General features: G+C 37.7%; 5 protein-coding genes across 12 annotated transcripts; 3 read left to right on the plus strand and 2 right to left on the minus strand.

Moving 5' to 3' along the window:
- The first annotated feature begins 11,775 nt into the window (after positions 1-11,775).
- Positions 11,776-38,772, plus strand: LOC121324366 (kunitz-type protease inhibitor 1-like). Its single transcript, XM_041266108.1, has 11 exons — positions 11,776-12,047; positions 12,387-12,848; positions 24,086-24,240; positions 25,276-25,417; positions 28,834-29,004; positions 29,769-29,810; positions 30,468-30,593; positions 32,423-32,473; positions 34,946-35,116; positions 35,838-35,897; positions 36,191-38,772. Exons 2-11 carry the CDS (start codon positions 12,449-12,451, stop codon positions 36,385-36,387), a joined length of 1,515 nt encoding a protein of 504 aa, XP_041122042.1. The 5' UTR covers positions 11,776-12,047; positions 12,387-12,448; the 3' UTR covers positions 36,388-38,772.
- Positions 38,773-43,182: 4,410 nt separating this feature from the next.
- On the plus strand, positions 43,183-141,003 carry LOC121323854 (pleckstrin homology domain-containing family G member 3-like). 7 transcript variants are annotated; one of them, XM_041265137.1, is made up of 21 exons: positions 43,183-43,333; positions 55,339-55,420; positions 55,946-56,118; positions 61,368-61,420; positions 101,661-102,181; positions 114,491-114,591; positions 119,012-119,081; positions 119,574-119,620; positions 121,251-121,401; positions 121,718-121,849; positions 123,374-123,556; positions 123,865-123,957; positions 125,003-125,089; positions 125,290-125,323; positions 125,740-125,844; positions 129,124-129,156; positions 130,201-130,211; positions 130,865-131,149; positions 134,394-134,507; positions 134,945-136,541; positions 138,474-141,003. In XM_041265137.1, exons 4-21 carry the CDS (start codon positions 61,372-61,374, stop codon positions 139,454-139,456), a joined length of 4,596 nt encoding a protein of 1,531 aa, XP_041121071.1. In that variant the 5' UTR covers positions 43,183-43,333; positions 55,339-55,420; positions 55,946-56,118; positions 61,368-61,371; the 3' UTR covers positions 139,457-141,003. The 7 variants fall into 7 exon arrangements, with proteins under 7 accessions (XP_041121071.1, XP_041121070.1, XP_041121073.1 ...); XM_041265136.1 differs by lacking the exons at positions 55,339-55,420; positions 55,946-56,118; XM_041265139.1 differs by lacking the exons at positions 55,339-55,420; positions 55,946-56,118; positions 61,368-61,420 and having other exon boundaries at positions 43,184-43,333.
- Positions 141,004-145,719: 4,716 nt separating this feature from the next.
- Positions 145,720-164,782, plus strand: LOC121325005 (neuroglobin-1-like). Its single transcript, XM_041267289.1, has 5 exons — positions 145,720-146,955; positions 160,102-160,209; positions 161,251-161,371; positions 161,849-161,929; positions 162,761-164,782. Exons 1-5 carry the CDS (start codon positions 146,786-146,788, stop codon positions 162,881-162,883), a joined length of 603 nt encoding a protein of 200 aa, XP_041123223.1. The 5' UTR covers positions 145,720-146,785; the 3' UTR covers positions 162,884-164,782.
- Positions 164,783-164,872: 90 nt separating this feature from the next.
- On the minus strand, positions 164,873-168,298 carry srp14 (signal recognition particle 14). Its single transcript, XM_041267290.1, has 5 exons — positions 168,186-168,298; positions 167,240-167,312; positions 166,877-166,989; positions 166,702-166,734; positions 164,873-166,066 (listed from the first exon to the last, which is right to left on the minus strand). Exons 1-5 carry the CDS (start codon positions 168,207-168,209, stop codon positions 165,977-165,979), a joined length of 333 nt encoding a protein of 110 aa, XP_041123224.1. The 5' UTR covers positions 168,210-168,298; the 3' UTR covers positions 164,873-165,976.
- Positions 168,299-178,738: 10,440 nt separating this feature from the next.
- Positions 178,739-229,892, minus strand: LOC121324398 (centrosomal protein of 170 kDa protein B-like). Of its 2 annotated transcripts, XM_041266226.1 has the most exons (21): positions 229,719-229,892; positions 223,133-223,271; positions 214,432-214,521; positions 213,052-213,130; positions 209,129-209,187; positions 207,588-207,726; positions 201,981-202,097; positions 197,880-198,383; positions 196,039-196,865; positions 193,506-193,688; positions 192,622-192,760; positions 190,210-191,964; positions 188,679-188,913; positions 187,891-188,050; positions 187,318-187,356; positions 186,437-186,568; positions 185,962-186,050; positions 185,063-185,156; positions 183,791-183,842; positions 182,809-182,996; positions 178,739-182,584 (listed from the first exon to the last, which is right to left on the minus strand). In XM_041266226.1, exons 2-21 carry the CDS (start codon positions 223,235-223,237, stop codon positions 182,414-182,416), a joined length of 5,157 nt encoding a protein of 1,718 aa, XP_041122160.1. In that variant the 5' UTR covers positions 223,238-223,271; positions 229,719-229,892; the 3' UTR covers positions 178,739-182,413. The 2 variants fall into 2 exon arrangements, with proteins under 2 accessions (XP_041122160.1, XP_041122161.1); XM_041266227.1 differs by lacking the exon at positions 187,318-187,356.
- Positions 229,893-239,800: the final 9,908 nt, after the last annotated feature.

Raw genomic sequence — 239,800 nt, forward strand, 5'->3', positions numbered from 1 at the left:
ATAACTTTCAATATTATTCAAAATAGCATTACAAAAGTTGGTTTTGAGGTCAATGAACAAATAACAAATACATTAAAAAAACAGGCTTACCCATTAACCAATAGCATTGGTTGGATAAAGACCACAGTGGTCACATAAGGGTTAAAGGGTTATTTGGACAATACAATTTGAATTCAGCTGACAACAATGGGACTTTTTTTTCTGTTACTTAATACAGATCTATGGTAGCTATCATGTGATGAGTGAAGCGAAGGCAGGAGTGATTGTGTCTTTTAGATGGGCCTTATTTAAAGGGCCAGTGGCTGTGAGGTTTAAAATAGGCCTCTAATCCCTGTTGGAAACTGCTTGCTCCAACAAATAATTAAACTGGCCCTGTCTATACTAAATCCTTCTGACTGCTTTGAAATTGGTTCGATCCTGGTTTAAGCTTACTGCTCAACTTCTTGTGTCGGTTAGTTTATTCAAATCAAAACAATTACACTTTTTAAACACTGGAATGTAGCCAACCTTGTGACCATTATATCTGTATTTATTTTAAAGGTTTTTTTTGGCAAATGAGATGGAACCATTTCCACGCTTAAAACAAAACTACATTTGTGCCAAAACAAAATGAGAGAAATGCATGATAAAGGTAAAAGAGGTGAATATGATTTTATTATTATTATTATTATTATTATTATTATTAGACAATAGTATAATCATAAGAGAATCATCCCAGTTTAAATATAGTATGCACACCACTTTTAGAACTGGCAGCCTGTTTGGTAGTCTCAGCTCTGAGGACCCAGGATGACAAAGAATGTTGAAGACTTGAATCCAATAGTAGTGCACAAGGTTATACAAAGCTGCTATTAAAGTAAACAGACAGGACAACAAGGAGGGAGTCCCCTCTGCACTTGCACAACTCAACTGCAGTACTACCATTCCCTCCCTGTGTTAATGAGCTTGATCCATCTATCTAAACTGAAGGTTTTATTGATGAATTTTAAAGATACATTTCACTTTGTAGTTTAAAATTACACATATTTTGTTGTTGTCGTGTAATATTACCTGATACTTGATTATTTCTGTGCATATTGATGATATTTCTGGATTAATTGCACTTTGAATTGTGCTGCAACCTTTTGTATGAATATGCTGTGTGCGAAACTGTCCTACACCATGTCACTCAATTACACATTTGTTTGTTTAGCAGCTAAGCTAGAAAGTTGAAAGCAAATTGCAGCAAGAATATTAATAATAACTGGCTTTCCTCGCTGTCATATATCTTTTGTATTTGGTCTTTGTCAGTTTGGTGCTTCAAAGGGTCACACCACTTTTTATACTTTTAGGCAGCCACAGTTCTGATAGACAGCATGAAAGATTCACCTAATCTCCTAACAGAGCCCCTCATCCAGACCTGGTGTTCCGTCCTCCTCGTCCTCTCTAGTGAGACTGGCAACTGTGCCAAATTGGTGATTTTGTGATGTGGACAACTAGGGCCTGGGAGCTGAGACCACCAAACTCCTACCACACCTGAGCCAGAAACGTACTCAGCTGAAAGGCATGGAAGGCTGAAGGATTAGCCCCCTCAAATATTATTTTGAGGAAGATTAAATATTACAGGCATGGGCTTCCAGGGATCCCATTACACAAAACCTATTTTTCCTTTTACAGCGCACATTAATCATCTGTAACCCTGCATTCGCCACGCCACACGCACAGGACCGTCTGTTACAAACACTGAATTATTGATCACCGTATCAGCTCGGCTTTCTGAATGAACAAGCTCATTCAGCCCTGTTTCTGCAGCCTGTGTTCCACACCACCAGCCAGCCTGAAAAGAGGAGAAATTAAATTTAGAAACAGCGTAGAGTACTCAGGCTGGGTCAGCTTTCTAACGCTATCCGAGGAGTACGAGCGTGTTGGATCTACTGGCATCTATTCCTGGCATTCACAGGTTTCATTCACCTGCCAGCTGTGTTTGAGCTGAACAATGAGACAATCTGTTCCGCCAATACCAAAACTTTGAATACTCATGTTAGCAATTCTCCTTTTACATTTATAAATTCTTCTAAGGATTGCTGTCTTTAGGAGCAACAATTGGTTGTTTTTTAATAATATTGTTACTATTGCAATTACAGTGTTTTTACTTTTTTCCCCCCCACCAGGTGTTTATTATTGCCTAAAAATTATATATATATATATATATATATATATATATATATATATATATATATATATATATAACGTTTAATGTTACAAGATAAAATCAAATGACTTCTCCTAGACTATAACGGTAAACGACACAGATATTACACTTGCTCTATACTACGTGTGATTTAGAAAACAATTAAAGTGTTTGTTAATTTCACCTTACAGAAAATTATATAGTTAATATATCACATTATAATATATATATATATATATATAATATATATATATATATATATATAATATGTAGAGAGAGAGAGATTGCAATATATTTACAGTATATTTAACTCAAACTTGAATATAGTGAATATATTATTCAGAAGGATTTTACTGTATATTTAATCTGTGAGTAAATATACTGCAATCAATATAGCTACAATAATACATGCGATTATTTTTCCACTATATTTATCAAGGTTACAGACTGAGATTGACACATTAGTGGCCAAAACAGTCAAACATTAAACCCAGCCAGTAATCAACTCCCCATTTTAATACTGTGCACTAACCAGTGAAATAACTTATTTTAGTTTCCTTAAAACTACCTTAAAACCCGTACAATCAGTTACCTGCAATAATGCTTGAGATAAGTACAAGCTAGGGCTAGTACATCCACACCAAGTATAAAAAATGATCCCCTGTTAAAAAGCTCACTGCACTTTTAGAAAGATTAACTCCCTCGGGTTCCCCTTTGTATTGATGCTTATGACTCTGCAAAAGTAGCAATGATACAGTTCATGGGAAAAGTGATAAATTATTCAGCGCTAATTTGAATTGTTTTGTTGCAGGGTTGTTCAAGATGCCGTTAAAGTATATATGAGCACATCTAAATAAACGAGGCACGGTTATTTATTAAGGTGAAAAACTTGCTAAGTGTAAATGTCAAAAAAAGCGATTATAAAGTTCTGCTCGCTTGTCACATAAAATGGACAAAATCTTTTATAAGATTTGAAATTGTAAAATGTTATATGATGAAAGGCATTTCATGAACAAAGAAGAAAAAGCATATCTACAGTAGGTATCTTAGCATCACTATACATACAAAAATGATGTACAACAGTGTGGCTAGCCGTGTACAGGTGCAGGTGATCAATGAGACAGACAACGACAATCCAGGAGCAGTGGTGGTTTATTGTTTTTATGTCCAATTGCCCAAACAACAAAACAGCAGCAAACAATAAACAATGATGATGAAAAAGCAATACAGCAGCGTGTATTGCTTTTTTGTAATCTCTGGGTTTGTCCCACAATAATACAAAGTCCTGTTTCCCTATACACCCACACGAAACACAAACACAGACACCAGTCCAGTGTGTGCTTTTAGTTCTCATAGTGAAAATACAGATCAGTTGATACAAAGTGAAGTGATGTTGTCCGCGTTTAATGCTGTCCTTTCGCGACAGCTCCGGATCGTGTTAGCCATCCAAACAATAACAAACAGTAGATGCTTAAACGACAAAACAACAAACACTCACAATATCCCAGCACAGTTCACCTTTCAGTTATATCCAGTTTTAACCATTCATAAAGGAACAGATCACCTCACTACGTCCCCTTTATATACTGTCAACCATGACCCCTTGGTTAACGAGTGAACCTGCTCCTCCAATCAGCAGATGCCACACCGTTAACCTTCTGGGTCAATGATTTAGTGTACCGTAGCTCCATCCCCTTTCTAGACAGCCGACTTCCACCTAACCCTGGGAATGAACTGTCGGGCCATCCTCTCCAGGGCCATCCTGTTCCCTTTACACAGTGCCCTCACAGGTCGGGAAGGAGATCTAACACCAAGAATCATTCAAACAGACACTAAAGAGTTAAGGACCATATTTTTGAAGTAGAAAGATAACATTTTAGGAAAGGAATAAACCAATAGTAACTGCATAAAACATGCAAAACAATAGCTGCACGCAGGAACCGCTAATGTAATGTTTGTGTTCCTCTGTGAAAATGTGCCTTAAAAATACCCAAAGAGCAAGCCATTGTCTGCTCCCTGGTTTTAAATGAAGGGGCTTGACATTGGCTAATTTGTAGAGAAATAAGCTCTTAGATATAATGAGTTGGTTTGGTTATAGATCAAGCAGTTCACACAGGTTACTGGAAAAAGAAAAATCTATCCACTGGTTTTTCTATAGAGCCTTCTGTTTCTAATGTTCTGTACTACTGTATTATACTACACTATATTATTATATATGCAGTAGTGCAATGCAGTATGTGCTTCTATGCCTGGGTTGGTTGGTTCTACGAACTGTTCATTCGAATAAGATGGCTGCATCAATGGTGTTAGGCAAAGCCACCCTACTGTCTCCATTTTGTTCTGAACAGTCCTGGCTCCGGATGTTCTTTAATGATATCCCTGCTTTAGCTATTCTGATATATCTCATACCAAGTCCCAATGCCACCAACAAGCAAACAAATAAAAGTCAATGCAACATTCCATGTAGAATCCCCAACAAAGACAGGCAGCTTTGCACAAGCAGGAACCAGTGCTCTTGACTGTATGACTCACCCTGCACACCATGTAGTCACGCCTTTATCAGCTGAATCACTCAGGGAACCAGATAAGACTTGTTTTTATGTTATGGGGGAATGATTCAGTTTAGTTATCCAGGTCCTTCATGGGACATTATATGTCGCTGAAAGGCAGCACCCCCTAATGTAATTTTGAGGACAACTTCTAGAGGGAATTCTCCCTACTCCTTACCACCAACATTACTTCACAGACTGACTACAACACCAGAGTTGTCTTCGAGGAGGTCACCCACCCAAGTGCCAACCAGGCCCAACCTGACTTAGCTTCTTATTTGTCAAGATCTAGCTTCAGGGTATCAGATCTACATATTGAAAAATGAATAACAGTAATATTGGAGAAAATTACATTCTTTACTGTTTGTTTACAAAACCTGTTTTGCATAATCGTGCTACATAAATGCGTCACAAATATGCCAGTCCAATTTGAACAAGTCCAGTCCAGCTGGGAGGCACTGCTTGGTATTTACCAGTACTTTATAATTCTGTCCCTGCCCTGCCCTGCCTTGCCTTATATTCCTATTATTGCTGTTTGATCGCCCTCTTGTGGCTATTATCTACTAAAACTTTTCATCAAGATTTTGTAGAAGCCAAATATTTACACTTTGAATTCTCACAGTAGTGGAAGTTTGATAATGTCACCTATAAACTGTTTTATCTCAGGAAACAAAATCCCATTTTATAGGAAACCGCTACAAAGATGATATAGCCACATGGCCCTTATAAGGTAGGAATCTGTTGAAACACCTCACCTTTATATGAGAAACTTCTAATGAATGTATACATTTGAAACATCCTGATGTGTTTTTAATGCAAATGGTAAAATAAGTCCAAAGGCTAACAAAACAATCCCCTGCCCATATACTGCACAGTAAACGTGTTAACTACTTATGCTATGTAAGTAATGTCCTTAATATTGCTTTTCAAACCGTCTTTGTGATGTATCCCTTTTCTACCTTTTACACACTCCACCTAGAATATTAAAAGAAATGTTTTAAGTTTGCTTTCCATGTGTCTCAATTCAGTGGTTATGAATGGTGTGGGACAATGGCACTGTGAGATTTCCCAAAATTGAGTATGACACAACCTGCCAATCAGAGACGTCCTCTTGAAGAATTGTGCTATAGTTCTGCAGATTACTGTCTTAAAAAAAATAATGAACTACTGTAGTGCTTTATTTCCCAGCCCTCAACATCTTGTCTAGCCGACAGGATACAGGTTCACAATGCAACCGCTCATGTGCTAACTAAAACCACAGCTTACAATATTACACCTGTCCTTATAGCACTCCATTCACTGGCAGTGCTCCATAGAATTGCCTTGAAAGTTCCCCTTTTGGTATTTGAGGTGTTAAAAGGTCTGAATCATCCATATTAATCAGATTTCATTGTTCCCCACTTCCCTAGGTTGTTCTCTTTGCTCTGTATAGTCTGGCTTGTTTCAGTCAAAGCGTACTCTTCAGGAGAGCAAGCTTTCTTCCGTTATGTAACCTCTATTTGGAAAGTTTGAGAGAATCAGTTTCAGTTTTTAAATGTACAAAATGTACCACGTGTTGCAGGGTGTGAATTGATGGTGATGCCTTGCGAATTGGATTTTTCTTCTCTATGGATGGAAAAGGTCTATTGTGAATGCTTATAACATTTTGTTAATTTATTCAATAAATATTCACCTAATAAACCAATGAATGTATTGGTTGATTATTCATAGAATTTTTTTTTTCTTGATTGTCGGGTGGTTTAATTTTATTAATTGGCTAATTGTTAAATTGGCCGGGTCAATGTATACTTAGTCATGTGATAGTCAGACAATTAACATGTTGAAATCAGACAGCAGGGTTTACATGCTGAGGTTTGTAATATAAACATTTGAGGCCTTGTTCACATCAGGTTAATTTGGGGGGCGTTTTTTCTAAATTCAGTACTGTTCGGTTCATTAGAAGAGGAACAACAATTGCTTGATATTGGCATTGTGAACACAAGGTAACCTTTAAAAAAAGCCTTGATTCACTCCCAGATAAACCTGGTACAATTGTTTCCAAAAAACAAGCATCCACCTTAACCAAATGAGCTAAACTGACTGTTCATACCCAACATGAATAACTCAACACCTATGTAATAAACACTTTGAAAATGTAATGTATATGTTTTATGTAACAGTATATCCTTTAAGAAACATTTAAAGTTTTTTTTTTTTTTTTTATGTATTATGCTAGACTACAGTCTTATTATTGCATACATTTACAAGCTTACAAGCTTGCAATAATACATTCATATATGAAGATTGTTTTCACAGTACAGGGAATCTTTGTGAAAAACAGTTTCATTGAATTACGCTTTGTATAAATCAAGACTAATATAATAAGCCTCAATGCAGGGAAACAAAGGGGCTATTTTCTTGATAACTGCGTCACAAAGCCTTTGAACAGGACAGTGATTTTGTTGTTTTACTCTATATAGTCACTTCTGGCTTAATGTCATAAAAAAAAAAAGTTATAGAAACATCTCCATTCAGAATGTTTAAATTTCATCATATAAAGGAATACTGGTACATATTCAAATATAAAAAATGTTTAGCCCCTGCTGGGTACCCATATTTATGGTGATAGAGGTAGAGTGGATATTGCAAGCCACACTTTTGAACTGTGTATACAATTGTGATGAAATGAACCATCTGTTTGTATACATGGCACATATATATATAGATGGGAAAACGGGCAAATGTGTGTCTTTTCGTTCACATAAAGTCAGAAAAAAACAACATATGAATCCAAATTAACATGTATTTCTACTAAAGTAATACAAAAATGACTACCAAAGATTTAGAAGTGAGTAGTTTTTCGAGATTTACGATTATACTGTATTTATAGTATAATCGTAAATCTCGAAAAACTACTCACTTCTAAAGTACTACTCACTTCTAAATCTTTTGTAGTCATTTTTGTATTACTTTAGTATAAATACATGTTAATTTGGATTCATATTCATAACAGCTGCATGTAAATGGTTTACTGAACTTCACAGATAGCTTTAGTAAACTAATCTTACTCACCAATATTGACAAGTCTCTGCACAGCCCTCAAGGTTTCCTTCCGCATTTTTAAAGTATACCGTCAGCAAACATGTCACGTGAGTCATTTAGTGTCTGTCTTTTTCACCAACCCTTTGTAATTACATACATTTTAAGGGTGGTGGCTTTGCCAAGCTGGAACTCTTTGTGTAGTTGTTTAGTGGGCTAAAGTAAGACAATAAAGTGTATGCATCTTCTTTTCAAACAGATGTGACTTTGCAGATATTGTTCTCTATTGGCTAGCCATTAATGTATTAATTCATATAATCTACATTATTATTTATTATTTACCTCTTAGCAGATGCCCTTACTCAGGGCATTTTCTGGATATACTTCAAAAACTATACTATACTTACTTAAATGATCAGGAAAATAACTTTGTTAAAAACATATATGGAGTTCCAGCCTCACACAATTGTGTGCTATTAGTGGATGTAGTAAATATTAGTAAATGATAACATTAGGTTACTTACCGTAACCCTGGTTCCCTGAAAGAGAAGACGACCACCAAAACTAAAAATTACGTATGGGATATGCCTGCCTATTGGTAGATATTCACTGAGCTCTCTATACCAGAGCTGCCGATAGGCCCCTTCCTGGATGACATCCTCAGTCCCCCCTACCGAGGGGTTAAAACCGTCATTCCACGGAAGCCATTTCTCTTTTTGCATCGAACCCGTGAGGGTGACTGATGCGACCTTGCAGTTGGTGGTTGCCTTCTCTTTCAGGGAACCAGGGTTACGACCATCAAAACAGTACATATGGGAAATGTGTACCAGAGCCGTCACGAGGGAGAAGGAATGGCAGCACAGAGGGACGCGTCAGAACCACCCAACCCAAGGTTAGCAGTGCAAGTGTGCAACCTCAAGGACCCTCGTGCCTGTTGAAGGCAAGGAAGGATCTATCACGTTAATGCGATAGAACCTAGCAAAGGTAGCCCAGCTAGATGCATTACTGATATCAGATAACAAGATGTAGCCAACCCTCTAGTAGAATGTGCAGCTACCTTCACAGGTGGGGGTAGGCCAGCACCATCATACGCAGTCGAGACTGTTTTCGCAATCCAACGCTGCTTCGAGTGGGGCTGTCCTAGGGTCCGTATCTTGTGACAGACAAAGAGCTGGTCAAAATGACACAAAGCTCTTGTCCTATCCTTGTAGAATCTCAATGCCAGCACTGAGAAGGTGTGGATGGAACGACTACAGTTTCGCAGACTGATTCATGTGGAAGGCCATGTAATGACCTTGGGGAGGAAAGCAGGGTTTGTACGCAGTGACACCCTGCTGCCATCGTCCCAAATACGCATACAGGAGCTGTGCACAGACAGCTCCTGCAGCTCACTGACCCACTTAGCGGAGGTGATAGCCAAGAGGAAGGCTGTCTTCATAGACAGATACTTCAACTCTATGGAGTATATGGGTTCAAACGGGGCCTTCGTGAGAGCAACAAGGCTCCATTCGGGGACAACGGCCCTCCTGGCAGGGCGCCTTTAAGAATACGAGATACACTTTCAATTGCAGAGAGTCCCATCAGTGCTGACGTCGAGCTTGATAGCGGTGACCCACTAGCTTCCGAGGCCACCTCGGAGCTAGGTTCCGCCTCAGCAGAGAGCTTGGGCTCCCCTCCTACCACTCAGTGGGGAAGGAGGTCTCACCTCAGGAGGCTGCTATAGAAAGCACATCCTCTTCTGTCGGCTGGGATGACTCTTCCCGTTCACCCTGATCTCCCCTGGAGGAGGTAAGGTACAATTTTGTGCGACGGTGGAGCAGGGGCTGCGGCCGGAGCCGCAGGTGCCTGCTGTCTCGACAGGAGCTCCAGGACCTGGGCCATCTGAGCCTTGAAGTCCATTATGTCCCTGGCTTGTCTAGCACGCTTAACCCATCTCACTTGCGGAGATGGATAACGGCTACGAGGGGTCGCCAGTGGATGTGCGCAGTGGATGCCCTGCAAGGTGCTCTGGGACAGCTTGAGGAGGAGGGGCTCTGTGCACCGAGTGCTGCGTTACTAAGCACTAAGGATGAATCAAGAGCCTCCACCGCGAAGCAAGTTGAGGTGGTGGACACATTGTGCATGCTTAGTTAAGTAAGCACCACATGCATCAAGTGTGTGTGTACCACAGATTCTACACAATTACAATTACAGTATTACAGCACTAGGTGTGCAAACATAAATATAAAAAATTTAACAAAAACTGACCATGGGGTAGACTAAATATAGATATATTATTTCCTCATGTCCCCTATTAAACTACATTCCTAACTTTGAATGTTAGGGGTACAATGGGCTGACACCTTGTCAAATGATAATAAGCAGGGGCCTTGTGTATTATCTGGCATATTTCATCCTCCCCACATTTTCATTTTGGCAACATTAGTCTTATTTTTTTTTTTTTTCCATTGCTGGATGCCAGGTTCCTGGTTAATTTGTATTATTACCTACTAAATTATTAAATTCATTATTGTATTCGAGTGAACTAAACATTTGTTATACAGTTTATATTATCCATCATGTGCCCATTATGAATACACATATCAAGGTTTATACCAGTTTAGACAAACTGACATATTTAAATGTATTTAAAACAACTTTACACTAACTTGGTTGTCCCCTCTTTTAATCAATGTTTTGTTGCAATTGTAATTGTGTGCCCTATATGCAAAGCTGCAGCTCATGAGTTAGGAGCCCTTTTATGCATGAAGACCTTATATGGGGAAGATAAAAAAAACAAAAACTCTCTTCTAGTCTTCGTACAGGGACGCAAATGTATGATGCCATTTTTTCCCCTCATAAAGAAATGGGAACAAATTTAAATATTGTCAATGAAAAATATATTTTGTGTCCAAAACTACTTTGTATCAGCTATTTTCAATCTGTTATGCATGGAAGTGTTAAAGAATGTTTTTGGTTTTTTTTTTTGGTTTTTTGGGGGTTTTTTTAGGAATTAATTTGTTTTTTATTTTAAGTTTTGTATGGTTGACATTTTCCAGACTGCGGCTATTGAAACCTGAAACAGTTTAGTTAATATCAAACTTAAACTTAAATCAAAACAGACTATTTAAATATAAGACTCCATAATAAATACATTTTGCAGTAAATGCCACTGTGTATATATGTGTTTTTCAGATAGGTTTTGTATGGGTGAATTCAAATTGGTGTTTTATATAGACAAGTGTTAAATTAACAAAAATAATCAAATTATAAGTACCGCATTTTGACAGTAATCACATTGATTAAAATGTTACCAAATTAAGTTAAATAAATAATGTATATAGCAAATTATTCTCTCATGTTTACAGTGTCATAGCAGGGACACATGCACGCCATCAGCCTGGCAGTCAACAGGTTAAAACGTAACAAGAATCATCATGTGGGAAAATAGGCTAAAATCCCCTTTTTAATTTCTGTTTCCTCAGGTCCTGCATCCGCAAGTAGCAGCATGAAAAATTGGCCAAGAACTAAAACAGAAAAGCATTCCCCGTGTCGCAAATTACTCACTGAGCGATCTTTTACGATTTTCATTTCGGTTGTGGCGCTAATGCTGATGAGTTAGGAGCTAGAGGCAAACTAATGGTTGTTTAGCAGCAAGTCTGTGGCCAAGTAGCAATATAACCTTACTATACATTACGTGCTTGTGGGTGAAATAAACCAGTGTACGCACAGAGGGACCTCTAAATAGCCCTCTCTCTCTCTCTCTCTCTCTCTCTCTCTCTCTCTCTCTCTCTCTCTCTCTCTCTCTCTCTCTCTCTCTCTCTCATGTATACATAACATGTTTTATAAGTATTATTCGAATGTAAATAAGACGCGGAAGCGCAGACTGGTGCAGTCAACTAGGCATGTAAGATGAAAGACAGTGCGTTTATTGCATTTTCTGTGCTACAGTTTGGATAATAAAGTCCTTCCCTCTTTCTCACACTTTTCATACTGGCACACCCTGCCCCCCTGACCTGCGTCAAGTGTGTTTGTGTGGTGTAGAGTTTCACTTCCTGTGTTTCACAGGTAGAGACACCTGAGGAACAGAAAGGGGTTAAATTGTTCGTGTCGTGATCTCACTACGTGAAAACACCCCAAAAAGCATAACTCTTCGTCAGTTTCGACTGAAATTCAGTTCTCCAAAAAGATAAGTAAATAAATAACGAAGAATTAAGAAAGAGCAACGCGAAATCGAGAATCTCCACTTGATCCACATACGGGATTTTAGATCTGATGTATTGTGTGAAAACTCTTCAGTAATCAACAGAACGAGTTGGAGAGAAAAGGAGGTGAGTTGATCTTCGTCTTTTTTTAGTTGACTAGAATCTTTAAAACTAGAAATCATAATATACCCATCGTTTTATTAATATAAATAATTAAATATGATCAACACAGATGTGTGTTAACATTTGATTGAATATTTCGGGCAGTATTGTTTTGTATAAAAATATTTATATTTTTATATATATATATATATATATATATATATATATATATATATATATATATATATATATATAATATATATGATACTATTCCACAAGTTTATGTAGGTTTTAATTTAGATACAAGTTTTATGAAGGAAAGTATTTTTTCATGGCTGTTAATCGCTCTTTTCTGTTTTACAGGTTTTTTCTTGTTTGTTGTTGTTATAGGAAACTGTATTATTGGTTGGGAATTGGTTTTCTTCATGATGTTTGCTAATTGGGTAGGGGTATTCCTGCCTTTGTTGGTTGCCTCTTTACTGCCCCTAACGAGGGCACAGGCTCAGAGTTTTGGGGAGGAGTGCTTGTCTAAGTTTACCCCTGGTAAACACGACTTTATTCTGGATACGGACGATTCTGTGAAGGATGGAGCCACATTCCTCGCGTCCCCGAATGTATCTCACTGGAGGGAGTGCGTGCGGGCCTGTTGCATGCAACCCAGGTGCAACCTGGCTTTTATGGAGGAAGCTGACCTTCACTGCTTTCTATTCGATTGTCTCCACAAGCAGTCCTATGTGTGCCGATTTATTAAGAAGACGGGATATGTTAATTACATCTTGAGTTCTGTCTCAAAAGAATATCTGGAGGGACACAACTTCAAACCTGGTAAGATATATAATTGTATACACTTTTTTTTTAAACAGGCATAATTTTTTTTTATACAGGCTAATATTATATATTATAATATATATATATATATATATATATATATATATATATATATATATATATATATATATACATACATACCCTTAGTGCTTTGATAACACCCCAGCATTACCACGTTAAGCACTTCTGAAACCCCGTCAAATTAAAAAAAACCGACGATGTTACAATTTAATGTATAGTGTTTTTTTTTTTTTTGGACCTCTTGGGTATATATATATATATATTATTATATTTGATATGATTGAACTCTGAGACATATATAAACAGTTTAAATTGTATCGTTTGTTTAAGGTAATAAATTATTTATAGATTCTACCGGGGTTATGTATACATTCTGTTTATAAGTGCTTATGTTTACAAACAAGTCAATGCCGAGTTAAATGCTCATTATGATCTAAATACTAGACCGTTATGATCTGGCAATAACCTCCCCTCCCCCTTCATCCCCCTCCCCTCCCTTGCCCCTGCCCCCCCCGTCACAGTGTGTGTTGAACTGTTGACTGGTGTTTCTAGTGTTGTTGAGTGAGTTTTTATCGTCAGGCAAAGTATAATTAAGAAACCGAAAGCATGTGAAATTGTCCATAGTTCAAGAGGCAGATACCTACCTAAAGTACATAATTACCGGATAAAGGCTGCGGATAAACATGAGCGCTTTTTTTCTGGCGTTACGAGGCGGAAGTTTGGTCTTTATTGAACGGTATGGCGAACGTTTTAAAAAACGGCACAGTTGCAATCGGGTTAGTTTTGCAGGAGTTTCTGGAAGAAATAGACAGCATCACGCCTACATGACTGTATACTCAGGAACGAATATTGCAGCGTTAGCGGCTGTGACAGTAGTAAGCTCATAGTCCAGTTGGGGTAGAACATAATAATGTGATATAGCCTACTACACCGATACTGCATTTAAAGCTCATTTTCGAATGGAGCGAGCAACATTCGAGGTAGCCTGTGTCATCTTTTAATAATAGTAATAGTAGTCAATAATAATAATAATAATTAATAACGTTAACTGTGCAGGGGTAGCATAACTGAGAATAGCGTTTAACATTCCTATCTAGTAACGTAATAAGAATAATACAGTATGTTGGCATAAGTTTATTTATTTACAATAACATTTTTAAATGTGTGTAGCCATTACAAAACACAAAACTGTTTACTTCTTGTACGTGTGGAAACGTACGAAAAAAAGTAATTTTTATTATTTTTTTATTTTTTAAAGCAAACCAGATTTACATTAACAATGACTACAAGAATAGACAATAATGTAGTTAACGTAGATATTTTGCTCAAATGTGACCGCACTTTGCACACTGGTAGTTCACCTCCGCCATTTTGACAAGCCCACAGAGTCAACGACTAAGCTAACGTACACAGCGCGCTTTTTTGTAACAAGGCGTTCAATGGGAAACGTTACGGAACGTTCAGTAGCGCTGTGGCTATTGAACGCATCTCGGGTGTTGCCATTATTCATGGGAAACAACTCGCACGCATCAGCACTGACGAATAACCCATTCGCACGCACCAGTACGTACGTAGGTATGTGTGTGAATATATATATATATATATATATATATATATATATATATATATATATATATATATATATATATCATGCATATATATATCATGCATATTTAATTAAGGTGGTGATGTTTTTATAGTTTAGGAAGGAACAATTAACATTAAAACTCCCAAATGTTTTTCAGTGTTCATTGCGGAAGTACTCCTCTGGTTGGCTACGTACTTCCGGATTTGGTTTTTAAACACAACTTTGCAAATGCTGCACTTAAATGGGATTTCTGCTCAAAATAACAAGGCTCTTGAAATGCACTGTATATATAGCAAGCGCGTCTCGCTGCGCCAGTTCTGTTAATTCAAGCGTTTGGCCAGTATTTCGATTTGCTGGCTTTCTGGGACAGCTGGCAATACAGGGCGCAGCGCTGTTAAGTCATATTTTTGACACCCACCCACATCAATGAACGCCGGCAGGGCGAATTGTCGGAAAGCAAATCGTTCAGGTGCAAACGTAGCAAAAGGAAAAACAACAACAAAGTATTTTTGTGTGCCTAAGCCTTTAAAACAACAAAGATCGGCTATAACAAAACAATGGCTACATAATATGGGAAAGGGACATATGATCAGTAGAATACTGGGTGCGTTCACGGAGATCATTCTGTGCAGAATCTGACCAATGTAGCCAATGGTCTTAAAATAATTGGTCAGATTCTGCACAGAATCTGCGCAGAATGATCGTGAACGCACCCACTGTGTGACTGAGCGAGTGAACGACAGAACGTCACACAAGGCAATGGAAGAGAGCTTCAATACATTTAATGTTCATTTGTTTTAATGGTTTTTAAACTATATACCACTCAGAGAGAGGCTGGAAATGCGTCAAAAGCTTTAGTTAACATGTTGTCTATTGAAATGGTTATATAGCAATTTGCATTGCAGATCCCCTTTAATGGTTAACCACTGTATCTAATGGTAGTCTTAATAAATAACACAAGTAAAAAGAGTAATTGCAGTTTAGGGGATAGCCGTACTATGGGCAATTATGTGTGTCTTTTCGTTCACATAGTCAGAAAAAAACAACATATGAATCCAAATTAGCATGTATTTATACTAAAGTAATACAAAAATGACTACAAAAGATTTAGAAGTGAGTAGTTTTTCGAGATTTACGATTATACTGTAAATTTACTGTTAATTTGGATTCATATGTTGTTTTTTTTCTGACTTTATGTGAACGAAAAGACACACATTTTCCCATTTTCCCATTGGAAATAGTGATATTTTGAAATATCACTGTCCTGGTCACAAAAGCAAAGTTTGTGGGGAATGATAGCCATTTTTTATACTTTTGAGGCATAAGCAATTAGGAAATAACACTTACTACCCAGGAACAAAAATTTTGTTACATAGTGTAATGCACCACCGTACAAGAAAAAAGGTGGATGTTCCTGTAGATTTCAACATTCTTGCAAACAATTTGTTAATTCTGAAGAACTAGGATACAATAATACAGGCCTGTGAAGAACAAACTGTGGATGCAAGTTGTCAGCATTTCAGATTTGTTCATTACCCTGATAAGGACACCTTGCGTTTTGTGGTTTAAAAATGCCCATGATCAGTGTGTGCCTGTATCTAGGATCACCGTAAGACACCAAAGCTGATAAATTAGCACAGCAGCTGAGACATGCCAATTTCAGGTGCAGTTCATTTGCAATGCATACTTTTTAAAAGTTCATTTACAACCTTATTTTCATTAAAATAAAGTACTTTTAAATGTGTAATACTTTGCATTGTGCTGTACTTGGTTTGAATTGAGTGCTGCTGTAACGTCAGTAAAAACTCAGCGTGCATTTGGCTTAGACTTCTGATAAGAATTGCTGATCAGACATATTTTTTTTTATTCTGGTCCCCTGAAATTCGTACTAATGAGAGTTGACTGAGGTGACAGTCTGTGCAGGCATATCAAGATAGGGTTACAATTTGGTCAAGCCTCAAGATTGGATATACTATTTTGTTTAGTCTTGCCTTGGTATTAGGAATCAAGTGCAGTGTTTTGACTCCTTATATCTCCAAAACCAGAGGGGGTGGTGAATCCTTATGTAAGTCTGGACATGTGTAATTTGACTTTAGTCCAGTGAAATTTCTTCACTATAATTATACTAAATGACATGTGTTTTGACTATGAAGACATTGAGAGAGAAACGTTAGTCATTGAATTAAGTTTCTTTTACTAGTTCAAAATTTAGTACTGTTGTGTTTTATAGTTATGGATGTTCCCTGTGGTTTGTATGTCTGAAATAAATATCACAGCTATCTGCTACACACTCCTTTCTTCCCAGATGTCCTCTGTCCTCCTATTGCACTACAGTATAAATGTTTACCCATGCAATATTTGCTAACAGAGTGTCAAGCTGTTTTGCTCAAGGTAATGATTACCAACAAAGCTATACAGGAAGACACATTTGCCCTGCTTAATACCTGACTTGAATTAAAAAATGTACTGACCTTGGCTGCTGCCTACTGTTTCCATGTAGTAAATCTATATAAAATGCTGGAATTTTTCTCTCTGCCTCCATGGACATTTCAAATCATATTCGACTTTGGCATCTGATAAACTTTTTTTTTTTGTGTAATATATGTATATGTGTGTATGTGTGCGTGTGTGTGTATGTGTATATATATATATATAATAATATATTATATATATAATTATATGATATATCATATGTTATGTATATATATATCTATGTGTATATATATATATATATATATATATATATATATATATATATATATATATATATATATAATATATATATATAATAATATATATATATATTGTGTGTACACACCACATAATATATATATATATATAATATATAGTGTATATATATATATATATATATATATATATATATATATATGTATATATATATATATATATATATATATATATATATATATATATATATATATATTATATATATATATATATATATATATATATATATATATATATATACCAATTTAATATACAGTACTGTGCAGAAGTTTTAGGCAGGTGTGAAAAAATGCTGTAAAGTAAGAATGCTTTCAAAAATAGACATGTTAATAGATCATATTTATCAATTAACTAAATGCAAAGTGAGTGAACAGAAGAAAAATCTAAATCAAAATCCATATTTGGTGTGACCACCCTTTGCCTTCAAAACAGCATCAATTCTTCTAGGTACACTTGCACAAAGTCAGGGATTTTGTAGGCATATAGTCAGGTGTATGATTAAACAATTATACCAAACAGGTGCTAATGATCATCAATTCAATATGTAGGTTGAAACACAATCATTAACTGAAACAGAAACAGCTGTGTAGGAGGAATAAAACTGGGTGAGGAACAGCCAAACTCATCTAACAAGGTGAGGTTGCTGAAGACAGTTTACTGTCAAAGGTCATACACCATGGCAAGTCTGAGCACAGCAACAAGACACAAGGTAGTTATACTGCATAAGCAAGGTCTCTCCCAGGCCGAAATTTCAAAACGGACAGGGGTTTCCAGATGTGCTGTCCAAGCTCTTGAAGAAGCGCAAAGAAACGGACAACGTTGAGGACCGTAGACAAGGAAACTTACTGCAGCAGGTGAAAGACGCATCATGCTTACTACCCTTCGCAATCGGAAGATGTCCAGCAATACCATCAGCTCAGAATTGGTAGAAAACAGTGGGACCCTGGTACACCCATCTACTGTCCGGAGAACTCTGGTCAGAAGTGGCCTTCGTGGAAGACTTGTGGCCAAAAAGCCATACCTCCAACGTGGAAACAAGGCCAAGCGACTCAATATTGAGAAACACAGCAAGTTCAATTCGCAGTTTGGACCCCCTTACTACAACAGTGTGCTGCCTTCCGGAAGCCTCGGTCAAGCACATCACTGAGAACGTGGACAGGCTCCTAGAACGAACAGGAGAGGACCCGGTAGTAGTCGTCCACATCGGAACAAACAACATTGGAAGAGACAGACCAAAATCCCTGCAAACCAAATTCAGAGAGCTAGGAAGGAAATTAAAAGAGAAAAACAAAACTGTGGTATTTTCTGGTATACTACTGGCACCTTGCAAAGGACCATATGGACAGCTGGAAATAATTAATCAAAACGCATGGCTGAAGACGTGGTGCACATAGGAAGGCTTCACCTATCTTGATCATTGGACCACATTCTACAATGAGGACTATCTATATAGACGGGATGGACTGCACTTAAATAACAAGGGAACCAGTCTACTTGGAGAAAAAATCCTCGAGCAGGTTCAGAAGCATTTAAACTAGAAAGGAAGGGGGGAGAAATCAACAAAAAAACAGAAGGGAGACCGCATCAAAACAAGAACAACAACTCAGGTAAAAACCATTAAATGTGTTTATCTAAATACTAGAAGTATCAGAAACAAAATTCTAGAACTTGAAGCTACTGCACTAACAAGTAACTATGATGTGATAGGTGTTACTGAAACTTGGTTGTCTGAGAGTGATGGGGACGAATATAGTATTTGTGGGTATACACTGTATAGGAAAGACAGGCAGGACAGAAGAGGAGGAGGGGTAGCGCTATACATAAGTCTTGAAGCCCAGGTGTTAAACCTGGACAAAGAAAATAAAACCGAATCAATATGGGTCAGAATAACGGACAAAAATTCAAAGGGCATAATAATAGGAGCATGCTATAGACTGCCAGATTCAGACGGTGAGCAAAATAATCTGTTATACAATGACATTAGAAATGCGTGTAGCAAAGGAGAAGCCATACTAATGGGGGATTTCAACTTCCCCCATATAAAATGGGAAAACCCGGTGGGTAGCACGAAGGATGAAATTGAAATGGTGGAAATGACAAATGACTGCTTCTTAACACAGTTTGTCAAGGCACCGACTAGAGGGGAGGCATGCCTTGATTTAGTCTTTTCAAATAACGAAGACAGAATAACTAAAACAGAGGTCAGAGAACCACTGGCAAACTCAGACCACAACATGGTCTCATTTGAAGTGTTTTTTAAAACCCCAAAAGTAATGACTAAAGCTAAGGTTTACAATTTTAGAAAAGCAAACTATGAAGGTATGAAACAAACAGAAGTAGATTGGAGTAAAATAGAGAAAACACCCACAGAAGAAGGATGGTTGTTCTTCAAAAATGTAGTACTAGAGGCGCAAAACAATTACATCCCTAAAGTAGACAAATCTAAATGTAAAACTAAATTGCCAAAATGGTTTAATAGATCAATTAAAAAAAATATTCAGCGAAAAAAGGCACTTTATAGAGCATTAAAAAAGGACCAAAAAGAAAGTACGCAGAAAGAGTACACGGAACTGCAAACGCAAGTCAAAAAGGAAGTTAGAAAGGCCAAGAGAGAAATAGAAATGAACATTGCTAAGGGGGCTAAAACCAATTCCAAAATGTTTTTCCAATATTACAACAGCAAGAGAACATTCAAAGAGGAGATTAAATGTTTAAGAGATACAAATGGCAAAATCGTAGATGAAGAAAAAAAAATAGCAAATATATTAAATGATTACTTTTCACAAGTTTTTACAAAGGAAGATACTGACAACATGCCCCACATGTCATCCAGTTTTAAATAACTTTAGCATAACTGAGGCAGAAGTGTTAAAGGGACTAGGAGCTCTTAAAATAAACAAATCCCCTGGGCCGGATGAGATCCTCCCAGTAGTACTCAAAGAAATGAAAGAAGTTATTTACAAACCGCTAACCAAGATCATGCAGCAGTCTCTTGACACAGGGGTGGTACCGACAGACTGGAAAATTGCAAACGTAATACCGATCCACAAAAAGGGAAACAAAACTGAACCAGGTAACTACAGACCAGTAAGCCTGACTTCTATTATATGCAAACTTATGGAAACTATAATAAGATCCAAAATGGAAAATTACCTATATGGTAACAGGGTCCTGGGAGACAGTCAACATGGTTTTAGGAAAGGGAGATCGTGTCTAACTAACTTGCTTGATTTTTTTGAGGATGCAACATCGATAATGGATAATTGCAAAGCATATGACATGGTTTATTTGGATTTCCAGAAAGCTTTTGACAAAGTCCCGCACAAAAGATTAATTCACAAACTGAACGCAGTTGGAATTCAAGGAAACACATGTACATGGATTAGGGAGTGGTTAACATGTAGAAAACAAAAAGTACTGATTAGAGGAAAAACCTCAGAATGGAGTGTGGTAACCAGCGGTGTACCACAGGGATCAGTATTAGGTCCTCTGCTATTCCTAATCTACATTAATGATTTAGATTCTGGTATAGTAAGCAAACTTGTTAAATTTGCAGACGACACAAAAGTAGGAGGAGTGGCAAACACTGTTTTAGCAGCAAAGGTCATTCAAAATGATCTAGACAAGATTCAGAACTGGGCAGACACATGGCAAATGACATTTAATAGAGAAAAGTGTAAGGTACTGCACGCAGGAAATAAAAATGTACATTATAAATATCATATGGGAGATATTGAAATTGGAGAAGGAATCTATGAAAAAGACCTAGGAGTTTTTATTGACTCAGAAATGTCTTCATCTAGACAATGTGGGGAAGCTATAAAAAAGGCTAACAAGATGCTCGGATACATTGTGAAAAGTGTTGAATTTAAATCAAGGGAAGTAATGTTAAAACTGTACAATGCACTAGTAAGACCTCATCTTGAATATTGTGTGCAGTTCTGGTCACCTCGCTATAAAAAATGATATTGCTGCTCTAGAAAGAATGCAAAGAAGAGCGACCAGTATTATTCCGGGCTTAAAAGGCATGTCATATGCAGACAGGCTAAAAGATTTGAATCTGTTTAGTCTTGAACAAAGAAGACTACGTGGCGACCTAATTCAAGCATTCAGAATTCTAAAAGGTATTGACAGTGTCGACCCAAGGGACTTTTTCAGCCTGAAAAAAGAAACAAGGACCAGGGGTCACAAATGGAGTTTAGACAAAGGGGCATTCAGAAAAGAAAATAGGAAGCACTTTTTTACACAGAGAATTGTGAGGGTCTGGAATCAATTCCCCAGTAATGTGGTTGAAGCTGACACCCTGGGATCCTTCAAGAAGTTGCTTGACGAGATTCTGGGATCAATAAACTACTAACAACCAAACAAGCAAGATGGGCTGAATGGCCTCCTCTCGTTTGTTAACTTTCTTATGTTCTTAACTATGCACGAAAACACAGGAACTGGGGTGCAGAAAAATGGCAGCAGGTGCTCTGGACTGATGAGTCAAAATATGAAATATTTGGCTGTAGCAGAAGGCGGTTTGTTCGCCGAAGGGCTGGAGATCGGTACACGAAGGAGTGTCTGCAGGCAACAGTGAAGCATGGTGGAGGTTCCTTGCAAGTTTGTGGTTGCATTTCTGCAAATGGGGTTGGGGATTTGGTCAGAATTAATGGTCTCCTCAATGCTGAGAAGTACAGGCAGATATTTATCCATCATGCAATACCATCAGGGAGGCATCTGATTGGCCCCAAATTTATTCTGCAGCATGACAACGGCCCCAAACATACAGCGTAAGTCATTAAGAACTATCTTCAGCGTAAAGAAGAACAAGGAGTCCTGGAAGTGATGGTATGGCCCCCACAGAGCCCTGATCTCAACATCATCAAGTCTGTCTGGGATTACATGGAGAGAGAGAAGCAACTGAGGCTGCCTAAATCCACAGAACAACTATAGTTAGTTCTCCAAGATGTTTGGGCCAACCTACATGCCGAGTTCCTTCAAAAACTGTGTGCAAGTGTACCTAAAAGAATTGATGCTGTTTTGAAGGCAAAGGGTGGTCACACCAAATATTGATTTGATGTAGATTTTTCTTCTGTTCACTCACTTTGCATTTTTTTAATTGATAAATATAAACTATTAACATGTCTATTTTTGAAAGCATTCTTTATAGCATTTTTTCACAGTACTTTTCAGTAATATATTTCTATATATATATATATATATATATATATATATATATATATATATATATATATATATATATATATATTATTGTGTGTGTGTATGTATATAGAGAGAGAGAGAGAACTATTTTGAGGTCCCTCTGTTCATACACTGGCTATTTCACTCACAATCATGTACTGTACAGTAAGGTTATATTGCTACGTGACCACAGACTTGCTGCTAAACAACCATTAGTTTGCCTTAAATACCTATGTATTTCCTAACTCGTCAGAATTAGCGTCACAAGCTGATATGACAATCGTACGAGATCGCACCATGAGTAATTTGAGACACGGGGAATGCATTTCAGTTTTAGTTCTTGGCCAGTTTGTCATGCTGCTACTTGCAGATGCAGGACCTAAAAAGGGGATTTTAGCCAATTTTCCCACATGGTGATTCTTGTTACGTTTTAACCCTTTGACTGCCAGGCTGATGGAGTGCATGTGTCCCTGCTATGACATGGTAAAAATGTCAGTATTTAACAATGTATTTGACAGAACCTCTTGCCACGTTGGGTGATAGATAGAAATTATGAGACTTTTTGTCATGGGTACTGAAAAGATTACAAAGTTAATTCCAGGGCATTAATGCTTCACCCTGCTTATGAGACTGCACAACTTCCTTACCTGAGCTACCTGTTCAAACTTGTACCTTTCTAAGGCAGACCTGTGATTCCATGGCTGTTTTCTAAGCAGATGCCTTTATTAGTTTTGCAGTTGCAAAATAACCCCAGGGTTGGCAATGAAAACATGAAGTAAAAGGTTGAGAATCGTAGAAAACAGCTATGTACTAACTGTAAAGTGCATTGACTGTGTGGATATTGCCAGAGATTAATACAAAGTAGCAGTGAAACCACAGCAAGTTTGGTGCAAATGAGCCCAAGCTCGTGGGAAGTGAGAGCTACTCCTAATTGGTGTAATCTTTCTGAAGATGTGTTTCAGTGATATGGGCCTGTTGAAGTGGCAGAAAAAAAGCAGTGTAAAAGTGGTTAATTTTTACAATGTATATCTGCATAGCCATAAAACAATTATTATTAAAAAAAGGTGACTTAACTCTCAATCGTGGTATATGTACTGTAGTGAACTACAATTAACAAACCAAGACAAATGTTTCAACAAGAAGTCTTTATCATTGAAGACAATGAGAAATAATTTGTTGAGACGTTTCATAGAATTTTATATGTTTAGAATTTGCTTGAAGAAAAGCAATTTTTTTTTTTTTTTTTTTTTGGTAAAATGCTGTACCTGCACTGTTATGAAAGCTTCAGTCTATTCAGGAGGTTCTTAATTGTGGTTTAATTTCCTCTGCTGCTGCTGAAAAGTTAAAGAATAGATTCTCAGCCAGACTGCTACAAATGCAACTGGATTGCTTTCTTTAACGAATAGTTGTTTAGTGACTTTGAAAAGTACTGTCAGTGTGTTGGAGGCCTTTACATTAATACAATGGTGACTTTGCACAATTTTATGAAAATCTTGGCTACTTTAAAGAATCTGGGCTGGTTTTCTTTTTCAGAAAAACTACAACTCCTCTTATTTCTATCAGCTGATAATCTGTGTTTTGCAATTTGTGTAAAAAAAAAAAAAAAAAAAAAAAAAAACAACCTTGTAAACATAGCTTAACTCTGATAAATGTGTACTTTTTTATATGTCTCTGTGTGTTTAAATCTTTACAGATTCAGATAAACCTCCAAGTGCATTGGCTAGTTTGGACCGAGTAGTCCAGCCCCTGGAGACTGTAATCCTGGCAGGTATTGAGAGTAAAGATGATCACGGCATCATCAGCTACAAGTGGGACCTGCTGCAAGGGAACCCCACAGTCCAGTGGCAGGTGAGAACAATGAAGGCTAAGTGCTGGTACTACACCGGCACTGCCAGCATGCCTGTTACTATACCATCGAAGCCACACACTCATCTAGGCTAGAGAAACCACATGCATGACTGGTACATTTTAAGAAGAAAATTCTCAATTCAGTGTACAATACCAATTTCAGAAAGTTCAACCTTCAAAGTACCTGTATGTTGTGTGTGTGTTTTTTTTTACTATTGTATTTCATCTTGCACAATGTAACTTCACCAAGCAAAACCAAGCACCAAGTTTTGCAAGCATGTTATAACTGGCTTCAGTTATGGAGATCTATTCAACATCAGTAACCAAGCTTTGAAAATAAAGCCCAAATCTTCTTAAAAATCAGTTACTCTACTTGTCTTCCAATCTGTATTTTTTAACCATCATGTGGGATAGTACTGCTCATTGAGCATGGTCATTGACATATCATATATCTGACAAATTGTAAAATAAATAAGGCAATAGGAATTGAGGTCACACATGATCAATCGGGCGGGGGCAGGGGGTGGGTCGACACTATACTACAGAATATATTATAGTATATTGTGGGATAACTATGTTTGGACCACAGTACTGCAGTAGTATTTTTAATGGTTAAGAAATAGCTTGGTGAGCTAGTAAAGCAATCCCATAAAATAGCAGTGAATGATGTCTATACTGTAGGTCATTACAGCTCATTTGGTATTTACTTCTATCCACACCTGCACCACAAATGGAGGAAACCTCCCCAAAATTGAGTTCTCCTTTTTGATAGTGCACTCATAGGGATGGAAATAATTCCTCTTGCGTAGGACTTTTGCCGATTCCAGGTTTTAATACAACCTTGATTATATTATTATAGAACAAACTCGGGTGTGTCCTCTTAAACTCCTAGTGAAACCAGGAGTGGCTCAAACTGCTATGCATTGTGTCTTATTTCCATCCCTGTCTTAATAAATATTAAAATCCACTTTACCCTCACTTCAGGGTGGTTTTGGTTTTGTGGTAAGATAATAAAATCCATGTTGTTTCTTCTAGAAAACTGATCTAGATGACCAGGTGGTTGTGTCCAATCTGAACGAAGGCACATACGTTTTCCAGCTGACGGTGACGGACACTGTGGGACAGACGGATTCTGCGAATGTCACTATCCTAGTTCTCACAAAGGAGCAGTCAGCGGGTATGCTACCGACATACTTTCTTTACTGGTAGAGGACAAGGCAGGAGACTCATTCAGGGTGTAGTGTACCAAAGTTGTATTAAATTGTGTATTCAGTCACAATGGAGAAAAAAAAAGTCTCCTAATTTAAAATTTCCCTTCATTAGATACCTAGACTATCAGTAAAAGCAATCAGGCGAACACACCCTTGTAAGTTTTATTTTTAAATCTTGCATGGGTCAGTACACCTTTTAATCAAAATTCTTGAAATAGCAGTTATGCTGGAACAATTCACCAGCATTTATGTATGTTCTTGTTATAACAAGTGATTGCAAAGGAAATATCTTCGTAACATGTTAACTGATTCCAGTGTACTCGCCACACCTGTATCCCATTCATGTTGGAAAGTAAATGACGTCTTGACTTTGTCTTTGTATCAACATTTGTTTTGCAGTTTATTTATTTTTTTATCTTCTGGAAGTTGATCAGTAACATTTGCATACATTCTTCATAGACTCAACCTAGTATTCTGTCTATTTAGATTTATAGCGAGCCATTGTAATTTCAGTACATTTGTTAAAATTAATATTAACAAGCAGTCAAAAACACATCTCAGATTTCTTGAATCTTGGAGGGTTACAGTATCCCTGTACATTGATTGGCTGAAAAGTTGGAGAATATCATTAAAATTAGAAAAAAATGCTCTGCTGTGTGTGTGTGTGTGTGTGTGTGTGTGTGTGTGTGTGTGTATATATATATATATATATATATATATATATATATATATATATATATATATATATATATATATATAAAAAATAAGTGATTTAGTTTGGTATGCAATAGTTATTGTAAGTTCAAGGCTCGCAAAATTTTGGTAATGGTACTTGCCCTTCGGGCAGACCATTGTAGACGTTTGGTTGTCCAAAAAAAATGTCAAGTTGCTAGTAATTGACCTATGGACTGTGATTTGTACAAAGTACACTGCATTCAATATAGGTACAGTATCTCAGGGTTCATACACTTTTCAACATCAAAATTCCATAGTTTTTTCCAGAGTTCCATTTGTTTTTCCCAGACTTCTTTAGTTAGTTTCTACTAGTTTTTCGATCGTTATCCACAATGGCGGGCAGCCGCAGAAAGTTAGAACTTTTTGATCCAGAGCAGTAGTTGCTCCTGGTTTTCTAAAAGTATTTTTCAGAATCTGGAGGTGCATATCTAGCAAGAGACAATGCACTACGTTGCAATTTTTAGAAAAAGAATGTACAAAGTTGTATACTGCAAGTAGATTATATAGAATTAATATAGTAGTACCAACAGTATACTAAAACCAGACAATTCTGGCACAAGTATACTTGTAGTATATTACTTTTTTTTGTAAGGGATGATATTGGATTCTGATCCAAACTTTATACCCTCTGTTAAATGTTGAACACTATGGGAGGTGAAAAATAACAAAAATAAAACAAAGTGCTCACATTATATATTAAAATGTGCAAGTGTTGTATATTAAACATACAAGTCAAATACTAAATACAGTACACCCTCGCTATAACAACCCTGTTTGGGTCCCAAGCCTTTTGTTCGCTATAGTAAAAGGACAATCCAAAAACGAACAAAGCCGCTGGAGTAAGTTAACGAAGTCACCTTGGATAAAGGCATTGGCTAAATTATTAATATCTCTGCACCACGCGTTTCAGAACAGCCTTTGATTTAAGTAAATTATTTAAAGTATCAATAAATTATTCCTCCCTTTTATAGCTGCATGGATAACTATTAGTTAAAACCTGCAGTGAGGTATTAATGCTGTAGGAAGACTTCAGAGCAGACTGTTCAAACTTCTGTTATCCAGTCTTTTCAATAATATGACTAAACAAGAGGAGTTCACTAGCCCTGGGTACAGGCTAGTGTGTGTTTCGAGCCCTGCCAAGTGTAAGAAATTGACATGAAAGCTCTTGTGGAGTGGCTGTATGACTAAGGGACCAGACGGCAATCCTGTTACAATGCGTGGTTTCCTTCTGTTGGAGTTTGTTCCTGACCACACACAAGCAGTAAAAAGTGTTTCCACATTGCTTGCTGTACTTTCACAGGATTAAAAGAATCCTTCCTTATTGGTGTCATTCCAACACTAAGGCTTTGGGGCATGTGTTGAAAGCTTAGTGGGTGGAGAGGAGGGAGGAGGGGTAAAGTTAAAACCCAACCGACCAAAACATGCCTTGAAACCATTTTGAAAATGTTGTGAATTGGGCTAATTGTCACATTATTACTAATCAAGCCTCGTTATTGCTTGAATTGAGAAGGAAGATACACGATTGCTATTTGGATACTCTGGAGAGCTGAATAGATTCATTTTACTAAAACAAAGTGTGAAATGGCATGTTCACATTGTTTTCCAGTAGCCAAAATAAGTGTGACATTTCTCACCTTTTTTTGTTTTATTACAAATGTCATTTAGAAGGGCACATATCTTCTGATGCAGAGTTTGATTTAACCTAAAACAATTAAAATCATAAATCCATCGGAGGTATTGATTAGCATTCACACCCATGGTACTAAAAAGTGTCACCCTCTCTAAAGCTAACATGTTAACCATTTTGTTAGTGTGTTTAATATTGCATACTGTAGGAAATGCATCCTACTTTGACCAAAAGTTTCCTTAGAATTTCCATAGAGATTATAATAAGCTTTATTGCAACTGGAGCTGTCTTACTTTCCTTTTACATGTTTGTCTTTTCTTGTATGTTGATCTTTTTTCTAAAGCACCCCATTATATCCAAATGATCCTGGATAAGTAGATTTTTTTTTAGATAATTACGATTTCTAATTGGAAAAGGATCTGCCTGCTATTGAAGTAACCTCCACCCACTCTGCCTCTGAGAACCTGTTCCTCTGGTCTGTAGGCTGACTCGCCCTGATTCATTACCTTGTTTCCCATCTTGACTTACAGAATTGGGTAACCTGCTGTTTTTCACAGTTAAATAGAAACCGTGGTTCTCGGTTTGTGCGCCTGTTGATCCATTTTCTAGATTGTGATGATTTAGAGCTGAGCCCAGTTTCCCTTCAGAAACAGGTCCTGATGGAGTCAGACACATCTTGTCTTGCAGCTGTGGCAGGGCTGAGGTATACTTTTTTGTTAGGGGTAAGAGCAAAAAGATTTAAAGTTACTGTTCTTCTTAGGTGCCGTGTCATTCAACAATGTCAAAAATAGTACAGTAGGTGTAAAAGTGTCCCAAAGAAACTGCTTTTTAAATGTAGTTTATTTACTGAGCTGTCTATTTGAATTATTTACTGAGTTATCTATTTGTACTATTTGCTTAGTACTACTTGGTCTTGCCTCATAGTTGGCAATACCCCAGATCAGTTCCATACTGTTGGGTGATGAACCAGTTGATGAGATGCTGATTATTTTCATTAATTTTCTTTCTGTCTCTCCCAAGATTACTGCTTGGTTCCTCATAAGATTGGCCCATGTCGAGGTTCATTCCCTCGGTGGTACTACAATTCGGAGCTCGGGAAGTGTGAGAAGTTCCTGTTTGGGGGCTGCAAACCAAACCAGAACAATTATTTGACAGAGGAAGATTGTACTGGGGCCTGCCTGGGGCTGAATGGTAAGATTCCTTATTTAAATGTAAGTAAATGTGTTTGACTTATTTACCAAGCTCTAAAATCAATGACCATAATACTTATATATCTTAATCAAGTTTTATGGCATTTCATTGTGGTCAAAAACTGGTAAGTAAGATCAAAACCTTGAATGTCGCTCTCTTAAACTACACTAGCACACACTTTATGTAAAAAGGTTGTCCCCTCTTTGACTGAATAATTACTAATTTTATGTATGGTGTGTTCTATAAAAGCTGCATTTCCCCACTTACGATGGGCAAGAAGGCAGATCTGAAATACTTTAAGGGCTGATGGCTGGTGTTCAGCTGCCTTTTGATTCTGTATCCAAGACTGCACACGTCCTAAAGTGATGTACTGTATACATGGCCATTCTAGAAAACGGAGACTTCACTGCTGATGTACACCCCCGATTTTATCCCTCATTGTGGAATGAAAATTTCGACCAGTTTTAAACACCTTTTTAATACACATCACTGTGTTATGCTGTAACATTTAAGTATGCCTACTCTAAGTAAGTAACTTTTACAAAAAAAATGTGTTTCCAATAAAACACTCTGACTAATCTCTTGGTCTGTGCTAACACAGGTTATGGTTTTATGGATGTTAGGCATTTTTCCTTTGCTCCTTCACTTTTAGAAACTTTTCATTTGCTTACACATAATCTGTGCCAATAATTTGTCTCCCAATATTAAGAAATATTGAGAAAACATCAAATATTGCTAAAGCTTTTGTTTTTATATCCCAACAGCTGCATCTAAACATTCAAGTCGCGGTGTTTTTCCACCAAACAGTAAGTAAAAACTCTTTGATATTAGGAAGTTAGATTTAGTCAGTAATCCTGTTACAGGGGTACTGACTTTAATTGCTGCTTTGTTAGAACGTTGGTCTCTTGGACAGCATAATTGGCTTTTGACAAGTCCACTAGGTGTTGGAGTGTTATAGGATTTTTATTGAGAGAGATTGCAGAACACTATCTTATGTTGGATCCCCGTAAAGAATTATGGTTCAAAAGTCACTTGATTATCGCAAAGTGGGATAAGTGTGCACTATAGAGCAGTGCAACTTGGCAATTTAAAGGATGCGATGTGTCATTGTCAGTTTCTGAAGATTTGCTACACTCCACTGCGACTGCTATATTACAAGATGCCAGTCACTAGTATTTTCTCTTTGTCATCTACTGTTGGCAAATAGATGACTCCTGTTTAGGAATGCTAGAAACTCTCAGATTTTGTATTGTTACAAATGTCATCATGTCCTTCACTCCTTATCCCTTTTACAAGGGTGACTAATCTCCTAACTGAATTTTTGAAGTCGGTTCCTGAACAAGGACATGAAAGCTGCACTGACAAGTTTATCCACATTGGGTCATCAGTTCTACTTTTATCTTGAGAAATACTGTTGAAATGAGTTATTTCCCATTGAAGAAAGCGTTTCATTGTCATTGCAGAGTGCAACACCGAGTGCTCCTCCAGCGAATTCAAGTGTGGGGATGGCTGCTGTTTGGACAGTGGTCTGGAATGTGATGGACAGACTCAGTGCTCTGATGGGTCTGATGAGGCTTCTTGCACTAATAGTAAGGACTATTCTGTTTCCTTTACAGTTGTATAGTCCTGCTAGAATCTCTCTATCAACTCACTTGATTTATACCTCACATGGCTGCTTTCATTTGTTTCTGCAAACCAAATGCATGCCTATGATTAGTCATTTTCAGTTTCTAAATGGGCAAGAAGGCACAATACTTTCCCCATGTTGCATAAAATATAATCCTAAATAAATCAGAATTGGGAGAAACCCAGCAAACTTTTTTTTTTTTAAGGGTAATTTCCAGTTGCAAACCACTTTACCAATATAGCATGATACCACATGATTAAAATGTACTTGATGCTATTTGTAATACAGCATGTTACTATTAAATCTGATATTAAAATAATGAAGTCACTGAAATAGTGCAATATATAAACTCAAAGAATACTACTTTACAAAAGGGAGCATACCTGCTAAATATACAGAAATACATATTGTGTCCCTTTTAGATAAAAAATACATACAATAAAAAACATCTCTACAGGTGGAAGCTCACTATTTCGCTACCACACAACACAATCACTTGCATCGTTTCCATGCATTCCTAAAATATTACTTAATTTTTATCATATTTTAGCAATGTTTTATGCATTTTGAAACAGTCTGCAAAGAGTAGACTCAAAAATGTGCTTCTCTGTTTCCCATCTGACTGGAAACCAAACAGTCATCATCTGACCAAGAGCTGAGAATAAAACAGGGTAAAAGCATACCACAGGATGGTGTTTCTCCCAAGTGATGTAGCAGGATACCAGTGGCACACGTACACACATTACTGCCTGGGACTAAAGATTTGAGAGTTAATATTTTAAGAGTCTTCGTAAAACACTTCCAGGCAGTTGATGTGATTATAAAAAGAATTGGAGACAGGGAGGTGGGGAAGATCCAGAAATGTCACCCATTTGGCGTGGCTTTTGATTTTCAGTTTTTACTGATTAAAACACCCCCGATTCAAAAAAAAAAAAAAAAAAAAAAAAAAAAATTCGGTGGATAGCTAATAAACACCCTGGAAAAATACTGACCCTTTTTCCATTAAAAAATAAAACCTACTACAAAAGTCAATGAATACATTTCCCAATGGTGCTGGGCAATGTCCCGCCTTCCTGACTTGCATCTATCGTTGATTCGTTCTGAATACTTTAAACCTGCCCCAACTACTGAGTGACAGCACATTTCTAAATTTCTATTGGAGACTGTGATTGCAAGATTTAAAACAAGATTACAATCAGAAATGGAGGCTTTTTAGCCGGATTTAAAGCTATATTACAGGTAAGATACAGAGGATTTAAAACAGAATTGTGGCAAAATGTACAAAAATGCCTACACACAAAAACCAAGAAGAATGTGCCCGTGACCATAGGGATTTCGTTGTGGAAGACAACAAAGGAAAGAAGGTACAACTTAAGTGTGCAAGTACTGTTGAGTTACTACTATACCTATTTTGACAGAAAAAAAAACGCTCAAGCATTTTGAAGAGTAACCAAAAACACTCTTTCATACAGTATATCAAAAACAAAAGCCCTGAAAAAAACTATTTACATAAAACTCAAATAGCTAAAAAATAAGCACAGAAATACAAATAATAAAAGCTGAAAAACAGAAGCCCTAGTTATAATGTTGATTGATCGTTACTATTCGATATCCTGGTGTAGCTTGACTTCCGCATAGGAATTTATTGAATTGCACGTTTTGGGGGGTGGAGGTCTCAGATTTGTTGTGCTCTCATAAGGAAAGCATTTTTATTTGGGAATTCCCCCCCCCCCCCCCCCCCCCCCCCCCCCCCCCCCCCCCCCCAATATTAAGCATTCTCTTTTCTTACAGTAAAAAACAAATTTGGCCGTTTGCTGGATATTGACATTCCAAAGGAGAAAGGTAAGAAAGAAAGCTTTGCTTGCATTACCCTTATTAAGTCACAGTTCATCATCTGGTTTTGTTTTGTTTCCATATAATCCAGATAAAGCTATATTATCAGCCTAGCAGTGGCTCGTGGTACCTTTTTTAAAAAAAAAAATAAAAATACAAAAAATTAAAAATTCTTTAAATAAACAAGAGGGCAAAAGAATAGGGATATTTTATCATCTAACACTCTCCTGCTGTCCCTTGAGACACTAAAGGGTGTGGTGTCTGAGGCAATAACATGACCCACAAGGTGAAATCAACCTCATTCACGTTATTGTTGACTTCACCTGTCTCAGTCTATGATTATCCTTTTTCATTTATTTGTCATTTAGACATACAGAAACTAGGGAATGAACTATGCATCAGCAACTGCTGCAGAGTCACTTACAATAGAACCTCAGTTTTACGTCTCATCCAAAGGATCCAGTGCCTTCAAACACTGGATTATGCCAGAGAATTTGGCATTGAAGTTAAGTAGAATAGTAACTACTGTTTTCCTTTCTGTATTGACTGTGATTTTAAAAAGAACAGAAATACTCAAACTTTATTTTTTTTAGCAAGTGCTAAAGTTTTTTTTCAATGTCGAGACCTTGAAAAAGACTATGTGGCTGTAGTTGTGGATGCTCATTAGAGTAGACGTGTGTGATGAGAAATCAAACATTCCAGCGTTCTGCCAGCTTCTGCATGTCTCTTCAATAGTCTGTTTACAGACGTATTTCCTGCAGAATTGTGCAGTCCAAGTCACAGTAAAGAATGACTCATCCTTACCACAGCTTTCAGTCACGCAGCAGGCTCTCTATTAAGTTACTTTCCACCTGTAGCACCAGAGCTGTGTCTGCTTTTAATTCCACTCTGTTTGTTCATGACACAAGCACGTGCATGTTCCTTGTGGTGTTCCTGGATAGTAATTTTCCATGCATCTCATTAAGCCATTCAGCCTTTTTGCATCACACCTTGGTGATTCTTTGTGTACTATGCTGGTAGGCAGCCAATGTATTACCATTTTAACTGATTTTTTTTACTTGTTTTAAAGAACACATTTGATTAAATGATGTCTTGCAAAGCTGTCTGACTGTGGATGATGAGATGTGTGTACACACACACGCACACACACGCACGCACTTACAGTGCAGGGTGTTCAACGTACCTTGCACTTGATTGTGCAGTGTGTCTATTTCAAAGCAGAATAAAGCTTCTGAGAGGTTTTGTGCTTTGGATTGATCAGTTATGCAAAATGACTTCTGAGAACATCATTTGAATGGACAATGAACATCTATTTTGTCATTGTTATGCGTGGTTTAGGCATTTTATAAACAAATGGCTCTTCTCTTCCATCATAATTAATTCCCAAACAACCCCAAATTATACATCTGCACAAGTGCTAGTCAGAGCTTCCGTTTCTCTTCAGACAGTATTTATGGTAACTGGTGATCCTTGACAACTACGATTGCAAGTATTTATTTAAAGTATTTTTTGTATAATCTTCGCAATTTTAAAAATGTAATTTTATTGTAGTGATCCTTGCAATTGTGTTCCCCTATGCTGTGTATTTTCCGCTGCTGTTTTGTTTACCTCTGTCTGTGTCTATGTTCCTAGCATGTTCTGTGTCTCCCTTGTGAGTGTCTCTCTGCCCTCCTTGGCTGTTGTTTGTCTGTGCCCATTGGTCATAGTGTGAGGCTGAGGGCCAATAGCATGTGTGGCCAATAAGAGGCTGGGGCTTTGTGTTGTTGTTGGTCTTGTAACCCGAATAGCTGACAGAGCCAAGTTCTGTGTGTGGGAGAACAGCGTGCTGAATAAAAACCCTTTGGAAAGAAACAAGCATCCCTCTCTCTTGTTTTTCTGCCTCCTGCTGAAACGCTACACTGTTTGCTTTAACAGTTGCTTTTGCAACTGTTTTTCATTTTATTTTTGCATGTCGTTTTTCAGGTTGCATTTTGTTTTATTTTGTATGTGTGAAAAACACGGGGCTGTGCCAATAGACAATGGGGATCTCTTGAATTGATCTTAACAATGGAGGATCTAAGCACCTCCCATACATTTTTTTTTACAAAAATAAACTGGAGTTGTGCTATTATTATTATTATTATCACTGTAATGTAGGGTGACTTGCAATTGTTACGTAAAATGTGTAACATTAGGCCGTTTTTATTATATAAATCTGTCACCTTGAGCTCTATTCAGTATCCCTCAATGTGTGTCATGATGTATAAAAGAGAGAATTCCTATTGTAAATTGCTGTAGGTTCAATAATTGAATGACTGAATAGAGTAGCTAGCAGACATGTGCAATAGTAAGCCCTTGCCGGGTAGGAAAAGGCCAGAGGCAATGGAGAAATCAAATACCACAGTGAGACCCAGTTTTTAAATAGGAAACCCTTTTTGAATCTCTTATATTCAGGTTTATTTGCTTGTTTAGCTTTCTGAGATGGTTCTCTTTTTTGCCCAGTTCGTTGCACAGAACCCCCTCTGACTGGTCCATGTCGTGCCAGCCACCTGCGGTGGTACTATGACCCGTACAGCACACAGTGTCACCGGTTTACCTTCGGAGGCTGCACTGGGAATAACAACAACTTCAAGAATTATGAGGAGTGCAGTGCTGCCTGTGCAGGAGTGACACGTACGTATTCCTCTGTAGCCATTCCTTTGCTTAAGACTGATTTATTTACTCCCGGGGTGTAAATTGGGTTTTTATAGAAAAGAGAAAAAAGTGTGATGCAACTTACAAAAGTAGCAACAACCACATTTTTAAGCCAAAGTTGTTTGTTTTATTGAGGCAAATTAAATGTTGATATTGTTGAACAACCCTCTGGTGGACAAAATGGTGCATCACACAATGTCTCTCATTAGACAGTTTTCCTTTTACATAACATGATACTTTGACAGTCTTGTGCGAATTATTAATCTGTTGAAATCTATTCTTAGTGTAGGGCAGCAGTTGGAAGTTTGGCAATTAATGTATAGTTTATTTAAATAAAAAAAGGATAAAAAATGTGCCTTGAGCAAACTAATAGTATTTAGGTTAGTGATTTCATGATTTTTTGCTTGTTAGATATGTACACTTAATGGATGTCTTTTGGTTTATCCTCAAACACTAAGCTAATGTGTGTGTGTGTGTGTGTGTGTGTGCACATGCATATGTTTATGATTGAGTGGTGCCTTTGAAGTAACATGGCACTCTGCCCTTGTATGGAGTAATAGTGTAGTTCTTTATAAATTCAACACTTAGTCATTTGCCTTTTTTTGTAAACATGAAAGCATTTAGTGCCATTTTGTGATGACCTCCACCCAGCATGTATAAGCAGATATTAACTCAAAATGAAATGCTGTTGTTCTTGTAGAAACAGATGTGTTTGCCAGGGGACAGTTTGAACGTCAGGACTCTGGTGGCTCCAACTCTGGTAGGCACAAGCCTTGTTTTTAAAAGTCAAACAAACAAGCAACCGTCACATGGTATCTCCCCAATGGCCTGCACAAAAAATAAAATCACCTGACCCAGCACATAAGCCACAGCCTATGTGGATGTACCCCAACTTTATGCCAGACCTGCATAATACTAACCTTGGTGTCAAGTACATTTGACTTGAATATGTTTTGTAATTATGACATGGAATTATATGAAATTTTGGAACTATCATTATTGGAAAAATACCTACATTTGTACTACCAATAGTAATCCAACTTTCTTTTTCAGGAGCCATTGCCGTGGCTGTGCTCCTTGGTGTTTCCATAGTGATTGTCCTTGCTGTTCTGGGTTACTGCTGCCTAAAGAATAGGAAGGCCCATCTGCGACGTCAGCCCGTGGCTGTCCATGATGGCTCCTCCACCCTCTCAACCGCTGAGGACACCCATAGACTCGTCTACAACTCCACCACCAAGCCCTTGCACTGAGAAGGAATCTCGCAAACCCAGCAGTCTTTTTGAGAAACATTTTGGAAAATAAACATAGACCATGATATTGTGGCATTCTTACCACTCACTTCTGGGGGGTGGGGGGGGGTACTTTGTTTTGCTGTATGTATTATACAAGTCCATAGAAGGCAGATGAAATGACAGTAGCATTTTAAACATATCCTAGATTAAGTTAACGGTACTAATTTGTTTAATGTATCTCCCCTCCACCAGAAACACACAGCATTAGGGCAGAGATTGTGAGCCCTTCAGTACATGCCAGAATGTTCTGGTCAGTGTTTTAAAATTTGAAATATATACCTTCTCCACCTCCCCACAGTGACGTCCAGCAACAAGGAGTCTCACGACTTTCAATCGACTTCTGAATCCCCTTTGTGACCTTGAGCGAGCCAGATTATCTTTTTGAGCTTCAGTTTCACCATAGCCATGTTGCCTAGTAGAAACAGGACTCTTCCACTGGAATTCAATTGTCTTCCTCTTCTTTGAGCTATATTGGCCTTGGACTCCATCAATGAGTTGTAATGTGTATTACCCTACCCTTCAGACCATTTTTTAGAGGTGGTGCCTCTCTCATTACCCAGGGAGCACACTGCATTTGCTTTTTTTTTTTTTTTTTTTTTTTTTTTTAATAATTACACTATTACATATTATGCATATAAATCAATAACGAAGGTTTAGATCCATTTTATTTTTTTCTGCTTGAGCAGGAAGGGGAAAATATTTTAGCATAGAGGGTGTTGTCCAACCTCACTGGTGAATTTTCTTCAATCGGTGTATGGACTGTTTGAATGTGAAGCACTCTTCTTCATTGATAGTCTAGACAGACCTTGCACTCTTCCAGTGTACAGTGATTTCTAAATAGTATGAGGCTGTAAAAGGCTTCTAGCAGGTATCAGTAGAGGAGTGATGGTCTGTGAATTGGTTGCTTTAGAAACTTTGTATTGGCTGTGATGATGCAAGATATAAAGAGCATTTCACCTTTACTAGTTTATAATACAAGATTTGTTTTTAAATTGGCTTTTCCTAAGTAAATTTCTTAAACATGAGATGATAACTTAGACTGTGTCATATTTTAAGGCTTTTTGTGTTTTTTGCATGTTGCTCATAAACTTACATCCTTGGATGTGGGGTGTACTGCATACGGCTCTGGGTTCAATCCACTTCTTACCAAAACGGTGGTACTTGTACAGAGCTCTGAGAAGAATGCCAAGGAGATGTTCCTCTGAAAAGGGGGTGGGGGTTACTGTGACCTGGTTTGTAATGGTTATGTCCTGTTGCTTTTAAATTGCTTTCAGTTGAAAATATTTTGGAAATGATGGCTGCTTCCAGACGAAAAATGATAAACCCACAATCTTGAACTGATTTCTAAAGGACACATGATTTTTTTACTGCCAATTTATTATATATATATATATTATTTTTTTTTGTTCGTTTTTTTTTTTTTTTTAAAACCCTGAAAGGTAATGGGTTATGTTTCTTTTTATTGATAAATATTGTCATGGATGTATTGTCCTCTACTGTGCCATGACAAGAATGCATTTTTTTGCAACCAAGTTGGATCAGGCAATGAACATATAAATGTATTTTCAAGAAATCTTTCAGCTGGTGTGAGAGCAGGAATTTTGGTCTATATTATGTCTCTGTCGTTCATGTTTAAATTAATATTAAGGAATTATTTAAAAAGCAAAAAAAAAAAAAAAACCTTTACAGTATACCAAGTTATAAAATCACTAAGTGACAGATGGCTTCCTTCAAATCAGTTAGCAAATGATATTCTAATGAAAGAATCACAGTGAATTCACACTTTTTCACCCCTCCTCTGTCACTCCTGGATTTCAGCTGATGGCATAGCCTTTCGGTGCTTTAAAAACATTCGAGTTTACCATTTGGCCATTTCACGGATGAATCTGTAAACTAATAATTAGTTTGTATTTTATTTTCTATCATGTCATATAAAGGAGTTTTGTTTTTTTATTTCCTTATTTTTTGTCTTCAAATAGTTTGTTTTTAAGTATGTACTATACATGCATACCGTTTTACTATTTAATTCAAGTTGTGTGTCTTTTAAAATGTGTGTAAATGCTGTGTGACAAAACCACTGCAGTGAAGTTGACGTTTAATAAATTGGTTTGCAGATATTAAAACATCACTAGACACACACCTTGATTTACTGTGTGTGTGTGGTGGTGGGGGGTGGGGGGTAATGTTAAGTGTACATGGTTCTGTGTCCAGTACAAATGCTCTTGCATTGCTGTAAAATCAAAAAGGATTACAGAAAAAAACAATGCTTTTGGAAATCAGATTAAATTGCTCTTTCATGTACTCTGTAAAATCGAATAAACCAAAGTTGATGTATGTTTAAAATATGCTGTAGTATTCTCCTTTTTAATTTTCGATGTGTCAAGGCAGTTGTGGAGTTTTGAGTTTAAATAGAGGGGGTGTGTGGTTTTATGGCACTGCCTGCACAAACAGCTGTGAGTGAATGAAATGCTATGCTGACTACTAATGACAGCAGGAGATGCAATATAATAACTCTGGAATGAAACATCATGTTGTGCTTGTAGAAACTACTCAGACTGGAGACCTCTTTCTGTCTCTGTCCTGTATTTGAATGCCAGATCCCACTTCCAGCCATGCTGCTACTGGTACTGCTCTATCATCTCCATATACTCAGCATGTTTGACCTACAACCTTCTACAGGAGTATCTTCAGTTTTATTACGCAGTAGATCGATTGACCCAAGGTATGTGATTCATATATATCAAAGGATTACTTTACCGAGTATCGGTAACAGCACAGCTTCCGATATGTAATGAATTAATCAGGTTTATTTTAATAATCTAAACTGGCAGATCTAAACGTCACCACTCTTCACATTCCACTACAGAGGCTCTTAATTACGGTTTGCTTTTTTTAAATGAATAAATCAACTGCTTTATGTTTATCAGCATGACAAGCAAGTTGCTAAAATAAAGATCTGGTGTGCAGCGTTCAGCTTGCAATATTCCAAAGGCAGATCTTTTTGTCCAGTCCCCGAGTTTATAGCAAATTATTTATTATGCAGGAATCAGTTGTGAGTTCTGCATCATGTACTGTAGACCAACAGATGATCTGTGGACTAGGTCAAGGTTTATACAAAAGGGAGGTACGGCAAAGATTTTATGGTCTTCATTTGGTAATTTCTAACGTAAGGACCACTTCCTAAAAGTTTAAAAAATAAATGAAAAAAATTTGTGCAGAGTACAATATATCCAAAACGGCACTTCACAGGGTGGAATTTCCTAACCTCTTTCTATAAACCTTGATATGGATAATCCCTGAGGGACATGTCTGGAATGTACACTGTAAAAAAAAAAAAACTGACAGCTGGTTTGCCATTAATATACTGTATAAAAATTATATTCATGTTTTTACATACATCAAGGCAATCTTTTTTGTTTATTTGTTTTGTAGAATTTAAAAACCATACATTTATAGCTAAATACCATAAAAACAAACCTTTAGTAGTTTCGCAAATTACCTTTTACCGAAAAGATATCAAGCCTTTTGGAGCTGCTACAACCAGCAATAACAGCGCCTCTGCTCTACCTCATAAGCTACAACACCTACCTCAGCAAAGAACTGAGATACAAACCAACCCCATAGAGGGTTAGCCCACTCCAAGAGCTGACCAACCGCAAGATGGTGACCTCACAACATATGAACAAACACATAAAATGGCGAGGGAACACAAAGGGAATGTAAATGTACGTATAATTGTGCAACTGCACAGCACATTTCACACACAATAACACAAATTACTGTTAAAATACTACAATTTGCAATCAGCCCTGCAATGGATTCTGGGATTCCGGTTTTAACGTAATTAGATTTAATATATACGGTATTTAACCGTCAACGCTACCAGTGTTTTTTTTTTTTTTTTTTTTCAAAGAAATGTGGTCTGTTAAAACAACGGAAAATATCTGTTTTTATTTTTTTAATGTAAAAAACTGTTTTGTTTTTTTTTTAAGGAAATGTTCTGTTAAATTTAAGATAAATTGTTATTTTAAAAAATAAGGCAATTTACCTTCACTGTTTACCATCATTTTACCGTTGAATTTACGGACATTTTTTACAGTATACCAGGTACTAGCACACGTAACAGCCAGCAACTACTACTCCTGCAACTGCTCATTTGCAAAACTATTATGTGTTATATAATTATTTGATGTCAAATGCTTTACCTGGAGTATTTATTACAAATTAACACCCGTGTCATCATGATTAGCTACAAGCCTTCAATGGGTGTAGGTGATTTAAATATATAGCTACATTAGCATATAACCTAATATATTGATATACTGCACACATTTTTTGCATTAAGGAATAAGTACAGGGATAGGGCTAGATGCAGAATGCACAATTACTAGCTATGTCAGTCTTAGGTTTTATCACACAATTCATAGACCTGTAAGAATCAAGCATAAACCAACTTCAATCGTGGCATTTCTGAGATCTGAGAAGTTGGATTAAAAACAAACGAGTGTGAAAATCCAGATGAGAAAAATATACATTTGATTAAGCGGGTGAGCAGAACATTTTAGTATTTTCTGATAATACAGTAAATAGGCTTAATTTTAGGTCTGCAGCAAGGTATGTACACAGTATAGTTTACATAACGTGTAATTTACAGTTTTGCTCAACAGGTGGCATTATTGCCTACACCAGCAGACAGACTTCCTTTATGACACTTTAGAGTTGCAATTTGCAAATAATTCATAATGTCCACAAAATAATGCGGCAGGAATACTTTAATCCTGTATGCTCTGCATTAATTTACATATTTAAATTTTTCTACAGTCCTGTTATTTTTATGTTTATATGTATTAAAAAGTGTTGATTATTTCAGTGATGAATAATCAGTCAAACCCTGAATAAAGTCAAGGTTCTTATTGAGGTACCGGGTTTGAAACACCTTGGGAGCATTCATTTAGCAAAAAAGGCCATACTGGACTAAGGTGAATTATATGCTTGGATGTTGTAACCAAACAATTATCCTATTGTTGGCTGTCTTGTATGGGATTTGCATTACAGTGAGTTCATCCCACAGGGCTGCGTAGCTAAGAACCAGGAACCTCATTCTCAGATAACCCCATAACACCTGGAATTCTGTCTGGAACTCCAAGGATTTGACAGGAAAACAGAGTGTGAAGAGACGCGTGTACAACATGTCTGAGGGGGGCATTTAAATATATCAAAAGATATTATTAACTCAAGTTACTTTACAGAAGTACTACCTTAGGATAACCTAAAATAGTTTCAGCATCTTCTACTGCACAGTTAATCAGTTATCTTGCCTGGTAGCTGTGTTTATGTCATCAAACAGCCCCTTCAAGTACCTCTTCCTGGAAGCATCAGCTGTCGAGGGAAGCAGGGCTGGTGAAGCTCGGGGTTACCCAGCATCTGTTTTCTGTCAATGTCTGTCAAATAAAGCATTGTATTGTCATGTTCGAGTCACGCATAACCTCATTGAGAGTTATGTAAAATTCACGCTTAGTAGTCGGAACCAGCGGGGTTCTAGATGTTATTAAAGCATAGGGATGGGGAGTCGACTCCCGATTCTGTTTCTTTCAAGTATGGAATTCAATTCTAATTTTGGCATCATAGAGAGTCGGATATTGCAATTCACTGAAATTTAATATAGTTTTTATTTTATTATTGTCTGTGTTTTTATTATTTTTCATATTTTATTTCATCCTGTGTTCTTTTTGTTAGTAAGTACTCTGTTTTATCTGGGGTATTAGGGCGTATTAAATACTTTGTGATTTTGTGATATAGGGTCAATACTGGCTGGCACTGATTAAACACTATTGGTACTGCACACAGCTCAGTGAGTATACCATGACTGGACAATTAGGGGACTCGAGTAGCCGACCCAGCCAGCAAGAGCTGTATTCTAGTGTTGGCATACCTGCATTTTTGTATGCCTTTCTCCCAACAAAATTGCATTGTATCTGAAGAACTTGCCTATTTCTTCAACCATTCTAGCAAAATCAGTTTCATGACCATGCAACAGACTTTGTTGCATTACTGTACTGTATCTTGGATAATAACATAATAATGACATTGTAAATATAGTTATATATATTCTGTTGCTTCTAAAGTTTCACTTTTTTTGAAGAAGAAGTAGAATCGAAATGATATTATTCAAAATCGTTTCTCAAACTCGATTCCATCAATTCCCAGATCAGGAATCGACTGACTACTCTTTTGGAACTAAAGTATTAAAGGACAGTGCGCACACTCCTTTTGTTTCGAACATATGCACACGCCCATTTTAGCTAACTGTTACATTGTATTTTCTGACCAAAACTGGGTGCACCTACATTAAGTAGTGGTATCTATACGCGCAATTTCTGCTTTAGCTGAAATCTAAACTCTCTACAACTCTGCTAAAATGGGAGACAGTGTGTTAAGAGAAAAACGTACCTGCCCCAGTTTAAAAAATGCGCTGAAACAGTTTCGTAAGCATTACCAATCACCAGACTTCCTAACCGACTGACGTAATCTATCTGAGATGTAAAACTTCAAGGCAAATTTTAAGATGCCGAAAAACAAGAAATAAGCTAGCTGAATCATAGAGGTCATAGAGATAACATCTGTTTTATTTGACTGGTGCAAACAACCCTAACTTCAAATCAGCCAAACGGTTTGCATGGATAAGAAAAAAAAAAAAACTTCAAATATATGGCGCAGGCTCAGTAAGGGTGGTGTCTGCCTGTCTTGCTGAGCTAAGTGGAGCATTTTGGTTTGCTAGTGTTTGAGAGAGAGACGCGGTTTTAATGTCTGCCGGATTTAATAGTAATTTTGGAAGTCTTGCTCTGGAATTTAAAACTGTGTCCTGCCGTTCTTGCAACAAGAATAACAAAGCTACATAAACGCGGTAAGTAAAGAAAAAACTTGCTATCTGTTATACATTCCCCTGGAGAAGCGAGAACTAACTTATAAAATAAACTACATGAAAGTTTGCGTGAAGTTGCAATTTATATCGTAGCAGATTCATAATATTGACAAACTTGCAAGGGAAACAAATGACGTTTTTTAGCTTAGGGAAACGTGATGTGTCGTGTCTAAATAGAAAAGGGGGAAAAGTGGAATGTGATCTGAATAAGGGAGTTTGAGTGTGATCATGTGGGATGCAGAGTGCAGCTGTCTAAATGCATGGTCCATTAAGAGTAAATGGACTTAAATCTAGCTTTTTCTTGTTTTGCATTTAAAAACATTGAGAAGAGTAAGTTGTTTATTGATATCCATTCTGAGTTAAAATATATGTTCAACATTATTATTATTATTATTATTATTATTATTATTATTATTATTATTTGTAGTAGTGATATTGTAGCTTTAAGGCGCGCCTGCTTCTGTTTGGTTATTGAAAGCCCTCAAAGATAAAATAAGGTGGGACATGCATAGAGTCCATAAATATTGTGTGTTAAAACTTCTGCTATTAGTCTGTTTAAACTAGTTCTTTACTCCGCGGATAACACTTCCTGCACATGAGACCCCCGTTATTATTTGAACAGGTTCAGCACAGGTCCATGGTGATTTAATCATTAACTCGCGTACAACACTACTCTGGACTCGTTATCTGCTTAGCTTTCAGCACCAGTGTAAAACAATACAGGTCTACAAATTAGAGTACATTGTTGGACATTTATTGTTTTCCGATACGTTTCCATAGAAACTTAGTGAGTAACACTTTTTTTTTTTTTTTAAAGAATTACATGCACACAAAATTTGTAAATACATATAGTAAGTTAATGCTTCAATAGACAAAGTAATTGTCTGTGTGTGAAATGTTGCTCCCTGAGTTGTAATTGTTAAAATATGACCAACGCTTTAAAATGTTGCCATGGTGTTGGTAGAACCATATTGTTTTCTAGACCCATGTTTACAACGTCTCAGCATGTAATTGCTACTACCTGTACCCTCTGGAAAGTTCCCACTGCTGAAACAGAACTTGGATATGTGCTAATACATTATGTGATGCCTTCATTTTACCAGTTCTGCAAGTTTTTTTTATTGTTTTGTTTTTTTTATAACAGCAACAGCTAACAAAACTTTGTTCCCCAACCTAATCCAGCCGTCACATGTATAGACTTGTGCTGTGAGGCACACCTTGACTTTGTTATTGTGCAGATAATACTACTGTCCTGCCCTTCAGTTTGATGTGCAAGTCTACTGCAGTTTTGAAAGAAGCACAGCAAACAGATATCCAGGCCAGTTTTGCTGAGCGACCAACCAACAATAATTGCACAGTAGTGCTACATTATTATTGCAAATGAATATCTAGTTTCTGTAAGGCGTGGGTCTCCTCACTTTACACATGCTGCATTCCCACACACTTAAGGAAGTAGCCTTGTCCATTATGTTGTTTTTGGAGGAGATCTTTTTCCTGTTCTGAACTTTGGCATAGGCTATAGCTCTGTTTGCTTAAACTGTATAATGGAGCTACCACTCCTCATACATTAGATGTGCTCACCTGATATAAACCATTGCCTTGCCTATAGATGTCTGTGGTTATGTTACACACACAATACTGCTCTGTTTAACAATCTTTAAACTATTGCTCAAGCATAAGAGAACCAGTTTAATTGGTTAGTGCATTCCGACTAGAATAGAGTTCCTATGTGTTTTGATAAGAATTCCTTTGGATAAGAAATCCGTACAAGTTGCAGTGACAGACATTGACTACTGTTTAAATAAGACCTGTTCTGTGTTATTTGGCCCATCTCTCCTAGACTGTTCATATAGTCAATAGTACTGTGTAGATAGGCAGAGTTTTAGGTTATCCAACCTTACCTTCTTAAACCCTGTAGCTAATGTTTATGACCAGACTACACCAAGGTTTTTGGTAAGCTGTATACCACAGCAGTTTTGGCAGCCTGTTTACCAGAACTGTACGCTGCGTGATGCACTGAAGATATGTGCTGACCCCTGTTGGTGGGACAATAATGCTCTAAGAAAACACTGGTCCTAAGGGTGGGGTGGGGTGGGGTGGGGTGGGGTGGGGGGGGGGGTCTTTGTTCCAGCCATGTTATGAATTGTTTAATTTAAACACTTAAACCTCCATCCAGTCCCTGAAGTAGTTCATGATCTCATTTTACCTGTTAAACCTGGCTGGTATAACATCTGCACGGTACGATAACTGTCAAATGAAAGTACCATGGTAATGTCACGGTATACAGTACACCATGAAGTTACAAAATGAAGGCTTACAAAAAAGTGAAATAATACTGTAAATTATTCCAATTACTGTTCAGGAAAAGAAAAAAAAAATCACACTTTTCATGGACAACCAGAATTTAACAACTTTAAAAAAAATACCCTAACAACCTTGTACAATATATGTTCTACTACCATAGTATGTATTATTAAGATCTATCATTTGCTCAAACAATGTGGAGCTGCAGTTTGTTTGTTAGAAAAATTGTAACATATAAAGTATACATTAGTAAAATACTTACTTTCTGTACAAATAATGATAAATGGGGTGATAGCCAAGGTTTTCAAATTAAATGACCAGTCATATTGCTTCAAACAAACATCTAATACAGGTAGTTATTTAAGAGTAGAGATGAGTTATTTATTTTTTCCATGGGGTAAATAAAATGTGAATAGCAACACCGTTCACATTTATTTTAATATTATGACGTATGTTACCGGGTTTATATCTGCAGTTCATGTGACATTGCACAAGTCAGCTTCCAATGTTGTTACTAATGATTATTAAACGTGTGACGTTTGTACAAAAAAAATGTCTTCACTTTCCTGAAAGTTGGAGTTCTGTAAATAACAAGAATAAGTAGGCTGTCCCACTGCAGTCGCTTGTCTCTGCTGTTGAAGCACTGAAACTTGCATTGTGTCTTTGACAGTTTCCTTCAAAACCATTCTCAAAATACAGTATAATCAGTTCACAAAAAGATCTTCCTCAGACACTTTGCTAGGGCTGCCAGTGTCCTCGCTTGGTTTAGAAGCACACTTGCAGTAGAAAAATGCAAAACGATGGTGACTGCCGGCAAGGTAGAAGTGGATGGAATGTTCCAGTGCAAATCTGGGTGAGAGAGCCGAGTAGTACTGAGACTTCTGTTGTACAGGATGTTGAATAAAAAGGCACTCCTATGAAAATGACCTTTTCCTTCACTTTGTTCATAGGAACACTAGCATCTCATTAACCAGTGTATACCATAGTCTCGGTGCAGCATAACAGGAATGGTGTCAGTAATGTAATGTATCTAAACTGCGCTAAACCACAAAATTGGTATACCGGCTCACTCCTACCTTCAGGACTGTGATTGAATAGCTCTGGCCAAAGGAATTGATCATTTGTACAGTGGTTAAACTACTCGCTTGGGAACCTTAAGGTTAAAGATTCGTGCCCAGACCATGCCTGATACACTGGCCCTAATATTGCCCAGTTTACCTAACACACTAATCACGTGAAAGTTATCGCACAATTTGGTGCATTGGTATTAATCTTCCATTTTGCAGTCATAACATTTTTTCTGTTGACGCATAAGGACATTTGGCACGGACCTGCAAGTGCCATTTGTGTTCATAGCAGGGAAGCTTTTTTTCCATCTTGATGCTGTTTGTCATTTAAATGGCTGGAAACAGAGGCTATATCACAAGTGCCAAAGACCACAAGAAAACGGGCTGCTTTGAAAAATAAAAAAAATTACATGTTTTTCCTACAAACCGTGTGAGCCAACTAAAATATCAAAGAGATTAAATATTGGCAAAGGCTTGGCAAAAGATTACAGAATTACTGAAGTACATATAGGCACAATTGTAATAGTTTAACTGGTTGCCATATTGCATACAGGCCTGTGTTTTGCCATGTGTTTGCTGCTTCCTGGTCTTGAGATCCTGTGTTATTGTGACATTTAACCCATCTTGGTAAAGTATTAAACTGGAGTTGAAAGGTCATATTGTCACATGTTTGCTCAAGACGAAAAATAAAGAAAAGCCCCAGAGGGATTGATCCCCCCAAGGGCTGACATAGGACTACAAGAAGTGCATGATAGTAACAATGTGATTTCCTGAAATACCCAGCCCTGCCATCTTTAATAGTAAAAAAGATTTACGATTTCAACTCTAAATCAATGAAATATCAATCTTAATTAAAAAAAAAAGTATAAAAAAATCGTATTATAAAATTAATAAAAATAAATAAACATATATAAATAAACCTGCAACCTTCATGGCTACAGGACTGCTAACATCATGAAAAGATACCTGTAAAGTTAGCAAAGCAAGAAATATTTTAGAGCATTTGTGTGTCAGAAGTTGACATTCCATTTCCATATCTGAATGTTCCATTTAAATCTTGAAAACTTGTAGGTTTTGCATTGTTTCCATTCACAGTTCATGAGAACCAAGCTGTTTGAGTAGCATTCGTTTAAAGGGAATCTGAACGAGGAAGGTCACTTTCTTCCAGATGGAGGAATGTTCCCACAAACAATAACACTGTCATTCACCGAATAGAGGTCATAACTTGGCACTGAAGTATTACAAACCCATAGTTCAGCCATTCCCAAGCTGCAGTCCTTGAGAGACTATAGAAGGCTTTGAACAGATCCAGATGTGGTAAAGGTTCTCTGAGGCAAATTGTCACCTGTCCCGCTAGTTCAAATACCAGTCACACAGACAAGAATGGTGTCTTTCTGAAATGGAGGGTTTTTTTCAAAGGAAAGCCTGGTCTAATTATCTATTAATGTACAGTGGAAACGACTGTATATCCATGTGTCATGCTTTTTTAGATAAAAATGTAGAAACACTTGTTCAGATGTGGAGATACCTGCAAAGGACATTCTTTAGCTCAAGTTATTGGTGATGACAATCTGAGGGGATATGTAGGGACTTTGTGTGTGTCCATTCATCCATATGTCACATTTGCCACAGTGAATCTCAGTGACATGCTTGCTATTTTATGTGTCGGTTTCCATATCTCTTAAAGTTAACAGCAATACCTAATAGAGTAATACATAAGGCAATGATAAACAAGTTTAAAATCTGTTTGTGTTGGAGCTGTTGACACTAGCAGTTGCTCTCCTTGTGTTTGAGGTGTTTTTATATTTGAATTCAGGATATGTATATTTATTAAAACAAAACAACACGGAATAAACATGCAGGTGCTTACTGGTGCCTAGTCACGTCCTGTGTTGTAGGTCAATTTCACTCCAGTATTCTGATCATGTCACATACCACATATGCAAATATATATTCAGTTAAGGTAAAACAAAGAGTATTGGAACAGATTTTCATCAGTAATGAGGTTGCTTGACTGTTAAGATGTAAGCTGAAAATATCATGTGGTCTATTGAACCGATTTTAACAGCACAATATCTAAGTTCTTTCACTGCTGAGGTCCAATAAAATATCATTGTTGTACTAAGGTTGTGAAAAATAAATATCTACCTGTTCATGTCTCATTATTTTATTTCTGCTATTAATGTATAACAAACCAGGAAGGGTATTTACAACCCTTTGATTTACGGGTAAATGTAAAATGTGACTGGATAAAACTTGTTCAACACATCGTTTATTTCTTATTTCAGTGCTGGTTATCGACATTAAAACGCACTGGGGTTGATAGTTTCAATACTGCATGTTTTCATTCTAATGATATGCAGCAAACCAGGCAATGGAGTTTACATTAAACAGTGGACCTCCCCTGTCACCTGTTCCTGCCTCTGCAGTCTCCCTTCTTTATTGATAACCACAAAGCTGTTTTTGAAAAGTCATGGTTTTAATTAAGTCTTCTACTTGTCAGCGGAATATCTTTTAAAAGATACTTCAGTTCTTATCTCCTAATTTGAACTGTCTTTGAAATGTAATATTGTAGCTCAGACTCTATGTCTCTATAATAAGTCTGTTTCTCACAGCTGGAGGAGTTACTCCCTTGTGTGTGTGTGTGTGTGTGTTTTTTTTTTTTTTTTTTTTTTTTTTTTTTTTTTTTGTAATCATCCATCGTCATCATCATCATTAACCCAGCAGTCACAAGCAAATCTCCATCTTTGGCCTCTGACTCCATGCCTGCTTGACAAATTCTGTGTAGTGGACAATGTCCTTATTGCATGAGGAGGTTGTGTTTACATAAGACATTGCCATGGTTACATGTCCATTGGCTCCACTTGCTTTTTCAATACCTTTAAAATCACATATACAATAGGCATTGGTTTTTCAATACTGTTCTATATTACAGACCCATCCCAGATTGAACTGTACACTGATAGTCATCAATAGTATTATGTTGAATTTTGATTCCTTTCAAATTCAAGCAGTTCATATAATTGGGGGAGGGGGTGGGGGACTATTTATATCACATCGAGTCATATCTGGAGTGTTGAGGTTTGCCTGGGGGTAATTTTAGGTTGTGTTTCCGATATAAAAAAATAAACTTAATTTTGAAGCTAAAAATAAAACAATATCATTTTTTAAAATGTGTACTACTCCTGTAATGGCACTGTCCAGGGATGATTTGTTACATGATCTTTATCACACGCAGGCTGTCATGTTCTGGGCTAAATACACAGAAACCATATCCTACCTTTGCTATTGGCTGAAATGTTTTGGGTGACTGAAAAAAGCCAGAAAATACAGGGGTTGGATGCCATTTTGTTTATTCAATATGTTGCACACATGTATCTGTAAATGGGCTTTCTCTTATGTGATGTAAAGAGAAGGCTAATGGTAGGTATCAATCGGCGGATACCACTATATGCAAGATTGTACAAGTTATTGTTCCACAGGAGAACGTACTCCCAAGCAAATTTCCAAACCCCAGAACAACAACCTGGTCCACACTACTAACAATGATATGGCCAACCCATGTGTCTGTCAGTGATGCAACTAGGTCCAAGTCGTCTTTCTCTTTTTTTTTTTTTTTTTTTTTTTTTTAACCTCAAAGCCGCTCATCACCTAGTTAATTCATATCTTTGAGTATTTTATCATAAGTCTCTGACCCACATATTCCTTTCTTGCTATTAGTGAATTAATAAACATGTGCTTTAAGCCAGTGTGGCAGAACAAGGGTCAGTCTGAATCAGGGTTTTGAATTACAGCTTAAACATTGGTTTAATGTGTGAAATAGCATTGTAAGTTTAACTGTCACGCATGGCGTGTTATTGCACTGTGGGGCACCTTCTAATTGTTCAGGAATGCATGAAGAATTGTGGTACTAGGTTGCAAGTAAAGTTAATTGAGGATTCTGGTTTCTCACAAAGTGTTTTTATCAAGCCACAACAAGGCCACTGGGAAGCTTTTCTGATGTTTATTAGACGTGCAGGAAATGTGTCTAAAACCCTTCCCTTGGTAAAGTGTTTCGTGAGACAAGCTATTCAGATTTGTATATGCCTATGTTATTTTTATACACATTTCTTCAGTTCTGTTCATTTTTTGAGTGATATTTCTATTTTCAGAAGGACTCTTGTTATTATTATTTATATAAATGTGGAAGTTGACAGTTGATTTTTACGCTGTTTTTCTCTCAGTTTGTAATAGACGGTTATTTTAGGCTCGGCTCAACGCTACCACCCCTGCACGTACTCGGGAGCGGCGGAGATGAACACACGCTGTCCTCCAAAGCGTGTACCGTCAACCGACCGCTTCTTTTCACTCTACAGGCCCACTATGCAGCTCTGGGCAGCTTGCGCCGCCCCTTGGGAGCTCTCGCCCACGGTCGGCAGTGGAATAGCCTGGACTCGAACTGGCGACCTCCATACTATAGAGCGCATCCTGTGCTCTGCGTGGAGAGCCTTTGCCGGATGCACCACTTGGGAACCCAGAAAGACTGTATTTTAGTCAGCTGTAGGGATCATATACATTTGAATCCTTTTGAATTGGATTGACCTCCTAACTTTAATCCTTGTTGAGGTTGACCATTTGGTTTTATGGTCACTGCAAACCTCCATGTACTTATCAGACAGATCTATTTGCTTCATGGTAAAGCGACTAGATGGCTGACTGACTGCTCACTGCAGTGCCACATGGAGTATGAGGCAGGATCTGTGATACTGATGATGAATCAGTTTCCCTGATGATACTGCTCCCATTATCAATAGGTGTCTGAGAGCACCCTCATGAAGGACTCCTAGCCATGGCTGATATGATGAGCATGCGTAATGCTTTCTTCTAGGAACCTTAGACTGGCTGAATGACTTGATACAGTCTAGCAGCAGAACATTCCTGACTGAAACTTGAACTTAATGATGCAGTTGTGGTGTAGACTGTTGTATCTTGGGTCACGTAACTCTTTTTTTTTACAGTAACAGTGAGCCTAGGCCTCTAAGAAACTGGATTAAGGTCACCTTTTTGAAAAGCTTAAACATTGACTGCGTAACATTTATTGATTAGTGACCTGTGTTGTGTTTCCTTCCAATATCTGGTGACCTCACACTCTCACTCTCTTACTTGTAATGGTAACAATTTAATGTGTGACACCTTTTGTCTTTTAGTTGTAATGATTTTATGCAAATTGGACATATTTTTGAAGTTTTGATAATGCCCCCTGTATGCAAAGGTCTACATTTTTCTGTAGCGTGTGCTTAAAAATTGCATAGAATTAAGTTTCTTTGGGAGGGGGAGGGGTGTTGTGTGGATTTTAAACGTGTTTATGCAGGAAGAAACTCTATCATAAATCTGCAACTTTAAACTCTCTGGGCATTGCCAGAGAGCCCAGCAAATAGCTAGTGTACTCTGTGCGTGTTTGTGTTTGAAGCCAGCTGTTTGTAATCCAAACAAGATGTCACATCTCACTACGGCTACTGTGGTCAAAGTCATTTAAATTGAAAGAAGAGTGATTCTGGGTCAGCTTGCTTTTAACCGCTTCACTGCTGGGGCTTCACCCAGGGTTCATTTCATGTGGCCACAGGAAACCAATGTGGGTTTGCAGTGCTTATGTAAGAGTCATAGTTCTAATGAATCTAATGTCTGCAGAAAAATGACTAATCAGTCTCCCACACACACAAACACTAGTAATAACTTGTGAAGGACACATTGGATATCCCTACTATGCTTGCATGACCCCAGCTGTACATACACCCCCTTTCTTTATCTGACTTTATTTGCTGTCCAAGTTTTATGTTTTGGAGACCTAGTTTGAAAGGCTTATTTTCTGTGAGGAGCACAATTGTAACATCATAAAACTATCAACTTTGTTAAAGGAAGGAACAGTTAAAGTAATGTTCAGAGTTGTTTATATTTATATTATTAAAATAATTAGATTTCTCTCTATAATTTTGCCCTGGCCTTTGAGCTTGCTGTTTCTGCATGCCATCTTTATGCATGCTTGTCTTGGTTAACCATTAGTACATTTCTTATGTTGTCGCCACATTTCTGATTTGAATGCTGTATCTGACCCCCTCCTCAATCTGTTTCTGTACAATAATGAGGTAATACAATCTACCATATTGTACATTTTTTTTTGTATGAGTTTTAACAAATGACTAACAAATGTCATGACTAACGGCTCCTCGTGTAACTTGTGTTTAGTTGGGCGCAGTAATATATAATATGGGTCTTGTGTTAATAAATAAATGACAGGGCTATGCACATTATGTGATTGTGAAAAAGGGAATGTTGATGTGGGTGGATGGCAGCTGTAATAACAATGACACAATTGTGTCCAACAGGTGCTAACAGAGTAGCAGAAATGTTTGCGTAAAAGCAGTTATCTCCCTTGAGTAATTTGCTTCTTACTCTAGAGGTTAAGGTGTCCCGCCAGGACAGGGACTGTCTGAAATTCCTGGTGCCACTCATGGATGCCTGAGTAAAAGTTTAGTACTAAATAAGGTTGCAAGAAAGTGTTTGTCTACAAGGAAGGATTCAAGATTGCAATCATAATTGTGAACACTTACTGCACACTGATAATAGGCATGACAAAGATCCCATTTAAAGGAAAGCAATTTCAGAGTAACATTGCAAATGATGATTTAACTGCTACGAACTTTGATGTTTCTCACAAAGGAGGGATAGCTCCTACCACACACACACACACACACACACACACACACACAAGTTGTCTGTGTCATCTAGTGCCAACATTTTAAATGCTTTCCTGTTCATTTGTAGTCCACTGTTTCTCCCATTCCCACCTAAACCATGGTAATAGGATATTCGCTTATTAAATGTACTTTAAATTGAAAACACACTTTAAATTGAAAACACATCAAATTGACTTAATAAACTGCATATGAAACGTTTCCATCTCTAGTGCACTGTATACATATTAATAAGGCAGTGAGCCAAAATGTCAAACACTGGAAAAAACGTTTCAGACTCGCCACAAGTCAGTGTTTACTTGCCTCTAGTAATATTCATGTCCTGACAATGAGAAGAAAAATACAGAGCTGTAAGTTTTTGTAATTTAACAGTTCAGAGTCTGTTTTTTCATTTTGCAGTTATTGTTTCCTGTGTAATGTTATCAATGTGCACCATGTCACGGTCATGTGTTGCAGGGACGAGACTTTACAGAAATATTAGTTTCTGAAAACCAAATCCTCATGTTTGTAAAACTCCTGAGAATTAAAAAAACAACACACATGTCCCAGGTTAAGATCGTGGAGGCAGCTCTCCAGCAATAACATAATAAAATTACTTCCTGTTCTCTTAATTCCACTTGCCCTGTCCTTTGGGAGTCTTTACAGCATTGTCATATACAGGGCCTTCATGCCATCACCCTGCCTGGGAGTTTTTGTTATTTCTTCCTCTGGCTCCCACACAATTGCTGTACGTTCTCTCTGGCGTTTCCCACACCTTCCAGGCTCACAGTGGGAAAAACTCAAAACCTACAACCTCTGTGCTCTCATTCGGGAAGTGGAGCCAGGGATAACCACAAGCCAAGAAAATGAACTGCTACAGCTTTGTTTTTCCAATTTTTATATATATAAATTTATTTTCCGAAAAAGCATTCTCCTGTGAATTCTGTCACAGCGTAAACCACAGGAAGAGTGTCATGGGAAAATGAAGAAAAGGGATGGAAATCAAACAAATTGTCTATTGCTGCTTTCTTTCATTGATTGGTTTGCAGTGTTTGAAATACAGGATGTAATTTTCAAAGCGTACCAGTTAGCTTTCACTAGGGGTTCCTTTCAGAACAGTATCAGAATGTAATCTCTGTTTACTTATTAGATTTCCTGTACACTGCTGGGAGGGTGTTGGAGGTAAGCAATGTTCACGTGATGAATCTCTGTGGGTTTCGTTTCCTATCCAATAGGATAACTGGGGGGGCTGATCAGCTAACCACCATGGTAATCTACATGGCTATCTTCAATCATTTCTTAACCTTTTAAGGAGTTACCCCTATCCAGACTGACAGCCAGAATCTCTGTACCTACAGTACTGTCAGTTTTGGTTGAATTAATTAAACGTTTTGTACTGTGCTTCAAGACCAGAACATTTACCTGGTGCATCCAGCTAATTCGCTGGAGACCTGGGTTTAAACTCTCTGTCTTTATTAATACAGTACATTTATTTTGGTTTTGAAACATTTGAAGTTGTTTTTGTTCAGAAAAGGGAGCACAATTTTCATCTGCCACAAAAGATTATGGCAAAAACAGATGTGTCCAGTGATGTTACTGTTGGTGGTGGACTGTTTTTAGTGTAATGTTTAAACTTCAAGAATTGATATTTTTAAACTTTAAAACCAGTTTGAATTAATGCAACCAATATTTTTTTATTTTATTAAATGCAATATGTATATGTAAAATAATACATGTGTATATTATAGAAAATGAATTACTGTTGTATTTTGAACTAAATAAATCCTGTATTTTTTTAAAATTTCGACACAATGAATACTTCTAAATGCATGTGTAAATGCTTGACTGCACTTCCTGCTAAAACCTGACTTGACACACCTGCATATTCTCTGGTCTGTTTTTCAAGTGCTCTCTAGATAAGCTGTTGCCTATGCTGGTGAATTTCTGGAGGTTTAGATTTCAACTCCCAATACATTTATTTATTTAAGGTAAGAGTTGTCTTATAGTATTTTGTACAAATTAATTTGTTTGTGGGTGTGTATACTGTATAGCTGGTGTACTTGTTAATCTCCACGGTGGTGAAATTATTTGGTTGCTGAATTGTAATGGTTACTACAGCGAGTGCATGCAGCTTTACTCCTATCACGTAGCACTGTTCATGAGGGAGACTGCAGCTATTTCTGTTTTGGCTTCTTATCAGTGAGCATAATGACAGATGGAGCTATTCAGCAAATAAATGCAGAGGGGGATTAAAGAAAGATTTATCGACATGAAAAAAAGCAGAAAAGATGAAAGCCTAATTGCCTCTCTGAGGTCATTCTCTTAATCTGTCTCGTTTCTGAAACTCTTTCTCAAGCATCTGCCTCCAATTAGACAACATGCTCTACTTGAGCTCCAAAGCAAGTTCAAATTCAGGAACAGGAGATATGCTGAATAATTGCCTTGTCTTTGCAGGTACTTTTTTGGTGGGGAAATTGTAGCAGTAAGAAGTAATTTGTACTTGTTTCTTGCAGGAGATCTGGTCTGGGTCCAACTGTATGGGCTGGGTAATTCACTTTCCCTGGATCATCTGTTTCTGGGTTAATTTTACAGTAGGAACTCAAGTGAAGTCAGCCCTTTTATAGTAAACCATATCAGCTGTACTCTGATTGGAACCAGAGGAACCAGATGCTGAAAAAACAATTGGGTGAAGTATTTTTTTATTCTGTGTCCAACTGGTAATGTACTGGTTTTGGAAAATATGCAAAAAACAATCAAACGATATCCACACTTTTGGACTTGTATCACGTGAAAGAAGTATCACATTTAGGTATATTTCAATGAAACGTTTGCAATGTTGGTTTGTTTAGGAAGTCAAGGCAGTCACTTCTAAGGGGTCCCCAGCCTGAAATGTTTTAAGAATGTCTTTTCTAACCATTGGACCATTATTGATTCAACTACAATGCCACTGTGCAACACTCATTGATGTACTACAACAACCAAGGGAACTGCAGGCACGGGGTGAAACTTTGAAGTCGCTTTGGTTGAGTAAACTTTGGATAAGTCCCTTTTCACTTCGTTGAGGAGCATGATCAGATGGGTCATCTGAACGCTGTGCATTGTTTATTGTGAGCGTGTGTGTTTTGCATTGTGCTTGTGGAGTATTACTAAATGCTGAATTGCGGGTTTGTAGAATACGGGCTTTGTCTACTTGCTGTGTGCCAGTCATGTGATTGGTGGAAAGGCAGTGTTTTCTTGTTTGTTTATTGTGGCCATCCAGTCACTTGTTAACCCTATCCACTTGACTGGGATAGAGAGCAGTGGCCACTACAGCCTTGCCTCACTGGGCTACAACACTATTAAACAACCCCCTCTAAAGTCCAGTGCTAGCTTGACCTAAACTGCGGAGAAAATGTGGCTTGTCTTGCTTGTTTATATGTAATGGTTTAGTTCCACTTGGCACCCTTTCCCAGAGCCATCTTATGTCCTTTTTATAGGATAATTTTCAACTGTATAGGGCAGAAACCACAGTTATGTGCAGTAGTAGTGCTTCATTGTTGGGTACAAGTTTAGTTAGTAGTTGCCGCACCCCAGAAAATAGTTTAGTCACTGGGACTGAGTAGTCCTGTAAAAAAGCACCCTACCTTGTAGAGTGTTCTGCAAGCTATTGAGCATATGGACATTTTGTTATTCTACATACCGTGAGTATTAGTCATGGTGATCTACTGTTTTGTGGTATTGACGCCTCATTGGATGTAAATATTGCAAACTGCTTCCCAGAATGTAATGACTTCAGGTTGTGTAGCCATTTGTAATGACACTTTGTTCTATCAGTGGTGGCTCATCATGAGGCTACGGAGGCTAAGCCTGCATGTCATTTTGTAAAAGTTAAAAAAAGCTTACTTTACATCATGCTTTGCAAGGTGTACTGTATTGCTATTGGCTAACATGTAGCCTCAAATGGGTGGGATTCTGTGTGTCTTCCACCTGCAATCACCCTCTGCCTGTCAAGTTGTACTTTATTATTAGCATTGCTTACACGATGCAAGCTTGCGGCTAGCCTCTACCACTCATAATTAGACTTAATCTTGACGTGTCTGTTTGCCAGGCAGGTTATGGGTCAGATTTCCGTATAAAGTACGTAGTATATTTTTTAGTTGTGTGTGTGTCTAATATATGCATATTTTATATATAATATATATATATATATATATATATATATATTATATATATATATATATATATATTATATATATATATATAATTTTATATATAATTCTATGAGGAAATTAAAATATGCGGTAAATTGAGGAAAAAGTAAGAATAAAAAATAATAAAGGTTGGCCAAAGCCTAAATTGGACCTTCTTCAACAGGGTGAAAACAAAAACAAACAAAACAAAACAAAATTGACTTTTTAATTGCTCATGGTACAATAAAAGGAAAAGGTTGATTCTGATTATTCGCAAGTTAGATTTTTCATACCGGCTCTTCGTCTTTCCCATGGATTTCTGTGGGCTACAGTAAAAAAAAAAAAACATTCTGTTCTGAAGTCAACATGTCATCATGCCCCAGAACTTCTTTTGAAAGACAACTTGTTTATAATAACAGCTTGTTTACTGCTTTTTCCATCCAGCTGAAGAAGAACTTCTAGTTTGAAATGTCCTGATATAATAGGTTTTCTATCAATTATTCTCTTTCGTGTACCTACATGACCTTTTTCTTTTTGATTTTCCACCTTATGGTACACAGGGGTTTTCCTTTTTGAAAATTATATCTAATATACAAAAAGCAGGTTTTGTCGTTAGTCAGGAGCCGCTACTGTATTCTACATGCTATAAATATAGGTGGCCTTTTTCCTAAAATTCAAACTTAAGAGAAATGTATAGGCTGAAATATGTAGCATTGCAGTATTAAATTTGCAGCCATAGATGTGTGATAGGATTAGGATTATATAAATCCATAGGATTATATAAGGTCACTTTTTGAATGATGCACAGCCCCTACCGTTTCAAATTAATAGGAGAAGGACTTGCATAAACATTTGACACTGAGAGTGCCCAGGTCTCTTCAGTACCCAGCTAAACGTTCATTGTGCTTTGGGGCCATAGCTGTGAGTTACTGGGCCTCTCTCAGACCTGCCTGCTGCTGGTGCTGCTGCTTTCTCTGCCTGTATAATCGCAGCTGGCAGGTTGTCTCAGGAATTCAGGGAATGGCCTCACAGACCACCACAGTTTCAGTCCAGCTGGAAGCACGCATGTTCGCAGGAGACTGGCACAAGCTGGCACAGAATACTTAACTGCGCTGTTCCTAGGAATGGAGGGAATGTATCCTTTACTGATGACTAGTTTCCAGGCGAACCGAGGATGCCCCATTTATTCCAGTCCGATTACAGAAAATAGGTCCTTTCTACTCCTACTGCCTATGTTAAGGAAAAATAAAGAACATATAGAATGATTTAAGGTTCTGCTTCTCATCATGTAGGAGCATGAAGTTGTACAGTGTAAAACACCCAACCTAATGTTGCATTGTGGCTGCTTCTTTAAAACCTATAAACCATATGATGTAGTAAGACCTATGTGCTTCTGCGAGCAAGCCCCTGCAAGAACAATCTGTTTAGGTAGAATGTTCTGCTAAGTAAAAAGAAACGTGAGTCCTTATAAAAGTTTACCATGGTAATTTTGCAATGTCCCCCATGCTATTTCTTTAGTTATACTGCACATTTGCCATTTTTTTTTTCCTGTGGTTTGCCATGTGTTTTTTTAATATGCTTTAACATCTTGGCTTTACAATGCTTGCCTATGGTTTACCGAGGCTTTCACAAGGCTCTATTATGTCTAGCTATGCTTTTACCATAAGATAGGTAGATAGATAGATAGAGAGATTTTTTGTGTTGAGAGTGTTTGCTTTTTTCTTGGGGAAATGAAAGATTTAAAGCTCCCAAATAGTTTCACACATTGTATTCCACTTGAATCTGCCTGCTACTAAATAAGTGAACACAGTGGTTAGTACTGCAGTGTCACACAGTCCTGCTCAGTTTGGGCTGAGGTGTGATGTCGGTTACTGTTTGCAACATTCTTCCAGTTTATCCTTCTGTGAATTTTGCTTTCCCGTTTTGTTAATTTCCTTTTTAAAGCTGTATTGTCAGTGAGTTGTGAATGTTATTAAATGCAGCCTATGCGTTTCACTGTAACTCTGAAGTAAATTTTGTTAACACTATATGCAGGCAATATTTTCAGGGATTTTTGGATAACAACTGTAACTAGTGTGTGTTTTAATTTCTGTTGAAGTGTGACACACTATCTTTTATTCCACATCACAAAAAACACACGTCCTAATGAGCAGTCTCTGCTTGGGAGGAGTAGCGAGTTTCAGAATTGAGGCTCTCATGGTGTGTAGCCACATGTCAGTCACCTTTTAATGAGCACTAAAATCCTGAATAATAATAAGAAACCAATGAAGGGACAGCAATACAATGAGAGAGAGAGTCTCAGGATACAGCTGGATAGAGGGCAGGCGCCACCAGCAATGTATTAGCCCATTAACACTGGAAAAGCTGCCAAGCCTGTTCTTCACAACAGAACAGTGAGAATCAAATGAATAAAAAATGATGTCGGTGCTCAGAGCGAGGCATAACATCAGACAGGAGATAGTGAGCTTTACTAGCCAGCACCTCATCGGAAAAGTCTTTCAGTCAAAGGGCGTGGGGAGAGGTACGAGTCTTACGTTCTTGTTTTTGTTGACTTGGAATATAAGAAGTTTGAGAATGAGAAAAGGCCATTCGGCCCATCCCCATCAAGGCTCATCACCTGTTGTCGCACTACTTTCCTCTGGGTGGGGGGCTAAAGCACAGACTCTAGTCCTTTTATTTAATTCATTTTTTTTCTTCCCAGTGTTTTATATCCTACTACTTCACCTGGTAGGCTATTCCATGCATTCATAACTCTCGAATGTATGGATTTTATTATTCTATAATATTTGTGTAATGTTGTGTAATATTTACAATAAACTCACTATTTCTAATTGTCTTCCAGTTGTCTTCACACTAGTCAAAATGAATTGTATTATTTATTTGATATTGTTAAGTCATTAATAACTCTTGGCAGTAATTCCAACTCCTGGAGATTTATTTTTTCTATACAAATACAAGCACCTCTTACAGTTTTTTTTACAGTCCAGTTTTTTTTTGTGTGTTTTTTTCATAATAGCAGTGATTGTAGCTTATATTATGTGAGAAAGAAAACATAACACTTAAAACAATATCAGTCTCCCCCTCCCCCACATTTTGAAATGAGCAATCCTGTTTATAACCTCCTACTGCTGCAAGTTTCAAGTAGATTGTGCCCCTACAGCAATAAAAAGTAAAAATAAAAAATTAGGAACGTTAAAAACTAGACAAGATTGAGGAATGAGTTAACGGGCAGCTATTTTTTCCATTCCATCATTTGTTTCTTTGTGTACAGAGCCAGTTTTAATGTACGTTTGTGATTGATTGTGTGTTGGGATATTTTGGGGGGGGGGGGGGGGGGGCGGATTGTGCAGACCTGCGTAATCCTGCCTGTGTTTGTGTGCGTGCCGAGGCAAATACAGAATTCTCCCACAGACCCAAGGTTTTCACAGTGTGTTTGTGTGTTTCCCCAGCTGTGTTAGCGATCACTTTCATTAACGCCCCTCCTGCAGATGTCGCACAGGACTGGTTCACAAACACTCCGCTGCTTTCATTAGAGAGTTAGGACTGCAGCCAAGAGTTTCTTTCACCAAACCCTTCCCAATGAGATCATCGAATGTTGGCAGTATGGAGGACTGTCCATTTGTTTTAATATTGGGGACCTCTTTTAGGGAGGATATTTCTGTGGCAGTGGAAATAAAAGAAATGTTGCATAATTAACACTGTTTTAACACTTCTAATAATAGAGAAAGCCCTACTTAACAATAACGTCCCCTTCTTATCTTTCCAGTGTCATGCCAGAAGGATCACTCAGTGCTCTGTATGAGGTGCCAATGGGCGAAGGTAAGTGAGCACATTCCTGTGTACAGTGTACTACCACCTTATGGTTGCAGCTTTTATAAAAACCTGGCAGCACTAAATTGGTGCAGTTGCTTTTATTTTAGATCAGTGCCAAAAAGGCACGGTGAAGAAGTCCTTGTTGCATAATGATCACAACGTGTGCTTATTTAGCCCTTGTACCTGTCATTGTACATGCAGATGTATTTGCAGTTATGCAGCTCCTTTACAAACGCTATTATACATGTACACTGGCAAACATTTGAATATTCAAACAAACACTCGTTTGTAATGTATCCATTTCTATAACTGTATCAGTGTTTTATTAAAAACAGCATGTTTGCCCTAGCGCAAAAATATACTATAATACAGCGCACATTCTGTAAACGGCAGCTATTTTAGAGCAGTGGCGCAGCAAGGACAACTGTTTAATGCTGCAGTGGCTAAGAGGCAAATCCCAAACCTGCTAGCTAAAGAGACAAGCCTGAACAGTGCTGCCCTCTAGTGCTTTAAAGATGCAGAGGAAACAAATCAAAGCCCTGCTAAACTTTGTAATGTTGTTAATGACTGTCTAGCTACCTAGATACCTGTTTTCTGCAAACATAAGGTTGTAGGTATAGTAATGAGATGAACTAAAGGAAGCAAAGGTAGCATTGATATCACTTGGTAATTTTGCTTTGGTACCACCTTATTTCATTTTAATGCATACGTTTGCTTTAAAGATACATGACCCCAAACTAAGTTAAACTGCTAAATTGTCAAAGGATGCAGTGTTGACTTGCAGTGTTAAACATGAATTAGATGTATTAGATTCAGAAATAATCTAGCAGACTCACTCAATGCCTTCCATTCGAGTGATTTGAGTAGAGTACCTACCAGTTGGCAGCCAGATTGACATCTTCCCAATCATCTCTCAATTAAAACTGGGAATAAAAACTCCCACTAGTGTGGTTTTTGACAGGGCTCTGTTGATATGCATCAGTTTTTGTTTTCAATTCTTTTCTAGTTTTCAAAAAATATTCAGATTATTATTATTATTATTATTATATTATTATTATTATTATTATTACAGGTGGTTCCTTAACCCCGAAGCTAGGGGTTATTTGTCTAAGAAGGTTATTTGTCTTTTTTGCCTTACCTGTCAGTCCTTACACATTTATTTTCTGTCTCTGGCTCAGGTAGCAGAACTCTGCTGAGCAGCTTATAACATTTACCTAATGTTCTGTGTTAGTGTTTTTCATGTCTAAATTTTTCTTTTGTAGGAAAAAAAAACATCCTTTTTCCAAATAAAATAATAATTTAATAAATAATAATAATAATAGATACCCCCCCCCCCCCCCCCCCCCCCCCCCCCCCACCCCACACACACACACACACACACACACACACCCACACACACACACCTGAATTGGATTATCTGCCATTGAAAAAAACGCTTAGTCCACATTTTGAGATGCACTCAAAAAAAGCTCTGTGTTGGAAACGACCCATAAGCTTTGGGTTTGTACACCTGAAATGCTGTTAATGCAGGACCTTAAGCAAGGATTGGAATGTGTGGTTTAAGGGAATCAGGTGCATATTAAACTTTATTATTAACCAGCGCAGCAGCTCTTAAAAGAAAAAATGATGACCTACGTTTTATTTTTCCATTTCTGGGAGTATTAAATGCAGTGCTAGAATGTCTAATTTCTTTTGCATTAAATGGATGAAAATATGAAAAAGGGTGGTGTTAATGTGCAAAGAATCGGTGGCATTCCCTCATTTTAACACCCTATGAAGTGATTTTTAAGAATCTTGTCAGAATCCCCTGTCTTAATATGCTCTGGACTAGTTTGTTACAACAAGAATGCTCAGAATGTTTTGTGCTGCCCCTCACTGGTAATGGATGTGGTGGAATTTTACCACCCCAGGATTTAGGAATTCCTCTGTCAATAGCTTTCTTTTTGTTTTTATATGCCTGTTTTTTGTCACTGTCACTGCGAAAGGCGGCTGGCTTGCATTCTAGGGGCTTGCACTGGCAGACAACATGTTAACAGCTGGTTGGTTAATGGCAGTGTTGAATGGATAGGGAGAATTAAATTGTCCAAATGAAATGACTAAGGAAGTGGCAAGCTTGTTTACAGAGCTTTCTTTAAAGAGTGAGTAGTGGAGTTGTGAAAAATGTAGCATTAATTACAAGTGGGCATTTTGAAAAACAGCTTTGAAACCGACTGTGTAAAAACCTGTCAGGATGTTAGCAATGAAAAGAAAAATGACAGGTCCGTTATTTAAACAGCTGTAGCAACACGTGGGGACGTGTTGGGCAAAATTTTTTTGAAACCCCTCTGCTTTCTCTTTTAACCTTATGTAGTTCCAGATACCATGTTATAAAATCAAAAATCTTTTCTCTAACATGTTCATGAGAAAACTGCACTTTTGAAACCTATCAAACTGATTGAAGTGCACTTCAGATCAGAATTATTTTGTTAGATAAAATCACTTTATATTTCTATCTGATTTTGGCAAACAAGCATTTGTCCTGGCCAGTATTGAAGGCTCACTCAAAATAACTGTGAAATCTCGTTCTGCATTGGCTTCAGTCCCACCTCCAACACTTTCATCCTGTATTGAACTTGTTATGTCAAGTTTAGCAGAAATACTTGATATAGTTTTTAGCCTGCCTAAATCTGTATACTGGGCACTGCCTTTTAAAACAATAATATAATGTTGCTTTTTCACTGTAGGTTTAGAAATTCTACGATTTGCATTGAAAGCATTTGTGTTACTGGGGGACTCGTTTGCAGGTCTGGGTTTTTTTGGGTCACTGCACATATAGTGTGTGCAAGTACCCTAGTCTTGCTGTGACACAAACAGCCTTGTCCAAACTCTTAATTCAATATTTGGTATACATGGTTTTAGGGGAAAAACCCGAAAAATTATGTGAACTTAAATGCTTAAAATGCTTTTTAAATATTCATATCTTGGGGAGGTGCTGGTGGTGCAGTCAGTTTTCTGTTCTGGAGGCATGGGGGCCTGGTTTTCTACAATAGGCAAATCTATTAAATGCTGTTTGCCCACTTTGGAAAATCAGACTCCAGGCCAATACATGAATTGTAGGCCTTGGTCTCAATTTAGCATACAGTAGTTAACATCACAAAGTGTTTTATTTTTATATTTGTGTATAGTTCTGTTTTTCTCAGATAACTTGTGTTATTTAAGTAAAGAAACTACCCACAAGTTATCATACTGTTGGATTTCCCTTGGAGATGCTGGTGCGTGTTACCAGCTGGAGAAGGGTCGTACTGAATACGTAATGTTATTTTGTTTAGTAGGTAATATCTCTTTTTTTATTTTCACTGTGAGTATACATTGTTACAGCTGTAACATTTAAGTAAATGCAAACCTTGCAAGTACAGTTGACAAAGTGCCCCCTCACTCTTGCAAAAGACTAGTCCTCTGACCTAAAACAACACTTAAGTGATGCGTAAATGGGGTGAATAGCTGACGTGCAGTGTTTTATTACCACCAATTAACCTAACATTGAGCAGACCAAAAATCGCTTCTTTAAAAGTACATTTATAAAGCTGAATGTTGACATTTGTCAATTTAATGTTCTACACAGCTGCATCCTGAAATGCTGAAAACATAGGAAATTGTTTTTAAAACCAGACAGGAATTCAACAAGTACAAATCACGACCTTCTCTTAGTGTAGTATCTTATCGGAAAACCTAATCCCGGTTTTTTATATGAGGATTTACTTGGGTCAAGGAATAATACTTGAGAAACCTTCAAGATGATCAAATTTATCTTTTTGATAATAGCTATCAAATAAACACAGATTGTTTCTTTGAAATCTTGATTTAAAACACAGAAACCACGGAGGTTGAGGTATTTTTTAGCGGCCCCCCAAATCTCGGTCACAGTATGACCAAATTCATCCATTCCCCGCTTTTCAGTTTTGTTTTTGGAAGTTTGTACCTATACCAGTTTACAAGTTCATAAACAAGTTTTAAGAGGAAATCGTTGCCAGTAATCTGCAGTTAGACAGCAAAGTGTTATGAAACCCTACTGTTTTATAGTGACCAGAACACTCCCTCCACCCCAACAGTAATTTAAGAAGTTCACTATGCTTTTCCATGGGACAAAATATAGCTAGTTGCATTCAATTGTAAACCTATGTAGTAGTCAAGCAGCATAGTGAGTGACCCCATGTAAACTTATGGGGTGGTGGTGGTGGTTTGTGTACACCACCTGTATACGCTTTGCAAATACACTTGATAAATTGCTTGTTCAAATATATACTGCCCAGCAGAAATGTGAGTAACAACTTGAAAACACCCCACTGGTTTACTATGCATAGACAGTTTTGTGTTAGTCCTGTTTCTCACCATTGTGCATAATTACAACTCCCACTGAGAGAGGTGGGCTGGGATGAGATGTAGACTTCCCTGTAGTTCCAGTCTGTGGCGGGGTTATTTCTAAAATGTGTTGACGTTTACTCTGGAAATGGTTGCGTAGAAGACCCCTTGATTGATTTTAAGGAAATCGGCAGCAGTAGTCCTCGTGGTTTTTCCTGTCTCCATGTGTAGTTGATGGAAGTATTTGTGCCCATTCTTATTGTAAAGAGAACTGACGGCATGTATACATCTTCTAGGCACTTAATGAAACAAGTACACTGATAGAAGTTGAGCTGTTAATTTGCTTCCTTTTAAAATTTTCAAAACACAAGAAGCTCTGTGATGTATATTTGTTTTGAAAGGGAATCTTTTCTTATTACATAAGAACATAAGAAAGTTTACAAACGAGAGAAGACCATTCGGCCCATTTTGCTCGTTTGGTTGTTAGTCGCTTATTGATCCCAGAATCTCATCAAGCAGCTTCTGGAAGGATCCCACAGTGTCAGCTTCAACAACATTACTGGGGAGTTGATTCCAGACCCTCACGATTCTCTGTGTAAAAAAGTGTCTCCTATTTTCTGTTCTGAATGTCCCTTTTGTCCAATCTCCATTTGTGACCCCTGGTCCTTGTTTCTTTTTTCAGGCTGAAAAAGTCCCTTGGGTCGACACTGTCAATACCTTTTTAGAATTTTGAATGTCTGACTTAGGTCGCCGCATAGTCTTCTTTGTTCAAGACTAAATAGATTCAATTCTTTTAGCCTGTCTGCATATGACATGCCTTTTAAACCCGGAATAATTCTGGTCGCTCTTCTTCGCACTCTTTCTAGAGCAGCAATATCCTTTTTGTAGCGAGGTGACCAGGTCTGAACACAGTATTCAAGATGAGGTCTTACAAGTGCATTGTACAGTGTTAACATTACTTCCCTTTATTTAAATTCAACACTTTTCACAATGTATCTGAGCATCTTGTTGGCCTTTTTTTTTTTTTTTTTTTTTGTAGCCTCCCCATATTGTCTAGATAGACATTTCTGAGTCAAGAAAAACTCCTAGGTCTTTTTCATAGATTCCTTCTCCAATTTCAGTATCTCCCATATGATATTTATAACGCACATTACCTTACGCTTTTCTCTATTAAATGTCATTTGCCATGTCTCTGCCCAGTTCTGAATCTTGGCTAGATCATTTTGAATGACCTTTGCTGCTGCAACAGTGTTTGCCACTCCTATTTTTGTGTTGTCTGCGAATTTAACAAGTTTGCTTACTATACCAGAATCTAAATCATTAGTGTAGATTAGGAATAGCAGAGGACCTAATACTGATCCCTGTGGTACTCCACTGGTTACCACACTCCATTCTGAGGTTTCTCCTCTAATCAGTACTTTCTGTTTTCTACATGTTAACCACTTCCTAATCCATGTACATCTGTTTCCTTGAATCCCAACTGTGTTCAGTTTGAGAATTAATCTTTTGTGCGGGACTTTGTCAAAAGCTTTCTGGAAATCTAAATAAACCATGTCATATGCTTTGCAATTATCCATTATTGATGTTGCATCCTCAAAAAAATCAAGCAGGTTAGTTAGACACGATCTCCCTTCCCTAAAACCATGTTGACTGTCTCCCAGGATACTGTTTATATATAGGTAATTTTCCATTTTGGATCTTATTATAGTTTCCATAAGTTTGCATATAATAGAAGTCAGGTTTATTGGTCTGTAGTTACCTGGTTCAGTTTTTTTTTCCCTTTTTGTGGATCGGTATTACGTTTGCAATTTTCCAGTCTGTCGGTACAACCCCTGTGTCAAGTGACTGTAGCATGCTCTTGGTTAGCGGTTTGTAAATAACTTCTTTCAATTCTTTGAGTACTATTGGAAGGATCTCACCTGGCCCAGGGGATTTGTTTATTTTAAGAGCTCCTAGTCCCTTAACACTTCTGCCTCGGTTATGCTAAAGTTATTTAAAACAGGATAGGAACTGGATGACATGTGGGGCATGTTGTCCATATCCTCCTGTGTAAAAACTTGTGAAAAGTAATCATTTTAATATATTTGCTATTTTTCTTCGTTTATGATTTTGTCATTTGTATCTCTTAAACATTTAACCTCCTCTTTGAATGTTCTCTTGCTGTTTTAATATTGGAAAAACATTTTGGAATTGGTTTTATCCCCCTTAGAAATGTTCATTTCTGTTTCTCTCTTGGCCTTTCTAACTTCCTTTTTGACTTGCGTTTGCAGTTCCGTGTACTTTGTTTTTGGTCCTTTTTTAACATTCTGTAAAGTGCTTTTTTTTTTTTGCTGCATATTTTTTTTAATTGATCTATTAAACCATTTTGGCCCAACCCTGTTTAATCCACAGCAGGACTGGCAGTCGAGTATTAAGCAACCACACTGCAGTTCACTTGGGTGAACATTTAAACAAATAAAAACTCATTCAAAGTGACTTTGCCTCGAGCCCCAGGGTGCCACCATGTAGATAGGTGGGCTGAGGGGGAGAAGGCAAGAAAGTGTTGTATTGGTAAAATATTCAGTGGAAACCAGGCTAAATTCTGTCCCTGAACTCCTGAATCTTCTTGGGTACTGTACATGCATATGTCACATACTTTAGCGTTACAGATCTCAAGAAGCTTCATTAATAAAAAAGAAAGGTAACTTTTATATAAATAAGGATTTTTTTGTAGCTTTCCATTTTGATCTGGTGATGTTTATGATGACTACAGTACTCTGTTGGTAGGTGGGGATTTCCAGAATGAGATTTGCTGAAAACAGTTTTTATTTCTTAAAGAATACAAGCCAAGGAAACTGAAGTTTTATTTAAAACATCAACCCATTTACCCCTGCTTCCTTAAAAGAAAACTTGTTAATGGTTACTGGCTGAGATTTTAAAACATTTTTCTATGTGGTTGACAAAGGCATTTTTCACTTTCTTTTAAATGAAAGGCTTTAGAATACCAACTTCACCACAATGCAAAGTGGCCACCAATCTAACACACTGCTTGTTATGTTACACAAATTCAGCATTGTGGCTCTATAAATAATTCTCAGTAAGGAAGGAAGCACAACATCTACAATAACACAACCCTATTGCAATTAAAGTGGATGCAATTTAAATAGGGCTAATTTATTAATTCTCTTGACCACGATTAACTGTTATAACCTTTCCACCACTGCACCCCCTTCTACAGGAATGGCTTGTTCCATTCCATAGGCTCTGTGGCAAAAAAAAACCATTCAACATGACTTTGTGGTTTCCAATACTGCATATAGGCCCTTGTAAAACCACTTTATATTGTATCCTTGTGATGTTAATCTGTAAACTTGATGCAGATTAATGACAACTGTATTATACTGTACTATTTTTAGGTAAAGGGGATTAAAGTACAGTTAACCAAGGTTAAGATCCATGTCTCGGCAGCATTAGCAGCATGCCCCCCCCCCCCCCCCCCCCCCCCCTTCTGTTAAAGATCTTTTGGCTCTTAACTGGTATTTTATACATCCGTATGGAACATGCAGCTGTTTCAAAGACAACACTACAGTAGGTGAAGTTGCTGTTTCCTGGTACAAAATCATCTGTCTTGTAATGGGCTAGCTGCAATGTGCTATGGTTACAGCAAGAGTTTAAACTTTCAGACACTGAAGTGGGAGTCACATTCTGTCATTAAATGAAACAGAGATCACCTTTTTAAAGATCAATGCCGAGCCCCATATGTGTTTTACATATTTCAATTTTCTGAAACGCAGCCTTATCAACCAATAGTGGAAATGTCAATGTGTTGGAAGTCACAAACGCCACAAAATAAGTTAAAGCTTTTACACTGAAATTCATAAAATTGGGTATATGTGTTTTAAAATCCATTCAACAAGTTTTGAATATTACACCCTTTATGTCACAATTGTATATCTCCTTCAGTCACTGTGTGCACAATTGTACCATGTTTTATAATGCCATGCTGACGTATTTGTTAATATTATGGCCTCCTTAGGCCTAACGTTTATTTCAGGAGAATATCTTTTTTAGTACTTTTTTCTTGACAGATGTTTTTCATCTGGTCGATCCTTAGTCGTCTTTTCTCTGAACTCTTCAACTCAACATACAGAACCTACGATGATTAAATGGGCCATTGACCAATAATTTCAAAATCCTTGATTGGAATGACTTTATTTTGAATGGATGCTGTCTGTACTTCTGAGGCTCTGCTGATGGGAAGCATGCAGTTCAGTTATGGCATGCAAATGGATGTGGTGTGGTAGCTACAGAAACAAACCAACAAAGCCTTAAAAGGGAGTGGTGGTTTGTGTAGAGCACAGAAGCCATCATTTCCACTTGTGACGCAGTTTATTGAAGGCGTGTTTTTTCAGTGAATTCCAGAGATATTAGAGTCATGAAGGCTGCTTCGTCAAGGTTGCAGGATTGTTGTTTAATGGATAGATTGCTTATTTTTATTAAACAAGTCGGTATGTTGTTGTTATATAAATGTCAGGTTATATGTTGGCGCGATGTAGTTGGTCTATTTTTCTGCATTCAAATTATGATACTGGCTTTCATTGATTGTTGTGACAATATGTAATGCATACCACAAGTGCTGTAAAAGAAAGTAACTTATCATAACTGCCACCATGTGAATTTTTATATTAACTGAAATGCATTGGAAACAGGAGGCTAGACTGGCAGGTTATTTAAATCTTTTAAAAAATAGGACTGAGATGCAGTCTAGGCCAGTGGACGCCACTTGTGACTCCTACTAGTCCAGTACATCCCAGTTTCTTGTTCCTCCATTTCCTCGGTGCTTGGAATAACACGCAGGAATGGACTGGATATTATAGTCCATATCAGTTGACCCAGCAAGTGCAACGCGAGCTGAAAACAGAGATGTGTTTAACCTAGTGTAGTACCATATATCCTGTTTTTAAAATGCAAATCCATGTTTACCATATCATGTGTTTCTTCTTCTTCAAGAGAGAGAGAGAATTGCTTCTCCAGTTGTGTTAAAACTTGTCAAGTACTTTATCCCAAATTATTGAGAGCAACGAACTCTGGGGTTGTATGAAAGCTTAATGTCTGTTTGTCAGTATGTCTGTGTTACATTTTTCATGTATCTAGAGGCCTGCTTATCCAATTGTGATGAAACTTGCTAAGAAAGTTCTTTAGCACAAGTGAGTGTTGCAAATTAGGGGAAAATGGAGACTGTCATGGCTTGTTTTTAACTAAGTAGTCCCAGCATAAAGCAGCTGTTACTGTACATAAACTTCCACATGAAACAAAATGGTTGAAAATTAATTTTGCAGAGAATTTTAAGGTATGTAATGAGTGGGTCCCGTTTCAAACAGAATAATTAACATTACAGGAAGTGTGGTGGTATTCAAATTTCTCTCTTCAACCACCAGGGAAGTGCGCTACATAATCGATGTTTAGACAAGAACAATTGTTGTATATATATATATATATCTATATATATCTATATATTTAAATAATGATATATCTAATATATTATATATATATATATATATAAATTTTATTATTTTTATCTGTTAAATAAAATAAAAAAAATTAATTCATATTTGGGTTCAAACCTAAAGGATTTGGTACCCAAAAGTTAAAATATAAAATATATCCTTTACCTCATAAAAATGCATACATTTCAGTTTTTTTACATAAATTGTTGGGTTTTTAGGGAAAAAGTTTAGTATTACCACAAACTGTATAGCTTTTAAAATGCTGTTTAAAGAAGATTTTTGTTGTTTATTTTCAAGGTAAGTTTGACAATATAAGAAACCAAGTGAAATCTCCAGCTGTTTTGGCTTGTGCCTTCAGCAGTACACCGACAGACATTTCCACTCTATCTTGGCTATATATTCAGTAGTCAAAACAGTTGTCTACTTAACTTAGTTACTTTTAAGTTATAACATTTATTTTTGATTGAGAGTTTAAGTTATGGATGAAAAAATGACCTTTACGCAATGCACAGTTTGTTACTGTGCACTTTCTTTCCTTTCACTTTGCAGTGCTTGCCTGGTATTTGTACAGTATCCATGATAACAGCACCGTGTGGATGTCCACATGCTGAGGGAGGAGTTGACAGGCTGAGGATTTAAAATTCCTGTTTAAATAGATTGTCAGTTTACCCTGGGGGAGGGAGGGAGGGATGGGTTTAGTCTACTGAGACACTCCTGTATGTGTAGTTTAAGTACACTGCTTTTGTTAATTAAGTGTGAGGTAGAGCCTCCGTCCAGTTGTATCCCTCTACTCTTTGCTTGCCTTTATGATCCTACCCTAACAAAATTGGGGTAGAAACACGACTCCCATTACTTAAGTTTGAGCTATACAAGGTTTAACTGTGCTCTTCAACACACCTGAACTTGTTAAACCGTGACTAAATAAGCTCACAGTAAAACATGGATGAGATTAAACTGCTGTGCATTAGGAGTTGTACTTGTATCCTAGTGCTAAAAAATACCTTGTTTGTATTCAATAGTCATATACTTGCCAAAGGCCTAAAAGAACAAGGAAAGTTTTTTCCTCATCTTTAATGTGTATGGGATGCTTCCTTGTGAATGTGACAACTCATTTTATCCAAATATCTAGAACATAGCTTTAAAATACATTAATTACCATTTAAAGATAACACTATGTTAATATGGCAAGCTGTTTTAACATTTAATCCTCAATTACTGATATCAGCAGTTTTAATACTGATATCAGTAATGTATTGCTGATATCAGCAATTCTCAATGTTATTTTTTGATATCAGAAATAGAATTGTTGATATCAAAGTGGTACCTTTTTATTTTGATATCAACAATTCTGTTTTTGATATGAAGAATGGCTTTTCAGATATGAAGAATGGCATTTTGTGATATCAACAATTCTATTTCCGATATCAAAAATGCAAGCTAATGAACATCCAGTCAGAATTTTTTATGTTTTTTTTACAGATTCAGTTTTGGACTTCAAAAACCCATACTAATAAGACTGAGACTTCCGGTCGACACATTTGTAAGCACATTATCATGGATATGCCAAGAATGCTGTAACCGATAGTATTAATAATGTTTCTGCTGTATTGAGGCGCGTTTTTTCATCTATAGAATGGCCCAAAACAGACCTGTCTAACGATAACGAAGCATCAGAGTTAGTGACTTTAACACGCTGGTCTTTTCAAAGACTAAGAAAAAGAGATTTAACAGTTTATTGTATGGTCATAACGCATTGTATAACCTATATATTTAAAATTCAGAATGCTTTACCTGAACATTACTACTTCTGTCTTAATTATTTTGAAACTTGTAAGCCTTGTGAGTTCCAGTCCTACCTGGAAGTGCATTTTCTGTGAATTGCTCATATTGCTCATTGTCCATGTCACAAGAATTCTCAGACATTTTTCCAAACACAAAACGGACATGCAGACCGGCTGTAATTCATCACCTAATTAGTATGCATTTCTGATATCAAGAATTCAAACTGGATGCTCATTACTATGCATTTCTGATATCAAGAATTCAAACTGGATGCTCATTAGTATACATTTCTGATAACAAGAATGGCATTTCTGATAGCAAGAATAGTGTTTTTGATATCAAGAATGGCATTTCTGATGGCAAGAATGGCGTTTTTGATATCAACAATGTGATTACAATACTGATATCAAAAAGCCATTTGTGATATCAGTAATGCCATTCTTGATATCTGCAATTGAGGATTAAATGTTAAAATGGCTCGAGACGTTGAGTTACATTTACCTACTTGTATCATTATGTAAAATTGAAAAAATAAATTAACTTTCGGTTGAAATACTGGGGTTAACACTTTTTTAAAAAATGTGACCGATCATCCAAAAATAGCCCCTATCCCTTTTAAAGGTGTGCAGACTTTGAGCACCTTTCTCTTTGATCATTAATCAGCTGTAATTGTACAGTAAACACAGCAGGGAAAGGGAGCCCTGGCTCATGCTCAGGGAGCTGGGACTGTTTGCAAAGCTGGATGGAGTATGCAGCAGCAGCAGCAGGTTAGGGGCTGTGCTGGAAGTGAGAGAGGTGGAGTCTGCTGCAGAGCCATGCCAGTCGCTAACTAGATAGAAGTTTCAAATCACTCGTGTAGAGCAGTGTGGAAGGTCAGTGAGCAAGGGTGGCAGGTGTATAGCAGGGAAGGAGGAAAAGGCAGCCTCTGTGAGTTAGAGGAAGGAAGGGTTTAACAGCAGGGCTGGGATTTGCTATGAGTGGAAGTATTTTTTTTTGCTGGGATTTCATACCTGCACAGGAGGAAACTTTGCTTGAATTCTGCTTTGAAAAACTAAATCCATAGGTGATTTTTCATTAAGGTATGTTTATTATAATTTATGTTTTTTATTATCATTGTTATTTTTGTGTGCAGAGGATTTCTGAATGTTACATTTGAACTTCTTGGTAAAAACATATTTTCTGTTTGTGAGCAGCATGAGAAATAGGGGGGTTTAGTGGAAGATTCAATGATAATATGTCTTGTATATATAAAAAGTAATTGAAGCATGACCATTCTAAATATTTAAACATTCTGTGTTTTTACATAAATACAGAAGTAATGAAATGGTGTGCTGGAGAAAAAAAAAAACAACAACTTGTACCACAGGGATATGAATCGGCCACAAACAAGTAAACACATGATCCAAACTGACAAACAGAAAAAATCCACAAACTGTTTTGGCTTCCTTATGTCCCTACATTTTGGTGTATAAACTGGTGACTGTCATTTCATTTAATATGAAATATATGCATTGATAAAGGATTTTTAATGGTGTATTGCATGGGAAGTCCAAAAGTGTAATATAACAGAACACAAGAAGGAAAATAAACATGAGCAGTTGTTTTTGGATGTGAATTTACACTCCAGCATTAGTCCTTTTGTAATCCAGATATTTTACAAGTTAAATGACAGAGGGGGACCTGGCCAATACTGCTTTCCCAGGAGATTACTTTGTTTGTTATGTGTAAAGCTCTTCAGCTTTGAAAAATGGAGAGCCATTACAGTTAAATGTTTCTTTGTCAAATTGTCAGTGAATTAGCAAGGTGATTCAGCTCTAGTTAGTACTCTGTGTGCCAGTTTCACAAAGCCCCAGTGAAGAGAATTGGAATAAAAGCCACATTATCTCTTTCGCTGGTGGGTACTTGCATTGTGCAATATCTACAGTAGTAGTTTTGTGTCCTAAATACTACTGAAGTGGACGATGGACCCTGTTTTAATTATCTGAATGGATGTTGATACAGTACGTACAGTCACTGTTTTAATGTTAAAACCTGGCCCTTCCTGAGCCAGACTATAAGACGAAAACACTGAAGGGGATTACATGCACTGTAAGAGTTGTAGGCTGATTTAAAACAGTCCAATTATAGTGTGTATTAAGTTCTGATCTGAGTGATTACAGGTCAATTAAGAGTTATGTTGCTTTGTTCTAATACAAACAAGGTCACAAGGGAGGTTTATTTGAATGCATCTGCCAGACAGGTTATTGTATTTAAATAAGCTGATGTATGGAGAAGCTTTGAGGCTATGAAAACAATGTTCAGTTGCAAATCTATGCTTGATATCTGTTGATATTACAGCAAGCTATAGTTCTGAATAAATGTTATGATCTTTGGTTACTTCTGTCTGAGGAACCACATGAGGTTCAAATCCATTTACATTCAATTGTTGCTTTTTGGTTGTTAACTTGACACTTTTTCCCCCTCACCTTCCTCCCCGGGTGTATTTATAGCTCTCCAGGATTTTACTTGCAAATGTAACTGGCCAGGTCTAGCAGAGTTACATAACATTTCCATCTCCGACCACCATCCGACACCATGCTCCCCACGCTTGGCTCTGTTTATAGTGGTGCTTCCATTGTAATGTTAATGTTATGTAGGGAGTTTTACAGATTCTCCTTATACTGAAATTTAATGCATGTGTAGGACCTTTGTTAAAAGTCCAACACCTCTTGATACTGTCAAAGACTTACAAATAAGCCTTGATATATTAATAAGGAACCTTATTAACAGGGGCTACAAGGCATTTATGAAGTACATGGTGCATCAGATATAGTTTTATTGCATATCAGTCACTTTAACAACTGTTATATAACCAGTATGCAGAAGAAAAAAAAAAATACTGTGTTCCACGATGATCTAAATCCATTATTGAAAGTAGCATTCTACAGAATTTTGGAGACCGTTGCAGTTATACATAAATCAGCACTATCATGTTTTTTATGATTTGTACTTTTTGGCTTTAAAGGATTTGTAAGAACCTATTAAGTAGGCAGTATACACAAGACAGCAAGTTTTCAAGAAAGAATGTACCTGGTTGCTAAAGGCCTTGTAATTATAACACAGCATGGGCTACCCTGTGAAGACACAGCATGAGCTAACCCAACCATGAGGAACCTCCCAGGGTGTGTCTTCCTAGCCACAGGATAAAGCCACAAAAGAAACTGATTTAGGGCATCACTTTTAATAAGAGTCTGTAGGACTAAATTTTCCACTTCTAATCTGGAACATACACCTGTTGCTATGTTAGAGTCCAGGTTGTATTTTATTTAATTGTTTAGTTTTTTGTTCACCAGTAGTGTTCAGTAAGTTTAGATTTTATTCCCACGTTTTCTTATAACCTAATATGTTTTTTTTTCAGCTCTAGGAAAGCTTACAGATGACATTTATAACCCTGTGTTACTGCAAGTAGTAGCAGGGGCCCGCTTAGTGCATAGTGGCAAGAAGGCTTCGAGCTTGTGTGTCTCCAATAAAATACAAAGGCAAAAAAGTCAGGTCCATGACTAGCTTTAAGTACCATAACATATTTAGGCCAGGCTGCTATCGCTGTTTCGCATCGATTTTGTGGTCTCAAAATGGAATGCTTTATGAGTCTTTTGATTCTAAACTTCAGGCAGTTGCCATAGGAGTATCCATTGACAAAGAGTGCTGTGTTTCATAACAGTTAGAGAGGCACAGAGCCAGACGGGCTGGTTTCAGTCTGTCCAGGCACTGAGCCTCAGTGTGTCCTGGGGAGTTGCTTCCATCAGTCCTGAAAGGCATTGATGGGACTGTGAGTCTGGGTGGAACAGACTGCTTTATCCACATCCCATACGAGACTTATTGACCACATTCACGGGATACATTGTACTATTAATTCAAATGCCTTTTCACCTCCCGAGGCCTGGGTTCAAATCCAACAGTATGTGACAATATGGGTCATTCCAGCTCTATCAATGTCAGTGACTTGCATACATTCATTATTTTGTTTTGTGGGAATAAATGTGGTCAAAGGTCATTAAATATGCACTTTTTGGACACGTGATCACCATAGTTACAAAATTTAACCCAGAACCCACAAATGAAGAAAACACTTCCTCTGAATTTGGTGCACTGGAGCTGGAACAATTAGCAGTGTGCTTGACAGAGCCCCAGGACTGAATGGCAGGGGTCGTCATTGTTACAGGACTAGCAAGGTTCACGTACAGTAGTAGCGCTTAAGTTAACCTTGAAGCTTTTCAACAAAAACATTTTTCTTTTTTAGAAAAAACAAGGTGTTAACGTTACGGGCAGTGTTGCGGAATCTGACCCCTGTGAGATGGGTTGAGGTTGGAAGCTCTATAAACACAGACCTGGCTCTCTCTCTCTCATGGTGGTTAAGATGGTTGCTTGTGGTGTGCATGGTCGCCGGTTCTCTCCCAGTCTCCGCCCTGCTACATTAACTTGTGGTAAATATTGCCTCCATTGGCATCCTGTTATGGCGTTCAACTATAGAATATGGAAGCATTTCAGTTCATGTGATTGCTCAAAACCAATGGGTTAAACTGTCCCCTGATTAGTTATTTAATTGCTTACAGTATGTTTGTGTGCTCTCATTGGCTACCCCACAGGCTGTGGTTGTCTGACTGGTCCATTCAGCAGTGTATTGATTCTGGAGGCCTGTCTGCTGACCTAACTTGGCAGGATTTTTTGGATTCCAGTAGTCTGTCTCTTGGAATTGCCATGAGCACAGTGTCAGGCTGACAGCAGTTTTAATGACAAAACATTCCACCTAAAAAGACCTGTATTCTTCTGGCTTTATTCTGTAGAAGTTTTACTGCGCTGTCCTAATGTAACAGATCCCATTATACCCTGATTAGTCTAACTTGATGCTGCCCTGCAGTTATTGTGATGCAGTTAGTAGTGAGGCAAGCTTAGACAGATACTCACAGTACTTTAGATAACCCAGCATTTACCAGGAATGTAGCATAATGTACACACACTGCTAGAATGTAGATAGGCGCCAGAGCCCATGAATTAAAATCTGACTAAAAAAGAAAAATAATTTAACTAGCGTACACTATTACACAAGGGTCTTAAATTCTTGATTTTATGAAAGTGCCCTACTTCAGCAAAATAACAGAAACATAAACTACTTAATATGAGGAACCGTTACTGGATTGTATGCTGCGTGCATGGTTGCTGGAATCATGGGAGAATCGCATACTCCTGTGTGTGTGTGTATAGATGGATGGATAGATAGATAGATAGATAATTACACATACACAGTGCCTTGCAAAAGTATTCAGATCCCTGACCAATTCTCTCATATTACCGAATTACAAATGGTACATTAAAATTTCGTTCTGTTCGATATTTTTTTTTAAAACACTTAAACTCAAAATCAATTATTGTAAGGTGACACTGGTTTTATGTTGAAATATTTCTAAGAAAAATTAAAAACTGAAATGTCTTGCTTGCATAAGTATTCAACCCCCACACATTAATATTTGGTAGAGCCACCTTTCGCTGCAATAACAGCTTTAAGTCTTTTGGGGTAAGTATGTACCTGGTTTGCACAGAGTGTCAGAGTGATTGTGGCCCATTCTTCTTGGCAGATTTGCTCCAGGTTGTTCAAGTTGGTTGGACGACGCTTGTGGACCTCAATTTTCAAATAGTGCCACAGATTCTCAGTGGGATTGAGATCAGGACTTTGACTGGGCCACTGAGGGACATTCACCTTTTTGTTCTTGAGCCACTCCAATGTTGCTTTGGCCTTGTGCTTGGGATCCTTGTCATTTGCTGAAAGGTGAATTTCCTCCCAAGCTTCAGTTTTTTAGCGGACTGAAGCAGATTCTCTTGCAGTATTTTCTTGTATTTTGCTCCAACCATTCTTCCTTCAATTGTAACAAGATGCCCAGTCCCTGTTGATGAGAAGCATCCCCACAGCATGATGCTGCCACCACCATACTTCACTGTAGGGATGGTGTGTCTTGAGGCATGGGCAGTGTTAGGTTTGCGCCACACATAGCGCTTTGAGTTTTGGCCAAAAAGCTCTATCTTGGTCTCCTCTGACCACAAAATCTTTTCCCACATCGCAGCTGGGCACTCTCATGCTTTCTGGCAAACTCCAGACGTGCTTTTAGATGGTACTTTTTGAGTAACGGCTTCTTTCTTGCCACCCTCCCATACAGGCCAGTGTTATGCAGAGCTCTTGATATGGTTGACTGGTGCACCATTACTCCACTCCCAGCCACTGAACTCTGTAGCTCCTTCAAAGTGATTGTTGACCTCTCTGTGGCTTCTCTCACAAGTCTCCTTCTTGTTTGAGCACTGAGTTTTGAGGGACGGCCTTTTCTTGGCAGTGCCTGGGTGGTGTGATGCAGCTTCCACTTCCTGATTATTGATCCAACTGTGCTCACTGGGATATCCAGACACTTGGATATTATTTTGTACCCTTTCCCTAATCTATGCATTTGTATTACTTTATCTCTAACTTCTGTAGAATGCTCTTTGGTCTTCATTTTCCTTCAGATTCACAGCCTTACCAATGATCCTTCAACAGTGGGGTTTTTATCCAGAAAATGTGACAGCAACTTTAATGGTTCACAGGTGGAGGCCAATGGTAAGGTAATTGTGTCCTCGTTAGGGCAATTTCTTTCATTGGTGCAAACTGGGAGCTTCCACAGCACAGGGGTTGAATACTTATGCAAGCAAGATATTTCAGTTTTTTTATTTTTCTTAAAAATATTTCCCAACATAAAACCAATGTCACCTTACAATAATTGATTCTGAGTTTCAGTGTTTTAAAATAAAATATCAAACAGAACGAAATTTCAATGTACCATTTGTAATTCAGTAATATGAGAGAATTGGTCAGGGGTCTGAATACTTTTGCAAGGCACTGTGTGTGTGTGTGTGTGTGTGTGTATGTGTGTATATATATATATATATATATATATATATATATATATATATATATATATATATATATGTATATATATATATATATATATATATATATATATATATATATATATATATATACACATAATATGTGTGTGTGTGTATATATATATATATATATATATATATAATATATACATATATATATATATATATATATATATATATATATATATATGTATATATATATATATATATATATATGTGTATATATATAAATATATATATATATAATATATATATATATATATATATATATATATATATATATATATATATATATATGTATATATATATATATATATATATGTAAATATAATTATATATATATGTATATATATATATGTGTGTGTATATGTGTCTGTGTCTGTGTCTGTGTTTGGGTTTGGTAAGTAGGGAAGGCTATTTAAATATTTCACCTTTTTTATATTTTAACATCTTTTATGTGGTGGCTGCATTATTTTCAGTGTGTTTCATTAAATGGTTGAAATTTCCATAGACTAGCCGAGACAGTGTCTCTGTGAAAACAGGTTTCATCTTGGCGGTGAGGAGGTTGCTGTTTATCTTTACAGTCCCTGCCCTGATGCAATTTGAGACTTGCAGATATAGAACAGTTTGTCCCAGTTTTGATGAATGTACAGCTATGGCCAAAAGGTTTGCATCACCAAGAATTTTAGGATTGAGACATTTAAAAAAAAAAAAAAAAAAAAGAACATTTTTACATTTCTTTTATTTAACATCATCTAATCAAATAAACTACAAAATTATATTGCAAAAGCCTACCAGAAGTCATAATAGTAGTACAGTATTTCATGTTAGATTTCAAAGTGTCATATTTTTCAATTTGTCAATTTTGGAATATGTTAACATAACATTTAAGCAGGTTTCATTTGACTTGAATTTAATTCTTTAGGTTGAAGCAAAGCTTTTGGCCATAGCTGTATACTGTGTTGAGTGAGTGAGTGTGTGTGTGTGTGCATCCAACATTAGTATTGCAATTCATTGTGATTCATAGACTTAGGATGACAACAGCCTACATGTGTGTGTTGTTAATAATGACACTCCTTCATTTAAATTATTGACTCGAGTTGCATTATTAACTTGTAAACACAACAGCAATGCCATTATCACTGCTTTATAGTAGCATTGCTTTAAAGTTAGTTATTTACCTTTGTTTGTCTAAACTCCACTAATAGTTTTTTTGAGCAGAGCCCTAGTGTCCATATGACGTGTTTCATCGGTTAAAAAGTGTTTTGAAAACCAATGTCAGCTGTCGTCTTATTAGCCATGCTTTTATTTGCAGTTCAGTTATTTAGTGATAACCAAAAGAGCTGTTTTTCATAGAAAAGAATGAGAGCGGAGTCCGATTTTGTTGTAGAATCAATTATAATATACAGAACTTCATGATCCAGTTTTATTTCTGTTTCTATTGCACTATTCAATCAAACTTTCAGACAGGAAGTGGAATACACCCCTTGATCGCTACACTGCATTATCAAAGCCCTTAATTACATCACCTAGTACAAAGTTTGAGTGAATGTCGCCATTAAAATAGGGAAATAACATGGTTGTTGTATTTTTTTGATTGAATCCTTTGTTTTATAATGGGGTGTTTATGTTTTTGTGAGGGTCCTTTTCATAATCTAATCAAATTGTAGAGAAAAAATTTAGTAGTTTGAAATCAAAGAGCTCATTCTAAGTGTGCTTTGTTTTTAAATAAGCGATTTATAATTATGTGCAGGTCTAGTTATAGAGTTTCAAAGAGTTTGACATGATTTCTTTTTTCATCTCTAATACTGTCTGTACCAGTCTTCATTCAGCTTCCCTTTTCTGTGTCTGAACAAAGCAACACTTATTGTGGTATTTTCCACAGCAGAACCAAAGTTCAGCAATAGAGTATGCTGGCTGTGGCGTCATGACTTTCAGGCTGGGTACGTCTCTTCTGTGTGCTCAGATCTGCCCACCACTGAGGCCCACTATGTTGTTTTCATCCTTTTGGATGTTTGTTTTTTTTTGTCCATTGTTTTCCTAAATTTGTTTTTAAGTGAAAACAATTCTCTGTGGGACTATTAAGAGTAATGATGTTGTGCTATTTTAAAACAATAATTTTGTTGCTTTAATTTTGGCAGGGACTGTTTTTATAAAATACAAAATGCAAATCCAATATAGGTTTTAAATATTATTCAAATACAGTATTTGGCTTCCCTGCCTTTTACTTCTATCTGTTTTGTTTTTTTTGTGTGTGTTTGCTTGTTTAGCTTTTTTTTTTTTTTTTTTTTTTTTTTTTTTTTACAAATGTTCTGTGTAGTCTGGCAAAAGTATAAAAATGAAAGAGGAAAATTGAACAATAGACCATTTTCAATAATACAGACTGAAGGCTCGATTTTTAGTAAATGCAGAAAAGGTCTTTCTTAATTCCTGCACGGGATGAAATCCCTGGTGGTTTATTTATGTGTGCCACACTTTACATTTGTCCATATTGTTAAATTGTGATTAAACTTTGTATTAACAGTATTATGCTTGTGTTATTGGAAGTGTCAGATTGTGGGGATGAATGGAGGTGTCTTTCTGCCTGAAGACCAGAAGCTGTTCTGCATACTGTAAATCACTCATTTTAATATAATTTACTGTGACATTAACACCTTATTTACCTTAATGGCATCTAGGTCTTCAGTACAACTTATCAAGTTTTCATTGCTGTTTATTATTCTGTGTTATTCTTTACATAATATTGACATTCAATACCTTCGTCACACTGCTAGTTCTGATTTTAGATGATCTGGCTTTGGCCATGCATGTCACCAATTATTTAATTGTGGCATTTATGTTTAACATTGCTTTAAAATGACACCTGCATACTAGTTGCTTTAAATTTTCCAAAGCTGATTACTTTTTAACAGCTTAAACATTGTATGTATGTGTTTTGTTTGTTTGTTTATGGGTGGGGGGTGATGCTGGTGATGTGAAACTGATGATGTATCAGCTTTGTAGATGAAAAGGTCAGTTGTCACTTGAAACACTGGCTTTGTTGTCTGGGTCCGAATTCCTCAAAGAACTGTCACTTCCAAACCTGATTATTCCCTGCTGTGTAAATCGTCTAGAGTATAATATTTGTGGAGTAGCAGGTCAGTTGAGTTTAGGGTAAGAGGAGGGCACTAAAATCCATTGCAAACAAATTGTACATTGTGACAGAGAATCTGAATACATTTAACACGGAAAAATATGGTTTTCCTGTAATCGTACTTGAATTACAAGAAGAGAAAAAAAAAAAAGCTGTCTACTGAAACCAAAATGTTTGTGAAGCGAAGTAATTTTCTGTGTGGGACTTGCGTAATGGAAAATCAATTGCAAACATCAATATTGTGCTAATCATTAGCCAGTTGGTGCTTCAGTAGCAGTTCAGTCACCTTGAAGTGCTATGATGCACATTTAACCACTATTCTACTTCATTTGTACAGTACCGTAAGTGCCCCAGGTCTAAAATGAATTGGTAAGAACCCCAGTTTTCTAGTGGGAACTACTACACCTGTTAAACACCTTATTGGTAGTTCTCCTCAAACTCAAACCTCAGAGTGGAGCAAGGTAACCAGTGGACTACCACAGGGATCCTTATTAGGTCCTCTGCTATTCCTAATCTACATTAATGATTTAGATTCTGATATAGTAAGCGAACTTGTTAAATTTACAGATGACACAAAAATAGGATGAGTGGCAAACATTGTTGCAGCAGCAAAGGTCATTCAAAATGATCTAGACAAGATTCAGAATTGGGCAGACGCATAGCAAATTACATTTAATAGAGAAAAGTGTAAGGTACTGCACACAGGAAATAGAAATGTGCATTATAAATATCATATTGGAGGTACTGAAATTGAAGGAGGAATCTGTGAAAAAGACCTAGGAGTTTGTTGACTCAAATATTTTCATCTAGACAATGTGGGGAAACGATAAAAAAGGCCAACAAGATGCTGATATATTGTAAAGTATTGAATTTAAATCAAGGGAAGTAATTTTAAAACTGTACAATGCATTAGTAAGACCTCATCTAGAGTGTTATATTCAGTTTTGGTCACCTCGCTACAAAAAGGATATTGCTGCTCTAGAAAGAGTGCAAAGAAGAGCGACTAGAATTATTCCGGGCTTAAAAGGCATGTCATATGCAGACAGGCTAAAAGAATTGAATCTAATCAGTCTTTAACAAAGAAGACTATGCAGCGACCTGATTCAAGCATTCAGAATTCTAAAAGGTATTGACAATGTTGACCCAAGGGACTTTTTCGACCTGAAAAAAGAAACAAGGACCAGGGTCACAAATGGAGATTAGACAAAGGGGCATTCAGAACAGAACATAGGAGGCACTTTTTTACACAGAGAATTGTGAGGGTCTGGAATCAACTCCCCAGTAATGTTGTTGAAGCTGACACTGTGGGATCCTTCAAGAATCTGTTTGAGATTGTGGGATCAATAAGCTACTAACAGCCAAACGAGCAAGATGGGCCGAATGGCCTCCTCTCGTTTTGTAAACTTTCTTATGTCCTTTTCATGTTGTAAAAAACCTTAGAGCTTTGGTCTACCAGCTTTTCACTGAAGGTTGTGCCCTTGTGACCAGGAAAGCATTCAGGCGTGGGTTGTGTTGGTGGTGACTTTGTTTTCATAAGAATCAGGAGTCAGTTTAGTGCAGGCAATGTGCTGGAATTCCAAGAATTGGTGGGACATTGGAATCCGCATTATTTCACCGTCTGCTTCCCTGAGGCCAAAAGACTGGATCGGCCTGGCAGCTTGATTAACTTGTCAAGCCTGGCAGGGGAGCTGCACTTGCAGGAAGTTGTGGCTGTCGGGGGAGCTGTCAGGCACACAATTATGACATTTTCATTTCTATCATAAGAACAATTAATCCAATTAAGATCATACTTGGTACGATTTGTTCCTTAAGTCCTTGAGGGTATGCACTGTTCCAGAATGAACAAAGGCTGCTGTGTATCTTCAGGAACGGGATTAAAAAACTACATGCTGCATATCAATTAGATGATATTTGTGTGTTTTTCATAAAAACAGATCATGACATCAGAGAGCTGCATTAGTTAAAGACCAAGTCGTCTTAAATGACACTTTCAGTTTTATTCCCCTTATTTTTTTTATTTATAATTGAGTGGTACCGTGTGTGTTTTTTTTTTTTTTTTTTTTTTTTTTTTTTTAATATTTAGTATTAATAGTATGTGTTGAGGTTGTTTGACTAGGAGTTTAGGAGATGCTCTTTTAGTTATAGATGCACCCTTCCTCTCCACCACCAACCCTACACAATTAAATTTTTTACTTGCAACGTTGCAGACAGACGTAAAGCAAATCTTGCCGTGCATGAGGAATTCTCAGTGGACCAAGACAATAAGTAACTACCTTGAAAAACATAACATCCACAACCTTCCTGTCAAGGCAAGGTTATGTGGTTTAATAAGGGTGTACCACAGAACATTCCTGTAACTGACATGCATCCAATTATTTTGGAAAATTTAAATCCTTTCTGAACGGATACTGTAAACAATAGCTACTGCACATAACCATGCAAAGTATATTACAATATGTCTTCTAAAATTTAAAGGATCCAGAAAAACTAAGTGTTGTTTCATGTATTTAATTTTTACTGGTTTCATTTTCTATTATATGAGGTTTATATGATTCTCTGTTATTTGTGCTATTTGTTTTTGCTATACTGAGGGTGCAATATTAGGGTTTAAATTGCTTAATCACAGTATTAATGCTCTGTACTGGCCAGCAGTAAAAAAGCAGCAATAACTCCACCTCTGCACATATGAGTATTGATATTTTCTGGTATGAGGAAATTGGTTCAGTAAAAGGAGTCCTCCAGGTAGATTTTTCTGGTGAGTAAGCAGATTTCCATTGCTCAGTGCAACACTGATATACTTCCTCCTCCTCGCAGCCTTGGATTCAGTTCCGAAGCATTTGTGGCTGTTTCGAAGTTGTTAAGCATGGGTAATAATGATATAAGCAGATAATTATGCATAATAGGATATTTAAACTCTTTAAACAGACTATTGGGAGAATGTAGGTGTATCCATTTAAGCTCTCGCTGCCTCCCATTCACAGTCCTCTTATTTTAATGAAGCCACTTGATGCTTCGTGCTGATGTGGAGTTACCATGGGGCTATGATACCTGACAGCAGGTGGCACTAGCTGGAGGGCAACACTTTTCTAGGAGTACTACTGGGGGTCTCTGGGGATGCTTCCATATACTGGAAACCATTACAAACTGCAGCATTTCCACTGGAACACTCAAGTTGCAGCACCCCATAAAAAAATAAACCTTTGTCGTCAGTTTACTACCAGTTTGTTGCATCTGGCAAAGATTTGTTTTAGTTAAAGGGTTAACAGAGAATGAGCCGGAAGGTGACTTTGTTGAGTAAACATGAGGGAAGATTATCAGCTTAGTGAAGAAACTGATTGTGTTACAAGCTATACAAGTTGACGAACAAGCATTGCAGTCCTCTTGCTCACTAAAAGCATGAGAAGACATTTTTACAATAAGAGACGAGGTATGCTAAAATCAAATGTAAAACCTGAAGTGAAAAATCCGGGGTTATTTTTGATTCTGCACTTTCCTTTGAACCATATATAAAATACATACATAATACACACTAGAGTGTCCTTTTAGCATTTAAGAAACATTGCAAAAGTTAGGTAATTCTTGTCCTTGGATGATGCAAAGAAATTAGTACATGCTTTTCATTTTTCTAGGTTAGATTACTGTAACGCTTTATTTTCTGGACTTACAGGTCATACTATATCACGGCTACAGCTTTTGCAAAATGCTGCTGCTAGAATACTAATTAGAACAAAAAAAAAGGGCTCACATTACACCTGTGTTGGCATCATTGCACTGGCTTCCTGTGCATTACAGAATTGATTTTAAAATTATATTACTAGTTTTTAAGCACTGAATGAACTACCTCCACAATATCTAAATGACATGCTAATTCTTTATTAGCCTGAACACACTCAGATCTGCAAATGCAGGCCTTTTATGTAATCCAAGGGTGAATGGTAAAAGGATGGGAGAGGCTGCTTTCTGTTTTAATGCCCCCACACTCCCCACAGTCCTTACCCCCTTTTATCAGAGATTCGTCTTCAATTGCAATCTTCAAGTCTCGATTAAAAACGTACCTTTTTAATGTAGCTTTTCCATAACATTTTTGTTTTATTCTGAATTTTATTGTTACTTCTGTTTTTAATAACTGTACTCTTTACTTACTGTTCATTGAATTTTTTGTATTTTTTTCTGTATGTAAAGTGCTTTGAATTATATTGTACATGAATTGCGCTATATAAATAAAGGATTTATTATTATTATTTTAATGCTGTGCTTCCCTTTAGTGGTTCCACCAGGGGTAAAGACTGTTACAGTGGTTGTAGCAAACACAATAATTCCATTTACCTGTCTTGCACTTCCATTTACCATCCAGGTCTCAAATTTCCAGTTTTGAAAAAAAAAAAATGTATTTTAATTTGAAAATTTGATATCTGGCACTACACCGGGTTACAGAAATGTTGTCTCCATGCTTTCCTGTAGTGTTGCACTTCCTTGGTCATTTTAACTGGACACAGAAATTGTCCCCACCTCCAATACCTTCTTTCCTGTTAACTGAACAGCAGCTTCTCCTGTTAACCGCAGTGTTTTGCACCCAGTAGCCTGCTTTGACTTGTGGAATGAGGTCAGTGAAAGACCTGTTATATAAATATTAAGGCAGCAGTATTAAAATCAACGATCTGTGTTAAAATAAGTTATTGTAGCATTATATAACATTGTGTAACAAAAAAATAATAATAATTTTGTTCCTCGGTAGTAAGTGTTATTTCCTAAATGCTTATGCCTCAAAAGTATAGAAAATGGCTATTATTCCCCACAAACTTTGCTTTTGTGACCAGGACAGTGATATTTCAAAATATCACTATTTCCAATGGTAAAAAGGGCAAATGTGTGTCTTTTCGTTCACATAAAGTCAGAAAAAAACAACATATGAATCCAAATTAACATGTATTTATACTAAAGTAATACAAAGATGACTACAAAAGATTTAGAAGTGAGTAGTTTTTCGAGATTTACAATTATACTGTAAATCTTGAAAAACTACTCACTTCTAAATCTTATCACTGTCCTGGTCACAAAAGCAAAGTTTGTGGGGAATAATAGCCATTTTCTATACTTTTGAGGCATAAGCAATTAGGAAATAACACTTACTTCCCAGGAACAAAAATTGTGTTGCATAGTATAATCATTATACATTTCTCTTGCGCACAATAACCATGTCTCCTTGCGTTATCTCAAACCAGTGCAAACTGGGATCATGGAAGATTTGTATCCAACTTTTTTGCAAACACTGACAAAGCAAATGTTGCACTGGGTCATTTGCCTTGATTTGCAAAGCTGGGAAAACACAGCAATTAAAGTGTTTGAGCAAGCTGTTTTAAAGTGATTGCACATGTGCAACGAAGTGGGATTGCAAGTGGTGTGTGTGCATATTGAGAACGCCAGGGGGAAGTTCAAAATTATAAAAGCACTTTTGTCTAATGGTAGAACTTTTTTTTTTTTTTTTTTTTTTTTTTTTTTTTTTTTATCCTGTTTTTATTTATTTTAAAGATTTAATTAAGTCCAAACTTGGTCGCAACTATGGGATGTAGCACAAAATCAAGGTCTGGAAGCCAAACTGTTTATATATAAAAAAAAAAAAAAAAAAAAAAAAAGGTTATTTACTGACTGCAGAGACAACATGATTACAAGAGGAAGCTAAACCACAGCTTCCTGTTTTAATAATAGCCCCCTGTCTCCTTTTCTTTCTAATCTGCTTTATAAACAAACAGGCTTTGGTTGTTACTTTTTGGTATTGTTTAAAAACAGGGATGTAAACAAAGATCACCATTGCAGAGCAGTTTGATCCCTTCCTGGTTATGAGTTTAATAAGACGCACCTGAGAGTGTTCTCTGTACACTGGCTGATCTCAAATGAAACCCTGGAATGGGTGTAACTTCTATGCAATAGGGTTATTTCCCTCCCTGAAAAATAACAATAATTGACCATTTGATGTTTTGTAACTACTGAAAGTCAATATGAGATTGACATTTTTTTCTTGCGCCCTTTTTGCAACACGCTATCTTTTATTTTTGCATTGATCTCTTTTATGCCGACTGGGATGTGTGAAAGTAACGAGGTCTGTTCATTTTGCAGTTTAAAACAGGATATCTGGTACTGCACTAAACCAGTCTTTGTTTGCAGGCTTGCAGATACTGCTGAACCTCCTTGGCCATTTCACCTTCAGTTGCTTTTTTCATGATATTAACCAAATAGCAGAGAAGTTTCTTAACCCTAATGTAGTACCAGATATTCTGTTTTCAAATGAAAATGCATGTTTGTTATAAGATCAGAACTGCACATTTAAGACCTGTGTAGCTAATGGAAGTTCAAAACAGGAAAGACTCATAGAATCATTTTATAGCTGCATTCACTTTAAGGGGGACGAACTATGTCCATTTAGCAGCAGCAAAGCAAACTTCATTATGCCAGTATGGCATATTCCCTCGGTTTGAGGGGAGGTTATGATAGCTCCAGGGGATGAAATATGACTCATAGCAGTCTCACCCATTCCAGGTTTTAATACAAGCTTGATTAGGCACAGTGTTTATGAAACAAACTCCACATGTACCTTATTAAACTCAGAGTAAAACCAGGACTGGATCACACTGCTATACAATGGGATGTATTTCCAATCTTGAGCTTAGCATGTTAGTGACAGTGTAGTGTTTGCTAACAGGTGCAGTGTACCTCCAATTGCTTCAGACGAGGGTGTGGGATCCACTGCTTAATTTTATTTAGGCGTGGGGTTGTTGAAGCTGTCCTGATTTTTGTCCGGTCAAGATTTCTCTGCAGTTGCTGAGAAGTATGGAAGCAGAGTGATGGTTTTTCAAATGTATATCTATAGATCACCACCTCCCGATCAGTCAGTCTGGCAAGGACCCCGTTTTCCACACAAATGTGGAGTGTGCAATACCTTTGAAGAGAATCAGTTTGAAAGGTGGTCAAAGCACCCCAGTGCTGAGATGCAGGGCTTCCAGGCTTTTCTTCCATTCTTTAAATAAGTTAGACAAAACATAGCAGGTTTTGGTCAATTTATCCTCATTTTGAGATTATGGTAGCTGCTGTAGCAGAAAAACAATCTGTCTACCTTATGTCTAATAGTGCATTAATAACCTATATAGTAAATGGCAGTTCTTCTGATGGGGCTTGCCAAGTCTGTTCAGAGTCAGTATGGAATTCATAAAAAATGGGTTAAGAAAATGAACTCTGAAACCTGTGGGCTTTATGGAACAGTGACATTTTTTTGGCACACTTGCCCCCACTTCCCAAGCCATAAGTATATTTGCATGCAGACAATTCTCAATGTGAAACTTTTGTGTAGAAGAACAAGTGTGACTTGAGCGACTGCAAAACTACCACTCCTACCGTGCATTTTAACAACGGCTTTGCTCAGGTTAACTCCTGTATCCTCCCTTGCTTTTAAAACTGTTCTCGTGTGTATTGAGCAGATTCCAGATACAGCATGGTAGCCTAGGTATGATGCTGTTCATCTGCTACTGCAATTTTAACTGCTGACCCAAGAATCCATTTCTACTTCAAAGCAGCTGTGTTTTATAGCAACTTCAAATTCAAAGTATTACACAGTGCTTCTGAAGAACACATGTGTGCACTGCAACACTGAAAAGTGACCCTGGATTATAACAGATTAATTCCTGTCAATCTTGCAGGCATGTTGCCCAATTTAGAGAGGGCCTCTGTTAGTTCAGATACCTCTGGAATTGTATTCATGGAAAAGAGGAAATGTGTTTTTTGGTGTTATGTGGCTTGTGTGTTTAAGACTGTGCCCACTTGGCCTCTCATAAGACGATATGAAACTGGAAAACTAACATTTGATGCCAAATGTCATTTGAAGTAAAACAGTACAACTTCATCAATGTTCTGCAACTGCTGTATGAGACCACACAATGCAAACTACAGTGCAAGTAACAAGAATAACAGACCTTTCCTTGTAGTGAAATATATCTTGCAGCAGCTGTTACCTGTAAGGGGAGGGGTTATTGAAGTATTTTAGTTGAGGTTTAGGGAATGGGGTTACCCTACGAGGATAATGCTTCCTATCACATTGAAACACAGAATCTAGTCATTGCTCATTACAATACTGCAAAATGTGTACATTTGTGTATACAGTGACTCGTGTGTGGGTCACTGGGATGAATGATGTATATACCTGCCACCTGTGACTCTGCTGTCTAGTGGTATAAAACACACTGAACTGCTTGCATTACAAATTTTTGATAATGCCTACTTGACTGTTCTTTTCTTAATCGGCTGCTCCATTTATAATACATACAACCACCGACTTGGCAGATAGCAGTGTTCTGACTTTTAGTTTGAAAATAAATCATTTATAATGTATTCTATCTTCGAACAAAGGGTGTGTCAGACTGTTTGTTTTAAACTTTTCCAAGTTGATGACATACAAGTTAAGTCAGCTTTGGGATAGCATTTCACACAATGCATTCCTGGGCAGTATCTGGCCTCTGTCAGAATGTCTGGCTTTTTTTTTTTCCCCTTCTGATCTCAGTGTGACGTTTTCATTAGCTTCCTTTTCAAGCACACGGGGCGTGTTTTATATATGATTGTAAAATGAGCCCAGGTGATTTTTTTTTTTTTTTTTTTTTTTTTTTTTACCTGTGACTTCAGCTGTTAGACTCCACACCTCAGTTCTGCAGTAAAAGTGAACACAGAGAGTCTGCCTAAGAGAAGGTGGACTCATGTGGAAACTGGGCTTATTCGTCATTTCTTTCTCGCCCCTTATCCTGAGTTAAAGCTATGAGCCTTTGGAACAAAAATGAGGATAAGTGTGTGGGTTTAATTCTCAAGCCTGGGATGGTACATTTTTCTGTTTTGAAGAATCTTTGGGAGGATCGGAACCTCATGAACGGGTTTAATAAAAGGATTTCCAGGTGGTTTGGTAAGTAGGGAATGTTTTTGTGGAGGGTAACAACTTGTCATAGTAGCTGGAAAGGAAAACGAAACGGAAAATACTTCAACCCAAGGGGTGTAATCATGCCTAAAAAAAATGAACCGTTTACTTTGTATACACAACAATAGATTGAAAAAAGCAACTTTTAACACAGTATGTATTGGGGTGTATATGTTTTTAATACTGATGTTTAGAATCTGTAATCTCTGTATTGAAATAGCTATGTGAAATCTGTGAAAATTGGACTGAAAATAATATTTGCATAAAGTAATTAAGAAATCCTATACTTGTAGACCAATTGCTCTTCATGGGGTAGAAAGAGGACGTACTGCAGTGACAAACCATGTATCCATTCCAAGGGTGTTTTCTTACTATCCTCTGAACGATGCTGTGCAAACGTGTAGATTTCTAATACAAGACACGGTGTTGAAACATAGTGACTCATGATGCTTTCAGAGATTCGACATCATCAATCTGAAAGTGGTCTGTTTGCTTTGAGAGATAACGTACAGGGTTGTTTCTTACTGTAAAAAGGGAGCGTAATATTGTAGTAAAATCACACTTTATTCACTCCTGCATAGTTTAATACTCGTGCATTCTTCTTTTATGAGAAAACATTATCGCTTTCCAGTTTATTTCCATTCCCTGAAGGTAACTGCAGACACAAATATATAGATGTGGTTTTGTGTGTGGCGTTTTGGTATGAGAACTACAGGGTGTGTGCTTTGATTTATCCTTCAGAACAGAAATATTTAAGTGGGCCATTATGAGAGAGAGAGATTTCCAAACACCTACAGCACAGTTAACCCTATTGCAATTCACGCACACAACAGAACAGTATCTTCCAACCTTTAAGGCAGTTCTACACAGCAGCCTTTTATTGGGGGGTGGTGGTGGTGGTGGCGGCATGTGTGTGTTAATCTCAATTAAGTCATCTTTAAACGGGGGTTCCTACCACAAAGTCTTTCACTTTCCCTAATGAAAATCATAATGTTCATTAACGGAAGTCATCTTGTAGTGGTATAACTTTTTTCTGTCACAACCATAAGTCTTGTTGGTGCTTATTTAACACTGACATTGTACCACTTCCCCTTTCAGGAATAGTAAAAACAGTGAATTGCTGTCAGTTTGAAATGGACCTGTCTGGGCTTTTCATAGGAGTTCATGGTTTGGCTTTCAAATTGAAAGTCCAGCAAAGCAGAGTCAGGACAGGCTGGTTTTGAGTTGCTGCTCCTGTTTGAAAATATTTACTTTTAAAGGCAAGCATCCAAACTCTGTTTGGCAACTCTTTTCCCCTACCAGTTCATAATCGCACAGCCATTCTGCAGACTGTAACCATTTTCCTCCTATTAGAAGCACGGTCAAGTAATGACAGTCACTTCAGATCATGTGTGAACCCTCATGGTACATTCTAGCGAATACAAAACTGTCCCGTACAACACAGTTTAAATACAGGCTATTCGTCGCTGTCACGGAATGAACATTCAGAGATTCTTTCTTAGTTCTAATTCTTTAGTTGACATAGTTTACCTTCAGAATATAGAACACCAATAAATCTAAATAACTTCTATATTGTTTTTTAAATAAATACTACTTCATTAGAAACAGTAATCTGAATAGTTGAATTATCTTGTCATGCTGGGTCTGATGTCATCTGTGGATGTACTTTACCTCTCTGTTCAGTGATGTGGTTTTTGCAGGTAGAGGCCTGCAGAAAAGCACTGCAGGCTGTATTGTATAGGTCATGCTGTTCATTATTGCCTGGCCAGCATCTCATTCTTGGTATGTTTGTATTATTTAAGACACTGGGAGATTCTCAACCTTTTTCGGTTGTTTTGTTTTTACAGAAAATAAATTTACAATACTGAAACTAAATACCTGACTGAATAGTAGCACAGACATTAAAAAATAAAAAGAAGAGATAGAGGTTTAACCTGAGTGCTCTAAGACGCAGCTTCAGTATGTTTCTGCTCAATGAATGTGTCATGTTTAAACATGTGAATTTTGCTACATTTTGACTGCACTACTACATTTCCCAGACTAGTGATTTCCTGTGTAGTTTTTTCAAACCCATTAAGAGACTTGCATGGGGATACTTCTCTAAATCAAAATAACCATATTGTGGAGCTCAGTGAGTCTCCTATAGCTCTAGAGCTATCCGTTGGATAGTAGAGGCTTAAGGCATTTCTGAATAATCCCTACCCGTATAGGCCAACTAAGAAGGGAAAATAATGTTTTCACTAATACCATTGATGTCGATAGTTTTCTCTTTTTGCGCATTAGCTCCAGTTTAATCTGTCAAGGTAATGATTAAGTCTTCTTTAGGCTGTTAAAACAAAACAAACTAAAAAGACCTCGGGCCCCTTTACAACAGCCATGCAATTTTATACCCTACACGTGTAATCCCCAACCGTTCTGATATTGGCTGGTATGAAACATGTATGTTCAGGTTTATTTTGCACAGCATCACTTCAACTTAACACAGCTGACAGTCAGACAACACTTCTCTATTTCCCAAATAAATATCAGAGTAATTGTGATTGTGTTGAAAAACCAAACATGAGACAGTAACAGTAAAGGTACAAAGAATTCAGTACTGCTGATCTCAACGATATGTATTTATGGTTCCCTGTAATCCCCTACTAATAAATCACTGGTCTACTGTAAAGTTAAGCAGAATCTACTAAATCACTAACTGTAATAAATTGCTTAATGCACTCCAAGTTTCCAGATATAAATGTCTACCCCAGCTGAACACAAGAAGATTCAGGGGTAGGTGTTGAACGAAAAGCTGTCACCGTCTGAAGTATTATTTTTTTTTACAGGCAGAGAAACATTTTAGGAACCATTTAACAGGAGAAGAAGTTGACTCTCAAAATCTTTATCGTCTATGTTTACGAAAAGCTGCAAATTGCCTTCTGCTCTTTTTTTGCAAAGCTGCAGCTGTGTGTTTTGGCTTTTCATTTTAAATCCTGGAATCCTTTTTGTAAGCTAAAATGGCTTTAAAAGAAGAGGTCTCGCTATAAATAACTGGGAAATTCCAATCGGTTGTTAAGCACATTGATCTCTGGCCCTGGAGAAGCAGCAGTGGAAAGCAGAGTGGTGGTGGCATCTGTTTTCTGCAGTCTCTGAAACCAGTTTTTGATAAAGTCTTCTTTAATGGAAGCAGTGAAACCTGACCTGTGATCTAGTATCATAGCTTCATTGTGGTTATGTGATTTTGTTACCTGTTTTATGAATATTGGTTGCTGTTACTTTTAAATTTAGAAATTTAGGTTCATTTGATACATTGTATGTATCTCCTTTTAATTATGAACTTGCCCTGTATACCTTGACAGTATTCCTGCTCACGTCTGCATGATACTACGCTAATGATCTAGGTTTTATTTGCATACTTTCCATTCTTTTTCTGGCAAGTTCTTTGTTTGGTTGTGGTTGCACATTTTATATATGGGTACTCGATAGTGCTGATCTAAAAGGCTGTAAACCTCATTCAGAAGGGTGCTATAGCAACAGCTGCAGAGGCTACAATAACATGCACACACACACCATGTGCATTTGGGTTTTAGGCATTTGTTGGTTTGTGAGGTGTTTTTTTTTTTTTTTTTTAACCATTATCAATATTTATTGTGTTTCGGTACAATGCAAGTCCTGGTCTGCCATAAAAAAGCTCATTTATATTGCAGTGGGGCCCTTAACCTATATATTTGGCTTCCTCTTAAATTAGCTTGATACGGTGGTATCTGTTAACATAATGAAATAGAACACCTGCACAGTATTCCGTATTTCCATATTCTATTGTGAAATAAAGATTTTCTGCAGGTATAGCAAACAAGAGTCTTCAGTTATTATTGCTTTCTAAAATGGTATTATTGCCAGTGCAGTTGCATCTCCGGGACCCTGGTGTCAATAATAAAATTTAAAAAATAGTGTTACTGAAACTAATGAGGTAGCATGATTATTTTTAAAACCATCCCTAAGAAAACATATTAACAACGTTCAACAGCAGATGATCAGGATAGTAGTGAAAACCAGATTGAAAATGCATTTTCACTGCTCCTCTTATCATTGAATGCTGCCCTGTCCATCGCATCTCCGTATCTATGTTAAAAGCCTAACCTGGATGCAGCTGAGTTATGGGTTGTATGGCGTTCACTGACTTTTAGGTGCACCATTGAAGTTTATTGAAATGTCTTTTTTTTTTTTTAATAAGGAATTTCCTGACACTTTTTGTGGCATCAAAGCTTAACCCTTTGTGGTCCATTTATTCAGCGCTTGTCAGGTGTGTAGTTTCTAGTTTATTTTCACACACACGGTTTATTTTACAAGCACTGTTTTATTTTTATTTTTTCAGAGTAAAACAGGTTTAAAAAGCCCTGCATAGCAAAAGGACATCGGTACTGCATCTCCAGCCAAGCCCCACCCCTTGTTCACTGTATTTTTCACATACCTCTTTTTTTTAATCTTGCATACTGATAAATCCTGTCCTGGTCACTCGTTTTATCACCAAACTTCCAGAGAAAAAAATGACGAGACCTGTGCTTGATGACGTCGGACAGGGTCCGACATAGGATCGCAAAGGGTTAAATAAGCGTGACTATCTTTTAATTACTTTTTTGTAATGAATTTGAATATCTACAGCAGAGAAGAGCAGTTAGCATTCCACCGTGTTTGGAAGCTGTGACTGTGAATATAAAATAGCTGTCCTGTTGGTACTCAAACTACATTAGTTATACATTGTGTGTGCAGAGTCGGAGGTCCTAGAATTCGAGAATCAAAAGTCTTAAGTGGTAGAAGTAGTTGTTTAACTAGTGAAGTTTAAGCAAAGCAGGACAGGCAGAGCCACAGCAAAGCTGAGTACAGAAAATACCCATGTAAATGTGCTTAAAGCGGCACAAAATCAACCAGTACAGTGGAATCACCATAAAAAGATGTACAAACAATATGCAAATGTAGTATGCTACTTGCTACCTAATAACATGCATTTACAAGCTCAGATATGCAGAGTTCCTGGAAGGATTTCGTTTTGACTTTTAGTTGCTGGCATGTTACAGTATACCCAAGTCTTATTTTTATACAATTGGGAGAAAAAGCTTTGTAGCTTTCTAAAAAAAGATAAATTAGTGCCAGTTGTTCACATTCCTGCTCTGCTTGTTTAAAACTGGAGGTGAAAAGAAGCATTTAGTGTCAGTCAACAAGTCCTGCATGTGAAATACGCCACGCTCTCCTCCTGCATTGTTACTAGGTGAATGGTTACTCAAATAACGTTTAATGGCACTTCTTGGGAGTGGCTGAACTGGTGCTCCTCAAACATGTCACCTTTTTTGTACAGCTGGTATGCCAGAGTGTAACTGTTAACCTGTACCCCTGCAACACTGGTGTCCCCAATAAGTTTCCCCATGGTAAAAGCATAGCCAAGTGTAATAAAGCATAATGAAAGCATAGATAAGCCCAGAGGCAGATCTTGGTAAATACTTTTATAAGGGGTGCTATGGAGAGATGGCCAAAAAAGTTTGTATTTTGGAAGTTTCATAAATATGATGATGTTGTTCAAGAAATCCACCCTCTTAGTATGTGGATGTAATGGGCTGTGGAAGCCAAAGTCACATAACGAAGCATTTGAAACTACACCTGCCCTTAAATGAAATGGCTTTTATTTACACTGATATATGTAATCTGTTGTTTTAACTTCCAAGGGTGATGGTGACTTTTTGTGTTGCTTGGTAACCAGTGCTGCCAAATTAAAAAAAAAAAAAAAAAAAATGTGTCTATGCGCTTGTTAAGATTAGTAAATGGAGAAAGAAGATGGCTTGTGTTTTTTTTTTTTTAGATATTTGTATCCATGAGGGTGAACAGCTCTTTACTGGACACATTTCCTTTCAATACGCTAAAGGTTGCAAACATGCAACAGCTGTATGTATTAGTTATTTCAAGTTGAGCTCCCAAATCCTTATAAAGTGACAGAACAGTACAGAATTAATACTCCCACAGCCTCTTAACTATGGCTAACAATGCTATCAAATTATGTTGCAATAAAATTGTGTGTTTAAAATAATAATAATAATAATAATGTGGTCAAAATCCATCCCTCTGTACTGCTTCGTTTCCATTTCTCACACCTTACTGACTCATTAAGTTTCCTGCTGTGTTTTTGTTGCATTATGTAAAGTTTAAACCTGCCGGAGCTTGTATTTTTTTTAGTCATGAGTCAAATAATGAAAGAATGACATCATTGAGCGATTAAAACTCCTCGCACCTTTTTCTGTTGTTGTTTTAAATATGATACTGTCACTGATTCCTGCCAACAGTATATTTACTAAACATAAGCACAGCTCTAAAGGTGTCCCTTTTCACAAGCCCCTGCTGAAGTTTGCTCTGCTGCTTCCCAGAGATGTCTGGTCCGGCTTCAGATTACTGCTCCACAATTTCACAGGAGCGATGTCTGTTTAGTAAAGGAGACCACACAAGGGAGACAGCAACAGGGATTTGCCAAGGTGAGGTATTACGCTGTGAAAGCCTTCAAAAGAAAGAATGGGAATGAAGTTTCTAGTTTACTGTATTTTTCCTCGATCTTCTTTTTTTTGTTTACTTTCCACAACAGTATTAGGTTAGGTATAAGTCTCTCCTGTTTGCCTTATAAGCCAGTGTTAAAATTGGCCACTGTACACAGTATGTGTTTTCCAGTACTTTTATCAGCATAACTAAAGTAAAATGAGGGAAAAAAGGTTATCCAGTAATTTCTGTTTTGCTTCCTGCAGTATTTCAGATCTTGGGTATGGCCTATGATAAATGCAGAAAGTAGTTGCAGCTGCAAGCATGTTTGCCTCACAGTCTGAAATAGGGACAAAGCAGCATGGTTCAACAGTAAGCAATGTGCTCTGCAGCTGACACTTAGGAAAAATATAAACAAACTGTCTGCTTTCTCACAATTTAAATGCACTGAAAGCAAAGTTGTGAATGACAATAGTAAATGGAAATTAAATAATTGCACAACATCTGAGCATTATCGTGGGACCCTCACCAGATTAAAAAGAAAAAAGAAAAGAAAAAGGTTTCTTTGTAACTGATGCTCAATGCTTTATAGGCAGTGTCGTCTCTCTGGGTATTTTTGTAAACCACAAGAGGTCCAAGTTTGTAAGATTAGTCAAAATAATATAAAACAAACACACAAAAAAGGCTATCCGATTCCCAAGTGAATTAACCAGAGCGAGTCAGTGTTTTGAAAAAGCATGCCGTGTTTGGGTAATGAAAGAGACAGGAATGTAGAGTGGAGAGGAAGTTTACAGTGGCTTTGAGGTTGATAATGGTTAAACAAGAGCTTGAGGATAGTCTAACAAGAGCTCCGAGTATACTGTTTGGATCTGACAAGCGCACAAACACACTGAAGCATTGGGCAGATGAAAATACCCCATTTCCTTTCAATTATCTGAATCGCTGAAGCTTTTCTATATGTAAGAAACCATGACTGTAATGTAGGTATGTGAGTGAGAAATCACAGCCACCATACAATAGGGCAGGGACTCTTCTTGACTTCTTAGCCATAAATATTAAATTAATACTTCTGAAGCAAACTAAATGTGCTAGCCGCAGTATACTTTCCTCTAATCATGCACACACATGCAGAGGGCCCTCATAATCATGTAATGCACATTACCTAAAATATTACAAATCTTTGTATAAAACTGATAGTTTATCAGGTTGTAGCCAGATATAATCCTACATGTTTATAGGAGGCAAGGAGTGTATGATAATAGTTTGGTGACTATAGGTGCAAAATCAAGGCAGTTAGCATGTTCACCGTGTAGTGTGTGCAGACAAATGCACGGACATGATCAGCGCATAAGGGTTCCCAGGCATTGAAGAGGACCCTAAAAACGTGTTAAAATCAATGACGATGCAAACAATTTAAACAAACAGCCAATGCTGTTCTTTGCTGCAGTACCACCTCAGCCTTTAGTGTTCACTAAGACAGCTTCCAGGGACCCTGGCTGTTAACGTGTCTTTAACACATGGCTGCTTATAGTAGCTGCGAATTAGTGGTCAAAAGGCAAGCTGCACAAAATATATTCTCCATTGCAAAGTTTTTCATCGTTGTGTCTTTTTGTACAAGACATTGTGTGCTGTATTATAGTTAGTGTGTGCTGGGTGTAGCTACCCAAACTTTTTTTTCAGTTATAAGGAAAAGCAGTAAAAACGCTCCCAAGCCTTACCCTAAGAAGCATAACTGAACAGTGTGTTAACATTAATGGTGAGCCAATCTTTTTGTTTGTGGCTAGTATCAGAAGTAGCCGTGCCTATTGAATATTTAGAAAGCTGCCATCTGTCATGTGGAAAATGCAAATTGATTCTGGACAACAAGGAACAACCCCTGTGGTTTTGTTTTTGTTTTTTCATGTTCATTTGCATAGAACAATTGGTGTGTTCTTTATTTAAAGTTGTAAAGCTCCAAGATGAAATGTCAAAGGGGCAATAAGGTTTAAAAACATATGCATATGTTCTTAGCGATCATTAGAAAAACATTTGCACAGGTCCCTTTGTTGTTGGAGGTGGATTTGTTTTATGTCCTTTATTTTAACTAACTGTTTCTTACCTGGGTTACTAGGTCATACTACATGTAGGTAAGCCCTGTTTTACATTCCTATTTTATGATGTGTGAAGTTTATGAAATACCACCAGTGCTATAGCTTTTAAAGAAAACCAATCCAATTCACTATTTTACAGCTTCAGTATTGGGGGTTCACTTCATTTTGCTAAAAGTTGTATCTTCTTTACCAAATAATCTGTGCTTAATTTATTAACAATTAAAGCAACAGGCACCTGGTCAGGTGTAATATGGCTTTTGATGTTCAGTAATACTCATGTTTCCATTAGTCAGACCTGAACCAAAGCAGCGTTCACTTCTGCTAATGTGTTTATGGGAGTGGTTTGTTGATTTACCAACTGAAAACCATGTACATCTATTCAAAAGAACAGCTGCAAAGAACAGGCACCCACAATGTGGAAATCAGAAGAAAACATTGGAACAGTAGGTAAAAGTGGTGAGCATTCATCGATCCATATTAATTCATATTTTGCAAATTTGTTGTTTAACTTCCTGTTTCCGATTCTTGCTGCTAAAATAATTACAATTTGAAATACCGGGTCACTTCTTTTTAAAGTGACTTGCACTGCATTCACACACAGATGCAAGCAAGAGTACAGCAGCTTACGCAGTGTGTTATTGCAGGTGGTCCCTTAGTGGCTCGTCTTGTGAAGGCACGACCGTGTGGTGTGCAGTGTGTACAGTCTGGAGTGCTGGCTTCTGTCCTTTTGATGTCTGAAGTTCCTGTTCTTTGCTGGGGATTCCAGATGGAGCGTTGCATTAAATCTGGTGCTCCTTGAGGAACTGAGTCCCCTCACTGCGCTGTAGCGCCTTCCTACTGGTCAGGCACCTGTTCATTTCCTTAGGCCTTTGTCCTCCAGGGACCAGTAGCTGACGAGCTCCGGATTTAAATCGATTACACCGGTAGTGCCGGGTGGATTTGAGGCCTTTTATGAAAATCTGTACGTTATAAGCTGCCGCTACTTCGATATTCATTAACATTTTCCTTTTATTATTTTTTTCTCTCTCAGAATCCCCTCGGTTGTCCACCGCCTCATCAGTGAGCAGCAATGAGAGAATGTCCACAGTCACAGTCTCGGAATGCTCAGCCTCGGTCAGCGCAGACTTCTCGGAGACTGACCGGCCAGTGAGCGTGGTGTCCACTATCTCCTCAGGGTCCTCTCGGGACGGGCAGAGCCTGTACGGCAGCATGGCCGCCTTGACCGCTACCACCTCGACTACCTGCCAGTCAGAACCCCAGCACCAAGACGAGACAGACATTGACTTGGAACTGAGCCCCTCGGAAGCAGACATGGGCACTGAGGTGTCAGACAAGGTGGAGGTCAGCCTTCGAGCGAGCCGCTCGCGCAACAACAACAACAACAACACAGCGAACAGGGCCAGCATGGATGGCTCGCGACAGCCCCCGCTCTCGCCCTTCGCCGCCAAAGCCATGGCTCCCAATCCCAAACTCAGCTACGTGGACCGTGTCGTCATGGAGATCATTGAGACGGAGCGCATGTATGTGCGAGACCTGCGCAGCATTGTGGAGGTGAGGGCTTTATCATGCATTTTTTTTCTGTTTGTGGTAGTGTGTTGAGGCCTTTGTAGTTCATTTTAAACAGACATAAACAACAAAATGCCAAATTCAGTTGTGGATATACATTCTTGGCATTCTTGGTTAGCTTTTAATTTCGTCCACAAACTCCATGATGTTTGAAACCTTCCTACATGAAAATGTGAAATGAAAGGGCTGGTGTGTGTTTTGAATTAGTAAAGAACCGCTAATCATTTTAAAATCCATTTTCTTCACACTTATTGCCAGTAGCAATATTATCACTGCCCATCTTCTCTCGGTTCTTTTCTTGTATTTTGTACTTTTTTAAATATCTGCATGCTCTGAATTGAAGTAAAAGTTGCTAATTTTTGGTACAAAACGAGTCCTGGAACTAGCTGCAGTTCAGTCATGTGACCTTCAGGTAAGGTACCGGGTTGCAGAAGAGAATCTAGTGTTGTATTCAAAATATTTTCATATCCTAGATAGTGTGTTATATATATAATGGTGTGGTGTGTGATGGTGTGGACCATTCTTGATCTTTACATTTTCACAGCATGTCATGGAAATGTGGCTTGCAAATGATCATGCAATGGATTTCTTAGTTGCTGATTAGGCAAATGTTCGCAGTTTTGTGGGAATAATTTTATAAAATAATTTTCAGATCAAGATCCAGACATGTTCCATACATTTGACTCTTAATCTTCTACATTCATAAATGAGTTCAGATAAAGATGGGTGACTGAACACTAACTCTGTTGACTTCAGCAGCTCTTCCTTGCAAATCTCCCACAATGTGCTATATTTTTTTAGACAACAACAAACCTATTGTGTTTATATATATATATATATATATATATATATATATATATATATATATATATATATATATAGAGAGAGAGAGAGAGAGAGAGAGAGAGAGAGAGAGAGAGAGAGAATGAGAATTCATGGGCTAGTATATAATCCATTTAGCAGAGAGATGAAATCTGTTTGTTTAAGGAAGATTAGAACATGTATTCTGTGTCTGTTTGCGGAACACATAGACACAGATCAAACTGAGGAGGGGCCTGTGCTCACACTGTACACATGGAAATGGTACACTTCTGTCATTGGAGAGAAGCTTCAACGCTGAATTAAATGGGCCTCTTTATCTGGAACAGAGGGCAATTTATACTGAACCAGTTAAACAAAGGATATACTGTCTGTTTTTTTGAGGTTTTTTTTTTTTTTAAGTATTGTATTTAAAAAATAGTATCATTCCAATAAGGCTTACTGTCCATTGTGTTGTATAATCAAACCCCACACAGTATGGGCTTGTGTGACTGTCCATTGAAAAGGAGAGGGAGTTTTAACTGGTTAAAAGCTTACATATTTAAAGGTTTTGTGGTGGTGCCAAGTAATTCACTATCCTTTCATGTCTTGCACTTCCGGAGACCTGGGTTCAAATCTGCCACCAGCAAGGAGTTTGGCGATATCAGCTCAGCCTGCAGTCAAAATTAGCCAATTTCTCAAGACTGTTATTCATGCATAGTTTGGTGCAGTTGTCAGGGTCCAAGGCTGCATGGTAGTTTGTGTTTTGGTCAGTACTGAGATTCTATCAGCTTTCATAGTGCTTGCCTGTCCTTAGCATGGTCCACAAAAGTAATAAATATATTCGAAAATCCAACACAAAGCCTGGCATCATTGGTTCTATTGTCTTTCAAAAAAAGTGTTCCATGTAGTTGGATCATCTGATTGTACTGACTGTCTGCTTGAAAACTGACTTGGTCAGTTGGTAACTACAACTCCTTCAGTAGACATTAGCATCAAGCCTTCATTGGTATTTAGTGGATTAGATAGGTGTGGCAATTTACAGCAGACAAAAATGAATTTAGCTTCCATTGCCGTGGGTGGATGGCGTTGTTGAAAAGAATTTCCTCTGAGCGAAGAACTTGGATGAATGATGATACAGCATCTTCGTTTTCGTTGGTCTTTACTAAAGCCATACTGTGTGGCTAAGTTGCATTATACTGTACATCATCCTGCCAAGATTCTCCAAGCTTGCACAACACTCCTTGATTTAATTATTGCATTTGCCAAGTATGACGAGGGGCTGACTAATTCAAAATGTGATTGGCTGATTGAGTTTCAGAAACCCACCAGGTGTGACTTTCCTAGCGCTGCCAGTTTGTGTTTGTTAAAACCCTCTGGTTTACTGTGCTATTACTTAATAAATTGGTGACCACATACCCTGGTCTACTTGTTTTCAACTTTAACCCACTCAGATCACTTGCTTACTAATGTAAATATCTTTTATATGCCTATAATATAGCTGCATGAACAACCCCAAACAATAGGCTTACACACACATTAATGATGTTTTTAGAGCAGATTTAGCAGGGGCCTGCTCACAACATGGGGAGTTTGGGGTCAACTCTGGTTTTTAAATTCCATTTCCAATTCTTTAAGATCAATTTCCAGTTCACTTTATAATCAGTTCCAACACACCATTGATCAAAATTGCAATTAGCAGTATTCTTGTTAAAACGAGCTTCTCACAGTGGCAGCAAATTTACTTAAATTGAAGTCACTGTTAAGTCAATTAAAATCGGCTTCAAATGGAAGCTGTTAAACAATCGCAACTATTACGTGTCTACAAATGTAAATTCTAATTCCTTTCGAGTTTTATAAGGAATTGGAATTGAAGAACAGGAATTGAGTGCAGGAGGATTTTGAGTTTCTAACCCTGTGTGATGTGTAATTTTGGGATTACAATTTTTAAGATTTATTCTGAAACGGACTGTGTTTCTCCACACAACAGCGTGATATTTATAACAAACTAAATATTTAGGCATCTGTTGTATTTTTAGCAGTGTTTTATCTTAAGCGCAAACTAGGATAACTGCAGGATTTAATTATCAGTAGTGAATTTAATCAAATTGGTTATCCCTGGTAGACACAATGCCGAATGTGTACTCAGAACCTAAAGTCAATTTCCGAATCAGTCAGCTGAACATTAGGTGCTTTTATATATGTTACAATATAAAAAGGAAGATTAGGTTTCTGAAGTTTCATTCCTGTGTAATTTTCTCGATGTGGAAGCAAACAGTGTGGCACTGTCATGTAATGACCAAACCGCAGCATTAAAACATTTCCTTTTTTTAAATCTATAAAGAAGCCCTGCGTTAAGGAAGTGTTATTGTTCCAGTATGGTTTGCAGCTTTTCACTGTTCACGTGAAGTAGCGTTTGCCCAAAACCCTTTATCCCTCTCTCCCCTGAGGCTACTGTCTACAACAAAACACACAACATGCACTCATGTTTTAATAAGTATGTTTTACTTTAATAAGCTTACATTAAATGCTTGATCATAATTATAAGACTCATTTTGAAGTAAAGATTTCTGTGTGAACCATATACATGTCCAGTATCTCAGCTTTGCACTTCACATAATGCACCAATCAATCAATCAATCATTCAATCGATCATCAGGAAAATAGTTTGGTATGTTGCCCCCCTATCTACGACTGCCCGCTCAGTTTGATTTTGGCTGTATTGAAGTCTCAGTCCTAACTCCTCCCAGTGGGGTTTAAATCTGGGAAAAATGCAAGCATGGTGTACTGTAGAAAACAAGCTGTGTGTGGCTATAGGCAGAGCTGCCAGACAAATGGCACCGGAGCCTTTCTAAAAAAAAAAAGGGGTGGGTGCGGCCAAGGTTAGGGTGTAGCCCTTTATTTCAAACAAACCTCCCACGAAGTAAAAGTATATGCAGAGTAACTGCAACTAAACTTACAAGTGCCTTTTCTTCCTCTGTGTCAGACACACTTATCATAGGTGTTGCTGTGGACAGTGAGGTGTGGCCAAGGGTTAGCAAATCAGAGCCGAATTTTATTTATTCAGTTTTAGCTGCCAACCTAGTTCTAAATTGGTTGAGGATACCGGGATGTCTCAAAGCACAGCCCTTGATGTGTATGAGGCCATAAAAAATAAAAAAAACTCTCTTTGGCTGTAGCTGGTATGTTTACTTACTACACACCCAAATAGTCCAGCTAAAGAAGTCCTTAGCAAATGTTTTTTTTTTTTTTTTTTTTTTTCCGTTAAACACATCCTACACATGCTGTACCTGTAAATTGACTATTGTATTGTGGGTATGCAACCCCATTTTTCACAGTAAACTCTATAAACCAGCTCCAAAGTACAAATCCAGTACCCAAGATACAACCTTTTCTAAAAGAGCCATATAACCTCCATCTACCCTGAGTATTTATTTACCTATAGCATTTCTGGAATATTTTAAGAAAGCGTTCCTCCAGTATTAGTATCATTAACCCTCTTTAGTTCAGATGTCTGCTAAGTTCCCAAAAGCTTTTTTTTTTTTTTTTCTATTGCAATCAGACTCTTGTTCTGGTTGTGTTCTGTTGTAACCAATTGCTTACTCTTTTTTTTTTTTTTTTAACTATACGCAAACATGATTTTCTGTAAAATGATTTATTAAAAAGATAAAGTTAAATGTAAGTTCACTGTGGAAACTAAAAGCATTCTATTTTATCAATATATTTCTAGTCAAGTTTACAGGGAAGTTAATGTTTTGGTTTCCGGCATGACTGCAGTGCAAGCTATTAGTATGTTTAAAATAACCTACACTACTGTAGTTGCAAGGACAATGCAGAGACATACACCTGCAGCTGCTTTAGGACCCCGTGCCCCATTGGGCACAACTGTATAATAGTGGTGATGGGTCAGGGGTTAGAACAAGAAAAGTTAACCATAAGTGTGTTTCTACCTTTGTGGCTTTTGTTGACGTATGGTATACAAGCGGCCCATTCAACAGAACTAAAATATTACTCTGCAAGTGCATCCGTACATAAGACAAAAAGAGCTTTGATGAGAAGACAGCCATCAATCAGCACTGGGATGAAAGTGGGTCTTCAAAGCCTCTTTTAAGTCTTTATCTGTGATTTACTGCACAGGAAAAAACAGCCTCATGGAACAAAGCTTCAATGGCAACACACAGAGCCTTTCTGAACTGTAAATAAGCACCTTCAAAGGCTTCAAGAGGCATCTCTGCCTCGGTGGCTTATGCTAACTTAATATATACCTTGCTTGTAATCAATGTCATTTTCCTTCACTGTTTACATATATGTATATATGTGTGTGTGTGTGTGTGTGTATACACGAACAAACCAATACAACAATCATCCTTCCACCCATACTACATACAGTACTGTACAAACAAACAACGATACCAACTGCACATCCGTACCAATGACAACTAATAGAGGATCTTAAAAAAACAAGAAGCCTTGTCTTAAATGTTAGTACTGTAGATACCTTGCAGATATCATCAGGTAGAGCATTACAGAAAGTGGTGGCAAGATATGCTAAAGAATGAGAATCAAAATTTGTTTTTTTAATATCGAGGGACAGCAAATAGAGAGAAGTCCTGTGATCTTAAGGAATGCTCTGCAGTCATAACTTGCTGAAAAGTGTTTCACCAGTCTAGAATTCCGTGCAGTAGTCAATTTATGGACTGTATTTTACTTCTTAAACTGTTGTCTAGAAAACCTAACTTTGTGCATCTTCCTGGTGATGAGTATAAGGCAGAGGTGTCTGTTTGTACATATGTCTGTTTGTCCTACTTTTAATATATCTCTTCTCTAGTTGTTATGAAACTAAGCACAAGAATATCAGAATCTGGGAATATATGGATACCAGTATGTACATCACACCTTCACTTACAATTTACTATTAGTTGTATATTTTCTTTAAAACTGCTTTAATATTTGACCTTTTGTACCATTGGGTACATGGCGCTAACAAAATTATTTGAGTTAATCTTACCTGAAGTGTATTGCCATCATTTTGTAGGCCTCGCATCTTCCTGTATGAAACACATCGTGTAACATAAAGGTTTTTTTTTTTTTAATGGTTATTTTGAGCTTTTAGCAGTGGTCACTCCTTGCAGAAACTTTAATGTTACTCTTCCATTCAACTTTGAGAGGTTGCTTGAAAGGATGCAAACGGCAGTGACTGGAACTCAGAAGTCATCAATGCAGGAAGCTTCTACAGTAGTGTGTGTGTGTGTGTGTGTGTGTGTGTGTATATATATATATATATAATATATATATATATATATATATATATATATATATATAATATTATAAATATACTCAGACTTGTTTATCAACTTGTACTCCTAGAAGCCACTTGCGTGTGTTGACTGCCTTCCTTCAACAGGAAGTGTAGTATGGAAAATACATTCAAGTTGTTTTGTTCACAAACGCTATGAAAATGTGAGATCTACGATGGGATGGTAATACACAGAGTATCAGGTAACATTTACTGGAATTATTTTTGTTAGCTCTGTGTACTTCAAGAAATGAGAATTCAAGGGAAGCATTTTGCCTTTAGCTTAACAGATACAAGTTTTTTTATTAATATTATTATTCTTTCATACAGTCAGCCTTCAATACAAGATATTACTCGTCTTCAGCAGAGTGCTGCCATATCTTGGTCTGATTTTTGCTGGAACAGAACGACAACGTATGCATATGCAAACTGAAATCACCGCGCTTGTCTGTGCGATTGCTCGTTCTTTCGATGTCATGATTTTACATTACTGGAGAACAATTGCTGTGCATTGTACGCAGTTGTACAATATGTTAACAATCTTATTTGTCTTCTCAATCAGGAATTGTTTTGCAAGGTAAATTACACATGCTTATCTAGCTTATACCCAATGTTTGATATACAGGATAGCCTTTTTTAGAAGGGATGCTGTCATATGCAGTAATATGCTGTAATATTGGTTTATTTGTTTCCATACAAGTAGGACTATTGTTGGATTTTGGCCCTGCAACAAGTATTTTTTCCACTGGTCATCTCACATTTGTTTACTCTTCTTTTAGCGAGATTCCCATCACTCTTCTCAACTGCAGCATCACTCACATAAATGTGGCTCAAGATATAGTTGTTTATACCAGCTCACAATGAAACGGATTGTCTGACTTATTGTTTAGTCTTGCTTGTTCAGTATCTTTTAATCTGATATTTTGCCTGTGGCAAGGAAAAGTTCCTGAAAATAGACCAGGAACTCTGTATAACACTGCAGGCAGGGTGTCAATTCATATTCCCAGTGGTAATTACCATGAGATAATATTTAGTGCACAGATAGATAGATACACACACACACACACATGCACGGCATTGCATAGTCTTTTTGTCAGCTGTCACACTATGAAAATAATTGTACACCTCTGTGAAAAGTTTCTTAAACATATTTGCATGTTCCGAGTGAGACCTGTTCATCAAAAATTGAATGTCCTGTAGGATTGACCTCGAATTCTCCTGATGTACCCCCAAAGTTCCAAGTTTTTGTTTCAACCACTTTTTTTTTTTTTGTATTGCATTTTGATGAAGACTAGCTGTTTTAATGTAGCGACTATGTGACTGTAGTTACTATGTTATGTTCAATTCATGTTTAAAACAATTATTTACCACCTGGTTTAAAAATAAATAACTGTAACCATGAAATAAAAACCTTAACCATTAGGGTATTTGAGAAACAGACTGGAAACCCTCTTCCTTTGGAGGGTTGGGAGAAATGGTATATCTTGAATTTATAAAATGGTAAAGATTGTCATTCTATTACTTTCATCCTATTCATTTCAATGGATTATGTGACCCCATAACAGCGGCGATATCTCAAGAAATTGCCACTGTTCTCTTTAAACCTATTAGCCATTGTAAACTCGCAATATGGCACTCCAGGATGTGTGCCATTTTGGGATATTGCCAGTTGAAAGCACAACCATCTCGCAATGCACCAAGACAATTTGCTATAATGCTTAATTATACAGCAGTAGAATTGAGGTCTACATCATCCTCAGTCCTTGTATTTATAGAAACTCCAGAGTGTAATACACTGTCTCATTGAGTAATATTTAAAATGTGTAAAAGTTTGTAACTTCAAACACTTAGTCATACATTTTAAGGTGAAACATATAAGAAACCAAAGGCATAAACTGAAACATGTCTGTAATTTATGAGTTGTACGTTTACACAAGGTAATTACAGATCTCAAGGTCAGACAAGTGGTCTTTTTTTACTGTCTACATACAGTATAATCTTTTAAACATCTGTCTCGGAATCTTGTTTGCTCCAGTGAGAATCACTAGTGTTTTACAGTCTACAAACCAAAACTAACAAAACCTGTTATTTTGGGGATAACTTTTCATTCCTAGTAAATGGGGGGGATAGGTGTGGTTTTCCCACTTGTCGAGAAAGCCTGAGTAAAAAACAAGCTGTTCATACAGGGGGGAAGTAATCGGAAATCATTTTTTCTTTCTCTATTCTGCACTCGAGGGCCTGTAACTGTGCCCAAGGGGCTGCACTTCTGAAGAGGGTAATGGTATTGTGGTTAGCTGGAGTCCCAGGCCCTGAGCTTCCTGTAATACTGATGTTACAAATTGATTTGAAGGACAGGACAGGGCCTAGTGTGCAGGGGAAGGCAACCTGAGCCTAGTACCGTACCTGCGTCTAAAAAGTGTTGATTTTCTAGTGGTCAAAATGAAAAAAAAAAAATAGCTGTGTACTGTATTGTCAGATTAACACAGATATGATATGCAACATTTTTGTCATGCATAAAACAAGTTGCACGAATCCCACGTTTTGTGCACGCTAGCTCCAGGTATGTGATGGGATAAGGCTATGCTGTAACAGCATGGATATTTGTAATCCCAGGACGATCTCAGTTGTGCTAGTGCTGGAACGTATCAATTACATTGCATGCATTATAATAGAGGGTGTGGGTGCTTCATCCCAGCGAAGTTTAAAATAAATATATATATAATGTGTGCTCACAGTAGTTGAACTGTTTTGGTTTAGGATTTTTGTGTCATATTTTAAGGGCTTACTAATGAATTGGCTTCAGAGGTGTGAAAACTGGTGGTCGTCTGAGACCCCTTTTGGTTATTTTAAATTGACAGACTATTGATGGCCATTGGCAGCTATTCATACCAGTCTTTTTACTACTGGGACTGAAGCTTAAAGCCAAGGACAGACTTTTTTGCTTTCATTGTGGATTCAAAGAATTTAGAAGTGTGTTTTTTACTAAGATGTTGTGTTTTGTGCTGGGATAACTAGAAAGGACAAATTTTAGGAAAAATTTGAAAAGATCCAGTTAGAAGTTCAAATATTTTAAATGTATTGTTTTTACAAACCTTTGCACAGCAAATTTGTTCAGAAGAGTGAGCTCGGATTCGCACCAAATTTCCACCAGAAGCTTAAATGTTTTTGGTCACTCCTCACACTTGTGAGGATAATTGTGTTCTGTTTTATAACTTGATAATTGTCTCGTTAAATGGTTGTTGTTCTGTTAGTTGATAAAACATAGTTCATGTCTCCAAATTACTGTAGTTCAGATACACAATGTTTGAAAAGCAGTATTTGTGTTGCCCTTCAGTATATTGGAACACGTTGGCTTATCTTGAGCCTCTCACCCAGTTGTGTTTTAAACTTGTAATCTTAAATTTTGCACAGTGAGTTATTCCACATACTGTAGTTTAAGTCAAGTACAATACATAGACCTGCTAAGCCCAAGTTAAGTGTCTGAATTTCTGTTAAAAACTTGCATTAATAACCTATAGCATTACCTTAGTTCTTTTTCAGCTGTAAGACAGCTGTGTGGCCCTAACAATCAATTTTACATTTCAGAGTTTAAACAGCTGTCTTAAACCAGTAAATTAGTGTTTTTTCTGTATTAGAAAAAAGGTAATTTTTCTAGTTCCTTTCCTGCTTGATTTAAGTTTCTTCTTTCCTCTTTAGAAGGCTATTCAATTACAAGGATCAAATTTCTCAAGTGCTACGTACTCTTGACTGCAAGCGCAAGACAGATGTTTCAAGAAAGGTCAACAGGTTAGGCACCAATTGGTTTCTCAGACTACATAAAACAAATGCCTTGACCAAGTTTGGAAGCTGTTCTAGTTTCTGTACATGAGCATAATACCCAGTTCATCCTGGTGGTTTGCGCTTAATGAACTACAGAAACATGTGGACTAGTTCCACTTCATTTTTCATAGGACACAGGTTTAATTGATGGGTTTTCATGCCCTATGTGAATGAAACTGACTGATGCAGAGTTTATGTATCACAGAATACACGGCAGAGAAGCTAGTTGCATAACATTCCTGAACTTTTTGCTAGCTCATGTATACAGGTAAACATGGGTGGGGATGGGGGGGCAGGGCGGGGGCATTGGATTGAACGTAGGAAAATCAACAGACTAGGGGAGGCTATTCAGCCCATCTGTGCTCATCCGATTTCTAGTAACAGATTGATCTCAAAACTTTGAGTTGGGCCTTCAAGGATCCCAGTAATGCGGCATCATCAACATGGCTAGGTAACCCATTCCTTTCACTATATAAGGTTCTTCTATACAGAAGGTCTTGACTGTACGCTGTATTCATAGACCGCTAATCCAATCTGCTGCTGACCAGTGCTTCAAATGGTCTATTTTTATTGGAACGTGTCCCAAGAAGAAAATCCAGAGACCCGTGTGGAAATGAAGCTTGTTGAAGGATCCGGCTAGCCTTCCTTCTCAACCGTCCTCCTTCATCGAATGACAGCCCCACAGGGACACCTTGATGTGGGCTATGAAGCCCCTTCGAGTGCACTGCTAGCTTGTTTCTACAGCTGATTGCTATAACAGAAGGCTGCATCGGTCATCGGTGCTAAAGCTACATAACAAATTAATACCTTGGAAGGTAACTTATTACCAGTAGTGTGGGGAAGTATTTTAACCAAAAGAAAGCCCCACATTAATGTAGAGAGTGGGGGGTGGGGCGAGGAGGAAGACACCAGCAGCCTGCCCAGAAGGATTTATTATACAGTAGTGGGTTAACATACCGGCTAGGAGCATTACAAGCCACAATTGTCCTGAAATTTGAGGATTTATTGATTTAAACAGGCAAGCCACTGTACTATTACACATGTAATCGATAGAGCAGTTTTTTCACAAGTAAGGGATTATGATCCACTCATTCTTAATAATTCCCCAAACCTGAAATGTATGTATAGAATAATAAGGAAAAAATCTCCAAGTATTATAAGAACAATCATAGCCTGTAATGTTTTGACTGGGGGGGGGGGGATCAGCTTCTCCCTTCTCCTACATGCCAAAGAACAAACTGAGCTATGTTTAATAATATCACCCATAACTGGTGCTAAATTTTAGAAATACCAATAGAAAATCGAATGACAAACATTCCGTCAAAGTCTTTTTCAATGTCTTAATTTAAAAAAAGACATTGAAGACATTGACTTCTATGTGAAACATTTGTCATTTTGAATTTAGTTTTTTAGTACCTCTGTGTTTTAATAGTGTAAAATAGTGTTTTTTTTAACCCTATACACAACATATTAACCCATAGTAAGGGGGGCTGCATCAAATTATATTTTATTTACTAAATAGTCACACTGTTGAAGAAACCATTCAGTTTAAGGATCCGGTTCCACTAGCATGTGGATGAAGCAAATAAAACTAGTAAATCTGTAAGGAGCAAAGCAAGCAGTGTTTTATGATTTGGTCCAGATTGTGAATAGATCCATGGTCCGCGCCGTTCCCAGTGAGGAAGCAAATTGTGCACGTATTTTAGTGTCTAGTTACAGGCACGTTCCCTGTGCTCTTGAGAAACAATATTAATTTTGGCACAAGCAGGTGCAGTTTGAACGTCCTGATGGAAATCTCACCTGACCGCTCTGCCGGACGCAGTTTTGCACCATTTGTTCAGATTAAATAACTGCTGCGTTCTTATTCCTTTTTTGAAACAAAAGTTGAGGAACCCATTCAAAACATTTCAGTCCAGAAAGTTAGTGCAAGAGAAAACTCGCTCCCAGGTTTCTGAGTCATGAGCTGAAGATTGTGTTACACCAACCCATTGTTAGTGTGTGTGTGTGGTATTTTTTTCCATACTGGGCTGTATTATTAGCCTTCCTATAACTTCAGCTTTCAGAAAGAAAAATGTGTATTTGTGTGCACAATGTTACAGTGGCTGCCTCCCTCCTGAACCAGCCACCACTAGCTCAGTTGCCTGATACCTTGATGGTCACAATCATAAGGTCAGTGTAGTTCAGCTCACTGTGCCTGTAGCTTGATTGTGAGCATTAATAAGGCAGAATTTGTATGCAGTATATCATCCAGATGAATCTGAATTCCTGCCTTTTGAAGTCAAAATCTGTTTACAGAAATAATAGTTCCAGCCGTATTGGATAAAGGCATCAGCCAGCTAAATAAAAATAATAATAATAATATTTGTATTATTTATTCATAGGATTACCTGGCCCATATCATTGACACTCCAGAGCTGTCTATCCGACCTGAACAAGTCTGTGCTCTCTTTGGAAACATTGAGGATATCTACGGCTTTAACAGGTAAGCAGACACCAGGTTTACTGTGTGGCAGGAAAAGGTCCTGCACAAGGACAACAAAACAAAAATGGTGTGTGGGATTCAGAATCTGTAGCCAGGTGTTGGTGGTGGTGGTGGTGTTGTTTTTTTCTTCTTTTAAACAAGCACACACAAGGGTTTTTACAATAATTAAACATCTACCATTACTGGTGTTGTCCAGGACTATGTATCCTCTGACCTTTTCTTTAGTATGTAATACATTTTAATACACAGTACAGACTATGCTTGGACGTAGTATCTTTCATATCTGGTACGCAGCTGTATTCTGTGATTCTGTAGTACAGATCCATTGCAGGTGGTGTCTGGTTGAAATGAACCGTCGTTTCAGTCATGTCATTCATACTGATCTTTTGCACATACTCATTTTACTTCCTGTAGTGTGGTGGTTGTTATTATTATTATTATTATTATTATTATTATTATTATGATGATGATGATGATGATGATGATGATGATGATGATGATGATGATGATGATGATGATGATGAATTAGTCATTTAGCAGATTCTTTTACCTAAAGTTACTTAGACTAGGGGGTGAACTATGCATCACAACTCCTGCTGCAGTCACTTGCAACAGGACCTCAGTTTTACATCTCATTATTTGTTTATTTAGCAGATGCATTTATCCAAGGAGACTTACAGAGACTAGGGTGTATGAACTGTGCATCAGCTGCAGAGTCACTTACAACAATGTCTCACCCAAAAGACGAAGCGTGGCTTAGCCGTGATTTGAACCAGGGACATCCTGATTACAAGCCCTTTTCTTTTCAAATTGAAATGCTGTGTGGTCCAGTGGTTAAAGAAAAGGGATTGTAACCAGGAGGTCCCTGGTTCAAATCCCGGCTCGCACTCACTGACTCGCTGCGTGACCCTGAGCAATTCACTTAACCTCCTTGTGCTGTCTTTCGGGTGAGACGTTGTTGTAAGTGACTCTGATGCATAGCTCACACACCCTAGTCTCTGTAAGTCACCTTGGATCTCCTTGTTACAAGTCCTTTTCTTTAACCATCAGACCTCTCATCCTTTCGATCTGATATTCACCAAAAAATCTTATAGACACATAGCCTTAGTTTAGTCCCTGCTTACAAACTCCTATCCTGTGCCAAGACTGATAAGAAACATAACACACCTCTTTATGAATAGCATGCAAATGCTTTCTCTGCAGATGTAGCTAGAAGATTTGGCTGCAGATTTTTTGGCACATTTTCTTTGTATATTCTCAAGGCTGGATGAAAGTTAAACCCAGTGACCTCGGGTACGGATTAGGCACTCGTTTATCTAACTTGAGCAGTGCGCTGGCAAAGCAGTGTCAAGCAGGGCTGGGTAAGCCATTCAGCAGTCAATCTCTGGATGTTGTTTTTTCAACTGCAGCCTGGCGGCTGTGTCAATCCAGTGATGTTCAGTTAGATGTCTTTAGGAATTGCATACTAAGATGCAGATGGGACATGTGTACTGCAACTGTGCACCCAAGAGCATATTGTTCTGTAAGTATTTAGAAAGGCAACATTCCTGTGTTATCAGGGTAGGCAGGGGTTGCTTGCAAGGAATTAGAAAAAAACATTTTTTTTTTTTTTTTATTTTATTGGTTTATTGCATTAGTGGTAGTACTTTTTATAATAACCTATTTTTCAAACTGAGAAAACTAGCTTTGTGTGTCCTCACTCACATGTCCTGTAGTTAGTGCTTAGGATTCCCAGCATTGGTTAGCGGTCTCCCTGATTTGGGATATTTAAAATTATTAGCCTTTCAATAACCTTGTGGCTCCTTTGTCTGCCTGAATTAAAACATGTTATATTAAATGATCTGGACTCTTCATTAGGTTGGGTTCTTGGCTCAGACACAGTTTGTGTCCTTGTCTGGTTTCATTAGGGTTTTTTTTTTAAATGGCTGTAATGAAAGAAAAGTAAAAGTTGCCCTGGGGATTGATCAATAGTAATACTGAGATGTGGGTCTATTGACAGTGGTCATTTAAGTGAAGAAGGCCAAGCACACATTTTTTTCACTTATTTATAATTTGTATCCAGCAGTGGAATCCCATTAAAATGCTACCTTTGCAGCAGTAACCTGTTTCCAACACATACTGTCGACTTTATCCATTATCCATAGGGCTTCTGTTTTTTGGGTTTTATTATTAGTATTTTTGGTGCTTATTTTTTAGCTATTTTCGAGTTTTATGTAAATCATTTTTTTCTGGGGCTTTTTGACATACTGTATGAAATTTGGTGTTTTTGGTTACTTTCCAAAATGCTTGAGCGTTGTTTTTGTTTTTTGTTTTCTGTCAAAATATGTACAGTAGTAACTCGACAGTACTTGCACAGTTGTCCCTTCTTTCCTTTGCTGTCTTCCACAACGAAATCCCTATGGTGTCGAGCACATTCTTCTGGGGTTTTTGTATGTAGGTATTTTTGTGTATTTCACCACAATTCTATTTTAAATCCTGCATATCTTAACTGTAATACAGTTTTAAATCCCGCTAACAAGCCTTCATCCTGATTGGAATCTCGTTTTAAATCTTGCAAAGTCTCCAATAGAAATTTAGGAATGTACTGTCACTCAGTAGATGGGGCAGGTTTAAAGTACTCAGAACGAATCAATGATAGTTGCAAGTTAGTAAGGCGGGACAATGCCCAGCAGCACTGGTAAATGTGTTTATTATTATTTTTGTAGTAGGTTTTATTTTTTAATGGGAAAAGGGTAAAGTCAACGTGAATTGATTAACCATTTCCACAGTTTTTCCAGGGTGTTTATTGGCTATCCACCGATTTTTTTCTTTTTTTTTTTTTTTTTTTTTGTATCGGTGGTGTTTTATCGGTTAAAACCAAAAATCAGTAACCCTAACTGTACAGTAAAACCTTGGAGTTCCGAACACTTTGGGAATGGAGGTTGTTTAAGTCTGAAATGTCTGTAACTGAGTATTCAGTGGTTTTAATAAATGTTTACACCTGCTGTCTACAGCCTTAATCTGGCAAATAAAACAAGGAATACAGCACAGTAATGCAATACTCCTATTGTTACGGTTCTAAAGTTTGTAAAACGGTACTATAAATGGAAAAAGACTAAATTTTAACTTATCATTGAAATCAGAACTGTAGCAAAAACACAGATTTAAACGTCCAGGACAACCAGGGTTAACGTAGTGTGTGTTTTCAAACAAAATGCATTCACACAACTTGCTCAGTCATTCAGGCTCTTTTGGCTTGGAAAAAAAAAACTGTGCTTTGTTTCAAACTAAAACGTTCCTAGTAAAAAAAAAAAAAAAAAAAAAAAAAAAAAAGCCTGTACTTGCTCTCAAATGCGTCTCACCTTTGTCTGGATATGTTTGTTGGTACAGCAATGTTGCCGCCTTCCTGAACAGCACGCCACTTATAGGAGTGCCTATCTGGTTGCATTGCATACATGGTTGAGTGGTGATTTTTTTTTTTTTTTTTGGTTCAACACGGTAAGCAAACGAGTGCAAGAGTGTTCTTGTTTCAGCCCTCTAGTGCATGTTCATACTCTCCAGTGACATGGTTTTTATGTTGCTGTGGTTTGTTTTCTAAACTCATTCTGTGACTTTCTTCTCTGCATACGCATGTCATTTGACGTTTCCCATTTCATGGACATTTATGTTCAGTTGGTCAGCCTGGAACAAACAAAGCAGTGTGTTTTGAAAAGCCAAATACAGTGACTTCAAAAGCCAGCTTTAAAAATAGCTGCTGCCTTGACTTATTAAAACTTGTAAAGGGGCGGGGTCTGTGTAGGGGACAGCTGCTTGTAAAACCATCTTTGTTGTAAGTAATTTACAGGCCATTTTGAGTGATTTTCTTACTGTATTCACTTGAGCCTTTCATATAAAAATTTAAATAGTGGCTGGATAGCAGCTCTTCATCAAACTCCACTGCTTTTGTTGGCTTATTTCCCATTTGAGCACTTATAATGACTTTGTTAGCGATAAAAATGAATTCCAGTTAATTTAAATTTGGCAACCAGCTGTCAGACCTGGAAATAATTATGTGTTTTAATAAGGGAAGAAAAGAGCACTTAACATTTGATGGTGAAGTTCACTGTATTTTGTTGCAAGAGAAGGACAGCTTGCACTGTGATTCCTTTCTGTGCTGTTACTGGATCTGAGAACGTCTCCAGATCTTTCAATACATCAAAACTCCAGAAGAGTTACTTTTGGGCAATACCATGAACCGGTCACGTCACTATTTGGACAGCATACAATTTTTTTTTAAAAGCCCTGATTTTAAAAGCTGATTTGTTCATCAACACATTTTCAAAAAATGCAGTAAACTCTGAAAAAAAGGAATAAACACTGAAAAACAGAAGCCCTAAATATACTTTATGCAGCATTCCATAGTAATTAAGTGTGTGTTAAAGTTTTTTTTTTTTTTTTTAAGTGAACTTTTGCAAGCTCTGGACATGTGTGAAAACGACCCTGTGGCTATTGCCCAATGCTTTGTAGAGAAGGTGAGTTTTACTAGGCTTTCTATAAAAATATAAATTGTACATAGTGACAAATGGGCAACTTGGTTTGATAATAGTTCTACCAAATAAGAGTTAGAGGTGGGGCTAAACAGTGTCATACAAGCTCAAGCTCATGAGGTAGCACAGGGATGAGTGAAAGATGGGAAAGTTGCAACTAATATCATCTCATGAAAATCCTGTATATCTTAGCTGATTCAATGCGTATCTGTGTCTGTATGTCCTTAATGTACTGTATCCTTTCCACTTCACAGCTACAGTAGTTTGAAAGCTTAGTCAACACTGCATTCATCCCAACCCATAAGCAAAAAGGCATCATTTAAAACAGCTATTCTGTAAACTGTATACCACCTGTACTGTATGCTATCATTGATATGGACTGTTATACTGAAACTGTAAGTCTATGTTATAGTTTTAGTTTTTTAAAAGTTCTTACACATACTGGAAAATGTTAATGTTTTGTTTGTTTGTTTTTAGAGTGATTATTTTGATATCTACACTCAGTACTGTACCAACTACCCCAAGTAAGTCTACATAGTATGTTTACTGTTTTCATGTAAAGATTTTCCATTTCCAGTTGTGCATGCATAACATAGAATCCCATTTCCTGTATATTAAAGTGCACCTAGTTACAGTCAAGCGTATTCAACATTTCATACTGAATTCAATTACAGGTTGCTAACCTTAAACACTGTGGAATTCTTTCAGGGTCTGGTTGTGTATTATGTTTGCAGGGATGTTTTGTGACCTGACTTTAAAATTGCCAGGTGCATATAACCATTTGCAAATAACAAATCCAGAACTCATCTCATTGTTGTATACAGTTATTTTTTTTTAAAATGTATTTATTTATTTATTTTTGTTTCTTTTATTAGCCTTTCATTTGGTCCTGTTCTTATGTATAAGAATTGAGATTTGGCTAGTCTCAAGAACTGTCTCTTGTTGCCACCTACTGGTGAATATATATATATATATATATATATATATATATATATATATATAATATATATATATATATGTGTGTGTGTGTGTGTGTGTGTGTGTGTGTGTGTGTGTATATATAAATAAAAATATATTTTATTTATTTTAAACTTAAGCTATAGAATTACTATTTCATGTTGTTAACAAAAGCAAAGACCCTTTTTACTTAAGGTTTGATTTTAATCAAGAGCCATTGACAGTTGCTTTTGTTCTAATAATAAGTGCACAGTACTTAATGATGAATCATAGCCTCAAGTGGTTAGAGAAATATGGCTTTGTAATTACCTGGTACCAACCATCGCAGAGTCAACACTAGGACAAGTACGATTTTAGCCAAAATCTACCCTTTTAATGGCTTTACAAATATAATATTCTTGCTGCTCTGTCCTTGAGCTGGGTGAAAACTAGCTTGGGCCTTACAGTATGCTGTGTCTTGTGTTATAAATAGTCAAATAAGGATCATTAAACAGTGGGGCTAATCCTTAATTTAATGTAATATAGTATACCTGCTATCGTATTTAATCTCTGGTGGATCCAAATATTAAATTATGAACCAACCTATCATTTGATTTACTTTTTAAATACAGTAAATACACTGTCACACACACTGTTAGAAATGTTGCTATTGTTAATGGCCTCCCCTATTATTGATTTAAAAGATGGTGATATTTAGATCCACTGTCTTTGAGTTTAATAGACCCCTAAGAGACACTAAAAGTCTGTCTGAATCTGATATTCAAGGCATTGGGTCAAACATGCTCTTGAGACAAAAGCTCTTTTACTGTGAGGTCTGAATCAATATACTTTTGAATTGCCATTTTTAATTGCATAGGACAGTAGGTGATTATTTATTGAATTTTCAGTGTATAAGCAAAAGTGAACAATCGGGGATGGGGTCAAAATCCGTAGCATCTAGTTTACAGGATGGCTGTAGTCAATGCAGGGTCACGGCTTTTTAATTATATAATTAACATACCGGTATATCATTTTTTTAAAGGGCAATTTTAGTAGTGCGAAACTGCTCTGTGTTTGGTGCCAGCAAATAGATTCTATCCATGGTGTTGTTAGACCTGTATGTTGTTTTGAAAATGTAACTTAAGGGTCATGTAATGTGAAAATGAATGTATTTTTAAGTGAAAGAAATGTTATTTAAATTCCTTTATTTTCCTGCAGCTCTGTTGCTGCCTTGACAGACTGCATGAGGGACAAGTTTCTTGCCAAGTTTTTTCGAGAGAGACAGGCATCACTGAAGCGCTCCCTCCCACTGGGGTCCTATCTGCTCAAACCCGTCCAGAGGATCCTAAAATACCACTTGCTGCTCCAGGTAATCCAGCACTCCACACAGACTGACCAGCACTGACCGAGAGAGTCAAGATCAATAGCTTAGTTACACAGTGGTGTTCAAATGAGAACCAAAACTACGAGGACTGAATTGTTAGTCTGCATTCCAACCTGTTTAGCTGTCACAACCAACCAACAACCTTGTTCTATGGAACAAAAGTTCTGCTCTGTGGCATTCCATTCGAAAAGGGAAACTATGTGCTAGCAACAAACAAGCATTATGGGCCAAACGTAGGCTTGTCTTTCCAGCATTATTTCTTGTGTTCAACCCAGCATTTCTCATTGTTACTTCACTGCAGGAAATTGCCAAGCATTTTGACCCACAGGAGCTTGGCTATGAAGTGGTGGAAGAGGCGATTGACACCATGACCGGGGTAGCCTGGTATATCAACGACATGAAGAGGAAGCACGAGCATGCTGTGAGGCTGCAGGTGAGAGCTCTCTGCCCGGTTGTGCCTCTCTGACCACAACATGTACCAGAAACGCTCGTCTTCATTGGAGTTTATTATGTGCAGTGCTTCCAAATGCCAAGGAAGGTGCTAATGTGTGGTTTCCACCTCCTGGCTTATCCATTCCAGATATTTCCAAGCAGGTCCAAAATTAGTCAGCAGCTAAGGGACTTGGACAGGAATTGACCTTGAGGTATTTGGCCATTTTTCACCAAATAAATACACTGAGAAGTGATATGGTGTTGTGTTTGTATTGCTTTTTTGGCTCCCCTAATAAGTCAGTTGTATGTTGGTTAAGTGTGTGTGTATGCTGATGTCATTTGCTTGGGGGAAACTCACTACAGTACTGTTATGCTGAAGGGTGAAAGTAAGGAAAACTACTGTACTAGCTTCATAATACAGATTGCATCCGCAGAGCAACTGGTAGATGTATTGTGTTTCAAGCAGAATGCACTGACAGCAATATAAACTAACTTGTACCAAGTTGATGTGGCATAAAAGTTACAGCTTCTGTGGTTAATTGAGGCATAAATATTTCAGCAAGCTACAAACTTTCATTTCAAGCTGTTCTGAGGCCTCTAGTTTTATTTCTATAGATTTTATTTTTTTTTTTCCCTCAAGCCTGCATGCTGATATCAAATACCTGGAAAGAGAAAGATCTGCAAATCTCCTGGTTACAAAAGCACAACATGACACCCGCTTTAACTTCAAAGCCTTGACTGAAAGAGCCTTTGTGATCTAACTTTGCAATAAATGTGTTAACTGGCCACTAAAGGCCAAGTATAAAAATAATGAGTTCGCTGATGTTTTCCCTCATGTTTTAAAGTTATTTGTAATCTGCGGGATACTACAGAACAGATAGGTTCAGTCTATGTGGTCTGAATACAAAGATACCACTACACACTAATGCAAGCATTCAAAGTCATCCCTAACTTAACTACTCAGTGCAAACCATATGGATATCATCATTCACACAAACCAATTTGGTTCACATTTGAAAATATGTATAAGTACCTTATATTTATAAATGTGTTTAAGCAATAGAACCCTGATTAGAGGGCATTACTGTAGTATTTGACTGTCAAATAAGGTCAACTACCAAGATAATGCCAGGGATTTATTGCCATTAGAAACTGTAAACGGTGGCTTTATTTTAATTATTTCCCCAATTTACAGGTTTATGTGCTTTTTTAAATGCTGTGCTCTGGAAGTTCTGCAGTCAACCACCATTCGGTAGTGCCGTTCACATTACAATTTGGGGATAACAATTCAGAGGTTTCTAATAGTCAATAAAAACAGCTAATAAAAAAAAAAAAATATTAAGCCCACTAAACTAAGATTAGATGGATATCAATTGCGTACTTCTCTTGCAAATATATAAACAGCTTTGTTGAATTTTTAATCTGCAATAGAGTAGACTGTAGAACTTCACTCTCAAAGTGCCAACCTAAGCATTCTGGTCCGTCTCTTGGTAATACGGTGAAGCTGTTCTGTGTCTCTCTGCAGGAGGTCCAGTCGCTGCTGCTCAACTGGAAGGGCCCTGACCTGACCACGTACGGAGAGCTTGTTCTCGAGGGAACCTTCCGGCTCCAACGCGCCAAGAACGAGCGCACCCTGTTCCTCTTCGACAAGATGCTGCTCATCACCAAGAAACGAGGGGAGCACTACGTCTACAAAACCTTCATCACGGTAAACTCAAATGGGCCGTCGGTACTGGAGCAGTTTGAGGATCATGAACCTTCGGTAGATATTGTCCAGTATGTGGGGGAAGGAGGGTGGTGGAGTCTAGTGTGAATTCCAGTGAGAATAAAATGAATTTTGAAACATGGTGATGGACTGCACGAAATAAACTGAAGGACAAAATATCACATCTCATAGTGACCCATTACACATGCTTCTTTAATGTACCAGACATTGCTGAATGCAATTGCTAGTGTCTTCTAAAGAAGGAATGTCAATGTGATGTATTTAACGGTTCTGAACTTTTTTTATTGCAGTGCTCCACCTTGATGTTGATAGAAAGCACAAGAGACTCGCTGACTTTCAGCGTCACACACTACAAACACCCCAAACAGCCTCACACTGTCCAGGTAAGCACAGAGCACTGCATTTAACTGTCAGGTATGAAAATATATATGATAAGCGGAAAAACACTGAGATGCATCATAGATAGGGCTTCTGTTTTTTATTTTTATTTCAATTTTTGGTGCTTATTTTTAGCTGTATAATATGTATAGACTCTCGACAGTACCTGCACACTTCAATTTTACCGTCTTTTCTTTGCTGTATTCCACAATGAAATTCTAATGGCAACGGGCAAATTCTTCAGGGGTTTTGTGTATTTTTTTCAATTTCGTCACAATTTGCAATTTTATTTTAAATTCTAGGGCCGTGCAGATACTCCCCATCAAACTGGAATATAGCTTTAAATCTCGTGAGCAAGAACAATCCTCAGTTTCTTTTAATCTCGTTTTTAAATCTTGTAAGTGTGTCATAATACTCCAATAGAAATGCACTGGAAAGTGTTTTTTTGTTTGTTTATTGTGTAGGTGAGTTTTTATTTTCTCATGAGGAAAGGGATCAAGTCAACTTACATTTGAGTAACAATTTCCAGTGTTTTTCCGGTGTTTATTGGATATACACTGATTTCATTTTGTTGTTGTTGTATCAGTTTTTATCAGTTAAAACCGAAAATCAGAAACAATCATAAATTAAGATGAAAATCTCATCAGTCCCACTTCAGGCAATCCTCACAAATATTTAGCCTTAATCTCATTTCAAAAGGCTGCTTTTTTTATCCACGTGGGCCTTGGAACCCTTCACTGTTACAGCTATCAGTTTTGTGGCTGCAAACCACTGAGTTAGGTACGGTAGTGACGAGGCAACTACTCAAACAAATATTTGTTGACATGTATTTTGTGGCAATAATGACCCTGTACATTGTTTGTTCTTTGGTATCCAGATTTTAAAAAAATGACTCTCACAGAACGATTTCATGCAGAGGAAACTAATGCATAAGTAACACCCAGTCCACTGTACAGAAAAGTGTTTCCTTTTCTTAACAGTTTGTTTGATGGGGTACCGCATTTATTTTATCCCAGAGATAACTTCAGTGACCAGTTCTTTGTTTTTCAGGCCAGAACGGTTGAAGAGAAGAGACTGTGGGCCCATCATATCAAGAGACTCATTCTGGAAAACCATCATGCTATCATTCCACAGAAGGTTTGTACCAGACCGGACTTTTCATTAACTTAAAACAGATATGTTTGCCATAAATGCACTTACAATACAGGGAGCGCATATATATATATATATGATTTTGTTTTACGTATATATTTAAATAACTGGGTTATCAGTTATTATAAAATCAGTTTATACGCTGAAAGTCATCAGAGTATTGCATTTTCTGCTTTTGTTTTTAGGCCAAGGAAGCCATCTTGGAAATGGACTCCATCTGTAAGTGTTTTTAATTTGAATAAAATTTTCATTTTGTTTTTAGTAACCCACATACAGTTCAAATATATTTTCTTGGGAAGGCGAATAAACATGAATAACCACGGAAGCAATTTTTTGACATTTTGGACAGTATTACAACTAGGATAATTCCCAGTTCAGCTGCCAATGAATGATCAAACCCCTTCACTTGTCTGTTTCAAAAAACTGTATAGAAGCTGTAAGCCCCCATTAAACACGCTTCATCTAAATTTGAGATTAATTAACAACAACAATAATTATTTCATAGTTTCGTTTGAATGTGTAGGCCTCTCTGTCAGGCAGTAAAATGTTACTGTGTTTTTTTTGTTTTGTTTTCATTCTGGCTTGTCATATGGTCAGACTCCTTTAACAATTTAACACCCCTCTTCTGCTCCCAGACCCATACAAATACAAATACAGCCCGGAAAGGCTTAAGAAAAGCCTGTCGAGTCATGCGGCTGATGACTTCACAGACGGGGGGAGACAGGGCCGACGGCTGTCTGGTGAGCAATGCTTTTCATTGGTGTGCTCACTTTACCTGCAAAGCACCATTCGAGACAGAGGCCCATTTGTCAGTAACATAATCCCCTGCCAGAGCTGTAAATTACAGCAATCGCTGGGATGAAAAAGTTGATGAGAGAAAGAGAGAGATCTATCTCCAAAGTATAACAGAATAGTATAGAACAGGAATTAGCATTGACATTTTCAACCCGAATCTGATAAGCACATCTAAAGGTTTATATGGAAATGTAAGAGCAGAATACTGTATAGATGGACTGATGTATAGACAAACACACGTCCCTATATCCCCAGAATCTGATATTTTCAAAAATTTACGGCAAATAATGCTAATACTAAGTTTCATAAGAGCATTAAAAAAAGTTAGGGAACGAGAAATGGCCATTTGGCTCATCAAGGCTCGTCCTACTGAGGGGAAACTAATTTAAGCACTTGGATACCCAATTCTCCAGATATATGCAGAAATGTGTGAAGTGTAACATATGGCTGTACCAGCATAGGTGTAACCACTTCCACTCATCCACGGTGTGGGATAATAAGGGTCTGCTAGGATCTCAGGGTAGTGTGGGATATGCAATTTCACACTCAGTCACAAGGCATGAATTCTGTGTAAGGCCTGAACAAGGGTGTACAAGGTCCAGGTTGGAGTATATGGTGTAAGACTGGATCCCAAGTAGAAATATTAGCCATTAGCATGGCATGAATTATTAAAATGGACTCGCCTTAACACCAAACTGAAGGGATCATAATTTGACATTTGGATCCCAACACATATCCTATTTCATCAAAATGCGTTTGCATTTTATTTTTAAAGAATGTCATTCAGTGTTAGGCTATCTGCAGATTACACATGCTTATATGAACTAATTTCCATAAAGAATAGTTTGATTTAGTACAATTCACATAGCGTAGTAGGGAAGGAGGTAATGACAATGATAGACACTTCTCCACTATTGCAGTCAGGTCTGCCTTCATGTTTTGTTTTGTTTTTATTCTAGATAAACTGCACCATATTAACACACGAAAATAATAGTTTTTTTTTTCTCTCCCTACTGAATTTCCTACTTTTTGAGTCAATAGTTAGTGCCTCTGCCCTTTAGTTTACCATAGCTAAAAAGCATAGCAAAATATAATAAAGCATAGTAAAAGTATGGTAGAGCATTATTATTATTATTATTATTATTATTATTTAGTTTCTTGGCAGACACCCTTATCCAGGCAACTTACAGTTGTTACAAAGTATCACAATACAACATCTCACATTATAGAGAAGAGCAGTTATAAAATACAATAAAATCAGTACTAAGTGAGAGAAAATAAAAATACAGTAAATTACGTTTGAGAGCTATTACAACTAAGAGCAGTTTAAAAAAAAAAAAAGTCAATTCATTAACAGCAAGAAATAAGTACAATAAATGGATAAGAACGACTTCAAATAAGAGCAATTGCAAAAAACATGAATACAGTTACCTTTAAGAGTAAAATCAAGTACAAGCTACAGAATACAGCATAGTTAAGTGCAAGTACAAGGTGGTGCAAGTACTGATACAACTGGATGCCAGATGTCCAGTATGGTCAAGAGTTATGAGGGGGGGTTACAGCTAATTTTCCAGTGACAGAGGGGGCAGGAGCGGGTGTAAGGAGAATTAATAGTCTGGAGGTTGGAGGGGGCAGAAAGGTTGAGACAGCGATAGGCAAGAACAAGAGTTTTGAGTTGGATGTGAGCAGCAGTAATGAGCCAATGTAGGGAGCGGAGCAGTGGAGTAGCTTGGGAGAAATGAGGAAGGGAAAACACAAGGCGAGCAGCTGAATTTTGGATGAGCTGCAGCGGACGGTTAGCGGAAGCAGGGAGGCTTGCCACAAGGGAGTTGCAGTAGTCATGCTGGGACATTACCAGGGCCTTAACTAGGAGTTGCTTGTAGTAGCTGGTGAGGAAGGGGTGAATTCTGTTTATATTGCTGAGGAAAAAGCGACAGGAGCATGCTAGAGGTACTGAGAGAGAGGGGTCGAGGGTGACACAGAGGTTCTTGGTGGATGAGGAGGGAGAGAGGGTGGTGGATTCAAGAGGAATAGAGAGAGAGAGATGGGGAGGAAGTGAGTGGGAAGAAAAGGAGGACTGATTTGGAGAAGTTGAGTTTAAGATGATGAGTGCATCCAGGAGACGGGTAGAGATTTGGGAGAAGATGTGGGGGTCAGAAGGGGGGAAAGGAGAGGAAGCTCTGGGCATCATCAGCGTACAAATGATATGAGAAGTCATGGGAGGAGATGAGGGGACCCAGGGAGTGAATGTAGAGAGAAAACAGGAGGGGTCCCAGGACTGCCTTCGGTGACACCTGTAGAAAGAGAGCATGAGGCAGAGGCTGAGCCATGCCAGAATCAATCTCAGGTCATGGAGGGAGGACAAGAGAATAGAGTGGTCAACTGTTTCAAAGGCAGCAGAGAGGTTGAGGAGAATTAGGACAGAGCAGAGGGAGGCGGCACGGTCAGAGAGTAGAATTAGTGACTGAGAGAAGAGCAGTTTCAGTGGAGTGTGCTAGGCGAAAACTAGATTGGAGGGGGTCAAGCAGAGAATGTTTTGACAGGAAAGCAAAGAGCTGGCAATGTACCACTCATGCGACGGTTTTAGAGAGGAAAGGGAGAAGGGAGACAGGGTGGTAGTTCTGGAGGGATGAGAGATCAAGGGAGGGTTTTTTTAAGATTGGGGTGATGCAGGCCTGTTTTTGAAAGCAGAGGGGAAGGAGCAAGAGGGTAGAGAGGTGTTGAGAAGAGAGGAAATGAAAGGGAGTAGAGCAGGGGCAGCTACCTGGAAAAGGTGAGTGGGGAGCAGGTCCAGAGAACACTTGCTGGGTGTGTGGCACTGGAGCAAGAATCAAAGATCAGAGTTTGAGAGGGGCAAGAAGCCAGATATATTAGTAGGGGTTGCAGAGGATGGGGTGGGTGGGGAAGGAGGTGAGGTATTGAAGAGTTTGCAGATGTCAGTGATTTTTGGAGGAGGAGGCAAAGTTGTCAGCTGAGCTAGAGGGGGTGGAGGGTTAAGGAGGGGGGAAGTGAGAAGATTATGGGAGTGAATGATCTTTGTAAAGCCCAGGGGGGATATAGTAAAGCATATTAAAAAAAAAAAAAAAAAAAAAAAAACATGGCAAACCATGTTAATGTACAGTATATCCATGGTAAACTGCAATATTACTGTGCAAATGTACAGACTTGTGTGGTGATGTAAATTACTTAACTTTAAACACCTGTGTTTTTTTGTTTCTCTTTAGAACCAGCTAAACAGATTATGAAGAACACCAAAGGTAAGATTTAGCTGAATTCTCAGTTTACAAAGTTGCTTAAACCTGTTTCTTAAATCTGATTGTGATTAATGTCCAGTATTGACATTCTGCTTGTGGCCACAGGGGGTCAGCTTGCCATTTAGAACATTTCTCACAGCTCATGCTCTACAATTAGTCTTTAAATACCTAGCTTTGTAGTGTGCTGTATTGGTGTTTTCATATAAACCACTATTTTGAGCTCCCAGTCACGCACCCTTCAAAGAGTAACATCCGATAGACAGCCTCTGAATTGTCGGCCTCTTAACAAGATCAAACATGGGTATCTTTTACAACAGAGCGGCTGTTGCATTATTAACAGTCCCTGTGATGTATTGCCTCTAGAGACGTCACATTTGTTTTGGCTGAAGATCAGTAGATTTCTCATTTTATCAATTCTAATTTTAAAGGGAAGTGAAAAGCAAGCTTTCTGTTCTGTTGGTAATTTTTTTTTTTTTTTTTTTTTTTTTTGTTATATTAAACGTTTTGGCAGCAAACTTAATTAGGAAGCCATTTTCATTTTCCGGGGTGGTGCAGTAAAAGCATAGAGAAAGATGTTTTAGACATCTCATTCAATAACTATAAACCCCTTTGTTTCCTCAACATGTTGACTGTCTCTGTGACTTGTGGTAAAAGGGCATCTTCAGTGCTTCTTTTCAACTTTGGCCACACACCTTTTTCACAACAATTTAATGGTCCTTAACTATAGAAGGACGTTACAAAAAAAAAAGAGAGCGAGAAACCCTTGCCTTTATCAGTTACCCGCCATTACTGAAACTCACTTGCAACGGGGAGATGCAGCTTTTCGATAATACAGAACAAAGGCATGGACTGGGTTTGCATAAGAAAAGGCAAATGATTTATATTTTCTGGTCCAACCGCTGTATATTGATTTTAATAGGCATGGAAAATTAGCTATATCATCATTTTGATTATTTTTTTTTTTAAATATTTGATTCAGTTGCATTTGTAGACTAACAATTTTGTTTTCCTTTACCCTATGTGCCATTGCATTTTTCACATGGACAGCGATTCTCAAGGTAAGAACAGTGCTGTGGTTTGTTTTAAGATCATTTTGACAGTACAGAGATGAAACTATTCAGGATCACACAACATATTTGCTTATTGTGTCATCAAGGGTATGGGCTTAGATTTAAAATAGTATCTCTTCCAATTCCAGCGATGTTTGTACATAAAATACTATTCATTTTTCTTCATGGTTTACTGTTTTTTTGATGAAATGTATTTTTATCTTAAGGTACTGTTTACCTGTTGGCAGAAGGAAATGAGCCAAAGAGTTTAGACACTGCTTGATCACGCATGTATCACATATATCCGCAGGAATTCTTCAAAACACAAACCCAGTCATTTCCTTTTGCTTTTTCATTGTTTGTTCACAAACATTTTCTGTTATCCCACTGGCACTTGCCACTGTTTTTATGAAGTAAATATGGTGTTTAATATGACCAAATGGCTATGGATTCTCCGATGCTAGATTTTGCTGTAGTATGTGTGAAGTCATTCTATCTCCGATTTACAGTACAAGGTTTTAGTTAGACATGCTACTGGAGCAGGTAACATTTTTGGAATTATGTACTCCAAGTTATTCATTCAAATGATCTGTTGTTAAAGTCTCAAACCCTTTCTGAGGCAACCTTAAATAACAACAAGAAATGTTTGTGACTTCATACAGCACGCAGACAGTGAAGGGGCGCTTCTGGCTGACAGTGGCTCCCTACAGGCCGGAGCCAGTGTCGGAACCCTGGCTTCAAGGCTAGGCGATTCTGAGGCTGAAAGGCCTAGTATGGAGGAGGATGAGGAGGAAGCAGACTATGAAGAGCTTGGCCTCAGTAAGGAATCCCTTGAGCGGCTCAACCCTAGTGACAGTGAGGTTCCTAGTCAAGGGGCCGAGCTCCCAGCTTTCAGGGCTGAGGAGGGAGAGGATGAGGAAGATGAGATACTGATGGGGGACGACCAGGTAGCAGACTTTGCCAGCTCAATGCTGGCGGCCATCTCCTGCTGGCACTATAGGGCCAGGGCTTTGCTTTCCGCTCGGTTCACAACGGTGAGGCTCTCTGTCGCCAACAGGTTCTTTCTCTTTTTTATTTCCCCTCGCCAAGCATTCGCCCCAGCTTGCGCTCTATGCGGTTTTAACCAGCTAACCTTCAACTGGCTGAGATTGCAGAAGCTAATGGAAGTTTGCATGGAAATGTTTTGAAGAAGCATGAGTCTATTTTTTTCATTATTTTTTTTTTATCAAAAATGATGCATGGAACTAACCTGGAAAATAACAACTGTTGCTAACATTATCTTGCAGGAGCTGGGGTTTTTTTTGTTTTTTTTGGGGCGATTTGGGTGACTGCCCATTTCCCCATTGCAAGGGGATATTCTTTGCTTATGAAAATATTGAAAGACTGTATTATGAACCATCAATTGCGAAATGATTAGCATTTGGATCAGGTTGTCAGGTACCTTACTGATGTTTGTCTCCACCAGACATAAAACATGCAGTGTCAGTACTATGAGCATGGATGGACTCCTTGAAAGCTTTAGGAGCGGTTATCCATATTAACCGCATAGTACAAGAAGTCATTTTTGTTTGTATCCACTTGTGTTATAATGACCAGTTCTTTATTTCACGAGGAGAAAACGGTGGTCACCCTATTATGAGCTTGCATTTAATTCTTAAGTAATCATGTTAACGTTTGCTTTGGGAATTTGATTTGTATTTAATGGTTCAAGCTTTTACAGATGAGATAAGGAACAAGAAAAAAGTACACCCTCAGAGAGATACACTTTGTAAAATAAAAACTGGAAATCCAGCTTTTTAATAAAGCTTGTGCGGCACAATGCAAAAATTCACATATTGAAGTGGGCTTTGCAGATGTGGTATCATTTACTTTGATGATACCTGATAAACAAACCAATAAACAAATCTCATGTAATACTATGTGAAATAAGCATGATAAAAACATACAACTTACTTAATAAAAAAACGTTTAAAAATGTTATAGGATACTTTACGAGAGTTAAGACAGGATTTCTTTTTGTATATTTAAATCAAGTAGTGTCAGTTTGTTAGTGTTGAGAATAACAGCTGAAAGAGGTACTGTAATTATTTTCATTTAACATGCACCCTGTGTATAATTAGCTTGGATGATCTGTTTTCAGTTAAGGCTGCCACACACCAGACACGACGCGATTTTTCATTGGGTTACAAGATATTTTCAGAGCAACATGACCATACACACCAGTAGCGACAGAGGCGATGCAGCAAATTTTCCAACTGCCAGATCTATAAAATTGCTATTGACAAAACTATTATCAAGACTGGTACATATTCATTGGCATAATGTAGTAATTATAAGTGCCTTCTCCTGACAGTGTTTTAACCTGTATGGCAATAAATCATACATACCTGGCTTATACAGTCCTTTCAAAATGAATGCCCTTATATTATTTTTCAAATTAGTATCTTTTATAATTGGGATGATCTCTCTCCATAAAGCTCTGGATATTTTTCCACGGCAAGTATTATTGTTTCCTCTCTCATTTTGAATACTGCTTCACCCTGCTGTATCACGTGCATTGAAGCTGTTCTCTGATTGGTCAGTGCCATAGTTGTCGCATGACAAATCGCAATTTATTTTTTGTCGTCTGTGGTGTGAAAGATACTTATCAAAAGTATAGGTTCTATTTATTTTGTCTCATCGCTGCAGTTTCGCTTGTTGCAATGCGTCTGGTGGGTAGCAGCAGCTTGTAAGATACGCATGTATCATACGCCATCAAAGATACCATAGTGATTAATAGAAGGATGTATATAACGCACACAATTTACCCCTTTTTTAAATGGGTGTTGTATTTAAAAGATTACGGTAACTGAAAGGCTATTTCGGTAGTGCTGAAGACCATACACACCATGAAACTCAACCCATCTGGTATTTGTGAAACAGTGTTTGGGGAAGTGTATAAAAAAGATATATAATGTTATATGTTACAAGTGATATATATATATATATATATATATATATATAAAATTTACTGCATACTCCATCAACGGTTTGCAATAGTCAGATGTTCAGTGGGATGTGTAACCCAGTTTGTTTCCGATTTTCAGTAGTTGGCAGCAGTTATTGTGTGAACCTCACCTAGTCAGCGGAGAAATCAGAAACATGCAGGAAATTAAGTCTCTTGTCACTTCATACCAATGAGGAAGGAATGCCAGTTGCAATTGTGATGAAACACAAGGCTTAAAACTCATAATGCAACCCAGTGTGCATAAATAGCATGCAGTATGATTCAGATACTTTGTATCAGGAGAACTTGGGCTGATGGATAAGTAGGGCTTTGTTTTTTGAGTTTTACTTATTTTGTTTTTCGAGTTTTCGTTTTTGATGTACTGTATGCAATTAGTGTTTTCAGTTACTTTCCAAAATGCTTGAGCGTTTGTTTTGTGTGTCAGAATATGTATAGTAACTCGACAGTACCTGCACACCTTAAGTTGTACCTTCTTTCCTTTGCTGTCTTCCACAACGAAATCCCTATGGTCACGGGCATATTCTTCCGGGGTTTTTTGTGTGGAGTCATTTTTATACATTTCGCCACAATTCTGTTTTAAGTTCTCTGTATCTTAAATGTAATATCGCTTTAAATCCCGCTAACAAGCCTCCATCCCGATTGTAATCTCGATTTAAATCTTCAATAGAAATGTATGGGGCGGCTTTAAAGTATTCAGAACGAATTAATGATGGATACAAGTCAGAAAGGCGGGACATTGCCCAGCAGCACAGAGAAATATATTTATTACTATTTTTGTAGTAGTTTTTTTTTTTTTTTTTTTTTTTGTGAAAAGAGTAAAAATCAACGTGAATAGATTAACCATTTCCAGTTTTTAAGGGGTTTTCCGATGTTTATTGGCTATCCACTGATTTTTATTTATTTATTTATTTATTTGTATCGGGTGTTTTATCAGTTAAAACCGAAAATCAGAAGCCCTATGTATAACACATGAATTGGCAAAGCAGTGTATGGAAGCTATGTTGGAATTGCAAGGTTTGTTATGGTGTGTGTGTGTGTGGGGAGGCACTTTGGTTTGAAATAACATGGAAAACTGCCTAAAGAATTTTAGATGCGCAGGAAAAGTGCCCCTTCTGTTCACGGTTTGGATATATTGAAAGAAAGCACACCCAGTTTCTCAAAGGCGTACTCCTTTCATTTTTTAGAATGGAGAAGGGCATGACCTTATTGAAGAAAATGGGTTCCAGAGACAGAATAGCCAATCTTCTGGGAAAGAGGTGCAGAAAAGGAGTGTGGAAGGTGGTTATTTAATAGAACAGGTACATTTCTTATTGTGTTGTCATAAGTTTTTTATGTTTGTTTTGTTTTTACTGCAGTACTAAATTGTTTGGCCAATCACTCTGATAGTGCCATGATAAGTACATAATATCTGTGCTTTGGCCAAATGTAATGTGTTTGGTGTTTATGGATGGTATTTCTCATACACAAACAGAAGTGATAAATTGTTCAACTAAGAATACTTTTTTTTTTGGGGGGGGGGGGTGATCGATTTCCATAAGTCTCACGTTTTGAGCACTTCCACTGGCTCTGTACATGACAGGTAAGACTTAGGGAATTTGTTTTAATAGCTATAACCCCTGGAGTAATATTTTTTTCACATTAACAGGAACTGATGTTAAAATATTTAGAACCGTGCAAGCTTTTTGGCACTGATCTTCTCTCTTTTTTTTTTTTTTTTTTTTTTTTTGTTCCTTAGGCTGCAGAAGAGGTGGAGCAGATATTCAATGAAGAGATTCATTCTGAGAGTGAAGACAGGCGTTCAGAAGAGCATTCTTCAGACTCTGAGCCTGTAATCATTGATGGACGGCCTCCTGATGCTCCGGAAGCCACTCAGCATCCAGAACCCGAAGATGACCAAACAGAGGAAAGGCAGGAAACAGCCCTGGAGTCTGTCTCGGCTGACACAGCAGAAGAACCGAAGACACTGAGCAGCGGAGAGTCTTCCGAAGACGAAGAGGAGGAAGAACCAACGACAGAGTGTGAGCCTCAGGGCATCCTCCCAACGTCCGTGCTGGATCAGGCCAGTGTGATTGCAGAGCGTTTCTTGAACAATCTCTCCAGACGGGACAGTTTGATAATGGAGGACGGCAGGTCCCTGAGCTGCCCTTCTCCAAGACTGACCAGCAGAAGCAGCAGTATCCTGAGCCTAGACGCTATAGAAAAGGCCCAAAAACACTCCAGCACGTCGTCAGAAGCTCCAGGGATCTTAACCTCTCGAGAAGCCACAGCTCTTCAAGCCAACAGTACTCAGGAGTCCACTTCAGTATTGTCTCCAAACTCAGATAATCTTTTCGAGCTGGAAAGAACGCCACCTTACAGACGAAGGGACTCCACTTTATCCAAGCAAGACAGGCTCCTCATTGACAAGATTAAGAGTTATTACGATCACGCAGAACACCAGGATGTCAGCTTCAGCATCAAGAGGAGGGAAAGCTTGACCTATATCCCACCGGGACTCGTTAGGAACTCTGTTTGCAGATTCAACAACATACCCAAGGACAAATTTGCCCCTGAGGAGGTTGTGAGGAACAGAATTGGTGGCTCTGCTTGTACGGTTAACAGCAGACCAGCTTCGTGGACCGTGTTTGATCTTCCGGCTATGGGTAAGAACAGTGGGCCTGAGCCCATAGCTCCAAAACTTGAGGAATCCAGTAGCCCTCAACGTAGTGAAACCGGGTCATTGAGTGCTGAAAATCATTTCCAGAATCCTGTAACGGATGAAGAATTTAAGCCATCAACAGAGATGATTAAAGTGTGGCAGCAGATGGAAAAGGAAGTCAATAGCACTCATATGGAGCATTCAAGGAAAGAGATTCCAGAGGAAGTGCATCCCTCAGGGAGACCAAGCCCACACCTGTCAAGAAAGGGGCAGGTTAGTAATGGCAGTATTGCTCCAAAGTACAACGAACCCCTCATGATACTCGAAGACGACGATCTGAGCACCATCACAGAGGAGTCTTCGAACTCATCACCAGACAAAGGCTCCCCAAGGACAATGCTCTTCGGGGGAAAGCCTAGCTGGTATGGAAGTGAGGGAAACAGTGAGAGCAGTGGTGTGAGGACCTCGAGGGTGCCCACCCCGAGGATCATCCATTTGGGTTCTTGTTTTGACAACGAGATGCAAGACATGGAACAGGTCAAGAGTAAGGTGTTCCAGCTTGCCCGGCATTTCAGTCAGAGAACAAAGACCGCTAAGCCTGTGGTGAAGCAGAGAGGCATGGACGGTGCAGGACAGCTGAAGAAAAGGAACCTATCCTCTGTGCAGGAGGAGAAGATGGAGAAAGAAAGTAAAGGTAATCAATGTTAAATCAATTTTTGAGAATCCTATTTGTCCTTTTGGTGTATGAAAAAGAAAGGCAAAATGTTATTGCTTGGAGGTCTTGTATTGCTTTATTTATATTGAATTAACGAGTTTCCTGAAGAGAACACATTATTAAACATAGTCACCATCTGAAAAAAATCTTTAAAAAATAGTGAGGGTTTTATAAAAAGGTGCTTTCATGTAGTTGTAGACTCCAGGGGCAGTATTCACAAAGCTTACTTAAGTCTAAGATCGAAAAAAGGGCTTAAGTCGCTTTTGCTGACTTTATGACTGAGTCTTAAGCCCGTTTTCACTAAATTATTTTCTGGGGGGTCTTAACTTAGACCAGCGTTTCTGCCTCCAATAATAAGAGGCAGGGACCCGCTGGCAGCAGACTTGGCAACATGGTCTGTAAGCGCAGTACTTTTATGCCCTCGGGGGCGGGCCGTGACTGCATCACAGGCTATGCAAGCTGCATTGCTATATCTTATTAAGGTTTTGTGGTCTTTTAGGAGGTAAATACCCATACAGTAAAATTTTCTAGATAAATCTATGCTTCTGATTTAATAGTCACTTTATTTTGTTTAGTACAAGCCATATACATTCCATATTAAAATAGTTTCAAAGATGTAACAGAATGCTGTAAAAGCCTAAAGAAGCCTATACCGTTTTTATAAATGAATATTTCATTTGATCATTGACAGACAATGTTACAAGAAGTAATACAGGGTTAGTACAGTGCACAGGTGAAGCACTCACAGAATCAATTGTCTGCTTGTCCTAAGTAACATTAGTAAAGTAGCAAAAAAAAAAAAATGTATTTCCTTTATCAGTATATAGTGTAGCCTGCTAAGTGTTACACCATGTGGTGTTTACAAGAAACATAGTACTTTTGTATCCTGTGTTGTCCTTTGTAGCCATTTTTTTTTCAATATTTTCCTAATAGTTTTTATATTTGTTTTATGCATAGGTTAGTTTCTTCCCAACTTTTACTCAACATTTGCCAGGCACTTTTTTTTTTTTTTTTTTTTTTTTTTTTTTTTTTTTTTGCTGTGTATGCCGTTCCTTCTCCCTTCTGCAACAATGCTGGTGCGCTGACTGGAATGAGTGGTGTATTGCAGGAACAGAAAACCAGAATTGTTGCAGGAGGGAGCGTGATCTGGATTCATTGCGATCCTTAGAGAATGTTTATTTTGTTTTTTTTTTCCTGACGAACGATCCCAATTAAATGTAGAGAAACGTATTGCCCAGCTGATTTTAAAGATTTTAATTGCATATTATAGAAGTGTGCAATATGTTTTAAAATCCACTGCGATAAGAGTGTGGTCTGTAACACCTTAATGTACATGTAGCATCAGCCTAAACAAAGAGGAAGTGTATATAGAAGTCAGTGCTCCAAACAGGGCATTCAAGAGGAGAAGGCTTCTAATTTCCCTACATCTGAAGTAGCTAGATCCTCAATAAGCAAGATATACTTTGTTGTTCCTAACCTTTTGAAGTGCTTCCCTTGATTTAAAGAAATTATAATTTTTAAATCTCTCCTGGCGCTTTGATTGTTCATTTGTTGTAAACATGCATAGAGTCAAAACACAATCATTTGCAATATCTCGCTGGCCTGTATTTATAAATAATTGTTGCCAGGTTCTTTCGTGAACATCAGTGTTTGTTTAATCGGCTTCTGAGGACATCATGAATGACAAGCCCAAGAAAAATTTAGCCAGGACTGGAATCCCCTTGCGACTCTAACTTAATAATCCATTTGTTTTCCTCCAAGGTCTGAAAAAACACAGGCAGTATTGTTAATAACCATAAATAGGTTTAAACATAACCGGGCTTAGCAATGACATTTTCATACATTACATATAACTGCCAAAGTCTGTTACTACAGAAAGTTTTCTGAGTAACCTATTTAACTGTTTTGCAGGAAAACCAAACCTGACCCTGTCCTTTCCTGTGTACGACAAAGTAATTCTCCAAGAGCTAAGCCCATCACCACAGCACAAGTCTCCAGCACAGCAGTGCCCAAGTCCTGTCCACACTGCTGGCTCCTCTGTGAGTCCCAGAGTTCTGTCCCCAAGCAGACCCTGTTCCAAGAGCCCCCTCAGCCCTGTTCAGTCAGAGAGCTTTCACTGGCCTGACGTCCAGGAGCTGAGGTCCAAATACGGCAAGAAAGAAACCAGAAGTGGGCAGTCCAAGCTTCTTTCAGTGGCCAGGAGCTGTTCTGTCCCTGAAAAGATGCTGGAATTTCCAGAAGGGAGAAGCTCAAATTTTAACTCCACAGTGAACACTCAGTTTGGTGTCCGCGGCAGAACAGCTTCCACCAGCACCGCTGAACACCGGACCTCCAAGGCTCTTCAGCCGGACAAGGCAGAGGGCCTTAGCCATCCCCAGATCTGCAGGACTGGTTCCTTAGATCAGAGGATAAGCGGACATCATTTGGATGGCTTTAAGAACCTCAAAAATGAAGACAACTTAAAAAATATGTTTTATGTTTCTGGGGAGACCACCTTGCCCAGTGAGCAAAAGGTCATAGTTATGGAGAAAGTACTGGAGCAGAACATTGATGTTGATGTTGTAGAGACAGGGGAGGACCTCGAGGACGATGACAGCTTTGTGCAAATCCGATCTCCAACCACTAGGGAGAAGATCTCCATCAGGGCGGTCACTGAGAGGTGCAAGGCCTACCAGGAGTCTGAAGAGTACCGGCAAAGAGAGGACGGTGACAAGCCCGACCAGGGGACAATGAAAGGAAAGGCTAAAGAACAAGACAGGCCAGCCTTCTCAAATGACCAAAATGTTGAGTACAGAAGAGGTTCTGTACCAGCAGCAAAAAAGACTGACATTAACCAACAAAGCTTGGTGAAAAACTTGAGAGAGAAATTTCAAAATTTAAGCTCAAATACCTAGACATGTTTTTTTTTTTTTTAATTCATTTTTTTTTTTTTAAGTCTTGTATTTTTTTTAAAAGCACTGAAATCTATACTTAAATGCCAAAAACACTGATTTCTTGTCCACAATTTTTTATAGTGGCATGTAAGACAGATGTTTTAAAGATTTTTTTTTCCAGATTTTTGTTTCTGTTATAAATGTATGATGATGATAGATATTTTTTTTATACATTTTGTAGTATATTGAAGCGAAGAGAAGGTGAATCCCTGCACTAGAAGCAAAACAGAAAGTAAATTCTTTAGTAAAATACCACTTCACAGATAGCTTCTTTACATTGAACTGCCATGGTTTGCTGAGCCAACTGTGCTTTCCGTTGTGTTCAGAAAGTTTTCAGCTGAACGGTGAAAAGGGCTCGCTTAATCTAATTCACATCTCTTTACTTGGTTAGTATCGATGTCTGTGCTCTTTTGCTGTCAGGTTCTATGAAGCAGAAATTTTTGCTGCTTTCACAGCTACAAGATTTAAAAAATACAAACTGCAAAGAATTATTTTCTTGTATTTTTATTTCAAATGCCTGTGAGGCCTTCAGTATAAGGGACTTTCACTTTAAAGAAAGTATTAACTGATCAGCTGGAGTTAATAGTAATATATCTCTGAAGAGACAGTGTAATCTACTTCAACATACCTTTCGGGGTGATTCTCAGTACAACACATATAAAATTGGAATGGAATTGGATGATGGCCAATCATAACAGCCCAGTATGGAGCTTTTTGAATGCATTGAATTGAATAATTTTGTTTTAAAATGGGTTAGGTGGACCAATAATGACTGTAGTATATATTATGATAAAATATTTGTCTAGCTTTCTGGACAAAACTGTAACTGAACTGCCAAAAAATGAACCTACATATATAGATCATTGGCCAGCCTGACATCAATACAACTATTTAAAAAAAAAAAAAACAATTATGTAAATTGATTTAAATCATGCATTTTGTGGCACCTTAGGTAATTTTCCCTTTTTTTTTTTTTTGTTTCTGAAGGCAAACAATGAATGTGCATCACCCCAACCACCTAAAAAATGTCAATACATATAATCTATTGGTCATGGACATGTGTCCACAATATAACGTAGGTCAATGCAAATATTTTTTGCATCGAAATGGATTTCCTTTGTTGTGTGACTCTCGGTTCCCTAACCTGACTGTAACCTTTTTAAATGGCACCTTCATGTAGGAGGTTAACATAATGAAAATTTGCCCAGAAGACATATTAATCAACCCGTACACATAAGAGTTGGTGGTATAAGTTACTGGCTGTATTTAAGTACCGGTTAACAGATCTGAAATTCTCTTCAATGAAAGCCAAGCATTCCATCAATGCAGAATCTGAACATGGGAACTAATCTCGATCTACTATTTTCCTTTTATTTATTTTTCTCGTGTAAATGATATAAAGATATTCCTGTCTTTCTATAAATACAGTATATATTATCCAGTTTAAAACGCACTGTAAATAAATGTGTTGTCATGTTATGCATTCCACATTAAAATCAATGTACATATTTGTTTTTCTTGCCTCTGTAAGCACTATACACAATGCCATACTTACCTGTAATTGGGTTTCTGCAGGTTGAGATTCATCAGAATAGGCAAGAAAGAATTTCTTATCCAATATCTGTGTTTCTATGACTAGCATCCAAGGTAACCCTGAACATTGTCACTAGACTATGAACCTTTTTGAATATCCTTTTATGACTGCAAAACTACACTGAGCCTCAAAAGAAACTTATCCCAATTATAACACAATTATTTTCGACTAAATGTTTTTGGTTTCTTTTTAATCACTTGATCATTCATCCTTGGCCATGACATGCTTGAGTGACTATGACTGAAGCATGTGCACTTAATCACATAATTTTAACTTGGTTGCTTCCACTAACATTTATTTAGATTCTTGCCTAATGTCCTGCTGAAAAGCTGCATAAACACAGCTCAGTTTTGTATTTAATACACCAATACATATTTGTGACTTTAAAGACAATGGCACTGGTTACAGCCGCATATGGTTCCAACAGCTTCCTCTCTCTTAATTCCTAATTATATCAGCTTGTGCAAAACTAGTTTAGACCCCTACTAATGTGAATTGAGACAGATTGAAACCCTCTGCCTCCAGAGTTGGTAAACTAGCTTACTGCTCTACCTTGAAAACTGCACTCTGAAACCTTGCATTCATTCTGGTCCATCCCCAAAAAAGTGTAGATTAACCTCCTATTAGGTTTGCAAAGTAGTCATCTTCTGACTGATTTCATTTTTGGTATACATATAAACGAGATATGCTGTAGTTTTCACTTTGTAGCACAGGTTTATATTGAACTACAAGTAAGCTGAACTGCCCAAGAAGAATGCGTCTAGACCCGACAAATGGAAACACACCTGCAGTGTTGCTTTCACATTCACCATGTTTGTGAGCTAGACCAAGTCATTTCTTTAATTCTAGTTGTCTGTTCTCATATTACTAACCCAGACCTCTGTTTTTAAAGATGGCCAGTTTGCAATGAGCTTAAGGTGCATACTAATGAGAAAGCAAGGTAATGTCACACTAGAAGCATTATACAAATAATTATAAACCAAACTAATGTACATTGATTTGTGCTGAAGGTAAATTAAAAATGTAACCAAAGGTTGGAAACATGCACCATATTAAATGAGATCTACAGTAGAATCACACAAAATATGAGCAGATGGTTTATACATTAGCTTACAGTATGAAGTTGTAGTTGTGAAAGTATAATTAATTATAAATAGAGCACCACGTGGTTCAAATCTGTTTGCCAAAAAATTGTCAAAGCTGATGCATGTGATCACATTTTTTGTAAATTTCTGTCAGATTCCAAAACAGCAGCAATATATCTCCACTACAATACACTGATTCAAGAAATTGATCACTGTCAATATCCCTGTTCCGGTAGTATGACTGGCTATGGATAAGAATAATTTGACAATGCCACCACATGCATTTTAGCTAAACTTGTATTCCCTTTTTAAGAGAGTAGCTAAATTACTGATTATTCATATAATAGATTTGATTGGTCAATCAGTGTGTGTGTGTTATATATATATATATATATATATATATATATATATATATATATATATATATATATATATATACACACACACACACACTGTTCCACTGGTTGACCAATCAAATCTATTATATGAATAATCAGTAATTTAGCTTCTTCCCCAGTGTGAGCCAGTGTGCTTATTTTGTGCAGGTACGCTTTTACAAACTGAAAGAAGGGTGGCATTGAGCACGCTTGCTTACACATGTTGGCTATTGCTAGATACAAAAACAAACCCAAACACCCAGAAATAAAACAGCATGCGTTCAACACCAAACAGAAAATATGACAGCAGAGCCTTGATACTGTGGCTTTTTTGGTGGATATTATTTATACATGAAATAGGCTTGTTTTACGTAAATACAGGCATACAGAGCAATCAGAAGCAGTTCAGTTCAGCGCTGTACACAACAAAACTGGGTCTGATCATTTTCCAAAAGAAAATACATGATCGTTTATATACTGGAACATAACAGTATTATTAATTATGATGACCTAAATAATGTAACAGATGCAAAATCATGGGCCTCAATGTAATATTTTTGCATATAGATATATACATACATGCATGCTGTGTTAAAGGACAGGCCGGCTGCACTCCATTTTAAAACAGACATGACACTCGCACACCTCAACACATCAAAACATACTAGCATTATTACAGTACATATATTGTAATTGTGAGCAACAACACAGCACAGAATACTGCGGAACAATGTATAAAAACATGCAGCTGTCAAAACTTTTCTTTGGCCTGTTTTACAAAAGTATTTCCTACAGAAATAGATTCAAACAAAAGCCTGATACAAAAAAATAAGCCCTCTTCCAAACCTTCAACACATCACGTCTGATTATGCTGGGGAGGGAATTTGAACGCTGCATAGCAGAGCTGGTCCTGGCACCACAGCTCTTAAACACAGACTACCCCAAAACATGCACATATTTTATTCAGTAAGCTTATTTTTTCTATAGTCAGAGACACATTACACTGACTGAGATCAGTAATGATACTGTGCCAGGGTAGCGTCGTGGCCCAAGCTGTTACCGACAGGAAAGAGACCCAGAGACAAGAAGCAGCAGTTCAAAGCGTTGTTGCACACATTTAAGAGACCAAAATCCCCCCACACACTAGTTACACCAGCAGGGCTTCTGTCCTGATGCAGATACACTTAAATTAAATATAATAAATATGCAGAACCAAAGCAGCATTCATGGACACAAACACCCACGAAACTCTTCATTAGCATTTCATGCCATCAATAAATAAATTAAAAAAAAATTGAAATGCCATGCTCGTTTGAACACAGACTGATCTGCTCACAGAAGCAATACATCAAAACACAGTTAAGTGGTTTCAGAACTAACGTCAGCTTGGGAAACAAGCATCACAACATAAGCTGTCAGTTGCTTACACCTGTAGTTATTTTACTTGTTCATACTATCACTAAGTATCAATAAGCATAAGGGATGTCTGCCACTTGTATTGTACAGACAAGGCTCTGCTGTGTGGGTTACCGGCATGATGAAATGGTGCTGCTCTGGAAATGATCAAATAAGTGATATTAAGCTCATACTTCATATCTGTGGATAGTATGTTCCCTCTTCTCTCTTCCTCACATACCACCACCAAACCAATCCCCTCTTCACAACCAGGAGTGTGACAGCTGATGTTGGAAAGGACAAAGCCAGCCCTTCAAGTGTTTGCTCAAGCCCATTAGTCATCAGGGGTCTCTGTAGCACAGATATAGTCCCTGATGATTTTTCCCTCCTTATCCATGGAATCCCTAGTTTCCCCTCGGATAAACTATGTCATATGACAAGGACTACTCGAACATTCTTCATATTACTGCAACAAGAACATAATATCCAATTCCAAACTCCACGACTTTTCAAAATGTTTTCTGGTGAGGGACAGGGTAATAATTTGATCATTATTTATTAGAAAAATTAATAAATGTTTATTTGAAGAATCACTGTTCCTTGGCATTACAAGGAACAGACTTTTATTAACAATGTTATTATTTAATAAACGCATAAAGTGGAAGTACTAGAGTTATTGTCATACACTTTGCAGAACTGACTCTGGCTCAGTTTTACTTTTGCACTGTGTGTAGGTCGTTTCAACTCTGGGGAGGTTGCAATTAATTTGCTATTACATTTTAGCAATCCTTATTTTATTTTTTGGGTTCTAGTACTGACAGACTTCTGCTTATGTATGTATGAGAATGTTGCCGACAATATAAATTGTGCACTGTCATAGATCTAGTCATACATTTTATATATAATGTGTGAAACAATGTGTGTGTAAACCCTTTAATTAATCAATTAGGTAATGTAAAAATAATTTGTGCTTTAATTGATTTCTCCTGTGGTAGTGGAGAGGAAAATAACATTCCCAATTATTTGGAAAAGTCAGTGTCTATGCATTTTAATGTGTGACTGAGAAACAAATGACATGATGCAGTAATTAGATACTTTGTATGGGTTACATAATCTGAAAGTCCATTCACATTTAACAGAAGTATACTGTAAGTAGAAACAATGATAGTCCAGAGATAAAGTATGCGACTCATATCGGAAATAAGGAATAAATACCCTTGTATAAAACATGGCAACACATTAATTAAAACAATGAAAGAAAAAACTGTTCCCATCAATGTTTGTGCAGCAATGGAGACAAACGAATCCCACTTGATGCTTGTCTGGTCAAATAAGAATTGATGATTTTAATACAAGCTTGTTTAATGTAGCTTGCAATGTTGTACAACTGGGTTTACCCTCCAGCCACTTAACTTTCCTTTGAGATTCCACTGTGCAAAATAAACATAATTTATTCTTTTAGTATATAATTGACATTTCAAGGGTCAAATGCTGGTTTAAACAACATAACTGAATCTAGTATAAGCCGTTAGTCTGCCCGCTTTTCAAACCTGTCACTTCGGTGAATGATCTGATGTAATCAAGTCTCATTTTAAGAGGCCAGAAAAGCAGACGACAGGCGGGTTTAGCTGAGCTTTCCATCTGCCATACTAACCAAAAAGAAAAAATCAGTTCCAAAAACGTTCTGCAGCTATATCAATGTTCTCTCAAGGAGGCACCCTTCATTTTAAAAACAGAATCCAATATGTGACGTAATACTAATACAAGCGGTTGTGCTGGAACATGCGTACAACTGGAGTCATGTTGACAAGAACGTGAAAAGTACTTTACAGTTAATTTGTAGGTTATAATATCGGCATCCACATATTTATTTTCTCTGAACAGCTTCAAGTGATTAATTTAAATCAGAATATCAATGTCTGGAAACATTTTGAACGGCTATATTTGTAATCTTGCGACATTCTGTTGTGTTTTAGGAATCTCTTTAAACTTAATTTTCGAAGGAGTGAGAATAACAAATTAAAATGAGTTTACCAGTTTGAGAGTAAGTTATTTAACAAAAATCACTGCGCGTGGTGTTCTGTAACGTAAAATTTTGAGTCCAGATGTGTTTTGTCAGTCCATTACCCCGCGACGAAGCGGACCTTGAAGTTAATACAGCTGCCAATTTCCCTTGGGGAGATTAAATTGCGTGTGGGCCTTACGAATTAAATAAATAACACAGCATTTGCACAGCCATCGTACTATTGTAAGTGACTCTGTAGCAGATGCATCGTTCACCTCCTAATCTCTGACTGAGTCGCATTGGATAACACTAAAAGAGTCTGCTGAATGATTAATTCATAATAATAATAACTGCGAATTAGCTTGTGTTTAAGTATTAGGAATCGCCTTAATTTTTTCTTGTCTTGGTGTATTTTTGTTTATTTATTTGTTTATTTTTTTACTTACCTGGATTTCAAAGTCTTCACATAAGTTACAGTTAAACACAATTACAAGTTGCTTCCACAATGTGTTTCCTATGCATTTTTTGGAGGAATAAATATGCTTCACCACACCCCCTCTTCTATGTGGGATTGTACCTCTATTAATAGACTGTCAGTTTGAAATGCATGCACCCACTGCAAGCTAGGCATTGCCGCTGTTATCGACGAGCAAATCATAGAGCTGAAATAATAATCAATCTAGAGGAATATTAATGCATTTTGAAGTGTAATAGGAATAACTCAAATTGGAGACTACGTTAGATACGCCGCAGTCGAAACATCTCATTTCGAGTTCACAAGGTAAATTTCTTTATGCTCGCTGGGTCCTGTTGTGAATTCAAGTTGATTTGAGAATGGGCTGTGCAGTATCGGGACTGGGTCTAGCCTCTAAACCGTCAAAAGATCCGAATGAAGAGGAAGCTTCTGCTCCGACTTTAACGGATCACCAGATCGAACTGATCAAAGAATCGTGGAAACTGATCCAAGAGGACATCGCCAAAGTTGGCATCATTATGTTTGTAAGGTAAGTGGTAAATTAAGCCTTGGCAATTACATGCTGGAGTGGAATATGCTTTGAAAGCGGCGGGGTATGAATGCTGAGGCTTCCCCAGAACCAGATCGACCATCATGGTAGACTGCCTGCTACCTGTCGGCTATACTGAGGGTTTAACATTGTTTTATTGCCGTTAAAAAAAATAATAATAATCATACCTTATAAAGTAATAGTTTATATATATATACAAAACAATAATACAAATATATAATCAAATGTGCATTTCATACCATATTATTATGTTCTGTAATTGAATGCACCTAATTTAATTTTTCATTTTTACAGTAGTTTAAATTGAATTATGAATGTGCACTTTTTCTAGTTGTTGGAGTATGTTTACTGTAAAGATGTGACACTGGGTTACGCATGGCTGAATTAAGTAATGTTGTATGATAGTTGAACAAATGTTGTTTGTCAAAAGATTAAATGAATGTTCACTTTGCACATAGTTTTATTGTGGATGTGTCTGGTTAACTTTATTTGCAAGCTATCAACATTGAAATGACCCACCCTTTGCACGAATGGCTTGCACTGCTCTTAATTTCTGACCCTCATTTGAAAGTCTGACCAGGTTTTTTAAAGATTTTCTACTACCCATCCCAATTGGATAAACTCCTGCACTATAGTCTTGTTTAAGATTGAAAACAGACCCTGATCAGAACTCAGTAATGGTACAAAATAAATGACATTACTACAGAATTCAGTCAATGCTCCAAACATGAATGCAAAATTAATGGATGAAATTATGACAACAGAAACATTTGACATATTCTGTTGAATAGACAATGTATTATTTATGTGATGTGAAAAGTAAAGATATTTAGAATAAAACACAAATTGGGTAAGCGCTCCTTAACAAAATATAGCAGTGTAGCAAATGTTTATAAATGTCAGGTTTTGGTTCCACAGTCAAAAGCAATGTTGTGCGTAATCAAAGAAATATCTTCTCTGTGTGTAAATCAAAGTCAGACGAAAGAACACTCAAATACCCTGCCTTCCCATAATAAACAGTTACAAAAAAGTTACCAAGAAAACCACTAGAGGGCTGTTTGCACTGCAAGGTTTCAGAAGTGTTTTTCTTTGTTTGTGCTTTTCTTATTACATGTCTTTCCCTCTTATTTCCATTCTTGCTTATGTGACCAGTCACTCACATCTGTGCAAGCTTAATGTGACCATTAGGAGACGCTTCACACTTATTCAGTCTAGGTGGAGTCCTTATTCTAAAACGATATGCGTGGGAATCCCAAAAACATTCTTTTTAACAGTTTGTATTAGCGGCTACCTCGCTCAAACATTGTCAATCTTAAGGCGAAAAACTATCAGATACAAAGCAAACTGTCTGATAAAAAGACATTTCGGACGCTTGTATGTAAAATACAGCTATTCCAAATATGTGACCTAACTAAGCCTGCAGCAATATAGCTCTCCCAGCCCCATAGTTAATCAGCCGGTACTCATCCAGATGATAGTAAGATAAAACAGCTGTGCAAAAGTCTTGGGGGGGGTTGGTTTATACTACTATAGAATCAGCCTGCTTTAACACTGCTCTAGAATCAACCCGCGCCATCTACAGAACGTCATGTCACATATACATTTTTAATTTTTTTTTTTTTTTTTTTTTTTTTAAAAAGGGTTATTTTTATTTATTTTATTATTTTTTTGGATAATCCTTTGTCTTTTATTTTCTTTGCCTAAGCCTATGCAATTATTAATTCCTTTCATTTATTGGTCAAGCATGCTGGATTGCTTAAACCTGTTATAGCTATGCATGTTTGATACAAAAAAGGGTCATTCAAGTCATTATGTTTAATATTTATATGATTTATACAATAACCAGATATAGAAATAATTATATTGCTTTTTACAGTTGCCTGTCTAAAATGAACCACATCAAGATTTGACCCACACAGTCAAATGATCCTAAAACAGCAGGCTTGCTCAATCTAGTGTTATGTGCTGTTGTAATGGATCTCCCCCTAGGTGCCACTGAGTCAATAATACTGAAATGCCAATCTATTACAGTGGTGCCCTATGGAAAAGAATCTTGGCCCTTGTGGTTGAAATAAGTTATTTGCATAAAAGTTGTTGCATGTACAGTATGCTGGATTGTGAGATAAATGATTCTCTAAACGGTACTGATGCTGGGAGCGGTGAGTGGTGATGGTGACAAGCCTTGTGTTGAAACTCCCTGAGCCGAGGTGAATATGCACTTTGATCGAGTGGGAAGAGAATATAATGGATCTCCTAGTGGCTGATGAGTTTATAATACAGACCTCAGCATTAGATACGTACTTACCTCTCGACTACAGAGCTCGCTCTTTAGTTGAATGGTAAGACTTTCGTCTTTGAACAGTATGGCTTGCGGTTTGAATTCAGCCCTTGCCTTTCCATTCAGTTCAATGGGCTGAGATTACAATCTATTGTGGGAGACATCATACACTATCCTGAGGGAGATCAAATTCCCAACATGCTAGTTTCAAAGGTAGTGAACCACAACAATGCATGGCAGTGGGAGCATTGTGGTCCAGCAGTTAAAGTTGTGGGTTTATAACCACGCAGTCACTGGTTCAAATTCCGCCAATGACTAGCTCACTGTGTGACCCTAAGCAAGTTTTTTAACTTTCTTGTGCTCCATCTTGCAGTTGAGATGTTAAATTTCATTTATTTATTTTATTTCACAGGGTTTTGTGATGGTGGTCTACTATGAAAGGAGCTATATAAAAATAAAAAAAAAAACCAAAACCTTGAGTTTTCATTGAAAAAACAGGAACTACATGAATTATAAAACAAAAACACATACCCTAGTATGGCAAGTTTCAAAATGCAATGTCTGTTTTCTTTGAAGACCTGCTGCTACAATGCATTTTAACCATGCATTTGGTACAGGTTTGCTTATGCATGATTAGGATTATTTCTTGACCCTCCAGGGTCTCCCAACACCTAGTTTAAGAAACTCTGGCATAGGTTGATTTTTTTTTCGGTTTATTTAGATATTATGGATTCAAAACATGCAAATTTGAAGGCCTAGGCTCTACAGTTTTAAACTGTTTTGTTCAATTAAAAGGGAGTAACCAGAGATTGTCAGGATATAAACAATGAAACTCTACTTCAGTTTAATTCCACTGCTGTGACTAAAATTCAAAACATTTTTATTACTGTCTCTCAGTGCCTTCCACTTCTAAGACAGAACATTATATTCAGTTTTTAATACAAAATGTATGTCCTCTCTGAGAGACTGGCTGCAAAGGCCAGCGATGATACCCCGGTTCACTTCACTGTACATTAAGACATGGAGAAAGACTTCTTGTCAAAAGATGTTGCTACATTTCTTTCAGTTATACTTCTTGTATCTGATGTTATCAGTGCCAACCTTGGAAAACAATTAGGAAACATTGGCCTTCGGGCATCTTTTGTGAATGCCAGAGGAACCCAAATGGAATAATTAAAACCACCTCTTTTTGAAGTGACAAGTTGGCGTTTTATCCATCTGGGGAGGTAGGCAGAGACCAGAGCAGCTGGATCAGATTGATAAATATTTCCTCTGCGTCAATGTCATTCGCACAGTCGTATCCCAGAATATAGCTTCTTTCATTTTTAGATGATTTTTATATAATAGCATGCCTTTCCTTCAGCAACCTGCTGACACAAAAAGGCTTCCCCGCTGGGTTTCAATAAAAAAAAATTAAATGGAGGGTAATAAAAAATAAAAAACACAATAGAGACAGGCCACAGAGACAACATTTTATATTATAAAAAGCATTGCGTTTTATGGGAATACGTTACACTTGAAAGGTAAACTGACTAATACAAACGTAAGACCTCAATGTTCAAATAGAAAATATCTGTACAGTACTCTAGACCATAGACATCGGAAGTATTGTCATGATTGAGAAATTTCAAGGCAAAGAGAAATAAATCAGTTCTTTGCCAGGCTCTTCTTTTTTCCCTTTGCTTGAGCTCTCCCATAATACATTGTGTGATTTATGCAAATAAAGTACTTAGAAATAAAAATAGTACTGCTGCAATGTGAGGTGGACATTTCCCCATTGTTGAAAAAGTGAGGGGGACATGTCCCCCTCGTCTCCTGTAAATTCCTCCTATGGACACAAAAGTGTTGAACCATGGATAAATGACTTTACTTAAACTGGGCACTAAAATTACCTAGTACCATTTCTAGCATGTGTAGTGTTTAAATGTGTGACAGATGCAACAGTAACTCCTGTTGGAGTTCAGTCAGTGTTTTAGTATGAGCCTAATCAGTCACATCCAATCTTATGGTTTATCTAAAGTTTAGCACTCTTGTACAGTGGACTGCAATTTTCATTCCTTTGAAAATCTGAATAGCAATTTCTTGACACTTCTTTTCCACATTTACTACTTTCTGCTTCAGACAACAAAGTTAAGACATGATTTGTGTGTGTGTGTGTGCGTGTGTGTAGAAACCACACATCAGCTTTGCTCACCTATATGTTTTTTCACTGCTGTTATCATTGTGTTATCAGGTGGTAATATCACAGTAACTAATGTTTTTTTTTTTTTTTTTTTTTTTTTAAATATGTATGCATCATTGATGTTATTTGCTCTATAAAAACATTACTGATATGACTAAACAATAGGACAAATAATGACATTTATTTGAGGGGGGCTCCGAGTGGCTCACGTGGTAAAGGTGGTGTGGTGTGCAGGGTGTGCCATTCAGGCAGGGGAGTGCATGGTCACGTCCTGGCAGTGTGAAGTTAGGGAGGCAAAAATCAACTATTTCTCATCATTACAGCAGACATTGCGAGCCAAGAGCCCAGTGAGCTCAAGTTGGCACTGAAAATTATGAGCAGAGTTTCTCTCTGACGTACTTCACATTATAACAACTTCCTGTTTCTCCCCATTCCACAGTTTTTAATTAATTTGCTTTTTAAAGTGGCTTATACTGGCTTTAAATAATCCCAACATCCTTTCCTGTCAAGGGGTTGTGAGCAGCTGAGCATCTTCTCTGCCCTGGCCTGGTGGAATTCTGGATTGCTGGCAATAAACGATTTAAAATGCAGTGGCATCACTCTTGTTAGCATAGTCAATGCATACAAAGTGCATTCAAGGTTAGCATGCTGTCTATGATGAAGACTTGTTACAGCACCAAGTGCTGTCTATTAGACAATGTGTTAATGCAACTTTACTTCAGGGACTTAAATTGTTCCCTGTTGACCACAGAGGAGGCTGTGACAATATGGAGCACCATGTGGCAAATCTACATATCACATTTCAGTAATATGACCTTTTCTTCACCTTATAAAAGTTATACCTAAACCACGAAGGGAAATGTGTATGTATGGTCACTGCTACTGAATCTGTGAGAATCCACAAGCAATATGCTGCTATGTCTAACCCAATGAAATAGATGGATGACAAAAGCTGTGGTTTTCTTTATTCAGATTTTACTGGAGAAGTGTGTTGACATTGCTGTTTCACATGGCTAAACTGTAATGATTAAGCCAGGCAGAAGTCGCAGTAAAGCTATTAATAATGATGGAGGAAAGGTTGCGGACAAATAAACCAAGAAGCAATCTCATGCTTAACTCCTCTGAAAGAGGGGAGGATAGTGTAGACACTGTTAAGCTCCTAACAGCTGATGATTAGATGAAAATTGAAATCTCTCCAGAGGGTTTTGTGCCATTCTCTGTTACCAAGATGCCAGCTAGTACACCTGTTCTCAGCAATCAACTAATTTGAACATATGGTGGTTCAGGCCAACTGTATCTCCTTTGCTATGGAATACATCCATCTGTTTTTTTTTTGTTTTTTTTTATATACATAAATGTAGGCGTAAACTATGCATATTCATGCAATATTTCAGGACCTCTAAATATACCGGAATTTCCAATGCAGGACTAGGAGCCAATTTGACATTTTTCTCTTCAGGTAAATACCAATTTGTGTTTGTCTATTTGCATAGTTTTCAAACACAAAGGGGTCCGTTCAGTTGAACTAAATGCCACCAAGGTCACCAGATCAAGCCAAGGTCATAAACATTCAAACTGTACATGTGAGCCTCTTGAGTCTGTCTGTAAAAATGTATGAATGCCAGGGAGGTTTCTGTAGTTAATGATTCAAACAATAGAAAATATTTAGATCCATTGACCCAAAAAGTTCAGTGGGTGTCGACGACCAACGAGATGAGGAGAAACAGTCCCTGCCAGTCCTTAGCCCATTGGAGCACCAGTGCCAGTGCAACTCTCCCAGTAAAGACTGGCATCCTGCGCTGCCCTGTATGACTCACCCTGTATGACTCACCCTGCACGCCGTGAGGCTGTGCTTTTACCAGGTAAGCCACGAGGGGACCCCTCCAGCAAAGTGTTGTAATGGTTTTTTGAATCCATACAGCACTGTAAATCATGCCTAAACAACCAGCCTCCAGCTGCATGTCAATGTAAAAGATAACACAGTATTGTCCAAGAAATATCAACAATGGATCTCAGAGTCCGCTGCCATCGTTTCCACTTTCAATCCTTCTCAGGGTTGGGTGGGGCTATTTTGGAAATTATCATATTTTCACAAAGCTCATAGATTTGAAGTCTCAAATGAGTGAAGAGATGGGGACAATTTTACCCTCCTGGTGAAATGACCCAGGACGTGCAGGGCTGTCTCAAAGCAAGGTTTGGAAAGAGAGATTTCTTTAAAAGTGTAGTACCAGATTTCCTCCTCGGGCCCGATATTTGAAAGGTTTGCGCACCGCGCAGAGGGGTATGCGCGTCGCAAATGGCCGTTGTGCCAAAATTGTGCCACGTTGCCATATTCGAAATGTCCTTTTATGCGTCACAATCCATTCTGCCCTGTGCAGAAATAAAATGTATGCATCGCACAATATGGGGGGAGTGGCCAACAATATGCGTGATCCTAGAATCCTAGTTCAAAGGTATGCGCCAAGCACAAAACCAGGTTTGTGATGCGCAGAATAAGGATTGTAAAAGGACTGCATTAACTCCGCTCACACTACCATTCCAGCACTGACTACAAATAGGCAACAATGGGAAATGTGGGTAGCATGCAGCGTGTCCGTCGACATGTGGATGTGAATGATGCACGTCACACCCAGCAACAGCAACCCTGACATAGGCGAAGATATGCTGAAAGGATGCATTGGCCTCGACACACATATGAGGAGCTCAGCAATGAGCAAATCATGTCCAGGTGTCGTCTCGACTCATCTATGCCACATGCTGCATGATGACCTGGCTAGAACAAACCTGCGCAGCCATGCCTTGTCTGAGCAATTGGTAGTGTCTGTCTGTATGTGTATCCTGGCTATTGGGACCTTCCAGAAGGTAGCAGGTGATACAATGGGGATCACCCAGTCAGCCGTGTCCCGCCACCTTGACCGGTTCATAACCAGTTTTTTTTTTTCTAGACACACGAGTCGTTGTTTTATAATGTATAATATATAAGACGATGGCTTGTGTGCCCAACAAAGCCCTTGCAAAAACTGTGCACAAATATATTAGTACTTGTATGACCCCAAACTGGTTGCCGACTATGCAATATCTTGCTATTTTTTGAAAAAAAAAAAGTTTTTAGTAGATCAACAGTCAATGCCTGGATATATAATTTATATATACAGGTAGCAACAAGTCAATCGGAGAACAATACACAATAAAATACAATTAAGACACAGGCAAATCACATTTAAAACAATAATCAAAATACACAAAAGTAGTCAACTATTTAAAACAATTACAACTCTCAGTCACGAAATCATGCGGTTTACTCTTAAATTGCAATAAAGATATCTGGGTCTGCAGCTTTAGTTTGGACTGGAACTCGTTCCAGGACCATGGGGCATCATAAGCAAATGATCCTTTACCAGCCTCAGTACTCACATTTGGGATTTTAAAATGCAAAAAAAAAGAGATCTGAGACTATGGTTATTATGGGAAGCTATAAGGTTTTCATTTAAATAAGTATATTCATATAATTTACATTGAATAGCCTTATACACCAGAATATACCAGTGCTTCAACCTGTGCAAAGCCAAAGAAGTCCAGCCTACCAAATCGTATAATACACAATGATGAATATTAAATCTTGTATTTGTAATGTACCTCAATGCTGCATGATATAGCGAGTCCAGTTTACCTAAAGTTGATGGTGATGCAAACCTATATACTGCATCACCATAGTCAATTTGCGGCAAAAACATACAAGCAATAAGCCTCTTTTTTTGTTTCCATTATATATATATATATATATATATATATATATATATATATATATATATATATATATATATATATATATATATCATGTGGATATCATAGTGACGTTTATAGCGTTTTCCCATGACCAACAGACGAGCGTGGAAACATGCACTCACCACTGTCCAGCATACTGCCGCCTTTCTGTTCCTTTAATACAGTCATATTAGCATATTGTAATACATCGGTAAATAGAAACATGAGATGCAAATGTATTCTAGTTGGACATTTAATATGCACTAAGCGCAATCAAATTTGAAATGGGCGAAAGCCCTAATTCGTCTGAATATACCAATATCTGCGCGATAATTGAAATGCACTAGTGCCAATAGCTGCGCACCACTGGCTCAAATAGTGTCAGAGTAACAGTCCACTCTGGAGTTGGGTAGAAAAGTACAAATGTGCAATAGTACAGAACCCCAACACCCCTGGTTGGGCGGATCGGTTATGTATTTTATCAATGTATTGGTATGATGGACAGCGGTAGTATGTTTACATATACACTTATATGTGTTCTTCACTGCTTCACAGACATATCGGCACCCAACGTGTACCATCAAAGTATGGAAATGTAGATTGAGAGAAAGATGAAGAGGGGAGGGGGGTCCTGCCTGTTACCTTTGCTGTGTGTTGCCATACATCTGTAAATTAATTGTATAAATACGTCATACACCCATCTTGAGGCCCATTGTTTTACTTGGCTATTCCATAGGTAGCTGTGCATTATGGGTGAGGGGTAGGCAGCTGTAGCTAACGTTTTCCTAAAATCAGACCGGTGATACGATCAACCAATCAAAGACCTGTATTTTCTCTGCAGCATTCCAATCATAAGTTTGTTGAGGCGGGACAAACGGTTCTGTTAACTAATTTCTGGCGGTTTTTATGCAGCTGTCCAGTCTGCTGAATGTCGATGTTGCTGATTAGATAGAGTCTGTTCATTTATTGAGAAGTCATAGTAGGCTACAATTAACATTTTAGGAGCGTATTTGGAATTAATTATGATTCTTACAAAAAAAATGGCATAACGAAAAAAATCCATTCCGACGACACTCAAAACCTTACAAACTGGGCTTAATCATGAAGTTCAAATGGGTGAGTAGAATGAATAACATAATGCATTTCTGTGTATTGTGTATATAAAAATGCTTGATTGATGTTTACTTTGCAGGTGAATGACCTCATTACATTTACAAATCAGAGAGTGCGCTACCACAGTAGACTTTGTAACGGCACGACTATATATAAAAAATAATGCAGAAAAAAAGACCAAAGCCCTTTTTTTATTTTACTTCAAAAACATACAGATATGTCGGATCAGCTGGCCTTTAAAGAAACCTATATAGTATTTCCTCGTGATGCCCGTATTCAATAAAACAGTGTCGTTATCAGTACATTAATTTGAAAACTCGCTATGGATCCAATTGTGTATTTGAGTGGTCCGTATGTATGTGTGCACTATATATTGTGTGGTCTCATCTGCTGTCATATCGGTACATACTGTGGCAACACCAATATTAGCCGCTTGTCGGGGTAATGCCATTACTAATGGTGACTGTCCATCACTCTGCATTCTCGCTTGGCTGTTGTGTGCAGTTGCTATATTGGTAGTGAATGCGCAGACGGTTTTGCGAGGCACAAACAGATTTGTGAATTGCTCAAAAAACTGCTATATTCAAATGGCACACAACTGCTTTGTGCCGTTTTGGAATATCTCTCATTTTGTGCCAAAGCACTCTTTCTGCGAGGCATAAATTTGGCGAGGGGATTCCGCGAAGATCGGGCCCCACCTCTTGTTTTAAAATGAAAATGGGTTTCTTACAAATTGCACTGTGCTTTTAAAATATGCATTCAGACAGTGTCTCGATTTATTTCGTTTAACACTGCTGAAACTTTTTTGGATGAATACATTTTGTAGTGGAGTTACTGTGAGTTTCCCATTCATCAACATTGAGAGCCTGCTATATTAATTGATCGCTTGATATTTCCAGGTTGAAAACTTGAACTATATAAATAATTATATCAGTCAGCTGGTTTTTGATATACTGAGGTTTTTAATTGTCTATGATAATGATAGTATCCTGGATAGTCACTGAAGTAGCATAACATTCTAGTTGCACTATAATGGCAGGATGGAATACTGTATCAATGTGGTCAATGGTCATTACTGTTGCAGAGCTAGATCAAAATGTCCTTCATTCTGTGTCCTATTTACACATGTGGGGGTTTGAAAGTGTAGTTCATTTGCAATTTCAATGAGTAGCTCCTGTATTTTTTATTTATTTTTTGACAGCAGACAGTTTTAACAGAAATAAATTACTTAAATAAATCCATCATAAAAGGTAAATGATTCATAATATGAGGCATAAAAATAAAATACTATAGACTCTGCCCCTTAGTATATATGTCTGCCTCTTTACACTCACTGATCTTTTTTTTTTTTATTACCCACTTAGAACCATTGTGTATCCCCTATGTGATTATACCCATCTGGTGGCTGATGAATGTGATTTCAGCCCAGTGCATTTCTGTCAGCACTATTACTGTGAATTTGATTTCAGCCCAGTGCATTTCTGTCTGCACTATTACTATGAATGTAATATCAGCCCAGTGCATTTTTGTCAGCACTATTACTATGAATGCGATTTCAGCCCAGTGAATTTCTGTCAGCACTATTACTATGAATGTGATTTCAGCCCAGTGAATTTCTGTCAGCACTATTACTATGAATGTGATTTCAGCCCAGTGCATTTCTGTCTGCACTATTACTGTGAATTTGATTTCAGCCCAGTGCATTTCTGTCAGCACTATTACTATGAATGTGATTTCAGCCCAGTGCATTTCTGTCTGCACTATTACTATGAATGTGATTTCAGCCCAGTGCATTTCTGTCAGCACTATTACTATGAATGTGATTTCAGCCCAGTGCATTTCTGTCTGCACTATTACAATGAATGCGATTTCAGCCCAGTGCATTTCTGTCTGCACTATTACTAAGCACTGTTTAATAGTACTGTAAAGCACACATTGTTCCATCTATACTATCTGTTCTGTATCACAGTACTTCTTATTCAATTTGGCTGGCGGTTTTAGTTTTTTATGTGCAATTTCACAAATGCATTGCTGGAGGCATCTATTCCTATGTCTGTACTCTTATGCAAGTTTATCACAGTGCATCTGCATGATCATTTTGTCAGTGTTATAATTAGTCAATGAGATGTTTCAATGTTATTTGAGAAAATGATTCTTAATTTTTTCCTATTATAGGAAAATTCTGAAATAAGAACCTAATTAAGAAGATAGTTTCTGGCAGTGTTTAAAGTAGGTTCTATGATGGAACATTGTTGCTTTATATCACATTTAGGGGCTCAAATGTGTGGGTCATTGTAGAGGGCCAGCCAAGCAACTTGAGGGACAATATGTACAACTTTTTTTTAGCAACATATATGCCAAAGTGTGTATTTTTATGTATAGCTAACCCACAAAAAGCATTACAGTTCTTTTTAGATCAAATAAATGACACCTTTAAATTGGCTCAAATTGACAGTGGAGGTCTTTTTACATCTTTCAGTAGGTCCATAGCTCTTGCACTGGTGTTCCTGAAAATGAAAAAGAATTGGTGCTACATGAAAGTAAACATTTTGTAATAGTAGTGTGATATGTTTTTATCCATTTTTTCATTTTCAGTATCAGGAGTTCAAAAATAATGCGCTAAACACCTTCAAGACTAGTGATGCCTTTGAGTGCTGAGTTGATAGAATAGTAAATTATGTGTTTCTCATAAGTGTAAAGTTACATTTACTTCCTTCTGCTCTATTACTTAAATACTCCATTCATAGTGAAGGCTTGGGTAGCAATTTATAAATAAATATGTACAGAAAGATTAAGTAATATATTAATATTCTGAAACGTTTTCTTTCCTAGATGGAGTAAACTGTATTTACCTATAGTGATATAAACACACAAAAATATACACTGTTGTATTTTACAATGCAGATACTCTTTTTTTTTATTATTATTAATTCAATACAATTTAAGTATCAGGGAAGTATTGTATATTACAAGCAAAGTATAGACATACTCTCTCTCTCTCTCTCTCTCTCTGTGTGTGTGTGTGTGTGTGTATGTGTACATTTGTGTGGAATACAGTATTTATAGTGCATTGAGATGTTCTTGAGCTGACACCAATGTTTCTATGCAGACCACATGAATTTGAAAGAAGCTGACATCCTTGTTGTGATGTGATCAATGTTCTGCATTGTATAGCTCACATTCCTCTGAATTATTATTACTGAGAACCATCTGTCCTGGCTGTGCCCATGGGTTCGTAGGTCAGCATTTTCCTTGCGTGAAGCCACTTTGTAATCTAACTGAGTTACTAATGAGGTGGTTCCCTTTAACAGCTCTGCCATACATGTTAAATGTGGCCCTCAACCCACCTGTTATTTTACTAGCAGAGTGATTCACCCAGTTTTGCTGCTGGAAATGTTATACAGTACAAAGCTGCATTTGTGAAACAATTTCTACATACTGTAGCCTTTTGAAAGCACTGCTATTTATTTTTAATATAGTGTCAATCAATAACAAACACACTTGCATTAACTTTTTGTTTCTTTTAATATGTCCCTAATGTACCTTTTAACTATACAGAGAGGCTTTGAAAGGGTGTGACACAATTTAAAGGTGTAATAACAAAGGCTGTATTAAAGCATTTTATTTTGAGATTAATCAGCTAATAGGACCTGGCCAAGCACAGATGGGCCGAATGGCCTCCTCACTTTCCTAAATGTTCTTCAGTTAATTGACCTCATTCAGACTGTTACAACTCTGTGCTCCTCACGGGGCTAAATGCTAAAGTTCTGTGTTGTTTTGGAAACAGGTTGTTTGAGACACACCCAGAATGTAAAGACGTCTTCTTCCTCTTCAGAGATGTTGATGATCTTCAGAGGCTGAGGACGAGCAAAGAGCTCAGGGCTCATGGGCTGAGGTGAGTTGAGGTTTCGTTTCAATTTCAGATTCTAGAATCAAGCTTTGCTCTGCCACTAAATTAAACTGCCTGCAGTTTTGAGATCCATAACAATTTTATAAAATGGCTTGTATAAACTAAGCACTCCGATTGGCCAGGACCCATGTAAAACACCACAACTGTACTTGCTGGGTATCATTAAATCATTTCCCTTTCTTAGCCATTTAAGAGCAACCTTTTGCCTCTCAAGCTGTGGTTTCAAGAGTTATTTCATGCTTGTAAACTACAGACCACGCATTGCGGTATAATTGCAAAACCTTAACCAGTCACCTAGCAAGCTGTTGGTTCACGGGCAATGTGCAATAATAAGAGCTGTCCTTCGAATGATACATGTCTACCCCTTGGACATTAAAGAAGGCATGTTTGTGAATTAGCAACCATTTTCAGCCCATTCTTTGTTAAACTAGATGGGTAGTTACTGACAGTAACAGTTTGGAATTTTTCAGCAATCGAGAGGTACATCAATCATCTAATCTCTTCATAGGACTTATAATAATTAAAGTGATTGCAGCTAACAGTATAATGACATCGACCCAATATTTTGTGCACTTCCACATTTAGACTAGTTAGGTCTCAAATGGGCATTTTTGTATGAAACAAATCTTAAGTTCAACATTTTAAAACATGATATCTGGTACTACACTAGGGTAAAGATAGTTCTCAAATTCTATGCCTTATTCTCAGGATGTCTTTTTCAGCTCTATTTCCTAGGCATTTTCACCTCTAGAGTAGCAGACTGAAAGCATGCCAGTCAGTAGGGGAGTAGCTACTCAGTTAATGCCACTCACCATGAGAAATGACCAAGGAAGTTCATCACTACCTGAAAGCAAGGCTATTAAACAGGGGTTTCTTTAACTTAATACATCTTTACTGCACATTTGAGACCTGTAAAACCAATGCACAACAGGTAAGATTTCTGAAATTGTTTTCTTAGCTACAACCGTTTTAGGCAGTTGCATAACCTTTGCTAACAGCAATGGTCATGTGTCTGTTCTGTTTCAGAGTGATGTCTTTCATTGAGAAGAGCGTGGCCAGGATTGACCAGACGGAGCGTCTTGTGCAGCTGGCCATGGAGCTGGGGAAAAGCCACTACCGATACAACGCTCCCCCAAAATATTATGGGGTAGGAATGTGCACCAATCTGATCTTTGAATTTACAAATGTTCCAGATTCCCTGTTGATGCCGATAGCAGGTTTGTATAAACTATCACAATCATTTAAGAAGGAGCCCATGACATGCCTATACATCCTGAGGCATCACCTGTGCTGTCCCCAGGCCAGGCTGGTTAACACCATGCCTGCATGCACATCACACCATGACAGTGCTGTATACAGAGGTGTCCAGTCAAGATCCTGGAGGACAAATTCCACTCCAAACAGGTCAAAGGAAACAATATACTACCGGTGCATTAGGGTCTGGATAATTATTACTGTATGTATTTTTATTTTAAAAACATCAGTTAAGCATCTTCAGTCATAAATAGTATAATGCCACTTTCAGTAATCTTTGAGATCCTTCGAAGGAAGTGTGTTTCTATATATGTATAAACAGAGGCAGCTCTCTATTTCAGAAGTATAAGGCTGTTGCTTTATTTTTCAGTATGTGGGGACAGAGTTTATCTGTGCTGTTCAACCAATTCTAAAGGAGAAGTGGACCCCAGAGGTGGGGGAGGCTTGGAAGGTACTGTAGCTCCACATTGTGCTTTATATTAGAAAATGTAGCCTACTCATAACAGCTAATGGCAACACAAAAGTTACTCCTAGGTTTTTCTTTCTTTGGGTACACTGACCCCTGGTGGTTACTCATATAATCACACATTTGTATTCATTTACTACAGTTTGCTGAATTAATATATGGAATTAGATTTTTTTAACCTGATTTTTTTCTAGTGCTGCATGACTTTAATTTTTTGTGCTGTGCTCAATAAAGGTGAAGGACAAGCACTGACTACAGTCAGTCACTGTTCTACATAAAAAAAATATATATTAAAAACACATTCAAAATGTTTACCTTAAAAAGACACAATAAACATGGTATTCGTGCTACTGATTGCAGTAATTCTTCATTGCATATTTAATAAGAGGGTTCCTGTAACTAAAGTAAACTTGATAAGAAACTACAGTTAGCAAATGCACAGTGGACACCTAAATGTCTTCTCTTTGAAAGTCAACGATTGTCCTTTATTATTTTTATTTACTGCTTTCAGTTTTACTCTTACAACACTGCAGACCTGTATTACTTTTCAGGATAAGGTGCTGAAACTACTTCATTAGTTATCCTTTCGGCAACATTACTTTAAACAAAGAATATTTGTTGAACTGAGCCAAGGTATTTGTGCCTTTGCATCACTCAGAAAAACAGCGGATGTTTTCTTTAAAACTCCTCAAGTTTTCCCTGAATTCATTATTTGTTAATGATGTTTATAGAACATGTTTTCCTTTCCTCTGCTTTTGTGAGATTTTAATGAACATACTGGCATGAATTTAAAGACATGTGTTTTCTTGTTTCCAGGCCTTGTTCACATATGTGACTAGAATCATGAAGCAAGGTTACCAGGAGGAGGAAAGAAACAAACAAACCAACGCCGTCGCCTCCAATAAAGAGCGGCTTGAGAAAAGACCCAACGCCTTTTAGCCAACAGAACTGTACAGTGCCTTGCTAGAAGGGTGCCTGTGGAGACCACTTACAGTATTTGCAAGGAAGTTTCAACTAGTCAACTCTACAGAACATATCATGAAGCTGAACTATTTGTCACATTATTTTTAGTAGACATTTGAGCAGGAAAAACAAATACTTTGTGTTTGCAAAGGTGCTTAAGTAACAGCTGCATTCAGTTTATAATGCTCTTATATACAGTACAGGGTGCTTTAAAAACAGCAATAGGAACATTATTACAGAATATTTCAGTTTCAGGTTTACAAGTAGACATGATGGACAGCAGTGCTTTTTGGCATAGACCTGTTATTTGTCATGGAAGGTCTCTGCTGCAGTATACACATTTTCCCATACCTTGCACACTAGAACACTGTGGTTATCCCGTTAATACAAGTCAGTGGTTTAGTTCCCTGGATCTAGCTGTGCTGATCCCAGGAAGTCTACTTGTAAACCTGTTACAAAATGAGGGTTAGTTACTATGAATTTAACACACGTGATTACAAGCAGGGTTTACATATTGATGGACAGTATGGAAGCACTTGCAGTCTCTCAGAATGCCAATTTACAAGCTGGTCCTGGTGAATAGGACACAAATGTAAAATTGTTCTTCCTTCAGGAAGATCTGTATTTTGTGTTTGAGTAATATTTCAGTCAGGTGTCTTGGAGACAGATTTAGGTTTTTTGCTTTTGGTGTTTTCTAGGAGTAGAAAATAAATGCTTGCATCTTTTACTGGCGCAAATACAGCTCTTTAAAATACAACTGAAATAACATCAAGGCATAGAGATGAGCTAAACAGTGTATTTATAATGTAGAATACATTAGCTGGCTTTCATAAATGTTATTTTTTTTAATTGTATATTGTTTTTTTAGTTTCTTATTAACATAACAGATAATAAGCTGTATTGTAATTAGTATAATACAATACAGATATATTTCAAACACAAATATGGATGTAACAGTAACAATACAGTAAGAAATGGGTTTTATTTAAACATTTTTCTAATGAAGCTATTCTAACCTCTGCGTGTCCTCTACTCACTGAGACTAAGCTGACATTATGATATATTTCCAGGAGGGGTAGCCAAATGACCCAGTAAAATATAGATTGTAATGCTTAATGTTTACAGTAACCATTGACATTACTGGTAAGGTTACTTTTCATGACCTTATAATTCATAAAACCTTGATAAAAAAGGTTTTTCAGTCTATGAAAACACAATATGACAAATTATATATTTACTTCATACATGGGCCTGCTCAACAGCATCCTGCGTGATGCATGGTAATCACACTGAAATACCATTCTTTAAAATATCAATAATACAAACATTATGTAGGATTCTATTTATCACTCTTCCTTTTCAGTCAAAGCATTTTGTCTTGCTTGGTTTTGGTGCTCGGTGCTGAAAATGAGGTTGAGGAAGAGGAGGTCAACTTGCAGCAAAGCGCTGACAAAGAGAGGTAGGTTTAAATGTACCTGACCTGAATACTATTGATACTGTAGCTGCCACCAACGTGTCTATGTGATTTCTGGTAATAACTACAAGGATTTTCAATCAGTGATCACATTGCAGGAGTATTTCAAGTTTCCCACCTGACACTTTATATTACATTCAGGTGATATAGGGATGATCCCCAGTTACTGTTGTACTAGCTTACACCCAACATGAACTGTGTTCTCCAGTTCATTGCAATTGACCCTGTAAAACCATTTTTACTTTCAACTCATCCTATACTAAATTAAGCAAGACCATAGGATACTACAGCTTCCTTAATGTCCTTTTAATTTCATAAAACGCAGAATAGGACACATGACATCCAGTGGATTCTCAATGCATTTTTGTCTTTCTGAAATGGCTGAAAATAACTTTGACAAGAGATAACAGCATAAACACAACTGGAATGTGGAGTGTGGATGTTTTATAACAAAAAAAAAAGGTATTAGATATGTAAAACACAACAGCATGTTAATTGTCAACTAAAAGGTTTATTTTGAGAATCCAAAACAAGTGAAAAAAGATAATGTTGAGAATGGCATTTTTGTAACACCTTTATAACCAGCTAGGTGCCACCTATGCATTTTTAAGACAACTGAAAAGTTTTTGTTCTTTTATCTTTATAAAGAATCTAATGAAACGAAAAGCCTTCCCCTTAAAGCAGCTACGACATGCCGGGTCCTAATTCTTAGTATGTTGTTAATAAAGACTGTTGTACAGTTTGTAAAGATGCAAAGGAAATCCACAATTAACCAAATTGAAGCATGCTGTTCAATAACTTTCTCCATAGGGAAACGTTGCACTATACCATTCTTAATGTTACAGCAAATGTTATTTAACCCTTCCAAACAGTCATTTGATGCAGTCACCCTCCAAATGTCATTCCTCCGCTTTTCCGACAGCAGAATTACAAAGGAACCAACTCATTTTGTAAATCCTCCTGTATCTGAGACATTACAGTAATCTCCAGTTTTAAAGATATATTTGTAAGAGCCATGGTATTGTAAGTATTAATTAAGAGGAGTATTACAGGATGGACAAGGTGCTGTGTATGAATAAGAAATAAATAAGATTTGTGTGCAGCTTAATATTCAGCCTTTTTTTTCCCTTGGTTTCTCGTGTACATATTTGAGGTCTACTGTAACATACAATAACACAGCTTTACTTCCAAAATGTATTCTGATGTAGATTTTGCTCTGACAAATTCAGAATCAATAGCAACACTAGTCTTGAGCAGTTTCCCTCCTTTCAAGTTTGCAAAAAAGTTTTCTAAACCAAAAAAAAAAAAAAAAAGAAAAAAATGCGATCCCAAGCACCTCTAAACACTGAAAATATGATTCATTCATTAAAAATGGATTACTAATATTAAACAAAAATGTAAAACCGTGCAGATGGTTTAACAAGCAACTCCAAGATTTAAGCCTTGTCAAAACACCAGCATATCTCCAGCAAGGTGTTTGGAGCTATTGTTGCTATGGACCCTTCTCATATTTCAGGCGGATTGTCCAGGGGGTTGAGAGGGGCGGTCAGTGTTGATGAACTGTTCAGAAATGAGGAAGAGAATAGTCAGCCTCATCACTGGGTCGCCTTTGTCTTCTTGGTTTTGCTTTTTTTGTCTTTCTTCTTCAATCCGTCCATGTGAGCTCTTAACAGGTTTGAGTAAGCCTACAAAAAATATGAAAGAAATAATGAGATTAGAGAAGTATTGAAGAGAATCACCTATAAAAACAAGGATAAACAAAATTGTACGGTTTATGAAATCCAAATGTACTCAGATTGAGCTCTCCGCAGAAATCAGGTGCCATTCAAAGTGAAAGAAATGAAGAAACAGCTGCTTGAACTGTTGCTTTTCTTAGGCTCTATGGAGAACAGCATTCTATACAAATCCAAGCAGCTGTTTCTTCACTTGTTTCACTGGGAATGGTAAATTAGCCCGATCTACACCAATGATCCTCATCTGTGGTCAGCTCGATCTGAACATTCGATAATTGGCTTGTGCAGCTCCAATTCAACTAGTAGAAATCAATATTGCACAGTGCATAATCACCATAGCACTGCCTTCATTTTTTGAGATTTTTTTTTTCTACATTACAATCTTGAGAAAATGCCAAACATATTCTTCAAGTTGAATATCTGTACATTGTCATTCTAAGCTTAAAAAACTATTTGTCTTCCATGGGATTTTTATTTTGTTTTTTTTTCAGTGCTGAAAAGTCTCTCAATGACACATCTGTCCATACAGAGTTGTTGCAATTCAACCTTAAATAAAACATGACATGCTAGAAAAATATACCACTTACCATCTGGAATTTTATTACTTCTTTGGAGCTAACCTAGAAATAAGAGAGAGACCATTTATCTTCAAAGTAGCAACAGAGATATGTTTAAAAAAAATAAAAGTGAAATGATCCGGGACTGTCTCAATCGGTGCTTTCCAGCTGCACTGCAAACTCAAAAAGCATTTTTTTTACTTACAACCGTGCTAATCTTCTTTTTTCCATCTGTTGCTCTGAGGAGGCACTTGTTGTCCACGGGATCAAAGGTCTCTGTGCTTCCTTTTCGGGGAACAGGTTTTGTTCTACCATCATCTACAGGACAAAAAAAAAAAAGTGTTATTCACTACCGGCATGCATCCACACAGTGTAGGAGTTCAACTGAACTCAAACACATCAAAAATGTATAGGCCCACAGTTAGTAAAAGATGAATAAATGGTCTCAGCATAGCACAACCAGACTGCATCCTGGCTTCAGTACAGGGACTTACATTGGATAAATACTTTAAACGTTCCCTTTAACCACCCCTCCCCCTCCACCCTCTCTCTGTGGTTGTGAACTTACATTTCTTTAGTGTGATGTAAATACTTCCACTGGTTCTACACCTCTGAAACAACCGTGTAAGTTCTGTCAAAAACTGCAAGACGAAGACATGGCATCAGACACAGTCCCCAGACACCAACACAAATCCAGCTTTAGCCAAAGAAAATAATAAACTTGGTATAGTAATAAAAACAAGATTTTTATTTATTTATTTTAATGGGTTTGTTTCATATGTACATATGTATTTTTTGACACACGAGATTTGGGATGAGAAAAACGTTTTAAATATAAAAAAACACTTTGTGATTAGCTATATATATATCGATATATATATATATATATATATATCTATATATATATATATATATATATATATAGACAAACAGATACATAGATATCTATTTGTCCCTGTAGATTGACCCATAACTGGGTGTTGCAAATTATAAATAATTATTATTAGGAACTGAAAAAAAAGTTTTCAATTGCCACAAAACATTGTAAAATATATATATTATATATATATCTATATATATATATATATATATATATATATATATATTTATATACACAAACACACACTTTACACTTCTCATTAGAAGAGTAATGGTCAAAAATTTTTAATATTTATTTCTTTCTAATAGGGTCCCACAAATTAGAAGGGGCGAATTAAGTACTGATGAATAACATGTAAATAATTTAGGTCATAGTTGTCCGTATGTGGTACCATGTTTGTATATATATATATATATATATATATATATATATATATATACACAATATACACATCACACACACACACACACACACACACACACACACACACACACACACACGTATATTAGTGGTTTTGAGTAAGAATCATTCATCTTTTGAAAAATAAATGTCTGAGTTTCACTTCCCAAAAATAAAACTTAAGATTAATAAAAGCATAGCAGGACCCATTTGTATTTTATTAAATTATTCTTACCGAGTCGTTTTCCAGTAGTACCATGATTTAGACTGAACAGTTTGTGGGCGATCAACTTTCTTCAGATGATCTCAGCTTAACACACGTATAGCATGTTACAGGAAACTAAACTGTTCAACTTTAACCTCGTCATTAACTGGTGACGAAACAACAGCCACAGACTCCAAACCCTCTCCTAGAGCGAGGACACTGCAAGAGATATGCATTGTGGGATATACCCGGTATACAAGTGTTTACGGAGGGTTGTGTAAATAAGATTGAACAAAATAATCATTTAACAGTCGAGATAAACCTGAATGTACTGCATGTAAAAGTCGACATAATTGATGCAGTGCGTTGCAGCAGATCGTTTAGGTATATATTTTCCTGTTTAGAATTATCTTTTTGAGTAAATATTATATAAAATATATATAGAATAATATATATATATATATATATATATATATATATATATATATATATATATATATATATATATATATATATTAATATATATATATATATATAAACAAGTTTGATGTTCTCTGTATTGTTATTCTTTTTCAATAACTACATTTTCTGTAGCAACATACTGCAGTCTAAAAATTGCTGCTGTATAGCTGGATGAGTCTAAAGCTTTGTCAAAGCATTTGTTAACTGGCTGACACATAGTGGTGTGAAGGATTGTATGCAGAAATGTTCATTCTTCACCTGGGATAGAGTTTGCCACTTATCTAAAGTGTAGTATAAACTTACTAACAAATGGGATCTATTCGGTTAATCTAAACATTTGGACAACAATTTCTTGTTGGCTGTATGCATCATTAAAAATGACTAGCATTTGCATTTATTTTTGTTTAGTTTGCCAAAAACGAAACAATTTTACCTTATAACCATTGTATTATATTACTATATATTGACACTGTATTATGCATTTGCATTTATTAATAAAGCACATTATTTATAATTATTTACAAGTATAAAACTAATGTAACATTTATGATCCCATTCCTGTTAGCTTTTAGAGGGTTTCCACTGTAGGAGCATGGCGACTTAGCTGAAACCATCCTTGTGGTTTATAATAATGTGTAGGATTTTAAAATCATGGATATTAAACTTTAAACAGGCAATTGAAAGGTTTTGGGGTGACCTGGCTAGCTGATTTATTTACTCTGGGTAACAATATAAAATCCCTCACAGAGATATAGACCCTGGCAGGGGCCCCGTTGATGTTCAGCAGGAGAGGCTTGTTTTTGTTGAAGGAGGTGGAGTACTGCTCTGGCCAGGGCTGAGGGACAGTGGCGTTGCGGTACCCAAGGTCCCAGTAAGATTGAAATATCTTGTACAAGTCCTTCGCCAGACAGGAGCAGTTGTAAATCACAGCACCCAGCTCTTTGACCTGGAAGAGAAAGACATCTATAAAAGCATGACCTATCATCATTTTCAATATACAAACACTGTGTGAATATGTGTAGTTGTTACAGGTAGAATAGATAGGTTGTTTCCAAATTAAATAGTTCTCTTACTCAGGTACCATTCATGCTTATTGGTTTTCCATTCTTTTATTCCTTCTGTTTTTCATGACATCTTTTAAAGATGTTCAGAATATATCTCAGCGAGGTTCATACTAACGACTATTCAATCATGATTCTAAGTCACACCTCACAAAGGCGTTTTGCATCATCAATGTGAGCTGAAAGGTAAGAGATTGGGACTAATTTGATTATTAGTCTCACCTTCTACACCTGGGCAAGCTTCCCGGGTGACAATTGTAATGTGAAGGGCTTGTTGTGTTATTTGCTGCAGTGAGTGTGTGTGTGTATGTGTTTTTAAATGATTATTACAGGGAAGCTTGCACAGGTTGAATATATACTACTTTTAAGGATATGCATCTGTATTTTTCCATAACTTAAAACGATTAAGATATAATGACTTCTTATTATATTATTTTGTTAGCTACAATTACTTGAAACAAGCATAAAAAGATATGTTGTCTTTAACAAACTGCTGCCAACTCACATGGACATCAGAAGAGGTGTTCACATCGATATCCTCTCCTGTAAGAGACCAGTAAAAAGAAGCCACGTGGATGCTCTTGCTGGCCACATTAAGAAGTTCAGTCCAGGCTTCATACAGCGGCTTATGAACAGTGGCATTCTCTCCATACTGCACATCCACGGGAATGCTTTCAGTGAGAATGAAACTGTGAAAAGAATGAGGTGCTATTGAGTAGCATGCTGGTACTGCTAGGGCTGTGCTGACAGCAGACACCCAAGTGAAGGCCTCCAGCACCTTCATAACAGAGTTTGGCAAGCCTAGCTCAAGTTGGACAGTCTATGGGTATTAACCCCTACTTATAGTCTAGAATTTAATACGTTTAAATGCACATCACACAATGATGTGCTCAGTAATATAGACCATTGTCATACCAAGTTGTTCTTTAAGTGGCAAAGGACAAAGGAATGTATTCATCTCACCTGCTGGATTCATTGCAAACATTGTCTTCTTCCAGGTTTATTTCACTGTCAGACAGGGCCTCGTCTTCCTCAAAGAGTTCAGCGAGTGTCTCTTCAGTTGAACGTGCTTCACAGCTTGTGATCTCATTCCACATTAAAACAATGGTTGCCAACAAAGCCAGGCAGCCTGCTGTGAGTCCCAAAAGCACAAGCGCTTTGGAAAACTGGAAATGGATTCAGATAAAGCCATCTGTTTTAATATGAATTGATGGTCTCAACCTAGATATTAGGCCTCATCACAAAACCACTATTTGGTACAACTGGCACAGTTACTTTATATTGGGATCCTTTTTTGTCCTTATTTGTTAAAATGTGTCTCCTAATTAAATGTAATGCTGGATTCAATCAAAATGCTGAAAACTACGTATGTGCGCTATTTAATATATATTGCATACATGTATGCAGTATATGCATCATATTTACACTTCTTTAAATGCAGTAGCAGAAGATATCCACCGGGGTAAAAAAAGGAGCCCTGTTTTTCAAACCTGTGCTATAAATAATACCTCATATGTTCTCCAAAAAGGTTTGGGAACCCCTGGCTTAAGGAAACCCTGAAGTATTGTATTTGGTTCTTTGGCTCTAGTTTTGTAAAATGAATGGGTGTTTTTCTCATTTTTAAAAAGCTAGGAGTTAGTTAGAGACTGGAGTAAGCTCTTAGCATTTATACATTTTTTTCACTCTTGCATTACTTGCTGTCATAGCAGTTCAACAGAGCACTATGCACAAAGGACAATGCCTATTACTGCTAAAATTTATGAATATGGCCCAGAGGTTTGAATAAAAGGCCAACTTCTTACTTTCAGGCTTAAAACTGCCTCCATCTCTCATGGCTGGCTGAAGGAGTCTAGTACACACCCATTGTATAAAATACATTTTGCTGACATTGTTGAGATTAAAATAACAGTGCAGCAACTGATAGAGTCCACTTAAAAAATAATAATAAAAAAAACTCTTCTCTTTACTAAAAATCAGTGAAGGAAATGTAAAGCCAAAGATACTCTTACTACATAGTGCATTTAGATATATGTATTTGAAGAGGACTTTTACAATATGAAAATATTACAGCAAAAATGACCAAATAAAACAGTGTTTGGAACTGTTTGAATGCAGTACTGACCAAAACAGTAATGGGTCCTGGATGACGATAACTCTATCTTACCCTGTTGCTGTTAGCTGTCTTGATGTTATTTAAACCCTTGTAGGGAACAGATCTTCTTGTACTTGACAATGCTTTTTTTAGTTGTATTATCCATTGTGATAGTCTTGAGGTCTTGTGAGACAAAAAAACAGGAGAATGGGGAAATTAAGTGTTTCATTCCAGTAGTACAATATAGTGTCCAAATAGTGAATACTATAAAAGGGGAGTGTATGTCCTTCCACTTGTTTAAGTGATAAAACCTGCAAAGACCAGCTCAAGCGATCAAGTGTGTCAATCTGAGGGGGTGTAGAGTATATAGTAGTTGACTGTGTGGAATTACATTTCTATATCCATTTTTCCATCTAGAGAACCTTTCAGAATCTGTGAGTACAAGGCAGCTCCCTGTGTGTCTGGGGGTATATAGAGGCATACAGTGGATGTACTGCAGTACGTCTAGCTGTCTTATATCTCTGAAAGCTTAATATTAACAGCAATGACAGGGGCTACATGTCACTGACATGCCTTTGTTCAATATAGTTTGAGATTTGTCTTATATTTCCTTAAAATGCTTGCTCATGAATGGCTCTAGAAAAATGCATTGAACAACTCTCAGACAAAGTTAACAAACTTAACAAAGCTACATCTGCTATGTAAATGAATTAATTGCTCATCTTGCTGCTTCCACCGTGTATTACTAAAATAAGACAGGGAACTGAAAGCAGCTTTTCTTCCTGTTTTTACAGTGTCGATTTATCACATTCTAATTTCCTTTTTATCAGTTTACTCTATAGGGGTGTAGCTAATAAAGGTGATTAACCCTTTCAGATTGGTGATCACATTACCAACAGAACAGTGGTTCACAAACTCTTTGTAGTTAGGATCCCCTTCAAAGTGACTTTGTTCAGGAATGAGCCCCAATTGCAAAGAGAATTGTACTAATGAACTATATAAAGTCATTTCCTGTCCGATAATGTTTAAATGCAATGTCTACATTATATAAAAGACACCTAGTCTTAGTAAAGTGTGTTTTCTTGGAATGAGACACCCTGAATCCTTTCCACAACCCCCAACTCCCCACTCCTAGTCTGAGAACCACTGCCGTAGAACTGCTATACACAGTACTGAGATGTTCCATTAATCGAAGAATAATTCATTTTTTTGATTTGATCATTTGACTTGTTTCATTGATTGACTGTATTTTGTATCTTTGTGAACGGCATCATAACTAAATCCTGTTTTTATTCATTTAGCTATTCTCTATTTAACAACTACTTTAATGTATCAATATATAATATATATTATATATAGATATATATTATTATATATATAGATATATATATATATTGGTCTATATACAGTGCCTTGCAAAAGTATTCAGATCCCTGACCAGTCCTCTCATATTACTGAATTACAAATGGTACATTGAAATTTCGTTCTGTCCGATATTTTTTTTTAAAACACTTAAACTCAAAATCAATTATTGTAAGGTGACATTGGTTTTATGTTGGGAAATATTTTTAAGAAAAATAAAAAACTGAAATATCTTGCTTGCATAAGTATTCAACCCCCACACATTAATATTTGGTAGAGCCACCTTTCGCTGCAATAACAGCTTTAAGTCTTTTGGGGGTAAGTATGTACCAGCTTTGCACAGAGTGCCAGAGTGATTTTGGCCCATTCTTCTTGGCAGATTTGCTTCAGGTTGTTCAAGTTGGTTGGACGACGCTTGTGGACCACAATTTTCAAATAGTGCCACAGATTCTCAATGGGATTGAGATCAGGACTTTGCCTGGGCCACTGTGGGACATTTACCTTTTAGTTCTTGAGCCACTCCAGTGATGCTTTATCCTTGTGCTTGTGATCATTGTCCTGCTGAAAGGTGAATTTCCTCCTAAGCTTCAGTTTTTTAGCGGACTGAAGCAGATTCTCTTGCAGTATTTTCTTGTATTTTGCTCCAACCATTCTTCCTTCAATTGTAACAAGATGCCCAGTCCCTGCTGATGAGAAGCATCCCCACAGCATGATGCTGCCACCACCATACTTCACTGTAGGGATGGTGTGTCTTGAGGCATGGGCAGTGTTAGGTTTGCGCCACACATAGCACTTTGAGTTTTGGCCAAAAAGCTCTATCTTGGTCTCCTCTGACCACAAAATCTTTTCCCACATCGCAGCTGGGTCACTCTCATGCTTTCTGGCAAACTCCAGACGTGCTTTCAGATGGTACTTTTTGAGTAACGGCTTCTTTCTTGCCACCCGTCCATACAGGCCAGTGTTATGCAGAGCTCTTGATATGGTTGACTAGTGCACCATTACTCCACTCCCAGCCACTGAACTCTGTAGCTCCTTCAAAGTGATTGTTGGCCTCTCTGTGGTTTCTCTCACAAGTCTTTTTCTTGTTTGAGTGCTGAGTTTTGAGGGACGGCCTTTTCTTGGCAGTGCCTGGGTGGTGTGATGCAGCTTCCACTTCCTGATTATTGATCCAACTGTGCTCACTGGGATATCCAAACACTTGGATACTATTTTGTACCCTTTCCCTAATCTATGCATTTGTATTACTTTATCTCTAACATCTGTAGAATGCTCTTTGGTCTTTATTACTTAATTATGTCTGAATTAAGCACAAGTACAGAACTTAATAAACTTAATGAAAACTTGAATATACTAAGTCCAAACTTCAGTGGAATGTGACTGAACCTGGAGAGTTTAGTGCTTCAGTTATGTACTCATTTGGTACTGAAGCTAGTCGAGTTTTGCATAAATGCACTTCTACTTTTATCATTTTCATAAGTATAAATCTGATTTTTTACATGTTTCAGCCAAAAAGTGGTATTAAGATCCACTGTTTGGATCTTTAAAATAGCCCCACCTTGTCTATTTCACAACATGATAGCTACATGTATGTGAAATACACTAACACTGGATGGTTGTTTCGTTACCAATGGAAATATTGAATACAATAAAGGTAACAAAAGCTACAATTTCACACATTTTATTTTGTGCTGCATAGTTGCTTTGAATGTTTTCCTTCTTTATAAAAAACTATATTTGTTTCAGTATTTGCGATGTGTCAAAGTGAAACAGACCTCAGCAGCAGCAAATTATTACTGATCATGTTTTTCTGTGGACAGAAATGTTTTTAAATGACATGGTTTTCATTCTAAGATTTCCCTGCAATGATCCGGAGGGCTGTGTTTGAAGCAATTTTAATAAAGTAAAATACCCTGTTTGCCACAATGAGCCAACAAGATACATACAGCTGGGACAGAAAGAAAATGAGAGGGTCCAGGACCTACCTACAGCTGCATAATGAACACAGTGAAGAGCACAAGGTAAAGAACAGGAAGATTTTGTCCGTGTGCCTTCCTCATAAATGACACTCCATCTCTTCTAAACAATTTGCATTGTGCAACTACAGAATCTGTAACGCATTTGGTTTTTAACATTTAGCATTTTGTGTGCTTTTTTTTTTTTTTTACCTTGGAGGAAAATTAGATGTAACATTTATATAACTAGACATTTATAAACATTTTTTCTTTAAAAAAAACCCTTAAATATATATATATAATATATATATATATATATATATATATATATATATATATATATATATATATATAGCATCAGGTTTTGATCTGTAGTTGATAGATGACTTTTATGACTATTTCATCATATCTTTTATATTGACATGAATTTTTATTTTATGTTTTTAAGTTTTACAACAGTGAGAAGGGACACTCTCTTGGGGGATACCATATCCTTTACCCGTTTGGGTTCCCAAAAGACTGCCTGTACTGACCAGACGTCAGACTTACCTCAATAGTAAAGGATCTTGGACTTATCGAGTGGCTCTCATGAGCGTTAGCTACAGAGCCTGGAATGGTCTCTGGTGGTAGATCTAGAATCTTGTTGACCATTCTTTGTTGCTTCACCTGTAAGATTCAAGTTATTTTTTTTTTTTAAAACAGCATTGCAAAGTGGTCTTCTAATCACATTGTATCTTTAACTTATACATTCAGTTATTCTACCTAGCCTACAGATACAAAAGAGCAATAATAGTTATTCTGTGTGTCTCAAAACAAAGCCTTCATGGTTTTTTATTTTATTTGTTTGTTTTCACTGCGTAGGGCATTCAGGCATTCATCAGCCCACAGAGGCTGCTGGAATCGGAGCGATGTGCTAATTTAAAAAAAATGACATGCAACATTATGAAGGCTGTATTTACAAGAGAGGAGATCTTGACTGGAAGTGTAACTGGAAGACGAGGGAAAGGAATGGATGAAGCCCGAGAAAGTTCAAGCAATCATGGGTAAGAGAATCCTTTTTTATTTATTGATTTATTTGACATGACGTCTCAAAGAACAGTGTTGACTAACATCTTTAAATTCAGAGGTTAAATAAGACAAAACATTACTGGACACATAAAGAGAAACACATACCATTGAAACCTTTGTCTAACACTCACACAATCCTACCTACTATATCATTCACAATGGTTCTATAATTACAAAGTCATTTCCTTCACAGACCGAGTAATCAGCAGATTCCCTCACGCTGACAGAAACATGGCCGTTGCCAAGATGGGACAAAAGCTTAAAGATGAGAGGATTGCAAATGGCTGCTCGTCATACAAGGACTGATACAATGAGCTCCTCTTCCGTAATGTAAAACACTCACTCAATCATACCATCACTCAATCATACACTCACTCAATCATACCATCACTCAATCATACACTCACTCAATCATACAATCACTCAATCATACACTCACTTAATCATACCATCACTCAATCATACAATATGTGGAAAACTGAATAAACAAAGAGCTGATTTCAGTAAGAAAACAAACATGCAGCACTCACTTTTATTTCAAGTCTTGCTTAAAAAGATTTTAAGAAATATCTGTCTGTTTATCGTCCCCTGCCTGTGGGCATCTTAATCAGGGGATGCCTGTCTGTCACATGTTTTTACATGTGCATTAAGTTTAGTTTTACTCAAAGAAATTCTCTTTTTTTTAAATTTTTTATTCACATTTAATATTGCTCACATTTTTGCCGAATATTTAAATTAGCAGAAATAAATATTAACATATGCCTTTGCCTTACCTTGTATGTATTTATTTACTTTTGGTTACATGCAGGAAGGTATATGTGTAAAGCAGACCTACAGATTTCTTATTCATTATAGATATCTCTATTGATGTTCAGTTAACCACATAGAGACAGTGGGGGTGGGGGGATTTTACTGGAAACCTTCTAAATATCATTGCCAGGCCGGCAGATGTGCAGAGCTGGGTGTGTGGGTGCAGAGAGGCTACTGACTGTGAGCATACTGGAGAACATGTAATCGGAGTGGAGGAGTTAGAGAATTTAGTTTGATTGTTTAAGAATACATATTGTTGAAATTAGTTCAGGTGGTCTATTCCTGAGTGATTTTCACTCGCAGGATAATTTAGGACAGGTGCAAAACGACTGCCTTGTTTCGCCCCAGCTTTATGGTTCACTTGTACAATGTTTGCAAAATGCTTTGGAATTCTCTTTAAATGAATTTAGAGGGCCCAAATATTTCACCCCAGATATTCTCCCCAATTTAGAATGACCAATTACATTCCCTCACACAGCAAATGACCCACAGCAGCTGAACTGAAGGTCAGTGAGCATCTTCCAATCCAGGGCTTCCCAACCCTGGTCCTGGGAGATTCCATGTGTTTTCTGGTTTTCATTCCAACTGAGCTCTCAGTTATTTAACTAGACTCTTAATTGAACTAATAGTTTGCTTAACTATATCTTTTTATTATTGTTCTCGGCTCAAAAGTGGCAGATTACAAATTACTTATAAAATGTTATAGCTAACTTGAAATCTGCTTAAGAGCTGAAACAAGTACAAGGGTCTAATTAAGGAAATCATTAGTTCAATTAAGGGTTTAGTTAAGTAATTGTTACCTCAGTTGGAATGAAAACCAGAAGACACATGGGGTCCCCAGGACCAGGGTTTGGAACCCTGCTCCAATCCCACAACCAAGCCAATTGCGTCTTAAGACCAGAGATCGGATGTTGGCAAGCTACAGGCTTCAAGAGGGCAAAGGCCAGCCCAGCTGGTGTTTCACTTGAGTCCACTGTAGCATGATGAGGAGAAACAGTCCCTGCCGGTTTTACCTGCCTGTGGAATCCCAGCGAACATTGGCGACTTTGCACAGACAGGACGTGAACTTGTGCTGCCCTGACTGTATGACACTCTGCACACCACACAGCCACTCGGGGACCCCGTAATGAAAGGCATAGTAGAAATGGAAGCCCCAATTCATTACATTTCAAAGGCAAAAAACTTTTGTATAGAGGGAAAAAATAAAATGTTAGAAATGCTACCCATGCTAGCTATTCCCAAAACCCTATGCTGGTCATGTTCATGTAGTGTGATCCTTAATATGTGGTTTCAGAGAGTGCCTTCCTAACATTTCATCTGCCCTTTTTTGCTGCCCGATTAGAAGTACCCAGAAAAGCATGAAAGTGCAAGCTTAAGGAACAAAGAAGTGAAACCAATACTGTCGTCTATGGCTTCTAAAATGACAAACTGCTAATGCACTTTTCACAGCACTGCAGGTATTTGAACTCTAACGATGAAATATGCGACTCTTACAACTAGCTACAAGAAAGGTGAGAATTAAGGTGTACTAACTATGCTTGCAGACTACAGTGGATAATCTCTTGTGGCACCTACGGTGTGTAGTCCAGATCATTTCGAAATTGCAATTTTATTTGAACATTGGGGCAGTTTTGCTTTTGAATTTTATATTTTAAAAAATACAGTTGCCCTTTTAATGTAGCAGTGCAGCTGGTTAAGGATGTAATTTTATTAATTGTCCATTGAAATTGGAAATAAACATAAAATGAACCCAGTGAAGCAGAGACAGGCATTAAAGCCAGTGATCGAGCACAGTTTATTAAAATCAGTTTGTCATAATAAAATTAAATACATACTCAAATAATGCATACAGTGATATGAACAACCTCTCAACAGATTTTTTTTTTTCAAAAAGTACAACAAAAATAAAACTAACAAAAAACAGGAAGAACTTAGGAATACGAATAAATTAGATTGTTCATGGAAGAAAACATATGTGAGGAATAAACTGATGGATATGCAGGTAGTCATGGTAACCAGTTGTGTTTTGGTTTTTTGTTTTTTCTCCACAGACTTCAAGTGATAGTGTCCAGTTTAATTTTTTTTTGTTGTATACAGCTTACATGTATGTTACATGCAGGAAAAAACAAAAACAATGACCCACGCTTGAATGAAATCAAAGTTTATGGAGGTGCCATAGCTATTCTTTATAATGGCTATGGCAGCGCCGTCACTTAGATTTAATCCAGGAACAAGTGAAGACGTCTCACATTGGTAGTAGCAGCAGCCACATCAGAGCAATAAGTTGTTCAGATGGACACAGTTCAGCACAGGGCAGCAGAATAGACAGAGTATACATTCTCTAATGTTTAAAATGAATTAAAAATAATAATCCAGTATACCCTTAAACACAAACAATATATACACATACTATGCTGCAAGTACTGAGTTACACATTACACTGTGGAAGTTCACTTCTATTTAAACCACACCCTACAAACCAATGCTCTATTTCTAACTGAGGTCCATGTGATATTGAACAGTTTTGTTGGTTATGGTTACACAGCAGGGTGTCTGCCACATGGAAGTGCACATTTGGTGATCTAAGACTATTTGCAGTGCAGTTCAACACATGGATTACTGAAGTATCCAGCGGCTTTCAAATCATGTAGTGCAGATAATAAACAGAAGAGTAATCAAAATACTTAATATGTAACATACTCCTACACATTTACATTCCATACACCTGATAAACAAAGGAACAGCACAATAGGACATACAAGGGATGGGGACTCCACTTTAAAATTACTAACACATCCACTATTCATACACCCGTAAAATTCTTAACTTAAGAACCATGACAATTACGGACCTGTTAGAAACTGCAATCGCGGTCAGTTTTATAATCCAATTCCAATGTTTTCTACATCATTCTAAAGAAGGATATCCTCTGCACTCCCCAGGCCTGGTTTGCTTTGCAGTTTGTTAACATTCCCTTAAAGTAGTTTTAGCTCCAGTCATACTAGCTTCCTCCCACTTTTAATTACGCATGGTCGCTAAGGGAAGCATGTAAAAAATGAATAGAGCCAACAGCTTAAATTTCATTTCAATTGCTTTTTTAGATTTTCTATTTTATGGTGATAGTCATTCTGAGTGGATCTGGTTGTGTTGCTGCAGTATCAAGTTATAGTTTCTCATAATCTGCCTTTACCCGACTCATGTCACTTTTCAACTCTGCCAACCCCACCTACTCTCTTGATCTATATTTAAGTAGGCAGAGCTGCTGAGTTGAAAGGTCTCTTTGCTACATGAATAGAATGAGAAATGCTGCAGAGTCCCAGCATTTAGGATTCCCCAGACAGGCTGAAATTAGTTAAAAGGCAGATTTTGACAAAACTGCAAACAAAACCCAGAATCACTCCATGAATTACAAGCACTATACTATAGTAAAGTAAATATAAAGAGACCATCAAAATGACACGTGAAGCTACTTAGTCTTTGAGAAAGGGAATCTGTTCCTTTTCATTTTTTTTTATATTTTAAATAATGGAGCAGATGACATACTGCACAGGAGTAAAAAAGAACGATCCAAGGGAGAGTTAGGAAAAGGAAACTGGCAACAGCTAAGTGCAACATAAATTAAATATGTTCTCAACTACCAAGAATACTGCTGGGTTTAAGGCAGAAAACGGCCGGTAGCATCACGTTTGCTCTTTGGCTTCATGCTCTTATGGGTGACACATTTCAGGTGGGCAAACTGCGCTGTATTTGAGCAACAAGATAGAAAACGGTGCCCTTCGGTTTTTAAAAGACATTCATCAAAACAACATTTTTCAGTATTACAGGGCTGTAACAGAATACCTTCAATTTAAACTAAATACGTACTTAAAAAAAAAAGTCATGAAATTAACACAAACTACGTCCACTGAACCGTAGCACCTAACTTAACTAAAACTACAATACTTTGGAACCATATGGAAGGAACATCCAAAGAGTAGCTTGTATGCTATGCAATGTCAAGTAGATAATAGCTGCACGATGGATGTTCTGTAATAGGATGTATTGTCAGTGTTTAAGACTTTACTGTTATTAGCCATAGTACTGTGAAGTGAGCTTTGTTATTCTGGGGTCTACTTTAATGATCTGAGCAGTTTCATGTCTAAACACTGTCTCCTTAAACCCTGTCGTAGTCGTCTTTCCATCATTTTTATTTTATTAAAGGATGACTCAATCATGAGCCGTGCAAAGAACAAATAGTGCTGAACCACTTTCCCCTGTATGACTGCATCAACTGGTTTTACAAATGTATTAGTGCTTAAGTTGCGCCAGTTATTAACTTTCTATACCGGACGTTTTAAACATTTCTGTCACTGTTCAACTCCCTCCCTCCCCAAGCCACAAAGACTCCAGAAAAGTGTTCCATATCAAATTACTTCATATGCCCTGTTTAAGACACAAAGACAACTGAACAGTGCTGTCTTTGCAAACAGTACACTTTTTATTTATTAACCATGTTTTTCCAAAGCTAACCAGTATGTCTAAGTGGGATGTGGGATTAACCAAACTTTGTCCAATACATTTGTGTCAACCCTCAGAGACTCAAAGATAACGAAAGAGGAATCAATTCAGGACTATTTGAAAGTGGTTGTTGTCGGTAACAGTGTTTCCCTATTTATTTTGCGGTTTGCATTTTATTAGGCTGTGTGCTAAATAAAATTATACCATTATGTTCAATTTATTTTATACAAGACAGACTGCTTGTGATTTAAGTAAGCCACCAAGTGGATTAAGATAACAGAAAACCACCTCTGTAATTGATACAGCCGCCCACCAGCAACAACTTAAAAAGCCTCTTTGTTAACAGATTCAAGTTCCATACAGCAGATGGCACTGTGCTACAGACTAACAGACAGCTGAAGATGTTCATTAAACAGAAATCTGTGGCACTGCTTCAGGCTGAGAGCAGCAGTTGTGCCACACAGAAGAGATTTGCTTCCATTAAGAGTTTGTTTTTGCAAAATGTATTGAATAAAAATAACTTGGCAATAATTTAAAAATAAATGTCTTTTGTCTATTTTTGGAGAGGGGATGATGATCTGCAGTATTCACGGATACCATGGGGTTACATGTTCCAACCCCAGTTATTTATCATTTGTAGTAAATGGAAAACATTTTGGAGTCCAGCTGTTTTTGTAAGACAGAGACATTTAAAAAAAAAACAAAAAAAAAAAACTGTCAATTATTTGGAGATAGGAAGGATAGGGGGTCCCTTCAGGACACTGTACATGTATAAATATGCTAAATCTGATATTTCTTTTAGTTTATACAAAAATGGCCACCCAAAATCTATATTGTTTTGGCTAAAATTCTACAATGGCAACGGGGAGACTGACTACTGTAAAGGAGCAAAACTTGGTCATTCTGGTTATGGTAACAGTAAGAAGTGGTCGCACAACACAGTAATGTAGCGGGTCACTTTGGATTGCATGCTTTCCGTTTTTTTAATTTCTTGTTCCTTAATAAAGAATGAAAAAATAACATTGATATGGCACTACAATACCTGTCTTCCACAGGATTTGTCAAGCTACCGCTCTCCAAACTGGCCTCTATGCTGAATATGTGCTGCCCACAGTGATAATTTGCCTTTTTAAAACAAAAACAAAAAGCCATACATTGTTTTACAATCCACTCATAAAAGCAAGCTATTTTTTTGTGCAATGTGTCAGCAATTTACAGCAATACTCTATCAAGTTTTGATCCACCGCCATTCATACACAACACAGACGTTGCACACCAATCACATGAGAAGCAACTGTGCAGACACACACACACACTCAGACTATGTAGCTCTCCTCTTCAGCGCACACCTCCCTCTTTCCCCTGGTGTTGGCATTCGAGGACGGGCAGCTCCCTCGCTGTGCAGGAGACCTGGAGTCCCGAGGAGCACTCCCACTGTGGTCAGTCCTGCATCTTGCGCTGGCTGGGGGAGCCCCAATCGAGAAGGCTCTGGATCCCAGGTCAGTGTTTCCGCTGGGGTCAATGATAGTGTTGATTACTGAAACAAAGCAAGGCTCTGATCACTATCTGATCTAATTAACCATTTATTTGCGATGATATATTCAATTGTGTTTCATGGCTCACTAAACATTGCCATTGCTGCTGGGAGCCCATTGATCAAAGATAGGCAAAGTTGTTATTGTAACATCTATCCAAGAGCTGGCATTTAAAAAATAAACACCAGTGCCGTAGAAATAAAAAATAAAAAAATACTGGTCTGCATTGCTACTGTTCAGAAGACAACTGTCTTTACTACTGAAACTATTTGACTAAAAATAAACTGTTCATTAATTCAAACAAGACTCCGGGCATTTCTTGGCACAACCTATGTATTTTTATGGTATTCACTTAACTTTTTTAAACAATTTGGGGGATTGGCTTGATTTTATCACATTAAGTTGGGCTTCCGATAAAAAAATAAAAAAATAAAAAAATAAAAAAGTCAAAACTGTTTCAATCTTGAGGGTCGTTTGAAGCTGATCTAGCACCTTGCCCTGCCTGCATGATGCCCTGCTGATCATAGGTATGATACAGCAGCTAAAATGATTTTGAATAAATAATACACTCTGCAGATGCCAGATTTTCCTTGATACTGACATCAGGACACATCAATGCAACCTGCTAACTCACTAAACTGTTCAGCTCAAAACGACCCCTACGCCTGAGCTAAAACAGCTAAATAAAATACTTTAAATCCATCTTCCAGGTATGTAAAACAGCTTTCTGGTCAATTAAAGTCAGAGACATCCATCTCATTATGGTAGGTAAGAAGAAGCAACAAGTTTCACTGACCTTCTAACTGCTTCTGAACTCTTCTCAGCTCCTTCAGAATCGACGTGATCTCCTGCAGTATGACAGAGGCAGTGTTACACAAGGGACAGGGCTGGTCAGTCCCAGCTGTTAAAGGAGAACCAAGGCTTTAAAACATTTTCATCCCTTCTTATCAGCAGAACTGTTATTGTTTTGACTTGGGTAAAGCCCATTTAGCTCCTGTTTTAAATGTATTACTATATCAATATGACAATCTCCTGGTTCTTTGCATGCTTTTCACAATACGCAGATATTTTCAAGTACATCACCACAAATTAGAAGTATAAACTGCTGTTTCCTGGTACCTAAACACTTCCGGTGCAAAAGGTCACATGGTCTGCTAGCATCAGTGGTTTGGTACCAGATGGTTTGATCACTCAAGTAAATCTGACCTACAGTACAGGAAGTGAATTAGGTATAAAAACCTGAAAAGGCAACATACCTACAATAAAGTAAAACAAACCTGCAAAATGTTTTTGAGAACCTTGGTTATTACTCCTCACCACCTATTTAGAATGTACCCCATATAATTACAATACTGTAATACTGCATTAAATAAGAGTTCTATAATTGGGTAAATGCATATACCAGTACTGTAGTGTATTTCTTGATACGTTTTGATTCCATAGTTAGTTGATAGTGCCAGCATGCACGTATCCCTTGGCTAGTCCTTGTTTTGTGTGTTAATTCGGAGGCTGCATTATGGCATGAGGATTCCTAATCCTTTTCAAATGAGAAAGATAAAAGGACATATTTTCCAGCTGAGCAAGACGGGAATTGGCCCTTTAAATCAGGAACTATTTAGTGCTCTGCATTTTGTGTTTATGTATTTATTCATTCTGTGGAAACACAACAGATACACCTACTATAAGTGTGATATACACTTCCCTTTATTCTCTCTAGATGGCAGTATGGCTCCCTCTAGTGGATTCAGCACGATAAACCATTATAAACTATGGTAGATAGTATAACCATGGGAAAGCTGCAAAGTAAATTATTAGTCATTTAGCAGCCGCTTTTATCTTAAGCGACTTAGAGACTAGGGGTGAACTATGCATTAACAACTGCTGCTGCAGAACCATTTACACAAGGACCTCGGTTTTACATCTCATCCGAAAGATTACCCTGCATAATTATCATGGTAAACGTTTATAAGGGATATACAGTATTCAAAGAAGGTACTAAGCCCTAAATAAATATACAAAGAAATTCACAATATTTTTGCCTCCCAAAGTCTAGGTTAGAATGTCAAACCTTGTTTGACGTCTTCAAAATCGGCACTTCGTTTTCAGAATACATTTTTGCTTCAATATCCTCCCAGTTTCCTGTTCTGTTCTGAAAGAGAATCCTGAAAAACAACATTGGGTCTCTCAGATTAAAATAAATTACATCAGCGATGCAATACCCTTTGTAGAAACTGAACGTGCAGACAGCTGCTCCTTTATATTGAAATTACTTTTATCCTATACATTTTTTAAACTACAAGTTCACATTATCTAATAATAATTTATACTGGGCGCCCTCCCTGCCCATTACATTTGCCAGAAGCGAGCTTGTACTAAAACCTAAAAAGGGTGAAACTGCTATGCAATAGGAGTCTTATTTCCACCCTGTTATTAACAATTAGGGAGACAGGTTCACTTGCTAAATGAAACCCGTTTCTGTGTTTGTTTATTGGGTTGTTTTCCTGCTGTACTGGATTTTGGTTAGAGCCGCAATATGAATTCAGTTTGCTTGTAGCAGTAAAGACAGCAGGGGTGCCCCAACACTTACTGCTTATTGTATTAGGGCTTAATAAAGCAGTATTTATCCTCCCTGCCCAGGAGATTGAATTGGAATTCAGTACCAATTATTTCTATTCGCAACTCCCTGCACACCTCAAGCCTGCTACAATGCAATAAGCAGTTCCTAAGTCTTCGGTACTTGACCAGTATATCTCAAATGCACCCAGAGCTTTCATTCTTTATCCAAGTGCCTCTCTTTATGGTATTGGTCAGAGTGCAACAACCTTGAGAAACTTGAGAAACCACACTGACCCTGTCTAATATCAACCTCACCACAATAGGACTATACAAGTACAAATATAAGGGACCTCCACCACATCCCGATTACCAGGGATTACAAATGAATGAAATGTAAAGGCTAGTGCTCACTTCATCTTCTCCGCTAATTGCTCTGTGTTTTCTCGAATGGCTTGGGAGAGTTGCGACACAGGGTTTAGCATCAGGTTGTCCAAAATGACCTGGAAATAAAACAACAATCTTATCACTCATCACAGTTGCATAGCCATCAATCTGCACATGGTTTTGGGACAGTCATTTTGTTTCATCATTGGAGAGGAAAAAAAAAAAAACGCTTTGTTAGACTTTGTTAGTCTTCGTAGAAAATGCGGATAAACAGAATGCATGTAAAAAGTAAGTACTGTGATTTGAAATGATATGTTCGGCCCCCTTACCATGTTAGAATGTTTACACTCACTATGAACAGATCTTATTAACTATATATAAATGTGTATATCAAGTTATTATTGCATCAACCCCCCCCCCCACCCCAAAGCTATTGAATGGGTTCTAGTGGTATTTTTCCTGAAAGAGTTGAAAGGTCTCCCGGTGCTTGACATTTGCCCACCTCTTCTCTACTCCAGGAGCGACGTTTCAAGTCGTGGTCATTCATGTTTTGGTCGAGTTCCTTCTTGAGCCCTGTTGAACCAGGTGGGACTTTCTGAAAGTTTAAGCTGGCTTCGGGAATGTGCTGGACCAGCTGCAAACCAACAAACGCAAATGAATAAGAAGCTTCTGTATGGAACCTCAGTCAGGATGTGCAAAAAACAAGCATGAACTGAAGCCAGCAGCGCAAGCACAGCTCATTTCAAACTGCCTTGTCTTGCAAGTGTTTTTAATGGTATCAAGCAACTCAATTATACAGGAATTAATTTAACTTAGTAATTGGTACTTTTTTACGAATTGGGCACAATCAGTGGGTCAGCGTCAACATATAAAGCACAGTTTATTTATTTACTTATTTATTTAAAATAGTGTGTCCAATTGCTGTTATCTCCACAATTTATAATGTAAATCACTGCAGCAATCCTCACAACAGCAGAACTGAAGATCAGTAGACAATCCCATGGCCTCTGATCCGATGACCAAGCCAATTGCCTTTTTACAGGTCGGATGTCCACAAGCTTTAGCGTGATGGGGTGACTCCCTGACAATTATGCCTTTCTAAACAGTGGAATCCCCAATGCAATGCTTCCCATGGAATCCCCAGCAAAGACTGCTGGCTTTGTACAGCCCGGTCCCCTTCAAATCACCTGACTGTTTGACTCGCCCCTGCACACCACGCGGTCGTGCCTTTACAGGATGAGCCACCAGGGGACCCCCTTACTGTAAAAGGTTAAAATACATTTTTTCTCAATTTGAAAAAAAGAAAGTACTTACACTGATGACTTCAGTAATGGAAGGTAATGATGACAAAGTAAAAGAAATAAAGAAAGAGGATGTATGCACCTGTGATGAAAGGGTTGCTTGTGATGATGGCAATGCAGTCTGTGAAAATCAAAGCATACCACAAATAAAAATGAGACGATAAATCCAACATTTAAAAATGAACCCAGTCTTTCTATAACAGATAGATCTTTAATAAAATGAAGTGCCTGCCCATTTGTAAAGTGATAATTCGTGTAAGGCATTAATCTGACATTATGAATGGTGATGACCACCAACCCTCCCCCAACTCATTTTCTCAGAATTCCTTTAACTCTTAACTAAAAGAAGGTTAAATCACTGGCTGAGGGCTAAGCTTGATGACTGTCAATGACAGGAACGAGCCAGCAGTGTACGCTGATCTTGCTTTCAAAACTAACCAGGACATAACAAAAGTGACACTGTAAATCCCCAACAGTACTGTACTTCAAAGCCGTTGGCCAATGTTATAAGTTGTAAATCAACTCTTCTGGTTTTAAACATACTTAACACATTTATCTACTGGAAAAGGTTAAAGAGCAAATAGCAATGAAACATGTGGCTAATCTTGTGAAAGCAGAGAATGAATTCAGGATTCAGAAGAAGCCTGGCTGTTACCTCTTCTCTGGCTGACATGGTTGATGCGGGGGTGTTGGGTGCAGAGCTGAGGGAGGTACTGGGCCCAGTGCCGGAAGAGCTCTGGGAGTCTCCGTCTCCAGCCACGTCATGGATCTCCCGGGCCAGGATCGCCAGGTCTTTAGCCAAGTCCTGACTCAGCCTGAATCACACAACACCAAACCACTGCCTTTAGAGTTTCTAAGTTAGATTAACAAATAGACCATACCTGACCTCTCATTTAAACCAAATTAGCAGTTCAGTGACCTGTATATTAGGTGATTTGGTCATATTTGCTACACTGAAAGACATTCCTAAATGTTTATTTATTCTTTCCCAAAACATAACACTTCATCAAATCATGTCTGATCCAAATAGCAGCCGGTACTTTTGTTTTTTAGAGCTATTGCTAAAAAGTAGTGAATGTGTTCTCAATGTCTAAACTCAGAATAGACTATAATACACAAATATAAGCTGAAATGCGGGCACCGTACCTAACGTACATGTGTTTTTTCAGGACGTCACATGTGGATTTTCTAGGAAATTGGTAGATTTGACATGGAATGTTATATAAACATAAAAAGCAGTATGTATTCTTCAGCTTGAATTGCAGCCATTTGGCAATAAAAGCTATTCTACGCTGCTTGCCATAAAAACTAAACCCAACAGACTCTGAATACATCATCCTGACCTAGTATAATGTCTGAACACGCAGACTACTATCAATAGCAGTGAAATGGCAAGGTGACAGTGACAGGTACAGATGGGGTAATAGACAGCAATGGCCCTACTTTGCTATCTCTGCGCTGTGCGATGACCAGTGTTGATAGGGGTCAGCCTCTTCACCCTCCTCCTCCTCCTCAGTCTCTCTGGACTGCACTTTGCGCCTCTCAACAGCCTGAGCCCTGGAGGTCTGTGTGGCTGTTGAAGCATGGGAGCGTTTGTGTTTTGGGGAAGTATGACTGGACTCATACTCCTCGTCTGATGTAGAGATATAATCAGAGCCCTTCTGGCGCCGTCTGGAGCCTTCGAAAATGAATTGGTTTTGTAGAGAGGAGGAGAGAAGGAAAGAGGAAAGGACATGAGAAAAAAGAAACAACCAACCAACCTCCCCAGGAATGACACAGCAACGGTTCTACAAACCGAGAGTGAAGTGCTATCAGGGATTCAGTGCCCCCTGGAAGTAGGTTTATATTACAGCTAATGAGAATTATGATATGGCTTAAAAGTATTACGTCAAAGGACTTACATACTATTGTTAACTTCCATTGTCTAGTTTTAGCTATAGAATAGCTGTTGTTCAAGTTTTACACATTATATTTTAAAATAGTCCATTATATTCAGTGTCAAGAGGAATTCATCTTTAACCCCAGATAAGCACTTCAGTCTTTGGTTTCTAGAAAGTCTGTGAAACAGAACCATATAAAAAGTATACATTCGTTTCAGGGTGCCCGTTTGTCCACAACAATTGAATGCTGTACCATTTAAAATAAAAGATACTTAAAGATCGTGTTCTCACTTCAAAAGGTACAGCGGCACACACAACAAATACCTAGGAATATCCAAGAAGTTTATTTTCTCCAAGCTATAGACTGGAGCAGCAGATACAATGAATTCTTAAGGGAAGATGTTAGTATGCAGAATTAGTTTAGGTTAGACTTTATATTTGTGTTTTTAGTCAGAAGTAATCGGATGTCTTGTTTCCATCTGTTAGGAAATAGTTTTGAACCCACTTTCATCACAGTGAGCTATTGTTCAACTGTTCAGTGGACATTTTGAAGTAAAAGGCTGGATGGAAACAAGGCATGACACAGGCAAGTACACTTTAACCACAAAAGAGTGGACATATTTGTGACAAACCAATTCATTCTGAAATACAAAACATAATTGTCTTAAATTATCTTGAATCTTAATTAAAATTTATAATTGTTTCTTTAAAATATCACCTCAATTTGAAACACAATGAAAAACGTGTTTGTGGAATAATTATGATTCAGAGGCCAGTGTTAAAACAAATATCAAATACAGTAGACACTTTAAACAAGAATACCATCTCTTGAATGTATTATTATTTTAAGAACAGTCAACAAGGTACTTAAAGTGATATGCACCTAAGGGGTCTGGCAGTTTAGTTTAAAGTTCAGTACAGTGTTTAAATCGAGACACAAAATATGGAACAAAATCATAGATTTTGATCACGCTAGCTTTTGGCTTACAACTCTACTTGACCTGGGGACAGAGAAGGGGGTTACACAGACCAAAGGTGTTCCACATCAGGACAAGACTATAATAACGTGAGGACGGCTATCAGTCTGTACTTACTGGATGTAGCACTGGAATACCTAGCACTGCTCGACCGGCCCCTGGAGACAGGCTGCTTTACCCCTGCCCCTGGAGTCTTCTTGGCTGTGGGCTTGGCCTCCGCTGCAACTGACTTGCGAACTGAGTTGCTGAATTCCATACTACGATTAGAGAAGCCAGACCTGGGCGTGGAGGTCTCTGTGTCGCTGGGCATTGTGAAGGAGCCCGTTCGCTTCCGGGGCATGGCCAAGAGGTCCAGCCGAGAGAGTTTCTTGCTGTCCGCCTGAGGTTTGGAAGGACCAGAGGCATCCGAGTTCAGAGACATGCGGTCGGTTTCGGTACTCTCGTTATCAGAAGCCTCTCCCAGGCGGGCCCTGCGCAACATGGATGCCCTGGTAGGCCTAGGTGCTGACAAGCTGTTTGAACGGGTGAGGGTCTGGTAGAGCACGGACTTGGGGACTTTGCTAGGGTCTTCCTTCTGGGGCTGGGCGATAAGCTTCTTCCTCATTGTTGGACGGGAACTCGATTCATGGTCCGAAGAGAAGGAATCTGGCCAGTATGGGAGGCTGGTGCTACGGACCTCTTCTGTAAAGTCCAAGGAGCCCCGGTTCCCAGTGCTACGCCTCAGCTGGAACCGCTTGGTCGAGTCTGCTTTGGTCCCTCCCTCCGACACTTGCGTCCTGCGCTTTTCAGAGAGTCTCTCGCGAGCGCTGGTTTGGCCATACTGATCCTGTATGGAAGGCGTCGAAGAGGACTTCTCTTTTTGGAGACTGTTGATATACCTCTTTTGCGGCATGGCGCTGACAGTGTTTTTTTTGCTGCTGACATGGCTGACTGTACTGGCTGTGTCAACATCAGATTCACCAGACAAAGAGTCTTCCATCTGGGTTACGGATGATTCAGATTTCTGGCTTCGGTGGGGTCCATGAGAATGGAACTTTGCCTCCAAAGCTGCTAGTGCATTTTCAGTGTCCTTGAGAAACACCTGCGTGTCCTGGCTGCAGTCTGTACCGTAGGCGTGCCTAACATCAAGATCTTTCAGAGCTGGATGGCTAGAAATATGCGGGAGCTTGTTTACTGGAATATCATCGCTAGGTCTGTCTTTGGTGAAGCTTTCCTGTCTGACAAAAGAAGTAGAAGATTCTTTTGCAGGCACAGCTTCTTTCTCTTGCGAATGGACCAAGACAGACTGTTTCCCTGTTTCTTTGGCATCCAGGTGTGCCAAATGTTTCCCAAAAACGGTTGAACTGGCAGGCTTGGATGAGACTTCGGGCTCCCTCTTGGCTCGAGACACAGTGTGGCCATGCCCAGAGGTCTGCTTTGAAGGCGTCTCTTCAGACCCGATGTAGAAAGAGGTGGCTCTCGTTTCTGTCACCGCAGGTTTTTCTTCTAGTCTCTGAACATTGGTGTTATCAGTCCACAGCTTTTCTGGTTGAGTTTTGTCAACGCCCCTCCCAGTTCTGTGTTTCTTATTCTTCTGCACTGCAGAACCATCATCTGACTTGCTTGCATCGCTCAGGCTGTCAGGATCCAGGTCATCCTGAACACACAGCCTCTGGGCTGATTCCTGCTGCCGCGGTGTTCCACTCCCTCTTTCAGGAACCTCGTAGCTGAGATAAGGGTCCGGCCGAATTACAACACTGGGTGTGGGGCTTTCAAACTTTTCTGCAGGTGGAACTTGAGGAAGGAGTCGTCTTGTTCTTGCAGACTGGGTACTGTCTGATTCTGTATGTTCTGCGCTCCTACTCATTACGGGCGGGTGACCGATTCTCCTACCTAGAAAGAAAAGCATGACTCAGCCCTAAGGAGTAATAACAGCATTTTGAATGATAGGTACAGTTAAATATCAATCTGAACTGACAATATCCAGAGGAAATGCACAACTGCTATTCTGATTAAAATTCCTTATCATAACAATTAAAAAAATTTAATCTGCATTCCAACTTAAAATGAATGATCTGTTAAGTTACACTGTTTAAGTAATTCTGCTTAAAATGGGATTCACCTTTTTAGTTTCATAACTTTATGAACAGGAATTTACTTCAAGCCCCAGTTGCCTACTGATGGACCATCAGCAAACTTTCATACAAATGTAATTGCATTTCGGACATTTTTTTACATTTCGTTTCGCATTTCCCTAGTGGCTTCATCAATCTCAACGTGCTTGCCCACCTGCAATCCAGCATTTACCCATTGCATTGTACACTACACTCAGATTCTTACAGCGGGCAAAGCCAGGGAGTCTGACTGCAGAGCAAAGGGAGTGGGCTTGATGTATCTAAACCACCTGCAACCCAGAGAGCTTTGGCATGGGAGGAGGTGAATTGATCAATGTGAAATTAAAGCAGTAAGAAGGGTGTGCTGTTAAAATATAGGCAAGTAACAGGTCTTTTAAAATCAGGTACCACTACGCTGAATTGTACCTCTTCCTACCTCTGTCTGTAACAACCCCGTGCTGCTGCAGATCATCCAAGCCGCTGGCGGGTCCAGAGTTGCCATAGCTGTCTGCCAGACTGGCCCACCTGGATACCCACTTCGGCCCTCCTGGAGGAACCGGCCCTATGTGTCGAGCCTACAACACCAACACAACAGTCACTTACTGAAATACAGGTGAACTTTTCATTTTCTATGAACCACAGGCTTCAACAGTTTCTTTGTTAATAAGGCTCTCAATGTTTGGTTCGCTGACATAAGCTTCCTTAAACAAATTCTGTTCACAAGGTTTCTATATAAAGGCAGAACCAAAATTAACACTAATGCCCTCTAGATTTTTTTTCAATATCGCAAGTACAAACACTGACAAAAACAATAAGCAAAACCAGACACTGGAAATCCACACATTTCTGACCCATTTTCTGAATTTCAAAGGGAATCCAGTTGGCAAATTTGTTTCGCCGAGTTATTAAATGCGTCGGTTTGTATTGTAACAAATAAAACACACCAAAACTGTACATACAGCACAAGGATGCAATTCCATTTTCTGGTTACAGTGACACTGATACACCACTTCACAAACACCTTACATTCAGAATCCCTCAATGGAAATTGCTGCCTTATTATGTGGAGTAATGTGTGTACATTATTTTTTATTATTATTATTAAAAAAAAAAAAAAAAGAAAAACCTCTCCACCCAACATAGACAAAGCCCTCTCAAAACAATCAATGAAAGCACGCAGCCAATCCATTTCACAATCCCTCTCCCAAATCTGCAAGTACAGGCATGCACATCCACATTTCACATTCTTGATTGTAGTTTACACAGACATGCCACTAGTGTGTTGCAATGGACAGCAATACACTGGTGTAGGCTAGTTACCTGTTCGCTGCCTTCAATCTGTGGGCCAGTAATGACTGCTGGGTTATACCCCTGCAATGGAGTTTCCTTTTGATCCACAGTACTACTTTTTCTATGACGATAGCTATTATGTTCTTCCCTGTCATTATTAATCACAGGCCTATATACTCCAGTGTACTCAGGGGAGTCGAGAACACCAAACACCTGTTAAGATAAAGCAGAAGAGTTTGCTGGACCGTGTCCATTTGCAACAGTTCATTTAATTAGTGTAACATAGATGCCTTTTTTATTAAAAGACTCTCCAAAACATCACAATAGTCATCTACTCTTTCTAAGAAAAAACTAAGTGTAAAAACCTTACTGAAGTACCTATTTTAAAAGAAGATGCCCTAATTCTCCCCAATGCACAGTTTCTGTGGGACAAAGCCCAGCTCTGCAGGTGTCCACCTCAGCTCACTAGGTGTCTGGCCAGTAGAGTCCACGCCACAGCAAATACAATGACCAGCGACTTCACACAACCAGGTCCTGCGTTACCCTGATTGTATGTGGCCGTGCTTTTACCAGGAGAGCTGCTTGGGGACGCAACATTACACTGAATGTCATTACACCAGGGCTTTCAGAAACACCCATAATGTCCATTATTCTTGAATCCTCTCAAAGTATGATAGTTTTCTTTTGGTAGTATTACATTAACAAGGAAAAAGGGACTTTAACAATTTATAAGCCCTATAATATTTATATATATACGTGTATTGTGTAATATACATATATATATATATATTATATATATATATATATATATATATATATATATATATATATATATATATATGTGTGTGTGTGTGTGTGTGTGTGTGTGTGTGTGTGTGTATATATATATATATATATATATATATATATATATATATATATATATATGTAACTGGAGGGACATGCATTCCCTATTGGAAGTAAAAGAGTGTTGATTGAGACATAAAAAAAAAACAAAGGTTTGTGCCGAGGCTGGGGTTCCCTCTGGGATGAGATGCGATGGAAGGTAGATGCAGGAACAGGAGGCAATGACACTGGGAGTCATCACTTGGGTTACAAGTGCAATCAGTTTGGTGGTCTCAATCTGTCCTCCGGTGGAGTTTAGCAATATCACAAAATTACCACATAATTGAGAACCACTGGAAGAGACTCAGGACTGGCAGGGGGTGTTCAGTTCAGGACTGAGGTGTGCTTGCTGAGCTGTGAGGGGAGACTTTCCTGCCTCTAGCCACCTTTCAAGAACCCCAGTGTAAATTTACAGAGAACAAGATTAAAAACAATAAATAATGCAATGAAAGCACTCAAAACACAAGGGATGTGACAAAGCAAGGGAATGCAGGTAGGGTGTGATTTGTGCATTGTCTGTCAGTAAGTGCAAAAGGGTAAAATATAACTCCATAATAAAACTCAGCTGAGATTTTACTCAGCGGTAAGTGATCTCCATCCTTTACCTTGGGCGTCCATTAAACTTAATTTATTAAACTCTACGACATTCATTAAAAATGTGATTAGCAGTATCAAAATGTATTTTTACAGTACTCTACTATAAACTTACGAAAGACACATTAAACTCACTGAAGAAACATTGAAAACAAGCTTGCCCTGATGGTTACGTGCTAATGAATTAACCAAACTGTTGTGGTCAAGCGTGAGTTAACAAATATGCTCAAATGAGTACAAAGTTCATGTAGTAAATATGGTATCCATAGTTCCCCAATTAGCCCAGCAGAGGGCACAAGAGAAAAGGGCCTATGGTATATGAGAACTGTGACAAGAAAAGAGAGGGGTTTTAACGTAACTAATTTTGAAAATAAACAGTAACAGGGCTTTTGTTCAAAGCATCTCAACAATGAAAATGACTTTGCTGAGACTTAAAAGTTCAAAAACACCTTTTTCAACTCTGCAGCAAAGAAAAGGCTTCTCAATCCATGTTATTCCCAAAGTCATAGTTTTGTTATCAGAGCTTGTATATGAAACAGACTTGAAAAGAGCTTGTACCTTATTAAAATGTGTTCTGAAATATATGCAGATGTAATAGGATTTTTAAAGTTAATATTTAGTGCAAATGTAATGGGAAACTGACTGACCGAGTAAAATATGTCACAGAATTATTTATTATTTTTTTATAATTTCCCCTGGCTTACTGCAATATACCAGACATTATTATTGTTTCTGTATGCAAATGACCAGCATGGCCCATTTCGTTGATTCAATACACAATGTCATCTTAGATACTGTGCTGTTAATGGTCTTCATCTACCATGAAATACAACTCTGTTATCTAACTCAACAACAGCAAATGCTCAGCCTTTAAATCAAACGACATGAAAATGTTAAGGGGTGGCAGTGCTGCAACAACACATCGAAATGCATCGAAGTATGAATTCTGAATTAACCAGGTTACTTCAGGGGCTGTACAGGCTATTGTATAAGGGCTTCAGTATAATGAAACAGTATTACGAGATTTCTGAGTTTACCATCAGATAGCCAAAGCCACCCCTCATTACTGTAACACAATAATTACCTGGTCGATCATGTTCCGAGCTTCCGCCACCTCTTTGTCCTGTGTTTCCGTTTCGATGGTGTAGGTCCCTGCGTCACTCAGACTGTCATCCTCCTCGTTCCGGCCCAGTTTTCCTGGTTTTATGTCCAGGGCCCGGACTGCACGGGGAAATGCAAGAGGGGCAGCCAGGGGTGCAACCGTCAAAAACGGGGAGACAGGCTGAGAGTGAGGGGGAGTTGGAATTTGGGGAGGAGCAGACTCCATCACTGGAGGAGCAGATACAGGCTGAGGGATTGGTTTTTCAGGGGAGGGGGTAGCCATGGCCAGAGCGGTGGCACTTTGAGCTTTCAAGAACTCTGCCGCAAAGTCCTGGGCCAGCTTGGACTTCTTCCCCACGCTGCCAAAGGGCTTCACTGTCACCGGCGTTCGCGACGAGAACAAGGAGGAGCCCGAGCTGAGATGGTCTTCTGTCTTCTCCCGTTTGAGTGAGCTGGACCTTTGGGGGCCTGCAGCGCTCTTCACTGGCCCGCTCGTGTGTTGCATCGTGGCTGCGGCCACTTTGCGTTTTTCCAGCTTGGCTTTGAGGGCGGAGTAGGAATCACCATTCACGGAATTGTGGGTGAACGACTGCGACCTCTTCTTGCGGGGAGTGTCATCCAAGAACTCTATGACGAAGGCCTGCTGGTTGAGCGACTCCTGGGTTTCCAGTTTGGTTTGGCTCTGGAGAGAAGAGTGAGACTCGGGGGGCGAATGAAGCGGTTCCTCCTCGGGAGTGGCCTGCTTTTTGGGCTTCTCTGACAGGATGGGGTCCTCCGAGTCACTCTGGGTCCCGTCTTCATGTCTGTTGACTGCAAGGAAAAGGGAGAAATAATAAAAAGGAGCCTTTATATAAAGTTACAGCTGGAAACAGCATAGGTTCCTTTATCTCAAATGCTCCTTCGAGTGGCTGGGAACTGTGAATCATGTATTAGTGCAGTTTGATTCTGCACTCTAGCTTTAGTTAAACAGTATAAAATGTGTGTATGTGTGAGTAAACTGACAAATAACACCCACTGCCTTGCAACATATTATATTAAGAGATGAATACGTATACCTCACACAGAGCCATTACTCTCTGTATACATTGGTATTCCTGAACAGAAACTCACCTCAGTTTAAATGCATTCAAAATGTTTTAATGACAATCCACCCCAAGTGCAATGCATACTACCAAATTCAATGTAGAACAAGTATTAGTCTTCATCTTTGTTATTATTGTTATGTAAACTAAACTCAATAAAGGGGATAGGTAATTGGACCAGTAGCAGCTGTTAAATATCGGCCAACTGAGGATCATACTTATTTTCCCATTAAAACAGAAGACGCCCTTAAAACTAAAAGCAAGCCATACTGTATTCGACTCCGGTTTATAAAAATATTAGTAATCGATTAAATATTGAACCGTGGCAGATTTGTAGGAACAGATTAAATAGCTCATGATCAATAACACTTTTCAGAAAAAGAAACAAACATCTGTAATAGATACAAACATCTTACATTAAAGGAGCTCAGCTTCAACCAAGTGGATTATCTTTAAGACTGCAACATGATTGATGACTTGATGACTTCCAGGGATGTTACATTCTGCTGAGTTTCCTTAACTTTTAAACTCGAGCAGTTAAATGGTTAAACTTTAGTCTGGACTGCTGGAAAGCGCTCAGTACAATGTACCCTTGCTAGTTTGGATAATGTTTAAACTACAAACATATCTCCATTCGGCATGTTTTTAATTTTTTTAATTTCAATTCACAGACTCTTGCCTAGCTAACTTAAAAACGACCAAACAAGTGAGAAAGGTTAATAAGAGTGGAAGAAGCACCTACCTTGAAGCGTCTTGATGTAAACGGGCAGGTCGCTCTTGGTGCTGTACACATCGTCGCAGGGGGGCTTCTTCCTCATCATGCTGGGGTCGTTGTGGACCAGCCAGTCGGCCACCTTGCTCTCCGCTGACATCATCTCGGTGGAGGCTGCCGCCAGGTCCTTGCCAAACTGCCGCTGGCGCAAGGAGAACTTGGTGACGTGGTCCCTGATCTTTATCTTGCCGGGGGTGCAACTGTCAAACTCGATGGTGAACGAGGCGTGGCTCTGGACGACAGGGGGCGTAGTGGCTGGGACAGGGGAGGTGGTGGTGTCGGTGTCCTTGGTGGGGATCTCGTGCACCTCGGCCTCTGGGGACTTGTGGTGGTGCTGCTGGAACTCCTTGGTGGGGATTTCGAAGTAGCTGGGCTCACGGTGGTAGGAGTAGACAGACTTACCCTGGGAGTCCTGGTAATCTGCAATGGTCCCATTGATTTCTGGGTCAAGTCTGGCTGTCTCTTTTGGGCCCTCTGAGGGTAGACAGCAAGCAAAATCTGTGTGTAAATGCTATTTGTGAAACTGGGTAAAGGTTTTGTCATAGCCACTAAGTTTCCACATACCTGCCCTAGAAATGTTTTGATTATTATCTAAAATTGTACAAGATATGGATCTGGGTGTTCAGGTATGTGTGTGTAATTTTAAGATCCAATCCTTGTTTAAAAGAATATTGATGGGAACCAAGGCAACAGAATTTTTCAAAACAGAAAAATGGAACAGAACAGAAATCATGGTGAAATGTTAGGTTAGATTTGGATACTGGGAGGGATTATAACTTTAGCTGTTTTCTACATCACAGCTACATTTATCACACCATACAATTCTCATTTTGTATTTTGCTAATGATATCTTTGTTACCCAAAGTATTTTTTTCTTCCACAAAGTTATTTTATTTAGTGTCACATATTAGGATCAAACCCTAACCATATCATAGGGTGGAAAGGGCCTATGAAACTACACCCATCAAACCTACTGTGCAATGTCGGTGCTTCCCCAAGTCTGGAAAGAAGAAACAAACGGTTTGGCTGATGCATTTATCTATATAATAATACTAGATTTTAATTAGAGCATTTTATAGCACTGGGGAATCGACCTGGATTGCATCAATCACATATCAGAGGGAGATCATGCCTAAAAATAAGTGGTTGATGCAATTTCGGTAGATTCCCTAATTAACCCCTTATTTTCTTTACAGCAATCAACCAGGGGCATAAGAATGCTGTTACGCTATTATTTGTTTGCTTATTATGACTATATCAGACTACAAGTCTATTATACACAAAAAGCAGGCACCCAGTCCTACAGTGACTTGTTGCTGTGCTTACAGTTTCAAGGATAAACAACGTGTTCAGTGCTTAGCAGAAAACCACAATTTTTCAGTGCATGAAATACACTGGGAATTTGAATGGACCATGGCTCCAGACTCAGAAGCTCAATTTGAGTTCACTCAATCTTTACAGACAACTGATGGAATTTTATATTTGAACCAGGCTTATCAGGGTCATCTATCGGGATTATAGTGTTTTGTTACCTGAAACAAGTCACAACACGTGCCATCTCAGGGCAGACACTGGGCAGACACTAAATTATAAACTATGTTGAGTCTACAGACCTCTGCTCAATACCCACCCCCTGAATCTTGATCTGAACAATCACAATTGATGCTGAATTGTGCTAAATGACGTGGCAGTTGTGTGGGTGCTAGTTTGAGACCAACAAATTGTAATTGTGGCCTCAGTCAGATTTAAAAGATGAGAGACATGAAATGTACATATGTGGATAAACAAGTACAGGTATCCATCGCGCACCCGCCCGTCACATATCCGCCATGATCAACCTCTTCAGCAACGTTAGTTTATTATAAAAACAAAGAATACTTCAGATATTGTAGATCCTACCAAAGTTTTCAGACACTGTGTTGTATGTGCTCCGCGCGCTGTCATTGCTGGTAGTGTCATGTGAGCTGTTCATTGTGTTGATATGTAAATGAATCCTGTTCGCCTGCAGAGCGTATCAACTTCAACCTCCATCTCGATCGCCTGCCTGTCACTCAGCAGCGAATGCACGCACCCACATGGCAGGTGGCTACTCTGTCACAAGCCTTAAAACCCCGTATCTTTCTAAACAAGGGATTTAGGGGAGCTCCCTAATAAAAACTGAATCTACTGTGTGCATATAGTAATTGTTACATCCCTGTATAATGGTATTTAAAATAGGATTCATTCATCCGACTTTTTAAATATCCGCCCTTACTCTGGTCCCACCGCAGGCGTATATGCAACGGATTACTGTTTGTGATTTATACCTGAAATATGAGTTGTTGTGACTGTAGGATTCTGATACTGCTTTTGAAGTCAAAGTTATAACAATTTAATAAATAGTCCTAACATCTACTCAGCTTGGAAGATTCATTACTGCGAATACTTTTCACTCTGTCTACGAAATGGTATACAAAGTATAAGAATCTTCTTAAACATCTTAAAATGCAGTACAAGAAAATGCTGTACATTCTTACTACTTTTTTCTTTTTGCTGTGCCCTGCTGTTTGATTCCTAACACTAAACATCCACCAAAGCAAGCCTCAAATACAGTTGCTGGCAGTTATACCTCGCAAACAACCTATAAGAAATGTTACCGGAATTTCTAAGAATAGCATATTGCCACTGCATCCTTAAAAAAAAACATACTGGTAGTATTCAAATTGGACCAATTAGTTTTGTTTCCAGGTGTTTAAAGGTGTTTTAGGGATGAGCTACCTAGATTCAGTTTTGCTTCTCTGAGCTTCAGTAGAGCTTAGATGAAATATCTCACTGCTACCTGAGGGAGGAGCACAAGCATTACCAGATCAGAACCCGATGATTGATAGCACAGATACAAATACTGGGATGGACTGTCTGTGGGATGTTAAGCTACTCAGGTTACCAACATTGTAGACTGGATAAGCCTCTCTACCTGTCTTTTCCCCTCTGTGTTTGCGGCCACAGCTCTCTCTCCTCTGCTTTGTTTTGCCACTGCTGATTCACTCTGATGATCCTGGAGCAGCCTAATATAGGCCTGGCATTGCTACTGTGGGTCTTTCGAATGCAGTTAATCTCGGTATTTAAATGGTAGACTGTTTTCAATTGTGCTGCTTCCACAGCTTTAAAAGTGTTGTAGGAATCACATGTCACAAGATCAACCTACCTTCTATCTCGAAATAAGAGCGCTACAAAGAACAGTTGGGTAGACCGATCCTAATAAATTGGCTTGGTAGTGTACATGGCCTTGTATAGGGATTTCATAGAAAGGTTCTGCTAATTATTGCAACTTCTACTGTTGATATCAGAGTCCGAGATGGTCGCTCCCTATTACGTCACCCAGGAATCGTATCGTAGTATAAAGCTGAACATGACTGAAGGACACTGCATGGCTGAAAGAAGTGATTTTTCACCCAGTGCACGCAGTCAATTGTGTTGGGGGGAGGGGGGCAGCCAATGCCTGAGTAATGGCTTTCGTGTCAAGGCATTTTAATCACATACATCAGGATATATGGAGCATAGGGGGTACAACACTAAATGTAAATGTCAATGGTGTGTTGCCAAACATGGATTGAAATTATCAACATGAAGCAAAGACTGACAATTTGTATGAATTGTAAGTTCATTTTAAGTTTTTGGGGTTTTTTTTGCATTGGGGTTTAGTTACAAAAAAATTAAAAAAAATTAAAAACGCACTGTTAAATAATACTGTAGTACATAATTAAATAAAATACCATAAACCCCCTTTTATTCATGGGCCATTCATGAGCTAATCCTACTATTCCTCTTAAACTGTTCAAACCTGAGAAACAATGTGAAAGCCCTTAAGAGACCTTCAGTTACATGACTAGTTTGATGCTATCAACATTTTTTTCGCCTTTCAAACAGCAGGAGTTAATTAAGGACTGGTGTCAACTCTTTGAGAATAGGTAAAAGGTGTCTAAATTCATTACCGTGACGAGGTGCAGGAGCAAGGAAATGTTTGTTTGTATAAACAAATAAATTAAATTATTTAGCTCCATGCTTTCACCCATTTCACGGTCAGAGCCTCACCGGACTGTATTTCCTCTGGTAGTGTCCCATCTGCTGGCGGCACTTTGTTTCCAGCGTCGTCTTCTCCCCACCACGATGGCTGGCCATAGAGAGGCGTGGGCCGGGATGTGGTAGTCTCTGAACAGAGCGAAAGCGATTGCCATTAGGTACTGGATCGATTTACACACACTTTAGCACTGCATGGAGCTTCACGATATTTACTCAAAGTCACTCTTTAATAACCAGACATGCTTAAGTACTAGTACAATGAATCTGAAGAGACTCCAAGACTAAATCAATCAATCAGATCATTCATTTAACCAGGCAAATTGTGACATCTCTAACAGCGGTGACCTGGGGAAGACAACGGAGAACGTATTTTATTAATATCACTGTGGTAATGTGTAAAATACATGTCTGAACCTCAAACTAAAAAACAAGTAACCTCACCCCATGTTGCCTTGAACCTCCTTCGGGCCATGCCATGTGAAAAAAATGTAAGAAACTGAACATTTACACAAAAGTATATCTGTCATTAATAATGAATCGGAGGGCTGGCCTCACGTACTTCATTCTTGGACTGGCCATGCACAAACTGATGCACGGATCAGATATTTCTATATGTACATTTCAGGCATGGTCATGCAAATATTATAAAGGTCCAGGCTTCTTACTTTTGAATACCCCAAGCTTTCAAACATATGAAATATTTTGTTATCTCAACTACATGTGTCTTTACTCTAATACTTTGTGGTGGAATCACTGTAGATTCAGTTCTCTCAACCTGTCTTCATAACTCTAGCCCTTGCTCTTCGTTGGACTCTCTCCAAAGCCATAAGCAAAGGCTTTATGATTTGAGCTACTGTAATTGGTGAACCCTGGTCACTTTATACTGTCTCCATACCTGACTAGTCTGCTTCAATCCACCAAATTAACACATACTGGGAATTCACCAATTAAATAGCTTTTTATTTAAGGGAATTGTTTCATCTTAAGTGTGTGTGTTAAACTAACACTTTGTTTTATTCAAAGGTATACAGTTGGTGCAGGGACTTGAAATTGAAAAAAGCTTTTAGTTTAAACATTTGTCATTGAATTTTAATTTCATCTAGTATTTCTAAGTGACCAGTTTCCTATCGCAAGAAGACCCTGATTATCAGGCTTTACCTTGGTCTGTATGGTTTTGCCATCCCAGCAAATTCAACTACCAGACTGTAAAGTCTACTAATGCTAAAACTAGAAACAAAAATGGACAGAAAATACTTGGACATAAAAGCTCTAAAGAAACTGGGAATATATCAAGTTTAAAAGGAATATAAATGCCGTGCACCAAGCACTTCTGACACAGTGTTCCATTAGGTTGGTAGTAGGCTGGAAGCTGTTTCATCCTTTACTTTGTAAACAGTTAAGCTGAGAAAGAGCTCGAGTCCCTGAGTGAGGCTGTGTGTTGATTAATTCTGCACTTGAGCAGATTATGCTCCTTAACAAAATACACACAAACAAAACAGCTAGCATAAAAACTAAAAAAAAAAAAAAAAAAAAAAACCTATAAAGAGTTAATAAAAAACAAGCCCTTGCCCAGCATTGTCTAGCTACGGTAGCAGAATTTGTGCATGTACTTGGAAGCATCTGGATAATTAAGTTAATGTAAATGCAGGGGTGGCCAAAGTTAGGCCTCCCAGTCCTGGTCTTTGTTCTAACCTTGGTCCAAATTGTTTAACTGGACCAATTAAACCTCCATCCAGTGGAATGGCCCTCCAGGACTGTGAATGGACATCCTCGATGTAAAGGTTGCCAAGTCATTATTTTGGGCTGCTATGTGGAAATTGCCAATCAATAACAGTATTTAGCTACAAAAGCTGTTGATCAATAATTAAACTTGCTACAGCACTCTGCAGGGAAAACAGGCACGGCCCTGCTATACTTGCAACAGCCGGTGGTTATAAAGGAGCCAGGTACCGTTTGGCATTGTAGTAGGTTGATGTGTTTAATTTACTGGTTTTATATCACATTAATTAAAATCTGAGAACTTTAAATTGCTATCAAGATGGATATCACTTTAGTATTGCACATATATTGCATATGTTTGTTTTACCAGCTAGCAGTAATAATTATTTCTAACTACTTCCTAATGTTAATAAAACAATAATAGTAAAATAAAAGTAATGGTATGCTAATTAACTATAGAATCCTCTCGAGTCAGAATGATGGTATTATTAACATCACCCCAAAGTGGCTATTGATACTGTATTCCACATGGAGCTGCTTTTACAAACAATCTAAGGAGAACATGACCTCATTGTGACTGGCATCTACAGAAGAGATCAAACCCCACTGATTAAGAGTACCAGGCAAAGCAGGCAACATAGCAGGAGGAGGCAAGGCTAAAAACGGTACAGCAGAGCAGCTTTAGTTTAGTAGAAATGATTTAGTACTGCAGGACTCGGAGCAGCTGTGGTCACATGCTCGGAGGATTAGGGGTTTGCAGTCGGTCCTATTCTCAAGCAGCTTGCCAGACTGATTTTGTTTAGCATATTCACATAAACAGAACATTGTGAACTGGTCTGTGTTTATACAAGTATTCCTTAAACAAGGTCATTTTAAAATCTTCTAATAAAGTGCTTCATGACACCAATTAGAAATAGTACTTCAAGTTGTTTGTATAGTTGCCACTTCAACGTAGATCATGAAGTCTATGTAAACCCTTTAAAACTAATCTGATCAGTGGATTCGTGGTCAAACCATGATCATTACCTGAATGTTCACAAGATAACATGTTGGTCTATGTAGGTTTCTTAACCGTAAAAAGAAAGGGGTGGCATTTTGCATGTACCAGGCATCTTGGCTAGCCTTGTAGTTTATTTAGCCTACAATAAAGAAGAATCTGGAGGGACTTAATTGAAGTATTTAAATTCTTAAAAAGGAATTGCCATTTAACCCTAACAAAAAAGCTTTATGCGCAGTATAGAAACCAGGACCAGAGGACACAGTTAGAAACTAACCTGAGATATAACTAGGACAGAGTGGTATGGTGAGACTATGGAATGGGTTTTAAGACTTGACAAAGTTTTGAGATCAGCTACTAGGAACCAGACGAGCACTGACAGGTTAAATAGCCTCTCATTCATACCTTATGATACTTAGTGCTTTGTGCAGTTACAGTCACGTGACAGTGAGTGAAGCAGAAATATGGACATCTACAATGTGTGTACAAAGTTTGGAGCTTAGCAACACAAAACCAGCAACATAAATGTAGTTGTTTACTAGACAAATGTAGAAGTGCAAGTACAGTATTATGACTTTAATAGCCACTGACAAAAGACATGCATGCCTTACAACAGAATGGAGATGCAGGGCGTTTACAGTTCAAAAATGGGAAGGGCACTTGAGTTTAGGGCTCTCAGCTGTAACTCAAGCATTCTGGCTCTAGGCCTGTTGTTAGTAAGCATTTAGTCTCCCACAACCCAAAATTTGTGTGGGTTGCAATAGTTTGGCAGAGCGGTACATGAATTACACATGGTATACAGGTAACCTTGTAGAAGTAGTACAGTACATCAGTAGGGACATTCCACACCAAATCAACACATTGATAATATCTGAGAATTCAACCAAAACTCATGTGAGTTTTTTTTTTTTTTTTTTTTTTTGTCACATATCCAACTAACTTTGGTATCATTTTGGTGAGTCGTGTTGTTTGCTTCACATCTAATGAACTCAAATGAAAAAAAAAAAAAAAAAAAAACATTTAGCAAAATCAAAGCAAAGCTGGCTGAAAAGTCACTAAAGTCAAGAATTTTAACTATTTGGTTTCACGCTATCCCAGTCTGTTAAAGCAGTTTTTGAGATGTTCTAATCATGCCTGTGATCCTGCCAGTCAACCTGTAAATGCATGTTTACGTAATACACCAAAATATGACAAAGCAGTAGTAACAAGTAATTACAGGATGAAAATGCTAGATATTTTGTATCTGACAAACAGGTAATGAAAAGTAGATTTTTTTTTATTAAATGTATGCCTAGGTGTGCAGATTATGACAATACATGTAGAAATGTTTTCCTGGAGGCCTGCTATGGAAGTAATTGCATTTTGACAAGACAGATCGCTTTAAGAAAAGCCAAATTAAGCTCAAGAACAAAAAAGCTGATTCTCACTGAGTTTCTGCACAGTCTTACATATTGCTTATTATTTGGGACTGCAACCCCATTGTCATTTACCCCATGCAATACTCATTGTTGTGTATTGCCAGAGGATTATTGTTTGGTCACCAGACCTGAATATAAAAAAATAAATAAAATAAAACCATTATATAAAACCATTTCCAAACTGGATTACAACCATCTCTGTCTCCTGCACCTGTATCTTCTCAGCCACTTTGCCACAGATAATCACTTTTGTAGACAACAAATTTGTGATATGCATCCAATTACACTAATTTCCATTGATTTGTTGATATAAACTCAGATCTCTCATAGTTGACATGAACCTAGTCCTAGTCACCCTTTAGTTGTCAATCCACTGCAATCCCTGCACAATTACAACAATGTAGGAGCTGTAAAATAGATGCAACAATAATTCCAATAATCAATGACTGCTAAGGTTTTTCTATTGTGAGCCTCAGCTCAACTTTCTTCAATAGAATAATCGCCCTGGTGGCCTAATTGGAGCCTCACATCTATATTACATTTCCAGCACACACATGTTTTCAGTTGTATTTTGAAGGCTTTAGTGAAGAATCATATTTTTTTGGATTCTAGACTGTAATTAATAAATATTTTTTTCAATGCCTATTACTTTGAATTGTATAACAACAATAAGAAATCTGAGTTCCAGTTGAAGGCTTTTGTGAAGAGTCTACACACTGCTTTTAAAAAGTGTTCAGGGTTTGATCTCAACCAGGTCTTAAAACAATATATATCAAAATAATACTTTTATTGTCGTCTGTGCAAGTGTAAATACCACACACGCATTCCGCATGTAGTCTTACGTGTACCAGAAAACAATGCACATTCAACCATTAAAACACCAACTTGTCCCAGACTGCAACTACTTTTCTAAGATTCCTTGAACAGCAGTAGAACTACTTCAAATGCCCAGGCATCGACATTTTGTCTTTATACTACTGTATGCTGTGTATCAACAATCAAGAAAGTGGATTGCTCCTGCAGTACTAAATCTGCCTAAAGTGCCATTTTCAAGTGTTTTCTCAAGGGTTGCATTTGCAACTAAATCTACTAGGGAAGGTAAACAAACTGATTCGGTTACTGTCAGTGCACGGAAAAGGCAATTATAATAGAGCAAGGAATCAGTAGAATTTAGTGGAAAACAGAACATTACTGTGCAGTCTTAATCCATGAAATTCCTAGCTGAAATTCGGCTAGCAGTACAACATGCCTACCGCAAAAAGTCAGTTCTGTCTACAATATACAGTAACCACTAAAACGAGCCCATCTGCCGTCAGAAATAGCAGCGTTTGTCCACTGGCATCGTTCCAAGGGTTAACATAACGGGGACAGATTGACACCATCATATTTAATAAAAACGTGTTTCCTTCACTAGACCAAGGTGTGTGTCAATGCTTTTTGGCCAAGCTCCCCCCCCACCCTGTATCAGGGCTGCATGAGGGTTACCTGGCAGTCCTTTGGGGTCCCCCTTCTCCATTTTAGCCCTGGGGGACTCCGTCCCGCCCTCCGTTTCACCAGTCTGCTCTGCTTTCTTCTTATCAGGGGCCTTGATGTTCATTTGAAGCTGGCTAGTGTACTTCTCGTGCTGCAGCAGACGAGGAAAGACAGAAGAGAGAGTTCGGTTACCCTGAAGATATGTTAGAAATCAATTTAAACTGGCTGTCAGATATTCTTTGCATCAAATGATACAGGCCCACTTTTTTGCTGGTCTTTATATTCATGTTTTTTATGGTGTTGAGATTACAGATTGATTTATTGCTGCGAAAACTTATTTTTTTAGTTAGCTGGAAATAATTTTTTTAATATCGCACCGTATTACACCAAAAGACTCAAATTTGTACCCCAGGTTATGTATGCTTCAGAATATGTATCAATTAATGTTTTGAATATTTATCCCTGCACAATTTTAAGCATGTCAGATGTGCTCCAAATTATATTTCTGTATACAATCAAAACTGACCACCACAAATAATAATGGTATTTTTATTTTTATTTTTTTAAATCAAAAGACAGAAAAAAATATATAAAACGGCAGCCTTTTCAAAATATTTGAAACGCCGGGGATGTGTTGCACACTTTTTTATGTAAATGTCCTGTCCTTCCAATAACTGATACATTCATTTTATTAATAGCATCACCTGACTCTGTAGTTTATAAAAACTGTACCTCACAGCTGCAGGCAAGTTTCAGTCACAATGAGCTGGGCAGCAGATGGGAGAGACTGAAAGAAGGGTGATTAGACTGGCAGGGTCTTCAGTATTGAAGACTGCATCCAAATGTGGATGAACAGACTTCCAATTTCCCTGGAGGAACTGAGGAACAGTCAAGTATCTCTTCATATAAACGTGAACATCTGACAGGCTTGTCATGATGAATCAGTCCCGTCTGCCCATGATGGCCCGACACCCTAGGGACCCCTAGCGTTCTGACAGGTGTTGCAATTGCTTGCTGCATATGCAAAGTCCTGCTGTGAACTATGAGCTACAGAACAGGATATTCTCCTATGCCCAGACCACAACCCTTGTGCCAGGACAAAGGGGGTGGTAATCTCATCCGCTCCCATAAAAGTCGATATCTTGTAGTCTGAATATAGATTATTGTGTCTCTAAAGGTAATAAAAGATTGTCTAAGTTGATAAGTAAACCTTTATCGTCTAAACGCATGTAACTACCATCTAAAGCACTATGTACAGACAGTGAGCATTTGGTCACTTGCTGTTTTGTCACCCTAGTTTCACTCCTGGCACATATTGAGAGATCTGGCTTAAAGTCTTACCCATGACAGGTTACAGCTGATGTGGGGAGGAGGGGAGAGCTGCGAGACAGCACTAAAGGTAATTTCATTTGCTCTGTTTTAGAAGCATGTAAGCGGTTTCAGAGCAAGAATCAAAGCAGACCATTAATCCCCATAAAGACCAGATTAGAAGGCAGGGGAGTAAAAAAAAAAACAAACAAACACACATGTATCATTGGAAACAGAATACCAACCCTTAACGCCTCTTCAGGAACTCTGTGTTGACTCCTTTCCAGCAAATAAACATGTGCATGTAAACATTTGCGTTAAGGGAAACATGAATTAAAATAAAATATATAAAAAAAAAAAAAATAGAAAAAAAAATCTTCTGGATATAGCAGACTAGTCTGGCAAGCCCTTGTGATTTTACTGAATCTAACGCTACAAGCCAAGACCTCTGGTCTTCCGTATGTTTAATTAAACAGAAGCTTGGATGAACTCTAGCAATCATGGAAAAAGAACAGGTGCAGTTACTGGGTATGATAAGGTTGACAGGATTCTGCATGTCTAATGATAACACCGTGTAACAATTTTTTTTTTTTTTTTTTTTTGTTCCTGGGTAGTAAGTGTTATTTCCTAATTGCTTATGCCTCAAAAGTATAGAAAATGGCTATTATTCCCCGCAAACTTTGCTTTTGTGACCGGGACAGTGATATTTCAAAATAGTAGTTACAGTATAATCGTAAATATCAAAAAACTACTCACTTCTAAATCTTTTGTAGTCATTTTTGTATTACTTTAGTATAAATACATGTTCATTTGGATTCATATGTTGTTTTTTTCTGACTTTATGTGAACGAAAAGATTTGCCCATTTTCCCATTGGAAATAGTGATATTTTGAAATATCACTGTCCTGGTCACAAAAGCAAAGTTTGTGGGGAATAATAGACATTTTCTATACTTTTGAGGCATAAGCAATTAGGAAATAACACTTACTACCCAGGAACAAAAATTGTGTTACATAGTGTAATGGAAAGACAGTGACGGAACACACTTTACTTTGAGTGACTCCTTTCTTTTTAGGTATGCAACACATAACCATGTCTTTTATTCTTCCACCCACTTCCATAAGAATACTTTAAGTAATTGTATTGCCCAGCTGTAAGGAACTCACATATTTTCTCACAAACCAATACAGTATATTCCATGTCATATTGTGGCCAATGCTAGCCTCTGCAGAAATCAAAGCCAGATATAGGACTCTTGTTTACCCAGTTATTTCCCTATTGTTATGTCAATAAATGGCAAACTAAGAGTCAATCTGGTCTTGCCTAGAGGAGTGCTTCAGGTAACAACATCCATTATTGAGACAGTATTCATTAATATTTAATGGTCATAGAACCAACAATTACCACTGAGCATTATGGCTAATATTTAATTAAGCAGCGATTGTATTTTTCATTATAAAGCATATCAGACATGTGTGATCTGGGGTAACAATAAGACACCCTTCCAAAGACTACCAGATGTACATTAATGGTCTTCACAATGCATGCATATTATTATGAAGCACTGATAGGAAAAGGGCTTCTGATTTAGATTAGTTTTTTGCGAATGCAGTCTGTATTTAAAAGTATGAACAACAGCTGCACAGTAAAAAGGGCTGCACAGCTTTTATAGTGGTCTGCACCTGACATACCTCATTCATCTGCGATAGAATTAACCTGCACCCGACCAGTCTAAACAGCAATGCAGCGTTTCTGACTTATTTTGTTCAGCTCAAGCTCACACTCTTTCACGTTCTAGCTGTGCTCTGGCACTCCCGTGGGCACAGGGGAAAATGTTTAGAAATGTTCCTGTAATTTCAACAATAAGACACAGTATTCCTTTTTAAAATTGACGGATCTAGGCCATATTGGAAGGAGTAAGATAATCTTTGTACTGCAGATGCATTATAATTACAGCAATGGTGGAAATAGAAAAGTGATCTACACAAAACAATGCTCTGGTTTGGTTCAAGTAATCAAGATTGTGGGCTTTTAAAGCTGATTACACAGCAGTGCCATGGGACAACAGCTAACACCACCATCACAATCCTACTGCTGCACATTGGAAAGCGATGTATGAAAATACTGGTTTTGAACAGGGAAGGTATTCTGGGAAGAAGAAAGCTTCAACAAAATATTCTTTAAATGGTAGGTTGTCAAAATAAATGCAGCTTTTAAAACAACTTTTCACCATTTCCTGATCAAAATGCTTCCCATGGGAACTAGAGCCCTACTCTCAAAAAGTGAGCTATTTCATTGGACTACAATAATTATTTCAGACAAACACAAGTAAATAAATAAACTATGAAATACTGATAGTGGCACAGCATGTTCTTCTGTAATAATGGCACTCCCTCATTCAAGTAACGCTTTATTGGAGTTCCACTATTGCCTTATAACCCTCCACAGCAATTCCATTATCACTTAAACTTAATATGGAGTAAACCATGTTATTCTAGTTGGATGTAGTTAACTGCTACCCACTATTCATTAAGACTTAGAATCTATTTAAAATCATAAAAATAGACTGCAATGTAATTGTTCTGTGTTCTTGTGTCTGTTGCCTGGCTACCAGTTGCAGCACAGTTTGAAGAAACTCCAGTCTGACTAGAAATAGTGGAGAGATACTATGCAGCAAGAAAGCCTTGTTCTTTACAAAATAATACATTTATAAAATAGTATTAAAATTATCTCTGGAGCGCTACAGTTTCTGACATTACCGCATGAGACGTGGTCAGTGGACGAGACTGAAGGTGTGCTCTTCCACTGTACTCGGAGCACTCAGCCTTAACATGGAGTCTAGGAAGAACCTGCCATATTACAGGATAATCTGGCACTATTTGTGTTCTCCCAAGAACACAACTGTGCTTAGCAATAATAGCCTTAGAATGTACTTGCTCTGTTATATTTTAGCACAGATACCAACGAAAAAGTTCATTTTGAGAGTCAAATGTTTTTTTTTTTTTTTACTCAACATTTTTGTGCCAATAACTAAGTGTTTCTTCAGGATTATTTTATGTATTTTATCACAGACATAAACGTGAGTCTGACGGCCAAGACTAAATGAGATGACAGTAAAAAAACAAACAAAAAAACAAAAAACACACAAATAGGAGGACATATTCCCAGCTGAGCTCAGATAGGAGGAACCTCACCTACAGTATATTCTACTGCTGACACACTGTAGAACACTCACAGAGGGTCAGACCAAGGCCCACGCTACTGCTTAAGCTTCAAGCATACAGCTTGTAACACCTCAGTATAGCAATTTAACATATTTAGAGGAGTGCCTTTTCAAATACCAGAGTGAATATTACAATTACGTATGCATAGACAGACAGTCCCTGGCTACTGTATGTGCTTCGAACAGCAGACCTTGTTCTGTTCCAGATTTCTTGTCTAAGCATGTCTGCAACACAGAGACAGAAAGTTACATTAACAGTTCAGCACGTTGGTAAGATTCTTAATTGAATATAAACAGCAACACTGCACAGTAACCACAATACCCAGTGAAAGGCCTATTCTAGTCACAGTAGTAAGCAGATTGTGATGTGAATACTTTGTTCTTCAAAACTCTATGAACTGTGATTAAATAAAGATTTAAACGCAGGATTCAAGTTTAAAAAGTAACAAATAACAAAACAACTTTGATAAGGATAAGTGACAGTTTTCAGTCAAGTGTATTCAAGTAGTTTCACATATGTAAAACTGTAAGCTATTCGTTAGGGCAAACACAAATTAAGAATGTCAGCAACAGCATATGGTTTGATTTTAAGCAGTGGACGGTCATTTCAGTTTATCAGAACAGTGGTGGACATAAATAATGTTCTTAGGATCTACGTTATGTACCACAGTTATGAAAACAAACTATCATGGGTAAAAAATATGCATGGAGGACCCTGTTTAAATGCTGTATTCACAGTAAATCTGCCACAGTTTAGATCAACCGAACAGCTCTTCCCTTAGCAGTTAACAATTCAAGAACATGTTTCCCACCTAACAAAACCGTGATACAGGAGACTGCAGTAGTACAGTGCTACAACCCTTCTTGTTTCTTTCACTTTGATAGAACAACTGAACTGCACTGCATGTTCCAACTTTATACAAATATCTTCCATGAAAAGGATATCATATCCAAACCGTATCACATCGTTCAGTTTTAGGGTTATGTAGGTCTGGTCTGGAATTCTTAAATCGTTCACAAAGGTCTGGTGGAGGGGAAAAAAAAAAGAGAATATATATATATATATTAGTAACAACAAAAAATAGTTACTTTTTCAAAAATGCTGCAAACTTCTGGTTGTATGGAAGTACAGTACTATCTTACTTAATGATGATTTGTTGACTTCTCATATATGATTTATAATAAATACTACAATATCATAGTCAGAGATAAAGAGATACAATACGGCTACAGATACAATGTTGCTAGTAAGGTAGTAATTTCTACTACATTTTTGTAAGCGATACCCGAGAATTGTTCTCTGAAAAGTAATATGGTAGATTACCGTATTACAATATCAGATAAACCTTTTTTTTTTGTCCGAGTGCCTTCTCTCATGTTTAGTTTAGCAGTATTTCAATAGTAGAACTAAAAATAAATCGACACATTTAACAAGTCGTCTTTAACAGTGTCCTTTATCTAGCAATGTTTCAATAGCACCTGCTAGGGCTGAATCCATCATGGGTATTTTACCAGCAGCATTATCACACATCACACAACATATCTGCATAGCAGATTACATGATTATAATTCATTGTGTAGTCCATTCACTGAAGACAATGGGGGAACTCGAGTGAAGCTGCTACTCAAGCACTGGCCATGAATCACAGGGGGTCCTGATGGATCAGCTTTATGTAAATCGCTCCTCCTCCGTCACACACGGTTATCTGAATGGTATCACCATCATGACTGCAGATCAGCTCATTTATCTAAGTCACGGAAGCCATTGTAATGTTTATTTCTATATAAACTTCAATACAACAGTAGTACTGTATTTTGAATCACAGTCTTTTACAGTACACAAATGTGGTAGTATTTTTGGTAAAGGAAGGTTACCACTTAAACAAGAGGTTTATTACTTTTATAGTGGGCGGTCAAAGTACACAACACAAATAAATTAAAGAAAGCATTGCATTGAGAATATTAGGTAATCTGGGTAGAAGAGTTTGACAGTCAAAATCATATATATATATATTATATTATATATATATATTATACTATATTCTAGAATATATATATATATATATATATATATATATATATATGTAAAATGATCCAAATAGGTCAACTAGTAGCTGCTTTATCAAATACATGATTTACTAATGTTTTTTAATATTTTATTTGTGAACATATTAATTCATAACACTACTGTTTAAAAACTGCTAGGAATTAAAATAAATCAATCATTAAAAAAAAAGATTTATGAGTCCCTGAGCCCCTGAGTAAAGTGCTTTGTGTGTCAGGGGCTCAGGGGGCTCAGCTGCGGGTCTTTTTTGCATTGCTTACCCCATTCAGGCTTCCCAGGTCCTTCACAAGATGCTCATCTGTGGCCAAGTCATAGTTGATTACCGCATGCTGCTTGTCGACACTGCGGGACTGCAAATACAAGAACACAGTAATGAGTCAACTGCTGTGCCCACATCCAGACTGCCTTGATTAAATACTGAACAGCAGCAGCAGCATTGCTGGGGCAAATACACAGTTAATGATGTGCAGTCATTTATTTGTTTATTTATCCAGGCATCTAAAGCTAAACAACAAAATATGGAAGATACAACAATACTGCAGAGACAATGTATTTGTCTTAAAATTGACACTATTCACAAATCAGGAGGAACACAGTAAATATATCACACAGAGAGTGCTGTCCAACTACAGTACTGTGCGTGCCTTCTGACATTGATCACTGTTTTGACATTGTTTGCATTTTCATTGATGTAACATGGCCTTTGATAGTCTCAATACCCATCACGCTATACTTCGAGCATAAAATGAGCAACTCGGGTATTGCGACTGCGCTTTTCATTTTGGTAAGTGCTTCTTAAAAGGGAGAGGTCTTATTCAATTGTACTGATCTTACTCCAGATTTACTCTATTCTGACAACAATACAAGACAACTCCTCCATGTGAGATGCCGATGCATGATCATTACCAGAGGTCTTGGCCAGAGCTGGAGGCAAGATATCTCCAATTATTACACCGTGTAACAAAACTTTTTTACAGTATAATCGTAAATCTCAAAAAACTACTCACTTCTATTGTAGTCATTTTTGTATTACTTTAGTATAAATACATGTTAATTTGGATTGATATGTTGTTTTTTTCTGACTTTATGTGAACGACAAGGCACACATTTGCCCGTTTTCCCATTGGAAATAGTGATATTTTGAAATATCACTGTCCTGGTCACAAAAGCAAAGTTTGTGGGGAATAATAGCCATGTTCTATACTTTTGAGGCATAAGCAATTAGGAAATAACACTTACTACCCAGGAACAAAAATTGTGTTACATAGTGCAGGGAGACTTTCTTTGCCAGATGGGACAGTAATTCCATCAGCAGAGATCCACAGAAACATAGACACCATTCCGTACATCATCACAAAACTACCTTGGACAAACTAGTAAAACTGGTGTTGAAGGTATCAGCCAAAACATGGTCGGGATAAACAACAGCTAGGTTCCAATGGCGCACATTTTCAGCACTGGGGAATCAACCTGGATTGCTCCAACCACCTATCCCAGGTTTCCCCTAATAACAGGTGATGTCATCTAGGGCGATTCCCCAGTGCTGTAAAATTTAGACAATATAATCCTTGTGCGGCTTATCCCAGCTGGGTATAGGATGATCAAATCAACTAGTTTCTTAGTTTTATGAATGAATATTTGAGTGTATAGAAAAAGTGTTAACTGCAATGCTACCCATCTTCCCTCAAGTACTGTAGAGAGACTCATACTATTCTTGTCCAGTTCCAATTTTTTTTTTATCCTTACAAAAATGGCAGGCATGTTTAATTGCTGCACTTGACTGATCAAAGGCAAGCACTTTAAGCTTCAGGCTTACAGATCAAAAGTTCATCATCTAGTTTCAATCCACCCTGAAATGCCTCTCCCATGTAGAACGTTTAACACATTTAATGCTGGTGTTATTTTAGTATGAAGGTTATATTCAATTCATTAAATTACAAACAAGTTGCTTGGGCTATACACTCCCCTACAAATTGCACTGGGACCATTGTTTGCAATCTTTTGAATGGTTCTGGTTCTCCAATACAGAGTTATTATTATTACTTTCACTAAATCTGCCTTTACCGGACTCTGCCAGCCCTATCTTAGTGTTCTCTAGACCAGTAGTGGCTTGCAACTGGTATAATTCCTCAACCACATTGCTCCCTCAATCACACCATCGTAATGTACCAATCTGTCTGTACCACTGAATCACAGAGAAATGAGAAATTATGATGCAGGGCTCCAGAATGCGACAACAAAAAAGTTCTGACAACAGTTTTTTCCAGTGGGTTAGGCACAAAAATGCTGCCTCATCTCTTTAAAAGCATGTGTCAATATTTATGAATGCAAAATAATGTCGGTCTGTATATTAAAAGAAGAAGTGCGAGAAGAATAGCAACAATTTGATCAAATACAAATGCTTGCAAGTGGAGAGAGGTACTGTTGTGAGACGAGCAGAATACGAGAACCCCAGTTTCTTGATGGTGACTAAACGTGTGCGAGTACGGTTGTGTAAACATTTTGATTAAAATCAACAGTTGCATTTATGAAATTTAAAACAACAAACAAAAAAATAAAAATACACCTTTTTTCATCCGTTGCATCTTGCATCCCAGATATAATAGATGTAGTTACATTGTATATCATCAAGAGTTTAAGGATGATTTAAGTGCGCAGCAGACTCCCCAGTTAGATGATGGGCTGATAATTTCAATTCAGCCAAAGAAGCAGGCACTGTAATTTAAGAGTACCGATATCAATGAAAAACAATAATGTAGCGTGAGTTTTGTACTAAAGCAGGGTCAGCTGTTGCAGGGAAAACAAAGTTTATTTCTCAAACTGACCAAAGGGAATTCTTGATAAGCTCTTGAAGCTGTAGCAGCATTGGACTAGTTGGCATAACAAAGGAGAAGCGGGCATATATTGCAAGGTCAGTTGCTGTCTCTGTTGGACATGGACAACCTGTTAGAGCTGTCTTTTACACACAGCAAATGCAAGTGAATGCCGCTTTATGTGCAGCAGTATACATAGTACAGACTTTAACTCACACAGGTTAATTCCTATTGACAACACAAACAATTACCTTGTTGATGTAACTGTATTTCAAGAGTAAAGTGAAAGGATATGATATTAGCAGCTTAACAACTGTGAATTTGCTACTTATAATAAATGCATATATTACATAGCCCCAAACAGTTTTTAGATCCTGAACACAAAATATGGTTAATTCTCTGTCTAACTCAAGCAGACCACTCAGCTTACCAACCTTAGATTTCCTCCCATTTCAAATGCATTTAACCAGGAATGTATGCAATACTTGTACATGTTGTAGAATTTCGGATGCACAGCCCACAGAAGCATGGTACCCTCTGTATAGTACTGGATCATTTGATCATATACTTAGATGTCCATTTTCGTGAAGCATCAGAACTGAGATAACTCAAGCTATAGAAACTTTAGATAAAATGTATATTTTATCTTCATCAAAATTGTTATCAAATGTAGGAGCTTTTACTCTGTAGGAATATGTATCTTATAGGCTTGATCTGAGTTTAAAGACTCAGAGGTCTGAACTATTATTGCATAGTCAAAGTAGTCTAGTTTTTATATTTCCACTTGCAAGTAAAAAACAATTGTGAAAAGTATGGTGATTTCTAGGCTACAATTAAAACATACAACTGTAGGGCAAAAAATGTTGTCTAATTTTATAAACGACATTCTTTTAGTAATGTTGAGTAAAGACAAACTGCACAGGAGCATTTTACATTCACTGCAAAATATGGTCGTGATCGAAATTGTCAATAAATACTGTATCTGTATTTCTTTCATGAGACTTAATATTAATGTCTCAACACTGAGCATCTGTGAATCGGCTTTGTACAGTATTTGGTCCTGATTCTGCAGGTCACTCGCGTACAAAGGATACACCATGACCGTTCATGTTTAAAACTAAATTAATACAGATTCATTCTGATAACTTTTTAATCAAGTATTGCATCTGCTTGGCACTGCAGCTTAATTAGGAACAGTGCGATTCGGTTATTGGATCTGAATGAATGCAAGATAGAAAATGAGACCTAGCAAAAAGCATAGAATACAGAAAAGTTATTAAACAATATAACTGTCCCATTAGTAACTTCCTAACATTTCAGTGTTTATGCAGAGCATATACGATTTCTAGTACAATAAACTCAACCCCTTCATGTGCTTTTAAAAGCAAGTTTTTACCTACAGTTGATGTACTAAATGAAAGCATTTACAGAAGGAGTCATTAGCAATGTTTCCTGTGCCTACTGTACATTTACAGTACATGGTGCACCATTTCTTTCTAGCATCTACTGAAAAGTTTTATTTTCAGTTTCCATTCAGGATCATGCAACACATTTTTCCCACCATCTCAAGAGCTAATCTAATCCTTTCCACTATAACGAACAGGATCGGTATGAACAATATGAATGGAAGATGACTCACGCTCAGTTAGGGCACACCTCGATGATGTCACTGGGCCACTCCCACATCTAAATAACCCTTTTACGTGTGGAATCGTCCTTTTCTGATGCCTACAGTATGTTTCTGCTGGTAAGCCCCGCTGGTTTCTTTATAAACATGCCAACTAATACATACATCATTAATCTGAACTCTGTCATGCCGAAATGGGAGGCTGTGCAGCAGACGCATTAGCATTTAATCATTTTTTATTGTTTTTGCAGAGAATAAAAATATATACATTGGTTAAATTAATGATGGTATTTTAGACCTGTTGGTTTGTTGTTTGTTTGTTTTTTTATATATTTAAAATGTAACCCAAATTTAAAATATAAAATTAAGCAAAATACATTTTATATACAAGAAATGTAGAGTAGTTATAATGCTGTCTAATATTTGATAAGAAATTGTTTTAAAAGTCTTCTTAGCACTTTTATGCATGTTAAAAAGAAACTGCATATTATGAACAAAGTTTTAAAAAATGAATAGGCCTGTTTATGTCAAAAAGTCACCTTCATTACACAAAAATAAAAAAAACAAAAAATATGTACACCCCGCATGGGGTATGAAGTCCTGACATTCACAACCTTTTACTGCAAGTGCAAATATGTAACTGTTTGGGTTTTCTATTTGGTAAACAAGTTTCAACTAAATCTAACTTTGGGAATGTAAACAAATAAATCTAACAGAGTGCACAAGAAGACTAAACTGAGACAGCATGTTGTAAACACCAAAATACTGAAAAGGATTGTGGGACACTGCAGCTTTACTTAAAAATAAAAAATAAAAAAACATTTAAATTCCCCCTTATTTGCGTTGTTCATTCACATGGTCTGCAAGTAAATATACTGAAACAAGTGCAGAAACTGTAATTCTCACAACATATATTCTAAACATAAATCAACAGTAACCAGTTGCTAAGAAACCACTTCTTCTAGCCATTATGTACTTAAAAGCTCTCATGACTGATACTTCAAAGAGAAATGAGAAAGTGATTAGGACACTTGTGAAGTCCAGCTGAAATGCTTCATAATTACTTTACACATCAGAGGATTTCTGCATCCGTTTTAATAATCATTTCACAAAGGCTGCTTTTTGGGTCTTCCAGTCCTGGGTTTGTCAATTACAGATGATGCTTCTCTGTACTTGTTGATTATGCTTTGGATACCACACCTTGAAAATCAAGAGATGCGAGCTATTTCACTCAATGTTTTACCTTCTTTGTGCCAGTCAAGGTTGTTATAATAGTAGAAAACACTAATGGAGTAAATTGCCGGAGCACATAATGCATCAGAGTAGATAAACACAACGTCTATGATTTTTGCACAGCAGTGTTTCACAACAAGACTATTTCTACTCAGACCCCTCCTCATTGAATAGCTCTACAGTTTGCACCTCCAAATTTCAGTTAAAGACAGGAAGTGGCACAGTCCTCCTTAATAGTGCATATTCCAGCACTGTCCAACAGGTAGGGAGCTGGCGTTTGTCTCTGAGGAAAAATGATGGCGCAAGTAGCTTCCAACTGACAGATGACATTTAGTTTTGCACAAAAATGACCTTATACCCGTAAGAGGGACTGGCTGAGTGAAGGATGGTGGGTCTGTGCAGTATTGACACCTGTCATTCTCCAGATAGCAGTTCAGAAGTGTTAGAAGCTCTGGAACCCATGGAAGAGCAACCAGACTAATCCCAGTGCGTAAAGGAATCTGTTGGAGGGCCTGGGTATGTTTGAGCACGTCTTCCTGGAAATGCGAAAAACATTTTGTACCCACAGTGCACTCTACTAAAACTACATTACCGTTACATTGTGTAAATCTAACATGCTGTGGCACAACTGAAATATTGAATTTCTGTACTCATCAGGCCATAACCTCTTTGATGTCATGCATGGCTCTGTAATTTTTTTCTGCTGGGCCATTACATATTCCCTAATTAATAAATAAAACATTTTCATTGTAAACCAATGCTCAGACAAAGCAGAAATATGTTGACATGGAAGGTTACTTTTTACGATGCAAGGATGCACCTATGCAACCTTACAGTAGGCCAGAACAAAGAGGTCACTTATTATTAGAATGGGGCGAGGCTGACAGTAGTCTAAAGAAGGGTTGAATATATATAAGCACAGCCTTAGAAAAGAAAAATCACAGGAGAAAGGAAATATCATTCTAGGTCTAAACCACAAGTGCTGCAGTAAATAAACATCAATGCCAAATTAAAGACTCTTGTTAAGCCGTTGTAGTGAAAACACTGTCCCCTTGCACCACAGAATGCAACAGCCTGTATTATAATTCTGAGAGTCTTCCAAAGTACCGCAGTGCCTAATGTCCAGCTTCAGCATGCAAAAACCCATTCTAACAATTCAACAAGGAATGATTATCCTTAGTGCAGAAAGAGACACCGGCATTAATAGCAAGCCTACCATTGCCCCTCCCCCACCAAAGATGACATCTGGTGTTGCCTGTAGCAACCAGCAATGATGTCTATTGAGCACCTTGAAAATTGAGACTACCACATCTCTAAAGCATTCTGGATGAAGCGGTTACCGTGGCTTGCTGTTACTGTGACCCCTTGTTACGAATTTGAACAAAATATTTCTATTTAGAATCTGTGTTCCTTATCAAAGGAGGACTGATTAGGGATTTTGCTTTCCAGTGTTTGTTTATTACATTTTCTGTGCAATCTGGAATTACTGTGGTTGTTGAGGAGTCCTGAGAACCACCAAAAATCAAACAGTAGCAAAGAGTGAAATTTCAGAGTACACCAAGCTAACATATACCTCTGCTGCAACAAAATTCAGTCAACTGCAGCATTACAAGAGGACTTGAGCACATAAGTAGTCCAGTGTTCTTTAAGTGTTTAAAGGCAGTTTCATATTATATATATATATATATATATATATATATATATATATATATATATATATATATATATATATATATATATATATATATATATATATATATTAGTGTTTTCAGTTAAAAAAATGAAAACCTAGATGCAATCTCTATCGCAGCAATTACCATAATAATGGTAATTTTATTTTCACTTAAAGCTGTAAGCAGCACAGAATAATTGACTTGTGTTGACAAATTTACAGTACATTCTGTCTGTCTGCTATACAAGGAAACACTTTGAGGCTGAGGCTGTTTTTGTAGGACCTCTATGAAATCCGCAGTATTCACAAGCTTCAAAACGGTTGAATTTCTAACCAGACACAAACCGTTTTAAAACAGCTTCCTCTCCCTCCCATGTAAAAATGAAATATTTTGGAGGTACACTATCTATAGTACAGTATTTATCACTTGCAAAACCAGTTTTATTTTCATTTGCTGGTAATGAACGGATGTGCTGTCTAGTGACTCTATACTAGCAGTGATTTCTACTGTTTAGTATCATACAAAAAAAAAAATTCAACCAAACTGCTCATGCCAGCTCTGTTGGTTTTGTGTTGCTTACAAAGACAGTCTTTTAGAACAGATGTAAGGGTCCCAGAAATATATCAATTGACAGCAAATGCTGTCTTCACCTTTAGAAATTACAAATTATTTAGGGGGAAGACACAAATAATTGCGTAATTACAGAATCACAAATGGGAACTACCCCACAGTGAAGCTTCAGTATGCAATTTCATGAACAGCCGTGTGCAATGTCTCCTTGTCACAGTACAGTACAATATATATTTAAAAAGGTATTGTGGAATATCACATACTATTTTACATTAAATTATAACAAACCAGTAAGATAAGGGTTTTATTGAATATTATGTGTCAAACTAGAAGGGTGTTTCCGGGAATGGTTTGGTATAAAACCACTTGCAAGCTTTCAAAGAAACAAACGTAGATGAAAAAGCATCCTTTTCCCCTCAACTGTGCCAGTGACAATTTGAAATACAAATCTGTACACATAAATAAGTAACCAAGATGACAATTGAAAGAACATCTCCTAATTTGAGTATGTTCTCCAATATGCAAACAATGATAAAAAGCTTGCCGCTGTTCTCTTTATCTCTTATTAAGGTCTTGAGATTCAGCACCAAAAGAACTGAAGTGACACATTCCAGTCCTTAACTCAACATAAATTACACAACCAGCAGCTCAGATAACAAACCTGCAGCGCAAGGAATAAAACACGATTCTAAAGCTCCCACTTAGAACCCTGGTGAATCTACAATTTACACTTGTCACCCACTGCAGCATGTTTAGGCTCTGCTTAAATGAGACTGACATATCTAAATGCATGTACACTGTACTGTGCCATTAGATAATATATACGTGTTAGATATGGGTGTAGACTTTACTAAGATGTACAAATCAATGTGAATGCTACTGTGCATTTCTTATAGATTTTTACAGCTTGATACGGGTGCCATTTGTCTTCAGGAGGTTTCATCATTAAAAACTGCAGAATGAAACGTTTTGCAAAATAACAAATGTGTTAGGAATAGTTTTTTTCCCAAAGTAGCATCCAGCTGGCTCAATAATGATGACTCACCTGCAGCATGAGTTCACAGTCCTCCCGGCCCACGAAGATCATCTCTCGAGGGAGGCGGTGCCGAGTGCCACAGCTGCTGACCAGGAACCATGATGTCACACTCATCCTGGGGGGCTTTGCTTACAAAACTCTTAGCATCCTGCGAAACAAAGAGAAAAGACATTATGAAGGCCCTTTCAGCCAATCAAAGCAACCACTGCATTAACATACCAGCACATTTTATTCTGCTTCAAATTAATTCCATTATCAGTTTGTGTTTATCTTAAGGAACATAATGTTAAAAACTGTTAACAAAATATACATTTTCCTGCTTTTCTTTAAACTACTGCTTTCTTGTTCAGCAGATTGAACTGCCCTTTTGCCGACCCAAAATGCGCTTGAGAATGTACTTTTAAACCAAAAGATATAGCTGCAGGAACTCGCAGAAACAGGACAAGGACTGGTAGAATATTATGAAAGGTAACCTCAGGGGTACTCAGCCACTGCTGATTCAGTTATGCAAATTGGACTGCTGACATAATAAATTACTCTATTTGTCATTCTAGTTTTATAGACTGCTGCAGCTGTAATAATAATAATAATGTTTATTTTTATATAGCACTTTCATAGTGGGCCACAATCACAAAGCGCTTTACAAGATACAAGACTGGGGTGTGTGAATGATGCATCAGCTACAGAGTCACTTACAACAACGTCTCACCCGAAAGACGAAGCACAAGGAGTAAGTGGCCGAGCTAGGATTTGAACCAGGGACCTCCTGGTGACAAGCCCGTTTCTTTGATCAGTGGACCACACAGCCACACAGCTGTCTATCCCTACATTCTATTCTGAAGAAATCAGAGATGGTAATCAATAAGGAATGATCTCTCTCCGAAACACTTCTAATGTACCAGCTACAATCAGATAAAATACTGTAACGGGCAGGTGCTATGGAAACCTCCCCTAAAAAGCACCACCAAGACACGTTTCCTTGCTGTACAGTCCTGGGCTAAATGTGTCAAACTGAGTGGCAGTTTTAGAACACTAATTCAGGAGCACCATCTTAAGACCTGCCCTTTAATCACGACCTACAGTATAGACATCAGAAAGATTCAAACCCAATAATCTATTACACTATGTAACATCAAATCCAAATTAACATGTATTTATACTAAAGTAATACAAAAATTACTACAAAAGATTTAGAAGTGAGTAGTTTTTTGATATTTACAATTATACTGTAAATACAGTCTTCTTTTGTAGTCATTTTTGTATTACTTTAGTATAAATACATGTTAATTTGGATTCATATGTTGTTTTTTTCTGACTTTATGTGAACGAAAAGACACACATTTGCCCATTTTCCCATTGGAAATAGTGATATTTTGAAATATCACTGTCCTGGTCACAAAAGCAAAGTTCGTGGGGAATAATAGCCATTTTCTATACATTTGAGGCATAAGCAATTAGGAAATAACACTTACTTCCCAGGAACAAAAAAAAATTGTTACACGGTGTTATCAATGAGTCACCACAAGATCTACAGGTGCATTGAAAACCATCATCTTAACCCAAGGTCATTCCAAACCTAATAATCATCTATTTATGGATCTATTAACATTGTGGGTCAAGTTGAACCCTGTAATTTGGCTTGCATGTCTGCAGTAGTTAGTGTAATAAAGGTACTGAGTCTCCAGAGGGTCTAGGTGGAACAGAAGGTTAATTCACTAATACTTTTGTTTTGCCATTAACCACTCAAGTCCTGGATTAAAATCTGGCTCAGGTCACAAGTGAAATTAGTGTCAGCCAAGACCCCGATGGACATTAAGCCACATCACAGCTACAGTACTACTTCTTAAGAGAAGCGCTCAGCTGAATAGCAAGGGGTGTTCAGGGAAGACTTAGCGGGGTCCTGGCACAGCTTCAAGGGATGTCTGACATTGGGATTCTCCTTCATAAGCAGTAAACTCCAGTTAACTCACACGTTTAAAGTAAATAAAATGACCAATTCATGAAAGGAGAGAAACACTGTACAGTGTTACTGATTGCCGTTGTTATTTCAATTACACACTGTTTTGACAAAGTCATTTAGAAATTCTGTTATGTTGTGACAGGACAGCGTCACTGGCAATGGAGTTTAGACCAGGAAGGGGGACTCAGACACACAAGAGCTGCAGTAAAGCGCATGTTTATTTTTAATAATCAAATAAATAAACAAAACACTAAAGACACATGAACAAAATGGCACAAGGACCACAATAAAAGGCTATACAAACCATGTCAACAAGACGGAACAGCACAAAACACGAAAACACATACCACATACCCTGACACCAACATCAACTCCAAAACAAACACCCGGGGTCATCCTATTAATACACCTGTGGCTGTAGTATTAATTAATCATCTTACCACTTATTCAATTTCTGGCTCCAACCACATGTTTTAGCAGGGATGATTTTATCTCCCTCCCGGTCACCAATATTCCCCACACATATTGTATACCCACCCATGCCGCGACAAAGCTTTCACCCTGCCACATTGCCACATATGTGAACATATACAGGAATACATTTCAAACAGTGTTAGTTCTAATACTCAGCACGGCTATAGACAGTGTTGGTTCTAATACTCAGCATGGCTATAGACAGTGTTGGTTCTAATACTCAGCACAGCTACACATTTTTACAGTCAAATGTCCCAGATCTTGTTTTCTGCAGAATTTAGGTCATACAGTAAGGATGAAGTTTCAGATTACACAAACACTACAGTGAGTAAACTGTGGTTATCAATACACACACTAAATATAAAGCTCAATGTCCTGCAGATGCACTTGCATTCCAGGCATATCCTATTGAATATGAACTTATCACAAAGCAACTGTCCTTGGTTTGCTCATACTGTACATATTTACAGTAACGTTTCTGGCCTTGAAGAGTCCTAACAGACCTTGAAGAAATGCAGGTTCCTGAAGAACGTGTCCAAGCATCTTGGTCAATTCCCCTGAGAAACTTCTGTTTTACATCTTATTTGAAGGATGACCCCTTACCAACAATGTACTGCCATGCTCTATCCCCCCCACCCCCCCACACACGCACACGCACACGCACACGCACACGCACACACAGAGCTAAGGGAGATGCTGACCAATGGAGGCTAGCCCTGCAGGTCACATGCCATTACATTTTGTTTTCTTTTTAGAATACTATATAAATAGACACTGGGAATAGGAATAGGAATTTAGGAATAGGAATTTAGTGCTGGGACAAACATGGGTTTTTCATGTTTGAATATTCTTTCAAAATGTAAACGGATATATTCAAATATTCTTTCATTATGAATTGGCTAGAAAACAGAAGTATAATCCGTACCACAATACAGTACAAAATATACCCGGCACCTGCTATAGAAAGGAGAGGAACACTCTTCAGTACAGTAGAATGTGGGTTCGTTATTTTAGATTTGCAATGGTCTCCTTTGCACGATACCTTTCTAATACAGTACCACGCAGTGTTTGTTAGAATAATCAAATATTTGTTCAGGCACTAATGGAAAATGGAGATTGAGCATACTGTACCCTTGCTCTTTACAGAGTGAAGTCAGATCATGAGGCGAGGAGCACTTCTGCATCAAATATCTGTTCAATCCTTAAAAAGACCAAAGATTACTGCATCAAAAACTCACTTTCCTGAAAAAAACTGTTTCCTAGGAACTGACGCAATCACATCTGGTAGATAACATTAAGACTACAAGAGGCCCACAGCAAGACATATTGATCTCTGAATTAGAAATAAAATACAGGAAATCACAATTGTAGTGAAATGATTGTCTTGCCTGTGCCCGAGTCTAAATGCTTGACCTTTTTCCTTCAGTGTCCATCTCCCTACTGTACTCTATGCTTAATTTATTGGTATCAGTTATCAATAAGTTACTGATATTTGCGTGATGGGCAGCTAATTTGCCCCAAATAGGTCAATAGAAGTCCCAAAGGAATATGTTGGGTTTAACAAAAAAAATACAAATACATTTTGAAAACTTCTGATTTTGACTCATGCAAGTCAGAAAGTAACTATCAAGGATTACAAAACAAATGACATGTTAGAGGAGAAGTTTAAAGGAGTAATGGAGACTTTAAAATCCTTTTTATCACCCGTCTGCAACATCAATAGCGGTCCTCTCTTTAGAACTGTTAAAGATTGTACTTTATCAAGCAAGAAACAAAGTCATGTATCCAGAGTAATGGGGTGCGCAAGCCATCTGGTTAACTGAATTTTCTGGATAATTAACTTGCAGTCTGAAAGTAACATTGACCAAAAACAACTGCAGGCAGCTATCTTTACGTGCTTACAAAAATACAACCTGTTTAGCCAAAAAACTAAATGAATGTCTAAAGCAGAAAGTGATTAAGAACCAGGAAGAAACACAATACAGTATTATTTATTTATTTATTTATTTATTAAAGAAAAAAGCTGGAAATCTTGATTTCAATTTCAATTCAAACATATCCCCAAGATGTTTTACAGTCACTGTAATACTGTCATCTCTGGAGTGGAATGTAGCATCCAATCTGGGCAAACACACCAGCTATATACTACAGTTTAAAAGCAATATCAATATGTAGACTCTGCCTTCAGGCACCACTAGGGCATCTTCTCAGTATTGACACATGTCATGTGTCTGTTCACACTACAATTTCCAAGACTTGATGAATAAGGAACTACCCCTCCCGAAAAACCTAAACAGCTTCGCTACACATAATTTCGCTAAAAGACCCAAATTCATACATTATTTCCTATGCATTCTTAAAATGAATTTAAATCTCATGAAAGATAATGGCACTGGCTGGAATAAAATGAGCTTCCCTTCATGATTCAGCACGCGCACCTCCCGGCATTCAGTCCTGGGCCTCTCCCCGGCAGACTGCTTGAGCCAGATCATTCCAAACTGAACCAAACTGTGGGGTGGTTTGATGATGCTGACTAATGGCCTTTGGGGGCTAAAATGAGATTGCAATGGCATTTCACTTTGAGTCGTGTTGGATTTAAACCCAGGAAGTTGGCCCCCTACAGCACATAGCCTCTGACAAAGTAGCAAAACTCATTAGCAAATGAAAATGCACACCAAGTGAGACAGAATGTGTCTCCAAGTTCAATGCAATACTATATCCTCTTTTTCAATGTATGAATATTAAATTAGCAATCTGTCCTTAAGCCTTGAATTTATCTTTATGTGCACTATAATTCCAAAAGGACCACAGAAATATTGTTATTCATATGACACTCCCCTGTGACAGTGACAGTGTTCATCTGATTTACTGTAGGGCCTGTTTATGCATACTGACATTAACATGTAAATGATGGTTAGGCCTCTACTTCATTTTTTTGTAGTTTCTAAAGTTTTTTGTGTTTAAATGCGTAATGCAAAGAAAACCCTGAAGTAAAAATAAAAATCTGGGGCAATAATTACTAGGTTTCCAGATTAATAATTATGAGATTACATTGAAATCAGGGGGGATTAAAGGTACATTCTTATAATATAATAATAATTCAACAGAAGTCATCAGAATTAAATCATCTTAAAATTCAGTGGCAATGCCACCAGAATTGGTGTCGCTGTACATTATTTATGCGTGTTAAAACATGTCTACCACATCCGTCTCTATAGTCTACAGCAATTTAATTTCAACCAGAGTAACATCCATTTGCTTCAGTGAGTGTACTGATAATATAATAAATCTAACAAATGTTGCATAATAAATAGGGTAAATAATGTACACCATTATTGTATCATCACCTGGTAATTCCAACACAGAGTTCTTACAATTACAGTTTTAGTAAAACGGGCCTAAAATCCTAGCAATTAAAAAGATAGCGTACGCTTCACTCCCTAATTAATAACGGAAATGAAAAACAGTGATTTTAATATGAAACATTATTATCAGAATATTAAGAAAATACAAGCCCGAAAGCAACCCTCGTTATAAAAATGTTTTTCATTAAATTGTGGCGTAAAAACCAATTATATACCGTTATTGGAAATGGTTTTATAGATGGGCATTGCTGAATTAAACCACACTGTCCCTAAAGACAACTGTCAATTCACTGGGGAGAAATATCTGGAGAAATATGTAAGCAGACAGACCAGCTGGTACCTGCAGTCGAGACCCCGCGACACATCATAACCTATTGTTGTGAAACGCAACCGTCTCATTCGAAAGAATGTAGCTCAAACTCAAATATATATTTCTCAAATACATATCTCAATCCCAATTTGTAGATAATTCACACACCTACACATACATATCAATACTCATCGACCAGTAATGCAGTGATTAATGTCCAAACCGGGGAGAAATCACTGCGTGCTTGCAGTTTATCCCACTGCTTTACTCTGCAAAGGCATTCTTAACCTTGCTTGTTTTTTCTTGTCTACCAGAAAATCCATTGACAGCAAACCATAACCGATTCAGGCTAACGTTTCCCTTTCACTCTGAAAAGGCAAGGTGCTTGTTTCGTTAAGGCGGTAGCAGGCCAAACACCATTCTGAAATCTGCTGTTTCTAGGAGCCTGCATTTGTCAATTTCATATTCCCGGTCTGGCAACCTTACCTATAATCCAGACAGATTCCCACAGAATATCCACCGACGCCGAAATGATCATGAAATTCGTAGGAGCAAATCCCTTTTTCGCTTCCCTAAATGAACGGGATCCAACCCTATTAATGCGTGAAAGAATGCACTCGATGCAAGCAGAGTGAAAAGCCAGGTATAATGCACACACCCTCGCCGTGCTGTTGCAGTCTGTGCGATTGTCACTGAGCAAAGGCGCAGCACCGCCCCCAAGCTGCCTTGCAGGTTAGTGACGCAACCCGCTCCAACCAGCCAAAGCTACAACCCTGCCTGATCCCCAAAGGCAAGAAAAACAGGTCTTCCGCCCTTGATGCGCGTTTGTGCCTGTCTCTATGCAGCTTGCAAAGCATGCGTTGTGTAGGTACAGGTATATTGCAGACTTAATGTTTGGAATTTTAGCTGGTTAGCTGGTGACCAGGTACTACTGTAGTTGGGAATTGGGAGAAATGTTAAATGGCACAGAGATCTTAAAGTCCCAAAGAAGTCCCAAAGGGATTTGTAAAGGATCTGTTTTTGTTTTTGTTTTGTTTTTGTTTTTTCTGTCCAACTTAACCTGCTATTCAACCAGCACCAACCAGTCCCCTAAACCAGTACTACCATCTGACGAAAACCCAGCAAACCAGCTACTCCAGGACTGGTCATTGCTGGAAATTATAATAAAAATAATCAATTGTCAATATGTTGAAACAGTTTAATGAGACAAAAAAAATAATAATAATAATAATAATAAATAATAATAATAATAATAATAATAATAATTACAGTAGCCTTATATCACTTCTGACATGTTTTACTATGGAACTTGAAAATATAGACCTGGGTATTGCAATGATTGAAGCAGTGCTCATTAATAATATTTATTTCCACTCAGTACAGTCTTCTATACTGTATGTGTATAATATATTGCAAAAATTTAAAACATATAAACTGTAAAAAAAAAAAAAAACATACATAATGTCTCATAATATTTCAGTACAGTAGAGCAATTTAAAGTACTTATTTCATGCTGTATGCTTTTACAAGTGATATTATCAGGAAACTCTCCCCACTGTTATATTCTGTATGGGACATTTCAATGTGGTGATAATAAGCATTGATATTAACAGGAATGATAATAGGTTTGACTGAAAAATAGGATTGACACAAATACTATAGTATTCTCTCCCAAACGACCCTGACAAAGCAATGTTACAGACCATGGGCCAAGTCATTTACATGAACACTGATAGGTGTGTCGGTGTTCATACACTTTATTACTTTGCCTTCAGCTCTATCATACATGTGTAATCGTTGTTTCTATTGCCTGCACTAACACATTTCTGTGAATTCACTGGGTGTGGGTTCCTCGGTCAAGATGTTTAGGACCATATTCTCAAAGCATTTCCTCCATTCTTTAACTCCTATTTTTTGAAAGGAGAAAAAAAACATCACATCTATATAACAAAATGAGAAAGGAAACACAGTGAGACTGCACAAGATGACTTGAAATATATAACTTAGTTGTTTAGTTCTACTGTGTAATATAATGTAATATAATGAACAGGGGTTTTACCTCTTTCAAAAAAATAACCCCTTTGAAAATATGGTCTCTAAAGTCCCGGGGGCCTTGAGCTATGACAGACTGAGTCCCTATTAGTTCAACTAAGGTTTATTTCAGATAGCATGTAGTTTTGTCCTGACTTTTCTGTAAGGTGTGACCTAATTTCTACCTGTAAAACGATCTATAAAAATACTACAGATGAAATGCAAGACACAATGCCAGTTCGACAAAAAAGTCCTGTCAATAACTCAGCATGCCTTATGTATGATGGCACCTATACTGTACCTTTTACTATAAGAAACTGACATTCCACACAGGGTGCAGAGCATTCTATTTAAAGCACTGTGAGGCTGTGCTGGCACAGGTACAGCTCTCTGAGACCAAGGTATATAAAGAGAACAGAGAAGGCATTGTTGAAATCCATGGTATGCAAAATTCAGGGGAAAAAGAACACATGATACGTGTGGCCACCTACAGAATAAAAGACTTCTGTAGAAAGTAAAAGGGTGACTAACCCCTTAAAATTATTACAATGATATATCTGTGACAAAGCAGAGGCTGATAGCCATCTTGGCTCATCTATGGAGGAACAGTCTAGGGCCAAGATGGCCACCATTGCACAATTAATCCCTGGCCACACACTGTAAACAAAGATGGAAATGTTTGTTTGGAGAGATAGTTCAGTGAAGGTGCATGCCAAAACAGTGGGACTGAGAAAAAGAGGAAGAGAAATAATACACAAGATAGCTGAAGCTTGGTTGTTGTTTTGTTTGTAGTATTTAGAAGGGTTTTGTTTAAACGTTTTATTTTGTTTGTTCCTGGGTTTGTGAAGAATAATAAAAGTGTGCAAGAGCGAGGGGGGCTTTACCACAATGTCACATTTACAACAGAATTCTCTTATATTCCTTCCTATTGTGTTGTTTATCTTTATCTTTTCATGACTCGCTTTTCACATTGAAGAAACATTCAACTGACTGTAGCTCACAACATAATTCCACAAATCTTGTCAATCGTTCACCTCCATTTTTTAATTAATGTGCAGTTGTGAAATCATTTTTTTTTTATGATATCTAGTACTACACTAGGTTAAACACATTTCTACAGTATATATGCAAGCCATACTTTCAGAGAGTGTTGGACTTTCTTGGTTATTTCACTCACAGAGTTAAATTGACCTCATCCCTCTAACTGGTTCTTTCCTGTCATTGACTGACAGGCTTTCAGCTAGTAATATGCTTTGAAGAAAGAAACAGCGGAGGTGAAAGGATCAAGGAAGTTCAAGTGATACACATTTCCTGTGAGTGAGAAATAGAAACTGTGAAATATCTTCGATCAAAATGTACTATCAGATATCACATTTTGTTGGCAGGTTTCACATGTCTCAAATATCAAGAGAGATATAGTATTGTGCCTTGTATTTTGTGTTATCTTTTTTTGTTGTTGTTGGAATGTATCTCGCCTGTAATTTTTTTTGTTGTGTGTAAATTCAAACGTCTGTTCCAGTGTTGTTTGAATTACTATCAATTCAGCAAGTCCTAGTTTCTGCATTCTGTTAGGAAGCGATTCAGAAAACCTGCTTTTGCTTTTTTTTGCTCCACCACTGCTGAAATTAAGTAATTTGTCACTCTCCCTGTTAGTGCAATATTAACAGAAATGTTATTTAGAATATTACAACCTAGGCATGTCCATCTGTACATGCATGTTTAATCTGTACAGAAATTAAACAAATGCAAAACACAATACTCTAATGTAGTTACACAGACTAAGTATATTCCAAATACCATGCTTTCCTTTTTTTTTTAAAATGTTTTTTAGGTTTTAAATGTTTTTAAATGTTTTGATAAGTCTGTCACTCGTTTATCACACACTACCCCATGCAGTATTTTTTATAATCTCTGTTGCACTTTTTTTTTCCTGAGAGTTCTAAAATTCTGTGTTGCTTGTTGTCGAATTCCTTTTCTTTCAGCACGTTTTTTTGGCACATCCAAGGCAACAACAAGGTTATTAAGAGAAATATCAACTGGTGAACCCATTGAAAAAAACGTTCACAAGTTATTATCCAGAGAACCAGTGGTTCTCCAGATATATGCAAATATGTGTTGAAAATGACAGACCCCCCCCCCCAATATATCTATAGAATCTGATATTCCCAATCAGTTGTGATAAATCATTTCAATACCAAGTTTCATGACAATTAGCTAGGCAGCTCTTCAGATATACAAACACAGGAGAAAGTGTGGCTGCCTGCACTAATCCCCTATGATCCAGCTTACATTGCACATGTATTGTTAAAAGAGTCACAAACAAGGTTTTACTTAGCTCTTAGCTTTATTAACATTTTATTGGGCTGACAAATGTGTGGTTCTTATTTATTTATTTATTACATAAATTCAGATGCATCTAATTTAACTACAATGCAAATGGCAAAACTGCTCTAAATCTGATACTCTTATTAACTTATGTTACAGAATGCCTTTTCAGTTTTTGTTTCTTTTATTTTGTAATCGGATCTCTAGAAATATGTAAAAATGTGACATACAGACCAACAATTGGACAGACAGCCTCCATATACCCTCAGATTACATCCATTTCAAGTTTTGTCACAATTTGACACACTGTTCTGTAGATATATGTAAAAATGACATACAGAAAGACAGTCAGACGGCCTCTGTATACCATGAGATTATAACACTAGACATAACTTTTTTTGTTAAACCTACAAAGAGAAATAACCCCAGTCTGGGATATTAAAAACATGGATTTCAAAACCATAGTTATCACTCCTTTCAGCAGGTTGTTTTAGAGAGTGACAGATACCTGACTGACTCCGCAACTAAACTATCGGAGAGTGTCCGTAATACTGTTGCAGCATTTTGTGCTTTTTATTTCATGTCAAGGAGCACCACAGTTGTATTGATCCAGTGCAGTCTGATGAAAGCCTTTGTATTTCAATGAGGCTTGTGAACTGAAACCGCAGTTGGTTTTGTCTCTACTGATGCACCTTGGTAGAATAGAACCATTAACTTTTTTTCTTCAGTCTGCGTTAATACCTGTCAGTACATCCCCCGCCACAGCTGTAAATTCAAAACTATCAGTATGAAAAAAAGGCTGGTAACCATGATGTATAGCAACAGTATGTATGGAACAGTGTAGAATAAGAATTGTTTTAAGATGTTTAAGTTGTGTTGTCATCAGGTAAGCAAATGAGCATGCTAAAATGACTGATTTACAGTGATCTCAAGATACATGTAAAATTGTATGAGTGACATACAGACGGACAGATGTATATAGAGAGGCACCTCCATATAGCCCCACAAGCTCATACACCGAATACTTTATGCTAAATAATGTTATTAACAAGTTACATGACAGTTAGATGAAATATATACAATGATACGTACAGTATGTAGGCCTGCTTTAGCTATATCCCAGTGCTGGGGTTTCATCACTTGTAGGGGATAAAAAGGGCCTGTGGTTTTCCAGTGGTGTCTGCTAGTCAAGTCATATTTACAAGGAAAATCTCAATGGGGGTTCACTCAGTGCCCCAGCACAGCCCTGTAAAGAGTGCATTTGTCTTTCTATTGAACTGCAGCAGCAGAGTGTGTGAATGAGCACAGACTGTACATTGTGAATGAGGCAGGGCAGCATGTTGTTGCGTCCATCAGTCAGCACTGTGGTTAGTTTGGATTGCCTTGGTAAACACTGGGCTTGTCTATTACTGCTCAATCACTTGGGTTATTTGCTGTAACCCTCAATGGCGGTTTTTCAGTTTAACACTAGAGTGCAATGTTGTACTATCTTTTTACGGAAAACCTGTTTTTTTCTTTTTTCTTTTTTAAAGCTGCTTTTGATTGTATGGTTGGTGTGAAATGGCAGTTCCTTAGTTGAACACTAGAGTGAGATGTTCCACAATATTTTCATACGGTTTTACTTGTGTAGTTGCTTTTAACTGTATGTCTTACTATGCAAAGATTAACCCTAATATTGCTACACAATTATAAGCTAATGCTTTGTATTGTATACTTCAGTATAACAAAATGCAGTTACATTACTACCAATAGCTTTTTGAAACGTGCCTGAAGTCATGGAAACCTGCAAAGAATTCAGTTGAATATGTGAGTGAGAGATTCTACTGTGGGAAAAAGAAACATTCCTAACTTGATTAAGGAAGAGAAGCCCTGTAAAAATATTACATTCTGCTCTTTACACTGATTAACAAACATTTCTGATAAAATTGGCTGTACAGAAGGCTCACCTGCGGACATGTATAGTATAAAGACACCAAATAACTATACTTTAGTGTATAATTAAACAGGATTATGGGGCACTGGAGCTTTAAAATTGATTGCTGATAAACAATTAGTAAAGGTCCTACAGTCCTGCACAGACCACAGGAATGCCTGGAGTTCCACAGTCAACACTATAGGAGGCAGGTAGATCTTATTGCCATTAATGAGACCCTGTGTTTTTAATTTTTTATGTAAGTCTATGTTAAGTTGCTTTCACCTGAGTTCGGGAGTTGCCTTATAGACATAGGAGCCAGCAGCACCATCTAGTGATTGGCCACTTAATGGCCTGGACTGCTACCATGACTCCAAATCCTATTGTTAAGGCTGTATTTTCCTTCATGATTTTTCTGTGAATGTTGTAGAATAACGAAGTGAAAAAGGGTTATTCCGCTTTAATAAATATTATGTTTAAATCGTGAAATATCTATTTTTAGACCATTCTATGCCGTGAAAAAAAAGAGCCCCGCCTCTTGTTTCTGACACAACAAGCAGCGTCGGACCACCCTGCTGGTTTGAGATGTTTGGGGTGGGAATTTGTTGCCTGTTTTACTCTGCTCTTGCTGACAAAATATCTTGGTATCACCAAACAGATACTCATCGACTCTTCAAAAAATGTTAATCAGTACGGTATTTGTTCTTCAATTTACCCCAGAAAGGGTTTCTGCAATGGTAAGCACCATTCTTGTCAGTTACAATTACAGGAACCCCCATAACATAAATGAAGAGAACAAATATACCATTCAGACATTCTGCAATGCTAGTACATGGATAATATTTTGGGTGCCACTGCTTTTTAAAGAGGGGATGATTATCTCGGATACCAAGATATTTAATTTAATGATCTGAGCGGCAACAAATGACCCACCCCCAAAACTACAAGCCATCAGGGGTGAAATAACACTTCTTCCTGGACTCTGTACATCAATTCAAACTACAACAGCTGGAATGAGGTAAAGGAATGGAAGAAGAAACTTTCTAAAACAGTGCTTGGTGCACAACAGAAAAGATACAAAAAGTAAAATCATAGCAAAGTGTAATAAAGCATAGTTAGATCGTGGATACACTTTGTAAAGAACAAAGGGTATGGTAAAGCATACTAAAAACATGACAAACTATGGTAAATGCATAGTATATCCATGGGAAAATTACCTCTGGGCAAATTTGCCAGGGTTAGCTTTTATAAGGGATATAACCCAAACCCAATCTTAACCCTGTGTGTGTGTATATTCTAAATCAATTTGAATTCCAATTCAGAAATGTTATTCAAGTAAATTATCCACCTCTCAAGAATGCTGTTAACAGCAGCCACAAGCGTTTTGTTTTATATTCTTCTTCCTAGAATTTGTTTTAAGTGCTTGGCAGTCACACCAAGCGGCGTTCAAGTCCTCAAACTCTCCATCAGGCCCATCAGTTTGGCTGACAGCAGATGTACTGACAGATGACACATTTTTTCCCCACTTCTGACAGACAAAGAATCATTCAACCCGTCAGTCATTCATTTCCTTTAGGCAAGGTTTCTAAATGAATGTTAGAACCCCTTCCAGTACTTATTTCGGCTTGAAAGAGCGTAGCGGGTAGTTCCCACTATCTGGTGCCTTGTAGGTTTTTGTTTTGGGGATTACATTCCCCCTGCCGGGACCCTTGAAGGTCCTGACCCCTTCCACAAACTGACCCCCCATTTCATTCCCCAATTAAGGGCTCCCTCTGAAGTGCTTCAGCCCAGCGAATTACTACTGCTAGTTTCTTTTCAGTTGGTCACAGCCTCCCCACCCAGACCAGTGCACCCCTTTTATTCAGTGTGTCAGCCTTTTTGAGTGCTATCTTTGTGCAGAAGTAGGTATTGATAGTTATCTCTCAACAGTTTACAATAGATGTAGAATAGGCTCATCCGTCTCCCACGGTTTTTCCCTATAAGAATCTAGTTTGCAATAGAGGATCTAAAGGCTTGAAAGGAAATGCCTCTTAGATGTTAAACATACCAAGCATGATTTAAAGCTGTCCCACAATGATGCTCAATTTTATGTCCAAATTAGAGCTACAGTTTTAATATTTGAACCTTTGGTGCATTCTGCTTTACCCAAAAGATAGTCTTGTTCACATTCCCCAAACGTTAAGGAACACACATTTCCTCCCAGCTCTGCTCCTCTGTGAGTCTGACTGCTGAACTTACTGTGTTTATCCACTTGAAGGAATTCACAGCTCAGTATATTGCTGAAATAGTGGCAACTACATCTCCACAATATAAACGACTGACTCCAGACCATCTTTACATTAATCTACTTACTCCAACTTTTTTTCTATCTTTCTCTTCACTCTTCTTGTACAATGACCATGCATCCGGTTATAACCCTGGAAGTAAAGCAGAAAGCAACATATTGTACATTCACTGCTGTAAATATAACATGGGAGCTCCTGTAACTGTAAAAAAAAAAAAGGAAACAGAAAAGACCTATAGGTTCATGTTTGTAAAATATTTGATTCTTTGAATCAGGGCAGTCTAAAGAATGATTCATGGTCCATATAAGACTCACTGAGCTCCTCGATATAACCTTTTTAGATTTAACATTTAGATGTGACAGATACAATTTAAGGATCTTTTTGTAAAGGCTACATGGGCTATCTGTAGTCTGGTGGAAGCAAGCATTATACAGTGAAAATACAGCTAAATGAATGCTTTAAATATAAACAAATATTTAAAGCACAAACATACTGAAGCTTTGTCTTTAGAAGTCTGTTTAAACCTTTTATCTGTTTTTTGGGACTTTAATTGTTCAGATATATATATTATATATATCTATATATATATATATATATCTATATTCTAGAGAAATATATATAATGATACAATAAGTTAGGAGTCTAGTAATGAACCAAATAAGATGGACAGCTCCATTCTAAATCAACATTCCAATGACTTGTAAAACCAATCACAATGTAATTCCCTAAATTCAGCGTGCACAAGGAAGTGGAAAATAATTCAACATGTTGTGTCAGAGGACGTGACCCAAAATCAAAGGGAACTCAAGCCATGAGGTGGATTATCCCTTATTACGTTGTATCAAATGTAGGCCAATCCACATGACTGGAAGAGGTTGAACTGAAACAGGCACCCAGTGAAACCAAATCCTGCAGTGAAAAAACACTGCCTTGTATCCCTGCCACTTGGTATAATTAGATAGAATTATCTTACAGACTATTTCTTAACACATTTAATTTACATTTTATTTTTAGCTTATTACACGTTGATAAAGCTAATGAAATAATTCTATCACCTGTCTTGCACTTTCATTCACAGAACAGGCTTCACGTGAAGTTTTGAAAAAAATAGCTAACAGGATTTTAAAATGTGGTAATACACAAGAAAGTCAATGTTTCACTTCCTAGATCATGTCTTTATAATAATTTGCTTATTTAGCAGACACCTTTATCCAAGGTGACTTACAGAGACTAGGGTGTGTGAGTAATGCATCAGCTACAGAGTCACTTACAACGTCTCATCTGAAAGACAGAGCACACAGTGAGTTGAGATTTGAACCGGACACCTCCGAGTTATAGGCCTGTTTCTTTAACCACTGGACCACACAAAGCCACCTTCTCAGCTGTTACTGGATGATGGTTAATGACAGAAAATAAGGTGTTGAAGGGGTGGGGACAAATTTTACTCCAAGTAAAATGATCAAGGAAGTACAACGCTGTCTGAAAATAAGGTCTTCAAAAAGAGCTTCTTTTTTTTTTTTCAAAATGAAAATACATGGTTTCTGATAGGATGTACTCAAACTCCACACATAAATAATTAAATTCTACATTACTAAGTGTACAACGTACTTAGTAAACAAAATGTCGACTATTCTGGTAACAAAGCAAATCAATTACACATTGAAAGTGTTTGGTGGCTGATAATCTCTGGGTTGGTTGCAGCAAACCTAATTCAGACACTCATACACTTTTCACAAACACCAGCTATTTTCGAAGAAAACAAGCAACGATGTTCAAATAAATTCATTCAAGAGCACATACATGCACCTTAATTGTCGACATTTACTGTGTGTTTAAAGTCATAAACAATGCAGAAGCAAACTTGTTTTAGTTAAAATCCTTTATTTAAGCATTTAAAAGGAGAACATATGATACATGTAAAAAATAAAACAATTGAACTGTGTGTAAAAAAAAAAAAAAAAAAAAAAAAAAGGTGGTGTTAATTGTATTCGTTCTCTAAAACTTACTTTGCTTCT

The sequence above is a fragment of the Polyodon spathula genome, chromosome 12 (assembly GCF_017654505.1).
Source record: "Polyodon spathula isolate WHYD16114869_AA chromosome 12, ASM1765450v1, whole genome shotgun sequence".
NCBI lineage: Eukaryota > Metazoa > Chordata > Actinopteri > Acipenseriformes > Polyodontidae > Polyodon > Polyodon spathula.

Excerpts from the sequence above, each read along its gene's own strand:
- LOC121324366 (XM_041266108.1), top strand. The coding sequence starts at position 12,449 with ATGATGTTTGCTAATTGGGTAGGGGTATTCCTGCCTTTGTTGGTTGCC. Across the intron at positions 12,849-24,085 it reads GGGACACAACTTCAAACCTG|ATTCAGATAAACCTCCAAGT; the intron begins GTAAGATATATA and ends AAATCTTTACAG. Across the intron at positions 29,811-30,467 it reads CGGTGTTTTTCCACCAAACA|AGTGCAACACCGAGTGCTCC; the intron begins GTAAGTAAAAAC and ends TTGTCATTGCAG.
- LOC121323854 (XM_041265135.1), top strand. The coding sequence starts at position 91,895 with ATGAGCCTTTGGAACAAAAATGAGGATAAGTGTGTGGGTTTAATTCTC. Across the intron at positions 119,082-119,573 it reads CCCAATGCTTTGTAGAGAAG|AGTGATTATTTTGATATCTA; the intron begins GTGAGTTTTACT and ends GTTTGTTTTTAG. Across the intron at positions 125,090-125,289 it reads ATGCTATCATTCCACAGAAG|GCCAAGGAAGCCATCTTGGA; the intron begins GTTTGTACCAGA and ends TTTTGTTTTTAG.
- LOC121325005 (XM_041267289.1), top strand. The coding sequence starts at position 146,786 with ATGGGCTGTGCAGTATCGGGACTGGGTCTAGCCTCTAAACCGTCAAAA. Across the intron at positions 146,956-160,101 it reads GGCATCATTATGTTTGTAAG|GTTGTTTGAGACACACCCAG; the intron begins GTAAGTGGTAAA and ends TTTTGGAAACAG. Across the intron at positions 161,930-162,760 it reads AGGTGGGGGAGGCTTGGAAG|GCCTTGTTCACATATGTGAC; the intron begins GTACTGTAGCTC and ends TCTTGTTTCCAG.
- srp14 (XM_041267290.1), bottom strand. The coding sequence starts at position 168,209 with ATGGTACTACTGGAAAACGACTCG. Across the intron at positions 166,990-167,239 it reads TTACATCACACTAAAGAAAT|ATGATGGTAGAACAAAACCT; the intron begins GTAAGTTCACAA and ends TTTGTCCTGTAG. Across the intron at positions 166,735-166,876 it reads AAAAGAAGATTAGCACGGTT|GTTAGCTCCAAAGAAGTAAT; the intron begins GTAAGTAAAAAA and ends TCTTATTTCTAG.
- LOC121324398 (XM_041266226.1), bottom strand. The coding sequence starts at position 223,237 with ATGAGTGTGACATCATGGTTCCTGGTCAGCAGCTGTGGCACTCGGCAC. Across the intron at positions 214,522-223,132 it reads ACTGTGAACTCATGCTGCAG|TCCCGCAGTGTCGACAAGCA; the intron begins GTGAGTCATCAT and ends TTGTATTTGCAG. Across the intron at positions 191,965-192,621 it reads CGGGGTTGTTACAGACAGAG|GTAGGAGAATCGGTCACCCG; the intron begins GTAGGAAGAGGT and ends TTTTCTTTCTAG.